General features: G+C 43.4%; 3 protein-coding genes across 9 annotated transcripts; 2 read left to right on the top strand and 1 right to left on the bottom strand.

The window, feature by feature from the left end:
• Positions 1-157913: 157913 nt before the first annotated feature.
• Positions 157914-202616, bottom strand: OSTF1 (osteoclast stimulating factor 1). Its single transcript, XM_014608663.3, has 10 exons — positions 202458-202616; positions 179994-180040; positions 171277-171327; positions 171116-171179; positions 163279-163332; positions 162703-162810; positions 162162-162211; positions 161962-162040; positions 161406-161504; positions 157914-158911 (listed from the first exon to the last, which is right to left on the bottom strand). Exons 1-10 carry the CDS (start codon positions 202489-202491, stop codon positions 158853-158855), a joined length of 645 nt encoding a protein of 214 aa, XP_014464149.1. The 5' UTR covers positions 202492-202616; the 3' UTR covers positions 157914-158852.
• Positions 202617-202942: 326 nt separating this feature from the next.
• NMRK1 (nicotinamide riboside kinase 1) lies at positions 202943-236704 on the top strand. Of its 2 annotated transcripts, XM_014608661.3 has the most exons (10): positions 202943-203085; positions 204437-204498; positions 206476-206537; positions 206948-207038; positions 224399-224447; positions 227289-227460; positions 227563-227634; positions 229739-229845; positions 232734-232817; positions 235054-236704. In XM_014608661.3, the coding sequence occupies exons 2-10, from the start codon at positions 204478-204480 to the stop codon at positions 235071-235073; spliced, it is 678 nt and encodes a 225-aa protein (XP_014464147.1). In that variant the 5' UTR covers positions 202943-203085; positions 204437-204477; the 3' UTR covers positions 235074-236704. The 2 variants fall into 2 exon arrangements, with proteins under 2 accessions (XP_014464147.1, XP_014464148.1); XM_014608662.3 differs by lacking the exon at positions 204437-204498 and having other exon boundaries at positions 202994-203085.
• Positions 236705-243666: 6962 nt separating this feature from the next.
• Positions 243667-285391, top strand: CARNMT1 (carnosine N-methyltransferase 1). 6 transcript variants are annotated; one of them, XM_014608749.3, is made up of 8 exons: positions 243667-244094; positions 245982-246177; positions 247229-247392; positions 258940-259080; positions 271825-272003; positions 273464-273577; positions 274364-274467; positions 274762-278189. In XM_014608749.3, exons 1-8 carry the CDS (start codon positions 243802-243804, stop codon positions 274861-274863), a joined length of 1293 nt encoding a protein of 430 aa, XP_014464235.1. In that variant the 5' UTR covers positions 243667-243801; the 3' UTR covers positions 274864-278189. The 6 variants fall into 6 exon arrangements, with proteins under 6 accessions (XP_014464235.1, XP_019333657.1, XP_019333656.1 ...); XM_019478112.2 differs by having other exon boundaries at positions 243674-244094; positions 247226-247392; positions 274766-278189; XM_019478111.2 differs by having other exon boundaries at positions 243675-244094; positions 247226-247392.
• Positions 285392-288358: the final 2967 nt, after the last annotated feature.

The raw sequence follows: 288358 nt of genomic DNA, 5'->3' as shown, positions 1-288358 counted from the left end.
CTAGCTTTAGTGTCATTTGGGGAGTCACCATAAAATAGTATGAAATGGAATTGAGTGGGGGTGTGGAGGAATGCCCCACATGGTTCCCAGTGAAACACAAGAGAGGAAAAGGCTTTGTGTTATATAAAAAAAAAAATGCTCAAGTTTCACAGTACTTTTGGCCTAAGAACAGCATGTGAGATGCCAGGCCAGTAGATGCTATTGTGGGTATCTGATGCCTGCTCAGGTGATGAGACAAGGATCTCAATAGACATGGATACTATGCTTAGGTGTTTTGGATTTGGACTTTAATTTGGACTTGACATGGAAATTTAGGGAAGACAAGAGGAGAGAAAATTTTTAAGTAACCAGAGTTCTGCTCAAAGTTGTTTTAGGTCATTGATTCTTAACCAGGGTGCATGGCTCCATGGGGTGCTGCCAGATCCTTTGAAGGGGGGAGGGTGGTATCAGGAAATACACATTGGCTCAGACTTGTCCCTGCCTGGCTGATCCCCTCACCCTCACTACCTGGACTCTCTGCAAGGAGGTAAGCATTGTAATATATAAATTAATTTTGGAAGTTGGGTGTGGCTCAATTCATAAACATCATGGAGGGGTGTCTTGAGTCAAATGAGAGGTGCCTCAAGTCCAAAAATGGTTAATAACCACTGGTTTAAGTGTTCTTGCTTCTTCCTATGAGAGGTTTCAGATGACAAGTAGCAGAACTGAGAGCTGAAATGACTATAGGGAGGCCTTACCAACCCAGTGATTTAAAGCGGAATCATTAAACTGGGCCTTGTACTGATGCCTTTCACAGACATGCAGAGACACTTAAGTACTGATCATGTTGGTCCAAAATGGTGGATGGGGTTTGGTTGGAAGGGTCATGTGATGCAACCAAGAGCCTGTATATATCTTGAAGGGTCGTTCTCATTGGTGGGCCAGAAGGCAATAGCAAAGTAACAAGGGAGGGGGGCAGTATTTTACTCTTCATTTGTATTCCTTTGCCCCTCATGAAGATTTCTTTATTTGTGCACAGCCACTGAGTACATGTAGCTTGGGAAGTTTTGCTTATTAAAGGTTTCCAGGACGAGCAAGTTTAGTTTTTTCAGGTTTCTGTAAGGTGACTGTAGTTGATTGATTATTTATCAAGAGAAAACCAGTTCTACTTTGAGTCCTGTCCTTTTCGCGACTAGTGAAAGGGTTACAATTCTTATGAAAAATAGGACATATTTAAGCAGCAATGAGAGCTATATTTCTGATTTTCTTGGCTACAATGTGTATCTATGCAACTGTAACATTCTATTAACAAAGAGGCTGATTTTTTGTGTTCAGGTCAGTGATAGCTTTGCCAGTACCTTCAATAAAAGCAATAACAGCCTCACATAACCATTCATTTCATTGCCATCTCTTCACTGTTGATATCATCTTATATGCATATTATCAGAAAGAAGAAAACCTTTTCAAAGGAAAACATATTAAGGGACTTGTAGTTATACAATAGTGCCAACAGCTATCTTCATCCTATAACCTTTACATACTACTCAGAAAGAAGCAGGATGTCAGATTTCACCTTTTTGTTAATGGGTGATGCTAGGAGCAATCACTTAGGAGCCAGGTGAACTGAAATATACAGTCTGGATAGATTTCATTTCCATATTAAAGATGAGGGACATGCTCTGTTACATGTTATGCATAGCCTTGAGACAGCAAGTTGTTACCACAATCCTCAGCTAAGCAAAACATGAGTGACTGAAATATAGGAGGATTGTTTTTTTGTTTTGTTTATTTGCCATTATGATTCTTGGGGGTTTAACTGTTTTATTTTCCTCTCTTCTTTTTGTTCTTAGAACCACAGTCTTTACTTTGTGTTAATGACAACATACTATATTTCAAAGGGGAAAAATTACTAATGCCTTTGACTATAGCCCACAGCTATGTAGTTCTAAATAAAAAGGTACTTGATGTGGTCACAGCTAGTATTAAATTTATGAGAGGTTTCAAGTTTTGGCTTAATCAGTGTTTCATTTTTCACATGCTGGATTTTTCAAACTGTTTACTGATGAAAAGAACACTCTGTGCACTGAACCATTCAATCCATTTTAATCAGACATATGATATTTTCATTTCTATCAAAAAATCCTGTAAGCTTAAGAGCAGCTTTATATTGCTTTATCTTCAATGCAAATTATTAACAACAGTTGCTATTTAAAATAGAACCAATAGCTAAATCTCATATATTCATTCCATTTGTATAAAAATGGTATTTTCTGCAACACAGATAATGAAAGAAAACCAATATCTGTACATTTGGTTTTTAAGCATTAAAAAATAAATGACTGTTTTGCAATGGAAAACAACTATGGAAGCATTGCGACTCTACTAACACAAATCCTTGAATTGACCAGTGGTGTACAGTTACACGAGTCCAGTTTTAAGTACCTCTGGATTCCCTGTTGATACAGGCTGCAAATTAGCAGGAGAAAATCATGGTAATTCTCTTTGATTTCAGATAGCTGCCTTGTAAAAGGTTGGGTGGGGAGCAAGACAGAATGGCCCAATTGCCTGTGCTGATTTAACAGAACAAATGTTAGCTGAAAAATGGAGATTAAAAAATAGAATGAGAAGGGTTTGTATTCTTTAGAAAGGTAATTTTGCCTTTTTTTGTTTTTTTGGACTAGGAAGAGGTCAGTATGAACTACATCTTTACAGAAGATCAGGTCACAGTAACAGGAACAAACATCAGGGTAATAAAACAGTTAAGAAGTGTATTTCCGTCTCTGTAATAATAACATTCTTTTCTATCTCAGCAGATATTTTGGTTTCCCTGTATTTTTAATACTTTCTTATCTCTGTGAGGAATTCTCTTGAAATGTCATCTCTTTGTCAGAGTTAATGAAAGAAATAGGAGCCTGCAGATGAGCAGCTGAACTAACTCAGAAGATTTACAAAATCATCGAAGAAGGAAAAAAGAAAGAAAGAAAGGCAGGACGCTTCTTTAAAAGCATTGCTTTTAGTTTGTGCAGCTTTTAACAATCGATTCTGTCAAATCCAATTGTGTGGCCATTCTGCCTGGTGAGATACAGAAATTCTGGAGATGCTTACCAGGGGCACAGCAAGGTCTTTGTAACTAGCTCTGGGGGAGGAGAAATGCATCGAACTTTTTAGTTGTCTCTTCTACTTGATGCATTCATTTTCATTTAGAAGACTAGTTACTCCTGTGCTTGTGAAAGGAGCTCCCGTACAGAATGGGCGGAAACAGCATAAGTTTTCCTTTGAGCCTTGCCTCCATATTAAATTACAGCTGTCTCTTTGCGAGGAAAGAAGGTCATTCCAACTACATACACATCCAATTGTTAGTCCATATGGAGATTGCAAATAAAGGCAATGCTGAATGTCCATATACGTGAAGTTTAGCCCAGAACTATTTAGAGCTGGACCATCACCTCATTTCAGCCTCCTAATTAATCCTGGGGCTGGAAGTTGGTCATTTCTTCAGGACCAGTGATCATGACATGACTACATGCAATACGGGGGAATCAAAGGACAGTTCCCACCTGTAAAATGATAGATGTGGTGCTCCAGAGAGTCTCATTTCTGAAAGCTGAGGAAAATTAGGAGTAAAATTGATTAGGAGAAAACATGTAAACATAAATGTGAAAGAAAATAGCACTTTAAGAGATCTTTAAGAAGGGTTTATTAAATGGCAAAATGGTTGTGTTTTAACAAATGAGAAAGAAGACAACCTTGGCTAAAAGCTCATCCTGATTCAGTGGCAAAGGTAATGACAGCAGTAAAAAATAAAAAGCAACCCATATGAGCTAGAAAAAGGGGATTTAGACAATAATATAAGATAGAAATTATGAAGTATGAAACTTGAAAAGGGAAGATAAAAATATCAGGGAAAAATTATTGACTTGCAGAACTAACAAGAGCAAGGGATTCTCTAAATATCTTGGAAACACAAGGAAATGATCTGCCCATAACAATATAGAAGTATTCAATCAATATTTCTGTTCTTTATTTTGAAAGGAGCACACTGATGTATTTGTATCATAAGAGGAGGATGAGATACTTTTCAGTTAATTATGAACTAAGGTATTTAAACTATATGTGGCAGGGATAAACCATCTGAAGTAAGAAGGTCCAGATAACTTGTACCCACAAATCCTACAAGAGCAGGCTGAGCAGATTTCCAGCCCACTGGTGTTAATTTTTAATAAACCTTGAAATACCAAGAAAATGCCAGAAGACAGGAAGAATACAGATGTTATTCCAGCATTCAAAAAGGGAAAATAGTATGATTCATATAATCCATGATTAGCCTGATACTAGTCTTTGGCAAAATAATGGAAAAGTTGATAAGGGAGTCAATTGATAAAGAATTAAAAGGATCGGAATATAATGAATGCCAATCAACACGGTTTTATGAGAAAAGGTCATGTCAAACAAATCTTATTTCATTCTTTTGAGGTGATTATGTGCTTAGATGATAAAGATATATCCATCATTTTAATATACTTAGACTTTTGCACAAAGGCACTATTATAAGTACTGTAAAATATTTCAATTAAAATATTAGCATTATGCAATATCATCATAACCCTTCTTGGGACTTTCCCAGCATATGCTCGAAAGGACAAGCCTACCAGCTATCTAATCTCTCTCTTCCATGCTTCAAATAAGGAAATCCATGTGAAATGCATTAAGAAGTATCTAGAAGATAGAGCTTAAAAAATCATCATCTCTCAGAAATCATTACTGAATGAAGATGCTCCTAGTAAGGTTTTGGAGAGATCAGTACTAGACCTGATTCTGTTCCCTATTTCATTTGATGATCTGCAATACATATAAAATCACTGCTCATAAAATGTTCAGATGGCACAAAGATCAGTGGAATGGTAAACAGTGGTGAGAGCAGCACAAGCAGACAGAGAGATCCCAGGCAAAGTGGGGAAAAAAAACCTGTAAAGAAGGTATCCAAACCTATAAATCAAATAAATATGATATTTTCTCATAAACAACATGCACCTTTCCTCCCAAAAGCAGCCTCCCCAAGTTGGAGTGTGTGTATTGTGGAATCAGAAAAAATATATGCCTTAAACTTTGATTATTTTAGTTATAAGATGACATAACCGCTTTGTGTAGAATTGTTGGCTCTGTATAGTAGAACAGATAAGGGCAAGTGTTTGTTCCTTGTAACTCTTCTGCAACTGCTTCGCTCACCGCGGCCTTGAAGGTAGAAAAAAAAGTATGTACAAAGTAGATTTCCAGGTGCAAGAAGGAGGTTTGTGAACTAACCCTACCTCCCCCATAATTCCCATCCTGATTACAGCAAAGAAATAATGAAGTAATATTATAGCCGCTTTTCATGCTAATTTCACTATATGATCACGTGAGTTGTAAGCGACTGTTAAAAAGTATATAAGCCTCCTGATTTTGCTCTTGGGGGGGGACCCCTTCCAAGTGCTTGGGAAATCCATGTCACTTTGGAACTCCCCCTACAGCTGTAGTTTCTTTTGAATAAAAGCTTCTGCTGACCTGACCCAAAAGTACTCTGTGTGTGTTTCCACGACAATTCCTGGTGCTGTGACTTGGATCCAGAACACAGGCTGAGGAAGGAGGACCGCAGGCTACCCCCCCCCCCGAACCCTGAGGCGCCAAACTTGAGAGGTAAGAGACCTAATTCAAAATCTCTATTGGGGTTTCGGAGGAGGACTGCCTGTAGGCTCCCAACTTGGCAGTGGTAACTGGATCTGAACCTTGTTAAAACAGGTCAGTCTGAACCTTACTGCCGGCTAAAATTTTCTGTCTGGTAAAGGATCCCATTTTGTGTCTGGTAACGTACGTTTTAGGGAGAAACTGTTTGAGGCACCTTCATCCAACAGCACATCGGGCTTGTAGTTAATTAACTAAGGCGGTGTGGGGTAGGAGGTCTGGCTGACTGAATAAATGTGCATGTGTGTGTGTATTTAGAAATATGAGCCACTGACCAGGACTGAGACTACGGTTGGGCTCAGCCGCCCCAATTCTGCCTGACAGGGCAGTTTTGAAAGCAAGGGGGCCCAACTGGAACCTCGTGACCCAGTGGACAGGGCTTATTGAATGAATGTGTGTGTGTATTTAGAAATATGAGCCACTGACCAGGACTGAGAGTACGGTTGGGTTCAGCCGCCCCAATTCTGCCTGACAGGGCAGTTTTGAAAGCAAGGGGACCCAACTGGAACCTCGTGACCCAGTGGACAGGGCGTCTGAGTGATTTTGTCTTTTCCAAACCCCTTGTCCCAGTAGCTTCTGCTGAAAGCAGAAGTGAAAGGATCCCTCTAGTGTTTCCCTCCCCATTTCCATTTTATGAGCCGGTGTCGGGTCAGAAGCCTTTTGTCTGGGCAGTGAAAAACTGCGGGGCAAGGCACTGAGCAGCCCGGACATCCTAAATAAGCCTCTCCTACGTCTCCCTGTGTGACTGAAAATGGGAACAAGTCAGTCTAAACAGGTTCCTGTCCCCCCTAAGGGGACTCTGGCGTACTTTATGTACACACACTATTCTCCCGAGACTTGCAAGTACCTGGATAAGTGGAACTGGTATACTAGGGATGATCCTGTGAAACATTTTCCACAGGAAGGAACATTTGATCAGGATAAAATAGTGCACTTGAGAGGGGCGTTAGAGTCCCGTGGATCCAAAACACCACAAAACCAGTGGGAAGCGTTCTTTTATTGGTTTGATGAAATGTCCAAAAGGCGGACAGAATCTCAAACTAGGAGCCTAAAAGACTCTCAAGAAAAATTAAAACAGCAGTTAAAAGCTGTTCGGGAGAAATTGGCTGCTCCCCCAAATTACACGCTGGCCACCGCTCCGATGTATCCAGCATTGCCCGGGGCGCCCCCACCACCGAAGCCAGCAGAGGATATCCTTGACCTTTGTTCGAACCCTGCTCTCCTGGGACTCCCACATCAGCAACAACCGGTTCAACATCAGGCTGCAGCCCAGGCTAGTGACCCATTAGCTGAAGCTCCTTCAGTAAATCCATCCACGGAGCTTAATAGTCCGGACTCATCCACCATATCTGCCACTCAATCATCACCAGTGTAGCAATTTACTCCTGGGTCACAACCCACCACAGGTGTATTTAGAAGAATGGGAATAGGCATGGAAAGATCTCCCATCAATCTGAGATCCCGAACTGCACAAGTTTACCCCCTAAGACAAATGCCAGGCATTGGCACTGATGGACAAAATATAGTAACTGTGCATGCACCCTGGACTCCAGGTGATCTCTACAATTTAACTCAAAAGTTCCCAAAAATCAGGGAAGACCCAGAAAAATTTCAGGAAGAATTGCAGACTGTTATAAATTGTTATAATCCAACATGGGCTGACATTAATCAGCTCATGCGATCCATTTTGCCCAAGGAAACTATGCTACGTCTGTACGCTGCCTGTACTTGGCCAGATCAAAACCCAGGGATTGGCCAAGACTTTATTGACAAGAGAAATGCTTTGGTTCAGGCAGTTCTCACAATTTGCCCAAAAAAGGCAGACTGGACCAAAATAAATACCTGTAAACAAAACAAAAATGAACACCCCAGTGACTATTTAGAACGCCTCAAACAGGCATTTGAACGATACTCAGGAATGGATAACCCAGTCGGAAATGCTAAACAAGCAATAGTGGCAGCATTCGTCCAGGGACTTAACCCTAAAATTGCTGAGAAAATTCAAACAGTAATTATTGGCTGGGAAACTAAAGATTTGACCGAAGTCCTTGCTGCGGCTAACCATTTTCATAACAAACTGGAACGGTCTAAAGACAGTGCCGAGTTTAAGTTAATGGCCTTACAGATTTCTCAGTTGCAGGGTCCAGGTAGAGGAAGGGGACGAGGACGGGGAAGGGGAGGCCCGGGTAGATTCAGGGGAAGAGATAGATCCTTGAGCCCACAAAACCCAGGCTATGGGAACCAATGTCATTATTGCAAGCAAGAAGGACATTGGAAATCAGAATGCCCCAACCGCCCCGGCCAAGGACCCAGACCCCAGCCCCCACCTCCACTTTCTGTCAATTTTCCCAGTGTTGAATAGGACAGCCTGAGGGACAGTGACATCATTGCTCCTTTGCTTACTACTGACCAATCTGGTCCGTTTGTTGGATGCCTTATTTCTGGTAAACCTGTCTCCTGTCTTGTCGACACCGGAGCGTCCCGCTCCACGCTAAAGGCTGCTGAGTTTCCTTTTCTACCTTATTCTCCTGAAACTGTAAATGCTGTCGGTATAGGCGGATAACCTATCCCACATCCCGTCTCTGAACCTGTCTCCATCTCTATTGGCCCTTTGTCTGAAAATCATGCCTTTCTTCTTAGCCCCTGTGCACCTGTCAACCTTCTTGGTAAGGATTTGCTGTGTAAACTGGGATGCGTGATTTATTGTAGCCCAGATGGTGTTTACCTTGAGGTACCGGAACATAGGGAAACCAAGCTTGTGGCTTTGCTAACCCAGGAGTACTCTGATCCTGACACTTCCTACTTGCAAGAGGAACTGTTGGCACGAGTACCTCCACAGCTGTGGTCCACCCATGCGAATGAAGTGGGGCACATGCTGAGTGCTGAACCAGTGCGTATCATCCTGAACCCTGCCAAGCCACTTCCTCGTGTCCCACAGTACCCCATCTCAAAGGAAGCTGAGGAAGGGATCAAGCCTGTCATTTCCTCACTCCTTGAGCAAGGGATTATTGTCCCAATACGCTCCCCTTGCAACACACCTATCCTACCTGTCAAAAAACCTGGTAAAGATACGTATCGCTTTGTGCAAGATCTTCGAGCTGTAAATGCCGCTGTTTTACCCGCTTTCCCCGTGGTCCCTAACCCTGCCACTATTCTTTCCTGTATCCCTTCAGATGCTACATATTTCACAGTAGTGGATTTTTGTTCTGCTTTTTTCTCTATCCCCGTTCATAAGGATAGCCAGTATCTGTTTGCATTTACTTATCAGGGATTTCAATATACCTGGACAAGACTCCCTCAGGGATATACAGAGTCCCCAACCCTGTTTTCCCAGATCCTAAAAAAAGATTTGGATCCTATCACGTTCAAAGGGGGGTCCACCCTTGTTCAGTACGTTGATGATCTATTGTTAGCCTCACCCACTTTAGAGGCCTGTGAGCAAGATACTTTGACACTCCTCACAGCTTTAGCTCAGAAAGGCCACAAGGCCTCAAAATCTAAATTGCAGCTCTGCAAGTCTAAGGTACATTATTTAGGGCATGATATCTCAGCAGGAGAACGACACCTTTCCCCTAGTAGAGTTGAAGCTATCCTCAACATTCCCAAACCTATGACTAGAAAACAGATGAGGGGATTCTTAGATGCAACGGGTTATTGTAGACAGTGGATCCTGGGTTATGCTGCTTTCGCAAAACCCTTGCAAGCATTCAGTCATGATACCACCCCGGAACCCCTCCCTTGGACTCCTGAAGCCGAACAAGCATTTGTGGCCCTTAAGCAAGCCCTCACTCTTGCTCCCGCTCTTGGACTTCCTAATTATAAGAAACCCTTTACCTTGTTTTGTCATGAACGGGAAGGAATCACTTTAGGAGTACTCACTCAGCTGCATGGTGAAAAGCATCGCCCAATTGCATATTACAGCTCTGCCCTTGATTCCGTAGCTGCGGGACTTCCTCCTTGCCTCCGTTCAGTTGCAGCTGCTGCCTTGTTGGTTGAAAAGGCAGATTTTCTAGTTTTGGGACACTCTTTAACCGTTGCAGTTCCACATGCTGTGATGGCCCTTCTGCTCAAGGGCAAAACTCAGCACATTTCCAATTCCTGTCTTACTAAATATGAGAAACTTCTACTGTCAGCTGCAAATGTAACCTTAAATCGCTGTTCAATTCTGAATCCTGCGTCACTTCTGCCTATTGCCTCTGATGGTGAGCCTCATGATTGCCTGTCTATCACAACTCAATTGTTAACCCCTCGAACTGACCTCAAGGACATTCCTATCCCGAACTCTGACCTTGTTTTGTTTGTTGATGGTTCCTGTCTTAGAAATGATGCAGGCAAATTAGTTGCGGGATATGCAGTATGCACTCAGTATGCTGTTTTGGAAGCCTATTCTTTACCCCAAGCTCGTTCTGCTCAAGTTGCTGAACTCATTGCTTTAACACGTGCTTGCATTCTTGCAAAAAATCAAACCACAACCATTTATACTGACTCTAAGTATGCTTTTGGTGTTGTTCATGATTTTGGACAAATCTGGAAACAAAGAGGGTTCTTCACTTCATCAGGGACCCAAATCAGTCATGGTTGTTATGTAAAAGCGCTCTTAGAAGCTGTTCAATTGCCTCTTGCTATTGCTATTGTTAAATGTAAAGCTCATGAGAAACCCTTTGATGATGTCACACGAGGAAATGATCTGGCAGACCGTTCTGCCAGAAATGCGGCCCTTTCTGGCCCACAGGCTCCTAACTCTGTTTTTGTTTGTTTTTCAGCAGACCAGTCTCCTTTGGCTAGCCTTTCAAGTCTGGCCCTTCTTCAAAATCAGGCCCCAAAAAAGGAAATAAATGACTGGCTGAGTGCAGGATGTTCACTGCACCCCGACTCTCTCTGGCGGTCCCCGGATGGCCGCCTGGTGGCGCCTAGAGAGCTTTTGCCACATCTTGCTCGTTTAACCCACTCTGTGGCCCATACGAGCAAAGGAGGAATGATTGCTACAGTACAAAGAAATTGGTTTGCCCCAAATTTTCCTTCCATGGCACAACAGTACTGTAGCTCCTGTCCCATCTGCTTAGCTTACAACATTGGGCAACAGGTAAAAACGACACCCGCAGCCCATCCCCCTCCACGGGGACCGTTTGTAAATCTGCAAATTGATTTTGTGCAGCTACCTAAGTGCTGTTCTTATGAGTACATTCTTGTTATTATTGATGTGTTCTGTGGATGGGTGGAAGCCTACCCATGCGTACGTGCTGATTCCATCACTGTAGCAAAGAAATTGCTCAAAGAATTCATCCCTAGATTTGGATTGCCCCTCACAATAGATAGTGACCGTGGCACCCATTTCACAGGACAGATAGTAAAAAACATCTGCCAAGCACTCAACATACAGCAACACCTACACTGTAGTTATCATCCACAATCAAGTGGTGCTGTAGAACGTAAAAACTCTGATTTAAAAACGCGCATTTCAAAGATTTGTGCTGAAACAGGCCTCAAATGGCCTGATGCACTGCCCATTGCTCTTATGCACATTAGAAACACTGTTAACAGAAAACATGGCCTAACCCCTTATGAAATACTCATGGCACGACCCATGAGGATGCCAGCTACACCACCTGTTGCCCCTCACCAAACAGACCTACAATTAACTGATGAAACTGTACTAAATTATTGCAAGGCATTAATGAAGTATGCCAGGTCTGTTCATTCACAGGTCCAAGAAGCCTTACCTCAACCACCGGATGTTCCCTGTCACAACCTCGAACCAGGGGATTGGATCTACGTAAAGGTCTATCAACGGAAAAACGCACTTCAACACAGATGGAAAGGACCTTTCCAGGTACTTCTGACCACTAATTCTGCTGTTCTTTGCCAAGGTCACCAAACGTGGACTCACGCCTCGCACTGCAAGAAGGTATCACCTCCATTGGACCCCGAAGCAGCTGTATTCCAACCAAGGTTGGGATCTTTCCCTGAGGCCAAGGACAAAGACCCTCAGGACCTCACTCAGGCAAGTGAGGAGCATCAGGGTGCAAGTGCTAATAACCTCTCCCCTGCACCCAACACCTCAGCCCAGCCGGATTCATCAGTTGAAGAACGAAGATATCATCTTCAGCCTCGAAGAAAGTGAATGCTCCCATTCGGAAGATCACCACCTCGATCAAGACCAAGAGCCGACATTATCAGTCCTTTAGGTAACTTGAGCCCAGAGGATGAAGAAAGACTTTGGCTGCCATCCTGGGTTTGGCTGGTAGTGTTCTTTTTCTTACTGGTGCTGGTTATGTTTGTTGTTAAGATTCTTTGTCCCTCCTGTATCTAAAAATGGCACTGATATCCTTATATATCACACTTGGGTATCTCAGTATCACCCAAGGGGGGTGGGAGAAAAATTTGTACTTGCAGATCTCCCATGCGGTGGCTCAAGCTGGAAATAAAAGTGACTGCTGGATATGCTCTCACAGCCCAGCACACCTACACCAAGGAATCCCAATGATCGGAGTACCAATATCCCTCCAGCAATGGGGAACAATAAACGGCGGCTTCGTTAGACTCTACTCGTTAGCTGCCCATCGGTCCGCTCCTAAAGAATGGAGGGCCGCCCCTGCTAACTAGATAATCTCCCCAAGAGTAGAGGCGCCTTTCTGTTACAGATCCAACAACACCGGAGCTTATAATAAAGCCACACCTGTAGGACACTACCCTCATTGCCTAACTACTCTAGATTATAGCCCTAGTAGCACCAGTGGAATCCTGTTGGGTAACGTACCCTCTCTCAATTGTACAGGATTCATGGTCTACAACTTTTCTAAGGAACCTCATGTTGCTCTCATTGCAAACAGATCGGAATTTTACATTCACTCCAATTTTACTTCTTGTAATATATCTCGGTCCAGCAGGATAGCAGCTGAACGTGGACTGTCCTATACGATGCATATCAATCGAAAGTGCCGGATAGGGCACAACAACTGTCGAGATTTGAGTACCCTTTCTGCCCCAGGCCTTTACTGGCTCTGCGGAAACAGGGCTCATAAAATCTTGCCCTGGATTTGGGTGGGGGCATGCACTCTTGGACGTGTTATCCCTGGTTTCGAAATGCATAGTGCAATATATCTGGAATAAGTAAAAAATTTCAACCATCACATGAAAAGGGTGGTTAACCCCTTAGCTACCAGAAACACAGGGTTCCATCAATTTGTGAGAACCTTCATACCGTGGCTTGGAGTAAGAGAATTGGAACTAGCCATAATTAACATTTCAGCCACAATGGAAGCTATGGGAAATGCCACTGCGGATGCAATTCAGGCTCTGCAAAAAGAGATCTCCCATATCTCACAAGTAACTATACAACACCGCATAGCCTTAGATTACCTATTGGTATCCCAGGGAGGAGTATGTGCCTTAGTAAACTCCACCTGTTGTGTCTATGTCAATCAGGACATGCGAATCGAAACTGACATTCGCAAAATCCAAAATCAGTTAAGGGTCCTACATCAAGTGGCCTCAGAAAATACTGACTGGGGTCTAGAAGAAATGTGGTCTTGGCTAACCTCCTGGCTCCCAGATTTCGGGGCCCTTGGCAAGAAAATCCTGTATGGAATATTGTTTGTCTTGATAGTTCTGATAATGTTCTATGTCTTAATGCAACTGATCCTCTGCTGCGTGAAAGCCAGCAGGGGAAGCTTTAGCAAGGCAAGAAAACCCACAGCAGAGTCTAGAATAATGGTGTTACAAAAGTGTGAGCAGATTGAAAGAAAACATGAAAGGCTGCATGATGAAATAGAGGGGCTCATGAGAATGGAAATTTAAGGCTAAAGTGAGACTAAATAGTCTCAAAGGGGGGGGGCTGTGGAATCAGAAAAAATATATGCCTTAAACTTTGATTATTTTAGTTATAAGATGACATAACCGCTTTGTGTAGAATTGCTGGCTCTGTACAGTAGAACAGATAAGGGCAAGTGTTTGTTCCTTGTAACTCTTCTGCAACTGCTTCGCTCACCGCGGCCTTGAAGGTAGAAAAAAAAGTATGTACAAAGTAGATTTCCAGGTGCAAGAAGGAGGTTTGTGAACTAACCCTACCTCCCCCATAATTCCCATCCTGATTACAGCAAAGAAATAATGAAGTAATATTATAGCCGCTTTTCATGCTAATTTCACTATATGATCACGTGAGTTGTAAGCGACTGTTAAAAAGTATATAAGCCTCCTGATTTTGCTCTTGGGGGGGGACCCCTTCCAAGTGCTTGGGAAATCCATGTCACTTTGGAACTCCCCCTACAGCTGTAGTTTCTTTTGAATAAAAGCTTCTGCTGACCTGACCCAAAAGTACTCTGTGTGTGTTTCCACAACAGTATTAATCAGGGAAATTGATTTTTTATTAGGGATAGAAAGACACTGTTCTAATTCTTAGCTCACAGTGCAGCAGCTGTGATGTTACTATTCAGGCAGCTGAGGGGGTCAGTTGATTTAATAGCTCAGTGGTCTCCACTCCACAGGTGTTAAAATGGTGTTCCACTTCTTTAATGGTGTTCCACTAATCAAGCTAACCTTTCTAGGATAATTTTGCTATATTCCAGCTGCTCCTGGTCTCTGTTTTTCACAGCCTCTTCAGCTTGGACTCTTTTGCTTTTTAATGCAGACTCTTAATCTCTTTTAAAATCATAGATCAACCCATGGAGACTAGTCTTTAGCAGAAATGGGATTCATCTTCAGTTATGCAAGAAAGGGAGAATGATTCAGGTGAAGATTAGGCTCTCTCCCTGCACTAGGCAGCCATAACTCTAGAAAAATCTTTTTTCTTCATTCCATCTTTCAAAAGCAAACTGTTTATTGTATTTGGGGGCCTGTTGTATGTGACAAAATATGGTAAACTCAGAAAACACGAAAAAAAAAAGAGAATCTACAAGGAATGAAAAAGGGGAAGACTGTCACATAATGGTACATCACAGAGAACAAGAAGTGATAAGGTGAGAAAAGCCTAACATTGAGCTGAGATAGATCTTGCAAATTAAATAGCAAAGAGAACAAATATGTTAGACTATGAAATGATCATAAGGTATATGTTAAAGATAATCCATGTATGGTTAAAAATGAAATGAATACTTTGCCTTACTTTTGACTAAAGATGGTGATGTTGAACAATGAAGCAAAGATGGGATAACTAATGGGAGTGACCTCATGGAAATGGAAATTCAAAGTGAAGGCAAAACTCCAAGAGCCTAATCCCCTCAAGTTGGGGAGATCAGATAGTTTCCATCTCAGAATTCTGAATGACTTGCTACATGAAATCTTGTACGTCTAGTAGCAGAGATCTGTGACAAAGACATCAAATGTATCCATCATAGTTGGTACCATATAATGTGAGAAAAGCAAATATCTGTATTGAAGAACAGGAAAAAAGTGATCCAAGCAACTACATTCTATCAGTCTGACTTCAAAGTTATGAAGGCTTTAGAAAAAAAATTGGAAAAAAGAATAATTAAAAACATGGAAGTGGAAAATATGATAAAAGGCAGCATAGGTTAAAGGTATATGATGCCAGATGAACCTGTCATCCTCCATTGATAAGAGAACTGGTCTTCCTGAAACAGAAAATACAGTAAGTATATTTAATATACTGGCACTTCACTAAAACATTTGATAGTATGCTACATTAGTTCAGCTGGAGAAGATGGAGATTGATAGAAAAGCTGTAAATGGCTAAGGAACTAGCTAATGGTTTCGATTGAAAGGGGAATCAATGGGCTAGAAGGAAGCTATCATTGAATTTCCTCAAAGGTTGGCCTTGGAACTGACTTTTTCATATTTGTATTAATGACTGACAAAAAATAGGGCCATACTAATGAAATTTGCTGATGAAACAGCACTGGAGGCATTTTCCATACAGGGAAGGTTCAGAATATCATCTGGAAAAAAACTGGATGAATTTGTGAAATAATAGAAATAGAATAAAATTAAATAGTACAAAATTCAAAACCACGTACTTAGGCACTAACATTTTTTTTGCTATAAGTTTGATAATGATCAGTGGAAGTGACAGAGGAGAAAGACCTGAGTAAAATTGTCGGTTGCTAAGAACTGAAACTGTGATGTGACTATGAAAAAGGCAAATATAAATCTAAGATGTATCAGCATAATATTTCCAGTAGAAATAAGAAAATATTAATGTCACTGTACAAGACACTGGTGAGACCTTATCTAGAATATTTTGTATGGTTCTGCTCACCCACATGCAAGAAAGATCGATTCAGACTGAAATAGTTGCAGAGAAAGGCTACTAGGATGATCAAAGGAAGGAGACTAAGAGTGTGTGGCTTGTTTCAGCTAACAAAATGACATCTGAGCGAATATCTGACTTTTCTATAAATACATCAGTGTGGGTAAATACTAGGGAGGGAGGAGAAATATTTAAGAGCAATGTTGGCACAGGAATAAATAGCCATGAATTTTAAATTGGATGAAGGTTTCTAACCAGCATAGTAGTACGAGCAAAAAAAATAACTTGTTTTAGTACAGATCTTGATAAATTTATGAAAGGAGTCATAATATTTAGTTGCCTGTTATTGCAGGAAACTGGACAGTGTCCCAGGAAGTCCCCTGAAATCTAATGTTCCTGTGGAACCATTGGTAAGCTTGGCTCTTCTTAGCAAAAAATGTTAATATCTACAAAACTAGCCAGTGTTTTCTAGAAAGCAATGATTACAATCCTGAAATAGTAGTCAGTGTGAACAAACTAATCAACACAGGGTGGGCAGTTATTTTGGGCTTAGGACCGCCTACCGAGTTTTGGCAAGCTGTCGAAGGCTGCATGGGTAGCCCTGTCCCTTGACAGGTGCCCTGCCCCCTGCTCACCATCTTAAGACCAGAAGTCCAGCCCCTAACCTCTGATCTTTGCCACTTGGAGTCCCTCCCCTTGCCCCTGGAAGTACTCCTTTGGGGGAAGAGGGGGTTTGCCATCTTAGGGGGAAAAAACCCAAATTACATACTAAAAATCAAACACCCATAATAATTTATTTTAATGTAAGTAACAAATATATTTTTGTCCTGATTGTGTGCATTTGTGGTGTATATGCAGAAGTGATTGCATATGGGGGTTTGTGGAGATGTGCGGATGTGTGTGTGTGGGTATGGGTGTGGGTATGGGATCCATGTAGTGCACAGTGGCCAGCATGCAGGCAGAAAAGTGGGGAAAGTGGCAGGGGGAGTGGAAGCGAGCAGGAGCTCAAGGCCTGCACCAATGTCCTGGGGCCAGTGTCGGCAGGGCCCAGAGCAGGGTGGTAGGAGCACGAGTTGTGGGCTGGCAGGGGTCTGCAAAGCTGAGCTGGGCTGCACCAGGAGGGAGAAGGGGAGCTTGACCCGACTCCATAGAGCCCCTGCTGACCGGGACCCCACGCTTCTGCTGCCCTGCTTTGGGTCCCACCGGCACCAGCCCTGGGACACTGGTGCAGACCCCGTACTCCCACCTGGCTGCCACTGCCTCCTGCACACCCGCTCACTCTCAGTGTCCCTGCCCCAGCCCCGTGATACAGGCAGGGAGAAGCACACAGCCCCCACCCTGGGTGCCCCGTGCTCATTGGCGAGGAATGAGCTAGTGCTCAGCATGGGGGAAAAGTGCCCCCCTGTGACCCGTGACCCGTGCTGCAGCCACTTGCAGCCCATGCAGGGCTGTCCTGCCTCTTCTGCCTCACAACAGAGAGCAGGCACAGATAGCCCTGCATGGGCTCTGAGTGGCTGCTGCATGGGATGCCAGCCACCGGGGGGGATTGGCTGCTTTCACCCACGCTGAGCCCCAATATGTTCCCCACCATCACTGTGTGCATGGGCCCTGCGCCATCCTGTCATCTTTGACAGGAGCCAGGGGCAGATAAATATTAATTTTCTAAATTTTTAGGGGCCCTGCAGGTCAGATAGAATGGCCTGGTGTGCCAGATCTGGCCCACAGGCCATATTTTTCCCACCGTTGAATCAACATGAGCTAACAAGGAACTATTTTTACCTCTTTATCACTTCTGGGACCAGTACTAGATGCCACATTTTCATAAGATGTTGAATATTGGAGGAGGTACAGAAAAGATCCCAAAAATTATTTAAGGGCAGGTGAAAATGCCTTACAGTAAAAGACTTTAAACTTGTACAGCTTGTCAGAAAGAAGATTGAGAGGTGACCTGATTAAAGTATATAAGTACCTTCACAAGAAGGAAATATTCAGTACTAAGGAGCTCTTGACTCTAGTGAAGAAGGGCAGAACAAGGACCAGTGGTTGAAGATGAAGCAAGAAAAATTCATATTAGAAATTAGGTACTTATCTATTAGAACAAACTACAACAGAAGTGACAGCCCCCTCTGCCGTTCCCCCCCCCCCCCATCTCTTGTTGTTTTCAGATCAAAGCTAGAGGTTTTGTAAGATATGCTTTAGCCAAATGTTGTCGGTCTGGATACAATGGTAAGTGCATTAGTTTTAATGGGCTAGGACCATGGTTTTCAACCTTTTTTTCATTTGTGGATCCCTAAAACAATTCAAATGGAGGTATGGACCTGTGGCAGGGCACTGGTTGTGCCTGCCACTTTAAGGGCCTGGAGCTGGCAGCTGCCAGATGCCTGATGAGGGCAGCCATTTTTGAGCCCTGGGCTGCCCATATAAACAGGACAGTTGTGCTGCTGGAGGCTAGACAACAACATTGCCTGGCTGTAGGGCTGCTGGTATCATCTGGAGGTAAGGGAGGAGCTGTAGGGGATGGTCAGGAGGCTCGTAGTCCTGGGTACAACCTAAAAATGCACCCTGCTGGGAGTGGGTGGCCTGGTGGGGCTCCCAGTGGCATGAGAGCCCCCAGGACATGCCAGGTCAGTTACCACCCCGGTGAAAGGTGGGTTGGGGTGCCTTAACCCCTAGCCCCTACAACCAGGTGGGTTACCCCTTGTTGGAGGGTCTGGAGTGTGGACCCCTGAAGAGAGAGAAAAGGCCATAGACTTACACCTGTCTGGATTTCCCCTCACTGGTCAATGCTGGGGCCAGGACCAGAAGGGTCAAAGGGCCAGGGGCCCACTGCAAGGAATGCCCAAGTGCTGAGGGTCTGGGGTTCTGACTGGCCTGGAGGTGGGCCAGGGCTAGTGAGCCAAAGGTCCTAGGGGGACCACACCCAAAGGGGAAGCGGTTCAGGGAGCTGTGCTGCCTAGTATGAAGGTGGATGAGACCGCCTGAGGAGAGGAATCCAGGCAGGGTTCAATTAGGAGAATTCTGGGGCCCAGTGTGGGGGGGGGCGGTGATTATGATTCCATCTAAATGCCATCTGCGAGGCTTTGGCTGCATTTAGGGGAGGAATGGAGGCACAGATAGAGCCCCCTGGCATCGGGTCTGGAAATGGGCAGCCTCCTGCTTAACATCAATAAACTAATTAACAACAAGGCATGGTGGGCGGGTAACCCAGAAACAGGTGGGCAGGCCACAGTGAGATTGTCCCCGGGAAGGCCCCATGTTACAGGACCCCTTTGCACATTTTGAATAGAGATGTGGACCTCTTTGAATAACACTTAGGCCCTTGGGCCAGCTGGTAGCTAAGATGGTTCCAGGATCAGGGAACCATGAACAGTTCTGCCCTCTTACAATGTGCCCAGAAAAAATGAAATACAATGAAGAATTAAGGCTTATTTCTCCATGAACATGCATTTGTACATGGTAGGTATAAAACACTACAGGACAAATTCTACTTTCTGATGAAGTGTTAAGTTGGAGTAATTCTACTGAAGTCAGAGGACCAGCCCCTTAACTACAATTAAGTGCACTTCATTGCTCTGGTGATGCAAGCTCTCGTGACACTGATAAAGGTCACTGACTGGTAATTCACATGGCCCTCTGTAACTCTCTACATTGTAGATAGCCATAAATTGGGAGCAATTCTGAATCAGTGCTGGTTGGTTCTGCCAGCTTTGGACCCTTCATTAAATGCACCTTGATCTGTCCTGAGGTTCTGGAACAGGTTGCATTTTATGTTCACTTATTTTCTTTAGCTAAACAAAAAACAAGACAGTGGAGAATAAGGGCCATCATCTGTTTCAGTTCCTTGAGTGCATATGTATAACTGTTACATTTTGTCTACAGTGGATGCATTGTCTAGACCTGCTAAAAGGAAAAATGGCCATAGCAAATTTGTGTCAAAATTCAAATAATTCTCCCAGGAACTTTTTTCCCAGAATTCACCTCTCTGCATTCATTAGTTACTAGACTCTGCCCACAACATACAATGCAGAGCAGGGGTCAGCAGCTTACAACCCATTAACTGGATATGGCTTGTGGAACCTTTTGTTCCAGCCTCAAGACATGGTACTTTGGTGGCAATGGGCAGTGTGGGGCTTTGGCAGTAGTCTGGGGAAAGCTGGGTCAATCTGGGTCAATTCAGCCCACAGCCTTAAAAGACAGCTTGTGGCAGAAGGCCACCTCTGTTTCTCCCCAAAAACTCTGCTCTGTGACAATTTGGTTAGGATGAGCCCAGCAGAGGATACATACCTTACTCTATCCCTTTAGGTAACCTGAGCTGGATACATTCCTGAGAGAGGGGGGAAACCTGCTCCCTCTGCCTATGTGACTGGTATCACATACCTGGGTGAGGGGCTTGGGCTCCCTGGTGAGCTAGAGACTGCTAGTCTGCCCAGCAACTGGTGATGCATTTCAAATTGGTTGGCTGACAGCCAACAGGTGCTGGCCTCCATTGGACCAGGTAAATGAGGTCATAAGGGCTATATAAGTTAAGGACTGCCCTGGAGGAAAGGGCAGCAGCCATGAGGAAAACTGAGAGAGAGAGAGAGAGCGAGAGCGAGAGGAGCTGGACCATCTGAAACTTGCTCTCTCTCCCAAAACTCATGATCAAGGAACTGCCTGCCTCCAGAGGGAATCTCCACCTGCCTCTGAATGATACTTGTGAGTGAGCTACCCAAGATCTAACTAGATATATAGCTTGCAGTAACTCAGATGTGTGATCAAAGGCTACCTAGCCATGCCAGTTTGCTCTATGGGATTTCTCTGATACTATTCAACTCTGTACCCTATTCCAACCCTAGCCCTTGTAACCAATAAAGTTCTCCTTTGTACCTAGTGTGGGAGACTTATTAGGAGTGGGTCTAGATTATGCCTTTGGGTCCCCTTGGTTTGGCTGACTAAGGGAAACCACTACTTGTGCTTCTGACTGAGGGAAGCATCCCAGGTTCTTGAAGTGAACCAAGTACCCTTGAGGGCTACTAGGCATGTGTTTCCCGGGGTGCACAGAGCCAGAATCAAGCCCATCCCTGGGTGGTGGCAGTGGAACCCCCAGGCTAGTGAGTGTGCGCCCCCAGGGAGGTACTCGGAGCCTGGAAGGTGGTTGGGCGCAGTGAGATGGGTGGCTCAACGCAGGAGTGCCCCCTACTGCCCGCCACACAGCTGACTGCTGATACAGAGCAAAAACTAAGTGTCTTGCAGCATATCTCCAGTGAGGAGGTTGCCTGGTGGGAGATGTTGCTCAGTCTGTTGTGAGATTTCTGTTTCTATGGTGACCGCTATCACGTTTCTGGAACCAGTTGCAGATTTTCCCTGAACTAAGCTTCTCACGTCTATGCTGGTAGAAGAAAGAAGCTATAATGCATGTTATTTAATTACCTGTGAGATTATTATCTGATGTAAGGACATGGGACCCAAGGGTCATTGATCCAGTTTCACTCTAAATGTGTGAGATTTAGACACTCTGACAGGCCCATTTTTCAAAGTCCTTCTCCTTCTCATTCCACTTTGAGAGAAACCAGTTTGTGTCCTGCAGCTTTCCCAGTGCCATGTTTGATGGATATAAAAAGCCCTTAGGTGTCTTTTGAAAAAATTGTTTTCCAATAATTTCCTATTGAAATTGGTTGGCTCATTAAGTATCTCATTTTGTTTTATCTCTGAAGGTGTGAGAGACTAGTTTTACATTCCTTTGCTTCTTGGTTTGTTTATTGTCAGATTTTTTTTTCTGTCGGATTTTTCAACCTTATCTGCCTTTTAAAGCTACTCCATTTAGTTGGCCAGAAAAGCAAAAATTAACGAGCAAAAATGCATTCTCTCCATACCCCTACCCAGGAACTGATGGTATCAGATAATGAGACACTAATAATAATCACAGAAGATACTAGATAAAACTTTCTTAAGGCAGAGTTAAGGTACAAGGACTTTGTGACTGTATCCTTCCTGAATCTGAGTGTAAATCCCCAAGCTCAATGACTATCGTCCTCCCTATGTATCCCTTACAATAAAAAGTAAAAAACCATGTCATACACTAAATAGGAGTGTTTTAATTCTGTCCATTTTGGGATGCCAAAACAACCTTGAATCATTCTTGCTGTCTTGGGAATTATTTACCATTCATGACCTGTGTAAACTACAGGAAAGAAATTTGAGGAAAACACCTAATACATTTTTCACCTCTATTATGATTGTGCAGCTGAAAGAAAGTGTCCAGTGTGATCCCTCTCAATAGCAATCAGCAATAACTGTTTGATGTTGCTGCTCAGGTCCTATTGATGTTTTGTTTTTTTAATTCATAGACTGGGTTTGTGGTGGAAAAAGAGAATTTGGTAGCTTGTGAGCAAATAAGGAAGGAGGAATTGTGATGTTCCCAGGTTTTCTTAGCATGCCTAGTGAGTCAGAAATTAGTAAGAAATTTAGATATGGCAAAGTCACATAATACTCCATAAAAACCTGGCATTCTAGTAGAAAGGCATCAATCAATTGCATGAAGAACCTCAGCAAAGCAAGTGTAGAAGGAGATGGTAGCTAAATTATGCAACTTAATTTGCTCTAAGCACTGCAGTTCATTTGTCCAAAAAATTAAGGATAAAGAGCTATTAATCTTGATGCACTGGTGAAATCTCATGTTCTGAACTATGCTGATAGACTGGAGTCTGTTGATATAACTCCAGATTATAATACTCCCATACTGAAACAAGGTGCACAGAACTATGAGAAGACAAGTGTAACCCTTATGTTGGGCACCAGCTGGCAACAACAAGGTGGGGTTGTTTTTTGGGGGTATTCAATAAGTGTTCACTGTGGCTCAAACCCCCACCCAGGAATATGGCTGGGGCGTCCTGCATAAACAAAATCCCCTCCTCTCAAGCAGTGTAAACACAGAGGACAGATTTATTGCAGACAACAAAGCCAAGGAAGACTCCAAAGAAAAACACCAAATACAATTTAAAATACTGTCAACTACAAAGTACAGTTTCTAGTTTGCACCCCTTTTGGGGAGTGTCCACCCATGCCCAGGCAGTCTGAGACATGGGGGGGCTCACCCAAGGGTTAGTTCCAGGGGCCTGTTCCCCTATACCTGCTACTTAGCTGGAAAGTCCTATAAACTGCTACTTGGGTTTTGCTGCATCTTGGGGAGGTGTTAGTGAGTGAGTCCTTCTGTGATGCAAGGAGTCCCTCATTGCTCTGTAGGAAGCTGTAGAGTAGTGATCTCCACTTCCACATGGTGGCTTTTGGCAGGGGGGTGGGGTGTGACCCCCCCCCCCCAAATTCCTAGTCCCAAATCCCACAGCTCCAGTTGGAGAAAAAGCTGCAAAAGAACTCAAAAGGAGGGGAACAGGCCTATCCTGGCTCCTGGGCCTGATTTGCAGATAGGCTCAGCTACCCAGCTAGGCTAAGACACAAGAACATCTACAGCCACAATGGGGGCCAGGCTCCAAGTCCTGACCTACACCTTACAAGGCTCTAATCATGGTGGTTTGCTTCAGGGATTAATACCCACGTGCAGTATTATTCCACCCAAAACCCAGGAAAGCAAAGAGGGGACAAAGAAAGAGAGAGAAGAGTCCCAGACTCAGAGACTCTCTCACTCCCCTGTACCTGAGTCCCCCTTCAAGTTGGTCCCTCCGACTGGGGCCCTCCTTGGGGGTTCACCCCAGCTCCTTCTTCCTGTGTACCTCATGTGACATCACTTCAAGTATCTGATCATGGGTCAGCCAGGCATTCAGCTTTTTTCTCTAAGCCAATTAATTTAAAAAGAACACCGCCCAGTTTAACCAGTCAGGCTAGGGGGTCTGATGCCTCCTACTTATGTAACTGACCCCCATGCCGAACATTTACAGTAAACAACAGGGGTATCCCCAGACAACAGATCTAACAGAAGCCACAGGTATCTGCCTATGTGCAGTATCTCCTGTACCTTTCCAGCTTACCCAAGCAGGGGAGAGAAAACAAGATATTCAAATACAGAAAACATGGGTACACATAACACAGCAGAAAATTCTATAAATATAAAGGGCTTAGTCCATCTGTCTGTGCATCTGTTGGTCTGTCCATAATGCTCTTGGGGGCATGGATCCCAGTGGAGCGCATCTCCAGCCAATGCTGCATCAAGAATCCCCATCAAGAATGATGGGTGGGGTGTGACTCCAGCAAAATGGGCCAGGTAGATGTGGAGCTGGTGGGGAGGAGTGGTGCAGGGCTGGACATGGAGCAGGGGGGATGGCACGCAGAGTGCAGGGCTGGATACAGAGCCGGGGGGGTGGCGTGGGGCCAGATGAGGAGTGGTGGGGCACAGGGCCGGACCCGGAGTGGGAGGGTGGTGCGCAGTCAGATGCAAAGCGGCAGCAGTGCAGGGTGGTGAGTGGCAGTGCTTGGTTCCCTCCCCCGCCCCTCCGCCCATCATTCTTGACGGGCAATTCACTAGTGTGTGTGTGTGTGTGTGTGTGTGTATCCAGCAGCAGTGTACAGAGAGAGATATATATATATATATATATATAGTGGCTAAATATATATATATGGATATAGGTAGAACAGTAGCGATCAAATCTCAGATTTCTGGAACAATTGGATCAGGAAAGCCTGAAGCATCATTTCAAATCAAGCTGATTCAAAATTGCAGGTAGGAAAGATTTATTTTCGTGTGTAACCTACACAAAATGTACAAGCCATTTTGTATTGCAAAGTGTCTTGCTATGTATGGTTTTAGTCTAATATGATTGTGTGTGTGTGTGTATATACATACATGTTGTGTGTGTATACATATTTAGTCTAATATGATTGTGTGTGTATGCACGCGCATACACACACACACAATCATATTAAATTAAAACCATACACAACAAGACACTTAGCAGTACAAAATGGCTTGTACATTATGTGTGGGTTACACAAGAAAATAAATCTTTCCTACCTGCAATTTTGAATCAGCTTGATTTGAAATGAAGCTTCAGGTTTTCTTGTTTCAATTGTTCCAGAAATCTCAGATTTGATCTCTACTGTTTGATCGCTACTAGCCCCCTGCACCACTGGCCCTGGCTTCTTGATTGGGGGCAGGGAACTTGGAAAGAACTGAGCAGTGGATCAGGACAGGGGACCTGCCTCTCCCCTGCAGCTTTTTCCAAGCTTCACACCTCAATCACCTAATCAGGGCACAAGGCTGGGACCTGCCCCTGATGGGGACGGTCCCCAGCCACTGCTCCATGATCATGGGGTAAGGAACAGCTCCCAGCCTGTTCCCAGCCCCCGCTCCGTGATCATGATTGTGGACCTGCAGCTGGAAACAATCTACCCAGTCCCCGCTCCATGACTGTGATTGGGGAGTGGGAACTGGGAACTCCCTGCTACCAGGGCATGGGGACATTGTCCTCACCTGGGCTCCAGTGCCCTGGCACCAGGCAGCTCCTGGGGGCAGGGAGCAATCTCATGCCCCCTGCTGTCCAGCTGACAAGGTGCAAGTTTGCTTCCAGTCAAGGGTCTACATGTGCACTACTGCTCAGTTACTAATCTCAAGTAAATTTGCTATTTACATTTGTAGATAGCAAATTTACTTGGGATTCAAGCCAGTTACTGCACAGAAAGCGTTTGTTTGTAGATGCAGATGCTTACTGCACAGTAATTAGCTCTACTGTGCAGTTAATCATCTTGTGTAGATGTGCCCAATATAAGGAAAATTGGCAGCAAATGCCTCTTTGTGATCGCCATATTATTAAGAATACATTTAAAAATGAATCAAGATATTTGTGACCTTATCTCTGAGAAGCAGAAATATAGATTCAATTTATCCAATGACTTATTCATACAAATTATTTATTTGCCTCTGCTTAAAATATCTGTCAAGTTTTCCTGGCATTCATTAATAAAACTTCAGCAAATATAATAGTAGCCATTCTACAGACTGACTGGCTCTCTTCCTAGGCGTTTGAATTAAAGAATAAGAAAATATATCTTTTCTTTTTTTTTCAAATATAGTTAATGTTTTGGTTCTTTTTAAACAATCTTTTACATTTTTATGCTATTTAAGTGGATAACTTAAATGTCATCAATCACTTTTTTCTGACACCATTACTGAATTTGATCCTTTTACCCTGAAATCTTTTTGGTTTTTTTTTAGTGTTGTCCCTGATTTTTATAGCAGACCAGTAAAAGGTTTATTATAAATTAATGTTGTCTAGCTCTATAATATGCCAGCATCCACACACACACACACACACACACACACACACACACTCTAGCAATCAGTTCAACTTTACTTAATCTTTAAGGTCACATTGTTCAAACTGATGAAACCATCCTAGAAAAGTAGATGCATTAGTACTTTAGTGTATCTGGAAATGAAAGACACAACTGGAGTGTGCTAGAAGCTTTGAATAAGCTGTTTTTCCTTCCCTGACTGTAATTAAGGGAAATAAATAAGACCATTTACTTTAGGCAGTTAACAAGGTTTTTTTTCTGTCTTTTTCTTTTTTCTTTATTATCACTCATGTTTTGAGTTTAATGTTTCAGATTTATTTGCCAAAGCATTAGGTCTAATGACTTAGCATCCACTAGGGGTCTGAAAAGGCCATCTGGATAACAACAGTAAACGTCAGTCAGTAGGTCTCAACAGCTGGCACATCTATGCAAACCTTCTGCCACTGTCCATTTATTTTTCATCATTGCATGATTGCTTACAAAATATGATGCCATTATCTTGAATTAGTTGTCCAGTTTCTAGCACTCTAAAAAGGCCTGCCTCAGTTTTCTTTAGATATTCAAAATTTCCCTTTTTTAAAATCTCATCTTGGAGAGGTATAACATCTTTAAGGGGGGTTCAACACTTAAAAATGCATCTTCCTATAGTTCCTACAGTTTGTTTGTGTGCCTCAGTGAAATGGGAGGAGTCTTACATTGCTGGAACTGAACTGCACCTCCAGGCAGCTGATACAATGCCATTTGTCTTTGAGTGGTTGTGGGATCTTCTTCACAGCAGGGGCTATGTTTTACTTTAAAAAACAAAACATGAACGGCAGTGATGGACTCTAGAGCCATGGGGACTTTTCCCATTAAGACCCCACTAGAGTTTGTATAAACACATTTTCAGAATATATTAGCTGTATTGGTACTCACTACATTTAGACCTCCAGGGGACTGGGATGTTTTTTCCCAGCTTGGAAGAGTCCACATTTGGAAGTGTAAATGATTTCTGAATCCTAAAAGAGGATAAATGCTGCTGGTGCTGAGTGCACATAGCTCTTATTTCAAGTAGTGAAGTTTGAAGTTGCTTAGTGGTATACATATCAGGTCCAAAGTAACTTGAAAAAGTTAAACACCTCTTAAATATGGTCAATGGAGCCTCATTCAGTGAGTTGCTCAGTGCCTTCTGCAAAAGAAGCAAGTGCTCACAACTTTGGACTTCTCTTGGTTTTTCATGAGGTCAGACATTTCTTATAGGAGCATTTTCTGAAGTCCAATTACATTATATCAGTCACATCCCTTCAGGGGGCCTCTGGATGGCCAAGGATGTCTGAATGACTCACTCCAGTTAATTATTCATAAGATGTCAAACAGAGGTCTCTTCTGCTTGTAATGACCAAGCAGTGCATGAGCAATTACTAAGTCCTTGCTTATTTATATATATGACTGCACAGTCAGTTTGCCACTCTGCAGCTCATTGACTTATAAAGCACTTGGTAACCATATGGAATGTGAACACACAGTTTTATATGTGTACTGTTATATACTGTTTTAATAGTGTTTGCTGTGAGTATCCCCTTGTGTAAGTTGTTCTCAATGGACAGTGCTCATCCCACTAAGTTTCAATTGTCACTTGTTCCTGGCCCATTGCTTTTACATTCCTGACTTCAGGATACTAGAATAGAGCCTTTCATCCCAAGGTCACAAGGTTTATAAAGGAACCCAGGCATATTGTAAATAATTATCATTACTATCCATTGAAAGTTCAGGTGCCTTTGTAAATTTACAGTTTTATCTTGCTAGGTTCTGGTTATGATATGACCATATTATACAAACTTCAGTTATAATGTAGCTGGAATAATAGATATCCTTGTTAGTTTGTCTTACCTAAGGAACAAGGCCCAGATGACAGTCAGTGATGAACTGCACTCTCACATTCTCCAAAAGCAGGGATACATCTATAAAACTTGTGAGCAAACCTAAGCAACTGCCTTTATCCACTGTCTGTTTACTGGATGAATAGACAACTTCAGCCTCCTGTTGTTCCAGTCTAGCACTTTTCACAAACATTGCTTTTAATGAAAAAAACGTTCCTTAGGCCAACTAGAGATCATACTGGCAGAAGTGTTACTTTTAGACCTCCTGAAATCCAAACTGTGTGGGACCCTCTTGCCACTATGAACCTCACTGATGGCTAAAATCACACATTTAAATACTCTTTTTAAAGATAAATAAAAATACTTTAAATTCTGTAGAGTAATTGACATTTTAAAAAGCCATCTACTAAAGTAGAAAGATGCATCAGCTTTTACTCAGAAATGTATTGCCACCATGGGCGACTGCTATTTCCTGAGTCGGGGGGGGGGCACGTGCCCCATTAGCAGCCAGTCAGAAACCGGGGGAAGATGGGGTGTCCCTCTGTGGCCGATCACACCAACCTGGAAGTGCCAGCGGCACTTCTCCTGGTGCCCACACTCTCTGACTGATGCTCATGGAGCAGCTCCAACGCTCCCACCTGCCCCCTCTGCCTGTCACCTAATCGGGGAGCACTGGCTGTCAGGGTGTGCAACAGCACTCTCGGGGGGTGCGTGTGCACCTCTGTACACCCCCTGTGTGTCACCACTGTTTGACACTGTAATATGCGCCAGGGTTTGTTAATCTGTGTTATTTTAAAGGTACATATATTCTTTAATAGCAGGGGTGCTGAGATCTGTATGAAAGTCTATTGATAACAAATGCCTTGTTTCATCTTATTGTTAATGCTTTTCTCATTGTATGTTTCCCACCGTATCTTAACAGCATGGCAATCCATTACTATTTACTGACACACAGTACAGATTTTATTCAGGACATATTGGTAACAAAAGCATTAATTTATGAAGACCCTGACATAACATATTATGTTTGGGTTGTTTGATGTGAATTGATCTGTTCAGAGTGAACCCACTCGTCCGTCTGCCATCCTTTTTAATTTAAATCATGTGTTCTTTGGCTAAGCATACATAATATTGCACAATAGGCATAGAAGATGCCTAAATGCCTCTGTTTTCTTTGATTTGGATTATTGTTCTTTTGCCAGACAGATGTACTGCAAGAAGCCAACTGCAGAAGAAAGCCACTTTAGATTACATACACGGCATTTCTATGTTTCAGACAGACAGTACGTCCATGTGCTTTATTTCGGACAATGAACAACATAAATCCTGAGCAAAACCAGGTGTGAGAATGGCTAGACTGCAGCAAGCCTGTCTATATCACACAGGCCACTTGGAAACTATTATGTATTCAGATTGAATCCACGATGCTTATTTATAAGTATATTTGAAGTTCTACTGGAAACACAGGTTTTTATTTATGAATTCTCCTGTATCTCCGTAAGCATATCCCTAGAATCATACACTGTTAACATGAAGTGTTAATTCTGAGTGTGTAACCTGTCATCCCTGAATCTTCCTAAATTATTAGGGACTGAAGATCAGGGCATGTCTCCATAAAAAGATAATTTACCCTATATTTGCAGTTGTGTCTCTGATTTCACCTGTGATCTCAGTGACACAATTACATTGTCACACGGGCACCATAAAACAACAAAATCTATGGTTTTATAGATTAGCTAGTATTGCATTCATTTTACAAATGAGAAATGGCAGAAAGCAGGAGAGAAGTACACCTTGCAAACTAGTTGCATTGGAGATGCATAAGCTTTTGTGAGCAATGGCTCACTTCATCAGATGCTATGGAAAGATATGCAAGAGAGAAGGCTATTGAATAGAAGGAATTATTTAAATAGAGAGGACAGGGAAGTGGGGGGAAGGAGGAAGTGCTGAGAGAGGCAGAGGGGATTGGAAAGGACAACAAAGCAATAAACCAGAGGGACATAAAAGCTATTAGCTGATTAGCATGCATTGGAGCAGACTCGATTTATCTGCTGCAAATCTGCTGAAGAGTGCTAATTAGCATGCTCCAGCAGCCTTCATGTCACATGTATTCAGTATCCTTGCATTTCAAAATGGTGGCGGGGGTGCTTTAACTAAAGCTCATCAAACAAGCTTTAGTTAAAGTGCCCCCTGCCACCATTTTGAAGCGCAGAACGCTGAATACACATGACGCTGCAGGCATCATCCTGTAGTTTCTGTTTAGACCATACAACACAATCCATTCTGTGGATTATTTCCTATTTTGCAATTTTACATTAAAGGTGATTTTTTAAATTGTGCTATTTAAAAACAATTATGAGGTCAGTAAATGTCCAAGGTGTTTGAGGTATTTTGCCACAGGTTTTTGTGTTTCTGGATTTGATGTCAAATCAGTGTCCATTCATTCTGTCACATAGGAATCTCCCCGTCTGTCCAATGTAGACAGCAGCAGGACTCTGTAAGCAGGAGATGGCATATATGGCATTGGTAGAGGAGCATATGAATGAACCTTAGATGTTCTAATCCATGTTATTTGGCTCAATAATAATGTGGTCTGTGTTGATAAGGGGCCACAGCTGGCATCTGGGTCCACTGCAAAGCCTGGTGCCTTGGTGAGAATAGTTCAGTAGCCTGTTACTGGAGAGACACTGTTTGAGGATGGACAGCTGTCCATAAGCCAGGACAGGGGTATCCCCCAGGGCCACCTTGAGATGATCATCATTTTCTAGGAGGGGTTGGAGTTCATTAATGTTGTGTTCAAAGTGAATAGGTTGGGGGCTGTAGGTAACAACAACAGGGACTCTATAGCCTTTGTGATGGGGTTGGTATTGTGAAATCTGGAGCAGGGTCTGAGTTTGGGTCTATTGGCTTGAATGGCTATGATTTTGGGATTATATTGTAATTGTTGTTTGTAAATGACAAACAACAAACAGGTAAAACAACAGTATATTTCCCCCAAAAAACACCCCAAAGCTTGAAAACTCCACCCCACCCTACCCACTTCTGGTTCCTGGACCTTGGAAGCAAACCCTCCAGCTAATGCCACCCCCTATTCACATTTTGGTATAAGAAACCTCTTTCCACTTCCCCAAATGCCCACCCATTCTTATATCTCTGTCTTACAACCAAGGGAGATCCCTCCTCCCAGTGACCATGCCCATCTCTTCTATAGAGGGTTAATGACTGTGTATCAGGGTTTCCTAGCCCCTGCTACATAGAGAATAAGAGGGCAGCATTAGAGGTCTGCAGGGTGGTGTAGGCAACTGAGCAAGGGCCAGCTACAGAGAAGTAAGTATCATGACCCAAAGGGTATGATTTTGTGTGTGCTTCGGCACTGCAGAATTATTTCCCACCACATGGAGCTTTCTTTGCACGGTGCAATTCTCAGTTGCATAGAGAAAACCCCGGTGCAAAGGAGTTCCCGCCACCCGTATGTAAATTTGTTAACCACTATTGGCTGTTTCTAAATTATTCCCACGTGGCGGCTAGCGATTGGCTTGCTAGCCGTATAAGAGGCTTGAGCAGTTTCCGCCCAAGTTGGAGGACTTCACATCCATCTCGTGAAGAACTCTAAGCGCGCTGTGGAGCCTAACAAACTCTGCGTGTGCCTTAGAGGAGGATACAGGGGCCTGATCAACCTCTAGCCTCTCCCCGTCACCGCACGATCCCTCAACGTACCCTACCCTGCGTGCTCGTGGAGAGTCACCTTTCGGACTCCCATTTCGGTCGTTCCACGGAGCCTAGCAAACTCCGTGAGTGGTATCCAGAGCTCTGTTCATGTTCATTTAGTGAAGCCTAGCAAACTCCGCTCGTGTGTCTTCGGTGGAGCCTAGCAAACTCCGCTTGTGTTTGTCTGTAACTGCAACTCAAGAAAGTTTTCCTGCCTGTACCGCGACCACCTACAGTGTAAGTAAAACAATCTTTAATCAACCTCTACGCGTCAGTGCCTAATTCTAGTTCGCCGTGCCGACCTTTTCCCCAGCCCACATGCCCGGACTGCTGGCCACAGCCCCTCAGCCCCGACAGTAAGTAGCACTGGGGAAGAGAGAAAGGAGTTCCACAGCTACCGATAGCTACTTGAAGCAAGATGCTTTGTAATAAGGTACAGGGCAGTCCTGCAAGGTAGCTAAGGAGCAAATGAAGGACCTCTGGGTAGACTGCAGTGGAACTCGGCAAGTAAAATAATGAGCTAAGCAGAAACCCCTGAGTCAGTAAGAGGTTAGGTGACCAGAAGGGGGTGGAGTACCAGTATACTTACAGCCTAGCTCCAGAGCTGGAGAGACCTGCAGAGAGGAAAGAATTCTTGAGAGCCCAGGACATTAAGGCAGGGGACCTACTCAGCCCTGGTATCTAGGGAAGCTGGACAGAGCCAGCAGGTAGAGTAATGGAAGCTGCTGTGTTGGGACCTGGAGGCCCAGGAGAATGGAGTTTTGGATGTGGCCATAGGAGTTGTTTTGAAAGCCAAGGGTGGGATGCCAGGGGTGGAGGATGCTTCATGTCAGATGGGGCTGATAGAACCCTGCAAGGGTCTAGGACAGAGTGGGCTGAGACAGAGCCAGGGGTCCAGTGCATGAATAGAGGAGTGGACTGAGACCAAGTAAAAATCTTGTAAGGCTCTGGGACCTGCTGGGCTGCATGGACCGGAGCCCAGAGGTTCACAGGCTCAGGGTAGCAGCCTGGAAAGAGTTAGAGACTCAGAGCCAAGACCAGGACAGGGCCAAAAGCCCCAGTAAAGGGAATAGAATAGGACCTGCAAGGCATGGGCATAGCTATGAGGATGGTTGGAGGTCATGATTAAAGCCCTTAAGGCAGGTAGACCCTGGAGGGCCATAACTGGGGCCTGTAGGTCCCAGTGCAAGAGATGGGCCAGTAGCCCAATATAATGTTAACAGAGGGATTGGAGCCCCCAACAGAGTGGCACTGTAAGTTCCAGGGGGGTTGAAGCCACCAAGGGAGAGAGACTTTGTTCAGAAAGCTCTCATTGGCCTGTGAGTGCAGTCTCCCAAAGTTTACCATCAAGGTGTGGCTGGTGAGAGATCAGCATGATGTCCTGCTTGCTCCCCTTTGGCCATTCGGGGCAAGTGAGGCTGGTAGGGGTGCCACAGCAGGCCTTGGAGAACAGGTCCTGCTACAGGCTGTCCCAAGAAAAAGCATAAGTCCTTTCCCTCTCTCCAAGAAACACAACATTAAATTCAAAAGAACCATAACAGAAAAACCCTCAGGCTGTATTAGCTTTTGGAATGCAAAAGTCTACCTTCCCTATCAGTGCTGGTATGTTCATTCTAAATTCTTTGAAGTAGGTAAACTCATGACCATCTGGATGTTTGTTTCCATCAAAGGATACGGTAAAACACTCTCTTCAAGGGTCTGATTGACACACAACCTCAATTTTCCTCAACCTGATATATCAAATGCTTTCATCAAATCAATAAAAGCCTTGTGCAGGTAGAATCACAATGAGAGTTCCAAGGCAACAGTAGAAGAACTGACATAATTTTTGCTGCTTGGCAAATCTGAAAGAGTTGATGAGAGCAGTATCTCAGCCTCTATCATATGCATTGAAAATTAACACTTCCGTAGATAGTAAACTCCACTGCTTTATGAATATACTGGAGATAGGTCTGGTCCCTGATCCAGCTTCTGTTTAGTGCAAATGAGCCCCAAGCATCTACTGGGCAACAGAATAGAGAAGGAATGTAGGGCTGATACAAGCTGTCTTCTGCAAAATATTTAGAGAATGAGTATCTGGGGCTGCTTGTATATGCCATGGGGGTTTAATTCGGTTTAGTTCTCCCTAAATTGAAATGGTGGGTTTTTAAAACTCTGCTTCTATTTAGGGAGAATTAAACCAAACTAAACCTCTGTGGCGTGTACACAAGGGTGGAGGCCTGATCCTTACCTGCCTCTTCAGTGGTGGGGGGTGGGGACCTGCCAGCAGGCTGAGCAATCTTTGAGTTGCACGGGGGCACCCCAGGCAGCACCCACCCGCTGGCACCCAGCCTGAGCAGTTCTGGGGGGCGCCACAGTCGCAGAGGGAAGCACCAACCCCCACACAGCTGTGGAGGGAAGCACCAAGCTCCTGCACAGCTAAGGCAGGCAGGCAGGCTCTGGGGAGAAAAATAATAAAAAGATCAGGCCACTTTTTGCCACTTTTTTTTTTCTTTAGTGGAGTCTGCCTGCATGGGCTGCAGCTGGGTCCCACAGCCCCTGAGCTGCACAGGGCTCACCAAGCCCTGAGCGTGTTAGCTTCCAGTGTGACATGCACTGTTGCATTTTGTTAGGTAGCAAACTAAAATGCCTCGGAGGTGTTTTATCTTGCTAAGTACCAAAATCATTTAAAGCAAAATATGCTGCCAAGCGTGCAAACAGCAACACCATTAAAGCAGTCCAAAAGGGCATTTAAGCCACTTTGAAGGCTATTTTTGTGGCATGTACAAAGGCCCTGGGCCACTGGCCTTGTCTTTATTAGCAAAAGAAGTGTGTTCTTAATTCATGTTAAATAACGTGGTTGCAAAAATGAGGCAAAAACGTAGTAAAGGCAAGTCAATTTATAGCTGTCACATGAGTTAACACATTATGGTAAGTTCCATGGAGAAGCTGAGAGCTTACCCCCATCTGTTAAATCACGTTGAAGCTACTGTTACTTCAACTTCATTAGGATTTTACCTGAACATTTTATGTGAGTAAAGAAATGCCCTTTTCCTAGTGAAGAGGCTCAGAACTGTGCCTGACTTCATAATGTGTAATGAATTGAGTCATTTCCAGTGATCCTGTTTTCTTACCAAAGTGATGGTATATACAAAAAATATATATAACTTTATCACAGGAATAAAGCTGGGTGTAAATAAAGGTCTGACTTCATGTATGACTTCCTGCCAAAACAGGGGTTAGCAACCTAAAGCCTGCAGGCCAGATCTTGCCTGAGGAGTCACTGCATCTGGCCTGCAGACGTGGGACTTTGGTGACATTTGACTGTTGGAGGGGAGGGTGGAAAGAGGGCTTTGGCTGTGGGCACTCTTCCTGTGCTGCTTCAGGGAGAAGTGCCGCTTGTAGGCATATCCTAGTGCCCATCTTCCCATGCTTACCCAAGGTAGGTCACTCTGGCCTATAGCTAGAAAAGATTGCCTACCATTGCCCTAGAACAAGGAGAGAGTTAAGATAGATGGGGCAAGGCTGGCCACAGACACTAAATCTGATTAAGTCTATAGTTATGGTTTTGTCCATTTCTAAATGGGAATAGTTTAAGTCACTATTTTAAATATTTGCTATGGATGAAATAATCATACTTTTATCCAATAACAGATGTTTTGAAAGCAAATCAAAATGGATAACAATTAAAGCCAAAGTTAACAGGACTTGTGCAATAACATAACTAGCTTGCTATTCTCTAAGGTCTTAAACTTTTTCTTTATTTCATGCTTTGCTTGTTTTCTCTCCCTCTATGACATTGTATTTATAGAATAATTATTATGTACTGCCAGTTATGTATGAGGTGGGTGCTCCAAAGAGCACACAATGTTTCCAGCAGATATGTTATTTATCTTTGCTCAATGTATGTTTTTTGCAGATAAATCTCAGTGTACCACCCTAGTAATAGAACAGATGTATGTCCCCAAAAGATTAAATATCATCTGAAGGCACATCATGACTCCAAATCACATACTTATTATGGGAAAAAAGCAATATTGGTGCACCCTTTGACCTTGGTTCCTTACTTCTGGAGAAGTGCTTTCCTTTTCCAATTGAGGAATTGTGGTTCTGTGCTTATTTCTTCCAGTTCCTTCTCTTCTTCACTATGCTGAAAGCTAATCGGCTCCTTTTCGGTTACAGCCATGTAAAAGCTCCTATTAACTTCAAAGAGAGTTGATTCAGACCTGTTATCTGCTTTTTTCTCTTCCATTATTCCACCTTCCTTAGAGAGTAGCCCTTTCTTTTATGCACCACATGACCACCGTTTTATTCTAATTGCTAATCAAAATTCATTTTTTTTGGTATAATCTTCAGTTCCTGTTCTTCTTCAAAATGGGGAAGCAAATCAGCCCTACAGCCATACTCAGACATTTGGCTGCTCTGTAGCAGGACTTGGAGATTGTATTTAAAACACTGGCTGCCTGAAGCCATGCATACACTAACAACTGTGATTTGAGGATGCACCAGGCTGTGTGGATGGGAAATTTTAGGGATGAAAAATAAATGCTAATGAGCAGCTCAGTCTTGGTCACCCTTAAGACCTATATATAGTTAAAAGACTTATGGAGTCAGTTAAATAGAATGGACACAGTGGGTACATCTATATGTAGCACCTTCATGCCCCAGCCAGCCCCAGTCACCATTTACACATGCACTTTGATGCACTAAATAACTCAATGTCTTCATATACTCAATATACAATGTCTACAATAACTCAATGCCATAGGATAGCACTTATCCCATACAGTACTATCCTACAGCGGAGTTAATTAATTTATTGCGCGCTAATAGGGAAACACATGTAGATGGTAACGCTTTACTGAGGAGCTAATTAGTCAAGTTCATAGTAAAGCACAAATGTAGATGCACCCAGTAATAAGAATAATACTTTCAGGTACTGGCTGGAAGGCTGGGGAGCATGACTTCTGTTGCTCTGATCCAGAAAGTCCTCTTTCTTTAGAGTTAAATAAGTATTTTGTTGAATCTTCTGTGTGTCACAACCCAAAGTTGTGATTTTTTGTTTGTGTGTGCTTCGGCACTGCTAAATTATTTTCCCGCTAAATTGCAGCTTCCTTGCATGGTGGAGTTTTCTGCTGCTGAAGAGAACCCCGGTGCAACAGAGTATTCCCGCCAAATTTGTAGCTTTCTTTGCATGGTGCATTTCTTTTGCATCCAAGAAATGCACGGTGCAAGGAGTTCCCGCCATTTGTATGAAGATTTGTGCCACATTATTGGCCGATTCTAATACATGCACACGTGGCTGCTAGCGATTGGCTTGCTAGCCATATAAAGAGCTTGGGTGGTTTCCGCCCAAGTTGGAGAGAGAGCAATTGGAGTTCGAGAGGGAGAGCGTGAAGACCTCTAAGTGCTGTGGATCCTTACGGACCCAATGCTTTTCTTAAAAGGCAATAGAGGCCTGATAACCGAACCCGCAGAGCTTCAACAACTCCGGGGAAAAGAACGAAAAGCCTCTAGCCTCTCCCCGTCACCGATAAATTCCTAGACGTATCCCTTCCTGTACGAGAAACTACCGAACCCACGGAGCTTCAATAACTCCGGGGCAAAGAAACTACCGAACCGGCAGAGCTTTAATAACTCCGGGGCAAAGAACGAATTGTCGTAGTCCTCTAACGAGGATTTAAGCGGAGCTGAACCTGGAAACTGTCCAGCCTACACCACGACCATCTTTGGTGTAAGTAAACAATCTTTAAATCAACCACTACGCATCTGTGACTAATTCTAGCTCGCCCCCGGTCTTCTCCAGCCCCGCGTGCCCTGGCTGCTGGCCACAGCCCGCGTGCGCAAAGATGGGCCCGGCTCGCCCCCGGCCCGCACACTGTGAACATCCCACTTGCATTTCCTGGGAGGAATGCTCAAAAGGATGTTGTCTTGCCTCTTCATGATAGTAGCAGCCTGTAAAGGATAAAACTCAGATTCTAAAAACTTGGCCTGGATCAGATGAACCCCAAATTCTCTGCCCATTCTTGACTCCTACAATATGGCCAAATTGATCTGATAGCATAACCAGTAAGCTACTCTAAAGTCTGGGCAAGCATAGGTTTGTTTCATGATGATGGGCTCCATATGGAGTCTGGCCATGTGCTTTACAGTATCAAAAATAGTGTCAACATGTTAAATCCTCAAAGTGGAGAATGTTAAAATTCAAAATAAAATTGAATGGCAATCATCAGGATACAGAGAGCAGAGCTACACAGTTCTACCTACATAAAACCGAAAAATCACTCATACAGTTTTAATTTTCATTCATTTATAATTTGCAGCTTCCTTCAGATATGCTTTTTTTCTGTTGCAGTTTTCAGCTTATGTTTTGTGTTCATCTCTCCCACTATATCTTACATACTGACACATCCTTTCTAGAACAATTTTGCTATCAGTCACTTCTTGTGAGACCCTGTGAAGTAATGTAACTAAGATAGTCTTGTGCGATGTCCGAATATGACAGGTTCAGAAAAATACACACTGAAAAATGTTGCTTTCCCCAACTGAGTTTGAAGAAATGGAATTTTGAAAATAACAGGTGTTCTAATCCCAATAAAACTTCACTGCTGTAGTCACAAAACTGTCCGGGAGGGCACTCCCAGAGCCTTGAATCACAGAATCATAGAAAATTAGGGTTGAAATGGACCTCAGGAGGTCATCTAGTCCAACCCCCTACTCAAGCAGGACCATCCCCAACTAGATCATCTCAGCCAAATCATTGTCTAGCCAGGTTTTGAAAACCTCCAAGTATGGAGCTTCTACCACCTCTGTAGGTAACCTGTTCCAGTGTTTTACTACCCTCCTAGTGAGAAAATTCTTCCTAATATCTAATTTAAACTTCCCTTGCTGCAACTTGAGACCATTGCTCCTTGTTCTGTCATCTGCCACCACTGAAAACAGTCTAGCTCCATCCTCTCTGGAACCTCCCTTCTGGAGTAGCTTACTGGTTATGCTATCAGATCAATTTGGCCATATTGTAGGAGTCAATCAAATCCCCTCTTAGTCTTTTCTTCTCTAAACTAAATAAGCCCATTTCCCTCAGCCTGTCCTCATAAGTCAAGTGCCCCCACCCTCTCACTGTTGCCTTCTGCTGGACTCCCTCCAATTTGTCGTCAACTTTTCTGTAGTGGGGGGCCCAAAACTGACCATGCTACACCAGATATGGCCTCACCAGTTCTGAATAAAGGGGAATAATAATTTCCCTTAACCTACTGGCAACACATCTACCAATGCAGCCCAGTATGCCATTAGCCTTCTTGGCAAATGCTGGTGCACTGCTGGCTCATATTCAGCTTATTGTCCGCTGTAACCCCGAGGTCCTTTTTTTTTGCAGAGCTGCTACCCAGCCAGTCAGCCCCCAGCCTGTACTTGTGCATGATATTGCTCCATCCTAAGTGCAGGACTTTGCACTTGTCCTTGTTGAACCTCATGAGATTCCTTTTGGCCCAATCCTCCAACTTGTCTAGGTCACTCTGAATACTAGCCCTACTGTCCCAAGTAGTAGTGTCTACTACTCCCCCCAATTTGGTGTCATCTGCAGACTTGCTAAGTGTGCACTCTATGGCATCTTCCAGGTTGTTGATGAAGACATTGAACAAAACCAACCCCAGGATTGACCCCTGGGGCACTCCACTTGATACCAGCTGCCAGCTAGACATTGAGCCATTGATTACTACTCTCTGAGCCTAATGCTCCAGCCAGTTTTCTATCCACCTTACAGTCCATTCATCCAGCCCATACTTCCTTAGCTTGCCTACAGGAATGTTGTGGGAGACCATATCAAAAGCCTTGCTAAAATCAAGGTACACCACATCCACCACTCTCCCTGCATCCACAGAGCCAGTCACCTTGTCATAGAAGGCAGGCATGACTTTCCCTTGGTGAATCCATGCTGACTATTCCTAATCACTTTTTTCTTCTCCAAGTGTTTAGAAAAGCATTCCTTGAGAATCTGCTCCATGATTTTTCAAGGGATTGAGGTGAGGCTGACTGATCTGTAGTTGCCTGGATCCTCCTTTTTCCCTTTCCTAAATATGGGCATTATGTTTGCCCTTTTCCAATCATCCAAGACCTCTCCTGATTGCCATGAGTTTTCAAAGATGATGGCCAGTGAGTCTGCAATCACATCAGCCAACTCCCTCAGAACCCACAGGTGGATCCTATCGAGCCCCATGGACTTGTACACATTCAGCTTTTCTAAAGAGTCCCTAACCTGTTCTGTTACCACTGTTGTCTGCTCACCTCCTCCCCAAACTGTGCTGCCTGGTGCAGTAGTCTGGGAGCTGACCTGGCCTGTGAAGACTGAGGCGAAGAAGGCATTGAGCACTTCAGCCTTTTCTGTATCCTGTCACAAGGTTGCCTCCTTCATTCAGTAAGGGAGCCACACTTTCCCTGATACTCCTCTTGTTACTGACATATTTGTAGAAATCCTTCTTGTTACCCTTCACATCCCTTGCTAGCTGCAACTCCAATTGCACTTTGGCCTTCATGACTTCATCCTTGCATGCCCAAACAATGCTCTTATATTCTTCCCCAGTTATTTGTCTAAGTTTCCACTTCTTATAAGCTTCCTTTTTGTGATTTACTTTATTGAAGAGTTCCCGGCTAAGCCAAGCTGGTCTTCTGCCATACTTGCTGGTCTTCCTGCACATGGGAATGGTTTGTTTCTGCACTCTCAGTAAGGCTTGTTTAAAGTATAGCCAGCTCTCCTGGATTCCTCTCCCCCTCACAATGGCTTCACAAAAAATCCTGCCCATGAGTTCCCTGAGCAAGTCAAAGTCTGCTTTTCTGAAGTCCAGGTTCCTTACTCTGCTGCTCTCCATCTTTCCTTTCCTCAGGATCCTGAACTCAATCATCTCATGGTCACTGCTGCCCAAGTTGCCATCCACTACTACATTGCCCACTAATTCATCCATGTTTGTGAGCAGCAGATCAGAAAGAGCATGACCCCTAGTTGGCCGCTCCAGCACTTGCAACAGGAAGTTGTCCCCAGTACTCTCCAAAAACTTCCTAGATTCCCTGCACACTGCTGTATTGCCCTCAAAGCAGATATCAGGGTGATTGAAGCCCCCCATGAAAACCAGGGCCTGTAATCAGGACACTTCCACTAGCTGTCTGAAGAAAGCTTCATCTACCATTTCCTCCTGGTGTGGTGATCACTCACCATGACTTCACCCTTGTTGCTCTCTCCTCTGATCCTAACCCAGAGACTCTCAACAGGCTATCTCCAGTTTCATACTGGAGCTCTGAGCAATCATATAGTGCTCATATTGAGTTCCATCTTGCTGTCTTGCTACTTATCCCAAGGAACAAGGCTTGCCCTGGGATAACTCCTTATCCCTGACATTGTCAGCTCCATAACCTTTACAGTGGACCTCATCGCTATAGCAGGGGAATTACTGCAAGCTCCACGTGGCTTTCATTTGGGTCGTGAAAGAAATGTTAGGTCCCCCCACAGGCATTCAGTAAGGAGACAAAACAACCGAAGGATTAATTATATTATATAGGACAAAATAATCGTATAAGAAAAAATGACCATAAATTCGAAGATAGAACAAAAAAGACAAGTAAAGTTTCTTACCCTGTCATTTGACTACCACCTAGCCCCTCTAGACTTCTGCCAGTGTTTTCAGAAATCAACCTTCCCGCTGATCCTGCCAGCCCTAACTGCTGAGGACATGAACTTTTTCAAAGCTTGAGAAAATCCACAGACTAGGCATATCTCACAGATAGCTTCTAAGTGTACTGACAGATGTGCAGGCCTTCTTTTAACTCATAGCAGTTTACCGTTCCTCTATTGGGTCATGGGTGTGAAGGGAGGAATCAAGCCTGCCAGCAAGCAAGCAGCCAGCTGAGGAGCTTTCCCTCTCCCCAGGCTCAGCCTGTCCAGCTCCCAACTCCAGGGCTATCCCCAGGAAGGGAAGGGGAAGTGGGGAGGAGGAAGCTGGCGACAGCGAGCTGCCAGCTGGGGTTTGCCTGTCCTGAGCTGGAAGTGGGGGGCTCAAAGTTGTGGGGGAGGGCTCTTATCTACCTGCCCCTACTCCATCTCAAGCCAGGCAAACCCCAGCTAGCAGTTCACTGCTGTTGGCTTCTCCTCTCCACTCCCCACTTCCTTCTAGCTGACATCACTGGAGGCGAGCTCAGGCTGCATCAGCCCAGCCCTGATTGCACAAAAAATTAACCCTAGGGAACACAAGTTCCCTAAAGCGTTCTAAAGTAGAGTGCCTTCATCTGATAGTTTATTTGATGAGGGTTGATTTTTCGCATAACTGGCCACTTTAAAAGTGCTCTGCAGCTGTGCACATGTGCCATGGCACGGCTGTAAAGCACTTTCAGGGGGCTGATCTCATGACAAACATAATTTCTGCCTGCACCCCCAACACCCTTCTTTCTCCTTCCTTCAACATGGTTCAGTCACTTCTGAGTCACAGAATCCTCCAAAAATATCTTGCCTCCACAAGGCAACTGGAGTACCTCTGACTACTGAGCCATTGTTTACAGATGCCTTTGCTATAACACCATTGTTTTTCCCATTACAAGCAGACGATAAATTGGGTGCCCACCACACCAATGACCTCTTCTGCCTGTGACTGGGAATGGCAGTTGTTCTTGCCCTAGTGACACAATGGCAAGAGATACTTAGCAGTTTCACGTACTCACTTTTCTTGAATATGCACACCTCAGTTCCTATGATTAAACCATGTCCAGAATCATAGAGACGTGAACAGACAGCGTAAGATAATCTCTATAATGGTAGAAGTGGCATAAATGGTTACAGCATAATGTTGACTTTCCAACAAGACCACACACATCACATCAGTGAAATAATCGCAAGGAAATTTACATGACCCCCCCATTGACCCCCAAAACATAATGGGGGTGCATGAGAGCCCTGTTTTATAGCAAAGATTTACCATTAAAACAGGGGAATTCCTCATTGCCCTGTCAGGAAGCTGACACCAACAAACCATATGCTTTAGTCCCAAGGGCTCCACATTTTGGCCTCAAAAGTTCTGTATGTTTATGCCAGAAGGGTTTTATGAGAAGGAGGAGGGACCATTTCATTAAAGGAGCACTGGTAATGTCATGTAGGGAGGCAGGACATAATAAACTAGTACAAAAACAGTCTTTTATTTAAATGAATGAGCCAGGAATGTTTACACAGTTTCTTTTTTGAGTTTTCCATTGATCTGACCTCTTGTCTCCTCTTTCCTTCTGGAATATCATGATCCTCAAAGAGGATGTCTGCCATACTATCATTAAACTACAAAATATACAGGTGAGTTACTATGATGTTCCATTGTTAGCAGCCACAGAAGTACACTACAGAAAGTTAAGGGGTACTGTCAGTGGCATATAAGCACAGAGACAATTCCTTACTTATCCTATGTTTCTGTAGAGTCTTTAGTAAGTAAATATACTGGTAATAAGTGCAGGCATGGGACAGGTACCAGGTAACTTGCCTACTGATTTTTTTTTTTAATAAAACCAATAACTACCTAGTTCCTTTGTTATTCAATGTGTAACTGAATGGACAGTTTTTAGGATGAGAGGAAATATGGTTCAGTGATTAGGGTCACTGGCTTTAGTTCTCTTCCCTACCACAGACTTCTTATGTGACATCAGACTGTGTACTTAGTCTCTGTCTCTCAGCTGTCCTGCTATAAAATAATGATAATGTACTTCCCTAATTCATGGGGTGTTGAAAGGATAAATGTAATAAGGACTGTGAAATATTCAGACATTATAGCAACCTTAAACAGACAGATTGCTATGTCAGTAAAAGATAGTAATTTACAGGTCATTTGTATTCTAAGAATATTCTTTGCATCATATTCCTGTGATGATCCTATTAGCTATTGCGTAAAGGTTTGTGTGGCATTTGAAAGTTAGAATGTATACACTAATATAAACGTAGACTGGTTTTTGGTCTGAGCACTGTAAGGAATGCATGACTGTATTTCCTCGTCACTCTAACATTTGGCTTGCACAAGGTATGCGCATGTTTGTTCCACTGATAAAAAGTTAATAAAATGTTCCCACTTAAAAGAGCACACTTGTCTTGGAATGCAGAATTTGGTAAGCCAGACAGGGGGAGGCTGGACATCAATGATCTTACCACTCTGAGGGATATACTAGTACCTTTTACAGAAATGTCCTCAGATTATCGGAGAAAATGGTACCAGAATGTAATGAAAACAGTGAGGTTCATTTGTTTTGCAAGAAAACAAATGAACAAACAAAGAAACCAACAAGCAAAAAGAAACTGGCCTAAGTTTTCCTCTGAAATGTCTGACCAAAGACTGCAGTTGAGCATCAAGGAACGTTAGTCAGGAAAGGTTAATTGTTTGTGAGCTCTGTGCTTGCTAGACTTCGAGAACCTTCACGTGAAGTCAGGAAGATTTCTTTATCTGCTAAAGGTTAAACATTTTCAAGTTTGATTATCTGGCCATTTCTGGAATAGGTCGTTGTAAAATTGCAACCAAGAGCTGTTTTTGTTAATCAAAAATGTGAGAAATTACTTAAATATTGAAGCAGAGAAAGAACTGGAAGATCAGAGACATTGCTGGAGGCAAAAGGTAAGATTGTGTACCTGTATGCTACAGCTCGAGAGAATGATTTTTTGTTGCAGCCAAAAACAGAATGCTGAACCACTTAAGTTGCTTGACTTAGTTTCAGGAAAGCATGAAGGCAGTTAAGAGCTAAGCCTAAATAACTCATTTTAGGGGGGCAAATAAAGCCTTTAAAAAAAATTAGGACATACTAGCAAACTCCACCAAAGCAGTGAAGCATTTGACTTTCCAAACCAGAAGTAGACTATGAAAAAATTATCCTGCGTCAGAGGTAATAACAGCGGCAAGTAGGGCAACTGGTCAAGGGCTGAACTTTAGGAACTACTTAAACATCCAACCCAATGTGGATTTGCTAAAATTGAGGCATATTAAACCCCTGTTAAAAAAAATGTAACTGAACTTCACAATTACTTTCTAGTATCAAAGTCTTAAGTCAGAGCAACTAACTGAGTTAGAAGCAGATGTGTTGTGTTGTGCGGAATTTCCACAAAGTAAAAACTAAAACATTGGAAGATGCTGGAACACAGATGCACATAGTCTCAAGTATAATTTCCCCCAGAATAATTTCCCTGAGACAGATTTACTACAAATACAAGATGGGCTTGATCGTCAAACTGCCAATGAAAGTCAAATCCCTCACAAAAATGATTACATTTTGTGATGTTTTGTGCTGGTCAACCCACATAAATTGGAGAACTTGATTACAGGTTATATTAACTACCTCCTGTTTAGCAAACACCATTGCTACATTCAATAGTGAGTTTTGATGATGATACCTTATTAATAAAATGGTATGCATATTTCCCTAAATTACTATAGCAAACAGAGAGTCTTGTCTGAATTGTGATTTGTAATGAACCTCCTGTGTGTATACATTAAGTGTGAAGGGATGTGATAATCTACAAAGGAAAAAACATTAAGGTAATGCAAGAAACTGAACATTTAGCAGTAATATTCATTAGGGCTATGCAAAATTTTGCCGAGAGTTTTGTTTCAAAACTGTTCCAACGTATTTTAATCTTGAAACAGTGAAATCAAAATGAAACAAAAAGCTTCGAAACAAAATGAGGGCACTCGAAACATTTCAAAAGCTTTGAAATGTTTTGTGTTTTAAAGCAGCCCAGTGATGGGAGGCAGGGGAGAGCCAGGGCTGTATTCCGAATGGCTTTGCAACCCCACGGAGCTCAGTCCGGCAGCAGGAGACAGAGCGCAGCCCTGGCTCTCCCCACCTCCCACCACCAGGCTGCGCTCTGAGCAGCTCCACAGCCCCATGGAGCTCAGCCTGGTGGCAGGAGGCGGGGAGAGCCAGGGTTGAAGTCCACCTCCTGCCACCTGACTGAGCTCCATGGAGCCAGTGGCAGCAGCAATCTTCCTGGTGCTGGGCAGCAGCCTCCTGTCATCCAGCACAGATCTAGGGGCCTGCACCCCCGGGAGGAGTCCAGAACAGCTTTGCAGCCCTCCCAGAGGTACGGGCCTCTGGACCTGCATGCTAGATGACAAGAGGCTGCCACCACCGCAAGTGTCATGAGTTTTGCTTTGAACCATTTGAGGTGCAGTTTCCCAGAAGCCTCTTCACCTATCCCCTTGAAACTTTGCAGGCTTCCATCCCTGCAATTTGCATCCAAATCAGGCAAGAAATTACAACGTTTTAGGCATTTTCATGATTCCCCATATAACCTATGGGGGAAATGTCAAAATGTGTTGAAACACATTGAAACAGCATCGAAACAGTGGAACAGTTTCAACTAAATGAAATGGAACAGTGATTCAAAATGAAATGAAATGATGAAATGAAACACCGTCCCTTCAAAATGGCGAAACGGACATCAAAACGAAATGATGGTGTTTCGCACAGCCCTAAATCCTCTTCTCCTTTTTTTGAATTACTCCTTTTGAGTCATTTTTTGTGATCCATGCATCTCACCCCAAGTAGCAGACTTTTTAATTAAGTTTATAAGCATCTTTCTTTAACATATCAGCAGTCATGGGTATTCAGCCATTCCTCTACTCTGCTGGTATAGTGGCACACTAGGGCTAAGTACAGACAGTCAAAAAGCCCGGGGCTGAATCAATTCAGTCTTTAGTCTCAGCTGCACAGATTAACTTGAAACAGAAGTGAACAGACATTTACCTTTGATTCAGGAAATGCAGCCACAGGCCTGCAGTGGCTCAGGCCAGAAGCCAGGGTGTGTTAGAGCACAGCTGTCTGGCTGTGTGTTCACTTACTTTTCCTGCTGCCTCCCCCTTCTGCTGTGATCGCTGGGATTTACAGTCCAGAATTATAGCAATAGGACTCTGCAGAGCTGCTCATCACTTCCTCTTCCTGCGTCCAGGTACCTCTGGGATTTCACAGTTGCAGCCAACAGTAAGTTTGATATGGGGAAGGGATGTTTAATCCCTGGCCCTGGCCCCAGACTCCAGCTGGGGTTTGCCTGGGGGACAGTCCTGCCCCTTCCCTGTAGACTGGGCTGCATCCCCAGCTGGGCTTGCATCCCCCCCTCACCCCCCCATTGTCAGTGAGCCTTCACTGCTCTGGCTAGGGAGCAGAAAGGCCAGGCCAGCCTTGCTCTCTGGAGCAGACAGCACAGCCCAGTGCAGGACTGGAAAGCATGCTGGGATTCTGGGGGACTGTGCTTTAACTTGAACCAGGAAGGGGTCTGGGACAGAAGTTTCATAAACCAGTTTGACCCAAATCAGTTAAGTCTGATACTACATTCAACCAGATTTATCTTAAACCAGTTTAAACCATTTTGAAACTGGTTTATGGGCACCAAGCTTCTGTTCTGCTACAGGTTTAAACCAGTTTCTGATCACTTAAACTGGTTTATATGTAAATTCTGTGCCTAGCCTAGCTGATCAACAGGTACACTAAGCAGCAGCATCTACCATCTGCCATCTTTATTGTAGTTCAGTCACAGAAGGGATAGTAAAATTAGTAAGAGTGAAAAGAGAACAGCAGATCATTGGGTATATTATAATCATAGTAAAGAACAATGCTGCAGTCATTAAATTAGCACCCAGGCAATAAAGAAATATGAGAGAGACTGGGATAAAGGAAAAATATGTCATTAGCAAAAGCATCCCTTTTTCACCCACGCATTTTACCAAGAAGTCACCTTAGCCTTGAAGACAAAACAGAGAACCAAAACCCTCTTTTAAGTGGAAATCCACCAATCTGCTATTTAATCACAGACAATCCAATAAGGCCAGTGTGATAAGCAATTTATTTTTCCCACACATTTTCTGATTCAACTGTTTGGCCATCTAAAGACATCAGGAGACTGATTTTCAATTCTGCTTGTTGTGTTGATGCAGTATTGAGGCAAGTGAGGTTTTTTTATTTTATTTTATCACTTTTTCTAGTTTAAAGCTCCAGGGTATTTTAATCTGATACAGCTCATTTAAAATAGATGGGAATGTTCTATCACCCAATATAAATGCCTATGGAAGTACAGCAGAATGCTTCTGTAATTTCATAACATAGTACGAACAGTAGGATGAAGGTTTAGAATTAGCAAGTGCTGTCTCTCTTCTGTCTTTCGTATTTTGAGAACAAAGTAATCTACATACCATATTTTCTTGCATATTTTACATGCCACCAAATAAGTTGTGCTATATTTTTGGGAAGGCAGAATGAAGATTTTTTTTTCAGACTTATGATTGCATCGAGCAGGGACAGAGCCGAATCTTCAGCTTGTTCACCCTCCCTTTCCTGCCCAGCCAGAAGCTGAAACTGTAGCTGCTGCTGAAAACTGATCTCCATGGACAAATCTAGGAACTGGAAAAAGAGCTAAAAATGGTGTGTATGGCTGTGAAATAGGAGAAGAAAAACTAGGAATAGCTACAAACAGCAAAATTGTCAGAGGAAGTGTTAGTGGAACATCGAGACTCTTAAAAAAAGGAGAGATGGTTGTTAACAGCTGTAGAGTGAAGAGGAATGTGTCATTGAATCTCTTGATTTTGTTAGGTGTCTGAATAAAATTGTCACTTTTGCTACCAGGAAGTTAGATTTAAACTTTGGATGGGGTAGGAATCAAGGTAGGGTGCTTATATTCTGGACAAAAAATGAGCTTTCCCACTTCAGACATATACTCTCATTTTGGAAGGATAACATTTGGGGGAAAGCTGCATGTCATATAAAAATAAATCTGGTATTCCTTAAAGGAGTATGATATAGGCCACATCTTATTTAGGAAATATGATCATGTTTAAACTCTTGTTCTAAGTACTGAGTTAGCTGATATTGACTGGTCATGTTCAGCAGCATGTCAAATAGTGTTAAGTACTGTAATGCTTTTTCCAGATATTACCCTTGCCTAAGAGTATAGCAGCCTATACTGCTATACAGCCTATACTACCACAGAGTCTCTGCTACTATTACTATGCCAGCACAGCCCACTAGAGTAGATACAAAGTATGCCTCAAAGGAATTTTTCTTCCAGTGTTTTTCACCTCACTGAACATCAGCTAGACAGAGAAAAGTTCCCTTCTCTCAGCATAGCTGAATCTACACCAGAAGGGTTTGTTTGCTGCGTCAGATAGGAGAAGTGATCATGTACTGGCAAACCTTTATAGAGCAGACCTCATCCAACTGACATGTTAATGAACATAGGTTCTTATTTGTTCAGCCATTGTGACTCAATTATTCAAAATTTCATTTAAGCATTATTAAATTTCCCAGTGAAGACAAGGCCTAAGTGGGCACTGGAAGCAAACTTCAGTAGTTTGGATTTTAATTGGATGAAGATTGATATAGTTTTAGAACAGGGCAAAGGACCAAGAGAAGAAAAGGAAAAGTTATATTCATGCCTTGCTTACCATATGTTTTCTATGGTAATGACTCCTTCTTTCCAGACTGACAGTTGATTCTCTCAACCCCACTATTTCCATCCTTCTCTGAATGTTTGTTAGTGTTTCATGGTTCATTAAGTCCCAATTTATAACTGAGAAATATGATACCAAATTTAATGAAAGGAAATATTATGTTGGAAAAATATCATAACAGGAAGAACTGTTATGTTGGAGATGAATGTCCCATAGGAAAGAACCATGAGATGAGAAACATTTCCATTTTCTCTGATGTTTTTCCCAAATAGGAAAAGCAGTAATATGTTTTTTGGAACTGACATTGTTGTACCAGAATAATTTGTTGAACTAGTGGAATAGGATTATATGATATGATTTGGTTGTCAATATGGTAGGATTTGTCCCGGAAGTTTGAAAGCAGAGTTTGTAGATAATATAAATTAGAGTTTGTAGATAATATAATGATTGCAAGTTACTTTTAGGGTATCCAGCATGGAGGAAATGTCAAGCTTATGAAAAGCCAAATTAAAATTGCCCCCACTCTCACTGATGAGAGCTTTAGCAGGTCTGTTTCTCTCAGAAAAACACATGTCATTTCATTGTCAATTCCTCTTCAATTCAACTCAGACAAATAAATAAAATAACAATAATAAATTTTAGTTTTCCCAAGAAACAAATGAAAAGATTTTATCAGCATGTTTCACATTGGGGTTTTCTTCATGCTTTGCCTGGTCTACACTTGGCTGGTAAGGGGGAAAAAAAGCTTCAACTCTCCCACTGAAAAAGTTTAATAAGGGGAAAAGCAAACATCAGGCTGTTCTTAGATCTCCATCTTCTGAAGGTAATCAGTTAAGCTGTGGATTTTTACTTTCTTCACATAAAAACTTTCCAGATCATTCCAAGATTGCTTTCATATTTTACACAAAAAAAGAAAAAATACCCTTACTTTTGTTTGATTTCAGAGAATATCTAAATGCAGAGGACAAATGAGGACAAATGCAGTTATTAGTTTAAAGTAAAATGTTAAAAGGACACTAAGTTTTTTTTCCATCATTTAAAAAATCTTTTTTTACAACGTTGTTTATAATAATATCCCCTTGGGAGTCTTACCATGAAAAACTGATTCCTTATTGAAGTTTCCCCCTTCTGCCATGCATAAAAACAGATCAGATGTTGTTGTACAGCAGCTCAGCTCTGAATGTGATTCTATTAGCACTGATATTTTTAAAGGAAAAAATAGCATCAAGCATTTCTTCTTTTTATTTACAGATTGTAAAAGTTGCCACTTAAGTAAGCTATAATACTGAAGCAGTAATTGCAGTGCAGTTAGCTGATCTAGCAAGAAATACATAGTTTTACAAGGATTTAGTCAGATTTAGTTCTGCAAATAGTGTTTTCCAGGCTGCAATTAAAGGTTCATTATTATAGAAGTACTACTGCATAAAAAGATGAACAGGGGAAAAAAAAGATTGACAGATTCTTTAAGGACACGTGCATATGCATCAGTCAATTAGGTTTCCATTTTTTTCACTAACAAATGGCTCATTAGTAGTTATTTCTCTTCTCCTATCTGGAAAACCCCAGCTAGGCCCATAGCCAAGTGGTCCATCTCTAAAAGAGTCCACTAAAGGATTTACACAGGAGCCATTATATGGAGAGATAGGATGTCAGGAGTTTGAAAGGAGAGAGAGGATGTCAGGACTTGATTAACTAGCAAGCCAACAGGGTACTTTTAATAATAGCTGTTAGTTCTTTATACATAATAGTATTCCCATAACACCTAGTGCCTCAAGCTGAGATCAGGGCCCTATTGTGGTAAGACTGACATCAGTGGCAATCTTCCCATTGCTTTGGTAGGGTCAAGATATCATCTCTGGTGCCACACAAAAAAAAAGGAAGTGAATTCTAAGTGTCACATAGTAGATCACTGGTGAAGCCACAAATGCAAACCAAGTTTCCTCAGCCTCAGTTCAACTTGCTGCCCATACTGCATCTGCTGTTGCAATTTGTTAATTCAGTGCAATACTGGAGATAACCAGAAACAGAACTAGTCAGTAGGGCTAAGGACAAAAGTTACACATAAACCGTTTTAAGTGATCAGAAACTGGTTTAAACCAGTAACAGAACAGAATTTCAAAACCAATTTCAAAATGGCTGAAACTGGTTTAAGATAAACCTGGTTGAATGTAGTATCAGACTTAAGTGATTTGGGTCAAACTGGTTTATGAAACTTTTGTTCCAGACCCCTTCCTGGTTCAAGTTTAATCCCAGCATGGTTTCCAGCCCTGGGCTGAGCTGTGCTGCCTGCTCAATGTCACAACCCAAGGGTGTGATTTTTTGTTTGTGTGCGCTTCGGCACGGCTAAATTATTTTCCCGCCATTTGTAGCTTTCTTTGCAGGGTGCATTTCTTCGTTGCAGCACAGAAACGCACGTTGCAAGGAGTTCCCGCCATTTGTATTTAGATTTGTGCCCCACTATTGGCTAGTTCTAAATTATTCCCACGTGGTGGCTAGCGATTGGCTTGCTAGCCGTATAAGAGGCTTGAGTGGTTTCCACCCAAGTTGGAGGACTCCACGACTATCAGGAGGAGGAGAACTTCACGTCTCGTGAAGATCTCTAAGAGCTGCGGAGCCTATCGGACCCAGCGTGTATTTCAAGAAGGCTATAGGGGTCTGATCAGCCTCTCGCCTCTCCCTGTCGCCGCCTGATCCCTCGACGTACCCTTCCCTGTGCGCAAAGTTCCACGGAGCCTAGAAAACTTCGTGTGAGTGAATCCAGAGCTCTACCCAGGTTCGAGTCCTGCAGGTTTATCTTCCCGTCACCGAAACCCCATTGCGATGTACTCTCGAGGTTTTTGTTCATTTTCCCATCGCTGAAACCCCGTTGCGACGTACCCTCATGTTCTGCAGGTTCGAGTTTTGTTTTGTTTTGTAACTGCAACTCAAGCAAGTTTTCCTGCCTGCACCGCGAACATCTTCGGTGTAAGTAAAATAATCTTAAATCAACCACTAAGCGTCCGTGCCTAATTCTAGTGTGCCGCCTGCCTTCCCCGACCCAGCGTGTCCAGGCTGCTGGCCACAGCCCGCCGCATGAAAAAAGGGCCTCGGACCGCTCCTGGCCCACACACGCAAGAGAGCAGGGCTGCCCCAGCCCCTCTGCTCCCTAGTTGGAACAGTGAAGGATGGCTGATGGCGGGGTGGAGGGGAGGCAAGTCCAGCTGGGGATGTAGCCCAGTCTATGGGGAAGGGTCTGGAGCCAGGGAGTGGGGGTTAAACACCCCTTCCCCCACTCAAACTTACTGCTGGCTGCAACGGTGGGCTACAAATCCCAGAGGTACCTGGAAGCAGGAAGAGGAAGTGGGGTGAGCAATTCTGCAGAGTCCTGCTGTTGTAATTCTAGACTGCAAATCCCAGAGACCTTGGGGGTAGCAGAAAGAGGAAGTGAACACTGCATGAGAACACTAGAGCCAGAAAGCCAGACTCTAGTGCCCCCTGGCTTCTGGCCTGAGTCACTGTGGTCATGTGGCTGCATTTCCTGAATCAAAGGTAAATGTCTCTTCACTGACCTGCAAAGACTGAATTGATTCAACCTCAGGCTTTTTGGAAGTCTGTACCTAGCCTAGCTGTGGCTGAGTGATTCCATACAGGGCAAGTAATGGGCTTTTACATCTGCTGATGTATTTGATAAAGGCTAGAGAAATACTATGCTTTGGATAGGGATGCTCTTTTAGTAATCTGTAAAAATCCAGATACAACAAAATCTTTTTTATCTGGCACCCATGGGGAATCAGTGGTGCTAGATAACAAAAGATACTGGTTAACTGAGAGGCCCAAACAGGCGTCTTTGCCTGTTAGGGCCTCCGCCTCTCTCACTGCGCCTGGGGCGTTGCCGCCCCTTTCGCCCCTCCTGCTGCACTGCCACCCCTCCCCCCACAGGCCCCAAGGGACAGGGAGGGGGCCCCAGGCAGGCTGCTATGCCCTGGGCCTTGCAGGCTCAGCAGCGCAGGCTCCTTTGCCCCGGACCATGGGGGCTCGGCGAAACTGGAAGTGTCACAGTGGGCACTTCTGGTTTTGCTTTTACCTTACAAGCCGGCATCCCAGCTAATAGAGCATGCCAGCTTGTAAGGTGCCGGTTAAGGCAGCTTTTACTGTACATATGAGATATAAAATTATATTTTCTTTTTTTACCAAAATGTTAATAATAAAAACATTCCTAGACTTTGTTCTTTGTTCTTTCCTTAGAACAGCTTTGTTCTTTCCTTAGTTAGACAATATTGTTAGTCAGACTTCAATAACAATTTAGGTTAGTATGTATTTATTTTAGAAAGAAGTCAGTTCTAGAAGTAGCCAACATACATATCCGTTGTGCTTCCATCAAAGGTAAAGGGACATTTGTCATCCTCAAAAGGAACGGAATCAGTCCCTTTGCTTGTATATAGAAAACATCCTAGCCTTCTGCTATTCCATTTGAAATTTTTATTATTGGCAGGTACATCTGCCAGAAGGAACAACATATGTGATTCATAGCATAATAGTTACTCCAAGTAGTTTATTTTTGAATCAGTCATTTTACTGAGCACCATAAATGATTACACTATAAATATATTTTAAAACTATCATACACCAAAATACAACCTCTGAGCAGAAAAATATAACCTTCATTATTATGTGGATTAGCTGCTAGACGTGATAAAAGAAGCAGCAGTACATGGCAGTTTACTAATTCTACAGTGCAATGTGATGACTCAGTAGAAGCATAGGGGAATAGGTCCTAACCTACAATCTACATTTGTGAAAGACAAGTGCTTAGTGATAACACAAATATGTGATACTTCCTGTCTTGTAATTGCTTATCACAAGTCACACAATTACTTGCTCTATAATGAAAGGAAAAGAGCACAGTCTCATAAAAGTGAATGATTTCTGAACATCAGTCATGCCAGCAATGATAAGAAAATGAGAGTAAACATTACTCAGGATACAATTACTGCAGAATGTGATTTCTTGAATGTGTATTATTTGTGTGTTATAGGTAGGGTTGGAAGTGTCACCTAGAATTAAAGTTGCCCAACATTTTCCATTATAGGACCCTTTTTTTAGCTGCTCGTAATTTTACTAGAATATAACTATTTAGGCTGAAGTTTTCTATTCTGAGTATCTGCCTCACTGTGAATATTTCTCTCATGAAAACTTCATGTGACCTTTTTTCGAAAAGCTCTACCGCCACACATGCTCAGTGCTTGGGAGAGAGACCCTCAATATTTCAGCATATAAAATCTCAAAAGATCCCATTCTTGTGGAGCATACATGAGTGTCTTGCAGCTTTTAGTGCTGACCAGGCTGCACTTACACCATCTTCATGGAAAACCACCCTTGTACAGGACCCACGTGAAACAGGCCTGCACAAATACAGGCACCCTGGTATAAAAACTGAGCACATTGCCTCCAGTCTAGACCTGCAGGGACTTTTCTTCTAATGGTTACCCCTGGCTGGAGATGGTCTGTGCATGTGAACAAAAAAGAGGAAACTTCCAATGATTCCACCTTTCCCTATTGGCACCCAATAGGTAGTGTAGAGCAAGGTTGTCCAGCTGGTGGTCAGTAGGCCACATGTGGTCCACAAGAGGTTAATTTGTGGCTCCCGGGTTCTTACCCATCTGTCACTCCTCCAGCTTACGTCGGCTGCAACAGCAGCTAGAGCAGGGTCAGGCAAAATACAGCCTGAGGGCTACACATCCATTCCGCCAGGCAGTTTAATTCAGCCTGCAGTGGGGTGCCCACCAATTAATTGTATCTGCTTGGTCCATGGCTGCCCCTGCTGCACCCACATGGGGCCCGAGCCCTGCACTTTACTGCCAGGACAGTGCACTGTGCTCCCACCCTTGTGTGGGGGACAGCCCTGGCTCCAGTCAGCACACAGCTTCTGGGCAGGGCTGTAGCTGCCACTGCTGGGAGAACTGCTCAGCTCTCCTGGCCTCCAGTGGCTCCTCCTTGTGTCCCTGCTGCAGCGCTTTGGAGAGAAGCTGCAGATGGGCAGGAGTGTGGAGCCTGGGGCTCCTGCCCAGCATGGTAACGGGAGTAGGGAGCCTGGATCAAGCCGGTTCCATCACATGGGGCTCCCCAAGGCTCTCAGGACTCACATGCCACCTGGGGGAAGCTCCATGCAATGAAGCCAGCAGACTTCACTGCTCCCTGCCACCACATGCCGCTCCTGGGACACAACTGAAAGTGGTGGCGAGCTCCAGATGATGGAGCCAGACTGGTTCGTCCCTGTTCCCTGCTTCCCAGTGCAGTCCCAGAAACTGTACGTAATGGCAGGGAGTGGGGCCAGGCTGCCGGCTCCACTGCATGGACTTTATTTTTGAGTTATTATGCAGTCACCTCTATATACACTACACAAACACATGTAAATCAGGACAGAATATTTGTGAAATAAAATTAAAATATGTCATAGTAGATTTTTTATTTTTAGCATATGATTTGGGGTTTTTTCCAGTTCTGAGATGACAACCCCCCGCCCCCCAAAGGAGTACTTCCAGGGGCAAGGGGAGGGACTTCTGGTATCAAAGGTCAGAGGTTAAGGGTGAGACTTCCAGTCCCAATATGGCAACCAGGGGGTAGGGCACCTGTCAAGGGGAGGGGCTACTCTTGTGGCCCTCAACAGCTCACCAAAACTCATTAAGTGGGCCTCTAGCTGAAATATTTACCCACCACTGAGTTAAACTCTCAGGGTTCCCCCTTCCACATCTGGCTAATGCTTTCTGCCCCTGTCCCAGGAGGCAGTGCAGTGCAGCACAGGGAACTGAAGGGTCACGTATTGGGGAGATCATACCCATGCAAGGCAGTGGTGGGAAGTGCCCATGAGAGTGCTCATTGCAGTGGAGGTGGGAATCACACTTGTGTTGTGCAGCAGCATTGGGAGGCATGCAGTGCAACGGTGGGGAGGGGCTTGGTACAGCCAGCGGAGGGGCATGAGGAGGGTATGCATGAGGGCATTCAAAGCAGTTGAGTGGAGCATCCATGGGGCCCAGTGGCCTGTGATTCACCTGGTGCAGCCCATGTGGTGTGTGGCCACTTGGGACTTAGAAGTTGGACAGCTCTAGTGTAGAGGATGAAGTCACTTGATTTGAAAGCAGAAATGATGAACACTGGACTAGGACAGAGACTAGGAACACTGGACTAGGAAACAAGGTGTCTGGGTACCAATTAACTGAGGCTGGGGAGTACTGAGGTTGGAGGGGAGTGAGAGGAGGAGACTGCGACTGGTTGGACAAAACTAGGAATCAGTGACAGCAGAGTGCAGGAGAGAAGTAGAAAGCAAAGAGTGAGACTGACTGGGCAAAAGAAACTAGTTAAGGAGCTGGGGTAGGAAGAGAGTGATGTTGGAGGAGGAGTCTGCAGTAGGGATCTAGAACATTAAGTCAGAGAAGGAGGAAGATGGATCAGATCAGATCAGATCAGATCAGAACAGGTCAGACAGTAGGCCTAGCTGGCCAAGAGCACTGGGGCCAGGGAAGAGACTGACAATGAGTCCAGGGAGTCTGACAATGAGCCCAGAGGAGAAGACTGAGACTGGAATTAAAAATCCTGAGGAAGGTAGGACTCTTTCCAAAGCACTCGTCACCTCAGTTTCAAAAGTGTTCTGTTTTCTCTCATTTTTACAGATGAGATACTAAGGTATTGGGACTTGCCTAAGGTTATCCAGCAGATTAGAGGCACACCTGGTGCTGTCTCCAGGATGCCTGACTCCTTGTCTAGTGTGCGCTCTCCTAGATGATTCAAGTGTTTTTTGTGGTCCCCATCTGACCAATATGCATAACTTTGGGCAAAAACCACATCTCTCCAACCAAATTTAAGTCTCCACTCCAAAGCAGGAGCCTCTAATTGCTGTTTAAAGTAAAGAAAAATGTCAGTATTTTTAATATAATGCATTTGCCCTGGTTATATCATTATATAATTATTTAATTATATACTACTACCCTAGCCTCATTCTTAGAAACTTCTGAACCATTTTGTTCACAATTTTCTTTAAAAATTCAAACCACGGCAGACACCTGGCACATAAGATTTCAACTGAAAGACTTAGTTTGGAGGAGGTATAAGCAACAGAAAACAGAGGCTTACAGTGGGGAGTGTTGGGCCACCTTCACCATGTTACCTGTAATAACAGGAGGATTGGAAGACAAGGACAAAAATAATGTGTAGGACCAATTTGCGAGCATTTTGTTCACAATTCCACGGGGCTTCTGTCTCATTTAGTGCACTATATGGACATTTTCCGGAGATTAATAATGCATGTGTAGTAAACTCTTTCTTCTTTTGTTGCAGAAATTGAAAAGTGTGCAGTGAATAAGGCAGGAAATGTTGGAGCAGAAAGAAATACCTCACAGTTCAGATAGTTGGATACTTCCTGCTCTCTATTCCTATGATTTAAAAAAAGCTTTTCAAAAGTGGTCAATAATTATGTGCTCCTCTTTTCCTGGGTGCCTGACTTGAGAGCCTGGACTTTAATTGGATAAATCTGGATATTTATTTGGCTATTCAGTCGTTCTGAGCACTTATAGTAGCAACTGATGTCAAAACTCGATATATATGAAGTGCTGTATATTGCTAAGTACTTTGAAAAATATGACTTTAGGTGCCTGAAATTAAGGGCCCCTACAATTTCTGTATGGCTGAATTCTCCATCCAAAACCTGGAATAATATAAGCCCCCGCCATTCACAGAGGTGTTGTGGAAATGGATTCATGTTTCTGAAGTAGTTGGGTGCAACGGTGTTGGATATTTTAAAGAAGCCTATGCAGAAATTAATAAATTTGCATTCAGAGAAGAGTTGTAATACTGATTAGTAAATACTGTTACGCCTCAGCTCTGTATTCTTGGGCAACCCTGGCACAGGATGCAATCTGTCTGACTCACAAGGACTCACCCCCCTCCCCTCCTCTACCTAAACGAAACTGATTAAGATGCAGTGAGAGACACACCTAAGACCCTCCAGATAAGGGTGATAAGAGTGAACCAACTGCCCTAGGTCTCATTTACATCCAGGATGGAACCAGATGACCATTCATTTACATGAGAGATGGAGAACAGAAAGCCTGAAGCAGAGACTGCAGTGAATTCTAGGGAACAGAGAAGCAGGGGAGCACTGCATGATGGGAAATCTGTGCTTCAAATGTTAATCAACCCATGTTCACACACACCCAGCTCAGCATTTATCAGACCAGTTCTAATCTGGATTTGCTAAGGACTTTTCCCCCCCCAGACACACACACACAGCTCTAAGTTTAATAGGCATCTCGGGCCGTACATTCCCCGGTCCCACTATGGGAGGCCTATTTAAACTTGATTGACTAAAACTCGGTTGCCAGGTTAGGGAATGCTGAGGCAAGAGACCGAGTCAGAGGGGGTATGGGCAACGTTTGAACAATGGTTAAGGGTTCATCACAGCATCCAGCCTGCTGGAGCCCTAATTACAGGTGTTGTCATACTTTTCCCAAGACGACTGGTGGGAGTCCTCTCCACAAAAGGTTATGAGCACCCCAATAATTGTCTTCAGTCTGTTAAAAGACTATAGTAAGATCTGGAAAAGTCATGCTAAGCTGAGGCTTGTGCACAACAATTAAAAATCCAAAATCCTGATGCTGCAAGCTATCTATTGTTCCTGAAGAAACCATGAGATATCCCATCAGTATATCTGCCATCCATAGGAATCTCAAGCTGGCTCCCAAGTATTTGGGTTACTCCCTAATCTTAAGTGTTTCCTGATTATCAATCAGTTTCTTGAGATGTTCCAAACCAGATAACCCCTTGTCAATAAAAAAGACAATGATTTACACTACTGAGGGTGCTTCGAAGCAGCTGAACCGAGGGTATAAAAAGCTGTAAAAAGTGTGTGTGCTTAAAGAAGAAGAAGCAGGAGGAAAGAAGGAGAAGAAGAAAGAAGAAGAAAACTCCTGTGCTAACACCATCCCCTGTCGTTCTTGAGACGCTGGAAGAACAGATCATCTCTCTCCAAGGATTGTGCTATAGACTGTGCCTGTCAGCTTTGCAGCCTGAGTACCTTGGACTAGGTGAGATCCCAGCACTCGCTTTCTCTCTCTCGTCTCTCCAGGCATAAACTTCTGAACCTGAACTGTATCAGTTAAGCTTGAGCTAAGTTTCCCCAAATACTTAGTGAAACCAGGGTAGTATTGTCATTGTTTGTGTTTGTTTTTCTTTTGCATGTCTATTACTACTAGTACTATTATATATTTCATATGCTTAGCAATAAATAACTTTTATAGTCAAACTGGTAGTAATTGGGTATATTTTTCCTTCTCTGCTTCTCTTTCCTCCCGTGCTCTGCAGCAACGCTTCTTTTACCTAAGCTAAAGATCCCTGTGAAGCCCAAAAATATTGTGGGGTCTGCTCATCAAGAGGCCAAAGATTGGGACGTGCTGAGTTTGAAACACATAAGGGGATCAGCTTGAACAGGCTGATTGACCCAGTTTGACTCAGACGTGCCCTTATGAACTGAATGCTGGCCCATGAGGGTGTCAGCTGGACACCCAGCTGGATTTAGAGGGATTCTGTTCACCTGTGTGCTTGTGTCTGACTGCATTTTATTGTTGCTCTTATGAACTGATTCTTGGCATATGAGGGTGTCAGCCTGTCCATGCTGATCAGCCCGGCCAGGTCAGGCGTGTCACGTTAATTTGTGTGTGTTTGTGTGTATGACTGATTCGGTGACTGGAGGAACCCAGTCCCATTGAGATTGAGTCCTGCAAGATAGCTCCACTGGGGGTGAGGGCTTGCAGAAGGGAGAAATACAGCTCTGTATAGTAACACAAGCAGCACATTGACAGAATCACCAAGACCCTAGAAACTATCCCTAATTAATGAGCACACCCCCAAGTAATGGGCAAATTTGGTAACAAAATATGATGGGGCCATTGAACAAGAAGATAATCAACATATTGAACAGCTGCTCATTCACTGAGCACTGTTCAAACTGTGTGCAGAATAAGGCAAAGGTCCTCAGGAAAACATGCTGCATGCTCACATATTTAAAGGCAGAAGGCAGGGTAGGAATGCACCTTACAAACTAACTGAATGACAGATGCATAAGCTTTTGAGAACAAGCGCTCACTGTATCAGATACCTCTCTCTGCTCACATAAGTAAAGACACGCATACACATACAGTGGCTGAATTAAGTTTGTACAGGAAAATTTCAAACTTTTAAGTGCTCACTTTGCAAATTAGGATATGTTTACTCCACAGCAGCAGCATGCCCTGGCAGGGATGCCCCTGAGTATGTCTACCCAATTTATACGCTCTAAAACACAGAACACTGCCCAGGTTATACCTAGTGGCTAGTCTTAAGCACACTGACAACTAAGAACAACCATTGTACTATGTCCGTGGTGTGTTATAGACATAACTTTAGTGTCTTAATACAAACATGTAATAATCTAGAATACAACAGTATATTCTGGAATTGTCTGCTACAGGAGGGCAGATTGATTGAGAAAGAAGGGAAGAAGGATAGACTGAGAGGAAAACATAGAAAATTATTTCAAAATCTTCCATGCATTCCAGCTAGGTTAGTCTGATGCAGCATTTTAAGTGCAAGCCATTAGAGTTGTGTGCCAGACTTGGCAAATAATCCCAGTATTTGCCAAGTATTTAATCCCAGTGGCCCTCTTTGCATAGTGATGAATGCCAAGGATAATCACTCAGACAATGTTCTGTACATTAGTAATTAAACTAATTAAACCAGGCAGTCATCAAGTCAAACACTGTACAAGCTAATATGACAAGCATGAGCAAATTGCCCACGCTTCTAAAATGAGTTGTTATGCAGTAGATCCCCATTCTTATTGGCTGATTTTGATCATGCTAGCGCCGGTACTGCTCCAATGTAACCCTGTTGGCTTCAGTGGAATTATTTGGGCCTTAGAGCTGTATAAATGAAGACACAATCTGCCCTTTTATGCACTATGAAGCTAGGGGCCATGGAAGTACCTAGTGAGATAAGACTCCAGCTCAAATCCCAAAGTCAGTCCCCAGCAGGAAGTAGAACTTGCTGACCCTGCTACTGAACCACAGTGACCTTTAAATCCTCTAGTCATCAGTTCTTTATTTATTGGCTGACAGTAGAGAAGCCCCCTGCTGTTATTGAGTTGTTGCTGGGTCAAAGCAGAGAGTCTTTTCAACATCCTTGTGATCTCCTGAGACTATTTCTCTCAATATGCCTTAGAAAATGTATCCTATTACTTCTGTTGCCCCTAATCCCAAGGTGCTGGGATGCTGGATAAATAGAGAGTTCCATTCAAGATTCCTTCAACAGTTGTATGCTGCATAAAATCCTGCTGTATTTGAAGAGAAGCACACACAAGACCTTTTTTTCTAGGAATCCATTCCTAATGTCTGATGTAGTATGTTACCTCTGAAAGCTCATGCCTCTCTGAACCAGTTAGAGCAGGGTGGCCCCTTAAGACATGCTCCGGGGTAGGGATGGAGAGCTGTTTTAATTAAAGTGGCTCTCAGTAGCTGCTCTAATTGAAGCGCCCACAGCATCTTGTGTATTTAAATGGTCCCATGCTTCAAAATGGTGGGAGCGGGTGCTGTAACTAAGTCTTGTTCTATAAACTTTTGGTTAAAGCACCGCCTCTACCATTTTGAAGTGCGGAATGCTAAACACATGTGATGCAGAATTAGCACACTTCAGCAGACTCAAATTATCATGTGTTGGAGGAGGTGTCAGGCACGTGAAGACTACTGTTTAAATAGATGGGCCTTCTGTCCATTTAGATAATAGTGAATTTCAGGCTAGTAAAAGGTGCCCAGGTAAACCTGATGCAGCACTGTGAGTCAAGAGCCCTGAGTTCTATTACTGGGTCAGCCACTGGCCTTGCACAACTCACTTTATCTCTATTTCCTTGACACACTTGTCTATTTAGAGCAGGGGTGCTCAATTTCCTAGCCTGCAGGCCAGATCCAGCCCATGGCTCTGTGTCATCTGGCTCACAGGGCTCCCCACAGGTCTGGATATTTGATGATGGGAAAGTGGTGGCATTGCTCCCATGCCACCAACCCCCACTGCCAAATTTCTGGACCCAGCAGGAGCCCCAGGGCCTGCACACTGGATTGGGCACCAAATCCCAGCACACAGGGCCAGGCAGGGGCAGCATCAGGCCCTAGGGCCCAATCCCATTGTTGGAAGCTATGAGGGGGTGGTGCTAGCCCCCTTGGGACCCAATCCCAGTGTGCTGGCATGGAGTGGGGTGTTTCTGGGCCCCCATGGACCAATTCTAGCTTGCAGGGGTGGAAGGTGACAGTGCTGGGCCCAAGGACTCACTTCTCACATTAGGGGCAGGGAGGGGGTCATGCCATGCTCCAAGGCCTGATCCTGACATACAGCACTCAATCCAGCCTGCAGCCTCACTTTGCAGCACTCATGAAAGCCACAGGGCCAAAAGGTTGAGGACCACTATGAGTTCAGGTGAGTACTGTATTCCATTATATGTTCACAAAAGGCCTAGTGTGATGGGGAGCCTCTACATCTTATGGCAAGATTAAAATATATTTACTTTTCTTTGGTGAGATCACCTAATGCATTTTCAGATGCTTCTAATATAAAATAAATATAAGTAATAAATAGGGAAAGAAAAATCTTAGGGAATTAAAAACAGTAAACCATTATGATTATTTTGTCTTGGAGTGGGATTAGTATGAGGTATAACTGGAAGGATGAAATGGCAAATTACTACAAAAAGATTTTCTCAAGAGCGAATGCTTCTGTAAAAGATGCTGTAGATCAGACATTAATTCTGGGGTGTTATGTCCTGTATTATACAGGAGGTCAGACTTGTATTATACAGGAGCCCTTCTGGCTTTAATCTATGAATCCCCTGGGTCTCACTAAAGAATATTTGTAAACACTGGATCAGTATAATCCCAGACCCAGTGGCCCCACTCTCTTTATGGCTGTGTTAACCACCTGCTTATATCCTGTACATCACAATCATAGTCACTCTGGTGCTCTGGGAAATTTTGTGGTCCTGTACCAGTGGAAGAATTTGTGTTTTTTATCAGTGACCATGCCAAAGTCTCAAGGTTTTACCTTGGCTCAATGATGACTGAGGACTTGGAAGTACATGTCCATCTTTAAAGCTCTTCTGAGTCAGATGTCCTGTCAGGGGTAACATTTATCCATACAGGATATTAAAAGTATATTTTGTAAAGAGAAAAGAGGCAACAGATAATACCTACAGATAAAGCAGTCTTATTACAAAGAAGATCCTAATCTGCAAACAGTGCTGCAATCTAATCACTGTCTGGTCTGCCTTAATTTCTGGGGACTGTGATAGGAAATTGTCTTATTAAAATACTTTAAAACAAAGCATATTACATATTATGGAATCTATGTACTAGTATATTATTTACATATTGACATATGAATACACATCAGCATATTACATATATCCATTTGTTACTTACATAACGTACTATGGCAGTGGTGCCCAACCTTTTTGCCCAGCAGGCTGGATGGGAGATCCAGCTAGTGGTCCCAATCTGACCCCTGGGATGGCTGTGGCAGGCACCATCCAGCTGCACGGAGGGGTGCAGGGAGCAGGCTGGCCCCAGTTTGGCCTCACAGAGGAAAGGAGCGTGCCCTGTCCCTGTTGGGGGGACAGGGGCATGGCCCAACCCCAATTGAGAAGCAGAGGGAGAGGACATGGACCACTCCAGCAGGGGAAGATGGCATACATGGGGCTTGGGAATTTGGCAGGGGGGAGGGTAGCCGTATTAATATCCACCGCTCCCCCACCACCAATTTTCTAGACCCATAGGAATCCCTGTTGGCCAGATAAGAAGGCTCCATGGGCCACATTTGTCCTGTGGGCCAAATGTTGAGCACCTTGTAGTATGACATACTACATAGAACGTAGTCCCGCACCATAGACAGCATTGCAATACTGATTCAGGGATATCAAGATCCAGGTCTCTTGTGGGATACTGAGAATCTTAGCCTCCCATTGAAGCCATTCTGCTTCCAGGATCAATACATTATTCCTCAAGGTTGCTGGTCATTTCTCATAGCAGCAAATGTTAGTGGAATTGGGGTTTGGGCAGAGGGAGGGGGGGGTTGGTCTCATAGTCAGAGCTATTAAGTACAACAGGCAAGGGATTAATATAGATTATGCTAGTATCCATAGTAGAGGTAGTGCAGCATGCAAAACACCTGTCTACTGAGACCACCTTACTAATTACTACTTTTAAGTTGAAGGTTGTTCAAAAAGTTACATTGCTATAGCAGCAGGTTTTGTCTTCTATTTCCAAGTTGCAGAAATGTTGGGTTTCTGTGGAAGGCAACCACACGCAGAAGTATCTCTTATTTTCTGGCTGGCATTCCTCACAGATGTTCTCTCTGGCATTGCACTTGCCCAGAACAGCCAACTAGACAGGCCCAGCCCAGATACACCATGAACCTCCTCCACTCCCAGGTATGATAACCCCCTTTTTCTTTTTTCAACAATGAATTCCAAGTGCAACTCTTATATTTTTTTATGTTTTAAAAACAAAAACCAAACCTCTCATTCTGTTTCTCCCAGTGACTGACTTTTACAGATAAGTTTCTTATTAATATGCATAAAGGATGACAAATTTAATCACAAGGAAACATAACTATGGGAGTCAAAGGCAACAGCAATTAACTCAGTATTGGTACTTGTATGCAAAGACATGGTGTTCCCTAGCTGGAAAGGTGAGGGCTGGCTGACAAAGCGGGTATGGGAGCGGGGTGCAAGCCCAGCTGCTAATGCAGCTCAGTTTTGGGGGGGGACTGCCCCCCCCCAGCAAACTTGGCCGGGGTCTGGAGCCAGGGAGTGGGGGTTAAACACCCCTTCCCCTGATCAAACTTACTGATAGCTGAAACTGTGGACTACAAATCCCTTGGAAGCAGGAAAAGGAAGTGATAAGCAACCCTGCAGAGTCCTGCTGCTGTCATTCTGGACTGTGAATCTCAGATACCTCAGGGGCAGCAGGAAGAGGAAGCAAATACACAACCCATACTGACTATGTGCCAGAGAGCTATATTCTAGTACACCCTGGCTTCTGACCTGCAGGCATGTGGCTGCATTTCCTGAATCAAAGGTAAATGATTGTCTACTTCAGTTTCAATTTAATCGTTGCAGTTTAGATTAACCTGCAAATACTGAATCAATTCAGGCATAGGCTTTTTGACTGTCTGTACTTAGCCTGAGAGTCAAACAGAACTCCTCGAACTCCAGGTTCTAGACAGTACCAACACAGTAAACCTGTTCACAGATCCAGCAATGAGAACAATTCAACAAACCTTAAAAATGTCATCTCATGAATTTGAAGGGATTTGACTGTTTTGATTTATGATTTTAAAAAGCAAGGTCTAATTGCTAAGCTGACAGTGTTGAAGACTGGACTTCTCTGTCCTGCTGAGTCCAGTATAAGCAGTAGTGTACTAGGTTTCCTCACACTACCCGGTTCAGACATCTCAATACAGTTTGTAGGGGTCACGGGGTAATTTAGGGCTTGTCTATAAGTAATTGGAATCCAAGTGCTTAGATCAGAATCATAGAACGTTAGGGTTGGAAGGAGCCTCAGAAGGTCATCTAGTCCAACCCCTTGCTCAAAGCAGGACCCGTCCCCAAGTAGATCATCCCAGCCAAAGCTTTGTCTAGCCGGGTTTTGAAAACCTCCAAGGATGGATCTTCCACCACCTCTCTGTGTAGCTTGTTTCAGTATTTTACTATCCTCCCAGTGAGAAAATTCTTCCTAATATCTAACCTAAACTTCAACTTGAGACCATTGTTGCTTGTTCTGTCATCTGTCACCACAGAGAACAGTCTAGCTACATCCTCTTTGAAATCCCCCTTCAGGTAGTTGAAGGCAACTATTAAATCCCTTCTACAAGGTGGTGAGGGCTTACTGTGGGATACTGAACCTACATAACTTCTAATGAAACCTTCTTCTCAAGGGCTGTGTCCAGACATTATGGCCATTTGTTTCCCAGGGATAAGTAGCAGTGGCACAACTTATGCTGCTGCTACTTGTCCCCAGGGAATGCCCATGCCACATGTGATCTGGTGTGCAGCAGGTTACGGGTCTGCAGCACCACTAACTGCATGTCCATGCTTGTTTAGATGTAGCCAAGCATGCTAGAAGTGAGTCCTTTTTGAAAGTGGGTCTGATTTCCCACTGTGATACCAGTTTTACACTAATGTAACATCATTGATTTCAAGAGAGTTTCACTAACATAAAAGCAGTGTAACAGAGTGGAAAAATTAGGCCGTGAGCCCTTGAATGCAATAAAATAAAACTTCTTTCCCTTCTAGATTTTCTTTTCTCTCCCTTTGCCTTACCTCTTTGCGCACAAATAACAATACTAGTGTGACTTGCTTCTGATAATCATTTCTTTTTTGGCTTGTATCTAATTGAAATTTTAATACTAACTATTTTTTCATTAGTCGGGCAATTCAGGTAAAACTACAAAACAATTGTTGCAATCCCTTCTATTGCATTTACAGCAGATGGAGCGAAAACTCAATTACAATTACACTAGATTAACTGGCAGAAATAGCAAAAGTTAACAATGTCCTTTGGAGTTACATCCTCCATAATGCTGATGGTGGATGTGATTCTTACAGGTGCAGAGAACTAGAACTAGTGCTTATATCTTGGGATGATTGCTCTTCTAGGATTTCCTACATTTATGAATAGGATGTGGTTCAAAGTGTTGGCATCTTCCTTGCAGATTGCGTTATGTAATTATTGTTTTCACTGTAATAGCATCTAGAAGCCATAGCCCTATTATACAAGGTTTTGTACAAATATATGGGTTTTGTACAAATACATGAAGTCTGTCCTGAAGATTTCACAGTCTAATTATTAGTGCACGTGCACATGAGCTAGTTGCCGTGAGACAAGAGGGGGTGGGGATTTGCAGTGCATCAGCTGCTTCATGGTAACTGTCCGGTTACCACAAAGCAGCTGATGGAAAGTAAATTCTTCCCCTTCTATATTTTGGGGTAACTTGTTCATGTGTCCATGAAGAGAATCCGATTTCAAACTCTGTGACATTGCCATGCTTGTCAGGTATGTATATTTTTATTTCAAGTATAGATAGGAAGTGTCTTCCTGGATCTTTTTCAACTTCCTCTAAGATATCAGGTATTGAGGCTTCAGTGACTGTTCACTGACTTGAAGTCAAGCATGGGATTACATGTCCCATTGGAATGGCCCCTGGGCTTTATCTTGGTTTGTCACTGAATGACACCAGCTAGCATACTAGGTATATCTGTAAGCAGGTAGGCAGTTTCTCCAGTCATGGAAGGCAAATACAGTTATAGCATTACTATTTAAGGGCCTTGTTAAACAGCAATTTTGGATAGCTCCTGGAGCCCTTAACACCCGGATTGTTGACACTTAACACCTGAAATTAGTTTTAAGCGCTCATTAGGTGGCTCAAAGTTACACCACTCAGGGCATGATTATCTCTGATTCATGTTACCAAGTTCATATTATACCAAGTTGTAGCCACACTAGGCTACACCTTAGTGTAACCCCCCCACCTATCCCCCTTTCTCTTGCTGGCCCAGATCAGGCCCAGTCTCCCCTCTTGCCCACCCCAGATATCCACTCACTACCCCACCAGTCTCCTCTCCTCCTGCCTCCCAGCTCCTCACCCTTACTTGTGGATTCCCATGCTGTCTGTCCCAGGGGAGCAGGCAGGGAAGGATTTACCTGCCTGCATGCCTTCCATGGCTACTGCTCCTTTTTATATTCTGCTTTCAGTTGTCATGTAGGAACCCGATACCCTTGACAAACTGCAGTGAATACATAGCAAACCATATCTTCCTATACAATCTTATATCTATACTATACTTTTGAACATCTAAAAGCTGCACTTAGAGTATTTACTACATATATAAATTTTGGAGATGTTCACCTGTAGAGCCACAAGTCACATATGCAAGTCATCACAGATAAAAACTGCCTAGGTTATATGTAACATTACTAATAGTATTACTAATAATGTTGCCATTAGTAGTTGTAGTAGTAGTATCGTTGTTTGAAGCTGTTGAATGATTGGAATGTTACTATAAATTCCAGGGACATGGTGGGAGTAGGGAAAAGAAAGGGCTATTCAGTGGTAGGGACACCGGTCTGGGGCTTTTGACACACAGATTCAGTTCCCTCTTCTGCTGTGATATGGCAAGTCACTTTAGAGCATTGACAAACAAATTCCCCTAAGTTACAAGGGGGTGGGGACTTACTGCTGAGCAGAAAACATGCAGTTATCTGTTTTTACGGCTGGTCTTGACCCTTTATAACTTATAATTTATTGGTCCGTAAACTCTCTTTGCCCCAGTTCCCCCTCTATCCACTGGAGATAATAGGTCTTCTCTACCTCACAGAGCTGTTGGGAAACCAAGCATACATGAAAGAACAAGCATTGCTTAGATTCTACAATAAAAGTGACCCAAGAGAGATAAAGATACATTTTTATTATCAGAGGCCTTTCCAATTAATTATACTATCCCCATATATAGTCTGCATATACTCTATATTTTAATGTGGTATTTTATATTTAGCTCATGAATTGCAAATCAAGAAACTGCGAAGTGCACTGCCTGGAACTACTGTGCATACTTGGCTGTTCTTGTTCTCCTGACCGATATTCCGAGAACAAGAGAGCTCATGAGTGCTTGGTTGAATTTATAATCCAAAGGAATCATTTTTATAAGGTATATTTAACATTTCACACCTAATTGGGCTGAGAAAAAATACTTGGCAAGGAACTTGTTTTATACATAGTATTCACTTAGGAAAAGGAAAACATGACTCTTTGGAGAAGGCTTCAAAATTATTAGCAGTTCAATAAAGTGTACTAGGGACTGATTTTCAGTACATTGTGTACAGAAGTCAGGGCACAACTCTTGCACTCCATAAAGTCTTGAGTCTTAAGCAGGACACAGGCTAATAAAAATAATAATAAAACTATATTAAAATGTTAATGATGCTCCAATATTACCCATTTGTAACAGATTCTGAACTCACTGAGTTGAAAAGAATAACTTAAAATTGCTGCAATAGGATGAACCATGGGAAATTTGTGAGCATTTCAAATTCTATGTGTTTTGATTTGAATGTTAATTTAAATGAGGCTCATAGCTAAAGGAAAGAACGTGAGTGAAATTATGGCAGGGGAAAATGCTTCAGCTGATGGGGAAATCAAGTCTAGGGTCTGAGGGGGGATACATGGCAAAGGCAAAAAAGAGTGCTTTTTATTGCAGATGTGTGGGGGAGAGTTTGTCAGTGATTTCCCCACAGTGAGGATATTACTTCAATCACAACTGGCATTCAGTGTATAATAATAGCAGTGTATACTGATTCTTTCTTTTGGTGCAATTTTTTTCCAGAGTTATGAAGGTGACAAAATGATACATTATGAGTACTGTTTTATATGGAGTATTAAATTCTTTACCCCACTTCTTATCTGTAGGATAAGGAAATGAAAAGTTACTCACTTTATCTACCATCACTTATCCCTGCTCGCCTATAATATACTGTTCGAGATAATTGCAAATACCAATTTTTTTTTCCAAAAAATTTTTAAAAATCATAAAAGCCTTCCTATGACCATTGTTTTGCTTAATTTTTCCTTTAGGAAGCAAACCAAACCCCCAAATCTCTTTTAGCATTAAAATAAAACTTGTTTGCAACATTTTTGTTGAAAATCCTGTTTTTCAAAATGTGAAGATGCCAAAACTTGGTTTCAAGGCTTTCTGAGGGGATATGGGAGAGAAGTGGGGAATTTTCAACCAAAATAAAAGTATCAGTTTTGTTCTAAAAAACATTTTTCATCAAAAAAAGTCTCAGTGAAAAAAAATCAATCAACTCTGCCTACTGTTTCTGAAATATTTTTAAAAGCAGCTTTTGTGCTCATTAAAAGAAGTTTTCTGATGATGGCAGCAGCCCAGGAAGGGTTAGTAGATGGCTAATTACCTTCTCAAATTTGATTTAAGCAGCCATTTGGAAACAGCTGGCATAAAAGAGTGCAGGCCAATGAGTTGGTGGCACAGTTGTGCAGACAAGGAGGCTGAAAAAAAGAGTAGCAAGTCTTCTTGTGGCGGGAGATGTTAGCAGACAAGAATGATAGAAAGTAGCCCAGGGAAGCATTGAGGGGACATAAGGAGCAGGCCTAAACTGTTTCATGCATTTGAAAGAGAGAATGCATTGTATTCTCTCCTGGATGAGTAGCAAGGCAAAGTGATTAGTGAAGTACCAGAACGGAGGTGAGGGCCAAATGTTGGGTTTATGCCTTTCTAGGGCACATCCCCATGAGTGGGAACATGTACTTCCCTGGGTGCATGTAAAAACAGCAGCGGCACTTGGGCTGCTTTTCCCCAGGAAATGCTCACACACACATGCTCTGGCATTTGGCATGTTGCCCTGGGTGGGGTAGGGAAGGCTGAGGCCAGCTCTTGGGCTGGCCCCAGTAGCATTACCTGGGGTCCTGAGGGCCTCTGGGAGCTACAGCCTGGCAATCTGGCAGTATGGAGCCTGGCCAGTAGCTGGAGCATAGCTCCAGCCAGCCAAGCTCCAGTTTCCAGCGGCGCATGCTACCGCCACAAACACCACCCTGCTTTTTAAAGAAATGGTTTTTTTGACACCAGGATCTCTCAGTGTCAAAAACTCTCCCCCACACTACAAATTAGCAGTGCAGAGAATGCCTGCATGTGCAGCACATGCGGTGTACAGGGCTGTTGATGGGTCTGCGGCGCCACATACCACCCATCCGTGCTCATTTGGATGTGCCCCTGGAGTGTAGAATTTGGTTTAATTTTTGTTGCATCTGAACAGCACAGGCAAAGAGAGTACAGGTGACAAACGTGGTGTTATTCTGGGATAGCACAAAGGCTTCTTGTCAGAAAGCACACTCTAACTATAAGCTATGTAGATACATGTGTGGAAGAATTACAGTGAATTCAAAAGGAGTGGAAATTTTATTGTGGAGTGAAGCAAAAGCAAGTGAAAGCAAAACTGTGGAGCAAAGTGGTTCTAGGTACAAGAGGGCACATGGACACCACATCCATTATGTCCCTATGCCCTTTTTAATTTTTCTGTAATTTGTTCATATTCATTGTGGAAGTGGAGGAAAGGGAGAGGAACAGCATTAAGAGGGTTGAGGTCCTTTCACAAGTTTAATTCTGTCCAACATTCCCTAGAAACTCCCCTTATGTACGGAAAAAGTAAGAAGCCAAACTGACCTAGGCTAAGCAGGTGGCATAATGTAACTATGGGAATTATAATTGCTCTGTATTTATATCTGTTATTTCCTTCTCTATTATGATATGAGGGTGCTGAATGTGGTAGGCCTAATTTCAGACAATAAAGTTGTATTCCCAGTTTGTAATTAGTGCTGATGTGTTTTATTGTTTGCTGAGAAATGCTCCAATCCTGTCACTTGTTACGTGATCCAAACACATTTCTGGTAAGCTGTTCCTGATGTCTTTGCCTCTATATGTAGCGCTGATATCACATTACTGTCTAACTAATAATAACCTGTCTCTGTTAGCCTTATGCCTTTTATAATACAAACACTTTTTCATCCACAGTCACCATTTCTTTTTTATCTTCCTGGAATTATGGTTGATTACAGGTTGACATTGGTTTTGATCAGGTCAGTTTTTGAATCCTGGCTCAAAATGATTGGTAAGCAGGACTTAACTTTGATGAATGTGAAGCTTACAGGGGAGGGGCAGAGGGGATGAGAAGAAAGCAATAAATCTTCCCTACAAATTGCTTTATTATCTGGCACAATGCCAGTGATGAGCATTGCTTCAGAATGCTAATATCATCCAGGTCATCTAAGGATTCAGTAGACAACAATGTTGCATTGGCAGAGACATGGAATAAATGACCTAATAAGTCTCTTTTCCAGCTCTAGATTTTATGGTATCTGAATTTTGGGGAGTTCTGAAATTAACAATGACAAAAACAAAGTACTATAAAGTCAGGACAACAAACTTCTGACAATATTCATTATGAATCTTTTAAGGTCTTTGGAGTCCAGGGCTGATCTAATTCTAGGTTCAGCTAAAAACCAATGTATTCTTAGCTCAAGGATGCTGTAAACCTCCTGACCAAACTGGAAAAAAGAATTCCTGGACAGTCTTTTTGTCACTTACCTATACCCACACCTTCAAAATTCAAGCAGTGTATCCAGACATAAACTATAAAGGACTGCAGTCAACAAAAATTATACCGCACTTACTTGCATACCTACCTTCCCCAGCCCAAAATATCAGTCCTCCAAGACTGGAGTATGTATTTTAAGTGGGGAACTTGTTTTCTTTTCCATGAATAGAAGCTAGAAGGCATAGAAGCAAGCAGATGCTATGACAACATGGATGCCACTTCTCTGCGGTCCTGAAAACAGAAGAGGCTGAGTCCAGTGTTAATTGTCGCACATCCTGAGTACTTCCAGCTGGCTCCAAGAAAGTGAGCAGCAGTACGCAGGCTGTACTATCTTGATGAAGCTTATAGTGTGGAACCAACACTTTATTATTTACAGGAGCTTATATAAAGAACTATATACTGTAAAGAAGTAATAGTCTTGCTTCTTCCCTTTCAAGGGTCTAGGGCCTATCCTTGTTATTGTTTTGTTACATCAGGAAGTTTCTGCTGCCTCATCCAGACTGTCTCCTGGGATCCCATGCGTCCTGAACACTGCGTTTCCAGGAGGACTGACTCTGTGTCAACGATTGGCCATGACTCCAGAAAAACTTTTTTCTCTATGTTTTACCTCCCCAAAATAATTTGTTTTTTATTTAATAGAGTGTGGTATGAGAGAAAATTCAGTAACTTCCCTTCTAGATTAATAGCCATATTAAACCTCTGGGATGATTGGCAATGCATAGGGGGTACATGCGGGTGCACGTGCACCCCCTGGAAACGCCAGCCGTGAAACCAGAAGTGCCAGTGGAAGTGCGCTTCTGGTTCTGCCGCTGGTGATTTTGGGCTCAGTGATCAGCACCCTTCCCCCTGCAGTTGGTGATCTGGTGCCCCCCCCCCCGACTCGGAAGGCACCAGTTGCCCATGTCTGGGATTTTGCTTATCCATTATGAGATACACACGTCTCAGTGATGTCATATAGGAGTTGCTCACATCTGCAAGTGCACACTTCCCTGGTGTGTGTGAAAATTCTTACTAAATAAGCAATAGTAATATTATGACATTACTGGATGGTGCTTTTTACAGTTTATAGGTTGTCTTAACCTAGGAGAAAAGCACAAGTCTTTTAAGACACACTTATTTTTCTCTCTTTTGTAACTAATAACAAACTTCACTTTCTGTTTTATTCTCTGTACAGGTTTCCCTTGCTTTATATGGGTTCTGTATGTACAAATTCACTCTTATGCGATAACCCTTTTTATACCAAATATTTGTTATATTCGAGGTTAATTCACTCGTATGCAATCAGTGTGGTGGAAGCCTGCAGTCAGCTGCTTTGTGCGGTGCATTGTGGGAGTGACATGCACTAAAATATAGTCTCCTGTGTGGATCTGTGCTACTCACTCGTTGTCTGTGACACGTGCTTCTGTAGTTGCCATCCCTATTATGGTAACATTTACCACCATGCTGTGCTTGTGCCTGCTGTTGGTGAGTACCAAAATTGTCTTGTAAAAGTGGTAGAAATGGGACTGGGGGTTAGTACAGTTGAAGTCTTGGAACATATCCCAATTTGTTATGTTGTACAGTGGGTTCCTTTTATGCAAATTTGAGTTATATGCCATTTTCCAGGAATGCATGTACAGCATAAAGTGAGGGAAACCTGTACTTGGAAGCAATGTAGGGGGCAAATGGATCCTGGTATGTGAGCTGAGTTCTACTAAGGAGAATTGTATGCATGGGCTGATATAAATAAATACCGGGCTGATATAAATAAAAAAGTTACACATAGAATAATATATTCCAGCTCCCTGTCACTGCTTTCTGCTCTGCTGTAAAGATGACTTGCAAGGCCCCAAATGTCTGGCATTGTACAGCAGTAGTGCAATGTTGGGGCCAGAAATAAAGCTAGAAGGGAGTTTTTGAAGAAACAATTTTGCCTTAAAAAAAGAGAAAAAGAAATAAAGGAGGAAAAATACTTCCTATAAATAGTTTAGTCTCAATGAACTTTCATTGGAAACCTAATTTCTTGGCAGTTTTTCTGATGTGCTACTGGGAAGTCTGTCATTCCAGAGCCAGAGCTCCTAAGGCTTCCAATCTTCCTGGGAACTGAAGCCAGGGCCTTCCTGGCTCCCCATTTTTGGTCGATGTGTCATGGGTTCAGTCATAATCACCTTACAGGGACAGACTAATTTTATTAATACACTAAAATAAAGGAGAGGTATCTAACTGCTAGTCCATTCTTAGCACATGGCTGCTTGGAGCCAGTTGCTCCTGACTGACTGCCCACAGCCAGCTCTCTCCAGACAACATTGTTACTTTGGTACAAGCCTCTTAAAGTATCCTTATAGCAGGGTCTTCCCAAATTTGGGTGCAACCAGCTGCGTCGTTTTATTTTGGAAAAAAAAAATGCAATGGGAATATTTACCTTTCTTTTTTTTTTTCAGAATTGCCTTTCCACGGAGATTTTCAAAATTTCTAATTTATTCTGAAACTTTTAGAACATCAGGTTATCCATGGAATGGAAATGCCAAGTTTTGACCGTCTCTACTCAGGTGAGGTGACAGTCCACACTTATAGTGGGTTCCAGGTTATGTTCCTGGAAAAGGCTCTGTAAGTTGAAATAATGTAAGTCAAATCTGATTTTCCCATAAAAACAATGTTGTAGTAGGGGGTTACATTCCTGACCAAGGGCCTGATGCCCAACTTTTTATAGAAATGACCATAAACACCATATTTAAATCAACTATTTAATTTTATTTAATCAGAAGGTGAAGGAACACCTTCACCAGGGTCATGCAATGGGCTTCTTTGGGGAGATTTTTGGGGAGCCTTAAGGCCACTTACGGCGATTTGCACTTGCAGCGCTCCGCCATTTACAACCATGTTATTACGGTGCTGGATCCTTGCACTTATGACACTTACGGCATGATGGTTGTGCACCACCTGAGTTGCCATCATGCCGTAAGTGTGAGGATCCAGTGCTGTAAGTAATAACATGGTTGTAAGTGGTGGAGCACTGCAAGTGCAAATCGCTGTAAGTCGAAACAATGTAATTTGTGGACTGCCTGTACTGTATAAATTTAGGCAGTTTAATCACCATCTCACTGGAAGAAGTGCAGTGCAGAGAAGATAGATAACTTAGCTATGGTCACAGAGAAAATGGCAGAAGTGGAATGGAGTCACCATTTCTGCCAGAAAACTCTGGTTTCATTGTGGAGGCTATAGAAAGAGAAATTGTATTAAAGTTTTTCCCAAGTCAAAGAGATTGACTCATCTCTGCAGTCCTAAATCCTTGTTAATCTCCAGTCTTTATCTTACAAAAAAATGGCAAAAGGACATGGCATGTGACTTGAGGGTGGGGGAGACTAGGTCTTTGGGATATCCAGATGTACAGAATAACAAAGCTTAGAGATGTCACTAAGCTTCACTGTGGAAGTTGCTAATCCATTGATAAATAACATCCACACAATTTGTCATTTTATATAAAGCTCAAACCTGTCACTGAACATAACTGAACTATGCTATCAACATAACTGTGGTAATATGTGTAGGACAAATGCTCAACATGATGGTAGATGGTGGATATGCTACCACCTCATTAAACTACTGTTCTGTGATCAACTCCATCTGCCTGTCACAGTGGTGTTTGCTGTCAGAGGCACTTCATTTTTAAGCCATGGGGTTTTTTTTGATGCGCCTGAAGAAATTTAACCTCAGAATGAATTTAAGGATTAAATCATATATAATAAACGTGTTAATCCCTTCTATGCCTTACATCATGCATACATAATTTAGTTACAATTTAGTAAATGACTAGATAATTGCAGTGCTAAATTAACAGCTCACTCATTTCACTGGTTATTTGCTCTGACCACAACTTCAGAGTGCATGAGATGCATAGGGAACCAGAGCTATCACTTGAGTCCTAGGACACCATTTCCCATCATTTCCTGGGCAAGGGACAGGTCATTACATTTTAGCAGAGGACAGGCTAAGTAAAAGCCAGAATCAATTTTTTTATTCATTTCATTACGAGAAAAAAGCATTCACAAAGCATATCTGTGCAGTTACTAGCTATATGAAGTTTGGTAAAGAGATTAGGCAGTGTTTGCAGAAAGAAATAAAAAAAACCTGGGGAAAATGATGGTCAGAGCTGACCTTGGAGGGTGCATGGCCTGGGGCAAATCAGCCTGTGCGAGGCCCCCTTAACACTGCGTACGGCCCCACGAAGGGTATGTGGCAGGCAGGGGGTCTCCATGCTTCTTCTGCAGCACAGGACTCAGCCACCAGCTCCAGGTGGGCCCTGCAGGAGGGGTCGCAGCTGCTCCATCTGGCTCCGCGGGCCCTCCTCAAAGCGCAGTCCATGGGGCAGTCACCCAGATTCACCGTACCCTAGGGACAGCTCTGATGACAGTATGTATAGCTGTAGTGTGAACATGCAGCCTTGAGGTAGAAGGATGGGACTCTTCTCTATCTGTAGTGGGAAATGAGCTTTGGTCAGCCTTACTTACAAGAATTAAAACATTGCTTACCTGTAGTTCTATGGACTGTTTTTTTCTTAAACAGGATTTTGTCTGTGGCCTTATAGTATAAATCAAAATCAGTGGGGACCAACCTTTTTGGAAGGGCCACAAATTAACCCTGAACCCTCCCTGAATGCCACTCTGATCCCTTTCCCCTACCAATCTGCTGTTCTGCTTTCTGCCCCCTGCCCTGTCTGCTGTTGTGCTGCCTGTCCCCTTCCTGATCTGCCACGTGCCACAAACAAAAGCTGCCCATACCACTTACAGCACACATGCTGCAGGTTGCCCGCACCTGGTGTAAATGATTATTACTGTAAAATGGTAAACAGATATTGCATTTGTCCTGGGGAAAACTTTTTGCCCTGGGATTGTGCTCAAGTACAATGGAAGTCCACTGTCCCACTTCAAGTCCCTCTGAGGTATGCAAGATAAAAGGTAGTAACACTTGTTTCTGGGACATGCAGTTGTATGTCTGTATAGCTATTGTGGTTCATTCCAGAGGCAGTCAGTCAGGCTGTTTGTTCCTGGTAGTCAAAGGAGCAGCTTGATAGGGCAACTTGTAATGCGTGCACAGCTCCTGCTTTGATCCAGGTCAAACACTGGGGCAATCAGTCCCATATCAAATGATCTGTCTTTACATACTCTAGCAGAAGCATGGGCAAGAAAGACCTGTGCAGGGTCGGATTAACCCTTTAGTGGGGCCTAGGCAAACAAAATTGTGGGCCCTGGGCCAGTCGAGACTCCCCTCCCCATCCCAGTGCTGCTGCCTGCAGGGAGCAGGGCTTGGAACTGCTGCTAGTGGGTGACCATCATGGTGGTGAGGCCAGTGGAGGGGAGGGAAAGGGAAGGGAAGGGAGGTGGACAGGGTCATTTGCACCACCCCCATGGAGGGAAGGACCAAGCTCCCCTGCAGCTCCAGGCCCTAGGTATGTGCCTAGTTTGCCTATGCATTAATCCAGCCCTGAGCCTGTGGGCAGTGGGCTTTAGTTTCATGTTCATCCAGAAGATAAAGTTCCTAATAGAGACCAGGGACTCAATACCAAGGAGCAGTAATGCTGTCCAAGAATCTTGTTTTGCTTTTGTGAAAAGAAAATTATACCCTACGGCAGATCTCGGAGCCTTTGTGGTAGATCTTGGAGCCTCTTGGAGTTGACCCGAGGCGGGGGGGCTGAGTGCCAGCGTGCATGCATGTGTGCGTCCCAGCCCAGCAGGTCAGTCTGTGGCGGAGGGAAGGGATGAGGGTTAGATCGAGGCTGCTGCAGTGAAGGACAGTGCCACAAAGGCAGGAGCAGGGGTGAGTGAGGCCCCAACCAGGTGGGATTTACCTGCTGGGGAGGCACGCCCCTAAATATTTTTTTCTCCCTCTGCCTTGATCTGTCCCCCCCACTTCCTTCCCCACAAACTTACCTGCTGGGTGGAGAGAGCAGGGGTGGCAGTGGCGCACGGTAGATCTTGGGTTGCTTTTAAATGCCAAAGGTGATCTCCTTTAAAAGGTTGGAGACCACTGCCCTACGGTGTTAGCTTTGTGAGCTTTTCAAAGCAGGGACTGTGTCTACCAGAGTGTACATACAGCACCTAGCACAGTAGAGGTGATGGAGATAAGGCTATTCTAGTTTGAGCCTCTGCCCCCATGCAGTATAAACTAGCAATACCCACACTTATTGCTGTGGGGCTTATTGGGTATGTCAAAAGTGCAGATTTGACCCTACTTTGCTTTGTTGTCATTGTTGCTGGGTTGTTTTGTCTTCACCTCATTTTGGTGTTTCTAAAATTTTCAAAATCAAACCATCTCGTTCTGTGGGAGCATGTGGAATTAACACAGTGCTGCTCAGAGGCACAACAGAGCTGTTCATGTGATGATACACCTACTGCACGTGTCTGATGTTTCCACATTTCTGGGTAATTGCGAGATACACAGCTGTCCTTTTTGGTTCAAATGTTTGTATAAAATATGCTTTTTATTGCTCTTCCAGAATATGCAGCTCTTTTTCTCTCAGGGGGTGAAATCTCAGTAAATATCCACTGCCTCTGGCACACAGTTATTGAATATCACTACATTAAGTCTTTCTCCAATCAAATAATAAGATGCATAATTAAGAAACTATGGCATGCTTAAGTGATCCCAGCTCTTTGATCAGGAGGCCTAATTTAATTTGAAAACATGTGGCTGTGCTAATGTCTGGGCCAATCAGTCTAGACTTAAGCAATGTGTGTGGGCCAGATGCAGAGTTTGGCTGTACTCTTTGTTGAAGTCACTACCCTCCTTTTAAAATTCTTCAAGTGCTGGAAGTGAGGGGGAGGGGAGATGTGTTTTGGTTTAATTTATTTCTTTTAAACTGAAGACAGCAGCAGGCTCACCTCAGTGCATAGTACTTGGTCAGCAGTACACCCACTGGTTTTTGGGTGTTACAAGAAAGTCTCTCTACTTTTCTGAGCGTAATAATGAAAAAAATAATGAACGCTTGAAACACAAGGAACTAAACATTAGTTTTGGGTCCCAGCCCATGGAAGGGGGGCAATATGGAGGGCTTGCCACTGACAGAAGTGCCTGGAGGTGCTGTAACTCTGGCAGGCTTAGTGCAGTGGGACCACTAGGAACTCGAGCATTGTGGCCCACCTGAACAGCTGCAGCATGAGCCCTGTTTGTGTATGTATGAAGGTAGGGTAGACATGCCTCTTTATAGACTAAGATATGTATATAGAGCTCAAGCTTTCCTGAACCAGAGAAGCACTGGTTTTAGCCCTGTCCTACATGTCTTCTCCAAGCATTATATGAGCATAAGGACTGCTCTTGTGCCAATCATTGTATACAGATATGGAAGCTAAATGCTCCTTGCTTCTCCTTTTCCTTATGTAGGGCTGTAGGATGTAGGATCACCATCCACACAAGACTTGAACATGAGCAAGCCCTATCTACATCTCACAGCCCTTGTTATTCCCAAGCTTTGAGCATGTCTGCTTTGCAGCTGGACTCCCTTTTCTGTCTGGATGAATCAAACCTCTGGGTCCTTGTACTTTGAAAAGTTTTATCTGGATCAGACCTAATAACGGGCAGATGACATTTTCCTCTGACTTCCCTGGTTGTAGAGGACAAGCCTTCTGTAGAATCCTTCTCTGAAAGAGCAGATCCCTGTGAGGAAAGTATAGATTATGTTCACCTGTGTGTTGTTAGGATATTAAATATACATCTGTGTACTGCTAGATTTCTACTCAACCATCAGCTTTCATTCTGCCTTCTTGGGAAGCAGGGCAGTATTTAAAAGGTTAAATGTTAGTCCTTGGATTATTTTGAACAGCAGTAAAAATGAATGCTAGCTGTGTTGATATAGCAAATCAAATACCAGCTTGAAATCTGCTTTATGAAATATCCTGTGTGTGGGCAGCATGTGTTTTTATAGTAGTTTTTTTATGGTTCTCTCTTTATTACATTTTTCAAGTACGACAAGATGTGTTCTTATGTTATCATTTGACAAACTAATGATAGTAGCAATAACGTATTTACCTCAGGCTGGTGGTTTACAAAGCTCTTGAGTTAAGAACATTTACTTTCAGTATTAATTAAGGCCTTGTTCCATACTCCTTTGCATACTCCTTCACAAAACTTCTATTAACATTAGTTTTAGATGTGCAAGGAAATCAAAAGGGGACTTTTAACGACACCACACCAAACAAATTAAACTTAACTCTTCTCTTAGCTTTCGGGCCTCTATACATGTGTAGGTAAAGGTGCAATGGTATCTAATGCATGATCCACATGCATGGCAGGAGGCATAATTGTGGAACCACACATTAGATCCAGTCATGCCAAATCCCCCTACACTTTGCAGGAGTCTCTCAGCTATGTGGACCACGTGTAGCCAGGACAAAGGCATCTATGCCTGATGGGGTTCTCAGTCCTGGTTGTACCACATGGGCAGCCAGGACCAAGAGCCCCCATCAGCTGTGCATCTCTCAGCCCTGCAGCCATGATACACTGTTGTGGTCTTCCAGATGCAGAGGTGCGTTGTGCTCCCCAGAACCTGGGAGATCACAGCAGCTGCAATCTTTCCACAGACTGCCTATGGCTAGAGACAGACATTACATATGTGATCAGAAACTGGTTTAAACCTGTAACAGAACAGATGTGCAGTGCATATAAACCAGTTTGAAAATGGCTGAAACCAGTTTGAGATAAACCTGGTTGAATGTAGTATCAGACTTAACTGATTTGGCTCAAACCGGTTTATGCAATGTCTGTTCCAGACCTCTTGTTAGTTTAAGATAAACCAGACTCCCCCAACATCCCAGCATGCTCTTTGGGCTGGGCAGGGCTCTCTGCTCCACAGCAGAGCTGGCTCCTCCCCTCTGCTCCCTCACTGGACCTCTGGCAGAGACTGCACGTACAGCAGGGTCTGCCTGGCTTCCCTCTGCCTTACCCTCCCCTCGCTGCTCACTGCTAAAGCAGGAATCCCCCCCTTCCTCCATCCCATCTCCCACAGCACAGACCCCAGCCCCATGGACCCTAGACACATAGTATGCTAGGTAATGCTGAGAGGTGCCTCCGTGTGCGTCTCTCTAATTTCAGTGAGACAGGCAGACAGAACAGTGACCACTTAGGGCTTTTTGGAGCTAATCAACAGGTCAGCTGGTAAGTTGTTTAAGAAGAGTTTGAACTAATGGAGAGGGGCTATTGTTTTGCTGATGGGGTGATAAACACTGTTATCAGCTCCCTGCTGGCTTTCTTGTTTGTCAGCTTCCTGCAAACAGTATAAAGAAGCAGGGAGAGAGATTAAAAAGCTCCATATCATCAACAGATGCATGCACTGCACACCGCACCTCGCCTCAGACTGCTAGCAGGAGGCTGGGATCTGGAAACACTCCCACCCCTTAACCAAAAAGCAGGGAAAAACCTGGGATGATGCAGGTGGATCTCCCTAATTAGAGGTCCTGCCAGGGCCTGGCCATGCCCCCAGCTCAGAACTCTGGAAGGGAAAGGAGGGCTGCTTTAGTGCCCCCCTGACTTCTAGCCTGAGCCACTGCAGGTACGTGCCTAAATTTCTGCAGTCCAGAGAGAATGTCTTTCCAGTTACAAACTGGTTCAAACTAGCTAGGTTAGCCTAACCTGCAAAGATTGAATCAATTTAGGCATTTTGAATGTCAATCCCTAGCCTGTGTGCGCAAATTAAAGCTGGATAGAAACCAGCTGTAAAGTTATTACACATTTTCAAACAAAAACTTTATAGCTGGTTGGACCTTTTTAAGGCCATATAGTTCATTTGCACATGTAGCTTGTCTAAATTTATTGTGTAGTTAACAAGGTAATTGTGCAATAGGTATAACATATAGAGGGGGGCCATATACATTTAACCCAAATGAACATACTTTACCAAAGAGAACTGTTAATATTAGTCAAGTTGCAACTATTTAGTGACAACAGAAAAGTTTCATCTGGAACATCCCCTTTAATTAAAAATAAAGATCACTATAGACTGTTACTACAGTGTGTTGGAATGCTGTGACTGAATACTGTAATGATCTGTCTCAAATGCATCTATTGGTATTTGACATTTAAAGAATTTTAAGCCAGGAATGCCAGAGTCTATAGAGAGGATCTAACAAATCTTGTCAGTAATATTTCATGATAGCATATTACTTTTGATCATTTTTTAGAAGAAATGGAATTATTACAAATATACAGTAAAAGCTACTTAATTGCCCCATTGCCTAGTGTAGTGCCCTACAAATATAAATGAATGTATATTCTCACTACTTCTTACTATTACAGTTTTTCCAATTGGGAACATTAAATTTATGCCACAATTAATATGTTAATTGTAGCACAAATAGCCTCCGTGGTCCCAATTCAGTGCCTTACATGGGAAAACATTCTTCATGCTTATATTACTTACATAATAAGAATTCTCCTGTACATCAGCTAAGTATGTGCCTACATTACAAAGCTAACTTTATAACAATAACACTGTATATTTCAAGAAAGCAATTGTTAGATCCTAAGACCCAAAGTCTTGATTTTTTTTTTTTTATGAGCAGCCTACTGTGCTCACTTAGAATAAAATTTATTCTGTAGTTTCATACACAGTAAAGGTTTCACAAATTTCAGTATATATAGTTCTCAACAGGAAAGCAAAGTATAGTTTGCAGCTCTGGGGTCATTATTATTTCAGGAACTATTCAGCACCTTTAAATCCATCTTGTTGCTGAGAAAGAAAACAAAGATTTCACTTTTGAACAGCAGAAGCAGGGCAATTCCAGTTCACAAATATGGTTTGAAATAAAGAAATGCAAAAAAAGTTCAAACTTATGGTGTCAGATTTACCCTTCTTGATGTCAGCCACTGTCATGGTCAGAAAGTGAAGGAAAAGAGTAGTTACCTATAATCCATGCTGAACTGAAGGGTTGGGGTTTTTTCTCAGACTTAATATGGAGAGGGAATTGGGAAGTGTTCATGCATATAAATGTGCACTTCCTGCTAAATGTATTTGCCTGCGTTACTTCAAAATTAAGCTGCTTGTTTATTTTCTAATCTCTTCAAATATCTCTATTAGTTTTTCCCACTACCCAATTTAGAAAATTTTGCACAGTTGTTAGGCTAACTTCAATGAGGTCAGGGGATTAGTAAGAGAGGCACTGAAGGACAGGAACATTGGTGAGATGGGAGTCCAGGAAGGGTGATCATTCCTCAAGGGAACGATCCTTTGGGCACAGAAGGGAACGATCCCATTGCACATAAAGGAGGGCAAAGAGGACAAAAAACCCCCTTGGATGAACAGGGAAATCCAGGAAACTCTAGGGGCAAAAAAGAAGGCATAAAGACCACCAAGGAGAAGTAAACCTACTTGGCTCGCACTTGCAGAGAGTCAGTTAGAAAGGCCAAAGCAGCAATGAAACACAGGCTGGCATCTAAAATTAAAGACAGCAAAAAGTCCTTTGGGTATGTAGGGAGCAAAAAGAAGGCACACAGCAACATAGGACCCCTACGGGACAGACTACTGGTGACAGATACGAGCAACAAAGCTGAGCTCTTCAGTGAGTTTTTCACATCTGTATTCCTGAACACAGATTAGGACAAATCTTCCAGTTGGATTATAGACAGGCACAAGAGGGACACCAGCCCACCAATAGTTAGCACCGACCTAGTGAAGGGACATTTGGAGGGGCTGGACATGTTTAAGTCAGCAGGCCCAGACGATCTTCATCCTAGGGTCTGAGGGAATTAACCAGTGTCATAGCAAAACCACTGGCAAAACTGTTTCAGCACTTGTGGTGCTCAGGATAGGTCCCAGATGACTGGAAAAGGGCCAATGTAGTCCCTATTTTTAAGAAAGCAGGATCCAGATAACTACAGACCAGTTAGTCTCACCTCTATCCTTGGGAAAACCTTTGAAAAAATTATTAAGGAATACATGTATGGGAGTCCAGCAGGAAAAATAATGCTGAAGGGCAACCAGCATGGATTCATAGCTGGTAGATCCTGCCTGACTAGCCTTGTTTCTTTTTACAACCAGGTCACAAAATGCTTAGAGGCAGAAGTTGAGATAGATGTCATTTACTTGAATTTTAAAAAGGCCTTCAATATGGTGTTTCATCCCATTCTTATAAATAAATGAAGTGGCTGTGATGTAGATGAATACACAGTCAGGTGGGTGGTGAATTGGCTTATGGGATGCACCCAGAGAGTGGTGATGGAGGGGTCAGTATCGACCTGGAAGGGTGTGGGCAGTGGGGTCCCCCAAGGTTTGGTCCTCGGACCAGTGCTGTTCAATACCTTCATCAGTGACTTGGATGAGGGTGTGGAGACCACTCTGTCCAAATTTGCAGACAACAGCAAATTATGGGACAAAGTAAACACATGGGTGGGCAGGGAATGGATTCAGGCAGATTTGGACAGGTTGGAAAAATGGGCAGAACAGAACAGGATGCATTTTAACAAAGATAAGTGCAAAGTGCTGCACCTAGGGCGAAAGAATTGCCAACACATGTACAGATTGAGAGATGGCCCTCTAAGTGGCACAGTAGCAGAAAAGAATCTCGGAGCCATAGTAGACTCCAAAATGAATGTGAGTCATCAATGTGACAAAGTCATAAGTAAAGCTAACCACACTCTATCATGCATTAGCAGGTGCTTCAGAAACAGGTCTAAGGTAATACTTCCCCTCTATGCGGCATTGGTAAGGCCGCAGCTGGAGTGCTGCATCCAATTTTGGGGGTCTTACTTCAGAAAGGATGTGGATAACCTTGAGAGGGTCCAGAGGATGGCTACTCGTATGGTTAGGGGCCTGCAGGTAAGGCCCTGTGGGGAGAGATTGAGGGACCTGGATCTCTTCAGCCTCCGCAAGAGAAGGCAGAGAGGAGACCTTGTGTCTGTCTACAAATTCATTGGGGGGGGGGGGGGCAAGGAATAGGAGATACTCTGTTTACCAGGGCACTCCTTGGGGAAACTAGAAACAACGGTTACAAACTAACAGAAAGCAGATTTAGATTGGACATCAGGAAGAGCTTCTTTATGGTGAGGGTTACCAGAATCTGGAACGGGCTTCCAAGGGAGGTGGTGCTCTCCCCTACCCTACAAGTCTTTAAGAGGAGACTGGACAAGCACCTGGCTGGGGTCATCTAACCCCAGTGCTCTTTCCTGCCCAGGGCAGGGGGTCAGACTCAATGATCTACTGAGGTCCCTTCCAACCCTAAAAATCTATGAAATCTATTAAAACTATGATTACCCAGCTGATACTTGTAGTAGTAAAAATGTACCGTGAGTATGGTGTACATTAGTTTGGTGCTATATATTGAAACCCATCCAAGAATGTTTTGTCCTTTTTTTTTTCCTGTACTCCTGTCATTCCTCCTTCACTTTTTCATTTTTGTCCTGGATCAAAACCATGCCTTTGCTTCCAGATTGCTGATATAGTTAATATTGATAACCATCAATACTTCTCTAGCTCCTCTATTTAGCTCCTTTTTCTCAGATAACTCTTCAGATGTGTAGGGTCTGTCTTAAAATTAACAAAAACCACCAGAGCAAGACTAATTTATTTTGAATCAAAACTGCTATTATACCAGGAAAGGCTAAATGTAGTATTTCTGGTCTTACTTATTTGAGACAGTCTATTTTTTAAAGATTTCCAGGTAAATTTTTGAACCCAGGAGTTGATCCTTAACTCAAATTCAGGCATGTTTCCATTTTCTTGTGCCTTTATATTTGCTTTCTAACGTTGGGTAGAAATAAATATCACCAAATGAAGCAAATCCACTGTGCCAGGATGTGTCCTTTAGAATCTCCTTCATTGGAGATAAAAGGCTGGATAAGAATTTGTATGAAATGGTTTAGGAAAAGCAAACCCTAAATCTGGGCAGCGGATTTAGACTGCATCACCCTTGAGATCCCTTCCAATCTTGTGATTCTGTGTGCAAGAAGAATTCTCTCAATCTTCCACAGGAAAATTACAGTGATCCAAAGTCACTTTATACTGACTCTGCAAGGGGTTTAACATACACCAATTTGATTTCCTGTTGGCCTTTCAGAACACCCCCAGGCCATTAAAGGATACTGATAGTTAACATATTTGAGAGGAGGGACAGACTGGTACAAATCTGTACTGGGAGGGCTCAGGTGGTCTTCTTGATCCTTCCAGTCAAGGGGAAGGGCCTGGGCAGGAGTGGACACATCCTGCAGATCAGCATATGCCCACGCAGGTGATGCTGCCAGCAGGGCTTTGGCTTCTTTGACCATGGGATGTTGTTTCAAGAAGGATTTCTAGGAAGAGATGGGATCCACCTGATGAAGAGAGGGAGGCACATTGTCGCAGACAAGCTTGCTAACCTAGTGAGGAGGGCTTTATATTAGGTTCACCGGGGGATAGAGACCAAAGCCCTGAGGTAAGTGGGGAAGTGGGTGAACTGGAGGAAGCACAAGCAAGAGTGCGCAACAGAGGAGGCCTTCTCAATGGAAGTGCTTGCACAGTGATGGAATTATGATGTCACTGGAATAACAGAGACTTTGTGGGATAGCTCACAGGACTGGAGCATTGTCATGGATGAGTACAAATTCTTCAGGAAGGACAGGCAAGGGAGAAGAAGAACAGGAGTTGGTCTTTATGTAAAAGAACTGTATGATTGCTCAGAGCTCCAGTATGGAACTAGAGACAGGCCGGTTAAAAGTCTGGGTTAGGGTCAGAGAGGAGAGCAACAAGGATGATGTTGTGGTGGGGGTCTGTTATGAGCCACCAGACCAGGAGGATGAAATGGATGAAGCTTTCTTCAAACAGCTAACAGAAGTTTCCTGATCACAGGTTCTGGTTCTTATGGGGGACTTCAATCATGTTGACATCTGCTGGGAGGACAATACATTGGTGCACAGGCAATCCAGGAAGTCTTTGGAGAGTGTTGGGGACAGCTTCTTGGTGCAAGTGCTGGATAGGCCAAGTAGGGGCTGTGCTCTTCTTGACCTGCTGCTCACAAACAGGGAAGAATTGGTGGGGAATGTAGTAGTGAATGGGAGTGTGGGCAGCAGCGACCACAAGATGATTGAGTTCAGGATCCTGAGGAAAGGAAGGAGAGCAGCAGAGTAAGGATCCTGGACTTCAGAGAAGCAGACTTTGAGTCCCTCGGGGAACTGATTGGCAGGATCCCCTGAAAGGCCAGTCTGAGGGTGAAAAGAATCCAGGAGAGCTGGGTGTATTTTTTAAAAATCTTACTGAGGGCTCAGGAATGAACCATCCTGATGTGCAGGAAGACTAGCAAGTATGGCAGAAGTCCAGCTTGGCTTAGTGGGGAACTCTTCAGTACACTAAAACACAAAAAAGTAAGCTTACAAGAAGTAGAAACTTGGACAAGTGACTAGGGAGGAGTACAAGAGTATTGATTGGGCATGCAGGGATAAAATCAGGAAAGCCAAAGTGCAATTGGAGTTACAATTAGCAAGGAACATGAACGGTAACAAAAAGGGCTTTTATAAGTATGTCAACAGCAAGAAGAAGATCAGGGAACGTGTGAGTCCCTTACTGAGTGGGGCAGGCAACCAAGTGACAGATGATACAGAAAAGGCTAAAGTACTCAATGCCTTTTTCACCTTAGTCTTCACAGGCAAGGTCAGCTCCCAGACTACTGCACTTGGCAGTAGCCTGGGAGCTGAAGTTTGGGGAGGAGGTGAGCAGACAACAGTGGTAACAGAACAGGTTAGGGGCTGTTTAGAAAAACTGGACATGTTCATGGGACCAGACGTGATGCATCCGAGGGTGCTAAAGTTAGCCAATGTGATTGCAGAGCCACTAGCCATTATCTTTGAAAACTTGTGGCTGTTGGAAGAGGTCCCAGATGATTGGAAAAGGCAAATATAATGCACATCTTTAAGAAAGGGAAGAAAGAAGATCCAGAAAACTACAGACTGGTCACCAAGGGTAAGTCATGCCTGACCAACCTGATTGCCTTCTATAATGAGATGACTGGTTCTGTGGATGTGGGAAGAGCAGTGATATCCCTTTACTTTAGCAAGGCTTTTGATACTGTCTCCCACAACATTCTTGTAAGCAAGCTAAGGAAGTTCAGGTCGAATGAATGAGCTGTAAGGTGAATAGAAAACTGGCTGGATCATTGGGCTCAGCGGGTAGTAATCAATGGCATGATGTCTACTTAGCAGCTGGTACCAAGTGGAGTGCCCCAGGAGTCAGTCCTGGGACCAGTTTTGTTCAATATCTTCATTGACAACCTGGAAGATGGGACAGTGTACACCCTCAGCAAGTTTGCAGATGACACCAACCTGTGGGGAGTAGCAGATATGCTGGAGGGTAGGGCTAAGATAAGAGAAACCTAGAAGAATTGGAGGATTGGACCAAAAGAAATCTCATAAGGTTCAATAAGGACAAGTACAAAGTCCTGCATTTAGGATGGAATAATCCCATGCACCAGTACAGGCTGGAGGCTGACTGGCTGGGCAGCAGTTCTGCAGAAAAGGATCTGGGGATTACAATGGACATAAACTGAATATGAGCCACCAGTGTGCCATTGTTGCCAGGAAGGCTAATGGCATACTGGGCTGCATTAGTAGGAGCATTGTCAGCAGACTGAGGGAGGTGATTCTTCCCCTCTATTCAGCACTGGTAAGGCCACGTCTGGAGTACTGTGTCCAGTTTTGGGGTACCCACTACAGAAAGGATGAGAGGGAGTCCAACAGAGAGCAACGATAATGGTTAGTGGACTGGGGGACATGACTTATGTGGAGATGCTGAGGGAAATGGATTTATTTAGTTTAGAGAAGAGAAGAATGAGAGGGGATTTAATAGCAGCCTTCGAGTACCTGAAAGGTAGTTGCAAAGACGATAGAGCTGGCCTGTTCTTAGTGGTGTCAGATGGCAGAACAAGGACCAATAGTCTCAACTTGCAGCAAGAGAAGTTTGAGTTAGATATTAGGAAAAACTTTCTCTGAAGGAAAATAGTAAAGCACTGGAACAAGTTACTCAGAGAGGTGGTGGACTCTCCATTCTTGGAGATTTTTAAGACCTGGCTAGACAAAGCCTTGGCTGCGATGATTTAGTTGGGTATGGTCCTGCTTTTAGCAGGGAGTTAGACTAGATGACCTCCTGAGGTCCGTTCCAAACCCTATTTTTCTATGATTTTCTAGAAATATCTGCCCTAAGTCAGAAAGAGAAAAGATTTGAACGTTAACCTCAAACTTCTCAGGTTACTGCCTTACCTGTCAGGCTGTAAGTGTATTCATCTTAAGGGCCACCTTTTCAGCTGTTCCACTTTGAGACAAGGAAGAAGATTGATGCTTACGACACACTGGGAAGCTGGGCTACCAGGTTACTGCTCCTTGTGCTAATAAACTTCTAGTTATACAAAGGTGGACAGCATCAGCAAGAGACACTGAGAGCATTTCAGCCTAGAGTAGTCCGGTTCCTAGGACACTTTCCTGAGATGTGTAGGCTGGAATGCCCTTAAGGCTGAAGAGGGATAGATCCTAGTGGAATGCCTAACACTTGGAAACAATTTTTTTTGTGAATGTAGCCTTTCATTTCTACTGATTTTATTAGAAGTACCCCCAAACTGAAGTGAATTTCTTGCACTGAATTGTTTTGGTTCAGCTGCTGAACCTAGAAAAATCTGGAGGAATGCAGAACATAGAAGTTGTGTTTCTTAAAAATCCATATAAATATTTGTGGTTGTTGTAAATTTGTACATTTTTATTTTTAACACCAGCTTTTAAATCAGTAATACTCATTATGCATCCTAAGGATCACATGAAGCTGGAATAATCCTGCTATTGCAGGTGGAAGTCAAGAGCTTGACTACAAGTAGATGTTTCTAATAAACAAAGATGTAAATATTTATCCATATATTCCTCAACTAGGGTGGCTCCCACCAGCTGGACAAATGTTGTAAAGGTTGGACTCCACTGTTTGCAACAAAAGTAACTGTATTATGTGCCCAAAACTTGTTACAGGCTTAAGAATGCTTACATGAAAAACAGCTCTACAATAATACATAGCCCTTGACTAAGCACAAGAAACTGTAATTCAGCCCAGACCTACTACTAGCTAATATCATCATCTGCGAGAGCACAATTTAAAGGGGCTTATAAATTAAATAACGAGAAAGATCCCTGGGACTGCATTAGAGTGCTTGATTTTCAGTTGAGAGCAAAGATTGTTATTCCTGTAACAGCATTTGTAAGAAAATCATGTGGTGAGAGAAAGAGTATTGCATGTGGAGGAGATAAAGGAGACAAAGGTTTGAAAAGTGCAGTGATGGAAAATCCAGATTACAAGGAATGAATCAAAACTGATGTGTGTGGTGGGGAATAACTGCTCCTGGCAATTTTTCTGCAGTTAAAGACTGTCACTGTTTCATTTATAATTTTTAGATAGTGGGTCAGATTCTCCTGTCGTTTACACTCAGGCAAATCTGGGCTAACTCCAAGGAAGTCAGTTACATCTGTGTAGCTGAACAGTAGCTTCACTATTTTAAAGGGCTTAGATCTGCTCGTGACTTTCCTTATGCTGTGGAACTATGCAATAATTTTCTGAAGCTGGTAAAATTGATGCAAGGGAAGTGACACCTGTTCTTTGACTTTGGAGCCACATTGATTAAAGCATTTGAACCACTGTCTGAATGTATTACTGTGTTAACAATGTTAGTATTTTGCCTCCCAGTGCATGGCTAGATTAATGATATGGATAATAGGGACCTAGCATGGAGCTCCATACTGTAAGAGTCCTTGTGCAAGAAGAAGATAGTTCATCAGATATTGTATCTAATATTGTCATGTTACGGGGCCCTTTACTCTCTGACCCAAGCACCTGCATTTTCAGAATCTGACCCTGAATTCCCATTTTCATTGTAGTAGTTTTGGGCTAATGTAGACATGTTCATCCAGGAAAAATGAGAGGCAAAGATTTTTATGGGCGATAGCATTTATTGGACCAACTATATAGTTGGGAGGGATATAGATAAGATTTCAGGTACCACTGTACTCTACAGAGCATGGGAATTAAACTTACCTATGTCCCTCCCAACTATACAGTTGATCCAATAAAAGATATTACACACAAAAATGCTTGCCTCTTGCATTTTCATTGTGGACACCAACACAGAGAAGAATGTGGAAGAGAAAAGAGGTCTTGCTCAGATGTCTAGAAGTTGTATGCATAGGCAGATCTAGGATTTTGAAAAAGGGGTGCAGATGGTGTAGCACATCATCCTATATAATGCAGCATATTTTTTCAAGTTGAAAAGAACCTAGAAGATTTAGAAATAAGATAGTGGCCTAGGGCTACATTGTTTAGTTAAAGATCAGAGCAAAAACAAATATAAAGGTATAAGAATATACATAATATATGACGTAAAAAATTAATGTACAAAGAAAACCAGGCAAAAAGAATTAAAATATGTTGTTTCATTAGTTCTGCAGCCATTAGAATTAAATGGGCATTACTTTTTCAGATTCATAAAACAAAATCTAGCCTTTTTGAACATCTTGACAGTGTATCCAGTGCTTCACTGAAAGTTATTTCCATACCTGAGTTAATGTATTTAGCTAGAATTAAAAACAGTGTGCAGGGTTGTGAAATAGGAGCCACACTACCAGGAGCAGTTAGCAGACAGAAGAAATGCAGAAGAAAAGTTAGTTTGATTAGGTGAACATCAGGACCATTTAAAAGGAGAGAGGGCCTTTAATACTTTTGGAATGGCATTTGGAAGAAATCAGGTAGATTATAATGAACCATGAAGACAATTAACTCCATCAGTGCTACCTGAATAGAAATGCTGCTGCTGCTGCCGCTGCCAGACACTTTGGTTGGACCAGGAATCAAAGGGCAGGGGGTACAGCTGCACCACTACACTCCCCTGGATTTGCCTCTGGTTGCATGTGAACTGCAAGCTGTCCAACTAAGTACAGATTTTTGGCTTTTGGTCCTGTGCTAGACCTGCAACTTATGCCCCACAGGCTGATCACCATTTCTGCAGGACTCCTTTTGACTATATGGTACCTTCATTGGTAGGCATAACTTCTCAAGAGCCCACTACAGGATCAGAGCCTTAGAAGATATTGGCTGTATCTTCAAGGGCATGGGATAAGATCCTGGATCTTTTTTAGCTTTTTTTTGTTTGGTTGTTTGCTCATAACCATGTCAATCGCTCTTTCAATTTGAAGATTGTTTTTGCTGCATAATTTGGGTAATAAAGTATTTCAAATAAGCTTCTATTTAAAAAAATGCTGTATCACCATGCAAGTAACAGCATTTATAGAAAGCCTATGTCTAGAAAAGGGTTGTCTTCGTGAAAATATCTTCAGAATGAAATAGTTTCTTTCTTCTATTGCTACTGATCTTTTGGCCCCAAATCAGACAGTTTGGGATGTAACCATAAGTTATGTCCCAGGCTTCCATTCCCTCCATACTTTTACCAACATTAAACTAAGAATTTTTTTTATCAATTTAGCTTCATCTGTGGCTAGAAATCATCTGAAATGTATTTTCTGAATTGGGTTTTAATGAGGTTGCTTGCTGGAATTCTGACCTCATGTAATCAAAAGCATAGCTCCAATTATCTGCGCACAGTTCCACCTCTAGATCTTTTTTTTTTCTCATTTTTCCACTCATTGAAGTTTTCTGACCTCCTCCTACTGGCCTCCAAGGTCTGTGCAGTCTCCTAGCAGCTAGGGTGTCTCATAAGAATGCCCTTCATGAAAATAATTCTAATCTTTCAAGTAGAGAAATGGTTGTGTTGTTTGAATCCCTTCTGAAGGAGGGGGAAATGTAACCGGGGTTTCCTGTGCCTGGGTGAGTGCTTTCAGCTTTCAGACATTGTATAAGAGAAAGCATGAGACTGCACAGGATAAGCCTTCTTCTGACATTTTAGAAGAGGCTAGTGGCCCTATTTCAGGTTTTTGGGTTGGGGGGAAAGGTCATGGGCACCTACCTTCAAAAGAAGGTTGTGAGCTCCAAGTGGGAATAAGTGACTACACACCCTGGAGAGGGGCAGGATTTGAGAAACAGCCTTGCCTTTAATGTTTGCTTATTGGCTAGTTTAGGTGGCTCCCGACTCAGTATACTGGGTTCTGTGGCTCCTAAAAAGAGATGCCTAATGGTCCTGAGGACTTGAATAAGCAACCCAGGTAAGTCACTCAGGACTTTGGCGTTTCATCAAAAGCCAGATTTTCTTCTAAAACGTAGGCATTACAATGTTGAATGTCATCACACTTAAATCCTTTCATGGATGTGGGATTTTATCTTTTGCAAATTGCAGTCAGTGGTTTTGACTTAATCCTATATGTGTACTTGAGAGAGCCTACCAATAATATCCCAGCAAGAACTAGCAGTTCACAGACTAGACGAACATGATGCCATACCATTTTATTTAATAAGTCATACATGAGACCCGATGTCAGGTATAAAAATGTTGTCATTCATCACAATTTGATATCTTTTAATAAAACATGATGGTAGCAGAAAAGTGCCTCAAATTAAATTATCTGAAGGAATTGTAAATAATATGGTACTCGTGAAGTACCATATTATTTATGGTAATCTACCATATTATTTATGGTATTTATGGTAACTTATTTATGGTAATTATTTATGGTATTTATACCAATAATAATGGTACTTGTGGAGATACCCCGATCCCATAGGCTTGTATTGTTTCATGGTGCTAATTTGGAAGCAGGTACACAGTATTCTGAGTACAGATAACGTACACATGAATTCCAAGTATATAATTATACGGCACTTGGTGTGAAAACTGTGCCAGCAAGTAAAGTTAGTCTTGGACCTGACTAGCTGTGTGGGAGCTACAAGAGTAAGGGCATATGACTGGCTCTGGACCCTACAGAGAGCTGCAGGGTGAGGCAGCCAGCAGGCAGAGAAGAGTAGCACCAGTCTAGGAATAGGAAAGGTTTTGTGCCTCTTTCTTTGATGCAGCAGGGACTCCGGGTCTGATAGAATACTTTGCATGAATAACCCTAGGAACAGAAAGCTTTTCTGAACCTCAAAGTAATATTCTTTAAGTAGATTTAAAAAAAAAAATATTTAAGGCAAGCCCTAGGGAGGAGGAGGATTTTTTTTTGCATTAACTCAGTATGAATGGAATTGAGATTCAGCTTGTTTGCAGGTGAGTATACATCCCCAGGTTACTCACTTCTGCAGGAAAGAACAGGGATTCAGAGAGTACTCCTGTAACTTGGTGAATTGTATCAAACAGTTTGGGCATGGAGTGCCCAGGACACTAAGGCCAACACTAGCTCTGAATTTTCATGCTTGGTTTAAATAAAATTATTGCAAGTGAAATCTTAACATGGTTCCAGGGATTTTAGGGGATAGTAAATATTATTTTTCCTAGGCATTGGTCAGCAGGGACAAAAAGACCCTGGATTCAGTGGCAGGCCCTTGCCTATGGGGCAAGTAGTGGCAGCGTTCGCCCTCTGGGTTACAGTGCTACACCAGTGCCGTGACTTTGGAAGCTGTGCCAACAATCCCTATAGGCCATGTGTAGCCCAAGGGCTGCCAGTTGGACAGCCCTGGCCTAGCCCTAGATAGAAGTTTGATGCTGATAGTATAAACTCTCTTTCCCCTTCTCTTCCTCACCTCTCCCAGGTTCAAGGATTTAAATTATCCGTGCCTCACAATACCTGCCGAACTTGCCAGTCTTAGAGGAAAGCCATGTGCTGAATGAATAAGGTAGTGGAAGAGTGACATTGTAGTCATGGTAGTCCAGAAATTATGAGAGGCAAGGATTTCTTGGGGGTGATATCTTTTATTGGACCAACTATGTAGTTGGGATCGGAGTTAGACAAGCTTTTAAATTCAAGACATTCTTCATCAGGTCTGACCAGAGCAAACCAGGCACAGCATAGTAAAGAACAGATGTGGAAGCAGGGGTGAAAGAAATGCCCAGGAGTAGCAGACACAATTAGCATAAGAAAGAAACTGATTACTAAAAGGTCCAGGCCTATCAAAAGGGAGGAGGCTCTTTCTCACTTTTCAGGTGTGGAAAGTGTCACAACCCAAAGTTGCACCACTAAATTATTTTCCCGCCAATTGTCGCTTTCTTTGCACGGTAGAGTTCTCTGCTGCGAGAGAGAACTCTGGTGCAACGGGGGATTTCCCACCAAATTACAGCTTCTTTGCAGGGTGCATTTCTTTTGCATACTAGTGATATACTCTGCAAAGGAGTTCCCGCCATTTGTATTCGGATTCGCGCCACATTATTGGCCAATTCCAAATGTAGGCACATGTGGCAGCTAGCTATTGGCTTGCTAGCCGTACAAAAGCTTGTGTGGTTTCCGCCCAAGTTGGAGGACTCCACGAACACCAGGAGAGAGAGAGAGAGAGACTGTGAAGATCTCCAAGCTCTGCGGACCCTCGTGGACCCAACGCGCCTCTCCTAAGCAGGCAATAGAGGCGATAGAACTGAACCTACGGACCTTTCACTTCTAGCCTCTCCCCATCGCCGATCACAATCCCAGACATATCCCTTTCCTGTAAACTTCGAACCTGCGGAGCCTAAGTAACTCCAGGGAACTCTTCGAACCCCGAACCGGACCCACGGAGCCTAAACAACTCCGTGGGAGCAATCGAATTTGTTGTGTTCCTCTAGCGAGGATCTAAGCGGGAGCTGTGCCTGGAAACCTGTCCAGCCTACACCACTACCATCTTTGGGTGTAAGTAAACAACCTTTTCAATCAACCATTACGCCTCCGTAACTAATTCTAGCTCGCGCGTACCAAACTGCCCCGCGGTTTTCTCCAACCCTGCGTGCCCGGGCTGCTGGCCACAGCCTGCGTGCGCAAAGACGGGCCCGGCTCGCCCCTGGCCCGCACAGAAAGAATTCAGGAGTCAGGTAAATTATAGTGTGCCATGAAACTAATACCAGTGTTTATTCCTTGGTACTTAGTGTCCAACTAGCTTATTAATTTTTGTTTGCAACTTCACCTTTTGAAGGTGTTAGGTAGATTTCCCTTAAGTATGTAAATAGTGATGTCAGAGAGGGAATAGTTGTTCTGTGAAAAATGTGCTCCTAATTGTCTGTCCTTTATATTTTTTGCTGTGAGAGTTCATTCTGCTATGTAGCAAACACACATTTCCGCTTGTTTGGATGTGCCCATTGAGTTTTTCCCCATGACTGATGGAAAAGTCGGGTCACTGTGGGGAACACAAATATTGTAAAAATCTGAACTAGATGTATAACAACCAGGTCTGCATTATGGTTGACAGTGGGGCTGGAGGGGATGGTCAGACTGGTTGCAGCCGTGGCAGGAGCAGGAGTGGCAGATGCCATTCTTATATGTCTGGTGCCCCAGTTGCCTACCCTAGTTACCTTATTGATTTGGATATTTATAATGTCCTCCTTAGCACTTTTAGAAGGCGCTTTACTCATTCAGGGAAAGCTGAGTGGCTCCAGATTGCCTATGGACTGCATTAAGGGTAATATTGATGGTACTTTGCACTCACTGTATGCTGCTTTTCATTTGAGGATTCCAAGGGATATAGAAAGGTGGAAATTTGTTATTCCTACTTTACAGATTGAGAAAAGAGGTACAGAGAGACTAATGTAACATGATTAATAACAAACTGTAACTGCAAACTAATATATGAAAATAGCCTAAGGAGTAAATATTCAGAGTGCTGTGCAGGGATTTGGCTGTATAAATCACACTAACCTCAATGGAATCATATGCCAAATCCCTGGCACCACTTTAAGATTTCACCCCCAAGAGTCTTATTCAAAGCAACAGGGAAGATTCTTAGCTAATGTTGGCGTCGTTCCCTTACGCACTCTGTGCCTAAGTCCTGTAGTACACATGGGCCAGTATATCAGGTCACAGACATGTTCTGTAGAGCCTTGTTCTGTCCTCCAGTATCGCTGGTTAACTGGAAAAGTCAATATTCATTACACCACAGTACATTCACTCTTTTGCAGAATTTCCTGTACTTAAAATGTGGAACTAGGCAAAGTATTATATAGTAAATACATGAGTAAAAGTATTATATAGTAAAAATGTTAATAACCTACCTAGCCTTTAAAAGAACAGAGCAAAAGTATAAATTATTACCCTTTTTGTCCATTTAAATCTTATTACAATTTAAATCCATTATTGAAATGTTTTCTCTGTATTAGTCATTCACAAGAATAAGTGAAACAGATACACGTTAGTGCCTTATTATGCTCTCTTTCTGAGATATATGCATATTCTGTCACCAAAACTGGACATATTCTAGGTAGATCTCTGTTCAGACCATTCATACAATAACTCTCAAAAGCTAAACTTTGGCATCTCTGATTTGTCTCTGCTTAAAGAGCTGTTCTCCTTGGAAGTGACGTCATTAGTGATGAAAAGGGGGCTGTTCATATTTTTAGTGCCAACTTTGCAATTACCAGATAACATATGTTTTCTGACTTATTTATGAAAGGATTAAAAAACCATGTTGTTGATGTATACACAGTGTTCACAAGACTCTGGAAGTTGTTCCTCTCTTATTTTTTAAGGAAAGATGAAAGCAAACTCAAATATGAAATACAGCCAAGGCCTCTTACATGCAGTTCCAGTCTGCCACACTAGATATTGGTGCACAAATAGCTTTTCAGCAACAAGCTGTCCTCGGTTTCATGTTGTGCAGTCCGCTGACATCAGTGGTGTTTTATTTGGTATGCCCAGAAACAATTTTGCCTTTAAGTGTGTAACAACATATGACATTTTGTGATATAAGATTTTATAAATACTGTATGTAATCCTTGGTTGGGGTATCAAAATTATATGACTTAGAAATATAATGGATGTTTAATTAGCCCACTTTAATATGAGTGCTTTTTCTTCTTAACATATTGTAGACTTCTACCAGCTACCCAGTGATATTACATTGTCATTTTTCTCTTGTCTTTTTACATGAAATATGGCTTTCAGTGATAGCACTTTTTTGTCTCACTACGGCTGTTTGAAAGTCTTTTTGATAGATTGCAAACAAAATATGTGACCTGAAAAAAGAGACTGAAGGAATGGATGGTACAGGTTATTGAAGACAGAATCTTTCATCTCTGTATTGTCTGTTTAAAAAACAAAACAAAACCGAACAGGTTGGTAGTGGTAGAAAATAGCTACTATCTAATGGTTCCACGCTATTTTATGTGAAGTGATTTAATCCCAACACTCAGCAGGCAAGAATCTTATTTGATGATCTGTTTCTGATTATCTCATATGGTGTGTTAGGTTCTGCATAAACACAGAAGAAGTCACAAATGCCACATTGTCCAGTTGTACCTGGACAATTTCAGCAATGAGACAGAATTGTAATGGCTAAAGGATGTTCAAAGTTAATCCTGTGTAATTACAATCAGAACCTGGTAACTGGTGGGTATGGGAAAACAGATGTCCTCTGCTTTGGACATGGTCTCTGCAAACTAGGGTATTGGAATCCTATTGGGATAGCGCACAGAAGTGGTGCAGCTATCCATGTTACACTGGTCTGTCCATAAATAGATTTTTATCTGTACTACAAAAGTAGTACACCTAGCTATCCCAATCAAAACTGGGACCCCAGTAGAATGTAAAAGCACATGGCAGGAGAAAAGACCCACCTCAAAGAATTTACAAAATCAATAAGCAACATTGGCAAAGTCGTGGCAGCATAAAAAAGTAGGGTGGTGGAGAAGAGGGGGAGCCATAGAAATGAAGTGATTTGCCTGAGGTCACACAGCGGTTCAACCACAAATAGAATCAAGGGCCTCTGAAATTTATGCAACATCCCATCTCCAAGCAATAGTGCCTCTGTAAAGGAATTCAGTCTCCAGGTATGGTTTTGGGTATCTCTTCCAAGTATAAAATTAATATCTTTTTAAAAGATGGACTAATTAGTTAACTTACTATGGCACTGCACTGTCCCACTTATGGTCATGTTTTGTGAGCTAGGGTCACTTCAGTCTACAAAGTGGTCTACTGCATATTACTACTACAGCCTTAAAAGCTTTCCCAAAGGGTAGATTTAAGTATCTATTGAGTCCTGTAATTCCTCCAGAGAGGAAAGAATGTCAGCATCCTGTAGCAGTTTAGTGAAGAAGACAGTCTAAGCAATGAGGCCCACCAATGGGAGCTAAAGGTTCAGTAGGTCAAAATTGTGGGGGTGGCACTGTAGATGAGAAGAATGAAAAATCAGTGGCTATTGGGGGCTTAAAGTAATGTTGAGAGTTGTTGTACTGTGGGCTGGTTTAGGTTTGGAGTTGGAATCAAATAGCAAAGTAGCAAGTAAGGAAAGAATCTAAACAATTTAAGACCAAGTGCTTTACTGAAATAGTACTTTATAAGTATGCCAACATATTTGTGTACTGTAGAATGATAATAATGATGTTATAGTTTAAAATTAATGAATACTGCTATTGGCCAGCTCAAAGCAACAGTATAAGGAGTTGAAGGAAACAATTCAAAGGAAGAGAGATAAGTCAGCTTTCGCTGGAACATTTTAAAGATCAGTCATGGAATAGCATGCCAACACTCTTGTAGGACTGGACCTTATTCATCGCCTTTGTCTTCAAATTATTTACTGCTCTGTGCAAAATGTACGTTTTCTGTTCTTGGAGCCAAATTACTCCTGTTGAATTGCGTGACAATTTTGAGACTAGTGGAAGCAGCATAGGCAACTAAGTGATTAAGTAGTATCCTTCTTTGGATTTTTTTTTTATCTACACTGAAATATTACATATCATGTAAGTGTATAATAGCTATAGCCTTCATTTGATGCAATATCATGAGACAACTGCCTCTATGCAAACCTCTCTAGGTGAAGATTGTAGTTACCACTTTGCTTTGAGCACCTCATCACTGTTATTTGCATATCTAATCTATAATAGTCAAATTACTAGAAACTACCGTAAAATTGCCTAGTTTTAAAAAATTAAATTACACTTGTCTTCATGCTCAAATAGTGAATACAAGCTCATGCTTTTTACCTTCTCTGAAATTTGGTATAGATAGTGTAATGTCTTTTTTTTAAGATTGTTTTAATACTGTAATAATGCCATTGGCTTTCCCTTCCATTCTCAGACTTTATTTGCTTTAGCATACAAAAGATTTAGTGATCCAGAATGGTCTGAGAGAGAAACATTTTAACAAAGGTCAAAGGTGTAGCACAAAGCACAAATGAAATAATTCTACAAGTCAATGTAGTTCTTGTTAGTTAAACTAGAAAGGGTTTTCCTGATTCACTGGACTGAATGCAACATCTTTGTACAACCTAAACTAAATAATTTGACTCCTTGGGATACTAGAGGTCCAAAAGATCTAATTTTTAGTTCATGTCCCAGTAACCTTTCTACTCTTTTAGAAATTGGTCTTGTTGCATGCTATGTGTTCAGATACTATACTACAATCTATTTCTGACCAGAATCATGACTGCAGGTGAGCAGCCTTTTCAAGCACTTGGAGAAATAGAAATGAAAAAATGATTTACATTGTTCTTGCTAACGTTTTATTACAGAAACAGATGTTAGAGTTTAACTGGCTGAAATAATCAGCCACAGAGTTGATAAGTCATCAGCCCTGCTTTCCCCACCAAGAGCCACAATTGTAAAGCAAAATGTACATTCCAGAAATTACAGGGTTTATTGAAAGTGCCAAAAACAGCATCCCGAGAATAAAGAAGGAAAAAAAGATAGCTTTGCATGATGCTGCTCATAACATCAGACTGGATTTTGTAAATCAGTGGTTTCTTCTCCCAGATCCTGAACACTGTTTTGCCCTTTTTTGAGTCAAGGAAAGGTTGCTTGTTGCTAAAGAATAATCAAACTGGGGTAGTTCATAATAATACTTAGCACTTACCACCTTCACAGCAACATCTATCCCCGCTGAATGCTAATTAATAATTAAGTCTTTTTCCAGCTTACATACATGGAAACTGAAGAATGAAGGCTTGAGAGAAATCCTGACATGACCTAGGATACCCATATCAGAATCAGGAACAGAATTTCGGATTTCCTACTTCTCTTTCCCGTTTTTGTACCATATGCATCTCTATGTGATAAATGTGTCTAGTCAAATAACCATCTGAGAACGAATCAATTCTCAACACCATTATTTAAAGTTGTGTGAGAATTGAAAAGTGAGTTGTTTCTCAACTTTGAAGGAGGAACATGATTTTCCAAGTAGTTCTGTCAAGAAAATGGAAGGAATCTAGGAAAATGGCAAAGTGTATAAGCACACCAGTGCATCATGCATGGAGAAAAGGCAAAAGTTAATTGACTGGAGTGCAGCTATCATCTTAAAGCAAAATATGATGTTCATTAGAAGCCAGATTTGTTGGGGAGCTAATATCTTTCACTGGACAAACTTTATAGTTGGGAGAAATGTTAGACAACCTTTCAGGCACAAAATGCCATTTATCAAAGCTGGGAAAGAAATAGGCACAGCATTAGCTAAATACCAGTTGGAGTAATTACTTCCCTTTTAACTCCATTATGTTAATGAAAGTGATTTCTTAAAATGGAAAGTAAACAGTAAACATGTAGAGCAAAGAAGTTACCAGAACTATTAACAGACGAAGAGTGATTCCTTTAGTTAGAAATTAAAATTAATTTGAATAAAATTCATTGTGACTAAATTGGAAAGTGGTTTCACTAAGAGATAATTTATATGGCATCATAAGCCTAGTTGACAGTGCAATAGTCAAACAAAATGAGGTAAAAAGAAGGTAAAAGTTAAGAAGAGTCTAAGTAACTTAGGAGATTAAGGCTTATTGAAAGTTAATGGGATGTAGGCTTATAAGTACTCCAGGTCCAGTTCTTTAAAGGCATAATAGAAGTTAGTGCTTTAAATCCTTTAAAAAATATTAGCCATAAGACACTTTTGAAAATTTTACTCATGAGCTCTTTGAGTTTACAATCTGAAGGTACAAATGAGTTTGCAGTGCAAAACACAGTATGTGCAATTCAAAATGGAATAAGCAGAGGAGAATATGAATTTTACTGTGGATTGCTCACTACACGCAGAGGAAAATATGTGGTATTTTGTAAGGGGCACTAAGCCAGAAGGGATAACTTGGTAATGAAAGGGTATGAGTGCTTTCCAGAAAAGAGAGAGGTCAGACTATTTCCCAGTGATAGTTCTGCTAATTTCCTGGTTGGTGAGACAAAGCAGTTTGTGTGCAGGTATATGGTCCAGCTCATAACCATAATTTTTCCCTGTGGGCATGAGCTGTGAAAGCTCTTATGTCAGTTTTGGATAAGAAGAATCTGCATGCTTCTCCTTTGAGAGCTTAGATTGAATAATGCCTTCCAAATTATTCCCTACAGAAGTTCCACAGAGAAAACCTCAGTGGCCTCAGTTACCATCAAATAATTAAAATCCTAGAGCCTGATATGTGTATAAATGCTGCTGAATGTGTGAGCACATCAATTTTTGGAGTAGCTGACTACACCTGTCACAGCTGAGACTAAGCAACAGTTCATTAGTACCCAATGGATTATAATAACAAACAGTAAAATGATACTTATCTCATAAGTTAAATGCAGGGTGACAAGTTCAAATGACTGATGGATCTTTTGGACTTTAACACCAGCTGTAGTATGTCATTGAAAGGGTAGAAATAAAGCTGTTTATTATACTGTGGCCTTTCTCCTTTTTGGCAGAAGACACCTATTTAGGGCATTTCTGACATTTAGAATTGTTTTGCCACATCTCTTGTACTGACAGCAGAAATGAGGCAGGAAGAGGCACTTTTTAAAGCAATCTTTAAAAGTGATGTCCCCTAGGCTAAGCACAGACAGTCAAAAAGCCCAAGACTGAATTTATTCAATCTTCTCAGATTAGTCTAAACTGTGTAGATTGAACCAATAAGCAAGTGCACACACATTCACTGTTAACTTCAGAAATGAAGCTACATGCCCGCAGTGACCCAGGCCAGAAGCTGGGGGAGTGGTACTAGAGCACACATCCCTGCTTGGATGAAGCAGACAGCTTGGGCCACGACTAACCTTCCCACCCTGCAAAGGTGGTTTGTAGGGGAGGTGCAAAGCATCCTGGGATGCTGGGGGAGTATGAGTTAACTTGACTCCAGAAGGGATCTGGGACAGAAGTTCAATAAACCAATTTCAGCTAAATCAGTTAAAGTTGATACTACATCCATCCAGGTTTATCTTAAACCAGATTTAGCCATTTTCAAAGTGGTTTATGTGCACTGAACTTCTGTTGTATTACACACTTGAGCTGGTTTCCGATCACTTATACTTGTTTTTTGTGTCATTTTCTATCCCTAGCCATAATGCCACTAGCAAGTGGTACAATGAAACCTCCCATAAAAAACTGTTGAAGGTACTGCAGAAGTACCCTAGCAGTAGAGTTGGGGTTCTGGATTATGTCACTCCCTCATGCTGGCCCACCAGGGAGGCCTATGGTGGCCCCAAACAGGGAATCCTTTCCTTAATAGGGAAAACAGATGTGCTACTTCCTGACCCACTTCAGGTGAATGCTACTAAGCTGCATATTGCCAAGGAAGAGAAAAATTTATAATAAAAGTGAGTCTAACCAATTTTTTTTAAGACAGGTGGCTATTGTATGTTTGGTGTGGACTTCAATTCATGCCTTCTGTTTTCCTACCATATATGGGAAGCTACTTTAGTTGTATTGACATGTTGACTATTTGTGCCTATAAAGCGGGTGAATGAGGGCTTTGTGACCTGAGAACACTCTTCAGATCTGTTTTTATTTACAGTTTTGATTCTTTCTAAAGAATTCAAGCATGTTTTATATGATGTTTTGGAAGACCCCTACATAATGTCTTGGTTTCTGCATCTGTCTGTTTCTAATGTATGTACGGTATCAATTTAGGTGCCAGTTACAAAATCAGGTTCATATTAGAGGTGTCTGTAAAAAGTCCCTGGTAAGCTACCACTCTGGTATTCATCTCCTGTAATGTAATCTCCTCCCCACTCTCCCCCGTTGCAAGTGGAGGGGAGCCCTTAGCTCAGTCCCAACAGATCTTGTAATGCATGAAGGGTTTATGGAAGGTAATTGTGCACTTCGTAAAATGCGCAGGAGGGAACTCTGCTCTGATAGAGGTCCTGAAGTCCATCAGGAAAGGTCTCTCAAGTCTCTTAGGCTTCTCAAGGTGTGTGCAAAAAGAAGGTATGGTGGCAAATGGCTCCTTATCATGAAAAGTACACAAGCTAGTGCCAGTTTGTTGTAAAGTGGGAGAATTTAGAATCCTTAATGGAACTTAGAATTTCTAGTGAATAAAATGGCCCCTTTTTCTCCTCTTGTTTACTTGAAAAATAGAACTCATGCTATTTCTCTGGCAAAAAGCAAGACAGGCCTTCTGCCTGACTTCAAACTACCAAGGCTAATTAACTCTTTACTTCTCTAATAATAAAGAAAAATACCAGAGGGTTTGTTTTTGTTTTTCTACAGCATTCTGTAGAACTGTGTTACTTTTGTGTATGCTGTGCACCAAATCTAAGGTTTACTGCAGCTACGACATACTCCCTATTATCTATTTTATATTGCAATATGAAAATATGGTGACATGTTACATAAGTTCTCATGTTACATAAGTTCTCATGTCAGGGTTATCGTAAAGAGGTCTTTTACTCCCTGAACTGCATCTTATGGCGGTTGAAAAGAAAATGTGCACTATTTGCCCCTTAACAATATCATATATATATATATATATATATATATATATACAACCTTCAATATTTCATAGACATTAGGGCTGGAAGGGACCTTGGAAGATCATCGAGTCCAGCCCCCTGCCCCAGGGGCAGGAGGTCAGCTGGAGTCATAGGATCCCAGCAAGAAAAAAATCCAAATTTATCTTGAAGGCGTTCACAGTAGGTGCTTGAACCACCTCCGATGGCAGGCTATTCCAGACCTTGGGGGCTCGGACAATACGGTAAGTTCTTTATATACGCTGTCTATCTATCTAGCTAGCTAGCTAGCTATCTATCCAGGTAGATAGATATATATATATATAGCATATAAAAAGAAGAACTCCATAAAATGCAGTTCAGGGAGTAAAAGGGATATATATAGATACATGTGCACATACATTTACACACACACACACACACACACACACACACACATAATATAAAAGAAAAATTGCCATATTGAAAGTCTGAGGCCTACTTTTCTCCTGTGTTATGAGTATGTTAAACGATTCCACTCAAATTACACCAGTATAATAAAGGGGAGAAATGGATTCTATGCCAACAAAGAGATACATTAGTCTGCTTTGATGAACTGCTACAAACTGCTCCCCATGTGTATTTAGCTCATGGAAACAAGTTACATGTTATTATATTGTATAATTTGAGATGCACTTTGTGACTGTGTAATTAAAGACTGTTGGAATACATATAGTTTAATGGAAAGAATTGGAATCAAATTTATTATTGTTGTTATTTTTACTGTTGTTGATGATGATTATGGTGATGATGATAGGATTGTGGTAACACCTAGGAGCTAAGCAGCCTGTTAGGAGGGGAGGGGGAAGAAAGCAGTGGAGGAGATTCTATCAGAAAAAAAGTCAAAGTTTTAAAATACAAACTTTTCACAAACACATCTCTGTTTTGACAAAACTTTCATCGGGAACATTTCTTGGGTTCAGGATGGAATTTTGGTTGGAGAAAAAGATTCCTGAGAACCTGAATGTGAACTTCATACTGGGTTCCCCTGTCTCCAGAAGTTAGCTCTGACAGCTAGGCTGTTCTGTCTTGCATGTATCCCTCTCACAATTTTCCCCTATAAAGGTTTCAATTTTGGTCCAATCCAGAACAAAAATGTCAAAATTTCCTTTTTTAGCCACCAGGACCCTATTGTCATTTCTTCCCTTTTGAGTGCTGAAGTGCAACTTTAATGTTCTAGTAAGGTACTTATGGCTATTTTTAAAATCAAATATACATTGAATAACATAAAATGTACTTTTCAAGTATTTACAGGAAAGCTATCTTTGCTATATAGGTACTATGATTAGCAGATAGTTCCTTGTGACATTTAAGTATTCTACTGTCTTTTGTTTTATACTGTGATTCAGCATGGCCACTTTTCATCAAAAAGGAGTGCACTCAGCAATCTGTAGTCAGAGAGGTGGGAGCCTCTGTGGAAGGAAGTCTTCTAACTTCTTGCACCCATTTTTATATAAAGCTTATTTGAAAAGGATTTGATGAGTTCTGTGGTATGCATGTTTCATAATAAAAGAAATCCCCTGCCTCTCGTAATTTGTAGCCTAGAAAGAACACATCAGGCCAGCTCAGATCCTTTCCCTTTTTAATATTCCAGAATTGGGAAATGAGCTGTAAGACGACATGGCCATCTACTGATGGAAAACTGCATAACTCTGAGGTGTCTGTCTGCAAAGAAAGAAGCCTATATTTCAACTTTGGTACTTCAGTATCTCCGCTAAAGGCTGAATTTTCCCTAAGGTAATAATATAAATGATCAAATAAAATTTAGTGACTATCTTACTCATTTTTAAGTGGTTGATCATAACCTTGCTTCTTAGAGCTGCCTACATGGGGGACATTACCAGTAGAGTTGTACTAGTATAAATCTTGTGGACACTCCTGTCCTGGAGTAAATGTGTTCACTTTGGGGAATTAAAGTGGTATAACATTACTGGCATAATTGCTTTGGTATAGTTAAGCCAGCTGTAGAAACTCAGTGGGTTTGTGAGTGTCTGAGGTAGGTGCACAGTGAAGAACAGAGAACAACGTCAATATTGGGCACAGCTAACTGAGACCTTTAAGGTTCTGTGCAGACTCCACACTCTGTCTCCTGGGAATGCATACACAGGGATACAAAATAATAAAATTTAGTGATATTTTAATATTAAAAACTTTCCAAATGTGGATACAAGAGTTAAAGGTTCCAATTTAATTTTAGGAAGTTTTTTTATTCTTGGCTATTTCCATTATTACTTCTATATTCATATTTACATGTGCTCAGAAGTCACCCACAAGGGGCAATTCCTCCTTGTGGTGAGGGCTATACAAGGATGTATAAGGGTATGGAGTACGATTCTCATCCTATTGAAGCCACTTGGGCTGCGCCTCCATGAGCAGGGGTGTGTGGCTGCTGCGGGGAAAAAAGCAGCGGCACAAATATGTGCCACTGCTTTCTGCCCTGGTGCATGCCCCTGCATGTAGAGTTAGCACAGTGAAAAATGCTCTGGGTAGGATAGGGGAGGCTGGGGCCAGCACCTGGTTTGGCCCTAGTAGCCTTACCTGGGGTCCTGGACGCCTCCCGGGGCTCCAGTGGTGGAGATCCAGGCATGTGGAGCCCAGCTGGCAGCTGTAGCATGGCTCTGACTGGCCAGGCTCCAGTTTTGCGAGATGTACACTGCCGCCGTGTGCACTGCCCTGCTTTTTTTCTGACATGGGTTTTTCTGAAACTGGGATCTCCCAGTGTTAACCCCCCCCCGCCCCACACACACACACACACTGCACTGCAAATTAACAGCACAGTGAATGCCTCCATGTGCGGTGCTTGCAGTTTCTGGCACCACAGATGGATCTGCGGTGCCAGAAACCGTACGTGTGCCGTCATCTGGACGCACCCTTAGAGTCTTGCTATTGACTTTAGCAAGCCATGATTTCATACATGGTCTGTGCCTCAAAATACTTGGATCTTGTCATGCTCTGTAGAAGCTTGAAGCTTGATAAAGTGCCTTGAAAGGGAAAATCAAGCTCAGGACATATCTATTTGCTTACATATGCATGTTGTATATACCTGAAGTTTTTATACATTCTTTTATTATAACACCATGGAATGTTCAGTAAACAAGGGGCTTCCCTTGGTCCTGAATAAATCTGATGTTAGAAATGTTTCTCATATTCAGTTTATTGGCAAAAATAAATGTAATATTTGGACACTATTGTGGGGCAGAAGGTATTATTCAAATATATGGGAGAGAGCCTTTCAAATGTTGGCTCAGCTCTTCCCTGTATCAGGGCTGTTCATGATTTGTGCCACAGCTCCTTGCTGAACCCAAATAGCACTACTGTGATATGCAATATCACAAACTATGCAACATGTATAAAAATGCAATGTCATAAAAATATCGTGGGGATAATCTCTCTGATTCCTTTCTGTCAGCATGGCATAATGCACCATCCTCTATGAGAATGTATAGAAATCAATTAGAAGTTTTTTCCACAAGCCCTGCTACAGAATAATCCTCACACAAATAGATCCTGTTTGATATTTGCTGATATAGTTTACCCATAGCAGAGATGCAGCCAGCAAAGAGGCAATATCAATTAGCACAGCAATTTATTGATCAGTATTTTTTTCAATTCATTGGGGTGGGAAAATCTCCTTTTTAGTTTCGCACTCTGAGAGCTTTAACATTATAGAAAAGGAGAAGAAATCATACATGTACATTTGCCTAGGTGGAATTTAAATGTCCAGCAGAAAATTGAATATTTAGACAAAGGTGAGAAAGTGCTATGAAAGAGTGAGGCTGAGGTACAGTCTCTGCAAGTGAAAAGTGATATACTGCCCTAAGATGAGAACAAGAACTTATAATTTCCCCCTTACATTGGCATAAGAAACTGTTTGGCTCTTATTTTTATATTATGATTACAGTAGCACCTGTTTGTTTATGCTAGGATGCAAACACATTTATATATGGTAAAGCTTACCTGTAATCAAACTTTTCTTTGAAAGACCTGTGGCAGAAAAGGCAGACAACAGATTATCCTGTATCTGCCAAATTGTGTCCTCAGGTGTGTGGTATTCATAAACTTACCTTTGGGAAGAAGTTGGATGAATCTGTGCGTTGCTACATAACTTGGATTTCTCAGTGAGCTGGAGGAGGAATGCAGCTCTGAGAGGGGCTAGAAACTGCTAATGTATTAACTTTAAATGACTGAAGATTATTACATCCATTTGGATTTACCCTTCAGGTGACTAAGAAGGTGGCCATTGCAAAGACATACTGGGTGCATCTACACGAGATACTTAACTGTGTAGTAGCCTAGTTTACTGAGCAGTAAGTGCGTCTACACGTGCACATGCTTACTGCACAGTAAAAGTAGCTAATTGCAAGTAAGTTTGCTACCTGCAAATGCACAGTTAGTGCACAGTAATGCATGTGTCGTTGCGGCCCAGGATCAAATTTGCTCCCAATTCAGCCCTGCCTCTGGGAGCCTCTCCTGCCCTATGACTGGGCCTCCTTTATGGCAGCCCTTGCCTCAGTCCTTTAAAAGGCTGTAGACATTTGAACCCTGGGGTACACCAGCAGGAAGCATGAGGTAACTCCAGGCTTTGTCCCCGCCCTGGGCAGGCCACAGGCTAGACTCACCAGCCTACCTGCACCCTGGCATCATTGCCTGGTATCACAGTGCTGCGCGGATGTCAAGCCTGCACTGTCCAGGTCTTCAGGGTGCTGCAGGCTGCTGCAGCCTCCTTCCAGGCCTGCCAGCCCCTAGGTCCAGCTGCACGCAACTTCTGGCCAGCATGGCCAGCTCCACCTGCCTGCAGTGCACCCCCAGCAGCCTGCCTAGAGCCTGCAGGTGGTGCAGAGCATCGCCTCTACCACATGGCTGCCAGTCCCATGCCATGCCCCTGCACTGGGTGCTGTAGGCAGCTGCCCAGGCCCGGCAGCACAGGGACAGGCATGCAGAGACCCAGAGAGACAGCATGAGATCCCTGAGAGCATCCTTCTCTCCAACACCCATGCCCATGCCTGCTACCCAGGGCCCAACTGGTCCAAGGAGGATTGGCAACCTCATGGGGCTGTGGGGTGAGGCAGAGGTGCAGCGTCAATTTTCACAGGGCACATACTCCAACACCCATGTCTATGAGGGGCTGTCATACCAGATGCAGGAGTGCAGGCATGACCGGTCAGTATGGCAGTGCCGCATAAAGGTCAAGGCTTTGCAGGCACAGTGGGTCACCATCACTAACTACAATCATTGGTCTGGGAGTGTCTGCAAGTCCATACCCTTATGCAGCAACTAATGGAGATCCTTGTGCCCTGGGACCCAGGCCACAGTCATGCTATGCATAGGAGCATGGGCAGCCTGCCTGAGCCCCCACTCCAGCCTGGCACCCACGATGACATGTTACAGGGAGAGGACCCCTTGGGTGTCCAGCAACACATCCTGCCTAGCTCCCTACCTGCAGTCTCCACCAGCAGCTCATTTAGGCGGGCCAAAGCTACCATGGAGCTGAGGATGGCAACCCAAGTAAAGGACAACAAGAAATTGTTTTTTAGATACATAGGGAGTAAAAGGAAGGCCCAGGGAGGAATAGGACCCCTGCTAAATGGGCAGAAGCAGTTGGTGACAGATAGAGGGGACAAGGCTGAACTCCTCAACGAGTTCTTTGCCTCAGTGTTCCTAAGCGAGGGGCACGACAAGTATCTCACTGGGGTTGTAGAGAGGCAGCAGCAAGGCGCCAGACTTCCATGCGTAGATCCTGAGGTGGTGCAGAGTCACTTGGAAGAACTGAATGCCTTTAAGTTGGCAGGCCCGGATGGGCTCCATCCGAGGGTGCTGAAGGCACTGGCCGACGTCATTGCAGAGCCACTGGCGGGAATATTCGAATGCTCGTGGCGCACGGGCCAAGTCCCGGAGGACTGGAAAAGGGCTAACATGGTCCCCATTTTCAAAAAGGGGAGGAAGGAGGACCCGGGCAACTATAGGCCAGTCAGTCTCACCTCCATCCTTGGTAAAGTATTTGAAAAAATTATCAAGGCTCACATTTGTGAGAGCCCGGCAGGACAAATTATGCTGAGGGGAAACCAGCATGGGTTTGTGGCAGGCAGATCGTGCCTGACCAACCTAGTCTCTTTCTATGACCAGGTTACGAAACGCCTGGACACAGGAGGAGGGGTGGATGTCGTATACCTGGACTTCAGGAAGGCCTTCGATACGGTATCCCACCCCATACTGGTGAACAAATTAAGAGGCTGTGATGTGGATGACTGCACAGTCCGGTGGGTGGCGAATTGGCTAGAGGGTCGCACCCAAAGAGTCGTGGTAGATGGGTCGGTCTCGACCTGGAAGGGTGTGGGCAGTGGGGTCCCGCAGGGTTCGGTCCTTGGACCGATACTCTTTAATGTCTTCATCAGCGACTTGGACGTGGGAGTGAAATGTACTCTGTCCAAGTTTGCAGATGACACAAAGCTATGGGGAGAAGTGGACACACCGGAGGGCAGGGAACAGCTGCAGGCAGACCTGGATAGGCTGGACAAGTGGGCAGAAAACAACAGGATGCAGTTCAACAAGGAGAAATGCAAAGTGCTGCACCTAGGGAGGAAAAATGTCCAGCACACCTACAGCCTAGGGAATGACCTGCTGGGTGGCACAGAGGTGGAAAGGGATCTTGGAGTCCTAGTGGACTCCAAGTTGAACATGAGCCGGCAGTGTGACGAAGCCATCAGAAAAGCCAATGGCACTTTATCGTGCATCAGCAGATGCATGACAAATAGGTCCAGGGAGGTGATACTTCCCCTCTATAGGGCGTTGGTCAGACCGCATTTGGAGTACTGCGTGCAATTCTGGGCGCCACACTTCAAGAAGGATGCAGATAACCTGGAGAGGGTACAGCGAAGGGCAACTCATATGGTCAAGGGCCTGCAGACCAAGCCCTACGAGGAGAGACTAGAGAAACTGGACCTTTTCAGCCTCCGCAAGAGAAGGTTGAGAGGCGACCTTGTGGCTGCCTATAAGTTCATCACGGGGGCACAGAAGGGAATTGGTGAGGATTTATTCACCAAGGCACCCCCAGGGGTTACAAGAAACAATGGCCACAAGCTAGCAGAGAGCAGATTTAGACTGGACATTAGGAAGAAATTCTTCACAGTTCGAGTGGCCAAGGTCTGGAACGGGCTCCCAAGGGAGGTGGTGCTCTCCCCTAACCTGGGGGTCTTCAAGAGGAGGTTAGATGAGTATCTAGCTGGGGTCATTTAGATCCAGCACTCTTTCCTGCTTATGCAGGGGGTCGGACTTGATGATCTATTGAGGTCCCTTCCGACCCTAACATCTATGAATCTATGAGTCTGGGCCAGTGCCTACCTCACCAGCTCAGCAACCCTAGGCCCAGCCATGAGGTGTGGCCAGCCATGGCACTGCTAGTTGCCAGCAGTGCCAGTCCCTCTGGGGTGGGGGGGGAGGTAGCCTGGCTGGGCACCTGCACGCCATGCCCCACCATCCAAGGACAATGCCCAGAGTCACATGCCATCACCACCAACCAAGACTGCTGGCCATGCCAGCCCCAGCCATGTGGTAAAGACCACACTGTGGGGAGGGTCCTCCCCACCTCTGCCTCTGGACCCCTCCCAACCTCAGTGCAGTCTCCTGGCCATGGGTTCCTGCCCACCACAGTATGCCTGGAGGCAGGGGACAGTGCAAAACTTTTTTGAGTAGCCTGTGCCCCTGCAGCTATGTGGGCATGGGCTTCTCACATGCTGAGGAATGTGTTGATGCCACTGGCAATGTCCTCAGCTGTAGGGTGCAGGGATGCATAGCACAGCCACAGGTAGCCCTCCAGGCAGCAGCAGAGGTTGCAGGGCATCCTGAGTTTGTCCCTCTGTTCCACTGAAGCTCAGGGTCCCATGCCAGGTGCACAGGTGCACCCAGGACACCACATCTATCAGCAGCACTAGGGCATAGTGGGTTGGGCACTCCTCGGTCCATGAAAATAGCTCCTTGCACAGTGCCCACAACATACACAGCAGGAGCACACTTGGGGTGCAGCACTGGCATGGTGGGGGCTGGCCCCAGGATGCCTCCCCAGAGAGGCCCCCTGCAGGGAGAGTGAGGGTGCAAGCAGCTTCTAGTTCCAGTCATCCAGGAGCCCCGTGTCCCCTGAGCCCAGGTGCTGTGGGCTGGGCAACAGCACATGAGAGTGGCTGGTCTGTAGGAGGAATGGGGGAGGGGAGAACAGGGTCTGGAGCTGCAGCAGCAGGTGCTGCCAGGAGCCTCACTTGTCCCACCCTGGGAAGGGGGTGGGGGAAGCAGGACTCAGCCAGTGGCTGCCTGGGCCTGGGCCTGCCAAGCCAACTTACTGTGGTCCCTAGACACCTGTGCATGCCCAACTCCCAATCTAAGGCCGGGCAGCGTGTAACCCCGGTATAGAGCATCTTACCTGAGAAACGTTGCAAACTCTCACACACAACTTCTTTCTCATGGCTCTGCAGGTCCTGCAGCTGTACGCAGGGGAGAGGCTATACATGGCAGTGGGGATGCACATTCAAGGTCACCCACAGCCACCCACAGCTGCCCACAGCCCAGAGGTGGACCCAGGACCAGACCATCCTCCTGGAGTGGCTGGTGGCATCATTGGAGGACCAGCTGGAGGGCTCACAGGCCTGGAGGATGGAGGACATCACCCATGAAGATGCACAGGATTGGGCAGACCAGGAGTTCTGGGCACAGCTCCTGGACCTGGAGCATGAGTATGTGGACATATTACGGGAACAGTACACCATACTGGCCCAGGCAGTGCAGACCACAGACAATGACTGCCAGGTGCTGGACACCATTCTGTCCCTGGTAGTCACTTTTGTTGCACCCACTGCCTGGCCCCTGACCCTAGCCCTGCCTGCCCTCTGGTAACCACCCAGTGCCCAGCTGCAGCCACCACCTCCAAGTCCTGGGATGAGGTCCTCCACCACTTCCAGTAGCCAGGAGCCCCTGGTCCAGCTCCTGCCCTGGATACCCTGCCACCCAGCCTCCTTCCTGGGCCTAGGCCCACTGCTTGGCCCAGCTCCATGTGGGTGCAGAGCCAGAGCTGCCTGCAACAGGGCCAGGATCACATGCCAGCCCTGCTGGCCCTGGACTCCAGCTGCTAGAGGAAGAGTGAACCAAGCTAGGGGACCACTGGCCGCCATTGCTCCTGGGTGAGCCCCCTGCCTGATGAGCTCACCATGGTGTCCACACTTACAGGGGAAGAGTCAGAGGCCAGGGTGCTGGCCACTTGTCCCCAGGCTCTGCCCCCTAGGTTCCCCCACCCCTTGGCCCCCCACCCCAGGGCAGCACACAAAATACTTTATAAATAGCTTGCACAGGGAAGAGGGTGTTTTATTGTTGGAGAGTGGTGGAGGGGCTTTGTTTGTTGGGGGGGAGTGAGGAGGGGACTCTGTTTTTTGAGGAAGGGTATCTGTTTGATGTGAGGGGAATAAAAAGTGTTATTCTTGTGAGACATGTCTGCAGTGACCATGATGGGAGTTGCGGGGGGGGGGGGGGGGGGGGGAACCTGGGCAGCAGTCCAGAAGGGCTGTATCAGGGAATACAGGAGAAGGTGATCAGCCAGGGCCTCTTGTACTGAGTGCCCTGGCCACTGGTGGCAGGTGTACAGCTCATCCAGGGCATGTGTGGGGGATGCCTGCCACTGTCACTACCACCACAGACGGTGCTTCTGCTGCCATGCCTCCTCTGCCCACCATGCCTCCTCCACCAAGGCCTTGCAGAATAGCTCTCCCTGGGCCTCGCAGATGTTATGCATCACTCAGGCTGCTATGAGGACCCAGTTGAGGTTCTCCTCAGCAAACTCAAGGCAGGTGTTAAGGGTATGCCAGTGTCCCTTCAGGTGGTCAAAGCTGCACTCCACCAGGGTGCAGGTCTGGCCCAGGCAGTGGTTAAAGTGGGCCTGGCAGCAGTGCATCTGGCTGGTGTTGGGCCTAATGGGCCAGTATTACCAAATTTTCCCATCACTTTGGGGTGTGCTCAGTTATTAGGGATACATTTCTGGGGTCTCTGTAATTCTATTAATGTGCTGCTTGTGTTACTTGTGTTTCTATATGGAGCTGTATCTCTCCCTTCTGCAAGTCTTCACCCTCAATGGAGGTATCTTGCAGGACTCAGTTTCAATGGGGCTGGGTTCCTCCAACCACCAAATCAGTCAAACACATATACGCACCTACAGACACAGATTAGCAGGGCATGCCTGAGCTAGGCCAGGTTATTCCGTATTGACAGGCTGACACCCTCATGTGCCTTGAACTCAGTTCATCCCTTATTTCAGCAGGACAATAATAAATGCAGTTAGACATATGTACATACACACTAACAGAGTACGTCTGAGAAGGCTGGGTCCAATCAGCACTTTCAACTGATACCGTCATGTGCCTCAAAACTCAGCATGTCCCAATCTCTTGTCACAATGGTCATAGTAGTAACTCCCTTGATGAGCAGACCCCACCGTAGTTTTGAGCATTAGAGGAATCTTTGGCTTAGGTAAAAGAAGAATTGCTGCAGAGTAAATGCAGAGATCAAGGGGGAGGAAGAGTAAGTGAGGTTCAGAGACAGAGTATAGCAACTGGCTTGATCATAAAAGTTATTTATAGCCAGGTGTATGCACTTATGATACCAGTAGTAATAGTCATACAAGAGAGACAAATAAAACAGTTACAATATTACATAGTTTCAATTAGGTATTTGGGAAATCTAGCTCAAGTTTAATCAGCAAAAGTCAGGTTTAGAAAGCTGTGCCTGGAGTAAGAGAACAGAAGTGAGGTTTAGAAAGTTGTGCCCGGAGTAAGAAAGCAAAACTCAGATTCCTGGAGTCAGAGAGAGAGAAAGAATTGGGGTCACACCACTCAGCGAAACTTGAACCAGTCAAGGTTCCCAGGTGTTTGTTGGAGCTTGCAGACAGGCAGAGCCTTCAGCATGATTAATGGAGGGATTCCAGGCAGAAAAGGAATTGAACTGGTGCAGCTTTTGGATCCAAGCACCAGGACAGTTGAGCTTGGGTAGGGGTTTTTGTAGAGAACTAACAATGGCTCAAGGGAGAACACTGGGTTTGTTTATGGGTAAACAATGGCTGGATAATAGGAACTGATCACTCCTGGCTATGGGTGGCATTACTCTGAGGGAGCTCACAATACAGACAGGCAGATTCAGTGTTTTGGGTACCAGTAAAGGAGTCATTACTAGAATTGGTCTGATAAATGCTGAGCTGGGTGTGTGTAGACGTGGGTTGATTAGCATTTGGAGCAGGGATCCCCTGCTTCTCTGGTCCCAGAATTCAGTGCGGTCCTTGCCTTGGAATCTCTGTTCTCCATCCTGAATGTTAATGAAGGTGCTTTCCTATCCCATCTCTGAAGTAAATGAAACTGATGGAGTTGCTTCACTCTATCACTTTTTCCTGGAGGGCTTTAGATGCGTCTCACACTGTGTATTCATTGTCTTTTGTAAGTCCTTCCTCTAATCAGTTCCTGTTCAGGCAGAGGTGGGGAGGGGTTGAGTCCCTTGTGACTCAGACAGGCTGCGTACTATTCCAGGGTTCCCCAAGAACACAGAGGTAACACCATGGCAGGAACAGGTAGGTAGAGGTCCCCAGTGAGGAGGGATGGGACCACCATGGCATAGACTTGACACACTCCAGATCAACACTTGGGATCTCAATATTGTACTATGAGACAGGAGGGCATGATACAGATTTATATACACACACACAAACTGCATACACCACTATGAGTTCACACACATACACATTCACAAACACGCACTTCTGTGGCTATGTGTTAACACTAGGGGGTGCTTGGGGTAAATTGGTGCTCGGGGTTACTTGGGGTCAAGGTGCTCCAGTGGTTACTCAGGGTCACTTGGGGCCCTGGGGATTACCTGTGGTAACTTGAAGTTAATTGGGGTTGGGGTTACTTGAAGTTAATTGGGGAGAGCCAGCAGAGCGGAGGAGCGGTGCCAGGAGGAGCTGCAGAGCCAAGACCAGAGAAGCTGGGGCCAGAGCGGAAGCCGGAGAAAAGGCTGGGGCTAGGTAAGCAGCCAGCTGGGGACCAGAGGCAGCAGGTGGAGGACCGGGTAGGAAACCAGGAAGCCAGATAAGCCAAGGAGAAGGAGAGACTGCGGGTGGAGCCAGGGAAGCTATGGGTGCTGAGGGAAACCAGGAGCTGGGTCAGGGAGCAAGCTGGGGAGACGGGGAAGCTGGGAGGCATGGGGAGAGGGGAGCTGGGAACCGGAGGCTGCAGGGACAGAGGGAACCAGGAGCTGAGAGGCACGGGGAGAGGGGAGCCGGGGACAGCCAGAGAGGCTGAGGATCAGAAAGCTGGGAAGAGCCAGGAGGCAGGAGATGCAGGGGAAAGGTGATGGCAAAAGGTGGAGCCAGGAGACAGCAGGGCAGAGAGAAGCCAGGGACCAGAGGCTGCAGGGGCAGAGAGAACTGGTAGCCAGGAGGCACAGGAAGAGGGGAGCCAGGGACCAGAGATAAAGTAGGTGGAGCTGGGGTCAGGGTTCCAAAATAACAGTTTTATTAAACAGGCAACATACTACACAGCCCCACGAAGTTATGGGTTCCCACATACACAGACAAACACTCACACACACAATGGTAGCAGGAGAGGAAAGGCTTAATGGACAGACTGAAGCCAAGGTGTGTGGAGACAGATTCCAGGTCATTTGCTTGGGGAAAGAAGGTGGGTGATAGCTATCTCTCCTGGGCTGTGAGTTGATTCTCAATGGCGAGTTGGGGTCTTCTCCAGTAAGGTGTTGTCCACAGGGGGTCACCAGCAGGGCCTCTGGGTGGATAGGTGATGTGGTGTAGTGCTGGTCCAGATGGACAGAGCGTCCCAAGGAGGCCACACTCTACCACCCCTTTTATAGGAGTGGGCTACCTGTGACTCCTATGGGAAGGACATGCCCAGGCAAGGGCCAGTCCTGCTCAGATGCATACATGCAGAGGTGTCCTCATTGTCTGGTGGGATACAATGGTGGGGTTGCTGGTTTCTGTAGGGTCTTTGTCTTCCAAATGTTGGATTCCTGTAGGTTCTTTATCTTTCAGTTGCTGGGTTTTGTCTCTGTTCCTGGGTGAGGTCTGAGGTTTCTGGGTGAGTCAATGCAAGGCAATGGTCGGGTCATTGAGTTGATGGTCTGGTTGTTACTGGTCATTCAGTAGAGGCCTGCTGCCATTATGCCTCAAGCACTCTCATTCATTCCCATTCATTCAGGAACCAATTTACATAGGGGGGGTAGGTATGAATCACAGTTGCAACATAATATACAGTAGGGTATGCCCGGGCAGGGGACACAAGATGGAAGCTTGACATTACTTGACATTACTTTGGTTAACTTTACAGACACAGGCCTAAACCATACAATAGTAATATGAAACAATAAAAATCAATGCAAACTGATAGCAATACAATACAATGCAATATAAAACAGTAAAAATCAATACAAACAGAACAGAACAGTATTTACAATATAAAAAGGGACTTATTACAATAATAGCATACAAGAACTTAGCTTACCTATGACTACTTCAGAGGGTGCTGAAGGCACTGGCCGACATCATTGCACAGCCACTGGCGGGAATATTTGAACGCTCGTGGCGCACGCACCAAGTCCCGGAGGACTGGAAAAGAGCCAATGTGGTCCCCATTTTCAAGAAGGGGAGGAAGGAGGACCTGGGCAACTATAAGCCAGTCAGTCTCACCTCCATCCTTGGCAAAGTCTTTGAAAAAATTATCAAGGCTCACATTTGTGAGAGCCCGGCAGGACAAATTATGCTGAGGGGAAACCAGCATGGGTTCGTGGCAGGCAGATTGTGCCTGACTAATCTAGTCTCTTTTTATGACCAGGTTACGAAACGCCTGGACACAGGAGGAGGGGTGGATGTCGTATACTTAGACTTCAGGAAGGCCTTCGATACGGTATCCCACCCCATACTGGTGAACAAGTTAAGAGGCTGTGACTTGGATGACTACACAGTCCGGTGGGTGGTGAATTGGCTAGAGGGTCGTGGTGGATGGGTCGGTTTCGACCGGGAAGGTTGTGGGTAGTGGGGTCCCGCAGGGCTCGGTCCTTGGACCGATACTCTTTAATGTCTTCATTAGCAACTTGGACGAGGGAGTGAAGTGTACTCTGTCCAAGTTTGCAGATGACACAAAGCTATGGGGAGAAGTGGACACGCCGGAGGGCAGGGAAGAGCTTCAAGCAGACCTGGACAGGTTGGACAAGTGGGCAGGAAACAACAGAATGCAGTTCAACAAGGAGAAATGCAAAGTGCTGCACCTAGGGAGGAAAAATGTCCAGCACACCTACTGCCTAGAAAATGACCTGCTGGGTGGCACGGAAGTGGAAAGGAATCTAGTGGACTCCAAGATGAACGTGAGTCGGCAGTGTGACGAAGCCATCAGAAAAGCCAATGGCACTTTATCGTGCATCAGCAGATGCATGACGAATAGATCCAAGGAGGTGATACTTCCCCTCTAACCGGCGCTGGTCAAACCGCAGTTGAAGTACTGCGTACAATTCTGGGCGCCGCACTTCAAGAGGGATGCGGATAACCTGGCATGAAGTGCCCACTTTCCATCATTGCCCATCAGGGTGGAGTTTCATAAGACGTGGGCATTGCGGGCACTGCCCGCCCAGACAGCACTCAAGTGCGTGAAGGCACCTTAGTCGTCCACAACTGCCTGGAGCACCAAGGAATGAAAGCCCCTTCCACTGTAGTAGGTCCAGTCCCCATGGGATGAGCAGGTGACAGGGATGTGGGTCCTGTCCAGGGTTTCAATGTATGGGGGAAATCTCAGGGCACAGAACCCCACCACCACTGCCAAGAGATTGTGCACATGGAGCACCGTATCCCCAGCACATCCTGGAGGGCCCTGCACACCTCCAGGATGGTCTCCCTGGCAATGGCCTTGCCCATCCCAAAGTGACAGCCCACATAGTGGAGGCTGGTGTGCATAGCCAGCTTGAGCAGGGCAAGGGTCAGCCATGTGTCTGTGTGAAGGGGTGGCCACATGTTGGTGTTCTGCCACTCCAGGTGCAGGCAGAGTCACTCCAGGAGGTCCTAGAAGGTAGCCTGGGTCATCCAGAATGCCTCCAGCCACTGCTCATTGTCCCAGGTGTGCTGTACAACATGCAGCCATCAGTCCTGGCTGGCCTGCAGGCCCAGAGGCAGTGGAGCTGAAAGCCCAGGAGGGTGAGGGTGGCCCTGGTGGTGGCATCCAAGAACCTGCCTTTGGTGCCCCTGGCATGGTCTGGCCAGCTGGATGGGATCCAGGCAGCAGATGCACATCTGCGGTGGCCCCAGGATAGTACACTGTGGCCAGGCAGATAGTTGCTTGCATTTGGGGAAGCCAGGTGGGCCCAGACAATCATGGGCCAGCTAGCTCTCAGTACAGTGGCCAAGCAGGGCCAAGGCAGTGGCCAGCAGGAGCCAAAGATGCTGGTCATCACTGCCAGGGGCAGGGGCTGGAGCAGCCATAGCACAAGGAGGCAGAGTTGGTGAGGAGAGAGCTGCCACATGCTGCTCCTGTGCTTTGCACTCTGCTCCTGGCCAGGGAAGTGGCTGGCTAGGGAGCAGAGTGTGGGGCTGGCTTTTCAACAGGGCTGCCAGCTGCTGGCAGCTGCAGCTTGAGCCTGGAGCTCCCCCTAGTGGTGGCAGAGGCCCATTGCAGGGCTGCAGGAAGATTGATGCTAAGAGCAGCAAATCTGCTCTCTAGTCCCTGCTCCCTGTGTAGGTACCTGCCTGGGAGTGCTCTCTCACAAGTAGTTTACTTGCAAATGCATGTGCAGATGTGCCCACTGTCTCTGATTTATAAGTTATAAGTACATGGTCTGTATTCTTTCATTAGGACATACTGGGTGTGTCTACACATGCATTAGATCTGGGAGCAGTTTATTAATGAGTAAGCTACTCATGGGTAAATGCTCCTGGGCAGTTGGTTACATGTGTAGAGAAGCAGGAACAGATTTGCTGCTAATGGCAGCAAACTGCTCTAACTTCCTGAGGCCCTGCAATGGGCCCCTGCCATCACCAGGGAGACCTCTAGGTTTCCCTTATGGCAGAGAGAAATGGGCCAGGAAACAGCTATCTCCTGGCCAGGTCTGTAACATTGCTCCCAGCCCCAGCTCCCTGATCAGGGCAGGAGACTTAGAAAGAACTGCAGGGGTGGGACAGGTCCCAGCCCCTAGCCCTGCTCCTCACAGTTGCTCCTGCTCAGGCATTTACCTGAGTGCTACTGAGCAGTTAGTAACCGCAAGAAAATTTGCTACTTGCATTTGCAGGTGGCAAATTTACTAACGATTAGTGAGGCTTACTGTGCAGTAAGCATCTGCATGTATGTACTCACATGCTTACTCTGCAGTAAACTATGCTACTTCTCACTAAAGATCTCATGTAGACGCACCCACAGTTTTTCAAAGGTAGTAAGATGGGAAGTTCCAAAAATATGATTGTATCCAACTGTCTATTCATTTTCTAGGTTTTATATGAGCATTTGGCTTTCTAAGACAATGAAATTTGGTATACTCATTTTGATCACCTAGCAACCAAACTGCATCTTTGCTTAATTTGTGACTGCAACCACTTACTTGGAGACACATAGAAACCAAGTAAACTGTCCCTGTCCCATATTATGTATGGGATGCCATTTTGAAATCCCATATAAGGTTCCAGGGTGTTTCTGAAGGTATTATACAAACACTGAAAAAAGTGTTTCCACAAAAGATTTCATAGTCTAAAACTAGAGAAAATAGGTGCATACTGACATACAGCCAAATGTAAAAGTGTTCCCATTCAGCTTGAATTTTCGACCTAGGCAATATTTCCTAATTTTTACCTTAAAGGCATGAAGTGGGATCTGTTCTCATTGCTCAAAATGGAGAAAACCTTGTAGTAGCTAGTTCTTAATAAAGGTGATAATATGACAGATCACTAGCCATTTGTGTACCTAATAAACACAGAAGTGCCAACCCCAACTTTTCAGAAGCTCTGAATCAGCTCCAAAAAACCATGAGACTGGCTTAACAAATCATGTTTTCCTTTCTGAACTAATAAACCTTAGTTTATATTTACCATCTGGGTTTTGGAGCTCAGATTGATTTAAATTTCCAATTTTTTCTGTACGGCCAGGAAGGCTAAATAAGTCTAACTTCTTCTAAAGAAAGCTGAGATTCTCCTATAATATTTTTTATTTCAAGAGTTGAGGCTTTAAGGAAAAAAAACCCACAAGACTCAATAAAATACAGAGACCTGGCAAGTCAGCAGACTTATCCTTTAAATTGTCCCCCTCACTCTCTGCTTTTCTATATAGCTTTTGCCTAGGATTTTCCCCAGAGACTTCTTGCTTGGCTTCCTGATACAGATTTAAAGAACTGGGTATGTCAGTTCACAAAGTTATTTTAGGTCAAGGGAATTAACAGGAACAAGTGGATAGTGAGAATTCTTGGGTTTGCAGGATACATGCTAGATCCTGCAAAAGAGGACCCAGTGGGTGAATCGACATGTGCGTTTAACTGTACAGTAGACTAATTTACTGTGCAGTAAAGCATCACCGTCTATATGTGCGCCATAGTTAGGGCATAGTAGATTCATTTCATGTGGCAAGTATCTGACAGTACATAGGAACTATCCAATGGCAGAGTAAATTACTGGACTTAAACGCACATATAGATGGTGATGTCAGGATTAGTTTGCTGTGGCTCAAATTGCACGGGAGTTTATTCAGTCACATTAATGCATGTGTAGATGCACTCAGTATGACCCAGTAGCGTAACTAGGGGTGGCCAAGTGGGATACCAGCCCTAGGCACCAATTTAGACGCATGCAAAAATGGCAACTTCTGTATGAGGAGCCTTTACCATAGCAGTGGCAGCTAGGGTGCAAGGAACACCAAGGGTCAGGCAAGACTCTGGCAATTGACACCCTCTTCCTGCTTCCTGCTCTCTAGCATCTCTGCCCAGGGCACAAATATTACTAGTTGCTCCTCTGGTATTAATAGCCCCAGTTCAGCCTTCAATCTGTTCTTTAGGAGTTATTTTAATGTGCAAAGTATGTGCTGCTTCAGCTTTTAAACTTTTGACCCCTGATCATTATCAGGTAAAAACCTTATCAGTTACTACAAATGTAATTGCATTGCTTTTAATATTATGCAGGAAATCATGCATGATAATAACTGTGCTTTTTATCTATACTCTAAAATGAATAATCACTTCTAGCAATGTATTATAGTGAAAGAGCCAATTATTTTCTTTCATTTTGTCTGTAAACGCAATGAAAGCCTGAAGTATCTTTTAGAAGCATGTTTTAGACAAAGAGATGGGAACACAGAGTTGTCTCACAATTAAAACATCTTATACAGAAGTAACTTTTGTATAAGGATGCAAATTTCCTTTCCTCCAAGACCAACTTTCTTATTTTCTCAATTGATCAACAGAATTTTACTAGAGATGGGATTATCGTCATGATTCAAGAAAATATATACGTGGTCCTGTTCATGGCAACGGGACTTCTTGCATGCTTAAAGCTCTGTACATACTTCAGTGCTTGCTGAACCAAGACATAAGACCACGTTTTGGTAGCACAGTGGCTGGGTCCATCTTATGCTCATTGGAGACTTTTTTTTAGTTCAGTGGGAATCAGGAATCCAGATTATCAATTGATGTATATTGATATTGAGTATCATTTGGCAGCAATGGAGGATCTGGCTAATAGTGCCTGACAACTTACAGCAATTCCTCTCCTCCTTCTTCTGTTTCCTGAGATCTTAAAATATTTGCCAAACTGTGCCTCTTGATTTTCCCAGAGTTTTGATGAGATTTCCATTGCTGAAGACCAGCCTAATGCAGTCCCTTCCCCAGTCATTTTACAGGTCTTCATTCATTTCAGTACTTCTGCGGTTGCTTTGTACTTCATTCTGACTCAGATAATCTTTGTTGTTTCTTAGACTGATTAAGTGTAAGAAAGAGGTAGCCCAGTTAACTTAGATATCGGTTTGTCATCAATTTCATTCTGTACTACTTGATTCTTTAAACTCAAAGCTACATATTTCCTGCTGATGGCATACTCAGAAATAGCACACTGTAGGGTTGGGTTTGTACAATGGTGCTTTTAATTGTTTTACAACTAAACAGTACTCATGTGCCAATGAGAATGAGACATATGAACAGTACTCATATGCCAATGAAAATGCCCATGAGAATTTTTCTAAACTTGGTTTTGGAAATAGGAGGAAAAATTAATACCTCAAAAGGCACTTCAAATGAATTATCTTCAATGGGAAATTCTTCAAACTGGAGTTTTTGCCCTGAAAATACTGGAGCAGAGATTTATCTAAGCCTGGCTAAAGAGCAAGTAGGAGAAGCTCTGCCATGATCAGTGTTCTCATCTATCTACCATCCTGAACTTCAGCCCAGACAAATTAAAAATGGACTTGCAAACAAAGTATACCATAATAATTAAAAGAGCAATGTGATACCATGTAGCCAAAGCTACTGAAGTTCTACAGTGTCCCTACTCTATGTAGAGCATCTGACTGGCTTCCAAAGATAAGAAATGGGTTGTTTAGTGTGTTGACTGTATCATAATTAGGTTACAGGAGTTGACTGTATCATAATTAGAGAATGAAGTGTTTTCTTTCTATGAGGCTAAATGATGAACAGCTTCGTCACTTGGAACAGCAACTCCAAAGAGCCAGGGTTGCCACCTAAAAACCTCTTTCAGATATTACAGGCGATTCTTTTTTTTTCTTCAGCAAAACTGAAAGCATTGAAAAAATACTGCTTTGACAAAATCAAACAAGCATTTTGAACTAAGAGAGTTTAGTGACACTAATTCTATTACTTTAAATCTTGTATAGGTTACCCCTCATGAACCAGCACACGTCTCAGTGCCAAAGGACCCAAACCAAGGGTGCTGTCAAATTTCCTCTGCAGGATAGATATAAAGGAACTGAAACCATATATGATTCAATAGGCAATGGAGATCCATAATAAAATACAGATTATTCATTTTAAAGATGAAACCATGAAGTCATCTGTGATAAAGGCATTACCCCTTACATCTGCATCTGGTCAGATGTCAGGAGTGGAGAGAATATCTTGAAGCCTGAGACTATCACCTTGCAAACTTGTTCATTGCTTCTCTGGCTATATTCAGAATGATGTGCAGGTCATTTTGGAGATATGTGCAAGAGTAAATAAAAACTAAACAGTATTAAGTTTAAATCTGTATTAAGGACTGTCAAGCGTTCAGTGGAAAGAATGGTGAATATCTAATGTCTGTGAGAGAGATTTTTACTTAAAAAAAAAAAAAAAGGACTTCCCTCCTTAGCTAGTTCTGACTTCACACCAAGTAAACAGTGGAACACAGAAATATGCAAATAATATTTACAGCTTCCAACTGCCTCCTTTTTTTTTGAAGTAACATAAGTGGCATTACAGGCAGTCCTTGGACTTACAACACAATTAGTTCCTGAAAATCTCCTCTTAAGTCGAAATCTTGTAACTCCAAACCAATTTTCTCATAAGAAACAAAGTTATATATGGGGGGTTGGTTCCAGAACCAAGGCCCAATACTCTATTTTCACCAAAATATCCCAGAATTTTGTACTTGATCAATTATAGATGAATAATATAGCTATATTAATGTATTTATATTGTAAATAGCAATTATACTGATTTGGAAGGATTTCTTTGAGGTGACTTTGCTAGACTTTTTGAAGGGCTCTTGGTTGGACTTCTTGAAGGGTTGTTGGCTGGATTCTTCTGAGGAGTCTTGGCTGCAGGTTTTTCTGGAGTCTTGTCTGCTTTCTTAAAGAAAGTGTCCAAGGAAGTTTGGACAGCTGTTCTCCAGGGAGATGGGTGATGCAGTGAACTTGTTCGCTGGCATGGCATCGAATTGGATCAAGCATTGTAAAGTCGAAACTGACGTCAGAAAGTTGAAACGGGGTGTCAATTTATAAACGTTGTAAGTGTGAAACGTTGTAACTTGAAACGTTGTCAGTCGAGGACTGCCTGTATTAAATTGGAAGATAGTGTTCATCTATGTATAGAACACAGTAGTGTTAATTTTCCTCATTAACAAGAGTAACATTTATTATTTTATATATAGAATACCAACAAGAATTTAGGTTGGAACTAACTTGTAGGCAATATTGGTATTGTTAAAGGAGTGGAGTTGTAATTGGCTGGTGAGTACGTGTTACAGGCTCCCCTCTGTCAGTCCAGCAACCTGAAGGGCTATACATCCCAGCTACAGGGCTTTGATTCTTTAATGTAAGCTCTAGGCACCCACCTCTTAGCTCTAAAGATTCCCAGATCAGTCTTCTGTGTGCTGGCAGGGAGGGGAAAGCTCCTCATAATAGTAAGGTGGAAAAATGTTTTAAAAAGCACTAGAAAAGGAGTATTTCTTAACATTAAAAGGAAAGTATATGATAGCCCTTTAACTTCCTGATTCCCAGATGTTAAGATATTATTTTGTTCATCTAAATTGATTATCACCACCTTAACTAAATATAAATATAGAGGTTTATATCTTATGAATAAAATTTTATTGGGTATATTTGAAAGTCAGTTTTAATTTTAAAAAATGAAGAATATTTCTAATTTATTTAGATTTATCTTTTAATATTGCATTTTAGAAAATGAACATGCTACTCAATGCTCTGATTATTACTTTTCCAGATGAGAGGGTGTTTTTCCAATAAGTTTGTGATTTATACATGTGTAAGAGATGTACATCCAATTTGTATTATATTAAATGCCATTGCATGTGTTGTTTCAGCTTTTAAAGACAACTAAAGGGCACAATTATTTATAGATTACAGGTCTATGAGTACAGCTCTGAAATTTACATCTTTTTAACACTTCAGTTTAGAGTGGGTTTAATTTCTTTGTCAGATTTGAGCCTTTTTAGGTGTATCCTGAGACTGAATTTCACACTTTGGATGAAGCTGAATACAGGTTTGTGTGTAACATGTTAACTTTGGAAATGAAATACCATATTGGACAATTTGCTCCCTTTAGACCAGAATCATTGCTTTTGGCTATGATCAATACCTGCTTTCATAAGATGACCAGCAGACAACCTACTACAGCCATTAATAATGGTTGCTGTTTGTTCAGTGTTGTGACATGTTGGAAGAAGGTGCTTGATTATTTTCCTGAGGCACTTAAAATTATGCTTTTATCTAAATTTGTCTTTATAGCTGGGACTAGCCTTCTGTTTTGCTAAACAAAATGTACTCTCATCCTATTTTTTAAAACATTGTTACACAGATAATGGTGTAAATTAAACATTAGAAACTGGATTAAGTTTATTAAACTGAATTGTATTAAATTGCACAGTGAAGAGACAGATGGATGAAGTTATAGCTAGTAAAACAGATAACAAGTGTGTGGCAACATTATAAAAAGCCGTCTACTGCATTGAAATGTATTACAAACACCAAACTCATCTATACTTAGCCCTCCTTCCTGGAAGGAGGCCGTTGGCTCAGATTCTGTCAGTGAATATGAGTTTAGATTATATTCCTTGCTGTGGTTTATTTTTCATTTAAGTTCTGTGGCCATTTTGCCATTCAATCCTTCTGTTTTAATTAGATCTCTGCGTACGTCTAGGGATTTTTTGATATTTGGACAAGTTGTGGAGATAGATCAGGGTTTAAATTGTTAGTTCTGCTGGATTCTAAAATATTTGTGTTGTAATATTTCTTTTTCAATCACAAAGCTTAGAAACAGTGGTTTTGATCCTAAAATACCTTCAGGGAAGGGAAAGACCAATGCCTGTGAATGTCATTGAAGGATCCAGGCTACTCTTTGTAATAATTCTACAAGCCCAAGTTCAGAGGAAGAAGGTTTGGCTTGAGATGAGCTGGTAATAAGGTCCTGATCTACAATCATTAGGCATCTTTTAACATTCTCATTAGTATGGTAGAGCCCTTTGTATAAGGGTGAGATTACAAGTTACAATTAGACCATATTAAGAGCACTTACAACTTGAATGATTGCATACTAATAAGGCTTGTTAATAAGTAGTACATGCTTTCTAAATGTTGTAAAATTATGCCATTTTCAATAGGATTATCTTTGAGCTCCGCTTACCAACTTAAATTAACTTCTGGCTGCTCAACTGAGATAAAACCACCAATTTGCAGTCCTCCAGTATCCCAGGAGGCACTGCTCCCAGGAGGCCTAGTTGTCATCCAGGACTTTACTGCCCTGGACTGACAGCTAGGCACAGCCAAGTAGCCCATGAATGGGGAGGGGGTGACTGAGGCGGTAAAGTGGGGTAGGGGGCCTAGGAAGGGGGAGAAGACCAGGGGAAGGTGGGAGTGGATGGGTGGGGAGTTGCTGGGCTACCACCCTCTCTGCCCCCCAAATCACCCCCTCTACTCCCAGATTATGCTCTGCTACCATCCCTTGCTACCTCAATCAGCCCCTGATAACCCCTCCACCTGTGAATTACTCCTTCCACCATCATTTGGCCCTCAAATCACCCCCCACCTTTTCCTCTGATTGCTCCTTCTACCCTGGATCAGCTCTCCGGCACTCCAAATCCTGCCTTCTGCCCAGATTGCTGCCCTGATCAGACTGAGAGTGGCAGCAGCTGTGACAGCAGCAGCCAGCTGGGGAGGAGAGGGAGAGGGTAACAGACTTGGCAGCTCCTAGCCACACCCCTGATCACCAGCCCTCTAGCAGCAGGTCATAGAGAGTTTATTAAACCTGAATGTATGACCACTCCCAGTATCTGCTAACTTTAACACAGACTAATAATCCCTAGAGTTATCATGAGCTAATTGTAACTTGTAATTTCACCCTATACTTGCAGCTAAATTGTGTATTACTTATAGTTTGGTTCCCACTAACTAAACTGTTTTCAACAAGAGGATAGATTGGTCCACCTAAGAGGCTAGATTTCACAATGTGTTTGTATATTTAAGAATGGATGAAAATAAAATATTATAAAGTAGAAGACTGGAAAGGAACACATGGCTAATTACAGTAAAATTTCTCTTGTTATGAAATACCTTCACATGAGGCAGATAAGAGGAAGATGAAAACAAATGTAAATGTATTGTTTGGACCAAATTAAAGTTTTACATCTTTAGAGCCATTTTAGTAGTAACCAGGAAATATATAATCCTTGAAAATATATTTGTGAGGCCACAAAAAAAATCATCTTTCAAACACAATATGTTTTGCTGGTCCTTCAGGTTCTCAGTAACAGTTCAAGACATTTTAAAATGATGCAAATGCTGCATATTTTAATCCCTTAGGTTTATGGCAGGTTAAGCCATTCTGATAGAGGAAACTAGTCTAATGCCCCAGCCTATTTGTCTTCAAGATTTCACATGTTTGCATTAAACATCTGTTGAATTAAACAGGAATTGTATTTTTACATACAGTCCCTGTTTAGAATTAATTTATTGAATATTTTAAATAGTTTAAACCACCAAATTATAGCGTTTGGAGTGTTTTTCTTTTCTTGTTTGCAAGTTTTTTTACTAAAAGATGTCATTGTTCTCATTTAAAAAAATTAACCAAACATCAAGTGTCAACCATGTATGTTATAGATACAAACTTAGCTTAACATGACAAATGGTTCTTACCAAAACTGCTGTCATGAACTTCAAAGGTTAAATCAATTTTCCTCAAAACATCATCTCTCTGTCCCTCAGTGGCTCCTTCATTTTTGCTTTAAGTTTCCTTAATTGACTTCACACTCCATTTTACAATATGATGCATGTTGTCATCTGAGTTATAGATTATGGAAGAGAGGAAGAAAAGCTTTATTCTTTCCTCTTCTTGATCTGGGCAGATCCTAAATCCTTGAAACACTGTAGAGCCCCCTGCAGACTTTAGTTTCAGCTTTCTGAGCAGTTATGCACTTGTGCTCCACTGCAGCAGTAAGGGAGCAAGTGGGCCTTGCCACAAGCCTGTATTTTGGGACTTCAGTTGACTCCCAATTACAGTCTTGATTTGATCCCTATAGGAGAGATGAAGATATTTAGCAACACCTGAAACAACAGCTTGTGGTACATCAGAAGCAGCACACCAGGAAAAGGTACTCTCAACTTCAATTGAAATAACACAGAAATCAAAATTCAAGATGTAACTCCAGGTAAGCATACTCATACTACAAAAGCCTAGGCTGTTGGGGCCCATAGATACACCCTAGATTTATGTAAGCCTATTGGTCCCGCATTCTGCTGAAAGGGTGTCCCTAGATTATTGATTTGCCTAGAAAGCACAATTCACCACAAGCACATTAGTAAAGTAACAGAAAAGCAAGTTTATTACATGAAGTACAAATGGCATAAAAAAAGTGATCAAATGCACTGACAACAAAATATGGTCAAACTAATAAAAACTGTAAAATCCTTAACCAATATTCAGACTACCACCTAGTCCTCATAAAAATTCCTGTGTAAACTTCCCCTCAGTTACAGCTGGCTCCATCAACTCCATTGCCCTCTCCTTGCAAGGAGCCACTTCTCTAGCCACCCCCTCTAATGGTCTCTGCTTCCAGAACAGTCCTTGTACCTTCAGGGGAATCAGAGAATCCTCTAGAGCAGGGGTGGGCAAAATACAGCCAGTCTGGGGGCTGGATCTGGCCCACCAAGGCATTCTATCCAGCCCGTGGGGCCCCTAAAAAATTTAGAAAATTTAATATTCATTTGGTCCTGGCTGCCTGTCAAAGGTGACAGCAGCCAGGGGCAGCAGGACCCAGGGGAAGCTGGCAGTGGGACCCAGAAGCAGGGCCCACCCAACCCTGCCCCCCCCAAACAGAAGCCCCTGCCTAGCAAAGGCTTCTGGCCTGGGACTGTGAGGCTGTTCCTGCTTCTCTATGCCAGAGAGGGAAATGCGGCTCTCGAAAGCTTGCCAAAACTTGGTAAGTGGCCCTCAGCCCAAAAGAATTGCCTGCCCCTGCTCTAGAGTTTTTCTGCCTTTTGATCTGTGACAGTGGCCATATAAAAAAACTTCAACAACCCAAGGGATAAAGAACTGTTGCAAAGACTTGCTCTGTGATATTAAGCTTTGCGTGGAGGAGGAGGGAGGACAGACTTCTTTTTAAAGAATTAGGAGGAAATGAAAATGAGGATATTGAAATCCTTAGACTAAGCAGGAGGCTTCTTAAAATGTATGAAACAGAATGTGTGTGTACCATGCAACAGTTTGGGGGCTGGGTTGAGTATATCTAAGGGGTTACACAAAGCAAAGAGGAATTATTTTAAAGAGAGAACCTTTTGCCCTAATTGCATCTGCAATAATAAACTAATGCTAGAAATAATGTCATCAAATGAAGCAGATCAGCGGAGTTGGGATGTGTCCTGGAACAGCCGATCTGCTCAACTGGGTGAAACACACGTCATCCATTTTCCTGGTTCTTGATCTTGTGAGACACTAGGTAACATCTTTTTTCAGGGCTCAAGGGGCCCAGTTCTGCACACCCCATGAATTCCAACCCAGGTTTGGGTCTCTAACACCCCAAAAGTGCCACCTGGCTTTCCTCTCTTAGTTACACACCCTGGGAAATCTCCAGGTGCATCTCTGTAAGCAGGGAAAGCCAGCTCCAGTACTGTCCTGGGGCCAAGGCTGCCAATCAGCTGACTGGCAGTCTCAGCCTTGGGACCACAGCAGAATGAGTTGGACACTCCGGTGTGGTCCTGGAGCTCAGGCTGCCAATCAGCTGATTGGCAGTCCCAAACATGGGACTATATCAGAGTGTTGAAGGGCATTTGGGGAGTCCCAAATTGGGGAACCCATGCAGGTGCTCCTAGAACTTCAGGAATAGGGATGGGTGTGCAGAATCAGGCCCCTGAACCCCTGGGTGTTCCTACCTGGGGTGTCTAGAGAGTACAGGCAGCTCTGAGCTGCCCACACACTTCCTACCATAAACCTAATGGACATCTGCTGCAATAAGGAAGCACAAATTAACACTGCTTTTGTCACAGCCACAAATTTGGGGCTTTTGTAGTGTGACAAGGAGTATGGACATCTGCTTGCTTGGCCTTTGTGCTGCCATAAAAATGTTTATGGTGACACATAGGCTACATCTGCTTCAACCCTAAGACAGCTAAGAAGAACAATTAGCCAGAGACTGGAAAACACATATATTAGAAGCAGTAAGCCTCTGAAGAAACTAGTGGGTCTGCAGGATTTCCAGGAAGTAAAGATTGCAGCAAAGAACTGAAGGAACAATGCAAAGAAATGTAATATGTCCTTTTTATCCACCTTCACAAAAGAGGGTGTTGCAGGGAGATGTCTTTTATGTGATTAAAGAAGTAGTTTTCTTAGAGTCTGAGATGTCAAAGTTGTTGCTGGGACAAAGTAAAATTAATGGGCAGCAAGTCCTGTATGATCTGAAAATTTCTGTAAAGTTAACAATGCATCTGAGCATCTGATTACACTTTTTAGTACAATGCTAACCAACTCTGACTTTTCAGTCTCCTGTATGCAGAAATTCAGTATTAACAAATGGAAGCTGTGAGCAATTTTTTTTGCACCTTGTACCATATATTATTCTCTATGACTATGGCCTGCAACCACTGCTAAGTCATAGCCTTCTCCAAGTGGGTAATATCTATAGTGTAGCAGAAGACAGAAAAATAAACTTGTGCAGACAAGCCCACATGAAACATATATACCATTATACCAAAGAGCAAGCACAGAATCTCCCTCCAGAGTGTTTGATAGATAGGTCATTAATGCATATTGCTGTCAGAGTAGTGCAGCCAAAATACTTTACTTAACAGAGGAAATATATACTGCAGCTCTTCATCAATATGCTCTACCTTAACAGCTCACGTCTGAAATTCCCAGGCTTTTGACAGACTTGGTGTTTCTAGCCAGCAAGGCTTTCAATTTGTCATTGTTTAACCAAGTGTGTAGTGATAGAAGTACTGTGCAGAGAAAAGTGGGGTCAGTGAGCCTTTCCTCATGCCCTCATTGGCAAGCAGAAGCTAATTATTGATGGAAAAACCTCCTGCATCAGAACTCTGCAAAATAGAACAAAACATGGATCCAAATTAAAATGTTGTCTTGACAATTGCTAGGACTAAAAAGTAGATCTAAGTAACCATCATTACTGGGCTAATAATTATGCAGCCTCAAATTATGTTGGAAAATCAAAAGGACATAATTTGCTACCTGAACACAGACAGTGAAGTTGAGTCTACATGTTTAAAAGTGACACTGAAGTCAAAGGCCTTGCACTGAATTTACACCATGATTGCTGAACAGTATTTGGCTTGGTATGTCTTCTGGCCCCAGATAATGAAGTGCAGCAACAAATTTAGCAGCAGGAAAATGATATTTCCCTCATGAAGTGTAAGGGTCTGTCCAAATGGCCTGTAGTGTTCAGAAAACAGTTTCCTGCAGTGGCTGCCAATCTATCTGCAATCTAGCAGCAACATCCTTTCCCGTTTGGGTCTCCTCTTTCCATCAACTTGGGTGAAAATACTGCATATTAACAAAATTTATCTATCTGGTGCAAGAAGGATGCAGTAATGTTACTATAAATTCTGTCAGCATAGTCCACCGCTGGTAAGGTGAATTGATTTTCCATTCTCTGTCTCTGAGAGCTTATTTCCTTGAAAAGAGACAAGTCCTGGTAAGCAGTAAATCAAAAAAGCTTTTATTTCTGGTTATACAGTTAGATCAGTTTCAATGGCTATTGCTCTTGCTTTTCTTTATATTTTGTATTTATTTGTATGTACCCTAATGTCACCCAAGGGATGCTGGACATAGCCAAGAAGGTTAGAAGCTATGAGCTCTGACATTCATTGAATAAGCTCATGCACTCCAGTTTAGGCTCCATATTTGCCCTACAGTACATTTTATTAGTTATGATAGAATACAGTTTCCTGATGCTGACTCTGATTCAAGAGTCTTTAAGGGGACTTGTTTTCCAGTTATCTGTTTTGATTTTGTTAAATTTGGTACTTTTAAAATTCAAATGTATTTAGCAGTTGTGATAAGCACAATAAAAGGTTAATTATTGCTTGCTAAGTCCCTTTACATATCTGGACTCTAGCCACTTAGGCTATGTACATCTGGGGAGGTTAGATGATGTTAAAAATAGCCACTGGATCTAAGGTAAGCAGGATGCAGGGGGACTAGCAGGGGGTTGAGGGAGCGAGCAGGCTCCAGAGGGGATTGGGGGTCTGTGGGGGAATTGGGGACAGGCAGAGTCTGTGGGAAGATCAGGGGGGCAGGCAGGGTCTGCAGGGAGGTTGGTGAGGCCTAATAGGGTTTTGCAGAATTGGGGGGCTCACGGAGTCCATGGTGGGACTTGGGGGATGGAGTGGTTCTCTCCCCCATACTTCAAGACCAGGGGCTATTTTTAGCCTTCCAAACCCACCAGTCCCCCAACCCCCAGACAGACAACCCCTGGTGAACCTACCCCACCACCTCCCCATCCCTCCTGCCCTTCCCCTCACCCTGACTTACTTCCTCAGCTCCTGGCATCAGTGAACACTGATAAAACTGGTACTAGGAGCAGCTTGCAGGATGTGGGGTTTGGCGGGCTTAGGTTTGGAGCTGTCTGGTCCATGGGGGCACTTATCCATCAGGGGGGAGGTTGGCGGGGGGATAAAAATAGCCTGGTGCCAGGGAAACAATGCAGCCCTGGGGTTGGGTCCAGCAGGTGGGCTTTCCCAGCCCTGGGGCTGTGCTGGAAACTGTACAGAAGTTCAGTTAGCCTGGTCTTGCCAGACCTGAGCTACAATAGACTACCTCAGACATGAGTGACTGGTGCCTCCTGAATCTGGGGGGGCACCCGCAGAAGCTGCTGATGGCAGTGGCCCTGTCAGAGGGGGCACCAGCCCTACCAACAGTATCAGTGTGGGCCATCAGGGGGGCACTGGCCCCATCAGGGGGGCACATGCATCCCCATGCATCCCCTACCAGTTGCCAGAGGTGCAGTTAACTTAGATCAGCTCAGCCATTTTTAGACTGATCTAACTGTTCTGAGCTTCTGTACAGTTTGCACAGAGATCCGCCTAACTGGTGTAACGTCAGCACCTAGGTGAACTAAGGTAGATTGGGTGGCCATTTTTTACATACCCTAACCTCCGTCTATCCTCTCCAAATGTCTGTATGCAGCCTTAGAATTTAATTTTAGCAAAGAGGGTAGCATTATTTAGAACAGTGGAATTAAATGATCATGGGATAGACTTACATTATTGAAATACCTTGATTTTTTCATTTTAAATGAGGTCTGCTTTGTTACATACTATGGGTATTTCTAGATAGCTGTAACTCTGGGAACAAAACTGGAGGAGAAGGCAATAGTAGAGGGGGAAAATAGAGTAGCATCCTGTGTAACAGAGACCCAGAAGGCTCCTGTTACTTGACAAGAAAAGAGTGGCAGGTAGATCTGGCTACAAGGAAAATAGCCAGCCAGGAAAAGAGGCAGAGGCTAGGAGTGCCTATCACAGAGCTGGTTACTTTGTAATAATCCAGCAGGACAGAACCCTGCTTGAGAAGCTCAGGCCCTGCTGAAGCAGTGAGACCAGCAGCAGTAAACTGCACTGGAGGCTAATCAGCAAGCCTACTCAGAAAACACCTGCAGGTAGTTGGGGAAGTCACCTGACTGGAAAGGGGCAGGGCCTAGGAGGTATATAAACACAGGGCTAGAACTGAGCAGGCAGTCTGGTTCTGGAGGCTGCAAATGAAAGATCTCTGCAGGCAAATGTCCCTTGCTGGGGTGAATCCTGAGATCCTGCTACACTGTAAGATAACAAATTAGGGGCAGGGGCTGGCAAAGATTAGCACTCAGAGGAGTAGGGTTTTGGTATACAGCCAGGAAGCTAGGAATTTAGTTAGATCTAGTATGCTTTTGTTCCTTGGTTCCAGTTTCACCAACAGCTTGGGTTTGGGACTAGCAAGGGTGGTACAGAGGTCCCAATAGTGCCCAAGGGGATGAGAGTGTTTTGAGCTCACATAGGGCTGAAGGGACCCAGGAAGTGGAGTAGGCTTGAGCCCAAAGGCAGGATACAGCCAAGAGGAGATGGGGGGCCTAGAATTAATCCAAGTAGGGCCCAGGGGGCCCAGACAGAGCTGAAGTAGGCTTGGTACCCAAAGCAGGGCAGAGATGGAGCCAGGGGCCCAGGATTAAAATAATCAAGATAGGAGCTGAAGCCCAAAAGCCAGGATCAGCACAGTGGGCCCAGGCTAGAAGGGCCAGCTAGAGAAAAGGGGTGGAGGCTGAAATGGCCATGTTCCTCATAATGGAATAGTTTCATGGTTGTTAGGGGCTGGAAGGGACTGTAGGGATCATCAGGATCCAGCCCTCCTCTGTGTTGGCAGGAAAGACTGCTGGTCTTTGAATGATGGTACAGTGACACCTGTGAGGCATGGGCACAGCTGAAGGGGAGGTCAGAGGCTGTGATTAGCCCTTAAGACTAGAAGTGCCCTGGGGCATGGATGGGCTGAGAGTGCCCACTGAACTCAAGCGTGGGATTGAGACCAGCAGAGTCCAGGAGGGACTTGCTAGCTGTTACACAGGTTGAGGCTTGCTCTAGAACCCTTAGGCAGCCTCCCTTTCAGTCCAATAAGTACAACAAGGCATGGCAGATGAGAAAAAAGGGAGAGAATCCTAGAGGCAGAGCAGGGCACAGGTTGTGTGGCCACCAGGGGGCATCATGGCTACCCCTGGAGCATAGCATGCTTACATTCCAGTCCAAGTAAAGCTTTTCACAATTTGCCTAACTACTAATGCCAAGATAGGCAGATGTGATGCCTGTTCTAGGAAATGCATTAAGAGATGTTACCAGCTAAAGGGTACTTCACGGCATAATCTAAGATGTTCAGTTCCTTAAACAACATGATGTCTTGTTTAACTCCTCTGCCAAACTTTTGAAGATCTGTCCAAGTAAGCAGTGATTATCAGTGTAAATGAAAAGGCATCATAGCCTTGGAACACTTTGAACATTTTTAAAACTTTTTTTTGCTTTTTGTTTTTTTTTTTTTTCTCTTAAATTTGGTTTCCAAAGACCAAAACCCTTATGGGCAGTCTTGGATTGCTGTTTTATGTAATTGCTTTAAGACTCATTCCTGCAATATGCCAAGTGCTGTTTAGTGCAATATTTATTGTCATTGGACATTAAACACGCCCCCCATCCTCTCTGGTGGTTCTCTGGGGGACAACATAGTATGTGCTTATTTTTTGGGAAGATTATCTTTCCTTTTTTCTGTTCACTCAATCCTTGTTTTCAAAGACTCTGGGTGCCTATACATGAGCCCGGAGGCTGCTCTGACATTGAAATTCCAGCGTATCAAATACCACGCTCCAGTAGTCTCCTACATCTCATGTATTGGCATCCCCGTGCCTCAAAATGGCAGTGGGGGCACTTTCTCTAAATGGAACTTTAGGTAAAGTGCCATTGCCACCATCTTGAAGTGCAGGGATGCTAATACATGAGACACTCAGGGGGCTTTAATTAGAGTGGCTCCCAGAGCGTCTGTAAACAAAGCGCCCCCCCCCCGCCACTCCCTAAGCATGTGTATAAGTGCCCTCTGTCCCTTTATTACTGCTTTTAGCAGAGCAGTTGAGAAAAAAATCTCTCCCAGAACCCATGAACAACATCATCAGTAAACCCCATGTAAAGTGTTCCTCCTCTGTAAGTGTCCTTAAAATCACAGTGGTATCAAAATGATGGTTACAATAGGCACTTTTACACGTGCTCTAACGTGTTCTGATTAGAAAGCATCAGACTCAATTAATTGAGTCATCTGAAGCACCCACCATGGTGGTCCCTGACACCATAAAATGGTGGCAGGGGTGCTTTAACTAAAGCTCATTGAACGAGCTTTTAGTTAAAGTGTCCCCACCACCATTTTGAAATGTGGGATGCTGAATACACAAGGCACTGCGGGCATTTTAACGAGAGAGACTCCTGAGAGTAGTTCCAATTAAAACAGGCCACCCACCCATCCTGCAACCCCAGAGCACATGGATAGGGACCCAATGAGATCAGTCAGTGATTAGGTAGAGCACTTCCTTAGGAGATTGTATGGAAATGTATTCTGATAAAGCTGTCATTGGAGTGGGAGAGAGTGTTTCTTGCTCTGTTCTCTGGTGGCTGGGGCATTTCCTGCAGATATAGAAGACTTGGGTTCAGGTCCCTGATCTGCATGACTTGGGGAGATTTAGAATGAAAAGCCCCTCTGCTTTCAGTCAGGCAGGGGAATTGGGACTTGAGCCTAGGGCTCTCCTAGGTTCCAGGCCACACACACACACAGCCATGAAGACACAATCCCATCTTCATGCAAACATTTGAAAGGTTTTGTTTTCTTTCTGATGTGGAACAGAAATAGAGTCCAAAAACTCTAAAGTTGTTGCAGAACAAAACTGACATCTTCTAATCAGCCCAAGCCTAAATCCAGAATATTGCCACTGAAGTCAGTGATAATGAAAAGAATTTGGCCCCTAGCACTGAGTTAGCTGTATTGTGTCCTCCAATTTTGAGTGATAGTTGCACAATCTGCATTTTTGCTATGTACCTAATACACATTTGGATATGATTTATTATAGTGTATAAATGTATTTGTGCTTCTGTTTGAAAATATGTTGTAGATGATATTTGAACAAATCAAAATAACATAGCTCAGACAAACAGAGAGAAAACAGAGAACAACTGCCAGCAAAGTGCAATTTAGAAAAATAGGAGCTACTTAATGTTACCAGTGACCTCTAGCGGTTACAGTGGAAAAAGCGTTGTTATCAAAACTTGGTCAAACTTGTGTAAGAACATATTTACAGAGCAGGCTTACCGCACATTGCTTCATGTGTTGTTGCCCAACCCTCTTCTCCCCCTTATCATTCTTATACAAAACCCTTAGCCATGTGAGTGCTGTTTGTGAGAAAGTGCATGTACATGTTTATGTGCCCAGATTGGGGTATGAGGTAAACACATATTTCAGTTTGAAACATATTTCTAACCTCTAACTGTATTGTGGAGGCTACTAAAATACACATTTATGTTAAAATTGTCCTCCAAAGCTATCCTTTAATCCTCACTGCCTTTAGGCATTTATACACATACCTTTTCATCCTGCAACACACTGGAGATCCAGCAGGTCAGAGCAGAGTCAATTAATCAAGTCTGCTCTGCACACGAGCTGACATGCACCGTGCTGCTTCATGTGTAGTTGTATAAAGGGTGAAACACAGAAAATAGAGGCGTTGCGGTTTTGAACTAAAACACCAACAGAGCTGGGGTAGTCTCAATATATGTGTTTAAAATATTCATGTATTTTATTTATTATTAAGAAAATCATGTCATATGTAGGGAAGATTTCCAGGTTATGACATATAGAGTACTCCATAAATGTATTTTTATCTGTATCCACCAAAGAAGTGCAGGTCAATGTATGCTTTAATAGATGGCACAGGATGCCCCACTGCTATCCAAATGATTTTGTAGTCTGCATCCTCATGCCTTTAGGATGCCAAATGCATGCTCTGCCACCAATGACTATTTTATATATATAAAGGGTTTAGTCCCATCTGTCTGTGTGTCTGTCTGTCCACAACACTCCTGGGGGTCAAGACACCAGCCAATGCTGTGTCAAGAATGCCTGTCAAGAACGATGGGTGGGACCTGGATCCAGTGGAGTGGGCCAGGCGGATGCAGACTGCAGGGAGAGCGGGGGGAGAATGGGCAGGGAGAGAATGGGGGTGCCGCAGGGCCAGATGTGGAGTGGGGGGATAGAAGGAGGTGGTGAGGGGCCAGATGCAGAGAGCAGAGAGTGGCATGAGGCTGGACGTGGAGCGGTGGGGAGGGTGGAGTGGTGGCAGCCCAGGGTGGCAGGGCCACACGTGAAGCAGGGGGAGGTGGTGGTGCACAGCCGGATGCAGAGCGGTGGCAGTGCAGGGTGGTGAGTGGAGCAGCAGCCACTGTGTGCAAGCTCCCTGACCCCCACTGCCCTTGGGAGATGGTGGTGGTGTCGGGTGGTGGGTGGCAATGCTCCATCCCCAGCCCCCACCCACTTCATTCTTGATGGGCAATATGCTAGTGTAATATAAAATATAAAACAGTTCTGGCAGTAGGAGCTAGGACCCTGGACTTCCTTCTTTCAGGTATACTCTCTGCACTAGGATACAGTCACATTCGCCTATGCTTGCACTCCTTCTGATTCAATTAATCTCTCACTCTTGGCTATCTAGTGAGCCAGCTTTAACAAGAGGTCAAGTCTTGGGACCAAGTAAATGGGAGCATACTTTTGTAGTGTACTTGTTATGGTACTCTGGTCAGAAGTCAAAGACCTGGGGTCTGCTTCAAGAAATCTTTATTCATTTTACATTATATAGTTGTTGGTTAAAAACCTGAATAATGCTTGGAGAAAGGACTGGAACTCAGGACTCTGCTTTCACAGGAGGGAGCCATAAGCTGGGACCTCCTCAGTACCAAACTGGGTCACTATAGAGCTAAGGCAGGATTTAGGTGCTTAGGCAATCAAAATGGATCACTTGTGAGAATTCCCCATGACCAGATAGATTCTAGAAGTTTAGGAAACTGCACTGCAAAAGAGAGGCATTGTCTAAACATAGGGGCCTATTGAGGTCTTTTTAGCTTGTAGGACAGAATTAGTCAGGATTGCTTTTTTTGGTACAGAGTGCTTAATTTATATTTAAGGAATCAAAACTCATGGAAGAGGTGATATATTTTATTAGACCAACTAGGTATTTGCAAACAAATTATTTTAATTAGACACTTCCACAAATAAATTAGACTGTGATGACTTTGTTGTCTGTGATGGACCCATTGTTTGGCACTAGCTAGAATTAGCAAAAATGAAAAGACTGCAGAGCCCAGAAGTACTTTCAAAGTACTTAATAGGCTGGCAGGCAAAAATCTACATCCATGTAGAGGCCTGGGAAAGATGGGCAAGTTCTCTCATAATAAACAGGGAACAATTCCTAGACGATCTCAAGTTTGTGTGCTCTAGGATTCCTAGCACTACATCCCCCAAAATCCTGGGGGACTCCTACGACCACATCCCCAAAGCCATGTAATCATGCTGCCGATGCAGATGCAAATATCTGGATATGAGTTGTTTGTGACTCTGCTGTGTGGACACTTGGAGGAAACTTTGCCAAGCTGGTACATACAAAAGTCAAGACATGAATACACTGTAGTGTAGACATACTTGGGGACAAGTCTGCACTGGTTCTGTACAGAACTACACTAAAGTTACTTGGTAGTAAATTCTACAGATTAATTGTACATTTTTTCCCCAGAAGGTTACTTTTAATTAGCTTTAAACATTGCCTTGAAATTTCATGGAATGCTCCCTTTTTCTTATGAAATTTAAACGGTGGAAAGAAAAGTGATTCATCTTCTTTAAAATGCCTGTTTTTTTTTTACCTTTGTGTCTTGTTACTGGGCAGGCTGAACTTTTAAGAGGTTCTTCTCCCAACTAAAATAGGTCTATTAGATCCTGTCCCCTTCTCAGCCATTCACATGACTGTGGAATGGGAGCAAGATATGTTGAGAAGGAAATGGAATAAAAGGCAAGCCCTGCCTCCTAATGAGGGAGATCAGCTTCTTTTCTTTGCTTATGATGTTTATGGAGACACGTGGAAAATAAGTCAATAAATCGACTATTTTGTTATGTAAACTAAAAATGAGGACATTGCTTAATGTTTATTCTGGGGCTGCAATCAGACTTTTTTCAATCAATATTTGCAAATATCAGCATTCCCTCAGAAAACAAACTTTGGCTCATAGTGTACCTGTGCACAGCTGGCATGGTTCTAGAAAGAAGTTTATAAAGAGCTAAGCTCAAAAGTATTTTAGCTACTGTATTATCAAATATAAAATAACATTTGGATAAACTATGTTCTAGTTATTAACTCTACAATTTGGCATAAACTAAAGAGCACTGTGGCCTCTGTTTTACTAATTGTATGTGCAAGTGCAGCTTCTAAAGTGTATTTTTTTTTAGTTTGGTTTTTTTTGTTCCTATATTATTCAAACTTGAGCTCTAATAGGGTTGCTTATAAGGTTTCCAATGAAAGGTAGTGAGATTTGCACAGGTGTCAGAGAAGCTTAAGTTACCCCACAGAATCTCTAGTGCTGGTATAAATGCCTTTAAAGGCAAAGATTTCAGCTTGCTTCTCAAAGCCCAGGTCATGGTCTCAGAAGCACTTATAAATTGATTTCTAGATCAAGCAAGCACAATGAGACAGTAAGTGGGGAGGTGCACAGACTCCTGGACAGTTGATATTATTTTCTTCAAGAGCAGAATCGCATTTTACACTTCTGCTACTCAAAAGTGTCTCAATTAAAGTATGCTTTTAGGGGTGTGTCCACACATGGAAGCACGTGAGCTTGCAGCAGCTCAAATAGAAGTGGTGTAAATTTGAGCTGGGGCTTTTTGCCTCAGTGCATGTGCTCAGACATGCACTTTGTTGTGGAGCAATTGTGCCATTTGGGGCAAAATAACCCTGCCTGGCTCTTCCCGGATCTGCAGCCAGGGAGAGCTAGAACCTGGGGCCAGTACCTGTGCTGTCCCCAGCAGTATAAAAAGCTGCCCTGTCCTGGCCCCACTGTACACAAAAAAGCTGCCCTGGCAAGTAGCTCAGGGCTACTTGCTCTCAGGAGCTTCTGGTGCCCAGCCAATTGGTACCTGGGGACACTACCCCTTGTGCCAGCTGGACTGCTGAAGCAGCCCTGAGAGTTCGCTGCACTCTCTACCCACTGCAGCAGTCTGGAAGTGGGGGCTGATGCCTGGCTGTGACCTCCTGCCCATCTGCCAGACCTAGATGGATGGGGATTGCACAGCCAGTACAGGCATCTGCCCCTCTGGGCAAGCTGCCAGTGGGCTGCAGCTGCAGAGTTGGCCTCTGTGTGGCACTACCACCATGTGTATCCCCTGCCTCGCCATCTGGGCAGCTATCGCCTGGAAGATGTTCTGGGTGTGGTGGCCTGCTTTGAACTGTCAAAGCATATCCTCCTGGCCCCATTTGGCCAGGAGGTCAGCCACAGCCAGCTGGGTCCAAGGTGCCAGCTCTGAGCAGGCAGGATCATGCCACTGGCCTCCCTAGCAGGAATTGTGGTGTTCCCTATTGGAAAACTGAAAAATTCCCGATTTAAAAATAAATAAATAAATAAATATACAGTGACTTTGGGATTTATTTAAAATACCCCAAAATCCATGTTCTTCCACAATTAAAACAAAAGACCACTATAAAGAGAGAGAAAGTGAGACAGAGACCAGTTGGGCAATGTTTTATTGATATATCTACAGTGTTAAAGCAATGTGGAAGCCTACCAGTGTCTCTATCATAATAATAAAGTGAACTCTAAATATATGTTTGATGAATACATGAATATATATTTTGCTGCCCCCTCCCCCCCCCAACAGGGGCTATGGCCCCCCAATAGGGGCAGAGTAGGGATTAAGGGCCTGGGGGGGCAGGTGGGGGATTGGTGGTCTAGGGGAGTGGGCAGGGCCAGCAGGGCCCCCCCCCAGTCCCCTCCCCCCTTCTCCAGCCCCCACAACCCCTTACTTATAGGCACTGGAGCATGGGCAGGCTGCATGCTTCAGCACCAGGGTGAGGGGCCAACCACAGAGACACACTGGCAGCTAGAGAGTCTCTGTGGAGGACCCAACCTCTGGTTACCTCAGGGTATGGTCTGGGACCCTGCCCTGCACTGCTTTTTTTTTTTAACTCAGTTTTTTAGGTTTTTAGACCCCTGGATATTCAGGGGTTTAATTTTTCCCCCATGCTGCAAACTTGCAATGTGGGGAACGCTTTTTCGTTCCCACACATGCCTCTTACCCCATCTCAAAGGGGTTTGAGTTGGGGCAATAGGCACGTGTGCACCCATCTGGACATGCCCTAGGGCTCCAGAACTGGCAAGGATAATTCTTAACATTCTGGTGTTGGTGTCACACTGTTCTGGTAAAATACATGCAGATGACATTTGAAAAATACATGTTTCAACTGGAATAAAGGGCAGTAGAAACTGCCCTTAATGACTTAAAAAAAAATTCTGTTGCATTTTTAACCTGTATCAAACATGGCAGGTATAACTGCACATTGCTGCTGCTGCTGGTGTCATGAAATAACATATATATAAGAAATGAAAAAAAATGTATGTTTTTAAAATAATGATTTCACAACAAAGTTTTCCAATCTGGAATGGAAATGCCAATTTACTGTGAACTGGAAGCTGAGTTTTTACCAGTAACAGCTTTATCTAAAGTGAAAGCAGATAAATAACCACACTAGAAATGGAACATAAAAAATAAATAAATAAATAAATAAAAATAAAGCAGATGGGTGTGGCTGACATGATGTTTCATGATATAATAATTCTGAAACAGCTGTACTTTGTTTAAAAGATAATTTATATTACATACACACATAAATGCTAATGGTGACTTAACTACATACCCTGCATCAGACTTCTTTTTTGAGAAGTGGGGAGACAGCTATTTTATAATTTGCAGGGGGGGGGGGGGTGAAGAAAGTGTGAAGGATACCAAACTTTTAGCTGCATATAATTTTGAAATTAAAATTAATTACTAGGATCTACATAAAATTAAGTATGCTGTGCTGGCTCTAATTATTTATCTCTTACTAAAATATAACCAGAGAAAAGCTGTGTGGCAATTATTATTTTGTCTTTCATGTATCTGGGAGGTAGCAAGCAATATTGAAACATCCCTATATTTTAGTTCCTGGCTACCCTTACAGTGTACTTGGCCACAATTTAAAGCTGTTCTCAGAGTGAGAAAAACCCTTTTTGATCTGAAGCAGGGTCTCATGTACTTGTGCGTTTCCATGTCCTGATACCCTAAGAAATATAATAAAATAACATTGTGAGAATTGACAAGGCTTCGCATTGGCTAGCCGATGAAGCTGTGAGTAGGCATTAGGAATGCCGTTTTCTGTTCTTGCTTTGTCACTGATCTGCCATATGTTCTTGTGGATGTTACTTTGCCTTTCTGGGTTAGTTGCACCTATTTATCTGGTGAATTATCTTAGAACCTGAACACTTCAAGGCAGTTGTTCACTGTTTCCATCTCTCCAGGTACCTGCTGCCCAGCAGAAAGGAGGCCCAATCTTAGCTGAAGCCAATCCTGGTGCAACATGCATAGTCTCAGTGTTACTTCAGAGAACTGTTGCTAGTTGAAAATGTTCAAGGAAAGAGCTTAGTATGCATCAAAAGTAAAGCAATATGATAGGTCCTTAAAATGGAAACAGCCCATTAGGGCTGTGTGATGCTTCAGTAGCCGATTCAATTAAGAGGAGCTTTGGCCCGATTTGGTAGCCAAATCCAAATCTAATTGGGAGATCCATTAACAATGTCTAAATCAAATCAGAAGTATCTGAATCAATTCGAAAGGCAGGCCTGCAGGAAACAGAAACTGGGAAAGTGGGCGGGGGGGACGGGGACGGGGACTGCTCCAATATTGACATCTGCAGCTGGCCAGTGACTGTGATCTTTCCCTGAGTTCTCTTCCAATCACAGTACTCTGGGGGAGGGACATAGAAACAACATACAAGGCTGTGTGTGAAGTGATTTGTTTCTCTCTGTGTGTGTGTGTGTGTGTGTGAGATAGAGCGTGTCTGTCTTGCAGCAGCAGCATCTGAAAGGTTCTGGCTTGGTACCACTAGCTAGTCTCTTGCTAGCAAGTTGTATCCAACCTTTCCTACTTACCCTTGCCTACCATCCCTATTGTTATCCCTTTCAACTTATTCTTCCCCCAGAATCCTGTTGTTTGTTCTTGTTAGTCTGTCTTTTTTTTTTCCCTGCACAAAAAGAAATCTGTGTTTTCCCTGACAGCGTGTCATCACTGTGCAGGAAAATACAACACACGCACACAGACATGCATGTGCACACACATTTTGCAGAACACCAAACATGAAGTGTGCTGGAAAGGCAGATGCCAGGTCTTCTGGCAGGGGAAGGAGAAGGGCAGAGGGAGAGCTGCAAGCCACCCCACTCCCCTAAACAAAGACGCACCCTCTTTCCTGGCAGCAATGAATCTTCTGCTGCTAGTGGGAGCAAGGAGGTGGGAGCAGTGTCTGCACCTGCACTATGACTAACTATAACCTGCATGACATCTGACTCCCCAGATACCTCTCCACTTTTACCTGGTACATCCCCCTCTTTCCCCCCCCCTCCCCCCACCCCCTCACCCAGCCTCTCTCTCACCCCCTGATGCCTCAGTTTATATTTTCACTGACTGGATTTCTTGCATGCATACCAGCCTCTGGCTTCTTTACTATTCATTCCTTCCAGGAAGAGCACACGCCAACTGCAGATGCTTCCTCAGCCTGATGAAGGGTTTTTAAACATGAAAGCTTGCTAAGATATATTTCTCCAACTATTCAGTTGGTCTAATAGTTTCTCACCCCATTCTCATAGGAAAAAAACCCAAAAAAACTAGGCGACTGTGGCACTGATGCCTACACAGTCAGATGGGTGGCAAATTGGCTAGATAGTCACACCAGAGAGTTGTGGTGGATGGGTCATTTTTGACCTGGAGGGATTTGGGCAGTGGAGTTCCCCAAGGCTCGGTCCTTGGGCCTGTGCTATTCAACATCTTTATCAGCGACTTGGAAGTGGGCGTGGAAAGCATGCTGTCCAAATTTGCTGATGACACAAAGATGTGGGGAGAAGTGGGCACACTGGAAGGGAGGGACAGAATCCAACTAGATCTAGACAGGTTACAGAGGTGGGCGGATGAGAGAGAATGGAATTCAATGCAGACAAGTGCAAGGTGCTGCATCTAGGGAAAAGTAATCTGCAACAGACCTATAGGCTGGGGAACACTATTCTCAACAACACAGTGGCTGAAGGGGATCTTGGAGTCATTGTTGACTTCAGGATGGACATGAGCCACCAATGCGAGGAAGCAGTCAGTAAGGCTAACCACACCTTGTGATGCATCTGTATATGCATGACAAGGAGGTCCAGGGAGGTGATCCTCTCCCTCTATTGGCACTAGCCAGGCCACAGTTGGAGTATTGCGTCCAGTTCTGGGGGCCGCACTTCAAGAGGGATGTGACTAACCTTAAGAGGGTCCAGAGGAAGGCCACTCGCATGGTCAGGGGGCAGCAAGCCAAGCCCTATGAGGATAGACTAAAGGGCCTGAATCTATTCAGCCTCCACAAGAGAAGACTAAGAGGGGATCTGGTGGCCGTCTATAAACTCACCAGGGGGGACCAGCGGAAAAATAGGTGAGGCTCTGTTCCCCCGGGCACCATCTGGGATAACAAGGAATAACCATCACAAACTGATTGAAAGCAGGTCCAGGCTGGATATCAGGAGGCATTACTTTATGGTTAGGGCTGCCAGGCTCTAGAATGGACTCCCAAGGGAGGTGGTGTTCTCCCCTACCTTGGGGGTCTTCAAGAGGACGTTGGATAGATTTCTGGCTGGGGTATTATGATCCCAGCACTCATTCCTGCCCAGAGCAGGGGGTTGGACTTGATGATCTGTTTAGGTCCATTCCAACCCTAGAAATTATGAAACTATAGGCATACACCCCTTAACACACACAAGTGATACAAGTTTTGCTTTCAACAGTTTGAGGGGCATGGTTTCACAGAAACCCCTGCACCTTTCTCCTTGAAACTTGGCAGGCTTCATGCCCTCAGAAGGGGCTACCATCTCTGCTGTTTTCATCCAAATCTGCCAAAAACGACAAATGTATAGGTATTTTAGCGATTTTTTTTTTCTTCCCATTTATAGTCTATGGCTGAGTCGCTGAATCTTCAAATCAGATTCAGCCGAATCGAATCAGGACAGTGATTCAAATCACCGAATCGAATCACTGTCCCTTTGAATCAGCCGAACCTGAATCAAATACTTACTGCTTTGCACAGGCCTACATCCCATCTAAGCTATAACAGCCAGTACTAACACTAGTAAACTGAAAAAAATTATGGCATGCTAGGGCAAATCTCTGCAAAATTTACCTATTATGGACATAGATTTGGACTAAAATACCAAGGAAATTACTTTATAATGACTGAGTGATATCAGTGGGTTTCATCTGACTTCCTTCTTACAACCCTCTCCCCAGCAGAACAGGGGAGGTGGCTTTATTACTTTAGGTGACTTTCAATCCACTTTCTTTAATTGTTTTTGAAAACTCTTATGTTTATACAGTAGCAGGTTGAAATGGGACCCTCATCCCTGTCCAACTCTGAACCATTGTCACAGACATTTTCTTAACATTGAAAAACTTAATTTGCAGCTGTAGAGTTTCTGCATGTTTTTGTTGATATGTTTGTATGTGGGGGGGGTGGGGGTGTTTCTGAATTCTTTTTTGTGAGTCGCTAGGAAAGGTGTGATTGGAAGAAGGGCAGTAAGAGACAAGAGGCACATTAAGATACCCAGGGAAATGGCTGGAAGATGTTGCAATGCCAGAGAAAAGTAAGAGAGCTACAAGAGGTGGTGAGGCTCTGAAGCATCCTCTGCCAAGAGGAGTTCACTGATTCGATGCCGGGAATCAGTGCTGGGACTTGGGAGGAAGAAATGCCAGGAGGTAGCACTAGAGAAGTATGAGACAACCACCACCAAAAAGTGACAGGTGGTGGTGGTTGGAGACTCCCTTCTGCAGGGGATGGAGGGATCCATTTGCTGACCTGTTGTCTCAGGAAATCTGCTGCTTGCCTGGAGCCAAGATGCAAGATGGCATGAAGGGGTTACCAACACTCATCTGGCCCTCCGACCACTACTCTATGGTGTTCATCCAGATGGTATCCTCTTTGATCCTTCTGGTCAAGGGAAGGGGACTGGGCAGAACTGGGTGCATCCTGCAGATCAATGCCTGGCTATGCAGCTGGTGTTGCCGACAGGGCTTTGGTTTCTTTGGCCATGGGATGATGTTCTAAGAAGAAGGATTGCTAGGAAGAGATGAGATCCACCTGATGAAAAGTGGGAAGAGAATCTTTGCAGACAGGTTTGCTAACCTAGTGAGGAGGGCCTTAAACTAGGTTTGCTGGGGGATGGAGACCACAACCCTGAGTAAGTGGGGAAGTGGGAGACTTGGAGGAAGAGCAAGCAGGAGGAGGCATCAGAGGACATGCTCTTATATTTCCTGAGAAATCGGGGCAATCGGCTAGTTGTCTCAGGTGCCTGTATACAAATGCACAGAGCCTGAGAAAGAAGCAGAAAGGCTTGGAAGTCCTTGCACAGTCATGGAACTATGACATAATTGGAATAACAGAGACTTGGTGGGATAGCTTGCATGACTGGAGCACTGTCAGGGATGGGTATAAACTGTTCAGAAAGGACAGGAAGAAGAATTGCAGTTTACGTAAAAGAGTTGTATGATTGCTCAGACCTCCAGTATGAAACTGGAGATAGCCTATTGAAAGTCTCTGGGTTATAGTTAGAGGAGAGAGCAACAAGGTGGATGTCATGCTGGGGGTCTGCTATAGATCACCAGACCGGGAGGAAGTGGTAGATGAGGTTTTCTTCAAGCAGCTAGTGGAAGCTTCCCGATCACAGGTCCTGGTTCTTGTGGGAGACTTAAATCATGCTGACATCTGCTAGAGGGCAACACTGCAGTGCATGGCCAATCCAGGAAGTTTTTGGAAAGTGTTGGGGACACCTTCCTGGTGCAAGTGCTGGAGCAGCAAACTAGAGCCTGTGCTTCTTGACGTGTTGCTCAGACAGGGAAGAGTTTTATGGGGAATGTATTAGTAGATAGCAACTTGGGCAGCAGTGACCATGAGATGATAGGATTCAGGATCCTGAGGAAAGGAAGGATGGAGAGCAGCAGAGTAAGGACCCTGGACTTCAGAAAAACAGACTTTGACTTGCTTGGGGAACTCATGGGCAGGATCCCCTAGGAAGCCAGTCTGAGGTGGAGAGGAGTCCAAGAGAGCTATCTGTACTTTAATGAAGCTTTACTGAGAGTGGAGGAACAAAACATCCCGACGTGCAGGAAGACTTGCAAGTATAGCAGAAAACCAACTGGGCTTAGCAGGGAACTCTTCAGTAAACTAGATCACAAAAAGGAAGCTTATAAAGAAGTGGAAACTTGGACAAACAATTATGGAGGAATACAAGATTATTTCTCAGACATGCAGAGATGAAGTCACAAAGGCCAAAGTGCAATTGGAGTTGCAGCTAGCAAGGGATGTGAAGGGCAACAAGAAGGGTTTCTACAAGTATGTCAGCAGCAAGAGGAGTATCAGGGAAAGTGTAGGTCCCTTACTGAATGGGGAAGGCAAACTTGTGACAGGATGCAGAAAAAGCTGAAGTGCTCAATGCCTTCTTCACCTCAGTCTTCACAGGCCAGGTCAGCTCCCAGACTACTGCACCAGGCAGCACAGCTTGGGGAGGAGGTGAGCAGCCAACAGTGGTGAAAGATCAGGTTAGTGACTCTTTAGAAAAGCTGGATGTGTACAAGTCCATGGGGACAGATGGAATGCAATGAGGGTGCTGAGGGAGTTACCTGATGTGATTTGCAAAGCTGCTGGCCATCATCTTTGAAAACTCATGGTGACCAGGAGAGGTCTTGGATGATTGGAAAAGGGCAAGCATAGTGCTTATATTTAGGAAAGGGGGGGGAAAAAAAGGATCCAGGCAACTACAGACCAGTCAGCCTCACCTCAATCCCTGGCAAATCCATGGAGCAGATCCTCAAGGAATCCATTTCTAAACACTTTGAGATGAAGGTTCTTAAGAACAACCAACATGGATTCACCAAGATCAAGTCATGCCTGACCAACCTGATTTGTCTTCTATGATGAGATGATTGGCTCTGTGGATGTCGGGAGACAAGTGGGTGTGATATACCTCAGTGTTAGCAAGGCTTTTGATATGGTCACTCACAACATTCTCGCAGGCAAGCTAAGGAAGTATTGGCTGGATGAATGAACTGTAAGGTGAATGGAAAACTGGCTGGAGCATTGGGCTCAAAGGGTAGTAATCAATGGCTAAATGTCTAGCTGGCAGTTGGTATTGAGTGGAGTGCCCCAGGGTTTGGTCCTGGGGTCAGTTTTTCATAGGTTGTAAGGCCAGAAGGGACCTTGCAAGATCATTGGATCCAGCGCCCTGCACCAAGCAGGAAAGATAACTGTGGTCAGGTGACTGACTAAAACTCCTCAGCAAGGTGATTGTCTAGTCTCCTCTTGGAGATTTCCAGGGTAGGTGATTGCACCACCTCTGGAGGGAGCTTATTCCATAGTCTGGACACCATGACTATGAATAAGTTTTTCTTAATTTTGAGCCTGAATTGGTCTTCCAGGAGTTTGTAGCCATTACTCCTAGTGTTCTCCCTGTGTGCCCTGGTGAACAGTTGCTCACTGAGCTCTTGATGTACTCCCCTAGGGTAGTGGTAACCTGCTACCAGGTCCCCTCTCAGCCTTCTTTTTTTCAGGCTGAAGAGCTCCAGTTCCCTCAGCTTTTCCTTGTATTGCTTGCTGTGTAAGACTCTGATCATACGAGTCGCTCTTCTTTGGACTCTCTCAAGCTTGTCCATGTCCTTGCTGAAGTGCGGTACCTAGAACTGGATGCAGTACTCCAGCTGCAATCTCACAAGTGCTGAATAGAACTTTTTTTGTTCAGTATCTTCATCAATGACCTGGAAGATGGCATAGAGTGCACCCTCACTAGCAGATGTGACACCAAGCTGGGGGTGGAGTAGTAGATATGCTGGAGAGTAGGGCTAGGATTCAGAGTAACCTAGACAAATTGGAGGATTGGGCCAAAAAAAAAATCTCATGAGGTTCAACAAGGACAAGTGCAAAGTCCTGCACCTAGGACAGAACAATCCCATGTACCAGTACAGGCTAGGGGCCAACTGGCTGGGCAGCAGCTCTGCAGAAAAGGACCCGGGGGTTACAGTGGACAGTAAGCTGAATATGAGCCAACAGTGTGTCCTTGTTGCCAAGAAGGCTAACGGCATATTGGGCTGCATTGGTAGGTGTGTCAGCAGGGCAAGGCAAGTGATTCTTCCCCTCTATTCAGCACTGGTAAGGCCACATCTGGAGTACTGTGTTCAGTTTTGGGGTCCCCACTACAGAAAGGATATGGACAAATTGGAGACAGTCCAGTGGAGGGTGACAAAAATGGTTTGGGGGGCTGGGGCACATGACTTACAAGAAGAAGCTGAGGGAACTGGTCTTATTTAGTTTTGAGAAGAGGAGACTGAGAAGGGATTTAATAGCAGCCTTCAATTACCTGAAAGGTGGCTCCAAAGAGGATGGAGCTAGACTGTTCTGTGGCAGATAACAGAACAAGGAGCAAAGGTCTCAAGTTGCAGTAAGGAATGTTGAGGTTGAATATTAAGAGACTTTTTCTCATGGGGAGGGTAGTAAAACACTGGAACAGGTTACCCTGAGAGGTTGTGGACTCTCCATCCCTGGAGGTTTTAAGACCCAGCTACACAAAGCCTTGGCTGGGATGATCTAGTTGGGGATGGTCAGTGGGTTTGACTATGTGACTTCCTGAGGTCCCTTCCAACCCTAATTTTGTTCCAAGTTCATGCAAGTATTTTCATTATCTAAATCAATTTAAAATATACCTTTAGGTACTCCAATAGAATCTTCTCATGTAGATAAGGCTTAATACTTGACAGCCCCCTTTTTATTAGGTAATTATTTTCCACTAGGTATAATAGAGTCCTGACTCGCTTGTTTGCTGCTATACTTATTCTGCCAGGAGCCTTGTGACGTTAGGATAACAGCTCTCTCTAAGATTTCCTAGCACAATAACCTAAGACTTATGGAAAAAATAAATTAACTTTTCATAGAGAAGTAAAAAAGTTGATAGACTGAGAAGTAGGAGTACTCTACTCTATGCATTTCAGATTGCGAAATGTGCTGTAACTCTCATCTCCACAAAAGGGAAAAAATACAAGATAAAATGAAATCTTGCAAAGACCAGGATAAATTATTACCTTGTAGAACTAGCTGTGTTGTAAACTTGATCCGGAACAGCCCGTTATAGTCAGATGTAAATTCATGGGATTTAATTATAATTTAGTTCTCAACTCTCCTGGCACAGAATGAGGAGGCTTTCTTGGTAGAGATGGATTTGAGATAAAGGAGTCTCCAATACTGTAGTTAAGCTACTTGAGCTGCAGTGCAAGTGAATTAAAAATGGATATGTACAGGACTTTAAGATATGCAATGGGTGGGAGAACTTTCTGTATGTCTTCACTGATTTTGACTGAGGGCTAGAATTTCAGGCCAGAGATGTGCTTCTCTCCATGCTTGTAAAGTGCCTAACAAGCTTGTGGGTACTATAAGATGGCTTCAAATCCATTTTTGTACTTGTGCAGTCAAATCTAGGTTCATTTTAGGATTTACAGTTGAAATCTGTCTCTGCAGAGAAGAGAAGGAGGGGAGAGAAGACCCTTGGATGGATGTTTTAGAACTCAAGGCATGAGGCCAAACCCAAAATAGGGGGGAAAGGAACTGATATTTAGAGGTGTTGGTATGGAAACTGGTCTTTGCTTCTTATGTTATTGTTATTCTCCCAACCACCTCCTTCACATAGACTCTGAGTAAATGCATCTGTCGGTACAGAGCCTGTAAATCCTCTAGCCAATTGCTTTTTACCCTCATAATTGGAGCTGGATGAAAACCAAGTTCCAATGGGGAGAGTGTAGGGAGGTTTCTCTTCCTCTTCTCTGGTATGTGTGGTCTGACTAGCACAAGAAGCTTTTCATGGTAGGGTAACTCGTGGCATACAGAACTAAGTGAGAACAAGATCTTCCACAAGATGAGGTTGTCTTCTGCCTGTTAAGGACAGTGACCCTGGGAAGATCTTTACTCAAAGACTGGTGAATTTATAATTGGGTCTGGGGTTCTCATTTATAGAATGATTGATTGAAAGGGTTGCCAGGGAAAGGAAGAACAATAAATGCAGCTTTTTAGGAGAGGATGCAGAATGGGAACTTCATACATGTAGCAACAAACTGGGTAGGAAAGATGCCCCCAGATCTTGCTACATGGTGACTGTCAGGTTATACAAGAGTTCAAGTTCTTAATTTATTTTTTTTAAGGCAAGTAACTAAACTAGGAACATAACTGTCAGTCTCTATATTCTTCATATAAGAAGAAAACACTTTAAGAAGACAGCCTCTAATAGAGAATTAAATGTCTTTTCTTTTCCTTCTCCCCCAAATTTATTTTGTTGTAAATTTAACTGAACAGAGCTCATCAGATGTTCATTTACTTAGGTGTAATGAAGGCTTGCTAATTTGTACTATTCTTACTTTCTCTGAAGATTACTACAGTATAAAGATCTTCAAGATATGTGATTTTAGTTTTTTTAGTTTTTTCCTGGATCAAAGTGCAGTGTGGTTTACATGATGTTCTGCAATGCTTTACCCCCCACCCCACTTCAGCTTTCAGATCTGTTTTAAAGAGTTGTTGACTGAAGCTGTGTGTAGACTAAACGAGGGCCTGCTTCAATTTAGGGCAAAGTAAATCCCCATGTCATGCACACATCCCCATGGTTACCTGCCTCTCTGGGGGGGGGAGGTGCTGGCAGGTGGAGCAGTCCCTGGGCTGAGGTGGGGGCTGGTGCTTCCCTCTGTGGCAGGGGCAGGCAGCCGCTCCCCCCCGTGGCACCGTCCCACAGGCACCCGGCTCGGCTTAAAAGGACACCATGAAACCTGTCTTGTTACAAACTGGAAACTAGCCACTTTTTCAGAAGTTTCCAAATCATACAGTGAATTCTCCTCCTTTTTAAGTGTGAGGTGAGATGCAGTTTTATAGATGACTATAGCCTGGTCCCAGAAACAGTGGTGGGACTGCCAACTGTGTCATGACGCAGCCATGCCTTTTTACTCTAAGAAGGAAAGGAAAAATACATCTTTGAGCAAACTGATGTTTAAAGCTGGGTTCTTGAGCCTGTTAGCAGCTCTGTCACTCTTCTTGCCTTAATAGTACGCTACAAATTAGCCCCTAATAGCTGCCAATTTGTAGGCAGGACTTCATAGGTTCTGGAGAAGAAGTACCATGGATTGGGCTGTGTCACAGAGCACTGAGGTGCCCTGCTCCTAAAGAGGGGAAACTGCTAGGGAAAGAGCCCTAGCAGTGAGTAAGGAACCCAGCTGTTGGTTGCTAGGGCAACTGGAGCTAGCAAGTGACCCACACCTGCCAACGGTCAGCTGACTGAAAGGGGCAGGGCCTGGCTCCTTTATAAACCCTAGGGGCTGAGGCTAGAGGGAGTTCCCTACCAGCAGCCAGGGGGGAAAGGAGCTCCCCCTGAGCAAAGCTGAGAGGAGAGACCTGACTGCAGGTACAGCCCCAGGGCCAGGTAAAGGATGGAGCATCTATAGGGTGTTTTGAGTAATGTTGTTATAGCCGGACGGCTTCAGTTTATGTTATAGCCGAGGGGCTTGTTTTGTTTACTGTTTAAAACCGGTGGTTTGGGTGAGGCTATTAGGGGTTGGAGGAGGCCTCATAGGGGAACCACAGCAGTGTGGGGACCCCAGCACCAGCAAGGGCACAGCATTTGGGGTGCACTGACCCCAGCCCCAGAAAGGGGATGCTGATGAGAAGCCCCAGTGTGGGTATGGTGAGCCCCAGAGAGGGGGCCGCACTTTGAGAAGCCCCAGAGAAGGGGGCAGGGTGAGACCAGGGCCACGCAGGGCCCAGAGAGGACAAGGGGGCCAGATTATAACAAGGCCTGGACCGAACAACATCAATTCCATCCGCGAGACTTGGGGCGTGGTAAAGGGGTGGTTGGACCCACGCATAGGTTAGGCTAGTGTGCCCCGGAAGCACCCATTGCAGAGCTTAAACTATATCTTTGGAAGCTCTAGGGTTGAAAACCCCTTAGTCAGGCCAAGGAAGTACCTGCAGTTGGTCCTGGATGGAAGGAATAGTAAAGAAGCCAGAGGCTGGCCTGGCAAACAATGCAGGCAAGAAAGCCAGTCAGTGAAAATGGAAATGGAGGCGTCAGGGGGTAAGGGACAGGCTGGGGTGTGGGGTAGGGGGAAAAGGGGATGTAGCAGCGCAGGTAAAAGTGCAGAGGTGCCTGGGGTGTCAGATGTCTGGCAGGTCACAGTGTGCCAGAACTCCACTGTGTATATTGAGTCCACGGGTTTCTGTACCTACTACCTAGGAGGCTGATGAAGTGCAGTTCATAGGCCCAGCTCTGAAGAGTAGTTTGTACATTCAAACAAGCACTTAACCTCATAACCAGAACTGAAGCCAACTTCCTACAGCTCAAACACACAAAACCTGCTAACTATCTCCAGTACCCCCACAAACTGCACACCAGAATCTATCAGACAACAAAACCCAACTACCTGTGGGGGCACATTCCTCACGAAAAAAACACCCTGCCTCCAGTCTCTCAGGCCTGATCCTGAGGCGGAACAAATTACAATGCAAACCACATTGGCAGTGGCTGGCGTGGAGGAGACTGGCTGGTGCTGGCACCAGTGCTAGGAGTGCTGGCATGGGAAAGTGGTTGCCGCTCTAGCTCTCCTCCTACCCTCCCTCCCTCCCCTGCCAGAAGACCTGGCACCTGCCTTTCCAGCATGCTTCATATTAATCTTTCCTGTGCTGCAAAAGGTCTGTGTTTGTGTCACTCCTTTTGTGTTGTGAGTTTTATTCCCTTTGTTGCATGCGTGCACTGGACTCTTCTTTGATTGTTTGCTTCAGTGTTAAGAGCTATGTAAAAATTGTGTGCTGTCCGTTTTCTCCTATGAATATCTGATTTTTCTTCTTTATAGTGTGTGCGTGTGTAGGCGTACGTGCAATCTGTGTGCCTCCCTACACAGTGATGGATCATGCTGGCAGGGAAAACATAGGTTTTCTTTTTTCAAAGTTTGCAAAACAAAACAAAAAAGAGCAAATATATAAATTGAAATAAATGAATTGAATAGTAAGTACTAAGAAATGCTAAGTTAAATCCTACCCAATCCTAACAACAAAAAGGAGCAGGCAAGTTCAACTACTGAGTAAAGCAACCGGGCTGTCTGCTACGGTACCATTTCCTGCACAGTTTCTGAGAGAACAAGCTTGTAAAAAGGCACAGCACACCTCCAAACAGAGGCTTTTATGCTGTTTCTAGGTCCCTCCCCCCAGACACTGTCATTGAAAAGGCAGCCAGAGAGAAATCCTTCTCACTGGCCACCTACATGTCAATCTCCCCCACTCAGCACCTGCTCTCCCTCCCTCTTCTAACTTTCACTTTCAGCCTCCGAAGTTTTTCCAAAGTACTTCAGAAGCTCTGAACTGCTTTGGACAGCCTGAATGAGCCAATGCTTTACTCCAGGCATGCTGCTTCAGATGCCGAAGCATCCCCAGATCCGCAGCACAATCCGAAGCCTCGCACAGCCCTACTAGATATTCTCTGAAGTCAGCTGCAGGGAGCCAGGAGAATGGAAGCAGGGCTATTGATGCATGCAACTTCTAGGAAAGAACACAACTTCCTAGAATCACGGGGGCTGAAGTTACTGCTATGATTTATGAGCAGGGATCCTGGTTTTGTCCAATAAAAAACAAACAAACAACACCCCCCCCCCCCAATTTTCAGTTTTAAAAAAGTAACCCAAAATTCACACTTTTCCATGATTAAAATGAAACACCACTATATTTATATCTACATATTAGTGCCACTTTAATCATGGAAAAATATGGATTTTGCATTTTTTTTTTAAACTGAAAATTGGGAATTTTTTTAATCAAAGAAAACCAGGATCCCTGCTTATGAGGTTGAAAACTTAGTATCCTGTGAGCTTCGCAGGACCTTTTAAATCCTTTTAGCCATGAAGGAACTGATGGCAGATATTCATCTTGTTGAATTAATACAAGTCTTCCTGCTTCTCTGGCCTATTCTTCCAAGGGTATCATCCAAGGCCTTGCAAAAGCACATAATGTTAATCAATCTGATGTTAAATGTGATTTGGCATTCAGTGTACACAGACCGTGTCTTAACTTGTTTGTTTCCATGATGTCCACAAACACACTATCTTTTTTAAGTGTTTATTCAGATTAGGCATTTTTTTCTAAAGGTATTTTTGGTTTAATATAAATCTTCCCTCATTCTTTCAAAACACTTTGAGGTAAAAGTAAAGTGATTTAGAAAAAAAATACAAGAACATTTAAAAACAAACAACAAAACAAAAGCAAAAGATCAGTAAAATTTTTAGGCAAGATAAATAGAAAAATATTTGAGCTTCACCTCAACGCTAATGATTTTCAACACAAATGCACCTCAAACAGCAAAATAATCAAGTTACTGAGTCCAAAGTGGAGTTCATTCCTCATGCAAAATTCTGACTTCAGAGGGAGTTTCGCCTGAGTAAAGATTTCAGGATTGGGCCCATAGCAGTAAACAGAGAAATTATTCAGGAACAGATATTCCCATATTATTCCAGTCCAACAAAATGGAAATATAGAACCCCTACATTGTCTCTTTCAGCTCCACGAAGGTAGAAGATGGACACATTCACTGCACCAACATTTTTATCTCCTACCTGAAAGATTTTCGTTTTGTCAAATAACACTGACTCTTGCTGGCACTTGCTTTTAAATTGGGCTTCCTATCTGCACACAGGAACCCAGCTTAAGGGGCACTTCTAGGAACTGTGCCATGTTGGTAGGAGACCCTTTGAGGAGTATATTCCAGAGGAACTGGGTGTCTGCAGGAAAATCCTGTAGACTGGAATATCTGTGGGTTCAGCAGGACAGGAGAAGGGACCCCAGCCAAATGATTCCAAGGGAACTTTGATCAAAAGCTTGGCATTTTTTCCTGTGGGTTCTTCCTGTGGAAAGAATTATTTCACCCTTTGTTTACCTGTCATACTGAGAGATTGCAAGACTTTGTTACAAGGTACTTCTTACAGTTGCATAGATATGATTTGGGAATGATGTAGGCAACATAGGTTATAAGACATAATGAAGGAAGCTAATCGGAGTCTTCATCATCGAGGTATTCCTCTGCATTACTTAATGTGCGCATTATATCTGGAAAGAGACAGAATTCTATTTTAACCTGGGATAGAATCCAACATGTAAGAAAAAAAATAATTTGTCTACACAGCCACAAACGCAACTAAGAAGCACTGACTAGGAGACTGGAGGGAACTTTCTAGGCTGTGTTTGGTCAGAAGACCCACAGATACTGGGCTTGAGGACCTGGAACAGGTCATATAACCAGATCTCCTATACATTAGAAAATGTTCATGTCTGAATTAACATGTCATTTGACCCCAGTACTCTTTCCTGCCACGGCAGGGGGTTGGACTTGATGATCTGCTCAGGTCCCTTCTGACCCTACCAACTATGAAACTATGAATTTTGCTTGCTATGGAAAAATCTGCTACACAGAGGGTGTCTCTACATGAGACACTTACTATGCAGTTGCCTAATTAACTGTGCAGTAAATGTCTCAGCATCTGCATGTGTACCCCCATTATGGTGCTAATAAACTAAACTAAACTAAACTAATAAACTCTGCAGCAGGGTATTACTACTCTGCTCCAGAGTTTGCTTGTGCACAGCAGCATATGTGTAGATGCTGACCTAGCTCGCTGGGGCGCAAGGGTGTTTCAATGAGGGGGCTGCCTGCCCGCTAGCCCTGCATTGAAGCACCTTCATGCCTAAGCCAACCTCTCTGCAGCACACTGAGCTTGGTCAGAGCAGTCCTGGACTGGCAAGGTGATCTTCCACCACCTGCCAGCCAGGGCTGCTATGGCCCAGCTCAATGTGCTGCAGTCTGGGCACATGTATGCCTGGCAGCTCTAGAGCTCATTGCTGCATGTTAATAGATGCACATTAGTAGATGTACCCAGATACACTACAAGTGAGCTCTAGGAACCTGACAGCCTGAAAAGTATCCTGCACTAAGAGGCAGAAGTGAGTATCATTTTAACCTGAGCTGGTGACTACTCACTCCACAAACTCTACCCCAGTCTCCATCCTTTGCAAGTACCTTCTGCCTCTTCTCTTCCATGTCCTTTCCTCCACTTTAACTCTTGAAATGTTTTCTTGTTTTTTGTTAGACAATTGTAAGGTAATAGGTAGATCTCTAACACTGTTTATACATGCAGTATAACTAACTATGCCCTCCTACTCTTCTCTTGTGGCCTGCTTCCTTCTCATTAGTGCCATGATCCTTTCTGGGTAGTCAAGTATCTTCCTCTCCATAGCCTCCAGTTCACATAAGAAACTGTATTCTAACGAATTTTCAGTGATTCAAGAAAATGGAACTGTTCTGAAAAACCATGTCTGCTGGAGCTCTTGGCTCCAACTTTAACCTTGACCATACCATTTCCATCCCTGCTTAGCTAAAATGGCCCATATCATGCTTCCATAACTACCAATGTGCCAGTGTCACAGGGCACTAAGGTGCCTGCTCCTTTAAGGGCAGAAACTTCCTAGAGAGAGGGCCCTAGCAGTCAGGCAGAAACCCCACAGGTGCAGGTTACTGTGGCAGCAGGCCTAAGGAGGGAAATAGCCTGCACCTGCAGCCAGTCAGCTGACCAGAAGAGGTAGGGCCCTGGGCACATATAAACCCCAGGGTTGGGACTAGAGAGTCAGTTCCCTGCCAGCAGCCAAAGGGGAAGGAGCCTCCAGGGAGGAATTGTCCAGAGATTTTGCAGCTACCTGATATGCTGCACTTAGGGCTAATGGGGATCCAGGAGCTCACCAGGTACCCTTGCCTATGGGGCACTTAGTGCTGGGGAAGAAGTTTGACTCTTTTAAAGGGACAGAGCACACCCTGAACTTTGTGTTATGTTCTAGCCAAAGGGCTCATATTTTTGGTTGCTGTCTTATAATACCAGTGAATTGGGCTGAGGCTATTGGGAAAGGAGGAGGCCTTATTGGGGGCCCACTACAGTGTGGGGGCCCCAGCACCAGCAGGGGCATAGTATTTGGGAGTGAACAGGCCTCACCACCAGTGTAGGTGCAGTATTTGGGGGTGAACAGGCCCCAGCACCAGCATGGGCACCATGACAAGGGGGGTGAGCAGATCCCAGTGCCAGGGGGTGCCAAGAGAGACGGGGCTGCAGAGAGCCCCATGATGACCAGAGGCCAAGCTGAACTAAGGCCTTGGAGAGACAACACGTAAATGCCATCTGCAAGGTTTGGGGTGTTGTAAGTTGCCGGTGTGGAGCCATGCATCTAGCCCATAAGGCTGAGGGTGTCCCGAGAGGCATCCATTTTGGAGTGGGACACAAAAGGGGTCCAAGAACCCACAGGGTTCAATGGGGTCCATCAGGACCGTGTCCAAAATACAAACTTGAGGGCAGCCTCCCTACTAATTATAGTTACAACAAGATGTGACAGGTGAGAGAAAGGGTGCCCGTTGGTCAGGACTGGCATGGTCAAGGAGCCCTCTGGGTATCACAGCTATCCATGGGGACCCCATCCTGTGATAGATGGCCACAATGTTTTTAAGGGTACTTTCCTCTAATAAGAAAGATGTACCAAATGAGCAAAAAATTAGACAAGTTACCTGGCCCTTGTTTCTTTTTAAGCAGGGAAGCACTTGCAGCATTGGTAGCCATATCCAGAGCCAGTTTCTTCTCATTGTTTCTTATATCTGTTCTTGCCCCTTTATAGAAAACAGTTTCCATTATTAAGTTAAGCACCATATTAGTAAATCCACTGAACAACAGTATACTGAAGTTTACTTATAAAACTAGGCTGGGCTTTACGGTTTTTCCTGGAACAGATTTGAAGATCACTGACTACTGGGCCCAGAGGCAGGGCTTGTGCAGCTCATTTGTTGACTGCTCGCCATCTCTCCCCTCCCACCTGCCTGGGAAGCATCTCAATGCTTTTACGGAAGGTTGAAATGATCTTGCCTGTGAAGTAGACTGACCTGTGGAACTTGTAAGCTGTGTGTGATTTTTTTTTTTGGAAGTAAAGCTTTCTAAAGCTGATTTGGAACCACAATTAGATTACATAAAATTAACTTACAACATGTCTATTATAAACCCAATTGTTCAGTGTTAAAAAAGACACAGCTCTCCCATACAGAGTACTGGAATTTTAGTTTAAATCTTTACCCTTTGCCAGTAGCATCTCTACAATATCTGCATAACCTTTCCAAGCAGCGGCATGTAGAGCTGTGTCTCCCAATTTGTTCTGTGAAGATAGAGGAGGTTTGGGGGGAAAGCAACAAAGTTTAAAACAGCAAAAAAGCCCAGCCTGCTCTAGGAATTAAAGAGATAATTGTAAATTAAATGAATGGCATACAACTGCTTACCTGTTGGTTCAGTTCTACATTTGGTTGGGTAAATAAGACTTCCACAATATCTACATAAAAAGAACAATGTCAGACCAAAACTTCCTTTGAATTAAAAACAGATGATATTAAAACCAAGACAGAATGGCGAAAAGATTCAAATAAAATTAATTAGAAAAAGTAAAATTATTTTTTAAAGCCTGTAAAGATTGTATGGAGCAAGCACTACAAATATAAAAAGGGTAAAAAAATATTAACAGAAACAGGCTCAATGACTGTAGCAATGTTTCTTTGCTCTCCCTTCTCCAAATTCTCTTTTACTTCCTGTTTTTTGGCTGTCATACTGACATACTAAATGTCTGCTTTAACAGCAGATGGCTTTTATATGTATTTATTTTTTTTAAACTACATTTAACCCCCCGTGAGTCTCTGATGGTTTCTGTTCTGCATGCATCTTCAGTTACATATTTTCAGTTTCCCTTTTTCAATCAAAGTGGTTTGTTGGTTTAATGACCTAGTTACAGACAACTGAAAGAAATTGATTAGTTTATTTCTACTGTACCTTTGTGCCCACCATGACAAGCCCAGTACAGGGCTGTGTTTCCAGCTTTGTCTAAGCCATTAACCCCAACTCTGTTATCCAAGCACTCTCTCAACCAGCTCAAGTTGCCTGAAACCAACAGGAAAAATTGTTTTTAATGCTTATTTTACATAAACGTACAAACAAATAAAAAAAACCAGAAACTTTCCTCCTCCTCCCCCCCCCCCCAAATAATAAGGACTTGATTAACTGAACTAGTGGTATCTAGCTGTGCCTGAATGCTTTCAGAATTGGAACTTTTGTCTATTAGTAGAAGGTGGTGATAATAGTTATTGCTGCTGATTGTGAAACAACTTGTCCAAGTATCAAATTGTTTGTTCCTGTCCCCCTACCTTCCCTGCCCCCCCAACAAAAAAAAAACTTTAAGCCTCAATAAACTTAAGATTCCAAATGTATATAACAAATAAAATTTAACAAACCAAACTACAAAGCATAGATTCAATCTCACTTTGAAGTAAAAGGTCTTTTTTCTTTGACACTACAGTATTTATAAAATCTGTCTAAATGTGAGACACATTTAGTCTAAATTATGCCTACCTCTTTTGGCAGCTTCATGCAATGGGTTATCAATGGACTCAGCTTGCTCAGCCACTGAAATAAAATCAATTTAAAATTAAATTAAACTAAAGTAATTAAACAATCATGGAACTGTTGATTAATAATGTGCAGATTAGGGTATGGAAGGGGATTTCCTTCTTCTGAAAACCCAAGGTCAGCCTGACCTCCCTTGAAAGTGGGCTAAAGACTAGTGGGTAAAACCAAATCCAAAGATCACCATATTTACTTGAATACCACACACATTTCCCAAAATTATCCTTCCAAAACTGGGGTGTTTGCCTTTAAGCAGGAGAGTTGATTTTTATGGCCACAATAGAAGCATGGAGGCACTGCATGATAGATGTTCCTTTTCTTCCTCTCTGTCTCGTCCCTCTTCCCACCTCCCAGCAGACACCTGGAGGGAGGTGCAGGGGCAAGTTTAGGGGGATAGTGGTGGGTTCATATCCCCACTTTGATTTCTGTTCCATCCAAAGTTTAAAATAAACTGCCTGGCAGCAGCAGTGGCATTTCTATTTAGGAAATGTAGAGGGACTTGGCTGGCTTCATGGCTTATTATAATCTACCTGATTCTTGCTAATCTCTCTCAATTCCACAGGTGTTAACAACCCTCTTTTTAATGGAATTGATGTTCCACTATCAAGATAGCCTTCCTTCCGCAATTTTGCTGTCTCTTAGCTATTCCTGGTCTCTCTCCTATTTCAGAGCCCTGCACAATGTTTTTACACCTAGTTAAAAAAATCAGCTCAGATAGGAAAACATCCTATCAGAAGCAGAAATAAATATCAGTGAAGTGTTGTATGCACTGTCAAGAGACTCAGGAAGGCTAGCTTTTGTTTTAAAAACCTTAAGAAGAGGTTTACGTATAATGACCACAGGATTCATGAAATACTGTTTGATTTATTTTTTGTTTAGTTTGCTATGTTTTTTACATTTTATAATATAGCAAATTGATGCACATTCTAATGGAGTTATATTTGGCTTTGCTTTGATCTTAAACTAATTAATATAGACCTAAACACCTAGTACATTAGCAAAGTTTGTAGTTTTTAACCAGAGGAAATGTGTCTTGTTATATATCTGATGGTGGATCACACCATCCGCACACCCCCTCTCTTTCAAAATCCTAGATCTGTGTATGAAATTCAGTCTTTAGTGGTAGCTAGTTTCAGCTTTTGATTCATTAGCCAAAAGCTGCTGACAATTCAGCTGTGAAAGGTTTCAAACCACAGCTTTTGCCTGAGGATAAAGGGGGAGTGCGACCGACCTGAAGATTAGGTTCTGTCCCTGCTCAGTATGGTTAGAACTCTAGAAATTTTTTTCTTACTTTATTTTTGGGAAGGCAAAATTGTCTTATTTGGGGGCATGTGCTAGGAAAGAAAACATGGTATTTTGCCAGGAGTATGAGCTAAATCCAAAATTATGATATAAACCCTACCAATTCACTGGCTGCTTAACCACTGAAGTGCCTAATACTAACTAGGTGGCACAGATTCTAATAGGTGCGTTAGAATCCAGGAAGGCTGAAAGTTCCTTCCCACCTAGTCAAGTCCATGAACTAGACCATGACTAAGGTGCTGTGGGTTTGAATACAATCCTCAGTCTGAAGAGGGAATTGCATCCAGGCTTACTACTTCTTGGGCAAGTGTGCTAACCACTCTGTTATAAATAAGCTGCCACAAACACTGCCTGCTGTTCAGAAGGATGGTGATCTCTTCTCCGTTACTTCAAGGAAAAGGTAGGAAGAATGCCCAGGGAGACTTACAAGCTGCTGCCCTTGAGTATCCTAGAAACTGAAGTCTTGAGCATGGTGCTAGGGTTGTCCTGCTGCATGTGGGTAAGGTTTATTTCCTCAAGGAAGAAACTGAGCACTCTGCCCCCACATAGCCTACATGACTTACTATACGGCAACAATGAACTTGTAAGGCACCTTGGTCTTGTTCAGATCTAGTCTTTAATCACCAAGACACATGTTGTTGTTGTTGTTGTTTTTTGGTATTTTCCTATATGTACGAGGTTGAGAAAAGAGGCTGCAGAAGTTTCTTGAGCACTGATACTGCATTGATCAGTAGAAGCTGCCATTTCTCACTAGAAAGAATGCTCATGAGAAGTGCTGAATATTGCTAGTAAACTTTAAGGTGGGGAGGATTTATAGGTACTCCAGGCCTTATGCTGTTGTACTGAAAGGAGTAAAGCAGGTTAAACTCCATTACATAATAGTGGTAAGTGTGGTTCTGAATTATGTTTTAGGTGCCAGCTTTAAGCTACTCTGGGAAATATAGCTGAGTGGTATAGTTCTGAGACAACCTTGTAGTATGGGCATCTATTCTGCTTCCTGCTGGTAGATGGCAGGAGAGATTGCTTCCCAGGTAAAAGCTTTGAAGTACTGAACCTGCAAGATGTAATCAAATGTTAGGCAATTTCAGCCACTTAAAATACAAATTAATCCATCTCCTCATGAAAGACCTTTTTTTTTTCCTGCTTGCCTTTGTAAAATAGGGCAAGATCTAATCACTAGTATATTTTCCCTATTTTCCAGCTACTGCAGCCCTTGTCTCTGCTGCTCTCTTATAGCATAGTGTAGGCCCTATGAGTTGTTACGATTTTCTTGTTTGTTTGTCATGGTTGTGGTATGCAAGAAACAAATAGAAATAGAGTAGGTGTTTTTGTGGACCAGTTCATAGTGGCCTGTGGATGCAGAGGATTGGACTCACTGGCTTTTCAAGGCCTATCTAATCCCATGATTCTACATCATAAAATCCTGTGACCCACCCAGATCTTTTCTAATTTATCCATTTATATTCTCACCCACAGTTGGTAGGTCATAACAATGTCCTCTATTTAATCTGTCCTGATCAAACAGGATACAAATGCTATTATTGCATTTCATATAATCTAAAATATCAGGTTAGCAAAACCTTTGTGCATAACTATTAAGAGTTAAAGCCTGAAGGTAAAAGCAGAACTTGACCACACTATAGTTTCATAGCCATTCTGCAAATGATTTCCTAGTCATTTTACTTCTAGCGTGTAGTATAAAATACTTTGTGCTTCTTTGGACAGGGGGCTGGACCTGACGATCTTGCCACATCCCTTCCAGTCCTAATGTCTATGAAATCTAGCATACAGCATAAAGTGTACTGCTTCTCTGGGGAATATACTATTTTCAGAAGTCTGAAGATTCATTCACCTTTCTGATTATTTTTATCATAATTTTCAGAAGAAAACTTTATCTTACTAATGCAGATGTTGTAAAAATTCCAATGTCATCAGTGTTTTCAGTTACACTGGCTTTTAAGCATGTAATTCACCAGGTCCAGCAGATGGAGCACAAGATCATGATACAGACACACTTGCTGTTTCAGGACATTAACCGGAAAGAGTAACCTTCTGCAGTCTTGGTCTATTTGGGAAGGGTGAGAGTTTGTCTTTGAATACAAGGAATGGGATTGGGCCATAAAGTTGTCCTGATAGACATGGAGGAGGTAGCTGTTTCAACCATTCCTCTAACAGAGGTAGGGCAGTAGTACTTATTTTCTTAGACTCAAGACATCCCTCACTGGACTATGAGCATCCCTTGGAAAATGCTAGCTCTTAACTTTCACTCATTTCTTGACTATAGAAAACAACACAGCGTGTTTTTCTGTTGCAAAGAATGCAGAAAAAACCACAACAGGTCAGACTGGTTTTGACACTATTGATTCCTATTTGAAATCTCTGGGTTTAGCTTGCAACTCATTTGTAGTTGTTTGCCTATCTAACAATGCTTAAAACTGCTTGGCACCCTGCAGTACTCTGAAAAATGATCGTATGACACCTGGTAGAGAATAGCTAAACTAAGGCCGTGTAACTTACTGCATGGGCTATTGTAGGGCTTCTTAAGCACATTTCAGGGAACGTTACCTGGGGGAATTCTGAATTCTCCAGGCAGAAACATTTTGGATGAGATTGGTTCCCTGGGGAAAGTCTGGTACAGTAAAGTGTGTGTGGTGGGGGTAGGGAGGGTGTTTGCATCTTGAAAGTATTTAATATGTCTTTTGAAAAATAAGTGGTTTTTGGAATATAGAGATAATCCTGGTCCCCAGCTGTCAGAGGTGGTAGAGCAGGGGTTGGCAATATTTTTGGGCAAAACACCCTCTACCTCCACTTGTAAGATGTTGACATGCCAGGGGTAGATGACAGAGGAGCTGCAAGGGGCTCAGTCCTTGTTGTGGCAGTAAAGCTGCAGCTCCTTCCCTGCCATCTGCCTCAAGGCACATGTACATCTGCCACCAGCAACAAGCTGGGCCAGTGTGCAGCTGCTTGCAACCTCTCTGAAGGACTGTGTTGGACAAGAAGGTGAGAATATTTGTCCATGTTTTATTTCTTTACCCTGCCTCCAAACTCTATGGTTATATTTTCTTGTGTAATGCAATATCTTTTTGCTACTTTGCAGCCTCACCTCATTGCCTGTAGTAAGGTGTGATTTCAGAACGACTGATAATTTGGGCTTTTCTCTTATTCGGAGGACCCATAATTTTTGGATAACTCAAGGATGCTCCCCTGTTGCAGCTGTGGAGTATGGTGTGAGGGCAGGTAGAATTAAGGTTTGTGAGGATGAAGAGTCAACCTGGGGCGAACATTAGTTTGTTCTTTGTGACAAACAGTGGAATAGCGGGAAGAAACTTGGGGCTTTGGATGCACCCAAGAACAGGATCTATGACAGATGTATCTGCACAAGTTCCTCCCTATACTGTTGACATATGAAGATTTTGCTGACGTGTGTAGGGGAGAGGAACTAAGCCATGACAGAGGAAGTTACAAAACATTTTTCAGAGTTACTTTGTAGTACAACATGCCAGGGGTTGTTTTAGGTCCTGCGATCAAAATGAAGTTTCCTGTTCATTCTGACCCCAATAATGGAATATTTAAAGTGTGTTTTTAATCCCAACAGCTGAAAAAAATGAGAATTGGGGACAATGTTAGTCAGCAAAATATTTAAATGCATAAATCGTTATCTATGGTTTTATATATAGTTGGTCTTTGAAAAGTCTAAAAAAAAAAAAGAGACTTTTCTCAGGAAAAGGGCATTTATTCAATGGGAATGATCCCTCCCCTTTGAGCATTCAGTACACTGGAGAAGACATTGAACAGATGTTCGCAGCCACTGTAGTCTGTTCTTTTTCCCTTCACTCTTATGCATTTTTGTAACCCATCAGGATAGTAGAATAATTGAATGCATCTTCAAGAAGCAAACACTTGATACCTCTGATCTGGCCATTTTCTCTTTATGTCTAGGCCACAACCATGAGAGGTCAGCAGTAAATTCCCAAAGCAACATTTAGCCTCTTCCATTATTCCAGATCCCTTCCTGATTCTAGGCTAGGTCACTGAAGATTGTTGGCCAACAAGCTTCTAGGTGGGAGGGGAAAGGGGGAACTATTAAGATATAGATATGCCAGAAGCACATGTATATGAGGCAATGCTGACCTTTCCGTGTTTTCTGGAATGAGTCCAGAACAGTGGTCGGGAATCTATCGAAAATCCAAAAGGAGCGGGGACCAATTGCCTTCCGAGACCCAACATACTGAGTCTCTTAGTGCTTGGTCTTATAATTGCTCAAACTTCTATGTACCTATCCAAGAGACACTTCATACCATACTATCTCCCAGAAAACTAGTTAACTTAGTATGAAACCAAAAACTTCTTTAGTGCTTCTAGTGGAAAGGTTTTTTGGCCTGGTCAATACCAACTCAAATTCATATGCTTGTTACCAGGACTCTGGATTGTTGCAGCTCACTCCTATGAAGAAATAATTACTGGAGAATAAGTACCTTAAATATCAGATGGCCCCCCAATAGTTTCTATATATGGAAAATGTATACATTTGTTATAATTTCCAGGTACAAAATCTAAGTATTGGATATTTGCCTTAAATTTGTCCCTTCCCACTGCTACAGCAGGGAAAATAAATTGAGGGGGGGCAGGTGGCCCACTTACCCCCTCAACTTCTTCCTCATGCTTCCTTTTCCTTTCCTGTCTTACTGTCAGACCCTGCTTTCCCTGAGCACATGGAGAGGGGGGCAAATCTGAAAACACTGATTTTTTTGCCTGTAGTAATTTGTATATAGGCAAATTACTATGGGTACCCCTAGACTTAGTTAATCCAGAATTGAGATATTGCACTTGTTTTTAAAGCTGCTACAAGTTTTAGCACAGGTATTCCACAAACACTTAAGCAATATTTTTGTACCTACTTATTTACAGTACAAACTGTGCACCCTATCAGTCTGAAGCCAAAAGACTCGTAATTTACCACATAGTTCACTGAGCTAGGACCCAGAAAAGTCATCAGTGTTTCAAGCCATGGTGACCCTATAGCTCAACACTGCTGTGTGCGTGTGCGCGCTCATTACCCACCACAAAGGATCCATGTGCTAATTAACCCCCTCACTCATGACTGAAGCTGGGTTTTCTTGTCATGAGTCTGGGGATCCTCCTAAAAAAAATTATATTTAGAGGAGGTGCAGGGCAACCTGGTCTGGCACCACCTCATAAAAGGCAGAGCCACACTAATCACATGAGGGGCAGGGCCACACTGATCATATGTAACAGGCTGAAGTGGGGAGGGGATGACAGAGGGATTCTGGGTGAACTAATGTGGGACCCTGTTCAGTGATATTTGCCAGACATTTAAGGCTAGTGAAGAAATAGGAATATTGGAATTAGAAAAGCAAGGCACAGCTTAGCCTGAGAAGTGAAGAGGAAGTTGAAATGTATTCCGTGTAGCAGCTCACCATGACTTGAAAAAGAGTCAGTGCTGAGGGGAACTAAGCGCCACAGGCCCTACCATATTTTTTATTCAGATGAGCTATGTTAATACAGCCTTGTGGTAGGTTTATATCATAAAGTTTTCCCAATATGGGCTGTGTTATATAGTCATATTCAGTGTTGGGTCTGTACTAATCAACTTCATAGTTGGTTTTTGTTACTGAGCACATGCTGTTTTGGGCAGGAGTTCAATAATAGACTGTGGTTTTTTTGTATGCAAATGTAAAACAAGGAGCTTTATTCTCCATGCTGATTGGTTGGGGGGCGGGTCTTGTTTTATATTCAAGTAAATTTGGTAGTTCATAAAGATGTAATAGCTGGCTAACTAAACAGCAGTCCAGTTGCTAAGCAGAACAAGACAAAGGAAACCCATTACAATGGCACTCCATAGCCTTCCTTAACTTCCTATTCATTATTAGATCCATTTAGAAATTAATATCAGGGACTTTAGATGGTAACAGCAAGGATTTATAAATCCCTATTAGCAACCATTCCATGGTGTTTCTTTCCTCTTCTCAGAACCACTATGGAAGCTGTGATTCATGTCCACAAGCATGTCTAAAAGACATCTGATAAAGAAATAACAAGGTGTGTCAGCTGTAGAAAGTTTTATGAAACTCTAGAATGCAAAAGATGCTGAGAATTATCCTACAACATTTGTGCACATCTTGTTAACTCTTCTCTCAAAGCTTTCCTTGAAGAACCAGAAGAGCACTTGATGGCTGACTCAAAAGCTAGACACCAGTTATTAAATCAAGAAGCAGGTTGGAAAACTAACGGCCTCTCTTACAACCCCAAATTATCCTTATGATGACTACATAGGGTGGTGGTGTCCACTTTAAAAATACTGCATAAGACAGCATTTCAGTACTTTGTGATATTGGACTCTCTAACTGCAGTATTTTTTATTAGCCTTCAAAAAATGCTAGTAATTCATTCTTAGCAATCCTATGCATAAAGGAAATTGCTAGTGATGTATATAAACAATGAGAAATAATCTAGACATTACCATAGTTGCTTGGAATTAGTCCAGTCCTGCCTTTGCAGGTTCCTTTCCACCAATTTGTGTCACTCTAGAGAGAGGAGAGAATTTTTTAGTAGTGTTATTTACATTTTAAATATAGCCAGTTTCTTTGTAACATAGCTACTCAAACCATGTTATATACTCACCATGTCTGAGATGTAGATAATATCACCTTCTTCAAAATATAGTTCATCTGGCTGAAAGAGAGAGAGAGTGCCTGAATACGTGCACAGAGACAAGGCAATGACAAACATTTAAAGGGCTCTACTTTTTTTTTCCTGTTCTAACAGTGCGCTGCCCCAACAGAACTGTTTGACAGTCTTGGTAAGATGAATTATAGCATGAAATGTGACAGGCAGCACTGTAAGAGCATATACGCTACAGCTATGGTAACTGGACATTTTCCTACCATAGATTTAATACAAAAGTTTAGAGAGAAAGGAAATGCCATTCTCTCTTACAACATGCAGCTTTTCCCCAAACACTAGCTACTGGAAATTGGGATATGCTTTATATGTGAGGAAATATGATAACAGCAGTTTGTCACTTTAGCTTTTGCCAGGCAAAAGCTAAAGTAACTGCATGAGATCCACAGGGAGCAGAACAATTTGCAGACTTGGCTGAGTAGGTGCTCTTACTCAGTGACTTACTGCAAAGGAAGATCCTTCCCCCCAACTCATTCAACCTTTCAAAAGCAAGGCATGTGTCCTATTTTGGGGTGAGTTGTATACAGGAAAATGATAAATGGGTATAACTAGCCTACTTTTTTTGTAACACAATCTCTAAGCAAATTGCGTTAGTCACTAGCACATACTAAGGAAGTATGTGTGCGCATGTTGTGTGGAAAAGGACTTGGCAAAGACACCAAGATTATGCCTCTTGCAAAAAAGGTGTGACTGCAGCCATGGAGACTATATAAAGCTACTTAGGTATAACTATATTTTGTTGAAGCCCACGCTGCCATATCTTTACTGTTGTTGTTACCTGAACTGGCTAGGTTAAAGCCAGTTTGTACATGCCTGTCCATGATGCAACTGCTTCCCTTCATTGTAATGCTGATGCATCATGAGAGCTCAGCGACTTGACTTTGCGGGCAGGAGGGGAAGAAAGCAGAAGACAAGTGGGGGAAATTTCAGTATGACATAAAGCAGTGGTGGTACTACAGTTAAGACTAATCTGCTCTGTGCAGCAGCCAACTTCTTTTTTGTTCTTAAGGGCCCTAAAATGTACTTTGCTTAGATTTTTATTGGGAATGGCTGTGTCTGAATCATCAGCTTCAAACTGGATCCCCAACGTGAGGTTATTTGAGTGACGGACTTCCCAATACACACAGAGTTAATATGAGGGTAAAAGATTTCTTAAGGTGATATCTTCTATTGGACCAACTGTGCAGTTGGGATAGAGTCTGACAAGCTTTCAAATGCAAGACGCACTTCATCAGGTCTGACCAGAGCAAGCCAGGCCAATAAAAGATATCACCCTAGGGAGTCCTTGCCTCTTGCATAATTCCTGGATCATCATGGCTATGACACCACTCTTACTCTACTTTGCAAGTTAATGGTTCTTATACCTGGGAGCAGCTCCAGAGCTCAAACTGAAGTGGCTGCAATTTCTCTGAACAGATATCTGCTGAGAATGGTCTCTGCTAGGAACTAGCATTGCCTGCCCTCTTGGAAAACAGTATTTAAATGGCCACAGGCATGGATGACAGGCTAAGCAAATGAGACACAAAGCCATTTACCCATCCATGGCAGTACTGGGGATCTGTTGCAAGTCACCTTACAGTCACCTGACACCACAGTAAATGGGGGTGGCTCAAGAAAATTATTAGAAACATCATCCATGTACTGCATTTGAATGTTGAGCATAACTTCCTGAGACAGTCTGGTGTATGTATTGGTTAATAATTTCCTGCCACTCTTCAAGAGATCTTGTAGAAGCTCTGCCTTGAAAGCAAGTCTTTTAGTTTTGGAAAAAATCCAAGCCTACACGTGGATTTCAAAGTATGTTTAAATGCTGAGTTGCTACATCAGTTCTATTTCCTGGGTTGCGGAATCTCATGTTGTAGCCTTATTAAGTAGTTGAGGTTGGGGCAATAGATTCCTCTTACTTTCCTCTTTAACACCATTCTCATGCAATCAGACCAGGCACTAACAGAGTTGGTTAGTTTATTACAGAAAAATATACCCTTTCCAAGACAAGTACTTGCTTATTCTGAAGGTTCCTGCTTAAAAGGGCAGCTTTTAGTTCTTGCTGTGGTTCTGTGTTAGACCTGCTGATTACGACGACTTAAAAGACCTACTGATTCAAAGTGAGTTTTTAAATTGCAACTTTGGGGGTGGGGACTTCATTTGTCTTTTGCTTAAAAACTAACAACTTAAATCTACGAATCCTGAAGTCAGTCAGAATTCATAGACACTAGGAATGGAAGGGACCTCATAAGATCATCAAGTCCAGCCCCCTGCCCAGGGGCAGGAAGTCAGCTAGGGTAAAAGGATCCCAGCAAGATAAGCATGCAAGCACTTCTTGGATGAATCCAGAGTAGGTGCCTGCACCACTTCTGGAGGGAGTCCATTCCAGGTCTTGGGGGCTTGGACAGTAAAGACACTTTTTCTTATGTCCAGCTTAAAATAGTCTTGGAGTTTTTGACCATTGGTTCTTGTTTTTCCTTGGGGCACTCTGGCAAACAGATGTTCTCCCAGGTCCTGATGTACACACTATGTACTTATAAGCAGCTACCAGCATATGTGGTAGCAGCAGCACATGCACAAAGATCTTATGGGGAGATGGAGGGGGTAATATGGGATGAATATAAAATATTAGGCCTGTGCGAGTAGGCAGCTATTTGATTCGGCTTTAGATCCAGCCACTTCGGATGCCAGTAACATGATCCAGAGCTCCAGTTCGGTGTCCAGCTTTGATTTGGTTGAAGCGGCTTCGAAGCTTTGGAGCTGCTTCAGAGATCCGGCCATAGGTTAGAATGGAGAATCAATTAAATAGCTATAACTTGGTGGATTTTTGTCTGATTTGGATGAAACTTGCAGGGGTGGTAGCCCCTGGTGTGGCCACGAAGCCTGCCAAGTTTCAAGTAGATAGGTGCAGGGGTTTGAGGGGAACTGCACCTCAACCTGCTGACAGGCAAAACTTGTAACATAGATGACCCTGTGTGTGTTAAGGTGCAGTGGGCTGAAAACTGCAGGGACGGTGGCCCCTGCTGAGGCCACAAAGACTGCTAGCTGTCAAGAAGATCGGTGCAGGGGGAGTCTAGCTTCTGGGGCCCTGCACCTCTGGCTGCTAACGGGCATAACCTGTGATGTAGGTGGGTGCTTGTGCGACTATCTGTCTTGGGGCACAGGGAGGTGAAATCTACTGCAGGCCTGGGTGCTGGGCCCTGCCAGGCCACGAAGCCTGCCAGCTGTGTGCGTCTCGCTGTCTGGCTTCTGGGGCACTGCACCTCTGGCTGCTAACAAACAAAACTCGTGAGGGTGGGTGACTCTGTATGTTAAGGTGAGCCCTTCCTGGCACTGAGGCCCCTGCACAACACAGCAGTGTGCCCCAGTGATGTCTCTTCCTGCCCTACAGCCTCACGCCTGGTCCACCACTTTACATGACAACAGGTAAAGTAACTTAGCTGGCTCAACACCAGTAGCATCAGCAGCAAAGGTACTCAAATAGAACTGTCACAGAGCCTTTCTTTTTATAAAAGAAAAGACAGCAAGAAGTAAAGACATTGTATTGGGTTGGACAGATGATCTTACTCATGGTGTGTGATGGCTTATCTTGTGTGTGGGTTTTTGGGGTTTTTTTTATGTCTGTCTTATGAAAAAAAAGGAGTACTTAAATATTTATCTTTGGAAACTTTAGGGTTGAAAACCCCTTTGTACATTCAAACAAGCACCTAACCTCATCACCAGAACTGAAGCCAACTTCCTACAGCTCAAAACACAAAACCTGCTAACTATCTCCAGTACCCCCACAATCTGCACACCAGAATCCACCAAAAAACCACTCTCTGCCTCCAGTCTCTCAGGCCTGATCCTGAGAGGGAATAAACTTACAATGCAAACCACTCTTCAGAGCTGAGCCTATGAACTGCACTTTATCAGCCTCCTAGGTAGTAGGTACAGAAACTCATGGACTGAACATGGACAGTGGAATTCTGGCACACTGCAACCGGCCGGACATCTGACACCCTAGGCACCTCTGCACGTTTACCTGTGTTGCTACATCCCCCTTCCCCTCCTACCCTGCCACACCCCAGCCTGTCCCTCCCCAACCTGACTCCTCCATTTCCATTTTCACTGACTGAGTTTCTTGCCTGTATTACGGGTCAGGCCAGGCCAGGCCAGTCTCTGGCTTCTTTACTATTCCTTCCATCCAGGACCAACTGCAGGTACTTCCTCAGCCTGACAAGGGGGTTTTCAAGGCAAAAGATGGCATCCAGGCAGCTAAGCTGAGTTCACTAGGCGTCTCACAACTGTACTGCAACCAGTAAGTATCAGGCCTGTCAAAGACGTGACAGGTCCGGGTGTTCCCCAGCCAGGACTTTGTGCATGCCTGCGTTAGCTGGAAGTTATGGCACCTCCTACCCGCCTTTCACCAGGGGATCATTGGTCCTGGCATTTACAGGGCTGCCGCGCCACTATCAGTCCCACCAGGCCTCCCTACCCTGGCAGGGTACAGTTTTAGTGGTCATGCCCAGGACCTGGGGCCTCCTCTTTCCCCATAGTCCCAATCCCATACCTCCAAGTTTTGTCCTGGCAGGGGAATGAGCTCAGCAGAGACATGTTCTTCCCCTTCTGGCTGGTGATGCAGTTAGTGCCCCCTCCAGCTGAAAGCGGGGCACTACTCGGCTTTTAAAAAAAACCTCAAAAAAGGAAATTGGTGCGGATGGATTGAGGAGGGTGGCACTCAGTCTGTCTGCAGATGGAGCTTGGGGAACCCCAGCACCGGAAGGTTCACCTTTAGGAACACCAGCTGCTCCACCAATGTAGGATCCAAGCAGGTGTGGTGGGATGTCACAACATCCCCAGCAATGCTGAACACCCTCTCGCTTGGAACACTAGTTGGTGGACGAAACAGGTATTGCTGGGCAACCATGGCCAGATCCTGCCACATCTGGCTGCGGTTTGCCCAGTAAGCCAAGGGGTTACAGTCCAGTGGCTCCACATCCTCAGCGAGATAGTGCTGAGGCTTCAGTGGCTACCTACCTGCCCGAGAATGGGGTCTGGTGCGTTTGGGCCCCAGCACTGAAGCCATTCCCATGGCCCACATTGGCAGTGGCTGGCGTGGAGGAGACTGGCTGGTGTTGGAAGTGCTGGCATAGGAAAGTGGATTTCCCTTTTCCACATCCCCTCACCTCTGCACTTCGGCCTCCCTGACTTTGATCAGCACCTACGTCCAATGATCGAGGGTTTTGGTGTTGCCAGTGCACATGCTCCCCTTCCCCCTCAGGTCACACATGCCCGCCATCATATGGACTGTACTGGACCGCAAGGAATCCAGCCATCTCCTGATGCCCTCCTTCAGCCGCCTCACCAGTGCTTCCATATCTAGTGACAGCAGCCTGCTCCAGCCAGGAACATCGATCCCCTGGAATTTCTCCATTTGGTTCTCCAGTTCCCTCACTAGTGGGATCACCTGGCTGAGGAGGGTATCGCCAGCACTAATGGTCCCAGTGGCCTGGAGGAAGTGCTTGAGGACCAGCAAGTTCTGGGAGATGGTACCCCACTCAGCTCTGTTCAGGGGGTCGCTGATCCCAATCTCCCCAAGTAAGGCCATCTCAAGGATGGCCTTCTGTTGCTCCACCAACCTTTTGAGCATCAGGTATGTGGAGTTCCACCGCGTCTCCACATCCTGTATGATTCTGTGCTGCGGGATGCTCAGCTCTGCCTGTTTCTCCTGCAGCATCTTGCCCCCCTTGGTGCTGTGATGGAAGTAGCCTGCCACCTTCCTGCATTTTGAAATCAGCTGGCTTGTAGCAGTAGAGGTGGTGGTGGCGTCACCGGCAGCCCTGTCCCCCTCCAAGACATCCCTCGCTATGAGGTGCAGCTTGTGTGCCACACAGCGGATGTCAACGAAGTTGGCATCACAGACAGCCTTCGCCATGCTGGCCCCGTTGTCAGTGACCATGAACCTGTGGGTGAGCTCGGCCTGCCCAATGAGTCACCCCTGCACCATGCGGTTCATGACCCCCAGGATCTCCCTTGCCTTGTGGGACTCATCCAGCACCTGAGCTTGCAGCAGAGCCCACTGACAGCCTGACTGGTCACACCAGTGCCCTGTGAGGGAGAGGTAGGCGTGATCACCACCCCGTCTGCTCCAGATGTCAGAGGTGAAGTGCAAGGCTACCTGCAGCCCTGCCTTGTGCAGCTCCTCCCTCAAGTACTCCCTGCACGCCTCATAGAGGGAGGGCACCACCATCCTGGTAAAGGTGGTGTGTGTGGCCACTGTGTAAGATGGGGCCAGAAGTGCTATGAGCCGCCTGAACCCTGGCCACTCAACTAGGGGGAAGGGCTGGTGATCCAGAGCAAGCATCTCCCCAGTGCTCTGGGTGATCTCGCTCGCCTTGGAAATGTGCCCCCCTTTCTGTCCACCTTTTCCCCCACTGGTCTAGGGTGGCCTGCCTCTACTTTGGGGGGAAGGGGGCTTTGGAGCGAGCAGGGGACTTCTCTTTCGGCGCACACACACTGGTGCCAGGCTGAGCAGGAAGAAGGGCAAGGGCATGCTGGCGCTTCAGATGTATCAGCATTGCCAGGCTGGAAAAGTGTCTCACCTCCTTGCTGCGGCTGATTTGTGCCTTCGGCAGTGCTGGCAGATGGCAAACCTGTGATCATCTGCAAGCTCAAAATGCTCCCACACTACGCTACTTGCCAGCTTCTGGGCTGAGGGTGAGGATCCTGCCTTATCCCACTCCTCAGCAGGCTGAGGCTCAACAGCAGGAGGAGCTGCCTCAGCTGAGTCACTTGCCTCCACAACCTCAGCCTCCGAGGTGCTGCTTTCCGGAGGAGACTTGGGTCTAGGAGAAATTTGAGGGGTGTGGAGCACAAACTTTGATTCTGCCTCAGTCCCCAGAATTGCCTGAGCCAGTGTGCTCAGCATCCCTGGTTCTAGCTCCAGTTCCTTCTCTGGCAGTGGGAGGCTCATACTGAGAGATGACATTGGGGTGGAGGAGACAGTGATTCCACTGCTGGTGCCTACTTCTGGACTGAGGGGAGGTGGTGCAGGGTCCCTCCCCCCAAACACTGTCATTGGAAAGGCAGCCAGAGAGAAATCCTTCTCACTGGCTACCTACATGTCAGTCCTTCCCCACAACTTTTGCTTTCAGCTGTCCGAAGCTTTTCCGAAGTGGTTTTTAAGCTGTTTCTAGGAAGCTCCAAACAGCTTTGGAAAGCCTAAAGCTATCGCTTCGATCTGGGCATGCTGCTTCGGCGTCCGAAGCGGCCCTGGATCCGAAGTGATGTCTGCAGCCTCTCACAGCCCTGTAAAATTATCATTCCTCACCATCTTTGCCTCTTTACAAATAAAGAGAAACAGCAACAGAAGCAGTTCTTGCATTTTAGGACAAAAAGGGAGATTCTGTCATTGACTTGAGTTAGGCAAGGATTTCAGCCTTGATGCAAGTATCACCTGTAGTTTGTGGGAGGATAAAGGGTTATGGACAAGGAGTAAGTGACTGTAACCCCTCAGTATTAGTTTGAAGAAATGTGGAAATGTGACAGTTCAACTGTACAATAAACAAGTAAACGCTCCTTAAATCCTATTCTTAGTTTATACCCAATCTATCTACTTCACCAATTCTGCTGAGTTTTCTTATGCTGGAAAGGATGGAAAAGTAGCCTAAACTTGGGGGCTAGGGACAGAAGTTGCACATAAACTGGTTTAAACTGGTAATAGAAGTTCAGTGCACATAAACCAGTTTCAAGATGGCTGAAACTAGTTTAAGATAAACCTAGTTGTATGTAGTATCAGACTTAACTGATTTGGGTCAAACTGGTTTATGAAACTTCTCCTTCCATACCCCTTCCTGGTTCAAGTTAAATCACAGTATTCCAGCATGGTTTCCAGCCCTGGGCTGGGCTGTGCTGTTTTGCTCCAGAGAGCAGGGCTGGCCCCACCCCTCTGCTCCCTAGCAGGAACAGTAAGGGCTGGCTAACAAGGGGGTGGGTGGGAGGCAAGCCTGGCTGGGAACACAGCCCACCCTACAGGGGAAGGACTGCCCTCCCACCCCCCTGGCAAACCCTGGGGTCTCAGGCTACAAAGCAGAGTTAAACACCCCTTCCCCTGATCAAACTTACTGCTGCAAAGTCCTGCTGCTGTCATTCTGAACTGCATATCCCAGAAACCTCAGGGGCAGCAGGAAGAGGAAGTGAATACACAGCCAGAGAGCCATACTCCAGTGCCTGCCAGTTTCTGGCTTGAGCCACTGCAAGCATTTGACTGCATATCCTGAATCCAAGGTAAATGTCTGTTTACTTTGATTTCAATTTAATCTGTGCAGTTCAGACTAATTTGCAAAGACTGATTCAATTCAGCCTTGAGCTTTTTGATTGCCTGTACTTAGCCTGGCAGAGCCTGCCAATGCCAAATAATGGCCATGTGACACCAGAGAGAGGGTCTCATTGGAGCATAACATAATGGAAACTGAAGATACAGGAATTTGGGCTTGAATGATGGGATGGAGAATTAGGCTTTGACTACACACAGATTCTTTAGATAAGAACTAATGTTCAGTTACAGCAGAACACACACATGCAAGATATTTTATATCACATATTATTGTAAAGAAATCTATTAATGCAAAACGTGAGTATCTTTTGCCTTATTAAATAAGATATAGAAATGAAAAGCCACATATACTTACTGTTCTGGGTTCAAATGTATAAAGGGCCCTGAACACTTTAACTTGTCCTAAAAACAAATGGACACAAGTGTATATTAATGGAAAGGTAGAAATACTCTTACTTTAAGACAAGACACATTGATATCAGATCTATCCCAAAAAAATCAAAATTATTTCCTCCTCATTCATGTTACATTGAATTTTATAATCAATTTTCAATGTTTGCATATGTCACAACCAAATTAAGTACTGCCCATGCCACAAGCAAGAAATATATTAATCAAAACAGTTTTAGTCTATACAAGGTAACTAAGGGTTAACTAACAAGATGAAAATAACAGGGTTTTTTTCTGCGCATGTCAAAAAGAAATTTATTACTGCGCCACTAACAGAGATAAAAACTTTTGCCTTCTTTGCTTTATATAAATCATTATAATTGGTCGGAATGACAGGGGAGTGTCCCTCTGATAAACACCCTAATAAAAACCACTATACAATTGGCGATTCTCTTTAAATTTATGACGTGGCGAAAAACAATTGGCTAATATACAAATAAAACCCATCTTCACTTCTGTGAAGAAGGGGGGACCTCCGTACGAGCCTTGGAGACCTCTGATCACACGTATCAGAGTAACTGACAACTTGATCGCTTGCCAGTGCCCCCCTCGCGTCTCGACCCGATCTTAAGACGTAAATCACCGACCTGCCGGCCTGATTTTTTTCCTCCGTTTATCTGCCCGACGAAAGACTTTCATGCAGACCAACCTTCGAACCTTAAGCTGTAACTAACCAAATATCTCTGATCTCCGTCTTTCACCTCCTTAACGGCGTGAGTAAATAATCTTGCTTTGCAACCGATAAGCGTCTGTGCCTAATTCCACTCCAAGCGTCATAAGTACCCGCCTGATGGCGTTCAAAGGTCTCATACCCTTCACTGCAGTGCACGGCAGTGACATGGCATCACGAACAGGATCTGGGGAAGATGCAATAGAGTTGGAACTAGTAAAGAACTGCCCATGGCGCAGTGGGGACCGCCTGACGTCCGATTCGAATGAATTATGGGCACACATTGCCTACCATCAGGCAAGGGGAATAGGACTGAATGTGGTTACTGGACACTTGTCCCTAAGGGGTGAAGCGGGAGAAGGGAAAGAGTAGAGCGCTCAGCTCGATGTGAGGGCCCTAGGGTGTGTTATGAGTGCTAAAGGGGTTATGTACAGACCCAGGGACGAAGCAGGAATCATATCCCTACATCGGGTGAAGGTGGTGGCAGCGGCAAAAGTGCCAGCGGGGGTGGACCCAACCCCTGCCCAAGAGATTGCCCGTTGCATCTGCCACGTACGAGAAGGCGGGGAAGGAACACCCCCCGACAAGTTTAACTGTCCGACCATGGTGCCCCAGTCCCCCAGTCACAAACTCTTCACCCAGCTCCGTGAAAACTTGGAGACGGAGGGTCGCACCGCGACCAAATGGACAGGCCTGAAGTGGAAAAATGGAAAAATGATTAATGTTCTGTTCCGCGCATTTGTTAACGCAACGCGCGATATTGAAAATTTGAATAGCCAACTTCTGACCCTGGGAAAAGTCGCAGCTGAAAATGCTGCTGTGCAGCAATCGCCTACACCATCGCCCCAATATGGCGCCGGCGAAAAACTCAGCTTCTTCAAAGAATCGGAGAAGAAGGGCAGAGCTTCAGAAAAGGACGCGGAGGACGGAGTTGTGGGAGGTCCACAACTACCTCATTCACTACGGGAGTGCAACACGGCGGACCCAACGGCTCCAGCCCCGGAACATCAGCTACCGCCTCCCTATAACGAAGAAAAAAGAACCTCCAAGTTAATATATCCCTCCCTACCAACGGAGAATCTGCCCCCACCGATGAAGTCTTCGCCGACTTCCATGAAAACGGCCTTCCCTATCATTGTTACAAAATACACAACGGATCCACAAGGCGTAACTCACGCTACTTCCACCTACCGCACCCGTAACCAAACAGAGATGCAAGATATTTTTCAGCTATCAAAATTTTAAACTGGGAGAAACCCTGTCGATTTGGCTTGGCCGACTGGTAGTCGAATTTGGCTCAGAATTACTGGACATGGAAGAGGCCAGCTTCCTCATCCGTCAAGCTGCATGGAGTGGAGGACACGCCACCGACCGCGGCCCAATCATGGAAAACCAACACTGGGCCATACCACTCCCTGCGCTTCTAGCCCGCCAAACCATGAACAAGTCCCACCTGTGGCACAACGACCGCCCGGAAATAGCGTCGGCAGAACAACTTTTATTAGCAATAATAGGAACCTCGTACTGCACATGGGACGGGGGCCCACAGCCGATGAGTATTCAACACAATAGGTTCGGCTTGATGGAGCAACAGGCTGCTGGGCCGTGGCCACATCGATTCCTAACGCAACCCGGAATGGTTCCAATCACCCCTGAAGCCTCGGAAGCTTTCATAGACATCTATGGGGGGATCTCATGCCATCACTCTTCGCCGCCTCCTTACCCCGCAAATAGACGGACAGGCCGGGAACATCCTCGGTCAATTGGGCCGTATCCAAACCCTCATGAAGCCAACAGCGATAACTCAAGGTGTCAATTGTGCTACAGAACCGGACCCATCGTCAGTGTACCCCGTAAAACAACCTGAAGTGAACAGACCACCCTACAAAGGCTCACCACCAGTCCCAGGACGGACCCCTAAAGAAAAGGCCATGTTTTGGTTCCTCATAAAAGAGTCCGGCCTTACCAAACAACAATTATGCACCCTGAGGGACGATGGGCAAAAGGCCCTAGCAGAAAAGTTGGGATTCAATTACACCCAGAAGCCAAAAAACGGGTAGTGGCCGCCGGGCGAGCCGGTGGCCCTACAGAAAAGCCTAACCCTTCGGATCCTCGCCCATATACCAGCCTTATTATCGTTCACCCGATAATCCCTCGATGCAACGGAAGATTTCTTTTCTCCTCGACACGGGAGCACAAATTAACGTTGTAGCACCTGTGACACCTCATAGAAAAACTTCGAAAACCATCATGGTACAAGGGCTAAATGCTATATCAACTGCTGAAAAAGTCAAATTTTGGATACACAATCACAAAAAAACCCTTGAAGCAGTTCTAGGGGGCATGAACATCTTGGGCGTACCAGGCATTAAGACACTCCAGTTAAAAAACTTAATATTTCAAGCTCTTCCATTCTTTATTGCTGAGCCCGACCGACACCAACCTACGCTTTGTAACACGTCTACATGGCGTTATAAACCAATCCTGACCAAACGACATCTTCGGGAAGCCCTTGTCACCCTGTTACAGAGGCTCGAACAACAGGGGTGTATAACACCGATAGCGGCCAGTACCCACCTATCACCAGGGTGGGGAGTCGCGAAGCCCGGAAAACCCAACGAAGTCTAACTTGTAGTGGATTTCCGCGAGGCGAATAAACGGTGTCTCCCACTTACACAACCCAATGCTTTTACGCTACCCCAGTGTTTATATGAAATGGCGAGGTTTCAAGGGGGCAAGTGGTACGGGACGACCCTTGACCTCAAGGACATGTTTTTCTCCATCCCAATTATTGACAACAGCGAAATCTTGAACATGTGTGTCAAAGGTATGATGTACCGATGGATGGTAAGCCTGCAAGGATATCGCAACTCTCCTGCATTGGCTACAGGCGCAATGAACGACACACTTAAAGACTTTCGCACTTCCTATCTTTTGCCAGCGGAAAAACAACTCAAAATTTGGAGTTATGTTGATGACCTTGCCATTATGGGTCGTGATCAGCAAGTTGTTGCTGAGGTCACCCGCCGTCTAGTCGACCATCTCCATGCTAAGGGCTGGACGGTTAATTTGAAAAAATCAAACTTGCAACCCACGATGAATATTACATTCCTAGGTACCAGATTTACTGGTGCAACTAGATCCGGTGTCACACACGACGAAACCCTGGAGCTTGGTACACTTGAAGAGCCATTACCAATGCACAAAAAGCAATTTCAATGGCTCTTGGGACATCTCAATTGGTATCGACATTACATCACTCTGCATTACCTTTCACTATTGGCGAGACTCCAGCGTCAGACCTGCAACAAATTGCGGAAAGCCACACCTTGGACGGACAAAGACAGAAAGGATCTTCGTAATCTTTTCCACACTGTGAAACACACGCCACTTCAAGCACTTAACCTCACCGAGGTGTTGGTAATTACTTTGGGATATACTGCCAGTCATGTATGGGCCACTGCCCATAACCCCCAAAACGAACTGGTGTATGCCTCACACAAAGCTCTCCAGGCGGCACAATGTCGCTACGGAGCCTTTGGAAAAATTCTGTTGGCAGAAAGACTCGTCACATTACTATCCCAGGGACATGGAAGCCTTCGAGCACCAGCTGCTACTCTCTTACCTTTGCTGGACGCCACAAAGGTTGACTCACAGTTCCAAGGAGAACCGGCTACTTGGAACGAAATGGTATTGCATTACCACTATCATTGGTGTTGATGGAAGTGCGAAGACCTGCCACCCAGTCCCAACGCACAAGATAATGCAACGCTCACTCTCTATGGGACCATAGCCCCAGCCTCGATGGCCTCCGATGGCACCACTCGAAATGGAGGGGGCTATGGGTTCTACTGCAAACCGTGCCATGATGTGGGATTACACAGAGCCCCGGAAGGGGCCACAGCCCAAAGAAATTAACTCTTAGGTTTTGAAGTTGTCATCCGCCACTGTCTTCAACATCACGACGGGACACTTCCGACTCCCATCATAGCTATTGATTCCCAATATGTCTACAAAATTGTTACTGGCACAGCGACTGTGGCGGAAAACCTAGAGGATTGGGAAAGAATCTGGGACCTGTTATCCCAATTTATTGTTCTACCGCTCATAAAACGCACCAAGTCGCATAAACTTGAAACTGATCCAGTACATGAAATCATCGACAAGCTTCTAGAAGACCCTCTCCGGAGTGATGTTGTCTTAGTTGCTAAAGCAAACGACCCCAAACCACAGTTCGATCCGTTCCTTACGTGGCTGAATGAACACTGGGGACACCCAGGACCAAGGGCTAGTCACCTACGATAGCGATCCACCACAGAAACTCCCGCACCCTATGGCACAAGGTCTGATTGGGAACGAATATCTCAAGCCTGTGAAGCATGCGCCAAAGAAAAGTGTCATAAGACGAACCATCAGGCTGGAGCGCTAGACGTGCAGCAATTTGCACCCGGAAAGGTCTGGCAAGTAGACCTGTTGGGACCTCTACCAGGCGCGAAGCCTCCAAACAAGGGACTCGTTATCGTAGATCTTGGTACCCGGCAACTAAAAGTCATCCCCCTGCGAAAGAGCAATGCTGTCGCTGTTATATCGGCTCTTACTACAGCAATTGCCAGTTGGAAGACCCCCGACACAATTCAATCAGATGGAGGTCTACCTTTTAATTCCTCAGCGCTCAACAAATACGCTCACCTCCATAACATTACCTGGCATCTGCACTTATCGTATCATCCCCAATCCAATGGAGTAGTAGAAAGACACATTGGCCTCTATAAAGAGCGATTGCGTTTAAAAGGTGGCGGAACCTTCAAAAACTGGACGAAATTAAACAACGAAGTCATCATATCACTGAATGCAGATAAGACATTGTGGGATGAATCCACTTCTTGGGCCCCGAAACTATGGGTCCCAAAATTTACACCCAACGAGTTAGTCTGGATTACCATTCCACATCCACGTCAGCCACATCCGTGTATCCACAAAGGAACCGTCGTCCGTCCAGAACAGTATCCAAACACCTATACTGTTACCTTCATCCATGAGGACCGACCAACTATGCTTCTCGCCCATCACAACTGGTTGTCCCGACACGCAAACCCACAAGCAACAACCCTTTAGGTTGTAAATCAGTTACTGTCTTGTCTCTCTTTCTTTTCTTTCAGCTCCAGCTTTCGAGTCGTCCTGCGTCTGATGACGACATGTTCCTTTTGTGTCTATTGGTCCTCCTGTGTCGAGCAAGCCCTCTACAGGAGCGAGGTGTCAACCCACCACCAGACGATGACAGTCCACTGCCGTCCACCAACATCGTCCTATTGATGTTGTCAGCTTGGGACGAAACCATCGGCACCGCCACCAACCACCCTAGCCTTACCGCGTGTCTTCGTCTCCCCCTCTCTGTTTCATAAATATGATGTAACTTGCTGTGCCATGGGCAAGGGGGCATGTCACAACCAAATTAAGTACTGCCCATGCCACAAGCAAGAAATATATTAATCAAAACAGTTTTAGTCTATACAAGGTAACTAAGGGTTAACTAACAAGATGAAAATAACAGGTTTTTTTTCTGCGCATGTCAAAAAGAAATTTATTACTGCGCCACTAACAGAGATAAAAACTTTTGCCTTCTTTGCTTTATATAAATCATTATAATTGGTCGGAATGACAGGGGAGTGTCCCTCTGATAAATACCCTAATAAAAACCACTATACAATTGGCGATTCTCATTAAATTTATGACGTGGCGAAAAACAATTGGCTAATATACAAATAAAACCCATCTTCACTTCTGTGAAGAAGGGGGGACCTCCGTACGAGCCTTGGAGACCTCTGATCACACGTATCGGAGTAACTGACAACTTGATCACTTGCCAGTGCCCCCCTCGCGTCTCGACCCAATCTTAAGACGTAAATCACCGACCTGCCGGCCCGATTTTTTTTTTTTCTCCATTTATCTGCCCGACAAAAGACTTTCATGCAGACCGACCTTCGAACCTTAAGCTGTAACTAACCAAATATCTCTGACCTCCATCTTTCACCACTTTAACGGCGTGAGTAAATAATCTTGCTTTGCAACCGATAAGCGTCTGTGCCTAATTCCACTCCGAGCGTCATAAGTACCCGCCTGACGGCCTTCAAAGGTCTCGTACCCTTCACTGCAGTGCACGGCAGTGACAGCATACATTCTCTCTAAAATCATGCTAATGTTCTATTCAATAGCACATTTCAGCCTGTCAAGTAACAATAAACTTGCTGCAGAAAAATGCAGGGTTTTGTAGCATGCCAAATCAACTGAACTTCCATGAAAGATTTATAGATTAGGTTCCATATCTGATCTAGTATTGACCATTTTATGGACAACAGTTGCTGTTGGACCAGGCCCTACAGTTAAAAAAAGGGATGGAGGTCCCTTAAGTTGAACAATGTCTTTAGCACTAGTACTTTTTTTTTTTCTCCTAGCATGCACGATGAGGGAGGTGTAGAGCTTCTGTTTGGAGATTTTGGATGCTGTGTATGACTCCATTATTTGGCAGTTTATTTTAAGTGTCATTTTCAAAACGGATGCTCTTACTACAGAGAAATAAAAATCTAATGGCATAAACTACAAAAATATAATTGCATAAACTGTAATGCAGCGTACACTAATTTCAAGAAAATAAAGCAAGGAGTAGAAAATGAGTGTAAGAGGAAAAAATAGATGTCTTATGTAATTTTATATTAGTCCTTAAATAATTGTGAACTTGGTGAAAAGCATCTTATGTAGGTAGGTCTGTCTTATTTTAAGAGTCTGAAGTTTTGAATGTTAGAACTCAGACTGAAATTCCTCACATGGTTCAGACCAACTTGCACCCTAACCAAAATCTGTGCAAGACCAAAATGCATAAGTTTAGAACTATATTCTAGGCCATGTATCCTTGCAGATGTTAAGGTCTGGTACTGCAATTAAACTTTGTGCTTACATAGGAGTTCTTGGAGGCTCTTAAACCACAAGTCAAATGAGAAGACCTAAGTTATTTCCTTATGTTCATTTACTCAGATCTCATGAAGTCCCTCTCTCTTTCCTGTAAGGAAGAGTACTATAATTTTTATGAAAACACACATTGCCCCCACTTTTTATAAAATGAACCTTCCCAAGAGGAAAAAACAGTAGTGATAACTCTAGGAAATAAATTTGAAGGCCTTTAAAACTTTGTAGTACATACTGCGTGCACATACTGTTTGAAAAAACTAAAGCAGTTGTTCTTGACCTTTTAAGACTAGAGGCACCCCTTGGAAAACACTCTTGGTTTTCTTTCATTTTTTTGACTATGAAAAAATAGCAGAGTAATTATTCTAATGCAATGAACTCTAAGACCACAACAGGTTAAAGCAGGGGCGGGCAATTATTTTGGGAGGAGGGCCACTTTATTGAGTTTTAGCAAGCCATCGAGGGCCACATGACAGGCAGCCAGGGACAGATAAATATTCACTTCCTAAATTTTTGGGGGGGGGGGGGGCCCCGTGGGCTGGATAGAATGGCCTGGCAGGCCACAATCAGCCTGTGGGCCGCATTTTGCCCACCCCTGGGTTAGTGTTTGATGCTATGGATTCCTACTTGAAATCTATGGATTTATCCTGTGAATCATGACCAATATTGTGCATCATCCCACAGTACCCTTGAAAGGATGTCACACCATCCTGGTTGAGAATCACTGGATTACAGAGATTTAACCATGATGGCTGTTTGTTCATATCTCATCCTGTAACATTTGTAATGGACTGTCCTGGGGGGGAGGGGGGGAGCTCTTGCCAGGAGCCATCCTACAGTGCATACTTAGTAAGCTTATGTACACCCGCAAAAGTGTAACCTCTAGACCAAGACAGTTCTGTAGCATCTCAGCGTCTTCAGACAAAAATTATTTCATAGCTTAACATGAATCAAACTCAAAGCTGCTCAATGCATGCAGACTTTCTTCTAGGACAAAACATCACACTTGGCTGTACTACAACATTTAATGTGAGCACTAGTAGAAGACTTCATTCTTGCTTCACTGGTTTTTTCACTCTGAAAAGTTCTATACAATCTCTCCTGAGATGTGAGGCATGAGAGGTTTTAAACTGTTTGGTTTGATGCTGCACCCAGATCATGCACTTTTTCAGCAAGACAACCACTATGTAATTCTCCATCTGAGACAACAAGGTTGTGATTCACACACTCTCTTTTTATGTAATATGTAGAAAAAATTTTTTTTCTAATAATTTTCAGAATGCGCATGCCACAACCAAAGGGGGGGGAAGTTGATGTAAATAGGAAAGAGTGCAGAGAACAGAACGAAGGAACTGGTGATAGAAAAAGACTGCTCCTCCCCCCACAAAAGCTTTCTAAATAGATTATAGGAAACATGTATACAAAATACAAATTCTGGGTTCAAATGCAACTAAATTTGACCACTAGAGTTACATCACACAGATAAGTACAGATGGGAATGGGTAATTGGAGGAGGGCACAAGATGAGGAAAAGCAAGAAAAGATGCTGTTTAAAATGTGATGTTTCCTGTAATGTACTATATTGAATCTATTTTGGCAGATATACCAAAATTAAGACTGGGGAAGGCAGAAAAGAACTAAACGTTGCTGTTGCTGCTGGGACAAAACGAGTTGAATGAGGTTTTTTTTTAACTGTATACTGCAGACATAGCTACCCATTTCTCTCAGGGATCCACGCGGAATCACAATATAGGAACATGTTGTTTGAAAATATGCTTTACAACATTAAATGAAATAAGGCATAAATTTAAGCTTCAAAATACTGGTCTGATTCGTACTGTTCATTTTTTGTACAAGGTTTGAATAACTTCATTTACCATTACTTAGGAAGAATGTGTTTATAAAGGGCAAGAATTTAAGGTTTAAACTGTCAAATACAGATCTCAATAGGACTTGGACTGGTATAAAACAGCTTCTTACAAAATTCCATCTGTGCAATTCAATTAACTAGCCAACAAACAAAAGTACTCAAAACTGAGGATAAATCAGAACTTGGGAGTTGTTCTATGAATACTGACAAAAAGCCTTTTACTAGGTATAAAGTTCGTTGGTCATACCCGACCAACCTGAATGCCTTCTATAACGAGATGACTGGCTCTGTGGATGTAGGGAACCAGTGGATGTGGTGTACCTTGATTTTTAGCGAGGCTTTTGATACAGTCTCCTACAACATTCTTGCAGGCAAGCTAAGGAAGTACAGGCTGGATGAATGGATTGTAAGAAACTGGCTGGATCGGTGGGCTCAGGGTAGTAATCAATGGCTCACTATCTAGCTGGCAGCTGGTATGAAGTGGAGCACCTCGGGGGTTGCTCAATATTTTCATCAATGACCTGGAAGATGGCATGGAGTACACCTTCAGCAAGCTTGCAGATGACACCAAGTTGTGGGGAGTAGCAGACATGCTGGAGGGTAGGGCTAGGATACAGAGTAACCTAGCCAAATTGGAGGATTGGGCCAAAAGAAATCTCAAGAGGTTCAACAAGGACAAATGCAAAGTCCTGCACTTAGGATGGAACAATCCCATGCACCAGTACAGGCTGAAGACTGACTGGCTGGGCAGCAGCTCTGCAGAAAAGGATCTGGGGGTTACAGTGGACAGTAACCTGAATATGAGCCAACAATGTGAACTTGTTGCCAAGAAGGCTAACGGCATACTGAGCTGCATTGGTACAAGTTTTGTCAACAGGAAAGGGAAGTGACTCTTTCCCTCTATTTAGAACTGGTAAGGCCACATCTAGAGTTCTGTGTTCAGTTTTGGGCCCCGCACTGCAGAAAGGATGTGGACAAACTGGAGAGTCCAGCAGAAGGCAACAAAAATGGTGATGGTGCTGGGGCACATGACTTATGAAAAAAGGCTGAGGGAATAAGGCTTATACAGTTTAGAAAAGAGAAGACAGAAGGGATTTAATAGCAGCCTTTCAAACCCCACTGAAGGATGGAGCTAGACCAGGGGTGGGAAAAATATGGCCCCGATCTGGCCTGAGGCCATTTTATTGGCAGGGCCCCTAAAAACTTAGAAAATTAATATTCAGCTGTCCTTGGTTCCTGTCAAAAATGACCCTGCTTGCCGTGCCAGGCAGTGTTTGCTGCTGCCCACCTGGAGCTCATGCGCTGGGCAGCAGAGGTGGCGGTGGCAAACACTGCTGAGCAGCTGCTGCCACTGTGGCGCAGCCCTGATGGGTGAGCCCAGAGCTGGTGCAGGGCCCAGGCTGGCAGCGGGGACAGGTTACAAGCTGGTGCTGAGTGCGGGAAAAGCAGCCCCTCGCCCGCCCCGTGGCCAGCACCCCACACTGCAGCCGCTTGCAGCCCATGTGGGGCTGCCTATGCCTGCTCAGGACAGCCCTTCCTCTTAAGTCCCTTCCAACCCTAATTTTCTATGATTTTATAAGTAATCTGACTTAAATAGTTTTATTAATGTTCTTAGATAGGGATACACACCAAAGTTTAAAAGCCTGGCTGTGTTTTTGTTTGGTTTTTTTTATACTCATCCTCTGGGACAGGTAAGCAATTAGAAGTATTGCAAATGAGTCTCATGGAGGCCGTGTAAGGAGAAAAACTGAATCAGAAAAAAACTAATAAGTTTAATTATTTCCTTGTCCTCACTGGATTTCTGGACGCCTCCTTTTTCTTATCTGCTTTGTCCATAAGTAGACTGCTTTTATATTTGATGACTTCAAAGCTTTTTTCCAAGCAAGTTGGAGTAAATGATCTTACATTTCTTGTGAGGAAGGGTGGATCCAGTGGTGATGCAGTTGCACTCCACTGATTCCTACCTGACAGTGGCAGTAGCACTCCTTTTCAAGCACCAGTGAGGGAGCTAGTTGACTTCATGGCTCATTATACTCTTGCTGATCTACTTCCAAATTCTTTATTCTGAAAATGTTAACAACTTCCTCTGTCTCCTTTTTAATGGTCTTGATGTTCCACTAATCAATCTATTCTTTCGTCTGCAATTCTTCTGTTAGTTGCTCCTGGTAATGTAGCTCCCATTTCATAGCCCTGAAGCCTGTTTTTATCCCTAGCTAAAACCATTACCTGAGGTGTGGAAAGAAGTTCAGTGAAGCACTGATGTATTTTCAAGATGCTCAGGAAGGCATTACTTGGTTTTATGAATCTGAAGAAAGATATCCAGTTAACTCTAATTATCGCATGGCTATTAAAACAACATCTTAGATTATTTTTTTGCCTACTCTGGTCTTTTTTTTTTTAAATACCCAATTAATCCACAATCCCCTCAAAAATTTTGTTTTGATCTTAAACTGAATAATATAGCCCTAGGCCCTGAAATATTAGTAAAGCTTCTGGTTTCTTTTTAACTACAGAAAAATGTGTTGTGTGAAGATGTACCACATCATCTGCACCACCTGCTTTTCAAAATCCTGGATCTGCCCATGAGGGAAGGTAAGTCTTCCCACCTCTTACCAATTTTAAATATGGGGGGAAAAGAGAACTTTGAGGAAAACGTTTAAGTGCTCGATGTCATGTGGGAGGTCTGTAGAACAACTAGGACTAATATAATAAGTCGAGAAGGGAAAGACCATCTCACAGCTAACCATATGGTAGTTGAGTAGCTTAAATTCTGAAAGCAGAAGAGCTCACTGATAAGCAGACTACTGTGCTTACTGTCAGACACAAGCAACCAGAGGCATACAGTTTCTTCCTCATCTTCTACAACAAGTCAATCAAGTAAATTACTTAGTTAACTAATGATGCTTTCTAATCAAGGATGAGCTTCTGCTGCTTGAGTTAAAGGAAACAGCCTTATCAGTTATCACATAGGGTAAACAGGTTCCCTCCGGGCTTTTCTGGATTATTGCTGCCATGGGATCCTTCCATTAAGCAAGGAAACGGGCTGCTCTAGGGTCCTCACTAGGGCTCTGTGAAGCTTTGGTGCCTGATTCGGTGGCCGAATCTCCAAATCCGAATAGAATCAGAACCCTCCGAATCAATTTGGAAAGATTTGACGATTCGGACATAGACACAGCTTTAAATGTTTTTTCTACATACCTCAAGGTAAAAGGCGGCTCGTGAACGTTGCAATGGTGGAGCAAATGGAGTGTCCCACAGGAGCACAGGGAGCTCCCCAGCATGCTCAGCAGCAGACCCAGAAGTGGACCAGAAGCACGTTCGGTCCATTTCTGGGTCTGCTGGGGAGTGCACGGGGGTGTCCCCCTTGGCTCACTGACTGGAGCCTCCTGGGTCCCCCTGTAGCTGATCACTGAGCTGGAGGGGCCCCCCAGCACAGTCCCCAGCGGACCCCGAAGTGGACTGGAAGTAGTTTTGGTCCACTTCTGGGTTTGCTGCCAAGCATGCAGGAGGACCCCCTGCGCGCCTGTTGGACTCTCCATCTGCCCAACCATTGCAGCGTTTACAAGCTGCGCCTGGTACCTTGAGGTGTGTAGAAAAAACATTTAAAGCTGTGTCTGTGGCCAAATCACTGATTCGCTGAATAAGCACTGAATCTTCAGATTCGGCCGAATCAAATCAGGGGCAGTGATCTGAATCAACGAATTGAATCTCTGTCCCCGATTCAGGCCGAATCTGAATCGAATACGGCTCATTTTGCATACCCCTAGTCCCCACTATTCCACTTCCAATGCAAACGTCAGTTCTGCCTGAAAAATTATGAATATCAAATGTTGTGTGCTAACATGAAAGGCCTCATAGGGCCCACATTGGTAAACTGTCACAAGAGCTCAAAAAGCATTGCTGCTGATGATTTTATAGAAAACCTAGATGAGTGCAAACTTTTTAGTAGTGTTATACTATAATTAAAAATGTTCTCATCACATTACGAAGCTTGTCTCCTCTTAGTAAGCCGAGGTTTGTGTTTAATTGCTCAGCATTAATGGAGGGTTGTTTTCAAATAAGTGCCTAGCGTGTCTTTCCTGACAAGGCATCACTGTTTTCTCACAGTAAAGCTTTTCTAGTTGTTTTTTTCCTGCCTTGACTTAATTCTTCTGTATTATTCTGTAGGCATTAACATGAATGCTCTCCTCTTTCCTGTTGCACTTGCTCCTGAGGCATCCTGTTCATTCCTTCTCTTTACCTCCACCCCCTCAAGAATTAAAAATCTCATCCCTCACTAAAGTTACTTATTTCAACATCTGAGCTGGGCTAAACTTCTGGAGAGGAAGGGGAGGGAAAGCTATTACACTTGTTGGTTAAGTTGGCTTACTTTGGACCTAGAAGGAACAAACTAGACTGAGATTTTTTTATTTTTTTTTTTTTTAAGATTGAAATATAACAGACTAATAATAAACTAACATTTACAGGAGCTTTAAAGCAGGTCTCCTGTTAGAACTCAAGACCCTAATCTGTTTATAGGACTCCCATCTACTCCCAATGACTTGACAGCTGTTTTATATCGATGATCTGCCAAACAGGGCGACAGTGCCGTAAGATCCTTTTTGAAGGGTGCCAACTGCCTCTTTCTCCTTCTCCCTTCCCTCAGTCCCAGCAAGGAGATAAGCACATGCTCATCCTTGCCAGTTGCTCCTCCTTTTCCTTCCATCTGCACAGCCCCTGTGAAAGGAGGTAAGCATGCTAAAAAATAAATCGGGTTCTGAAATGGGGTGCCACTCAATTCACAAAAGTTATGGAGTGATGGCCTGGTGTCTAAAATGGTTGAAAGCAACCTCCCCCCGCAATTATCCTCTCAAAAGAGAGTAGGATTCCAGAGGCTAGATTCTGGCTGCAACCTGGCTATTTTGCTTTATCTTGGAAGATGCCAAAAAAACCCAAATATTAATCTAGATAAAGGGAATCCTTTGGTAGTATACAGCAACATCTTAGGCATTGGTCACGGAAGCCTTAGTGTGGCACCACTGGGCTGTAGAATGGTTGTCTTGGGCCACTGCCTGTCAATCAGACGAGCAAGGAAAGCTTTTTGGGCTTCCCTAAGTTCTGTTAGGGTCCAAACTAATTCTTGGCTAACACTAAAATTTGGTGTCACACAGCTGACATATAGCCATCTCTCTCCTGCTTCTCTTCCTTGAATCCACACTAGGAACATTTGAGAATCAGGGGCAAGTATACAGGAATACAGTATATAGGATTTGGACAATAAGGTCTAAACTCTGACTGAAGCACAAGCTTCATGGGTTCAATGGCTCCTACACACATGCTTCCTGAGCTCCATGACTAGATGATGGGCAGAGACTTCTGGCACAGTTTGTAAGGAAATTCCACATCTGGGACTTCACTGCTATGCCCATCCATTGGCAGGATGCTATTTATTTTTTTAATCACCATCACTCACTTCATATAAAATAAAAGAGAAAAACTAAAACAAGATACCAGATTCCGATTCTTTTACTATTTTATTACTATTTAAATATTTCTACACAATGGGTAAGGGTAAACTTCAATGGTTTGGGCATGTTTTTATTACTGAAATTACAGTAGAAACTGGATTTTTTTTTTTTTGTTGGCAATACTGAACCAACTGTCTAGTTGGGAAAGACTTAAACAAGCTTTCAAATGCAGTACAGTTATCTTCAGGTCTGAGATGAACTTGGACTATCACGGCTACAGCATCACTCTAACACTAGATTTTATCTGGGTGGTTTGAAGCTAACTAATTAAGTTGCAGTGGATTGCTTGAGGACAACTCATTCAGCTGTTTGCTGCAGCTTTTATTTATAGGGTACCACACTTCTCTCTTCAGCTGAAGCATGCTAGCAGTTCTGTGCAGCTCTAGTAGGTCACCAGTTACTCCACAAACCCTCATCTTCATGCAAGGGGGAAGTGAAAAAGGAAATTAACTTTGTGACGTCTTCAGATTCTAACTGTGTTTTTGGTAGCATCTAGACTAAGTGGGTATAATTAATCCACTATTCCAATTCTCTGAACACTTATACATGAAAGGAGACTTATTGAATGTTCAAGACTTGTAGGATTGTTGTATAAGCCAGTATACATATTCTTCTGAACAGAATGATTAAATGTAGATTTTGGAAATGCAAATTTGTCAAAAGATTGGTTTACTGATTAGCAGCCAGTATAGAGGGTAAGATTATCCAAGCAACAGTAATACAGTGCTTTATATTGCAGGTAAAAAGGTGTGTTTAACCTTTTGGAGGAGAGAGGGAGGAAGGGGAAATCTGGGATATCCTCAAGGAACAGATGTAAACAGGTATGCAACATTATTATTTGCAGAGAAATATCACAAGTGTACTTTGGGTGTCCTCTCTTAGTAATGGAAGATTCAAATATTTCTGGAGGCCTTGTTTGCTTGGATCCAGCATCTGTGCCCTACACCACTTGCCAGAAGCTGCCCTGTGCCTGGTCACAAAAGCACTGCAAACAAAGTCAAGACTGAGACCAAAAACAGCCATTAGTATTTCATATTCAAACAGGATTTTCAGCTACCTAAAATAAATAGTGTGTGTAGGCTTATTTTTTTAAAAGTGTTTGCCAACAGTAGCGAAGTAGCAAGACTCTTCATCCCTCTGGTTGCTCCTGAGCAACAGCAGGGAACTTTCTTTGGCTGACTAATCTGTTGCACCAGATTTTTAACCTCCCACACTCCCACCCTCTTGTCCACAGATTGCAAACTTTCCAGCTATGACTCAATATAGTGCTATATTCATGCAAATGAGATGGGGCTCTTATGCAGCTCCTGCTTTCCTAAGCAGCATGTGGAATAAATACGATTATGACAAGCTTTCTTAATGGTATTTAGGACCCTGTTTGCCATAGCAAAAATGCTATTGTCAGCTACAGAGATATTGGACACAACTGTTAAGTTTTTTTTTTTAAATAAATTTTTGTTTTGGTTTGTTTTTTAAAGATTTTTTTTTTAAATAGGAACTAACCCTGCACATACATTATACCACAAATGACTTCATAAGCTTATCCTGTACAAACTTCACCTTTCATGTTGCCATCCCTCCTCTCCATCACATCGTTTTTTAAATTTATTTATTTATTTTTTACACTCAGGTCTTTGTAGCAATGCCCCAGCTGCCTCTTTCTGTAAAGTTCTGTTCAGGACTGAGACTACAAACAAAATTTACTTTTTTTTTTTTCTTAATTGTTCATCTAGCTAGACCCCTGGAAACAGTTTGCTACAGATCTATAAACTGGTCTATTTCACAACCACCACCAGACATAACATGCAATCCAAGGAAACAGCTAGTGGTAGCAATTCAGTGTCATGTAAGAAGGATTTAATAATAGGTAACTTTTATACATAAGAATAACAACCTCCACACAAATGAATAGTGAAACATTTAATGAGCTCTGTCATGTGAGGATATGAATGGAGCCACTAGAAGAGACGGCCTAATGCTGGCACATTGTTAGCTACTAGAAGAGACTTTACTGTTTTCTACTCCCACTCATCTCATTTGAAATGCCAATGACAGATCTATCTGGAATAAAGCATGCTATGCTACTTTTTAACAAAGGTAAGAATAAAGTCAGGAAAACTATAACAGGAACTAATGGAAAAAGCCATCCTTCATCCCCCAGCCACTTACTCAGCACAATCACTCTTCCCTGGTAACCCAGAAACCGAGTTTTTGGCCCACTGGGCTGAGAAACAGGTTAGATAATTGTCCAAAAGTGTTAACTGTCTGAAGAGGAAGTTGGAGACAGCATCAGACTATGTATTCAAATGAAGTAATCAGAAAGTATATATGGGAGTATTACTAAATGTATGCAGTTGTACTGTGATATTACAAAGAACTTTCAGCTGCTAGACAAAGATCCATATATTTTAATCTGTTCGCTACTTTTGATTTTTATAATGCATGTGTCCCTTCACTCTAGAGTTTACTCTTTAAGAACTGATATACAATGAAAGTTTCTTTTGTGGATTCCGTTCCCAGCAATTAGTAATTGTGTAATGTCCTAGAAGCAACTACATGTATTGCTGGTATGAAAGATCCGGAGAATGCATTATACAGATCTAGAAATACATAATCAATCTTCCGTTCTCTCAAGGAAGTTTAAATTATTGTCTCCTCCTTCTAATTAGTTCTTTTACTAGCAGTACTGGTTTCTCTCCAGCTCAATCTCTTCCTTTCCTCTTTGGAACACTTTTATCCTGCTTTCCTCTGTCTTACTTTCTGGTAGCTGAATCCTGGAAGTCAACTCCCTGATTTTTCTTCTCCCATTTCATTTGGGTAACAGCAGCCTGCAACAGGGTTCAATAGACTTGATACCTGTTATGTCAAACAAACCTGGATGCCTGGCAGCAGTAAGCGAGAAACCAGTGTTGTATGACCAACCCATGTCAAGAGGATGTGCACAGTTTGTGAACTGCCATTATTAGGTACTATGCAGTCATAAAAGTATCTCCAAATTTAGGTAATTGTTTGAGGTGGGTACCTTCTCGAAGGTTCAAACCACAGAATAAGAACTCATGAGACAAGAAGCATTACAGATTACAAGGTCACTTCGATTACACTTGCTAAAAGCACTCAATGCAAAAAATGATTTCTGACTACATCTGATGAATATTGACAGCCTCTTCCCAAACTATGCAAATGTATTGATTGCCTTGTGCTGGCATATAGTTTTCAGAGCATTTTCCAGAAAGAAGAGATTTTTGCCATGTTGGAACATTCCCTAATACTTTAAAGCAGTAAATCCCAACCTCTTTACATTCAAGGAATCCCTCAGAAAATGCCAGCTCTTAGTTTTCACATTTTTTTTCCTATGAAAAGATAGTAGAACAAACTTTTCTGTTGCAAACTCAGAAAGACCACAACAGGTCAGAAAAATTTTAACATTATGGATTCCTATTAAATCCCTAGGCTTATCTTGTGAATCATGTTAACACTTAGATGTGCAAACATTGCATAGCAGCCTGCAGTGCCATTGAAAGGATCTTAAGGCACTCTAGGGTACTGTGGCACCCTGACTGTGAATCACTGCTTTAGAGAGACTGTTAGGTATAGTACAGTTTCTTATGCCTGCACAAAGAGATCTACAGATTATAAAAACTCCTCAAATGCTTTTGAAAAATTAGATTCTAACAAACCTCTTTGCCTAATTAGAAGATTAACTGTAATTCTGTATTATAAGTTTAAAAGAAATTTCACAGGAAAAAAATGATTGCACACTGTTGGATCTGAAAACTAGGCAGAAGCCTCTGGATAATGTTCAACTCCAGACAATGGCAGTTTTATCAACATAAAAAAACCCCCATTTTCAAGGGGAAGTAACAATTGGCAAGTAAGAAGAAGAGTCAGCAAGAGGCTGAAACTTGGCATATACATAACAACCAGCTGAAACTTTGAATGCCGAGCAGGTAGGCTTTCTATATTTGCTTCAAATCAAACAAAGTTACTTAAAATGGTAATTGAGTCAATACATCATATAGGTACTTTAAATAGTTCAACAAATACAGTAAGAGAACAAGATGTCGAGCTTGAAAATATTTTAGAGACCGCACAGCAAGCGTTTTAGAAAAGTACTGCTCACATCACCATAACTGACACTAAAGTTGGGTTTTGCATGTAGATAAGAGGTTGAATCCCTATGTTGTTAACAGCATATATAGCTGCCCAAGCAGCTACACCAAAAATCTTGTGTGTAGGCTGCATTTTAGGCTTTGTCTTTAGTTGTTAAAACTGAAAGTTATAATGAATACGGTTACACTGTGACCGTGAGCTAGTTCTACATGAGCTAGCTTACTGTGGATAGACTGCTTCAGGTACCTGGGAAATCCAAGTTTGACTGGATTTCTCTACACTCCAGCAAAGCTTAGACATACAACATTGTCTGTTTTAAGTGCATAGTCTCTGAAGTGAAAAGAGGGTATGCATTCACTTGATCTTTTAATATAAGCAATACTTCTATACTTCTCAAGTGCACAGCCCTGTCACTACTGTGGTATTAGCAGCCCCAAAACTGACTAGTTCCTTTCATTTTCAAGGTTTGTACTAGCTGCACTTTGACAGTGGTTTCCTTTTTCATTGCTCTGGCGCAGCTGGTTACAATGTGGACAAATACAGTTAGTGGATAATTAATCAGACTATAATTAAGTTACAAAGTAGACAGTGAAAAATGGCTGCACAAGCAGTCTCTCCGTGCTATGCGGCAGGGCGGGAAAGAGAACAGGCCGCACAGGAACGGAGCAAAAAGCAGTGCAGCAGATTGGGCATGATAAAGGGATTGGAGGCTCAGGGATGATGAGGGACTAATTGGTAGTATGCCTGCCAGGAGTTTGGCCCCCATTGCTATATACTATGATTTATTTCACAGAAGCCCACAACGTCTCCCCCTCTGCACAAAAAAATAGGTACAAACTTTTATTGTTCTAAATGGGTATGTGCCCCTAACAACAACAACAACAAAAAAAAAGTAGCTGCTGCATCCACTGGCCTGCTCCTCCTTGCTTTGCCTCTTTTTTACACCCAGGCTAAACTATCCTTTAAAGAGCCTGGGAAACTGCCTCTCTGACACAGGGTAGTTCTTTCTACAGCTTTCGGATAAGGAAATGTTTTTCTTCAGACTCTACTGATGGAGCACTCTATTTTTAAAGTCTCTCTATCTAGCTATTGCTTTCAATTCTGTTAATTTTGTTGCACTAAATAAATGTTGAACTAATCCTCCATAGATGCAAGGGAAACTAGGGTCATGTACGGTGTTCAAAGGGGCAGGGAAGCCTGAGAGGTGCTGGGGAAGCTTCGGTGAGTGTGTGCATTTAAGCAACAAAACGTAAATAAAAAAAGATGTGGGAGGCATGGGGCACTTCTGGCTGGAGAGCTACAAGGGGGCATGGAGGAAAGAATGAAAGTAGAAAACCTGGAAATTTGTGAATAAAGCTTGCTTATACATAAAAATACTGCTATTGTTTGATATCAGAGGGCAAATCCAAGTATGTTTTGCATGCCCTATTTGTGCATCTCTATGCTTTAGCAGAGAGCACATTAAAAGACATGCTGCAAATGAATATTCATAAAATTAGTCCTTGCTTAGGTGTTTATGCTCAATTTTTGTAGCAACTGCAGGACTACCTCCTGATCCATCTTCCCACTGAGGTGAATGGGAGAAGTTTCCATTAGAATCATAGAAAATGAGGGTTGGAAGGGACCTCGGGCAGTCACCTAATCCAACCCCCTGCTCAAAGCAGAACCATCCCCATTCTCCATCTCCTAACACAAGAACAAGCGCATGTTGGACAAAAAAAAGGACAGAAAAGAATTTTAAAAGATCAAAAGAAATGCTCTGAAAAAGCAGAGAAGAGAGAACTCAGTGCAACTGGACCAGCAACTTTCCTGGCCTCAAAAAGAAGCCGTATAACACACTCAACAACCTGGTAGTTACTAGGAAAGACAGAAGCCTTATGCTTCATAGAATTATAGAGAAGTCGGGACTCCTAGAGATCATTGAGTCCAGGGGTGGGCAAAATACAGTGCGGGAGCATCCAGCTTGCCAGCCCATTCTATCTGGCCCGTGGGCCCCCTAGAAAATTTAATATACGTTTGCTCCTGGCTGCTTGTCAAAGATATCAAGGTCCAGGGGCAGTAGGACCCAGGGGAAGCCAGCAGTGGGATGCAGCAGCAAGACCCACCTAGCTCTACCCCCCCAACCAGAAGCCCCTGTCTAGCAGAGGCTTCTGGCCTGGGACTGTGGGGCTGTTCCTGCTTCCTTGTGCCGGAGAGAGAAATGGGGCCCTCAACATCTTGCCAAAACTGGGTAAGTAGCCCTCCACCTGAAATAAGGTGCCCGCCCCTGATCTAGCCCAACCCCCTGCCTGAGGCAGGATCATCCCTATCCAAACCTGTACAGTTCAACATCTAACTTCTGCATGACTTTCAACCTTGCCACAACACAGACCTAACCCCTTCACCTGCCACATGTAAAGCAGGGGAACCATTCACGCCACCACTGTTCCTTCAGTGTGCCTGCCCCACCTCCCTCCTACAGTAGCCTGTGGCCGGGTTAGGGCGGGGGGCGAGTGGCCAGACACGAAGCCAGCAACAGGGGGAGTGTTGGTGCCCCCTTGCTATGGCACTGGGTGCCTCATCGGTACGCCACTGTGTGCACAGCATGATTTTTTATTTTTTTATATAAATATATATATTTTGTTTGCAGCTTAGTGGGAACGCTGGCGCAACCTTCCTGCTTCTATAAAAATGCTTCCAATATATTCTCCTGGGTAACATTTTGTGTGGCGTGAGAGGATAGGTTAGGGAGCAGGCCTAGCTCTATCTGTGGGAGGGCAGCATTACGTAGGCATCAGAGTCCTAGACTCTGACTCCCGCAGCCTGGGCTGCATTGGTCCGTACTAGGCAGCTGCTGCCTCCATTTTCCCCACCTGTAAAATGGGGAGAAGGACATTGGCTGCTGCCTTCCAGGAAGCAGTAAGTCAAAGCCACTAGGCAGCCCCTCACTGGGCCAGGCCTCAGCATAGGGTGGTTTCTTGCACCTTCACCTCCAGCCTCTGAAGCGGGTGCAGGAGGGCTAGGTAGCAGCTCTTTTCTACTCCTGCCAGCTCCTGCCTTCTGCCCCTGCGTTTGCCACAGCCCCACCCCCACCCGGCTCTCGTTTCTGCAGGGCAAGGGTTAGTGGCTGCCTTAGCAGCGGCTCCCCGGTTTAACCCCAGTGTCATTCAGGTGGAGGCAGAGACTGGGGGGGTCAACCCGGAGCGGTCACGGCCGCCGGGATCCCCCTCCCGCGGGTGCCCACGTGTCATTGCGGCTCTGCCCTACCCCTACCTGGCTTGGCCGGTTTCGGCGGCGGCTTGGACATGGCTGCGACTCTGGCCGCCCCACCCGGCGGTGCTGCTAGCGCTGCGCGAAGGGGCGCGGGGCGCTGGGCTCCCTTTGGGCGGCAGCGACGAGGAAGTGCGAGGCTCGGCGACCCCGCGCGCGGGCTCCACCTGCAGGCGGCCGTGGGGCGCTGCAAGCGGGGACCGGGAAGCCAGGGAGGGAAGGCAGCAGCCAATCCCCGCCGGGGCGGAGGACGAACGTAGCCAATGGCTACAGGGTGGGCGGGGTCACGGAGGCCTCGCCCCCTTGCTCCTCTTCTCCCCCCTCCCTTCACCAGTGGGCGGGACCAGGTCTTACACGTCAGGGAGTGGGGGTGGGGCTGGGGCTCCGGCCGCAGTAGGGGGAGGGCAGTGTGGCGTAGTGTCTTAGTGGGGGTGGGATTCAATTGTGTGCGTCACAATGGAAATGGGGCGGGGGTGGAGCTCTGCAGCGCTGCGTTACAATCGGGGCGGTGGGTTCCTGACGCAGCGCGGGAGGGTGATTCCGTGCAAGGCTGCAGGCGGGCCCCGGGGACTGTGTGGGGCATCGCGGGGGAGGCCGCCTGGCGCCTGGTGGAGCTGCCCCGCGTTGAGCGGTGGGTGCTTGCCCACGCTGGGCGTGAGGGGCTGGCGGGTGGGCAGCAGGAGGGGAGGGGGGAGCTGAGCCTGTGTGCAGCGCTGTCCAGATCCGGGACCCTGGAACCTGATGGAAAGCTGCCGGCCTCCGCGGGAGGGTATCAGCCAGGGCGGCGTTTCCCAACCCGTGGGGCGCGACCTTCTTGGTGGTTAAGATCAAGTGTACTCGCTGCACTGGTGCGGTACCGGAGCTGAAATGGATTTAAATAAAGGGCATTGTGTGGCGGAGGGGGCACCCTTGTCCAAATGCACTGTGGACAGGACACCTTGTAATTGGCTTCCAACTGGCCAGTTTCCAGCAGGACGACCTCGGCTATGCACCTACTTTATGGAATTGGGGCACCTCTCCCTAGCTTTCTAATGCATGCAAGCGAGGCTTGGGGGGGCATCTGAACCCCAAGCCTCTGGGCTTGGGTCTGCACATAGGTCGCCTACCAATGGATTTGGATTTGGATTTGGAAGTATCTGAAGCCCTAGGCTGTGAAGTCGGGTGGAGGATAAATGCTGGTTGCTGTGCCACATATGGTGTTTAAACTATGAGTTTTGCTCAGTCAAAAGGAGTCAGAACTGATCTGGCCTAGAACATTAAAAATCTTCCACAAAAAAATTAAAAAGTGGGTTGCAAGAATATATGAAATGGTCGCAAGCCGACTTTAAAAATGGGTTCTCCTTTAAAGGAGAAAAACCTAGGAAACTCTGGGTTTTCCCCTTGGAGGCTGGCAGAGTTCCAGCGTGCAAGGGGCTGCTTGGGGCTTCCCACAACCTACAAACCACCCCGCCTCCTGCCCCACATGAGGGGGCGGCAGGTCCAGAGTGAGGGGCACTGGGTCAGGACTGGACATTGATTTTTACAAATGGGTCCTGGTACAAAAAAAGTTGAGACCCACTGATCCAGGTGGCCTGGCCCTTGGACCCTATGGCACTTTTGGGATGTTAGGTGGGGAACACCTAGAAGGTGCCGTGAGCTGTCTCCTGTTGAGAGTTAACGTCATTTGTTGCCTGTGCAGCTAGGATATGCCACCAGAGGGCAGGCGAGCAGGGGTGTGGCTAAGAGCCAGGCCACCTGGGCTTTGTCCCTTGCTGGCGGTAGGGAGCAGTGCATTCTGGGATGTTGGAGGACTGCAAAATTGCTCATTTTATCTCTGTGGATCAGATGGGAGTTACCCTGACACAATCTAGGTAGCACAGCCCAGGGTTAATCCTCTTCTGAAGTGGTGTAACATTGAGGGCACTAACAAGCTTTAATGCGCAGAGGCTTTAAGTGCCTTTAGTACTGTTGAAGTGTAACATGTCGTGTAACTGTACCCACAGGGCTGGCTGTGGTTAGCATTGTCTGTCTTGTTCTTGGGGTCATGCAAGACTCACAACTTGTGGTAAGCTGGCTCTGAGCATACCTTTAAATGTCAGTGTCTTCACTGGCCTGTTGCCTTTTACCGGTCTCCAGTTGTGCGTGTGTATATGTGTGTAAGAAGAATTGCCTATGTGAAGACCCTTATAACTAAATTTACTTTAGAATTTGTATAGCAAGCATTTAAAACCCCAGGACCCCTGGTACTGGAGGTACTTTATTTAGATGTGCAGCACTTGAGTAGATGCCAAATAGGTCCATGATCCTGAAAAATGCCATGCATGGATATACCCCTGCATGGGGTTAATTGAGTTTAGTAATGCAATCACATGGGTCCACCCTGTGCATCAGAGTGCAGGAGCGCTGCCTAACATTGTCCAAAAGGGGGTGTATTTTTATTTAGTTGGTCATATGGCTGTGTTTTGTCTTCAGGCCATTTGAAGAAGCATGGCACAGTTTATTCTGTATCTAGACCAAGCACTTTTGTGTTGTGGTGTGTCCAAAATTATCACTATCCTATTGGAAAAAAATAGAAAATACTGTAAAGACTTTTTGCTTTCAAAGATGAACCAAAAAATATATTACCCTTCCCAACACCTGGCACCCCACTTCAAAATTCATCCCCAAATCTTAGATCTATAATTAAATTTAAATATTTTAAAATTATTTTTAAGTTTGTTTTCAGTGTGTGCTTGTAATTTAGCATGTAAAAATGTTCTAATGCAAAGCGTTTCAGAATTTGACTCCAGTGAGATGTGGTTGATGTGGTCTGCACTGTAGCACAAGTATCAAACTTACTGTTTCAGGCCACAGCATCTGATTGCATTACTGCTGCCATCTACACATGCGAAAGCATCTTAGAGTGATTGTTTTATTAAACTAGTTTGGTCTACTCTGTGTAGAGATAATGTGATCTGGCCATAACTATGTTGTAGAATTATTACTAGATCATGTGCAGACTTGAGCTCTACATACCTGTTACAGGTCTATAATATGACTATAAACAAGTTTTGGTCTTACTTACACAAGCCAACCTGAGCCTTGTTATACTGAAATTCTATGGTGTAATACTGCCATCCACCCATGTGGCTCCACAAGCTGTTTGTTTCTTCTTTTTGTTTATTCTGGAATTTTTCTTAAGCTACGATTACACTGGAGATGGACAGTGACGTAAATTAGAGAGTTCAAAACCCTTCACAGTATGTATCAGTGTTACCTAATTTGTCGGTTAATGCTTTTTTGTGCAACAAAGGTTAATTCTTTAGAACAAAGTCCAGAACTCATATTTATTTGAAAATATTTGCATTTGGATAGGCCAGACAACCACCATGTACATCTGTCTGCCTCCTCTTAAAGCAATGTTGCCTTTTCTCTCAATTGAAAATATTAATCCTTTAAACATTTATAATGCTGTCTGAGATTCTTAAAGGTCTTAGCAAACATAGATGTATTTATTTTCAGAAATGTTGAACTCCAATTACAAAGTTAATAGGTACTGTCTCAGCTCAGTGTCAGTCTCCAGATCTTGAAATGAGTAGATAGGATTTTATTTTACCAATCGGGAGAACTGGGGAACAGAAAAGTGACGTGTCTGATACTACAAAATAAGTCTGTGGGGAGAAATGAGGAACTCAGTCTTTTTACCTATATAAAACAAGACAGTAACCCATTTCTCTGCTCTTGTAATTTACTTCTAAGGGCTTGATCTTACAAAAACTTATTGAGCTAAGCAGCAGGAAGGAGTTGTAGGTCTGAGTCTTATAGGACTATAAATAAGTAAAAGGAAAAAAGGTTGTCAAAAACGGTATATATGATGTAATGCACTGTAATTTGATTTTTTTTTTTTTTCAGTTAAGACATTGGAAGTTCTGAAGATGTGTGTGTAGCAGTGGTAGAGTTTAAAAAGATAAAAGGGCCTTTTACATTAATTGCTTTTTCCCCTTGTAGCAATTGCTTTTATCATTGCCAAAGTAGGTGTGTTCACTGACTGTTCTTGTTTTAGACGGTTGGAAGAAAGGAAGTGGATAGAATACTAATTATGAAACTGGTTGTTGGCCTTGGAGGGTAAGTACAAAAAGTTTAAATTCTAAAGCAAAAATGTGAGATTTCTTCAAGCTTCGAGATGAAGTCTACAAGTGCCTGTCTGTATATGAATATGTTGTTATCAGAGAAGGAATTAAAAGTATGATCTTAACACTTGTCACTAGTATTGCATGCAATTTTTTTGCATCTTGTCCCTACCTCCATCATAAATCAACCCTTTGGGACATCAGCTCTGATCTTCCCTATGCCATTCTCTTGCACATTGGTTGAAAGCTGTCAGAATATCCAGACAAATGACTGGGAGCCATGCAGGCATGATCAGCATTGTGAATAAAATTACGTTTTGGCAGTGGCTTTATTTTTGATGCATGCTTTGTTCCTGATTTTTTTTTTCTGTCCTGACATAGCCTTTATTCTGTTCTTTAACTCAGTGTGACAAATGGGGGGAAAACAACACTGGCAGAAAAGCTTAAGAAACTGCTTCCAAATTGCAGTATAATCTACCAAGATGACTTCTTTAAGGTAACAGCATATACAGAAAGACTTTGTGCATAAAAATAGACTTGAAAATGTAGTTGCTGCAAAACTATTAATAGGATTTGTAAGTTAGAGTGGTAAATCAACTGCACTGTAATACTGCTGGGATGCTTCAGTTGCCAGAATCGATTTGCTGTGTGACCAAGAGAGAAACAATCTGACTGTATTCTTTGGTCTGTTTCAAGATCAGGAATAGGAATAGAGTATATGAATTTTTTAAACTGCTTCCTGGTAATTCGGTTCTGTTTGGGGTTTTTTTGCATTTATGCGTAACTTTAGATAGAAAACAATTACAAACAAAAATGGCATCCAGGAATGAAGTTACACATTACCCTTAGATCATACTAAGGTCTAAAATGCTATGTTTAAAACTCATGCTAAATGCCCTCCTGTCAAACTTCCACCGCTTCTGGTGAGTGTTACTTTGGGCTGTGCTACCTAGCCAGTGTTGGGGTAACTTCAGTCTGCTCCATGGAGATAAAGCCAGCAATTTGTAGTCCTCCGACAACCCAGGATGCACTACTTCCAGCCCCCCTCCTCTCCAGCAGGCATAGATCCCAGGTGTCTTGGCTCCTAGAGGGCGTACAGCCTTCTAATAGCAAGTCAGAGTTCTGTAGGCAAGACACGGTATTGACTCTCAATGTGCAACTGCTCACAGCTTGTTCTAACTTCAATATCATTTACCATTCCTCAGATTGAGGATGGTCTAAGTGCAACGTATAACTTTACCCTAAAACTCTTTAAGTATTATGGTATGTTTTTCTTATCTTCTCTAAACCATAATAATTAGTTCCAGCATCAGTGTGAGTAGGAAGAGATTGCCCTTAATTTTGACACTGCTGATCTCACAATGCAGTTTACGTAATTGTTCACAACCCCATATACATGCACAATAAAATAACTTAAATCAAAGTTACTTGAGAATTGTGAAATAAGATGTATCTTTTTTTTTTCTCCTCTTTGGGAGAACAACAAAGATACTGTACTCTGTATTGAATTTCCATTTTAGTTCCTCTTCCAAAGAATTGTCTATCGGCAGGTTGGTTGATATTCAGATGTAAGCTATGCCTTCTGAAATCATCACTTTTTGAAGTGTGATACAGGCAGTCCTTGACTTTATGACATTTGAGTTATGACAAATGGCATTTATGACATTTATAAATTGACACCCTGTTTCGACTTTCTGACATTGGTTTCAACTACAATGCTCAATCTGACATGACACCATGCCAGTGAACAAGTTTGCTGCGCTGCCCATCTCCCTGCACCAATCCGCCATGCAAAAAGCCCTTCAAAAAGTCCAGCAAAGTCACCTCAAAGAAGTTATTCCAAATCAATATGAGTGTTATTTACAACATAAATACATTAATGTAGCTATATTATTCATCTGTAATTGACTGAGTACAAAATTCTGGGTTATTTTTGGTGAAAACAGGGTATCAGCCCTTGGTTCCCCCACCAATCCCCCACTTATAACATGGAACTGATTTTCCCGTAGGAACAGAGTTATGACGTTTCGACTTAAAACACAGTTGTCAGGAGCCAACTGTGTCATAAGTCCAAGGAGTGTCTGTATTCTGTTTATTGTAAACAAAAAGATGCCATGCATCGTTTTTGGACAACTGTTCTTCTAATCCGTAGTTGAGTAGAATAGTCTAACCTCTATAAGATTATCCCTTACCATTTAGAACACAAGGGCCCTGACCTCATTTCTGGAATGAGGTCAGGGCCCTTGAAATGGAAACTTTCTTCACAAGAGGGGCCCCACTGGAGCTATGCGTGATATTGGCTGAACTACTTGTAGTAGTTCTACTTGTGTAAGGGATACTACATACCTGTGGATATGTATGCACAGGCTCTGGGATCAAGTGTGTATGCCCACTGCAAGATATCCAGGTGTCCTGGTGCATACCTTTTGACCTCAAAGCAAACAGACTATCCTTTTCCTGTCCACATTTTTGTTAAACATGAGCCAAATACTGATTGCTTGCATCTAGACTGTACTTAATGGTATTTGTGCTTGCCACTAGGATCATCATCCTAAGTTCCTCAGTGCCATACTGAACAAGGTCCTTTTAGGAAGTAGGGGCATCTTTACACAAGCTCCAGGGTAGGAAGAGTGGGGGAGCTTTAATTAGAGTGGCTCATGGCCACTCTAATTCAAGTGGCACTTTAATTAGTGGCTCTCATTTGACAAGCTTTAGTTAAAGTGCCCCCACCACCTTTTAGAAGCGTGAAGATGCTGAATACATGTGACACAGAGGCTGCTAAAGTGTGCTTGATTAATCGAGTCTGCTCTCACGTGTTCTAATTAGCATGCGTTGGAGCAGGGTGTTAGGCACGTGTGTAGATTTTATAGATTTCTAGGGTTGGAAGGGACCTTGTAGATCATCGAGTCTGACCCCCTGCTCTAGGCAGGAAAGAATGCTGGGGTTAAATAACCCCAGCTAGGTGCCTATCTAATCTCTTCTTGAACACCTCCAAGGTAGGGGAAAGCACCACCTCCCTTGGAAGCCCATTCCATATTTTGGCAACCCTCACTGAAAAGTATTTCTTTCTGATATCCAATCTAAATCCACTTTCCTTTAGCTTGTGGCCATTATTTCTAGTAACCCTGAGGTGCACCCTGGTAAACAGAGTATCCCTTATTCCCTGATGACCTCCTCCCCTGACAAGTTTGTAGACAGCCACAAGATCACCTCTCAGCCTTCTCTTGCAGAGGCTGAAGAGATTCAGGTCCCTCAGTCTGTCTTCATAGGATCTTACCTGCAAGCCCTCAACCATATGAGTAGCCCTTCTCTGAACCCTCTCAAGGTTATCCACATCCCTCTTGAAATGCAGCGCCCAAAACTGCACGCAGTACTCCAACTGTGGCCTGATCAATGCCGCATAGAATGGAAGTATCACTTCCCTAGACCTGTTCATGATGCGCCTACTAATGCAAGAAAGAGTGCAGGTAGCCTTACTTATTACCTCGTTACATTGGTGACTCGTTCATTTTTGCGTCAATTAAGACTCAGAGATCCCTTTCCACTGCCGTAGTACTCAGAATGGTACTTCCCAGTCTATAGGTGTATTGGAGATTTTTTTCTCCCTAGGTGCAGCACCATGCACTTATCCTTGTTAAATTGCATCCTATTCTGATCTGCCTGCTTCCCCAGTCTATCCAAATCCACCTGGATTCACTCCCTGCCCTCCAGTGTGTTTACTGTACCCCATAGTTTGTTGTCATCTGCGAATTTAGACAGAGTGCTTTTAACCCTCTCATCCAAATCACTGATGAAGATATTGAACAGCACTGGTCCAAGGACAGAGCCCTAGGGGATACGACTGCCCAGATCTCTCCAGAGAGAAACCACCCCATCCACCACCACTCTCTGGGTGCATCCCATAAGCCAGTTTTTCACCCACCTTACTGTAAAAAAATCCACATCACAGCTACTCAGTTTGCTTGTAAGAATTGGGTGCGACCACTGTCAAAAGCCTTTTTATAGTCCAAGTAAATAACATCTATCTCCACCCCTGCAGCTAAGCACTTTGTGACCTGGTCATAAAAAGAGACCAGGTTAGTCAGGCAGGATCTGCCTGCTATAAACCCATGATGGTTCCCCCTTAACATTGTATTACCCACTGGCCCTCTCAAAATGTGATCCTTTATGATTTTTTCTAAGGTCTTGCCAAGAATAGAGGTGAGGCTAACTGGCCTATAATTACCTGGGTCCTCCTTCCTCTTCTTGAAAATAGGGACCACGTTGGCCTTTTTCCAGTCTTCTGGGACCTGTCCTGAGCACCATGAACGTTTAAACAGTTGTGCAGTGGTTTCGCTATGACACCGGCCAATTCCTTTAGTACCCTTGGGTGAAGATCATTGGGGCCCGCCGACTTAAATATGCCCAACCCCTCCAAGTGCCCCTTCACCTATGGTTAGCGCTGACCTAGTGGGTTGGTATTTCTCTTATTGGGGGGTCTGTTTGTATCTGTGTCCAGGAACACAAATGCAAAGAAGTCATTTAAAAGCTCTGCTTTATCCATCCTGTCTGTTCTGAGTTGCCGTAGACCATTCAGTAGAGGTCTTATGTTACCCTGCGCCTTCTTCTTGTTCCCTACATACTGTACTTAAAGAAGGACTTTTTGTTACTCTTAATCTTTGTCACCAACTTAAGTTCAGTATCTGCTTTGGCCTTCCTCACTGCTTCCCTGCAAGTGAGAGCCAAGCAGGTGTACTCTTCTTTGGTGGCCACCCCCTGCTTCCACGGCCTGTAAGCCTCTTTTTTCCTCTGAAGGCTTTCCTCAATTTCCCTGTTCACCCAAGAAGGTTTTTTGGCTCTTTTGCCTCCCTCTGTGTGAACTGGGATGGTGCCGCTCTGTGCCTGCAGGTTCAGTCCCTTGAGGAACTGCCACCCTTCTAGGACTCCCAACTCACAGATGTGATTACCCCCCAGCCCCCCTGAGCTCCTTGAAGTTGGCCTTCCGGACATCTAGCACTTCAGCCGTACTAGTTGTTTTTCCCACCTTTTGCCAGATAGTGAATCCTATCAACTGGTGGTCACTATCCCCTAAGTGACCTTGTACCTGTAGATCCCTCACCAAGTCCTCCCCTGTGGCCAGCACCAAGTCAAGTACAGTATTTCTCCTAGTGGAACTGCATACCTCCTGTGTTAGGTGCACGTCTTGTATGCAGGTTAGGAACCTACATGAACGGGCAGACCTGGCCGACTGCTCCTCCCAGAAGATGTCTGGGTAATTTAGGTTACCCATGACAACTAGGTCCTTTGAGCATACTGCCTTTGAGAGCCGTTTCGAGAACTCTAGGTCTAACTCCTCCTCCTCCTGGTGTGGGGGTCTGTAGTAGACCCCCACTACCAAGTCCCTTTCACCCCTACCCCCTTGTAATCTGACCCATAGGACTTCGGTCAGTCCTTCTGTCCCCATCTTCATTACAGAAGGTGTATAATGTTCCCTGATGTATACAGCAATGCCCCCCCACCCTTTTTTCCCCAATCTATCCTGCCTTTATAGCCTGTAGCCCTCAATGCCCACTGCCCAGTCATGGGAAGGGTCCTACCAGGTTTCTGTTAGTCCAACCAGGTCAAAATCTTTGTCTGCAAGCAGGAGTGCAAGTTCCTCCTGCTTGTTACCCATACTTCTAGCATTAGTATAGAGATACCTAAGCCCTTCAATAGGTGCCCTTGCTACTCCCCTATACTGATTCTTAATGGGCTCCGTAGTACTTACCTGGTCGATTCCAGCGTGCGGTTCATGGCTTGTCTTTCCTGGGCTCGTTCTGACTTGGACATCCCTGTCCCCCAGCGAAGCTAGTTTAAAGGTCTATGTAGGAGGTCTGCCAACCTGTAAGAGAACAGGCTCTTACCTTTTGGAGAGAGATGTAGACCATCACGTCCCAGCAAGGTCCTATCCTGGAAGTACGGATCATGGTCTAGAAAGCCGAACCCTGCATGGTGGCACCAACTCCGAAGCCATGAGCTGACCTCCCCAATGCAGTTGCTGTAGGTGCCCTAGTCTTTGATGCACTGTGAGATCCCTTGCCTTTCCTTAAAGATCTCTAAGGCAGAAGCTGTTCAGCTTGCCACACATACCTTGGTCATTCTGCATGTTACTAAGTTCCTGTGCTTTAGCCATGGATCTGTCATGTGACTACAGCCCAGTTGTTACTGATGCACAGTAACTAGTGGAAACACATGGGAAAGCCTCTGTACATTACACAAATATGTAGTGGCATTAGAAGGCAGGGTTGATGCAATTCTGTTCAGGTTTTCTGGATCTGAAAACTCTGATGTGTACACCTGGGGATAGAGCAATCATGCCATTTTACAGATATGGGGTGGTTTGCAGTGTGTAGAACTTCTGCAATAGAAAACAGGACCACATAGCTGAGTTGGGAGCTTGTCCTAAAGCACCAACACTGCACTTCATGTTTGATGGAGAGAATACCAATTCAGGAGCATTGGCGAAGCATAGGAGGTGTTTGCGGATGCATGTGCACCCCCTGAGCATGGCGCTGCACCCTTTATGAAAAGGCACCGCTGATACTGCGGCAGCACCTGCAGGAGGTCACCGCTTGCCACCCCCACCCCTGCCGACACCACCGGCGGCGTTTGGAGGCAGTCCACAATCGCCGCTGGATGCTGCCGATGCTGCTGGCGACGTCTGCAGGTAGCTGCTGACCACTGGTCAGTGTTTGTCAACCCCCCTCCAACGTGCCACTGACTGTGCTGTGGCAGCTCCATGCCTACCGCTGCTGCCACCTGCCAGAGCTCGCCGTACCCCCCCAGCTGCTGGAACCACGCAGCATTCATATTCAGGAGTAATGGCTATTGGTCCTGGAGGCTGGCAACCCCACGTAGAACATACATGAAACTTAGAACGTAGAATTTCAAATACATTCGAAGAAAGAATTAAGAACAAATCTGCCAATGCAAATGACTGCTAGCAGAAACTAATTATACTTAGCCAACTACCAAACAAAATGGAAGCTATAAAACTAATACATAAACTAAAGCAAAATGCAGTAAAAAAAAATGCAAGCCAATCTAGTGTTTGTGATGCTTACTTTTGTAGTGCTACTCTTGTCTTTCTTTCCCAACTCACCTCCTCTTGATGTGCAGTGTGGCATAGTATAGAGACGGCAAGAAGTGGCAGGCCTATCATATTTGTCTCTGAAGTGGCAGGCCCATCTTACTTATAAATACAAGTACTACCCTGCTGCAGAGTTAAAAAAAAAAACTCTGCAGCAGTGCATGTGTATATGCTGGAGGGGCTGGCTGGGTCACAAGGGTGCTTCAGTGCAGGATTTGCCTGCCAGCTAGTCCCACATTGAAGCACCCTTGTGCCCCAGCCAGCCCCTCTGCAGTACATTGAGCCAGGGGGAGCAGCCCTGGGCTGGCAGGCTGACCTCCAGGGCCCCCTGCCAACCAGCACTGCTCCAACCCAGCTCCATGTGCTGTGCCTGAATAAACTACTGTGGAGCTTATTTGTTTCCAGACTCATGTTCAAACAGCATGCTTGGGAGCCATAAACTGCAGAGTAATAAACTCTGGAGCAATAACCTCTGCAGTTTATTCAGGCACTTTAATAGCACATGTAAATGTGTTCACAGAGTGCCATGTGTTGTTACAGACATGCACTTGTGTCTAGAGAGAAAATTGCATAGAGGCCACCACCAGAGCATGGTCCTGAACAAGGACCAGTGCCTACCCAGAAGCCTCCTATAGGCTCATGTACTGGCAAGTGTTAGTATTAGGATGGTATTTTATACCGTTATGAAAAGGTGCTCCAAGAGCTCCCAGTCCCATGCCCCTTGTATAGTCTTTTGTTACAAAAACCTGTCCCAATCTCTGCTTCCATAGTAGCTCCCTGAATTCCTCTTACAATTGTCATTTACAATTGGCTTTCTTTTCCTCACATCATAGCAATGTCTGTATAGGGAGATTCCTGGGGCAAACTGGTTGCCCCTTCAAATCTAAATGCTTGCAATGACAGTGAAAGAGGTGGGTGGATGTTTGGTTTGTGTTTGTTTTGTGGGGAGCTGGATGGGGCTGGAAGTGAAAGAAACAAATTCCTTCATCACATCTCTTAGCATTTTCTGGTATGCTATGCTTTTTCATTCATGAGCATCCAGAGGTAGTAGGCAAAAATGAACAGTACTGAGTACATGGTAACTTTTCCCTCCCCACACCTCCCTTTTTATTTAAAACTCTGCTTAAAAATGTTTAGTAACTTTGGCCATTGCTAGGAGAGATGCATTTCATAACCGAGTCTGCCTTATCAGGTGGGGTTTCCTGGTGTTTTTCAGTCTGGGTGATGCATTAAGGGCATCTATTTTTAGAGATAACTGTGTGGAAAAGAGAAGTAGAATTTCAGGCCGGTGCAGAAGTTCCTTGAATCTATGCAGAGAGATAATTCTTAAGAACTTGGTGACAGCATCACATCAGTGAGTGGAGGGAACAACTGCATTAAAGAACCGGACTGGCAGTATTTACCCTAGCTGCTTACTTGCCCGAATGACTAAAATTGCTTCTGTGTGAGAGGAGGTTTTTTTGGTTTTGGAGGGGTTCGGATATCACTTTTCCAGAATATCAAAAGATGAGAGAGGACATTATTAAGTTGCTGAAGTTAATGTTATTTTGATAGCTGTGAACTGACCCCCTCAAACTCTGTTGTCAAGGGGTTTAGTGTTTTATCTCTTTAGAAACTGAATGCTCAAGAGGACCTTTGCCAAAAACCCCCCCCTCTCTTGTCTGTGAACACCTTGCATGAAAATAGGCTTGCAGAGACAAAGCCAAGTTCTTATATAATGGATCTCTTACTCTTAACCCTGACCAGTGTTGTTCTCATAGTTCACAATTCCATTGTTCTGTAAGCGTTTGTGTATTGTAGTGAAAAGAAAAACTGGTTTTACAGGCTTGGCAGTTTGTGTGTGGAGAGCATTTTTTGCCTTGCATAGTATATCCTTAGAGGCATCTGATCATGCAACTGTAGATGAAATCAATGAGGCATTATTCCAGAACCTCTCATGCTTGTTCTGTGTGTCTTGGGGTCTAGAGTCAGGAGGAAGTAGGAGAGAGGATATGGATTCTGCCCTTATCCTGAGCCTGTCACAATACAGGAAATTCAAAATTCTTCCTAGCTATGAATTAATTGTCCCTATGCTTTGCCTCACACTTTCTGTCAAAGCAGTAGTGAGCTCAGCAGACAGCAGCTGCTGAGCTAGAATACTGTTTCCTCCATTGCTGTTGCCTCTGCTGGTGCAGTGTGGGGTTAGGTGCTGTCCTTCTCCAAGAGTCTCCTGTCTGTAAAGAAGATCTAGTTTCTAGAATGGAACCTCAGGAGGATAATAGTACTGGCAGGCACCTTTATGGAGTTCTGCATAGCAAGGGTGTGACACAGGTAAATTACTAGTTCTCTGGTGTGCATGCTTTGCAGGATATGCTGTCACCACAGCAAGCCAGTCTTATGAATGCCCAGCTATGCAAGTAGGCTAGGGATAGTGTTTTTATGGTCAGACCGGTACCGGCTCCAAGGTCTCCCTCCAAATAATAAATCAAATGAAAATGTGTTTCTCTGGCCTGGTAATTGCACGTCAGGAGACTTCCTTGTCCTGGCAATCTGAAGCAGCCCGCAACTAGACAAATTAATGGATGATAGATCTGTTAATAGCCATTAAACAGAACAGTCTGACATGTTTCCTTTGGCATGTTTAAACCAATGATGGTGGATGCTAGGGAAGCCAATGAACAGGGGATAGATCACTCTGAGTATACCCGGTTCACTTATCTCCCTTGAAAGCGTTTGCTTCTGCCACTGTCAAAGATGGGATCCCTGACTAGATGGACCATTGCTCTGATCCAGTATGTCACTTTCTATGTTCTTACAAGGAAAATGAGATATTGAAAAGGGTGATGTGAAAAGCTATCTAGCTGCTGGGGTGTAGAGGAGAAGAGGGTGAAGTGTGGAGAAGGGCCATAAGGCACAGGTATAAAGGATTGTGGGAACACAAGTGGAAGACTACCTGTCATTGTGCCCTGTATCTCGTGACTACTCTGCACCACTGACTATTTCTCTTAAGTGTTATAGATCATAGTTCTGGGTCATTGACTAGCTGGAGCTTTGGCCTCCTTCCACAATCCCTCCAGATAGAACCTAAAGGCAAACCAACTGGCGCCCCAGAATGACCACAGGATATACAATTCTCATTGTTGCTTTTGATCTATTGGTTAGAATTCACTGATCTACCAATAGTGCAGTTAAGTGAAAAGCTTCTTAATGGCATACAGTGGAAATGCCATACAGAGTCATTCCCCAATGGCAAAAAATGAGGCTTTTGTGACAGTATGGCTGGAGAGTGGGGCTACTGTGCAACATTCCTGGACCCTCAAGGCTTTGAAGATGAAATTCCTTTCTGTGGCCATCAAACTGATGGTCCAGAGAAAACAAAGCTGGATTAGAGCTAGGGAGGCTTCCCTGACGGGTTTTTTGGGTTTTTTTTTAAATACTGCAGATGTTTTAATAACTCTAAACCATATTCCCAGTCTGGAATTTATTAATTCTAAATAGCAAGAGAAAATAAGAACACCATTCCATCCCCCTGGAAATAAACATATTGGTCTTCCCAGAAATGGAAAGTTTTCTCCCTGCACTAGAAAATTCAGCCCCCTCTGGAGGGGGCTGAATTCTCCCTTCTATTATGGTCAGTGTTAGGACTCAAGGAGTAATTATATAAAAACTTAAAGTTTTGTCCTCACAAGTTTCTGTTCGTGCCTTGTACAACCAGATACTCTGAAGAATACAGAGCAGCCAGGTAGTGAACCTATACTAATATAACAGGGTAGCCCAATGAGACTCTGGCCTGCCCAGTCTATAACAAACATGTGGAAAAAGTTAACCATAGGAAAGGTACTCATGGTGTTAGGGAGGCAATTTGTCAGTGCTCTGAATGTGAAAAGTGTAATGCTAATCACCTCAGTCTTTTGTGCCATATTCTGCAGTGTAAGGGACAGCAGAAACACCAGGTCCCAGTTGGTGACTTGCCCTGCAAATTTTTTTCTAGGCCATTTGGTTTCAAGAGTGGCCTCTCACAATACAAGAGAAGAGAAGAACACATCTAGCCTTACCTAATGAACAAAGAATATAAGCAAGCCAACTCAAGAGTCACTTTAAGAGAGGAATAAATAAAAGCTGCCAGTTGCCAGAGGAAGAAGTGTTATTTGTTGAACTAAATAAAAGGCTCCTGGGAGCAAAAGATATCAGCAAAGAGATTAACATGCTATTAATTTCTAAAACAGCTAAACCAAGGGTGACCAGCCTGCACCATGGGTGCCACAAATGGCACAAGCAGCATCCATGTGTGGCATGTGGCAGATCCGGGAGGGGACAGACAGCACAGTGACACATAGGCCAGGGAGCAGAAAGTAGAGCATCAGAGCAGCTGGGAAGCACAGGACAGGGAACAGAAAACTGAGTAGCATATCAGGCAGGACAAGGGGATCAGAGTGGCACTTGGAGATGATGGGCTTACTTGTGTCATACCTGCCAAAAAGGTTGGCCCTCACTGAGCTAAAAAAATCAGTGATGAAAAGAGAAAGGACCACAAGGAAGTCCAGCTGAACAAGAAAGGGTGAAGAATGCAACTAAATAAAAATTATCACGTAGATATTTAGCATGCATCTATAAAAAAGAGTCTATAGACTTGCTGGAGAGGTGGGACTTTTAGCCAAAGAAGCAGCAGCTGTTTTAAAAGCATAGATTCAGGGAGACCAAAATAACAAACAAAGCTGGAAATAACAAACAAATCAATAGTGGAATCCACAGCAATAGCCATCTTATCTTCGTTCTTATGAGAAGCTGCTGTCAAAAAATTAAAAACAAAGACTATAGACACCAGCAAGCCAAAAAAGCTATGGATGACTAAAAGAGTGATCAAGAAGGGGGTGTGCTTGAGATTTCCGTACGTCTTTGAGACTGACAGAGAAGTTGGCTTCCAACATTTTAGATACTGTATTTATTTGAACTGAAGGTGAGGTCCCTCTCACATTCAATGTACAATCAAGGAAACAGACAGCTGCTGCAGCTCCAGGCTCAGTGTCAGAGTCAGAGCCACAGCTACTAGCTTCCCCACAACCTCTGCTTCCCACACATGCCACCACCACTTACCCCTGTCATAGCTCTGGCTTGGGCTCTGGCCCCTGTCCAGCCATGCAGTGGTGGGTGAGGGGAACAAATTTAAAATGACTCTTCAACAACTAGATTCTATAAATGGAAAAATTATAAAAAATTAATAATTTTTCCATGTATAGCTGGGTTGCTGGGCCAGTTTGTGGGTCAGACTGAAACTGCCTCCACCACCACTTCCTCTCTCATGGTGCTGTACCATATGCCACACAGTGCACACTGGCTCCAGGGCTTCCTGTGCACAGGCTGGACCCAGTATTGCAGGCAGCACGGGTCAGTCTAGGGTGCTACATACAGCCTGTGCTCTCGACCCCTTGTGTCACATGCACCACCAGATGCAGCCTGGGTGCTGTTAGCAACACATGCCCAATACTAGTCCCATGTGTACAGCAAGCCCTGAGGCTGGCATTTACTACTTGTGGCACATGGGGCTGGACTGGCTGTGTGCCCTGCACATAGCACAGGAGGTCATGCCAGGGTACGTGCTGCATATGGTACCCTTCCAGGCCAGTCCTATGCACTGGCTCCAGCATCTCCTGATCTGGACCAGCCCCAGAGCCAGTGTGCAGAGCCACTCCAACACAGACAATGTATGCAGCGTGCTCCCTGGAATGACTCCCTGTTCTGTGTACAGCTTGCATGGTGCTCAGTGCAGCCCACATGCTGAATGCCGGGGCCAGCATATGGGGTTAGTTCGGGGACCTATGTATGCCCAGGCTAGATCACAACAGTGAACTACTGGAAACTCCAGGACTGTCTAAAACTAGGCAGAATTAGATTGCCAAGTTGATCAACAGGAGTATTTTGCTCTTTTTATTTATATATTGAGCATCTTTGCCAGTGTTAGAAAAATCTAATCTCTCTGCCAAGGAAAACTGATACACCAAGTTAAATTCAGCAAAACTTCATAGCTGGTTAGAGACTGTCATTCTCTTGTGGGTAGCTCTATAAATTATCACAATATAGCTTTATTTGGACTTTGGGTTGAACGAGCCACCTGGGGTTCTTTTCCTGTATATACAAAAAGGATACCTCCTATAGGTTCTAAAATAGCCATGTAAGGAGACAAGTAGCAGCTGAAGTGGACGAATACTGACAACCTCAGCAGAGCTCACAAGCTTGGCCTGTACTTATGCTGGGAAAGCAAATACAATCTTTGCCACTTCAGGTGCAGACAGAAGTGCAGCTCTCTCTGTAATTCAGAACACTCTGCAGGAACTGTTCTGAGTTACAGTGATCCCCTGGACCAAACAGAAATTCACTGTTGGTTCCAGAGGTGAGGGGAATCTAGCTGCTGGCTGCAAGCCTACAGCTAGTTTCCTCTAGCAATGGCCCCTCCTCCCTCCAAGCCTGTCACTGTTTTCAAAATGGGAGGGGGAAAAGGGAGCAGAGGGAACTCATTCTAGGGGTTCCCCAGCCAGTACTGGAGGGTGGGGTGGGTTAATTAAAGCCCCTCCCCCACCTCAGGGGGCTCCAGTCCACCTGCCCCACCCTCCAGAGGGGGCTGAATAAACCCCAAACTAAACTTCCCCATCTCCCTTTCCTCCCTCCCATTCTGAAAACAGCAACAGGCTGGGAGGCAGCACAGACATAAGTTACAGAAGATGCTATGTTTTGAAACATAATCTGAACCCTCATGCAATAAGGGTATGGTAGGATCACAGTCATCACTTTGGTGCCAATGGCATGTCCTGCCTGTCTGAACTTTGCCACACTGGGGTCTACTCACCCGCCCCAACTTGTTGTTACACAAGGTTTTACCTGGAGGAGTTGCTCAATGGTCTTCCTTGGAACCTGGTCAACTCTGCTGGTGCTTCTTCTGTGGGGCTTCTCCTCCCCTATACCCACCCCTTTCCACTTGGGTGGTAAGGATCAGCCTCTGTGGTGTTGTGATAAGGGTGCCTTTTGCTCCTGCAGTTTTGCCCAGCTTTGAGGTTACCCACAGGGGTATGGCTGCAGCTTCACTAATCAGTCAAAATAGTAAACAAACAGTATTTCAATGAAAACAGCTCAAATGATGTGGTGGGAGGGCAGTGATCCCTGCTGCACCCAGAGCTCCATCTCGCACATGAGGCTTCCAAAGGCGTGGTTTACCCAATTCCCACAAGGTCCCATGTTGCAGTTGCCTCCGAATTTAACCTGTGCCCTGGGCTAGTGCCTGGCCACATACTGTAGTGTCCTGTCAAGTGTTCCTTCACATCTATGCGATACTCATGGCTAGGATACCTCCTAACTGGGAGGCTCTGTGTCCTTGGCTGCCCAGGTGGGGACAAATGGGTTGCCAGGTTCCCAAACAGGGTTTCCCCTCTTTAGGTTCCGGTGGTGCCCACCAGGCTGCTGTCTTCCAACCCCAGCTAACCTGAGTGCTTCTGTGGCTGTCGCTGCTGGTCGATGAGCACGGTTTGACCCATGTTTCTGGGCCTGTCAGTTGCTACTCCCTCAGTGCTGCCTGGGCTATCTCCCCCAGGTACCTGGGTGGTTATGCAGTTCTTGGGTTTTGTGGCTGCTGGGGCACGCTCTGCCCTGGGGAGAGTCCCCAGCTCCCGGGTAGCAGGAGGGCACATGCTCAGGCTCTTGCCAGGTGCTCTGGCGGCAATTTCGCCGGGTGAATCTCTCCAGCAGGGATGTGCTTGCTTCTTGTTGGCAGTGGGGCGAGCCTCTGGTTTCACTGCCAGTGCACCCCCTCATGGTCTACTTCCTGGGCTCCTTTTATGCCCAGAGCCACTAGACCTATCATCAGGGCTTCTCTCGGCTGTGTGGCAATGGCTGACTGCTCCATGGACTGGCCATTGGGACACCGGTGCCATGGTGAGTACAGTGTGAGCCTGCCACAGAGGGTTCGGATTTTTGTGGAATCACGCCCTTTTAAAGTGCTTTGCAGCCATGCACTTCTGTTTGTCACAGCTGTAGAGCACTTTCAGGGGCCGGATCAGGTGAAAATGTGTGCAGAACAGAATAGAATGCAGTTTAACAAGGATAAGTGCAAAGTGCTACATCTAGGGAGAAAGTATCACCACATCTACAGACTGGGAGATGACTTGCTAAGCAGCACAACAGCAGAAAGGGATCTTGGAGTTATAGTTGACTCCAAAATGAGCGTGAGTTGTCAATGTGACAAAATGATAAGTAAAGCCAACCGCGTTCTTTCAATATTTCTGTAATTAGAACCTTTCATGCATTAGAAGGTGCATCCGAAGCAGGACTAAGGAGGTGATAATTCCCCCTATGTGGCATTGGTAAGACCACAGCTGGAGTACTGCATCCAGTTCTGGGCACTGCACTTCAAGAGGGACATGGATAACCTTGAGAGGGTTTAGAGGAGGGCTACTCATATCATTATGGGCTTACAGGTTAGATCCTACAAGGAGAGATTGAAGGACCTGCTTCCCGGGAGCTCATATCCAGGACATAGCTGAGAGGATCCCAAAACTTATCTGGCCCACCGACCACTACCTTATGCTCCTTATCCATGTGGGCACAAATGAAACATCCAAATGTTTCTTGAAAGAGTCCAGAATAGGTGCCTGCACCGCTTCTGGAGGGAGTCTATTCCAGGCCTTGGGGGCTCGAACAGTAAAGAAGTTTTGCCTTGTGTCCAGCCTAAAACTGTCACAGAGGAGTTTATGACCATCGGTCCTTGTATCCCTTGGGGTGCAGTGGTGAACAGACGCTCCCCCAGATCCTGATGCACACCCCTTACGTACTTATAGGCAGCCACCAGGTCACCCCTGAGTCTGCGCTTTTCCAGGCTGAAGAGTCCCATGGCTTTCAGCCTTTCTTCATAAGGCCTGTTCTCTTGCCCTCTAATCATGTGCGTAGCTCTCCTCTGGACTCTCTCAAGCTTCTCCACATCCTTCTTGAATTGTGAAGCCCAGAATTGGATGCAGTACTCCAACTGGGGCCTCACCAAGGCAGGAGGATAACATCCTGAGAGTTCCTTGAGAAGCATCTATGGATACAAGCCAGAGTTTTGTTTGTTTTACCAGCTGCGACTTTGCATTGGTGGCTTATGTTCATTTTTTGGTCAGTCATGACCCCCAAGTCCCTTTTGGCCGTGGTGCTAGCGAGTGTAGCACTGCTGAGCCTGTAAGTGTGATGCGGGTTTTTTTCCTCCTCAAGGTGGAGTACCTTGCATTTTTCCGTATTGAATGTCATCATGTTTTTATCTGCCCATTGGTGGGGGGGGTGGGGGGGGGAGAAGGGAGGGCAGGAGGAGCAAGAAATAGGGGATATTCTTTTTACCAGGGCGCCCCTTGGGGTTACTGGAAACAATGGCCATAAATTGACGGAGAGCAGATTTAGATTAGACATTAGGAAAAATTTCTGTATGGTGAGGGCTGCCAAAATCTGGAATGGGCTTCCAAGGGAGGCCGTGCTCTCCCCTACCTTGGAGGTCTTTAAGAGGAAACTAGACAAGCATCTAGCTGATGTCATCTGACCCCAGCACTCTTTCCTGCCCAAGGCAGGGAAGTGGACTCAATGATCTACTAAGGTCCCTTCCAACCCTAAAAATCTATGAAATCTGTTCAAACTGTCATTTCTGCCTGTGCCCTTAATGTCCATGAGCAACTATTTATATTGGGGAAGTAGCATTAGCTATTTGTCATCTGTATAGAAATCAGTAGTAAAGACTCTGCTTATGCTGTGTTAAACACTCATGCTGTTTTGTCTAGACTTCTACCTGAATAGGTTTCACTACTAATACCAGCTGTGAAATTGACATCCCTGTCAGTTTAATTTCTAATGTCAATCCTGATTTTTATCATCTACCTTATTTAGCAAGCATAACTTTTAACCTAATGAGCCTGCTGTAAGCAGAAGGGACTGAATAGGAGCTGTGTGTGGTTGACAGGGTGGAGTGGAAAGAATGTGAACCTAGATGCATGCATGCCTTGCAGTGTACATATACCCAAAGACATATAACAGTATTTTAACAACAATATTTCTGTAATAGCAATGTAGATCTACGTGTCACTTTATCCAAGTGTTACTGTTTTGGAGGGGAGGAGAAGACATGGGGAAGATCTTTTGAGTAGGGAGAAGGATGCTTGATTAATTTTAACCACAATGTTCTATTATGTTGCAGTCCTTGGTTCATATATAGCCTGAAAATGTTCTTTCCACTCTGTGTCCCTGCTATTCCATGTACTTTTCCAGTTCCCTGTTACTCCCCTGACCATACTGCATAGTGATCTTATTAGGTGTCTATATACATGCTCAAGGATGTGGGAAGGGGGCATTTTAATTAGAGCAGTTCCTGGAGAGCTGCACTAATTAGAATGTCGCACAGTCATGTGTATTATGCTTCCATGCATTTAAAAATGGCCAGGGGATGCATTCAATGAGCTTTAGGTAAAGCACCCAGTGGCCATTTTGATGCCTGTGGGGGCTTATACATGGATGCTGCAGCTATGCTAGAGTGTTCTAATTAGAACATTTAGCAATTAATTGAGACTGAGCATGTGTATAGGCACCCTTTGTAACACCGCACCTTACTTCCTCACCTCCCACTGGGCTTTTAGCTGCTGTTACCCACAGAGTTTTAATACCAATCCCCACAATGAATGTTTCAAGAGAGATTTCAGAGTTGAAAGTGTTAATATTGTTGTTTGACTGGATAACTACCTTCAAATCATTTTAATTGTTTTTCTCTCCAGCCAGAATCTGAAGTAGAGACCAACGAACGTGGATTTAAGCAGTATGATGGTTAGTAGGTTGGGTGCTGAAATCTCAGCTGTATTTCACCTTTTTTGGACAAGGTAGCTCTCAGATGGGATTCTTTTTCATTCGTTAAGAAGACAGGTTAATGTGGTATGTCTGACAAAATTAAATGGGAAACTAATGTGATAGTGGATTTGTTAAAATGTGGTTTTAACAGGAAAGAGAAAATAGAATTTTTACAGTTTATAATCATTATGCTGGGCAATTTATTATAGTAAACTTTTTATTTTGCTACTGCACAGTACCATTAGCAGCAAGTAACAGTATTTTTCACCTTCTTTTCATAGCTTTTGATCCTTTGTTTTACAAATTGGGAAGCCCTCTCTTGGTCCTAAAGCAACTGCTGTGTAGCTTAGTGTAATAAGAAGGGTTGGGTTGTTCTGTGTTTATGGCTGGTGTCTAAAGTTTTGAGGATTGGGTGGCAGAAGATACTACAGATTACAATACCTGGTACTTTCCTCAGAGGCTAATAAAACTGTCTGTAGCAAATTTAGTTTCTTAAGCCCTGAAATTTCTTAGCTCCTCAGTCTGGCACATAATGCTGCCAGTTCTCTATTGCTTATAAGCACAATAGAAAATGTACAATAGAAATTCTTTTGAAAAGCATTACTGGTTGTGATTTCAGATTCAATGCCAATTATACCATTTTGCAATGTTAAATAATGAAAATAAACATCTGGGACCAGGTTTTCATACCCTTATTCATGTTGGGTAACACTTTTCATAAGTAGTCTTCTAACCCTTTTTGAGCTGTTCACTAAGTAACGATACACTCGACAAGAATATTAAAAAATAGCCTATAGTACATGTTAAATTACTGTCAAACAAGAATTAATATTAATATCTTATATATTTGATCTTAAGAGCTAAATGACCTTTCATTCCAGCATAAAATCTTGGCTTCTTTGGAGTCAGTGGGAATTTTCTTTGGGTTCCAGACTAATTTGGTGAGATGGGATGTAAATGAGTTTTTGGTTGTTAGATTAGCAAGAAGTCCAAACGAAGTATATCTTTTTTGTGTTTATTCTTCCCATTTGTGGAGCTGCATGTCATGATATGAAATGTTATTTATTGGGCCTAGGCCAACTTTCAGACAAAGGATCAACCTGAGCATTTCCTGTGAAAAGTGAACACCATGAACTTCAGTTATGAATATGGAGCCAAGACCACACAGCCCTCCCTGTGGGGTGGGGTCCAGGGTTTGATTTGAAATCCCCTTTGTGCTACACAGCACACTCAGTGAGCTCCCTGAGCTCACCGGCTCATCAGCTGGAGTCCTGTGTCCAGAATCCAGGGGATGAATGCTGCCCTCATGTTCCCTTACCTGCCATTGAATTTGGCAGCAGTGCAAAAGGGGAGGGTGAATGGAGGTGACATTTACCCTTTGGATTCCAGAGCTGTGACAGTGCAGGTTCTGGCAGAACCTGAAATGATGAGCTCAGAGAAGTCATTGTCCATTTGCTGCACAACCAAAGGGATGTATTACTGCATTCCCTGCATTCCCCTATCTCTGCCCCTGGCCCTCTCCAAGGGGCAGATAAAAATAATAAAAATTTGGGCCTCATCCCAAAGGAGTTACACTGAGTTCAGACTGCACAGACCAAATATGTTGCAGGCAGCTTTAGATACAAATTTGGGATCTGTATTCAGCTTTTATCATTGTAATCTGGACTCTTCAGATCCATGGTTTGTTTCAGGTTTCCTCTCATTGTACTAGTTTAATATCCTGCAAGTGATCTCCTGCAGCATTCCCTCTAAGCTGTGCGCGTGTGCAGCTGCACACAATAAAGAATCATGTAACACAATAACTTTTTAATGCCGTGCACACACTGGTGTACCAGTAGGGGGCCATGGCCCTTGGGCACCCGCCTGGGGGGGTGCCCATTCCCGAAGCAAGGGGGCGCTGATGCTCCCCCCCCACCGCTGCTGGCTTTGCATCTGGCCACTCACCACCTGCCCCAACCTGGCCACAGGCAGCTCCAGGAGTGGGGAGGGGTAGGCACACTGAGATACCCATGCGCACTCAGCCAGGATTGCTCATGGATTGCATTCTTAGAGAGAATATCGATCCCCTGTAATACCTGTAATTGCATTCTGACGTACTCACTTATGACATTAGTTTGAACCTTACATTTTTTGTTACTGCTATTTTTCATCAGTCATACCAGTTTAACTCCTGAAGGACCTGAACCTGTTCAGCCTCAGCAAGAGGAGGCTGAAGGGGGACCTGGTGGCTGCCTACAGGCTCATCAAGGGGGATCAACAGCAAATGGGCAGAGCTCTTTTCTCCCCAGCACCACCTGGGGTGACGAGGAACAATGGTCATAAGCTGATGTAGAATAGGTTTAGGCTGGAGATCAGAAAGCAGTATTTTACAGTTAGGGTGGCCAAAATCTGAAACCAGCTTCCCAGGGAAGTGGTCCTCACCCCTACCTTGGGCATATTCAAGAGGAGGTTGGATGATCACCTGTCTGGGGTCTTGTGAACCCAGCATTCATTCCTGCCTGTGGCAGGGGGTCAGGCTAGATGATCTGTTCAGGTCCCTCCTGACCCTAGCTACTATGAAACTATGAAACTCCTTGGTTTCAGTTTGCTTGGACAATGCAGCTAGATGGAGCAGCCTGGTAAGTAGTGCTGTTATTTGGGATTCCAGTACTAGATGGGATTGTCAACACTTAAGTAACCATCACATCGCTATTCATTCTAAAGTAATTCTGTTCCTTTTATTTAGTGCTAATTTTTAGATCACATATTATTAATCTTCAAAATTAACTGAGAAATATAATAATACTTAAAATTCAACTTTCATCTTGCTTTCTCTTCTAGTGCTTGATGCCCTTTACATAGAGGAAATGGTGAAAAGTATACATGCATGGATAGAAAACCCAACTAGCTCTTCTTTCTCAACTGGAGACTCAAAGGTCACACATGACAATCTGAGAAGTGCACAAGAAATTCACATTTTAATTGTTGAAGGCTTTCTCCTATACAACTATGAGTAAGACGCATAACAGCTTAACATTATTTGTAAAAGAGACGTAATGTAAACTATAAATATGGCTGAGTGGTGAGACAAAATGACCATGTGTTTTAATTGTAGGCCCCTTAATGAATTATGGAATAGAAGATACTTTCTAACCCTCCCATATGAAGAATGCAAGAGAAGAAGGAGGTAAGTTTATTTTAAAAGTATTGCTCACTGTAGGTCACCATACTCTTGTATACCTATAGGAGAGGGGGAGTTCTATTTTTCTGTGCATACTAATTGTAATGATTGGGACTTAAAAGGTTTGGCAGTGTGTCTTTCTTTTGACGCGTGCTTTGTGGAGTTTGTGAGCTCCATTTGTTAGCAGTTCTCCTTCTGTAGTTCCCATGGATTTAAAATGGTATCCTAACCCTAAAATATAAAGATCCTTCAAGGATTGCAGCCATGTAGTTCTAGGCATTGTACAGACACATAATAAAAAGACAGCCCCTCTCCAGAGAACTTGAAATGTAACTTAATCACTGTATACTTGTACTTAAATACTGTTTGAGAAAGGCCAAAAATAGATACAAATAAGCATTTTAGTTTTATGCTTCTCTAGACATAAGTACAAAATTGTATTGTTCAGTGGCAACATTGATTTGCAGTTACATTGTATGATTTAGAGAACTGGGTCAAATTCTGACTGCCATTGCTTCTGGAAAGCTTGGTTTCATTCGAGGTTTTTCTGGATGGCACAGATATTGGTGGTCAGAATCTGTTCAACTGCTTGCACAATTTCCTTGTTCTTAATTACCTACCATTTTTCAAAAGTAAATAGCAATTTTGGATGCCTTACTTGTGCAAAGCTACCCTGTCTTCTGCTTCTTATAAAGTAAATCAAAAGTATACAGAACATAAGTTTTTGTGAGATAGAGTTCACTTTGTTAGTTGCTGTAGTGTAAAAGGACATGCACAAAGCAGTATATAGAATGGGGAGTATGACTGGAATATAGAAGGCAGGAAGGGAGGCGGCAGTGCTGGGAGAGCCAAACAAGCAAAGAACCCATAGGAACAAAGTGTCACAAACACTAATCCAGGTAACACGGTAAGAATCCGTAATCCCCGTTTAAAACATTCTTAACACAAACCAGTCTATGGATGATTTCTTGTTCTGTAATTTCCCATTCAAGTCAGTTTTTAAAGGTGTGCAGCCTATGAACAGCTGCCCTGAGGTCAGGGTATGTCTAGGGAGGTTAAAGTATTCTGCCACAGGCCTTTGATATAGTAGCAGCTCAGAGCATGGTCTGAGTCTGGCTTTGTTGATTTGAGTGGCTCCTGTTTTGGGAGCATATTGTAATTATAATTATAGGAATCCCTCTTCCAGATCCTTAAAGTGTGTTGGTGGGATCAGAGCAGATACAGCTGTAATGCAGAGTTTGGCTGTCGACAGTGGATGTAGTGGTGTGTTTAGGCTGGTGGTGTGACAGTAGCTGTGATAGTCATTTGATTTCTGGTACAACATGGTGGCTGTTGCAAACCTTTGCTGTAGTGTCTAGGAAATGAATTTGCTGTGTAGAGTATTCCAGAGTTAGTTTGATGGCAGGGTGGAAGTTGTTAAAGTCCTGGTGACATTTCTCTAGAGATTTCTTCCCACGTGTCTATACAATGAAGACATCATCAATGTACCTTAGGTATATTAGGGGGAAGAGAGGGCAGCTGTGGAGGAAGTGGACCATGCCATGGTCCAAAACTAGGCAGTACACCTTTAAAAAATGACTTGAATGGTAAATTCTATACAGTGCTTTGTACACTATACTATACTTCTATACACTGCTCAACTTCACCCTAATATGGCTACCTATGTCTGCCTTACTTAAGACAATTTGAGAGTTTGATCTTTAAAGTATGAGAGCTCAGCACTTCTGAAAATTGATGAGAAGCCAAAATTGCTTATGTTTAAAAACTTGAAACGTGAAAAAATGAACTTTTAGTGATTTATTTTGGTCTTTCTTGTCTAACACATGAAATAAAGCTTATGACAGGTAACTTGCTTTTATCTGGTCTTTTACTTGGAATGATGCACAGAAATAGACCGGGTCACTACATAAAAATCACTTGGGCAGTATAATAAACCATTATGCCTGATAAGCCTCCTTACACGTCAACCAAAAGATCCACAGCTTTCCCCCACTTCAAGATTTCAGATAGAAATTTGTACTATAGCACAGAAGAGTATACAGGTGCCCACCAGAAAAAACATTGTAATATTGTGAAACTTGGGTAAGAAAGCAAATCTATTTTTCTGCAGTACCAGAGTCTATCAGCCGGCAGACCCACCAGGCTACTTCGATGGACATGTGTGGCCTATGTATCTGAAACATAAACGTGAATTTGAAGAAAAGATGAGCAACATTGGTATGGTGTATATCATCTTTACACACACACACACAAATTAGTGTTCCCCCTGTAAGAGTGAGCCAGGGGCTCTTGCTACTTTAAGGGAGAAGCTGAAGCAGGGATGTCACCAGATTGGGGAAGGTTACATATTATGGGCTAGCTGCAGGGGAGCAAGCAGCCAGGGACCCAAAAGCTGCATGTGCCTGTTGCAGGGCTAGCTGCCTAGCAGTAAGGGAGTAGTGCAGAGCCCGGGTTAGGCAGCAAGAACACTGGCATTAAGCTGCCCTGGAGGCTGAAGGGCCACACCTGCATCCAGTCAGGAAAGCACCTGGCCAGAAGCGGGTAGCCAGGGCATATAAGCCCAGGCCCCTGAGGCAGAAGGGAAGTCCAGCCCTGAACTCTGCGGAGAGTGGCACTCCTGCCAGCTCAGGCTGGGGGTAGTAGGAGCTGCAGGCCGTGGTAGGTACTCCCAGGGCAGAGGGAGCCAGAGAATGGGAAGATGGCCTGAAAGTGGTATGACGACCCAGAAGAAGGGACTTTGAGTTTAAAGTGGTTTGTTCTAGTTGATACTGGATATGGCTGTAAGGGGTGGAAAGGAGACCATAGCGGTGCCTGAGGAGCTTCTTATGATCCTGTCACACACTGGTCTCCCACCAAAAAACATTGTATATTTTTTTAGAAACTTGCATGGCATTTGTGCAACAGGTTTAGACCCGTTAGCTATAATATTTTAGTACTCTTTGTGGTAGGAGTGTCTTGTCTCTATAACATTTACAGCTGAAAACAAAACCACATTGGTCTACTTGGTCGGTGAAGTCCATGAAATGAGCGTGTGTGTGTGTGCTGTGATTAAACGTACAGTCACAACATGTATCCATCAGTGAATGCAGTAGATCAAAGTTTAAAGTGTAGATTTAGGTCTTGAATAAAACAAGGTTACACAGATTTCTCCAAGCGCCTGTTGTGTGTACATGTGCATTAATGTGCTTTAGTTAATGTTCATTTAATCTAGTACCTCCATTGTGAGGTACTAGGAAAATTCACATTAGCCTGTCTTAATGCACATTAACTAAAGAGCACGCTTTTTAAGTGACGCTTAATGTGTATTAGCCTATTTTAATGCACATTAATAGCACTGTTTTTAAAGTGATGCTTTAATGTGCATTAAAATAGGCTAATGCACATTAAAGCACACATGTAGATGCACCCAGGAATGGTAAGCTATGCAAAGTTATTAGTGAAGGTAAACTAGCATAAAGTTTGCTTGTGCTATGAGTCTGACCATGCAACATATTGGGTAGCTCCTGCAGGTTGTTGAACACTTTTGAATTGCACTGAAATGGGAGTCAATGACATACAAGACTTACCAGGATTAGGATTTAAGCCTTCCTTCTGATATTGGTTGATACTGTGCCAGTCTTATGTACCAAAAAGATTAGAGGTGAATTTCACTGCAGTGGAAATGGCCAGTGCATCAAAGACATAGTATGTAGAACCTCCTCCAGGCCTTCTCCATGGGGATGAACTGTACCAAGATGGGGAAATCTGTTGAAGTCTGTGTTTAAATTTATGCAAGTATGTGAGAGACGACATTGTGAAGAGAACAGAAACTATTACAAAAGCCTTTAGGGGCCAGGTCTACTTGGTCACTTGTAAAAGGATTAAGCTGGAATTACAGGGCATGTTGTCATACACTATCCTTATCTATACTCACCTGGCTCCCTTGAGACTAACCACTCGTAACACTGACTTACAATTGTTTTAAACTGTCTTGAAATACCTTTGCTTTAAACAAAACAAACAAAAATGCCCAGCTATGAAATTAGTGGAAGCTTTATATTTTAAAAGTGGCCCTAAGGGTATTTTTTTCACTGTTAGAGAATTTCTTTTACTTTACAGAGTTGCTGCTCTTTTCTCTTGAATGGAGCGTAAATACAGGATTATTGTTTTTCAGACTAGGAAATAAAGAAAGAGCTTAAGAATTGCTTGTTTGTTAGGACTGATTGATATCACTATGAGTGGTCAAAAGCCCATGCTGGACTTTTTCAAAATGCTGGATGTCTTTCCAGGAGAAGGACTATAAGGTTCCAGAAAAGTTGTATCAAGCTTACTTAATAACTGCTTACAACAGAATAATACTCAGCTACCTGTGGAATTGAGGTTGAACTCTTGTTGACAAAGAAGCTGTGGTCCCCAGTACCTGGGTAGTAGAACTCCTTGTAGATATAAGACTGCTTTCTGCAGTCCTCAATTTGCTGATGCTTTTGCATCTTTAGTAATAACTGAAAAAAGTGTCCCTTGCTGGTGCCATTATCTACAGCTAACTGTTGCTGATGGAAAGAAATAAATGGAGATGCATAATTTAAGTTTGTTTTCAGTGCCAGTTTTTGGTGTGTGCATGCATATGTGGATTACTTTGTTCTTTTAATTTAAATAAAATGGCCCTGGAAATCTGGGGCTCAAAATACATTCTTCACCCTAGCATCTGCTTATAAGGGAAGTTACCATAACCAATCTGAAGAATGTAACGGTGACATCAGTATTGTGAGATATACAGTAACTCGAATTAACTCTTCCAGCTCTTTGTAAAGGGCTACCATGTTCTTGGGAAACTATTTCTGCTGAATTGCTCAGTCTACCATAGTCCTGTGTTCTCTATCTTTTGGGAAGTTTGTGGGCCAGTAATATTTTTAGATTAGGCTCATATTTGGGGCTGGATTGATCCCCTTAATTGTGTACAACTGAAATGGTATTGGAGACAAATATTATTTCTGTCGGAACACTATCCACCAAGAGGTTCCACAGTGGGTTGTATTAAGAATTAAATAATATACAGATGTATTGAAAGTAACAAACTATATAGTATAATAATAGTTTGAAATCCTTCTTGTTTTCTTCTATCTCAGTTTATTTGGATGGTACAGAATCCCAAGAAGAGCTTTTATCACATATGTATAATGATATAATACAGGAGCTAGAAATACAGAAAAGTAAGTAGTTTTATGGGAAATTGGAATGGGAGAGAGGAGGCTCATATTAACAAAAATCTACATTAACATTGAGGAATAGAGAGACTCCAGAGTAATGATTTAAGTATGAGAAAGAAGATAAATGTAATATATGAGTTTTCACAGTCCTCAGTTCTTTGTTTTGGGTTTTATAAAACTCTCTAAATTCCCAAATTATTGCAAAGGGAGTGATCAATCAAGTCAAGCTAAGGTTCTCTTTTCATTTAGGTTTTTGCTACTTCTGAATATTAAAAAGGAAATAATTAAATGAACCCTGGCACTAAGCTAAATTGAGTTTGTAAAGAAATACAAGCTCAATCATTTTTGAAGAGCTACAGGAGAAAAACAATTTCATGAAAAGGAAAGCTTGTATTCTTTTTAATAATTGGTACCAGAAGTCCAGTGTGTAATTCTGTTGTGTGTAATAATTAGACTACCTTTGTGAGATTCTTGTGTTGCACTGAATGTATACCTACATTCTCTGCTCATATATTTTTGTAGCTATGTATATCTACATAGCTCTGTGCACACATTTTTGTATCCCTGGACACTGTCAAATTTTAATTTTCTTTTTTTAAAGCCAGTCATTAGCAACATTGTATTCAGGTATTTATATATTTTATGCCTTATGGAAAGTCTGATTTTAGTGGCCTTCTAAATAGTTGTGTGTGAACTTTACTAATAAAAACATTTAGAACAGAACTGGAGCAAAACTCAAAAGTAAGTTAATATCTTGATGGTGGCTTTATCCCAACTCATAGCCTATGTAACTGACAATCAGAAAGAAGGCCATCAGGTATCAGTTAATCACCTGAAAATAAAATGAAAATATAAATGAAAAAAATTAAAAATGCAGTCTGTCAAACTGTCTCCCATTGCTTTATGAATGAAAGAGAAATTGAATGTCTTTAATCAAGACTAGATGCTAATTTTAGCTTGTACCATGGCAGCTTCAGAGCTAGACATTAGGGCTGTGCAAAGCTTCAGGTGGTGATTCGATTCGGAAGAGATTCGACCCGATTCGGTGGCCGAATCTCCAAATCCGAATTGAATCAGGGGACCAATTTAAAGGTCTAAATCGATTCAAAGCTCTCTGAATCTTCAGCAAAGATTCGGAGAGCTTTGATGATTCAGAAAGTCCGCAGTGGCTGCAGCTGGGAGCTGCAGTCATTCCGAGCTGGTAAGTACTGGGGGTGGGGGAGGGGGAGCTGGAGGAGGGGCAGGGGACCATGAGGGGAACCCTGCCAGCCCCCCTGACCACCACCTGCTCCCCCAACCCTCCATGGCTGTCCCCCCACCCCAGCTTGATACTTCAAAAAAAAGCCCTGGTGCTCACCGGGTGCTGCCGGGCGGGGGTGATCTCCGCTGCCCCCCACACTGCATGGGGGACTCTGCATGAGCCCCCTCGACCCCCGTTCCCCTGGTCCCCCATGGCTGCCCTGCCTGCTTCGGCCCTTTAAGAAACAAAAAAAGCTGAGAAAAGCCCTGGGACTTGCCGCTCCTGGTGCAGCTTTGGGGCTTTGAGTGCTCCTGCAGAACCGCCCAAGTGGTGCAGGGCAATGGCAGGCAGCGGGGATCGCCCCCTGCCAGCAGGAGCAGTGAGTCTGGGGGTTTCTTCAGGTATTTTTTTTCTTCTTAAAGGACTGGAGCTGGCCCAGGCAGAGCACCCATGGGGGCACTGGGGGGGGGGTTGGGGGGCTTGTACAGAGCCCCCCATACAGCGTGGGGCAGTGGCGGGCAGCAGGGATTGCTCCCTGCCCAGCAGCACCTGTTAATCCAGTGCTTTTTTTTCCCCAAGTGCTGAGAGCTGAGGCAGGCAGGGCAGCCATTGCTGGGCTGGGAGAGGGACGGAGGATGGGCCTGGCTTGGCTGATTTGCAGATTCGGCTGAATTGAATCAGGACAGTGACTCGAATTGCCGAATTGTATCACTGTCCCCTGAATTGACTGAATCCAAATCCAAAGCAAGTACTAGCTGCTTTGCATAGGCCTACTAGACATGTTGATTGGGTAAACTTAGAATTAAAAGATGTTTGAAAGTTTTTGAGAGAAAGTGGTAAAAATCTATTTTAAGCCAAAATGTGTTTTGAATTGATTTGAGCATTAAGGGAAGAATTTCTAATCTAATCTTGAAGTTTGGACAGACAGTAATAATTGTGGTAGATAGATACCCTATAGTATCTGTGATCTGATGTCTCTATTTATATTTTCTTTTTTAGGTGAACAGGTCACAGCATAACATTTTGGAAGTTTGGATTCTGTCCAGTATTAAGTATTTTAAAGCAAATAAGCTCTGAGAGCCCAATAAAATGTGTTGAACTCAATACATCATCAAGTAGTTTTAGACAATATTTTTGGGCTTCTTCCCAAGAGTGATATTTCTAATCATGCAACACACTTCAAACTTGATTTAATACTTAATCATAAACTCATCTTATACCTAGAAAACTAGCCCTGAATATTTGAGAAATATTGTGTCATAAGCATATATGAAAGTACATGTGCACAGTAGAATGTGTAAGGAAACTGTTTTTCAGATATGATTTCAAAATGATTGCACGAGTAATATAGAAAAATAGAGGTAATAGCTGATAGAATCATATAACGAATATACTGTGGTTAAGAAGGCAGCAACTGTTTTAGAATATCATTTTTTAAGATCAGAGAGAGAGAAAGTTCTGCTTTCATATGGTGTTTCTCATACCACAGCAGGAATATTGTGCATGTCTTAGAGCCCTCTGGAAAGGAAGAGGATAGATTATCTGAATAACAATTGGGCTACTAGAAAGAATTGGAAGATATTAAGAAGCATAGTTGGAAGGGCAAATAAATTATCAAGATTAAAATTTGCGCAATCTGGAAAATGGAGGCATGAGATTTTGGTTGACAGATGCATGAAAATATGAAACAAAATGAAAAGGTAGGAAATCTCACTTAATTACAATTAGAATTTAACATACTTTAGAATGCAGAAAACAGATCAAGGATTTTATAAATATAATAAATGTTTTATTTATATAAGCAAAGTTAGTTCAGTTCCTTAGTTGGTCTAAACAATGTGGTTTTTCTTTCCTGCTCTTATCTCTTAACCACATTTCTTCTTGTGATTTCCGATAAATGAGAAATATGTCTTTCCTTTTCCTTTGCAGCATTCTTTTATGCATTTATGAGCCACAATACACAGAGAGACAAATCATTTGAAATAAAACATGTTGAATATTGCCTAGCTACTCTAATCTTAAAAGGATCCAGACTATAAAAACCAACTAAAGTTTTCATCAGCTTTAAAGGGTCTATGATTGTCCACTTTCAGACATTTAGGCAGTGCAAGGACATATGGTGTTCAGATAGAACATAAGCTACTAAAACACCCATGGAATACCTGTGCAGACACTTAAATCATGCCAATAACATTTGCCTTTTCCAAAATCTTATTGATTATATTAAAGGCACCACTAACAGTAAAAAAGGAAGTGTGGGAGGGCTGGGTTCTCAGTTGTTCTCATTAAGGCTCCCTACCTGGTTATTCAGATTGCTCTAGCCTTAGATTCAAAGCTAATAGCACAATCCTGACTAGTTGAGAGAGACTATAAGGATTAACCATTTAACAGTTTCCCAAATGAGCCCACTATATGTACGATAGACTTTTTATTTGCCTGAAGACTATACTTATAAGCTGTCGTGACCAATTGATTAATTTGCTATACAGCCAGCAGTAAATTGAAAAGATGTTTGTGGTCATACATTGTACTTCACTGGAATCTGATGTGTTTTAGTGCAACTGTATAGAAGTTTTATTTGAAGAAATATTTCCTAACGCTGATACTTGTTTTACAGTTTTATGAACAATAAAAGTTGCTTTATTTTGTATTTGCCCAGATGGCTTGATGGAATGAGAAATAGCTTTACCTTTTTACTTTTTTCCTCCTGGGGCTTGGTGCAATCACATGACAGCAAAGCAAATGTGAGAAATTGTTTGATATCTGCCAGAGGTTTTTTTTTGTTTATACCTTGCAAGCTCTGGCCCTAACAGACTGTGATGTGTTTTCTTCTTGTATTGAAAAGTTCTTGGATAGAATCTCAGATAATGTCATATATATGAAGTGGCAGAGCAAAATTGTGATGTTTCTGGGCTTAATTATTCTTTTTTTTTTGGAGGACCATAATCTTGTACTTGGTCAGGTGCTAAGACTAACAGGCCTATTGGAAGAGAAAAACTCTAAATTAAATCGAGCAGAGGCATATTTAAGAAACTTTCACACAGAGCTCTGTTGAAGGAACTTGTTTAGTAGATGAGCAAGTGCCCACATTAAATTCTTGGCTTTATGTAAAACAGTGGGGGCTAACTTCTTTGGCAGGCATGCCACAGATTGGCCCTGCATTTTCCCCAAGTGCCTATCTGATCCTCTTCCTCTGCTGAATCTGCTACTGTGCTTTCTGCCCTTTGACTAGACTGTGTCTTAGTGGCCTTAAAGGTAATCTTTTAGAGAGCCAAGTTAGTGTCTGCTGCCAATACATTGGCTTTCCTGTTTTCTTCATAACACTATGCGGGCAGTCTTTGGTGGACAAAAAAGAGAAAAACAGGAATTTGGTGTATTCCAATCCATTAGTTTAACTATAGAGTCCATTTTTTCTTCTTTTAGCTGCTTGGGTATACAGAATTATATTCCAGTTTTACAGGCACCATAGCCATGGTGTCTTAGAAAAAATAGTGGAAATCTGAGGCCTGGTCTCTGTTTTTGTATAGCAGATGAAGAATACATTTAGACAATAACCAATGTGGATGGGTATAAACTTAAACAGGTATAAACTTGTATATAGAAATTAAATTTGCTAAGTTATCCATATAAGTATATGGTATAACTGTATACACAGTAGAGAGTTGCATCAATTTAAATACCTGCTTCTAAACTAGAATAGTTTAAATGGGTGGCAAAGCTGTTTGAACCAGCTCTAGGAAGATAGAGTTGAGTCTGCTGTTAATGGGAGCAGGGCTCTATTTTTGGATCTGTTACAGATAATTTCTGGACCTCCAGTATGTAAGATGTGTGGAACAATATTTTCTTTCTTTTAGACTAAAAGGAATTTTTATAGGGCTGAGTCACTGTCTTGTTTGATGTGTTCCATTCCAGAGCTTGGGGCTGTTACAGGGGAGGGAGGGAGGGAAGGAGGTTGTGCTGCAGGGGGTTGTTGGGTATGAAGACCTGAGAAATTAGTAAGTAGCATTTTAATTAGGCCTTTCCATGTTTGTTCCCCTTCAATAGTATGTACACTCTATTATACCTATCTCATTCCTAACTATTGCATCTCTTGACTTACTGGTATTTAACTATGATTTGTTGACTGTGAACTGGGCCCAGAGTCTCAGGACCTCTCAGTGGGACCAAAGCAGTGGAACAGCTTGAGACAGATCTCCCCCCTCCACCCCCCAAAAAAAAACCCCAACAAAAAACCAGTAAAGCAGCCTGTTGAGCATGTTTTAGAGCAGAGGTTCTCAAACTGTGGTCGGTGGACCACCACTGGTCCGCGAGCTCCATTCAGATGGTCTGCAGAAAGGTTGCAGAAAAATCGAGAATATCTGTACTTGTAAGGTAAGACTACTGATATTAAAATATGAGTTGTGTGCTTTGATTTATAGAACAAAAAAAGTTTATTAAGTGGTCCACTGAGACCCTCAGCAATTTTCGAGTGGTCCACGAAAAAAAAGTTTGAGAACCACTTAGAGGATACGGCAGGGGTTCCCAAACTGGTGCATGTTCCCCTGGGGGTATGCAAGACATCTGCGGGGTACATGGGAAAATTGTGTGATGGCAGGTTTAATTTTCATTGTAATAATAATTGACATTTAAAAGTTTAAAATATAAAATGCATGTTGGGAGGTGTACATGGGCAGCTGATAAATCTGGAAGGGCGTATGTAATAAGAAAAAATGTGGGAACTTCTGATCTAATGTATGTTCATTCAAATGTCGGTCAGGCCCTGCGGAATGATGCACAAGACCTTTTCATTCAACAGAAATGCCAAACCATCTCTCAAGTTTCTAGGAAAGGAAAATGCTTCATGTCCCTGTGACTCACGCTTTGCTACTCCATCCCATTACCAACCTGCTCATCACTTGTCAGGTGGAAATATTTTTGTGCCGGAAGTTTGAACCAGCTGCTTTCTTTCCTGTCTGGGATCTTCAGCAAGTTTGCCTCAGGCAATGCCACCACTGCTTGGAATATATTACTGCTCTTTTCCTTCAGTTAGCTCCTCAAAGGCCTACCAGATCTAGTAAATGGGTGAAATTTGAAGAACAAAGGTAGAAGAGTTGCTTGATATGCTGGAAAGCAGAAACAGTAGGTGCCAGGCAAGAGAAGTATAATGAGAGGATGAAGTCTAATAATAAAAGTTACAATTTGTACTTCGCTATGCTGCAGAAAGTAGAAGGAGACATCATCAGGAACATAATTGGTAACACTGTCCTCAAACTAATGGGAGGCAGGAAGCCACTGAATGGCTTTTAGTTCATCAATCTTCAAAAGGATCTAGGACAACTTTCTGCCATACATGCCAACACCCCCCCCCCCACACACACACAGAAGATGATAGTAAATTATGATAAAAGATCATAAGTGTTGGAGAAGAAGGGAAGGCAGGGAATACCATCTGAAGAAATTATCTACAATTAAAGCTGGAGCAGCCCTTTTCCCCCTTCCAGGTTTGTGTACCTCTTCTACATTCTGCCCACACATATTCCAGTTCTTCCCTTTCCTCAGTGCTGCTTCCTTTTGCCAAAATATGTTGCACAAGCAGTAAGACTTGCATCTGTTTCTTGCCACAAGTTGAAACAAAGGCCCTAGATAGAAATGGAATGTGCCAAGCCCAAACTTGGCTTACCTCTGTAAACTGCCACAGACAGGGATAGGCTTTCTTTCACAATTCACAGCAAAAAAAGCATCTATAAAGTGACAGTGTCCACGGTAATGAAATGAAGTAATGTGTCCCAGAAGATTTAGCATCAGTATCCTATTCTGTAGTGTGACAGCTCCTCCTCACAATAGGATAACAAGAGGAAAGTAATTTGAGGGTGGATTGCTGAGTAGTTCTGGTACATGAATGTACTGAGAAGTAATTTGACTAGATGCCCATTTTGCAAGAAGGTAACTATACCTATTGGTTTAAAATGGAGTTATGTTAACTAGTTCTTTGCCCTGCGGGCCTCTTCTTAGGTAGTGGCCTGTTCATTAAAATATCAGTTACAGATAAGCTTAAATTAGTATATGCCCAAAACTTTTAAAAGCACGGAAACAAGAAGAGGGAAGATTTATATAATTGTACGATACTATTCATAATACACTCTAACCCTCCATAAAGATTCAAATTCCATCTTTAACAAATAAAAAAAATATTTGGTTTCATAAAACTTGCACTTTGATACGGTAGCTTGTCTCCTTTGTCTGATCAAGGGCATGTTATAGGAAGGTGCTGGTGTTTTAAATGTTGTGCATGGAAGTTGCACAGGAGGGTTTGAAGTGGCAATTTGGAGGATTCATTGGGTAAATGCAAATGTAGGCGACTGGACTTGATGGGCCTGGAGGCCCTGTTCAGTCCTGTGCTCTTATGCCTTTGCTAGCAACAGACCAGCAGATTGTCACACAATCCAGTTATTTGGGGAGCTATTTGGCCTTAACACTGCTGAAGCCCTTGTAACATTCTGAGAAGTGCATGCAGATCGATTGATTTCCTGTGGTCAGTGTACTTTTTGAGTACAGAATCTGTTTTAAAGAGACCTCCTTTCCATGAAATAAAAAAACCCCATACCATCTCCTTAAAGAGATTAGCAGGATTTGAACCCTGTGATATTTAGATCCATAATATAAATTTCCATTACTTGAACTATAGAAGCACTGTCTTCTTTAGAGATGAGCGATGGGAGGAGGATTTAAGCCCCATGGCCCTAGTTTGTTTTAAAGTATTTGTAGAGTGAGCTCGGTAAGGCTAGGGCATGTCATTAGAGACCAACTGTTCTATTACAGGCTGCTTGGATTACATGAGTTTCTGACTGTACTTCAAGTATGAGAAACAGAAATATTTAAACCTTTTATTTTAATGTTGGCTATTTTAAAGTACTTAACAACAATCTTTGGTCTGCCTTTTTGGGTTAGAACTGTATTTTTAAAGCTACCTTTAGGACTGTTTATACTATACAAAAATTAACTTTATTGTAAATGAACTGGCTACACCTCCAACCAACCTCAGTAAATAGTGTCTGTCTATTTTTATGTTATTTCTCAGCCCTCCTGGCTGGCTAGGTAGGCAAACCCAGAGATTTTTTCCGAAGAGAAATTCATGGTTGTAAACACCTTCTGGCCTGTTGGGGTCTTTCCAATGGAAGACCTGCTTTATTCATGGAATCATAGGGCGTTTACACATGCTCCTGGGTGGAGGGGGAGGCTGCTTTAATTCGAGTGCCTGCCACATCATACGTAGTCAGCATCTCGCACTTCAAAATGGTGGCAGGGCCACTTTAGCTAAGCTCATCTGATGAGCTTTAGTTAAAGCACCCCCACCATTTTGAAGTGTGGGAACACTGAGTACACATGCCAAAGCTACTGGAGGGTGCTAATAAGTACACTCCAGCAGACTCGATTAATCTGTACACATTAATCCCATAATCATTAATCAAGTCTACTCCCACAGTTTTGAGTATTCACGCTTCGAGAGAAGGTGGGGTACAGTTGGAAAATACCCCCCATTGCCCACCTGGCCCTGCTCATGCCTCTCACTTCCCCACCTCCAGCCTTGCTGGTGCCCCTCACACACAGCCCCTGCTCCCCCAGGCGTGCTGGTTTTGCCAACCACAGGAACTTTCAGGAACCTAACCACCGTGGTTGATGAGGGAAACCTGTATATCCAATTCCTGGAGATCCCAGGGCAATCCTGGAGAGTTGGCAACCATAATGTGTACAGGTGCCCATACACACTTAGGGTTGGAAGGGACCTCAGGAAATCATCTAGTCCAGTGGTTCTCAACTTTTTTTTGTACCAGGACCCATTTGTAAACATTGATGGTCAGTCCCTACCCAGGGCCCCTCACTCCTGAACTGCTGCCCCTTTCCCCCAGCCCCCAGTGTGTGTGTGTGTGTGTGGGGGGGGCAAGCAGCCCCTTGCAGGCTGGAACTCTGCTAGCCTACAAAAGAAAAAGCCACATTTTTTTCTCCTTTAAAGGATAATCCATTTTTAAAGTTTGTTTGTGACCCATATGTTCTTGTGATCCAGGGTTTGAGAAAAACTGGTCTACTCCAATGTCCTCCTCAAACCAGGACCATCCCTGACTCAATCATCCCTGCTCCTGTTCACTAGGCCTCTAGTGGCAAGTCCCAGCTGCAGAGGTTGGGGACAATCGGAGGTTTCTAGACCGGTGGTTCTCAGCCTTTGGCACCCTACATACCCCCTGCCGATCAATGCGGCAAAAGCGAAACTGTAAGTCTCACCGTGGCACTTTAGATTTTTGCCGCCATGAGCTGAGTCCCACCTTTTCCACCATGGCCCGGGGCAAAGAAGCCTGCATGGGGCCTCCCTCCTTATCCCCCGGCACACTGATCCTGGGGACTGAAAGCCCCGGCGCACCGGACACAGCAGGAGAGGCAGCAACTGGAACGTCCAGCCCAAGCAGGCAAAGACCAAAACACAGCACCTGCATACCCAGCACGTATACCACAGGTTGAGAAACACTGTTCTAGACTAAGGGTGTGACTGCTCCAAACTGGAGCTGGCACTGACAACTATCAGCATCTGCGTGGCCATAACATAAGCCATAACAGGCACTAAGCAGGGTGACCACCTTAAAATGGGACACAAGCTGTCCTGGAGTCATGCAGCCTGGGACCGGGACTGGATGATCCCATTCTGGGACTGCCTTGCTTAAGTAGGGACAGGTGGGCACCCTAGCACTAAGTGAAAAGGAAAGAGACATTTTGGTGGCAGTCATGAGCAAGTGGTGCCTCCCAAGTCAGGGGGACACCAGATCACTGACTGGGTGCAGAGGTCCCCCCTGGCGGATCACCAAGCCCAAAATCACCAGCAGTGAAACAGAGGTGCACTTCTACCAGCACATCTGGTTTCGCAGCTGGCATTTCCAGGGAGTGCACCCACATGCACCCCTTGCGTGTCATCAATGGTGGCAGTTCTGAGTATTTATTTGCAGGGATCCTGGTTTTCTCCAATTAAAAAAAAAAATCCCCAATTTTCAGATTTAAAAAAGTAGCCCCAAATAGACATTTTCCTGTGATTAAAGTGAAATGCCACTAACATATATATATATAGTTGTGTTTCATTTTAATCACAGAAAAATGTGGATTTGGGGTTTCTTTTTTTAAACTGAAAACTGGGGATTTTTTTTTTTTTTTTTAAATCCAGGAAAACCAGGATCCCTGTTTATTTGTCATCCGGGACACCTTGTACCAAGGGAGCACTGCACTCTGAATAGACCATTGCTCTATTTTTTATCCTCTTCTTTTTGGAAGGTGAAGCTGGTACAAAAGCCCCTGCTTGCCCACTGAGTCAGGCTGGCAGGGCGCAGCATCCCCAGGCACCCCTGGCTGAGCATCACTGCCCTGGCAGTCTGGCCATAGAGCGGTCCCAGACCAGCTCCTCTCCCGGCTCAGACCCAGGCTGCCGCTCTCCTCAGTGCCGTTACCACCCGCCTCCAGCAGGGGCCGCTCCAACCCCGAAGCGCTCTCCCCAGGCGGTGACGGTCCTGCCCATCATCATTCACCGTCTTCTCGCGAGAACTCGCCTAGTGGGAAGAACGCGCCCGTGGCTGGCACTGCGCCTGCGCCGAGCCTGGCGCACTGGCGTCAGCCGCGGCCGCTTCGAATCACATGACAAGCGCGCCGCGAGAGCGAGGGGGGCGGGGTCCGTGTGTGCCCGCCTGGCCGGAGCCGGAAGCGCGCGGGGGAGAGCGTTGCGGCGGCGGTTGAGGGATGTCGGCCGCGTGCGCCGTGTCCCGGAAGGCGCAGCCCCAGCTGCAGCCGCGGGGGGAGAAAGACCCGCCCGCCAAGGCCATGCGCAGGGCGCCCCGGCAGGGCCGCGGCGCTGGGGCAGAGGAGGAGGGGGCGGTGCCGCCAGGCGGCGGCAGCAATGGGAAGGCTCCGTTTTGCGGGGAGCAGCGGCGGCAGCAGGAGCCGCGCGCGGCGGGGGCCGAGCTGGAGGCGGAGGAGGAGCGGCTGGAACGGGAGCACTTCCGGAGGATCATCAACGCCTTCCGTTACTACGGGTACTCACTGGGCCCACGCTGCTTCGCGCCCTCTCCTCTGACAGCCCCCCGGGGTTCCGACGGCGCCTGCGCCACTGCCCCTCCCCGGGGCTGCCCAACCCTGAGCCTCTGGCTCCCTCACCCCTCACTGCTGCTCGTCCACATGCTGGGTCCAGCCCGGGCAACAGTGGGGGCTCCAGCAGCCTGCTCATCTCATCCCCAACCTGACGACCTGAAGCCACCCCTGTTGCTGCTGCCTCTGGGTTGGTGCCAGAGCTGCTCAGATCCAAGCCGAGGCTTTTATTTCCTTCTGTTGAAGATGGCGGTTTTCGTCTTGGATTGGAGTAAATCCGGTAGCTAAGGCAGTGCTTCCCAAACGTTTTCCTCAGAGCGACCTCATATATGACCCTATTCCTTCACTCCCAAACCACAGCTCCCCTGCCACCCCATCTGGGGTTGGGACCCACAGTTTGGGAACCGCTGTATGGCCTTTCCAGAGGAGTGAACAAGGGGAAAAAACCCACCCCTGAAACGAAGTTCTTTCTTTTTTGTGTAGAATGGAGAAATCCGTTTCAGCCATAAAGAACAGGCTTTGGAGGTGCAGCAAATTCGTTTCTGTGTCTGTGCCCTTTTTGTTGCAACTGCCAGACCTTCGGTTGCTCCAGGCTCATAAAGCTAATTTAAGATGTTGTCACCCTACAGAGCAAGTGGGGGTTTTTGGTTGTTTGTTTTGGGAGTTCGTGTGTTTTAAACCCGATCCACGGAAGTAATTCCCCAGACCCGCTATGCTGCAGTGGCTTTGTCTTGATAATGGAAGGCAAACATGTATGGGACCTTTAGGCTGGCATGGAGGTTTTGACCTCTATCGCTTGCTGACAGTTTTAACTTTTTGAAGGCTGGAATAAAATATTGGGCCTTGATATGGGCACCTGTGACATGTATGGGAAACCAGACCATGTGATGCAGGGCGGTCCCAGCATCTTTGTCATTCAGTTGAAATATCACCAGTTGAAAAATTAGTGTCAATAATGCGGTATCTATGTCTAAACTGTAGGGAGGTGGTTGGCATCAAAGGGTCTCTCTGGAACTCTGGCTGCACAAATACAAAATTAGGAAATAAGAGGATCTTAACAGCCATGCTCTGAGTGAAATTATTCCGCAGATCAGTAGAATGAAATGCTGCAAACTAGAAGGCTCTGTAAAACGTCCTTAAAATGTCGTGCTTTGAAAATATAAGAACAAAGCCATGTTATCTTACACATTTATGGTGTGAGTATTTATTAGCACAGGCTTAATTCATATTTAACAGCTAAGAGCCACACTATAAAGATCTACATTTATGCATTTTTGAGTAGTGTTCATGTCTTTGGATTTTTCATCCTGTGAAAAGTTAAGCACGCTTAAAAGTTTTGTGGGATTATGGTGGCATTAATGCAAATGGGTCTTGTGATAGTAACCGTTTTATTAAAAAGTTGTCTTGTATATCATAGTTCATAATAATGTGCTCCTTATTTTTTCTGTGCACAATTGTGCACTATTTCCCAATTGTGTGTATTCCAAAATCAAGAAAAGAGATTTTAAAACATAGATCTCTCTGTAGACCAGCACCCCAATTGGTTGTGCATAAACCTGGGGATTTTAGCTATGCATGTAGCAGTCTAAAATAACCAGGTAGTCTGTAAAAATGTTGTGGAATTGTTTCTGATCTTGATTGGAGTATGAAATTAAAAAAAAAAGGCAAATTAAGGTACAGCATTTGATCATCATACTATATTTAAGTATGCGTTCTCTGCATTTTTCAAGATCATCATATGCATTCATATGCAATTTTATGTGATCATCATATTGAAGTATGCATTCTCTGCATTTTTAGTTCATGCTGACAACTTTAACTCTCTTATTTTCTAGAACTAATATGCATGAGCGAGTGAACAGAACAGAGAGACAGTTTAGATCCCTCCCAGCCAACCAGCAGAACCTACTTCCTCAATTTCTTCTTCACTTGGACAAGATTCGGACATGCATTGATCATAATCAGGAGATACTACAGACTATTGTGAATGACTGCCCACATATGTTTGAAAATAGAGAGTATGCAGAAGATGTATGTTAAGATTTTATTTTTGTATTTCATATTTCAAAAGGAAAAATGTTTGTTTGGGTTTTTCTTTTTAACCTTTACTGTTTTCACCTGGTGATTTTAATTTTTCTTTTCTGTCAACCCATTTTTAAAAAATTTTATTTTCCTATTTGCTTACATCTCTCCCACAACATTTGCATGTGTTGCAGGATTAATCAATGACTAGCACTTTTTTTTTTTTTCTCCAAATAAAGAAATCTTGTATTACTTTGTCCAGCAGTTTAAATAATCACTCGAGAACTGTCTGTGAGTCTTCTATGGCAAGTGTCAGTAATTGTTTGTATAGCACACCAGTGTAATAGAACTTTGGTGGAGTTCTAATTCCTTTGTAAGTTTGTTTTTGGGTTTTTTTTAAGTAGATTTTTAATTGGCTGCATTGAACATAAACAATGCTTTCTGTACCATTTTCATTTATAAAATTCTAAATCTCAGAATTTTAGATGTTAACTATTTTGGGCATTGTTATTCTGTAAAATTCAGTGTAATTTCCCCACTATTTGATAAACATTTTTCAGTGTGGCATATTTTTTTTTAACTTAAAAAAATGAAGTTTTGCACTTATGGAGATTAAGGGACTGGCAATGATGGAAACTGAAGTCCTCTTTTTTTGTATCCACAGGCTAGGTACAGTTCTGGGCAGCTCCAGTGTGAGCTTCTCCATGCTGCCTCATCAATGACCTGGAGGGAGATCCCTCTCAGAGGTTGTTCAGTCTCCATCCTAGCTAAGCCCTGGTCCTTTCCTGAATAAGGACTACAATTGTGCTCAATTAAGCCATATAATTTGTTGGTTTTCTGATGTGGACCCTGGTCTATTGAGGGCTGAGCTGAGACCACCAAACTCATTTCATTTAGGACTCTAACCTGGACTTGAGCCCTGGTCCCAGAGGTGAGAAGGCGAGTGCTTTATCAACTAAACCACCCATATAGCCCTTATAGCATGTCTGCGTTAAAATTCAGAACTGTGTTTGGGTTTTTTGGGGGTTTTTTTGCTAACTTTTCTTTACACTTTAAGCAGGGAAATGGGAAGATTATGCCAGCTTCAACATTTGACATGGATAAATTAAAATCTACTTTGAAACAGTTTGTCAGAGACTGGAGTGAAGAGGGGAAACCTGAGAGAGATTCCTGTTACCAGCCAATCATTAGTGAAATTATAAAGAACTTTCCAAAAGAGAAATGGTAAATAGTGTTTTGAATCTTGAGATTTATTTTTATGAAGGGCTTACACTTATACACTTAAAGGGGGTTTATAGGGTAAAAATAATTTGAAATGCAAAGTATAAAGTAAAGTTGCAAGTAGTTTTAAGTTAACTCAGAACATTTATGCTGTTGCAGAGAATAGTGGAGTAGGAAGTGTAGAAAAAGGAAGATTGATGTAATGAAATAATGACATGGTCTTGGGATGATATTGAGCATCCAATATTTTTATCATGTGACAACTTTTTCAAAGGACTATGGCTAATCCCATTGATTTAGCAGTAGCTAAGTAGAAGAAATCAAAAGTTCCAGGTTTGTAGCTGCCAGGGATGCTGTGGCAAGATCCATGTCTGACTGACTGTACCTGAAAAGAAGTTGTTACTGAACAGGAAGGGGAAATTTTAAAATTGAGTGATCCTTGATTGAAGGGGAAGAAGAAAGAGGAGACTCGTATCATCCCCACTATCATTTTATTATATTTAGAATTCTGTCTTGCAAACATTCAGGTCCAGTCTTGGTTGCAGACATTGGTTAAATTGCATCTTTTAAAACTTTTTATTGAGTGTATCTGAGGGCAGGATTAACTCTGAGGTGCTAGTTTGATCTGATATTACTTTAATATTACTTGTTAACATGGTATTCATGCAACTAGGGACTGAGAGTCTCAGTATAGCAAGAAGCTACGACAGGCCTTCTGCATAGAACCAGTGTCTGGAGGCAGATCTACAGATACTGTTTGGTGTTTTGTTCAGGTGTTTTGTGCAGACTGTCAACCATGGCGAACTCCGTGGTCGTGTCTTTTTGGGTTTTTTGTTTTGTTTTGTTTGTTTGTTTGTTTGTTTTGTTGTTTATGGTCAAATGCTCATGTCAGGGAGTTTACCAGATTTTTTTTTTTTTTAGTTTTTACTTTTTAAAACTTATCTTAGGTGATGCTGTAGCACCATGCCTTACCTAAGAGTTTTTATGGGAATATTTCTAGTACACTAAAAAATATAACTTTAATACCTTTCCCTTGTTAGATGCAAGACATTCAAGAATGTCTTCAATTGTAGAAAAAACTATGGTAAGTTTAGTAAAAATATAAGTTAAAACTATATTTCTGTTTGTAAAATTCCCCCCTAAACTATTGATAAAAATGAAAATTTGTTTTTGTAGGTTTTAATGGTTTATTACCTCGTTTTACATTTTATAGGTATGTTCAAGTAGTTCAAACATAAAATGGTCAGTGGCGTTACCTTGTAAGAGATTTGTTCAGTACCAGCTTTTGTCCTAAAGGTTATGATCAGTTTTGTGTTTTGACTCGATGAAAAAGTTTTAGTTCAGATTTGTAGATGGGCATGGTGATGTGTCAGTACCCAGACCACACAGTTTTGTGACCTTGAACTTGCAAAGGCAAATCTGGTTGGCAGCAGACAAGTTTAATGAAAACAGTTGCAAATACACTAGTTTTTTAAACGTGTACTCCAAGTACTAGGAAAAATCATGTATCATCATTTTATTTATTTATATATTTTGCCCTCAAATGAGAGCTTTTATTTAGAAATCCATTTATTTACATTTATCTCTAAATCTAAGTATTTACATTGCAAAAAGTGAAACCAAAATTTTTTAAACATGTTTAGTATGTGCTTCAAGTGGTAGTGTATTCATTACCAACTAAGAGGTTAAAGCTTTGCAAAATTTAAATTCTGCTTTATATGAAGCCATAAGCAGTGTTTTTATAATATCAAGTACTTGTGATAGTGAGGGGAATAAATGTCATTTCACATATGTATAAGAACAAATTGGGCTTCTCTTGTGGTTTCCATCCATGTTTGGTTAGGAGATCTGTTTTGTTTTGTTTTGTTTTCTTTTTAGGTGTTTGCTTTTCTATAGAGATGTAGACATGTCTGGTAACTAGCTTACATTAGCGTTTCCTGCATAAGCTCGCTATTGAAGAGTGCTTCAGTTGTACGTAGTACAGAAATAGTAGTAAAAAATAGTACAAAAATTACAACCATTTTTATGGTTATTTACATAATTCATTACGACGTATTCGATTTTTGAACTGTAAAGCTCTACCTCTCTTCCTCTTGTGCTATTGTATTTGAAGTGCTTGGCTAAAGGACCCACAACTTGAGTAGGAGTAATGTGACGTAGTGTTTTCTGTGACAGGCCCTTTGTTCCTCCAGTGTTTGACAGAATTTGATCATGTGGTACACAGAAAAGTTGTAGAAGTAAGTTTTTGAGGGAAGGCTCATGTTCGTTCTTATTTTAAAGAGAGAGCAGAGAAAAGCAGGAATGCTTTCCTTCATTGCTATTTTTCCACATTGCAAATTGTTCTTAATGACATTTCTTTTTAAATATATAACTTTGTGTATACTTTTCAAATATAAATTACTTTTCCACCTGACAACATGTCTTATCCAGCTGTTTTGACAAATACTTATAAAATACATTTACTAAACATGTGTTTCTTATTATTGTTGTTATCTTGTTTAGAGGCATACAGACTTTTCAGATAGTAGCCTGCATTGAAGTATTTCTGGAAAAATGTCATTCAAGATAACTTTTCAGCTAGATGCAGTGAGTAAGATATTTTTTTAGACTTACCTAATGTCCTTAGGAACATTCCATTCAGTTGATAGTTCTCTTTTCCAAGCATCCTTGACTTTGGCTTTTCTGAAGGTAGCAATACTGTGTAAAAGTTTCATGATGTTAATATTGCATATGTAAAGTTGTGTACATCAAAACCCTAGACCTGTGTTCAGTTGGCTCAAGCCCGAGCTTTAGACTTGCCTATAGGAAGCAATATTTTCAATCTTTTAAAGGAACTTTTGTTGACTTGCTACCATCTAGTACATTTGACACTCCTGTTCCTGTAGCTGTAGGACTACTGTGGGTATTCTGAAATGCTGATTGTGAATCTGTGATTTCTGTCCCTTGGATTGTCTCAAATAATCTTAACCGCAGGTTTAGTTAGATCACCAAGTCATTATTTGGGTGTACTCTGAGTGTAAAGTCACTTTATGTAAAAAAAAAAAAAAAAAAAAAAAAAAAAAAAAATCAAGTGTTTAATGTTTTTAAATTATAAACAAGTGTTTTTTATTTGTTTGTGTTTTATTATTTTTAAATGCTTGCCTTGTTAATTCTAAGGTTCAACTTAATATTTAAAGGTTCTTTAGAGCTCTTAAAATACTTATTTCTGTCTCTGTCTGTTGTACATTATGTTAGTTCTTTGTATCCAAGTTGGTTTATTTGCTGGAGACCAGAGGTCTTATATCTTCAGAGTGTTTTATTATTTCAGAATAATAGATACGATAGGTCAATATTCACTTTTTTTTCCTCATTTGTGTACTTTGGAGTTTCTTTTCAATGACCTCTAAGCTGGTAGAAAAGGGAACTTGCCTGGCATGAAAGAGCAGTGCCAACCTGGGTCATCTTTCAGGGTATTGGTAGGGAGCAGTGGTTTCAAGACTTAAGGGAATGATCACTTTACTGACCAGCATGAAGTCCTGAAAGATTTCTGGTAGTTGTATATAAATTTCATAGACTCATATGGAGCAAGAGATGTTTTTTCTCCTGCCAGGATTGATTGCAGGAAGTCAGGAAATGGGAAAATTTGAGATGAAGCCTTCAAGAATAGCCCGATGTTCCAGTGGAGGACTGCTCTAACTATAAGGAGGAAGTTCTATTGTAGAAATATATACTTTCACCTACAAATAGCCTGCACTTAAGGAGCTGCATCAAGCTTGGTAATGCTGATTGGCCTGTGTGTGTTGTGTGTATTGTGTTACAGGGGATAAAGGGAATAAGTAACAAGAAACATAAGAGTTAATAGATTCATAGATTCATAGATGTTAGGGTCGGAAGGGACCTCAATAGATCATCGAGTCTGACCTCCTGCATAAGCAGGAAAGAGTGCTGGGTCTAGATGACCCCAGCTAGATACTCATCTAACCTCCTCTTGAAGACCCCCAGGGTAGGGGAGAGCATCACCTCCCTTGGGAGCCCGTTCCAGACCTTGGCCACTCGAACTGTGAAGAAGTTCTTCCTAATGTCCAGTCTAAATCTGCTCTCTGCTAGCTTGTGGCCATTGTTTCTTGTAACCCCCGGGGGCGCCTTGGTGAATAAATACTCACCAATTCCCTTCTGTGCCCCCGTGATGAACTTAAAGGCAGCCACAAGGTTGCCTCTCAACTTTCTCTTGCGGAGGCTGAAAAGGTCCAGTTTCTCTAGTCTCTCCTTGTAGGGCTTGGTCTGCAGGCCCTTGACCATACGAGTTGCCCTTCTCTGGACCCTCTCCAGGTTATCTGCATCCTTCTTGAAGTGTGGCACCCAGAATTGCACGCAGTACTCCAACTGCGGTCTGACCAGCGCCCGATAGAGGGGAAGTATCACCTCCTTGGACCTATTCGTCATGCATCTGCTGATGCACGATAAAGTGCCATTGGCTTTTCTGATGGCTTCGTCACACTGCCGGCTTATGTTCATCTTGGAGTCCACTAGGACTCCAGGATCCCTTTCCACCTCTGTGCCACCCAGCAGGTCATTCCCTAGGCTGTAGGTGTGCTGGACATTTTTTTCCTCCCTAGGTGCAGCACTTTGCATTTCTCCTTGTTGAACTGCATCCTGTTGTTTTCTGCCCACTTGTCCAACCTATCCAGGTCTGCCTGCAGCTGTTCCCTGCCCTCCGGCGTGTCCACTTCTCCCCATAGCTTTGTGTCATCTGCAAACTTGGACAGAGTACATTTGACTCCCTCGTCCAAGTCACTGATGAAGACATTAAAGATTATCGGTCCAAGAACCGAGCCCTGCGGGACCCCACTGCCCACACCCTTCCAGGTCGAGACCGACCCATCCACCACAACTCTCTGGGTGCGACCCTCTAGCCAATTCGCCACCCACCGGACTGCGTAGTCATCCACATCACAGCCTCTTAACTTGTTCACCAGTATGGGGTGGGATACCGTATCGAAGGCCTTCCTGAAGTCTAAGTATACGACATCCACCCCTCCTCCTGTGTCCAGGCGTTTCGTAACCTGGTCATAGAAAGAGACTAGATTGGTCAGGCACGATCTGCCCGCCACAAACCCGTGCTGGTTTCCCCTTAGCATAATTTGCCCTGCCGGGCTCTCACAAATGTGAGCCTTGATAATTTTTTCAAAGACTTTACCAAGGATGGAGGTGAGACTGACTGGCCTATAGTTGCCCGGGTCCTCCTTCCTCCCCTTTTTGAAAATGGGGACCACGTTAGCCCTTTTCCAGTTCTCCGGGACTTGGCTCGTGCGCCACGAGCGTTCGAATATTCCCACCAGTGGCTCTGCAATGATGTCGGCCAGTGCCTTCAGCACCCTCGGATGGAGCTCATCCGGGCCTGCTGACTTAAAGGCATCCAGTTCTTCCAAGTGACTCTGCACCACCTCAGGGTCTACGTATGGAAGTCTGGCGCCTTGCTGCTGCCTCTCTACAACCCCAGTGAGAGACTTGTCGTGCCCCTCACTTAGGAACACTGAGGCAAAGAACTCATTGAGGAGTTCAGCCTTGTCCCCCCTGTCTGTCACCAATTGTTTCTGCCCATTTAGCAGGGGTCCTATTCCTCCCTGGGCCTTCCTTTAATGAAAGCTTCCAAAATGTAAATAGCCTTTGTTGTAGATGCAGAGAGCCTAGTTGGCATAAGTTGCATGGGTTCTATTTGTGCTGGTATTGTGAGTAAAAGTATATGACTTTTTATTCTTAAAAAATTATTTAAAAAGCACAAGGTTTCAAAATATCACCCAGTTATATAGCCAGTGAAAAAGGTGATTTGACATCATGCAGTTTCATATTTTTTCTCTCTGAAGAAAATCCAAACCACATTGGCTGCTTAGTTCTCTGTCCAGAATACCTCCATGCACTGAGTTATAATTGCTTGTTTTTCTACAGTGTATAATAAGCTAGTTTTCATTGTTATTGTGATCCCTTGCCTAATTACTTTATAAGAAGGCTAACATGATTAAATCCTCTAATCCTATAGTGCTGGATGCATTCACTTCAGGCTCCCAAATAGTCCAGAATCCAAGAGATGAAAAGGTGATGTAAAGTCAGTTTTTCCCCAGACTTCTGTGGTGTTGTCATTCATTTGTTTCTCTGAGTCTCGCCACAGAATCTTTCTATAAAATAGTCAAAATGGCTTGATGGTAACATGCATAAAATCTGTCATGTCTGCATTTTTTGCCACACATTCCAAACCACAGGGCCCTGAAGTTGGCCACACTGAGCAAGCCCTCTGAACTCTTTACTATTGATCATGTTCTGTCTTAAAAGCTGCCTGTAGTAACAGAAAGAATAATATAATAAATTTTATATCTCTATGAAGTTGTTGCTCTGAGGAAGTGTTATTGGAACTTGAGATACAGTGTAGGTTAAGAACCTGGACAAACTTTATTAGGCACTTTGCTTTATCCAGTGTGTTTGTTGATATCCATAAGCTAAATTACTTGTTCTTCATGCAGTTATCTCTTTCTCACTACCTTTATAAGTGTTTATTTTCTGACTATCATCAATATCCAATTATTTACAATCAGAGGACCTGAAGAAATGTTTAACCGTTAAAAGTGGATAGTAGTATTCCAGTCATGAGTCTTGAAGCAGAGCTGGGTCATGTAAGATGTTTCAGACATTTCTTCAATACCTCTACTATAGCAGTTTCTTGGATTGAGTATCTTGACTCAAGGGAGAAGCAGTAGTTTGGACTTTGGGATTTTAATCCATTCCCTAGTATAGCAATTGATTGTATTGTTACTAGATTATCAGGCAAGCCAGAAACATGTTCAATAATTGCCACCTCTTTCCCGCCCCCTGGTGTCGTGTCCCCCCCCCCCCCCAACCCCATTTCCCATGGAGCAGGGGTGGGCGTCTGACCATCAGCTTGCCATGGATCAACTGATCTGCAGTAAGACCTGTGCCTCCATCCCTTCCTTCCAGCCAATTAACTTGCTACAGCTAGATTGTCTACGACTAAGATCTGGTCAGCCCTTTTCTTTATAGGATTCTGGATTAATAGTTTTGAAGTTCATTGTTTCCAAAGCTAGCTGGCTTTCCTTTATTCCTCTTCATGCTTAGGCTATGCCACAAATGGATTGTGCCAACTCTTGGAAGATCCAGTCTGCTAAAATGATCTTAAAATAATATGACGCCTTTGCATATCATTTTTTTTTACCTCCATAATCTGGAGAATTTAGGATTGTTGCATCTTTCATACCAGTCACATGTAGTTTTTTTATAGTCTTATATATATGCAGATACTTTGTGGCTAGAGATATATGAAAGGAAAAATTAGTTTTCATACAGTTTTCCTTGTACAGACAAATCATCTTAAATTTTTACTTGTTCGGTTTATCCTAGAAAAATAAGACATTACCTCCTGTTTTTATTGGAAGACTATGATTTAGATTGAGAACTTTCCCAGATTTTAATTGAAGAGGGTATTAAATTTATATAGATATGTGGGTAAAATATTTTCTTTAAGTGGTTCCACTCTGATTCCGCTCTTAAGTGCACATGGAAAATTACGTTCTTCTGAATAGCGGCTGTTCATTGGAGCAACACCTGTCCCCTATGCACTCTGTTTTCCATAATAGCACAGTGTGAAGTACAGATATAAACTGATACTACATTGAGATTTTGTAACACTGAGTGCAAACTCATCTTACTGTCCGCACTCAGTCATATATTGGGTAAGAGGAACAAGGAGCACAGGACCAATCCTGTTTCAAGAAATAGAGATGGAGAACCTCTCCAAAACAGCCTTTGACAATTGAGATCTCTATTTAAAGATTCAGCACTAAAGTTTGGAAGTAGCTGTAAGTACCAGCCTAAAATAAGGAGGTTTGCCAAGCGCAATCCATCTTTGACATGGGCAAAATGCTCAGTACTAGGACCATGTAGAACAGGTTAGAAACCTGTATTCAGCCTGCAGATGTGGAGCTTTGGTATTTGGTAGGTGGGGGACTTCAGCTGTAGAAGCTGTTACCGTTCCACTGTGGAGAGGACCCGTGACAGCAGCAATTGGGTTTTAGTGCCCTCCCATCTCTGACCTGGATTAGCTCATTCTGGCCCATAACTGGAAAAGGTTGCCTACCTTTGATACAGAAAGCCTCAGTCAAAACCATTGCCTGAGTCTGACAGCTGAAAAATGCTTGGCCTGGTATTGGGTTTGTCTTTTATTTTGAGCGGCTCTGGGAAGTCATTGCAAAGCTTCGCTCAATACCTCAGCCTTATAACAGCTAGTTTGATTTCTTATTGTATCTCAAACAACTCTTGATTCATTTGATCAGACATCTATATGGTCTATGGCAGGGGTTCTCAATCCCTGCGCTGCAGCCCGGTCCTGGGCCACGGCAGGTCGGCTGCCTGACCAGAAACCAGCAAACTGCGCTGTGACCCCCCAGAGCTGGGCCTGGGAGGTGGGGGTATCCTTACCTGTCCTCCGGCTGGAAATTCTGGCTGCAGTTAACTGTGACTGCTGGTCTGCACTTTGTTGGACCGCGGCATGAAAAGTTTGGGAACCCCTGGTCTATGAAGTAGGTCTGTCTGTTTAAAAAATACTGAGACTTCTTTGTAAGATCCGGATCATAAACAGTGTCTTCCCTTTCCTTTTAGAGCAGTGAACCCTTCAATAATGTTTTGCTTGCCATACTAAATTTTCTGGGGTTCTACATTCTGTTCTTTAAAAGGCAGCTTCCCAAATAGTTACAACAGCACAAGCAGAGGCAACCTCATTTTTACATGCATAATTGATCCTTGGAGCTCCTGGGTGGAAAGGCTGTTACCATCAAATTTGGCACGTTCTACCAAACTTTTGATCATCCACAATTTGGAGCTTTAGGTAAACCCTACTAGGTCATCTGTCTAGCTTTGATCCAAACTCAAACGTGCAAGTGCTTCCCGTAAGCTACTAGGAAACGTTGTGCTGTATTTGTTAGCATGCCAGAGTCCTCTGTGGTCCTTACAGAGGTGATTGAAATATGTTTATCAAACAGACATAGCATCTTCAGACTGGTAGACTGATATAACACAAGTCTGAAAAGGCATATCCTTTCATTATTGCTGCAAATGAGGACCATTGGTAGAGCTGCTTCTATTCATGTTTGGGAACTCAGGAACTTGGTTATTGGATTCATTTGAAAGGCTTTTCTGTCCATGAAAGCCTGTCAAAATCCTGTGTTTGTGGGCAGTTCCACAACAGAGAATTACATCAACTGACAAGTGGGCATCAGATCTTCAACCCTTTGGCAGGAATCAGTACCCTTGAGGAAAATGATATAATATGTAATAGCAGGTCGCTTTATAACACCACAGGAACAGAAACTCTGGGTAAATCCTGGTAGTTGTTCGACTTCCATGTTAGCTAATATGTTCCTGAAACCCTGTCCCTTCTCAAATCAACAAAATCCTCGTATGTTGGATGCTGAAGGCCGAGTGAGACAGTCTCTGATATACTGATTGTAGTGTTTGCCGAGACAGTTAAAGGGTAAATGGTACTGGAGTCTTGTATGATTCTTGCTAGCCATTCTCTGATATACTGATTGTAGTGTTTGCTGAGAAGGTTAAAGGGTAAATGGTACTGGAGTCTTAAATGAATTTTGGATTGTGTTAAGTCTGGTTATGCTCTAGTAAAGGAATGTATCTATTCCCACATGTGCCCAAGACAAGTGATCTTTCTGGCCTCTCCAGCAATGTCCTCCTGTATGCAGAGTGGCACATAGAGTTCACCTTTTGTTGTTTTCTGCCAAGAGTTTTCAAGTTGGATGTTCACTAGGGCTGTGCAAAGCTTCGGTAGCCGATTTGATTTGAAGGAGATTTGGCCCAATTCGGTGGCCAAATCTCTGAATCTGAAATTAATTGGAAGACCAATTAAAAGGTCCGAATCGAATTGGCAGACTCTGGATCGATTTGGAAAAGATTTGACGCTGTTTTGGAGATTTGGCCATAAACTAAATGGGCAGCAGTCTTCGCCACGCTGGACATAGCTGCCTCCAGCTGGTAAGTCTGTTGTGGGCAGAGGGGGGAGGTAAGGGGCATGTGGGAGGGAGGGATTGGGGTTGCCTGGGGCTGAGACAAAGCTGCCCAGCTGGAGCGAGGGGGCACGGGACTCGGGCGGGGGGGGAGGAATGCAGGATGCAGGCACGGCAACACTGGGAGCGGGGGCTATGCCCTGCTGCTGCTTGCCCAGCCAAGGGGGTCAGAGCAATGCAGGCATAGCTCACTCTGGGTGGAAGGGGGCAAGCGGCAGCAGGGCGTTGCCTCCACTGCTAGCCCTGATGTGCCTGCATCCTGTACTCCCCACCCCAGCTGGGCAGCTTGTCCCAGCCCCAATTTCTCCCTCTCCCATGCCCCTGCTTGCCTCCCCCCTCTGCCCACCACAACAGACTTACTAGCTGGAGGCAACTGTGTCCAGCGTGGCAAGGACTGTTGCCTATTTAGTCTACAGCCGGATCTCCGAAGCGGTGCTGAATCTTTGGATCCGATTCGGCCGAATCTGAATCCTAAGTAAATACTTGCTGCTTCGCACAGGCCTAATGTTTACAGTCATGCAATCAGTTGTCCAAGTAGCTGAGCAGAAGCTAACTTAAGGCACCAGGGCTGCTTGCAGGTGTTAAAACAAAACAAAAAAACAGCACTTTACATTAAACTCAGCACGCTTTCGCACCAAGCCCAGCACATGCCTAGAAGAGGCATCACGTTAGTTGGACCTGGCTCACCCAACTTCTGTATAGATAAAAGCACCAAAAAACCCCCATTAAAGAGCAGAAATTAAGATTTCTACACCCTCCATACACTACAATGGCAAACAAGGCCAGGCAGAGGTCAAACATAACCCCACTGTACCCTGTTGTTCAAAAGAATCCAATCTTGTTTGCATGGGATGTATGCCCTCAAGTGGAATCTGGAGCTGTGTGTTTTGAAGAACTACAACCACTATAGGGTTAGAAACTATTATAAAAAAGAAAAGCAGGCTTTGTAATAAGCTAAATGTGTTTTCTGTCATTTTCTAGTTCTACTTGTTTTGTGTTTCGAACTGCAAAAATCTACTAGTTCTGCAGTTGTCCTCCCCCCATTTCCTCATTTAGGGGACTGACTGGGTACAGAAAACTTAAATTCCTAACATTTGAAAACTTGACAGGTTATCTGCATACATCTAGAGAAGCAAATAAGGGCCAAAAGTATCTTTCCCCTCCCCTTTCTTTGTCATCCTTAAGAATAAATGCAACCTATTTTAACTGAAATGGTTTAAACTTTTAAACTGTTGAAAAATAATTGTTTTTTTTAACTTTGTATTAAACTGTGGATATTTCACCTGTTGTTCAGCATAAATGTCTGGATAGTGGACTGTTTTGATTTAAGGTCTGTTCACAGCTGGTCTGTTTAGCCTAAAATATTATAGGAAATAAATTATACGCTGTAGCATATTCTAATTTCATATATGCAAATGTATGACCAGATCTCTCTACATTCTGTTAATAGATATCAGATAAAGACTTAACTATTATTTTTGTTTTGTTGCAGGGATTTCTCCAAAGTTAATATCCTGGTACCTGGTGCTGGGCTAGGTAGATTGGCCTGGGAAATAGCTATGCTCGGTTATGCTTGCCAAGGAAATGAATGGAGTCTCTTTATGCTCTTTTCTTCTAACTTTGTACTCAACAGGTACTTAGCTTATATTTTGCTTGCTGGTTGCAATGTATAGGTTCTAAGGAAGCAAAGTTGGTAACAAACAAATACGTAACTCACTGGTATACATTCTAAAATTCTAATGCAGGTAATCAGATATAAATGTGTGTTGCTTCCCTAATAAATTCCAAAGGAGAGGAAAATAGGGAATTAAAACAAGTAATGGGGCATCATTTTTTTTTTTTCTGCCTGCCAAGCAATAGCATTAGCCATTTGCTATCCCTGTTAGTTTCAGTGAGGTAGGCATCCTGTAAAATTTACAGTCTGTTTAGGGAAGACATGGTTTGTTCCAAGTTAAGCAGCAATGAACCATACTCCAAATTACAGCAGTCACATAAGCCATACTACAGAACCATAGAATCTTAGAAAATTAGGGTAGGAAAGAACCTCATGAGGTCATCTAGTCCAAACTCCTGCTCAAAGTAGGACCATCCCCAACTAGATCATTCTAGTCAGGGCTTTGTCAAGCCAGGCCTTAAAAACCACCAAGGATGGAGATTCCACCACCTCTCTAGGTAACCCATTCCAGTGCTTCACTGTAGTACTTCAGGTTTCTTTATTTTCCTGGAGACATGCACAAGTAGTTGCAATTAAGTTAGATTATGAAGTTACTCTTTATATCTTTAAATGGCTTTTTATTGTGCTACTTTATATAATGGTGATGCTGGGATATTCAGGTTAATGTTTGAAATGTGCTGCATGATTTTATTGCCCTCTTTTATAGCGAGCTTGGAGATTGTATATTTTGCATGTCTATGGTAAGCAGTGGGGCCTTTTATATGAAAGAGAATGGGTTGGGGAGGAAAAATTATACCTGAAATTTTATCTAAAAGTCATGGAGATTGTAGTAGCAAGAACAGCTTTGTGATTAAGGCACAAAAAGGGCATTAGGTTCATTACATTTGCACTCTGGATTTCCAGCTTGATACTGAGCTGGTTACTTAATGGACTTACTCTTCTTGCTCACAGAGAGATTAAAAAAAGAATACCATATTTACTTGAATATAAGATCATGTTTTTCCCCCTAGTGGGCACAGGAGAGAAAAGCCCCTTGTCTTATTTTTGCATGCAAGGGGATCTCACTAAATACATTGTCTATTACTGTACTCAGTAATGGAAAGCAAGTATGAAGTTGATGAAATGCAGCCAACACTAAGCATGACTATAAAACACAATAGGTTAATGCAGCCGATCTGAATAAGACATGCGGTTGTGCCCATTGTGCTCAACCCCTTCTCTGCCTACTTTCAAGTCATGGTGAGCCACTATATTGCATACGTTTTAACTTCCTCTTCACTCTCACAACTGAGCTGAACCTTTCTTTCCCATTTCCAATTACTCCCATTTCTTAAGCCTTTAAATGCCTGGCAAGCATCACGAAATGGGGCCCCAAAGAGTTCACCCAGGATCCCTCTGTTGCCCCCCCCCCCCCCCCTCCACCCCACCTTGCCCTCTGAAGTGAAGCCAGACCCCGCACCTTATGTGCATGTACATTTTTGGACGATTCCAGGGCTTGTGTCAATAACAGCCAGTTCCAATCATGATTCAGGACTAATTAGCACAGGGATCCTTTGTCGGGGTTATCTAGAATATACACACATACTAGGGATGCACTGATAAAGATTTTTGGGTACCAGTAGCTAATACCAATAGCCGATTTTTAAGGAGTCATATTGGTCGATACCGATCTGAATTCCCATACCAGCCAGGCAGCTTGGAGAGCTGCGTGCAGCTGGTAAGTGTGGGTTGGGGGAGGGAAGGGGCATGGGGGGTGCAGATCAAGCCCCCCACGTTGAGGGAGGAGTGGGGCTGGGGAAGCACTGCCCAGCTGGGGTGGGGAGGGTGAAGTACAGAGCCGCAACTCACCCAGAGGGTGTGGGGAAGAATGGGGGGGCACGGCTTCTGTTATTGCACATAGCTTGTCTGGGAGCCACTGGTCCGGCACTTGCCTGTTTGTCTGGCAGCTCCTGCCACTGCTCCCACTGGTTGCCCAGGAGGGCATGGAAGGGAGCGGGTGTGCCCCCAGATCTGGGCAGGGCAGAGTGGGCTGAGGCTGGGGCTGCTTGGGGTTCTTCCCTGCCTGTGGTGCCCTCCCGGATGAGTGGTGTAGAATGGCAGGAGCCTCTTCCCCACGCCCCCTGGACAAGCTGCAGCTCTGTCCTGCATCTACCGCACCCTGGCGAAGCAGTGCTTGCCCCTGCCCCAGCCCCACTTCTCCCTCACTGCGGGGGTCTTGATTTGCCCCCCGCTTCCATCCCCCCTCCCCTTCCACCAAAACAGGCTTACCAGCTGGACGTAGCTCTCCAAGTTGCCGGCTGTGCTCCTTGCTGGCCTATGTGCTGTGCTGCAGTTGCACACGTGCATAGGTATTTATCAGCCAAATTATTGGCCACATCAGGCCGATTTCTGATACGATCAATTTTCTTTATATCGATGCCAATCCAATATCGGACCAGTGTATCAGTGCACCTCTAACACACATTGAACAGTGCTGAGCTGTGGGATCACCAAGGCATGAAATGCTGTTGACTGGTGGTGCCCAGCCCAATGAACTAGATGGTAAATTATGATCCTTTTGGCTTTGGACTAATATTATGCATAGTTCGTACATACATAAAAGTTGGTATAAAAGTGCTGCCCAGAAGTATGTTTATGGAGTACCTGTACTAAAATTTGCAGTAGTTTAAAAAAATAAGGTAACATGCATCAATTCTGGATGGACTAAGTGCATGGGTACTATATGCAAATTGCTACAGGAATGTTTAATTTCAAGGTTCTTTTCAGATTTGCTCCTCACTTAGAGAGAGCAGGGTCTGACAGTAAGGAGAGGGGGAAGCAGAGAGCCAAGGGGCTACCTGATGCCCCAGACTTCTTTTCTCTGCTGTAGCAATAGGAGGGTTTGAATTCAAGGTAAACCTACATTAATTAAATTCTATACAAGGAAAGGTATAATATTTATACATTTTCTATATATATAATCTATTTTTGGGGGGGGTCATCATATTATCAGGGTCATCTATTCGAGTAAATACAGTAATATGTAAAGTACTTTAATATTATAATGATAGGCACTAACAACAAATTATACACAAAATAATTCTAATTAAATTTAAATATCATTAAAACTGCAAAACATATATTTACAATTAATTATACATTCTGTTTGGGAATACTTGATGAAAAAGACTAATTTTTCTTGACCAGATTGCTATAAAAATATCACTATACTTCTAGTCACGTCTCACCTAGCAACTAATTGAATTTTCTATTTATTCAGTTTTGCAGCTGCATAATCTATTTTAAGTCTATTTTGAGACTATACTGAGTAAAGTGATCTTATAAAATTATACAATTAGAGTGATTTAAAAGTAGGTGTTGACCTTCTGTGTCTGTTTTCTATAAATGACAGGTGTTAGACACATTGCTTAATACACTACTGGAATGCTCTTGTACGCTTAAGTGATGAAGTATAAGAACAGCACAGTGTAGGGTCTCCATAGATCAGAATACTTCCATAAAAAGTCCTTCAAGTTAAGCCAAAACAGTGTTACCACTGAGAGAACTGAATTTTCACTTTTTCCAGGTGTTAAACAGCTTTCTACTCTGTATCTAGCCAGCATCTTCAGTAGTACATTTTTTGAAATCATATGCAAGTAAAAGTGCTCCCTGCTCTTCAGTCAGTTTCTGACTCTTGTTCTCAGTTATACTTGTAGAGATTACTGTAGTGAGATGACTGTAGAAATTTAAAGTCAGCTCCAGGAAATTAAGAAAGTAATTTACTTTGTGAGCCTAAGCAAACTTTTAAAAATAATCAGTTGTTTTATCTTTTGGTACTTGCGTTATACAGTAAAAGTTCTGTTAACCGGCATTTTACAAGCTGGTATGCTCAATTAACCGGCATGCTGGCTTGTAAGATAAGGTGAAACTGGAAGTGCCCTCTGTGGCCAGGGGCAAAGCAGCCTGTGCTGCCGAGCCCCCACGGCCCGGGGGTATAACAGGCTGTGGGGCCCGCCTCCCTGTCCCACAGGGCCCGCGGAAGGGGTGGTGGGACACCCAAAACATGGTGGGAGAAGCGGCGGCCTGAGCCACTCATTAACCGGCATATTTTGTTATCCGGCATCCCCCAGGAATGGGGGATGCCAGATAACAGAGCTTTTACTGTATACATCCCTTTGCCTTTATCTTTTTATATTGTTTGTAAAGTAATTTGCATATACTAACTTTTAAAAACATTTCATACTAACTGTTACTTAAAGAATGCTGAAATCCTAATGTACATGGTAGCAGTATTTTGCTATGGCACCAGAGTTTGAGCCACACTTCAGACTTGTCCAGAGGGTTTTTCCCAATCTGTCAGTGTTTAAGTGAGAACTTGGTCAGTTCTATGTGGAATTGTAGACAGCCAGACATGAATGCGAGCCACATTTGTTCTCTTGTATTTTGTCATCTATGAAAGCTGGTATACCTCAGCTTAGTTTGGTGATTCTCAACTAGGATGTTGCAAGACTCTGGGGAGCCTTGAGATCCTTTCAACAGTGCCGTGCAGTGTCATACAGTTAGTACTGTTAGGTATGCAAACATGATTCAGAAGATAAACCTAGAGATTTCAAATAGGAAGAAGCTACATTGTTAAATTCTGGCCTATTGTGGTCCTTCTAAGACTTTTGTAAGAGAAGAATTTCTCTTCTGTAGTCAAAGAACAAGTGAAAACTAGAATCTGGTATTCTCCGAGTGGTGCCTCATTTATTGAGGAATGCCTCAAGTCTAAAAAGGTTGAGCACCACTGGTGGGGTCCCGGATGAACACTCTTTTTACTGGGCATTGCAAGAACACAAGAGTAAAAAGAAGAAACACACAGCTACATAAAAGCTTGAAAATCCAAATATAAAGCAAATGACTGCAGATAGCTACAGCTAACTGGGGAGTATTAGAAGACAGTGATGCCATATTAGCGTGATAGGCAGTAGGGCTTTGAGAAACGGCTGTTTGATTTGGTTTTGGATTCAGCTGTTTTGCAGGACAGCGATTCATTTCAGATGTTTCGGATCACTGTCCCCTTTCATTTCGGCCGAATCTGTTTTGGAGATTTGGCTCTGCTGAATCTCCTCCAAATCTGTTTCGAACAGGTTGCAAAGCTTCTCACAGTTCTACTGCCCAGGTAGGTGGGGCTTGGGGCTGGGGTCTGCAGGGCCCCTGCGGGGAGCAGGATGGAGCTGTTGATGACCTGTCCAGGGAAGGGGGAGGGCAGCTGCCCTCCGTGCAGGTGAGGAGGCCTCCCTCCCCCGGCACATCTCTGATTCCTGTCACGCTGGGTCGTGGGGCAGGGAAGCAGCACAGAGCGGTGAGCAAGCCTGCTGGTCCCTGCTGCACGACTCGGTTCCGCAGGGAGCAGAGATCCACACCAGGGCCTCCTCACTGTCGCCGCTACCCGCCCTGCGCTGCCCCTTCTCTGCTCCCTCCAGAGCCAGGTCATGCAGCAGGAACCAGCGCTGCTCTGCTGCGCCACTTGGCTCCACAGAGAGCAGAGATCCATGCCTGGGGGTCTCGCCACTGCTGCCCGCCCCATGCAGCGGCAGCGAGGAGACCCTCCAGCGCAGGTCTTTGCTCCCTGCACAGCCAAGTCATGTGGCAGGGCAGAAACATACAGCTGTTTCCCTGCAAGCCCAGCTCTGAAACTCCAAAATATTCCAAAACCTTTCGGATGCCTTGTTGTGTTTCGGAGATGTTTCTGAGTCTTCTGTTTTGATTCAGATTTGGTGTTTCGGGTGCTGAAACAGCTCAGAACACCTCTGAAAGGCAACGGCTGCCGAAATTTCACACAGCCCTAATAGACAGCAGGTGTCTGGTAGAGCCTTAAGAAGGAATATTGAATTTGAATCATTTTTCATTATCCTTAGTTGCATAGACTTGCATATCTGATTTTTTACTTGAACAGAGACCTGCTAAATATGAAATCCTTACCCTACATATGGTATAGTTAGAGGGTCTACCAAAGTCAAGGCAGCTGCCAGCTGATTTCGTGGGCGGACTGCAGACCAGGTGGCCATTTTTGCAGGCAGAGTGCAGCAGTGCCCCTCCCCCGCCCTGGCCAAGGGTCCCTGGTAGCCCTGCCTCTTGCTGGTGATAGGTTGCAAAGGCTGTCCAGCATGTGGTCCCACCCCTTATTGCCAGCTGGCATTGAGGGGTGGGGCCATATGACAAACAGGCCGTGTAACCAATCAGTGGTAAGGGGCAGGGCTGGCAGCCATCTTGCTGTGCCAGCGGTCCCTCTCCCCCCTTTCCATCATGCCTCTGGCAGGCTGCACAGCTGAGTTGCAGTGGCCACAAGGTCTGCTGGCTGCCCATTTTTAATGAGGTTTTTTTGCTGGACCTTTATTTCCACCAGAGAGCCCACCGGAAGCACAGGCCTCGTGATTTTTTGCAGGGCCTGCCCAAAAGCACAGTTTCCATGAAAACCACCAAATCGTGATTTCAGTAGGTTATAATTATTGTATTCTTTCGTAACCTACAGTAAGCCTATTATAATATTACAAAATCCTTTGACATCTTAAAGTCTTGTATGTTTTAATATGGTGTTTCAGCATAGGATAAAATAACGTTTTTAGCACTGAAGCATACATGTATAGGATTTTGTTAATAGCCTTTAAGTTTTATACCACAAAATTCAGTGTGTTGATATTACTCATTTGCTGTTACTTGTATCTTTCCTGGCAAAGGAAAGATGATCATTTTATCACCTGTAAGATCCCCCTAGGCAGTTGTGGAGACTTCCCTGTCACCACAAAGGAAAGGATGGAACTCTTGAAACTGCTCATTTGCTTGTTGAGGTTCAAGAATTCCAGTGTTCCACTTTTTACAGTGACCTCAGGACTTCTGTTCAGGGGATGTGAGGAGCCAGTGGTTCTTAATTGCAGTCCCAGCTAACCTTTTGAGAAGTTGACACCTGACATGAACAGGGAAAGATATATTGTGTCCTGTTTGAATTTCAGGCAGTATTTAAGGAAAAGTAACAAGCAGATGGAAAAGAAGCATTTCTTGAAGTAACTTTTGTAGAACAATTCATCTTTTCTCCCCCTTTATTTCCCCAGGATAGTAAGATAGTCCTGATGTTACTGGTCTCCGTCACAAACATTTAGAGAAAATGAACAAAATTCAAACTTGATCTCAAATACGTTGGTAAAGTTTGTAAAGCTAAATATTGTAAACCCTGTTCTTGCTGAAAATGAGTTTTAAAGCAGTTTGGCCAAAATACAAAAATAGATTTTTTTGTGATTCAATTATCAACTGAAGATTTTTTTCTAATGTACCTTAAGGGTTTGAGTTTCAAGTCTACCCTCTCTAATTTATTTCTAGAGTGATAAAAGGTGCTATCTTCCTCAAGGGCCAAACCTACTTCAACACGGGTCTCAGCTATGTTACCTATAATGCACAATTCGCTGTTTAATTGTACAGTAAATTTAGACCAGCTACACATGCAAAGTAATTATCACACCACAAAAGTGACTGTCAAGCTATAAAAAGAGCCAACCAGCTACAAATTTAGTGCTTGAAAATATATATATCTGGGTTCAGCTTTAATTTGAACCTGTAGCAGGGGCCCGTAGGAATACATTTTTAGAATAGAAATTTGCCTTGAAATATAACTTTAAATTTTCTATATAGGAAACCTGTTTTTCTCAATTTTCCTTATGCTGTTGCCCACCTACCCTAGCCCTTCTGCCCTTCCTTCTCTGCACATGAAAAGACTTGTATCTTATTTCCTCTATGGTCTGCACCCTTAGGATATGGTGCAGAGTTGATTAGCACAAGTGAAACATTGTATAAATGCAGCTGTGTGGCTTCCTATGTTCAGTGCAGCAAGGATGGCACAGCCTGGCATCAGGAAAATATGGTGAGGGGACAGCTCTATTTGGGTTTGGAACCACTGTTCTAAACCCTAGCTAATGTTTTTCTCATTTTTTAAATTATTTGCTTCATCTTAATTTAATAACCTGTACCACTTCCTTGAAAGAGGCCGTGAATTGTTACTCTTGATGACCACATAACTAGAGACCATGATGGTCAAAGACAATGTTGATGCATTAAAGCATGTTAAATTCCTGTGGGGATATTCCTATTTAATAGAAAAGTGGCCTTAGGAGGAATGACTTAATGCCATTTTACTCCTGAAAAATGCATATCCAAAGGAGTTTGAATGTGATTTGATGTACAGTCATCACCTTTGGTTGGCTGACTCTAATTTTCCCAAGACTTTTTAAAGAAAAAACATAAGCTTTAAACTTGATAGGATGTTTAGGTGGTAGCATGTGCTAAAGCAAGCAGTTTTTTCACATCTTGGAAAATGAAAAGATTTTCTGAGAAGGTTTGAGCTACAAGAATAAAAGCTGCTTTCCAGCTAAAAACCTTTAGTTAACATGCTTTAACTTTGCACATTGAATTCACACCTTCAGTTGATTCACTTTAACTTTCCAAGAGACTAGCCATGAGACATTTAAATAGATTGCCTTGCTGTACATGAGGTGTAAGATTTGGGATTCTGTCTATAATGGCCCAAGATGAATCTGAAGCAACCTTTTTGGATCTATATCTTGAATCAAAAGTAAGAGTCCATAAGGCAAAAAAAATAATAGCAAGTCTCTGTACCATTAGGGGCTCTTCCCCAAAATTCATTACACTTTAGAATCAATGTTTCTTTTTATTTTTCCTACTGATTAGTTTTACTGAACCATTAAATATTTGTGTTTTGGATGTGAATAAAGAGGAGTGGAGAAGAGGAGTGTTAATTGGTATCATTTGTACCTGGTTGTTGTTATGTTACTTGTAATTTCACACAAATTTAGGCAAACAGTTGTGGAGACTTGTTACCTTCAGCCTAGGACTGGAACATTACTTCTTGGAACATTTAACGTTTCTTCTATCTAAGAGCAGTGGTTGATAAATTTTGAAAGACGGCTACAGCCAGTCATTGTTGGCTGAAGGGTGGGGTCATTGTTGGCTGAAGGGTGGGCATCAAAGGGCCTGCACCAGGTATTTGGTGTAGAGCAGTGATTCTCAGTTGGAGTATTGTGGCAGTTTGGGATCCTTTCGAGGGTTCCACGGGGCCACAGTTAACAGTGGAAACATGAGTTATGAGGTAAACCCAGAGACTTCAAATAGGAATCCATAGTGTTAAAAATAGGCCTGTGTGAAGTGGAAAGTATTCGCTTCGGATTTGGATTTGGCGATTCGGAGGGACAGTGATTCGATTCATTGACTGCCCCAATTTGATTTTGGCTGAATCAAAATCTGAAAATATTCGGTGCTGAATCTTATTTGGCCATAGACTATAAAGGCAAGCAGTGCCAGCGGGAGCACCTGAGGGAGCAGCCAGACGAGCCCCGGCTTGAGCTGGCAGCCCTGGGAGAAGCCACAGCTTGTCCAGCTGCACCCCCCCCAACTCCCTAATCATTTCCTCCAGCCCCCGTGGCTTCTCTTGGGGCTGCCGGCTCGAGCCACGGCTTGTCTAGCTGCTCCCCCAGCTGCCCCCCTGCCCAGGGTGAGGCAGGCACTGCTGGCAGCCCCAGGGGAAGCCGCAGGAGGAATGATTAGGAGCTGGGAGATCGAACTGGGACCTGGGGGGAAGCCCTTGTTTGTTCCCCCAGCTCCCGGTTTAGTTCCCCAGTTCCCTATTCTATCCCCCCAGCCCTCTCATCTTCTCGCGGGGCTGCTAGCACTGCCTGCCTTGCCCCGGCAGGGGCACAGCCAGGGGAGCAGTCGGACAAGCTGCAGCTTTTTCTGGGGCTGCCAGCTGCTCCTGCTGGCACTGCCCAGTGCCTGCCTGTACAGTCCATAGCCGAATCTCTCTGAATCGATTCGGAGGCCTCTGACTTGATTGGGAGTAATTAATGGGTCTCCTGATTCGATTTGGATTTGGAGATTTGGCCGCCAAATCGGGCCGAATCTCCTCCAAATTGAATTGGCTACCGAAGCTTCACACAGCTCTAGTTAAAAACATTCTAATCTATTGTGGTCTCTGAGATCTTTGCAACAGAAAAACTGCTTTATTTTTCTATAGTCAAAAAACCAAGTGAAAACTAAGAGCTGGTATTTTTCAAGGAGTGTTCTGAGTCTAACAAGATTTGAGAACCATCTAGTTGGAGTGTAAGTCTGTGGTGATGAAAAAGGAGGGCTCCCAAATGTAATTAAGGGACTATCTGAACCTACTGCAGTAGATGAGGCAATATTTTACCTCCTTGTTTCTCATTTCTCTAAGGTAAAATTAGGATAGATCTGTGCTAAAAACAGGAATTAGGAGATTTGGGTTCTTATTGACTTTTCGCAGATTTTATGACTTCATGCAAGTCAGTTTAGTCTTGTCTCAGTTTCCTCATTTGTAAAATGGAGCCATTTCCCTTACGAAATGTTATGATGTTATTGATGTTTGAGACATCTGGTAGGGCTGTGCGAAGTTTTGGTCACTGATTTGTTTCGGCAGAGATTTGGCCTGATTCAGTACCCAAATCTGCGAATCGGGGAAACTCTTCAATCTCTCCAAATCAAATCAGAACCCTTTGAATCAATTTGGAAAGATGTGATGATTCGACATAGACACAGCCTGAAATGTTTTTTCTACATACTTCAAGGTACCAGGTGGCTCGTGAATGCTGAGATGGTGGGGCGAATGGAGCATCCCACGGTGGGGGGTCCCAGTGCACTTGGCAGCAGACCTGTAAGTGGACCAGAAGTACATCCAGTCCACTTCTGGGTCTACCGGAGAGCATGTTGGGGGGGAGGGGGGGCCGCGTCCCCTATCCCCCCCTCGGCTCAGCGACTGGTGCATCCTGGGTACAGGGGGTACCCGGGGTCCCCCCATGGCCAATCGCTAACCTGGGGGAGCCCTCCTGCATGCTCGGCAGCGGACCCAGAAGTGGACCGAAAAAACTTTTAAAGCTGTGTCTGTGGCCAAATCGCTGATTCTCCAAATCAGCATTGAATCTTCAGATTTGGATTCAGCTGAATTGAATTGGGGACAGCGATCTGAATCAACGAATCGAATCACTGTCCCTGATTTGGGCCGAATCCAAATTGAACACAGCCCGTTCTGCACACCCCTACCATCTGGATTATGCATGAATGAACAGCATAGCGTATCTTTACCAAAAAGGTTGTGTTTCTGTTTTAGCAGGCTTTTAAACACTATCTTGTTTAGAGTAACTTTAGGAAATGTAACTACTGTATGTATCCACAGTTTGGGTTTCTTCCCTTGGAGTGCTAGAATTATGCATACTTAATTCTTTATAATATATAGGCAAACATTTGATAATCCCAGCTGTTGTACTGATGCTCACAGCCTATAAAAATGGTTTTACTGTAAACGGGGCATCTTTGGTTCTATACCTTTCTTTCACTCTTCAGAGCACATCTGCTTCAGCTTCAAGTGGATGGATGCATTTTCTATTAACTCTGCAAGCTGCCCTTGTATGTAATGATAAATTATGTTATTTTCTGGTATCTCCAAAACAAGGGATGAGTCTTGCCCTGTTACTACTGCATTTTTCTATTGTCCTCAGTTACGTAGGTGTAGCCCTGCTTTCATTAATGGGCATGATTGAGAATAATTGAGTGCAGCCTAGGTCTTAGGGTGAGTTTGTAGGCCTACCAGAAGTATGCCTTTTTAATTTACAGTATGAGCAAAGATGGATTAGTACTATAAAAACGGAGCTTTTTATTTATTTTACAGAGTTGAATTAAACTACATAAGGGTCCCAAAGTTAATTTGTCTTGTGTTCCATAAAATTCAGAGTAAAAACACTCGAAATTTTGTGAGGTTGTTCAGCTAAATTGTGGTGCTGTCAATGAGCACATCTACATGAGACACTTTATGCGAAGTAGCCTAATAACACTGCACAGTAGCATGTTGGGCAAAACCTGTGATAATACGCTACTGCGCAGTAGTATTAGGCTACTCCGTAGTAAGCATCACTAAAAAAAATTGTGCTGGCGCTGTTGTGCAATAATTTTAGTTACTTTGCATTTAGTTAGTACTTACTTAAGCAAGTGATAAACTAAATATGCATTAATGAATGTGTAGACGTGCCCAATGTAATGCTGCAAAGGGCAAAAAGTCTGATCCTGTTGAAATGAACAAAAGTATGTCTTTAGATTAAAGGATGATAGTTTCAGAAAAAATACATTTACTTTGACCCTAGCATTATAGCTTTAAGAAAGTACATATTACTAAATCTAGCATTAAAATGGGTATTCACAGGAAATTATAAATATAAGAGTGAAGTTCTCTTTCTCTTGTAAAAACAAAGATTCTCTTTCAGCAAAGCAAATTCTCTTGGTTCTTAGCACTACTGAACATTTGTAATGGAAGTCTTCACCATCTTGCAGAAAGAATTACATTCTTAATTTTGCTTTAAGATCAACATAAATGAAAAATGTTGGAAAAATAAGAGGCTAAAAGAAGAAAGTGCATTTCAGTATAGCTAGTAACAGTTGCTTCTTGCTACTGTGTTTTTAAGGAGTAAAATAGTTCTGTTCTTTGTTAAAAGTCAGTCATTCATTTAATGAATGTAAGTAAAAGTAATTAAGTAAAAGTCCTATAGAACTATTTTTATAAAGTCTACATTGCTATCAAGTACATTCATTGTGGACACTGGTGAAAACCAAAATAAATCATTTTATATTTGTAAAATGAATGACTAATTTTGTTGTTTTGACTTTCATATTTTGCAGATGCTCTGAAATTAATTCCTATAAACTTTATCCCTGGATTCATCAGTTTAGCAATAACCGGAGATCTGCTGATCAGATACGACCAATTAATTTCCCTGATGTTGACCCCCACAATCTTCCTCCTGGTGCAAACTTTTCTATGACTGCAGGGGATTTTCAGGAAATTTATTCTGAGTGCAGTAAGTAGATAAATTATAGATGTCAAAATTACTGGTTACAGTACATATTGCATCTTTAACATATACCCACTATGGTATGACAGAAATTTGCTAAGCAATAAAATAAAATCATGCTTTCAGTTACTACAGTGAACAACAAAGTTGAAGAATGCACCTAGGTTTTCACAGCCAAAATAAATGTTGCTCTTCCTTCAGTCAGAACGTATAGATAATCTATAGCACATTTGTGTATAAAATGGATTCTACTTGCAGTGGTGATTTTAATGAGAACAGTGATAGTCTAGAAAACTTTCCCCAGTAAGTTTTATAACATCCTGTTCATCTCACTTGAATTAGAAAAGCGGTTTTAAAGAAATAAATGAGATAAGCAGCCTATCTGCTGTAATGCTGGACTAAAGTTCAGTATTGTTGCTTGACAGCTTTTCTTTGATGAAATAAGTCGCTACAAATTATTGCAGAGTAGTTATTTACAAATAAGTATACATTTACTGGCAGTCACTGGGCACATCTACATGAGACGCTGACTCTGCAGTAGCCTAATAATACTGTGCAGTAGTGTCGCATGGAAAAAAACATGCTGAGACATTCCTGTGCAGCAGTGTCACTTAAAAAGTGTTTGCTGGCACTACTACACAGTAACTCCAGTTGCTGCTCATTTATACAAGTACTAAATAAACGTGCAGTAGCATCTAGGGTAGACTTGCTCATTGACAAGTATTTTAGAAATTAACTAAAGGATAATATTTACAAAAGACATGGATATTCCTCATTGTCAATAGCCAGATTTGTCTGGATGTGTCACTTCTATAGAAACCTGGTGGTGTTTCTCACTTAATTCAATCCCAGATTAATATGGAACAGATAGGTGCATATAGTATTTATCCAATTAGTTATTTAAATTATATCTAGGATCCTGAACAGTGTATAGCGTTTATCCAGTTCTTTTTTTATGAGCAGTTGAATCTTTAAGGCCTTGCCTCATAGTAGTGGTAAGAGTGCAGAAGGTGGAGCATTTTACCTGTATCTTGAGGTTACTCATCTGCACGCAGTACCAAACTGACTAGGTAGAGCTATTTCTTTCTTGCTGTTGGCATCCTTGTTTGGATTGCATAATTGTTTCCTGTTAAAACAAGCAGGTTTATTTGCTCTTTCTGTGTTTAAATTTTCTCCTGACAAAACCTAGCTTTCTGGCAGAGTTTATATAGAGATTTCCCCCACCCCACCCCACAAGTTGAGTAACTTGGAGTTATGTTTATAGCTTTAAATCTATCCACAAGCTAGCAAATGAATGCTGGTGTCAGTTCAGAAATAAATCTCAAATTAAATGTTTATTTCAAAACATTTATTTTGAAGATTACAGACTTTCAAAACTTTCTTACCAAATTCTAACATTTATCTTTACTATTAACTAAAATTGTTTTTTTGGGGGTATATTTAGTAATCTATTTTTCTTTGCACAGATACATGGGACTGTATAGCTACCTGCTTCTTCATAGACACAGCACATAACGTTATTGATTACATTGATACAATATGGAAAATACTCAAGCCTGGAGGAATATGGATAAATTTAGGTAAATTATTTCAGTTATATCTTCCGTATTCAGTTATTCTGCATGACCTGGTAGTGACTCCTGGTGACTCAAAAGAGCAGTTTTAGGAAAAGTCCTGCCTAGCATCGTTACCTTAGTCTGCAGTAGTTTGGGCTGCCAGATTCTCTCAGACCTTTTGGAGCATATTCAAATAACTTTTTTTTTTTTTTTCCAAATTCTCTGTTTGGCCAAATCTGCGTGAATTCTGACAGGAAGCAAAAGCACCTGGTTCCAGGTCTCCCCCCTTGCCAGTTTTCACATCTGTATTTGAAAGCAAGAAATGAGGAATCATTTTAGCGTATGATTCAACATAACTTCTTTTACATGTTCATTCTAAAATTAATTATGAATAGAAATTATAAGCTTCTTGTTTCTGCATTCATTTAATAAGTGGAATGAACTTGGTTTTTTTTAATGTTAATGTTCTTTTAGTTACAAGAATGTAATAAGGGCAAACGAGTCTATTTCCCAAACTTTGCTAACAGAATAATTGAACAGTTTTTTTGCCAAAACATAATTTTTAAAAATTGCTGATTTGGTAAAGCTCAAAACAGATAGATAAAAATGGGTTTATAATAGAAAGCATTAGTCAACCGTGATTTTTAGACAGCATTGTCAGCTCCTATAAAGACATCAGGAAATTATACACTTCATTGATTGCATACCTTGCTGTTCAGTTTTACCTTTATATAAAAGACCTAATAAAAATGTACTCATGAAATATAATGAGACTTGGTGGTATTGAAACATTTGATTTTTGTACCTTAGGTCCTCTGCTTTATCACTTTGAAAATTTGGCAAATGAACTTTCTATAGAGTTGAGTTATGAGGATATAAAAAACGTTATATTACAATATGGATTCCATATAGAGGTAAGAATACATTGCAGTTTCCTAGTAACATTCAAGGAGGTGGGCTATAGCCAAAACTTGCACTACTTAAGTGTAATTATTTTAATAATACACACTAGTAAATTCTAGATACTTATATTTTTAAAATCTTGCTGCTAGTTGTGATAATTTTGTATGTATTAAGGGGCCAAGGACCCCGATAGGAAATGTCCAGTAATAACGCCTCTTTAGAGTAAAAATACTTTGGATTGAATTGTTGGAGAAACTACTGTGTCACGGAAAAATGTCCTGTAACTTTTGAATTTTTATTTTCAGGTAGAGAGAGAATCTGTTTTGTCCACGTACACTGTGAATGAACTCTCCATGATGAAATACTACTATGAATGTGTGTTGTTTGTAGTTAGGAAACCAGAATAGCAGTGTTTCAAAGAGATTCTTTGGAAAAAATGTTGGAGTTAGTGCTAGAATTGACAAAATGGACTGTGGGTAATGGCTGGACACAACCTCAAATCAGTGGTGCCTTCTTATTCCTAACATAATTTAGATAGTGTCTATTTTCTTAATCTGTATTGCTATCCTGACGTACTATGCCATGCATATTTGTACTGCAGTAGTGAAAATGGAGGGGAAAATGTTCACAATACACTGTCTTTGTGCTTTAGAAGTCAGAAGTCATAAAAACCTCCCATGGTTTCAATGCGTCTGCCATGAGTCTGCCCATACAAGATTGACTTTATATATTCTGTCTGTTTTCTTTCATTAAATTCCAATGGTTTTCATTTTTTTTCCTGTTGATTTACAAATAATCAGAAGTTTGCATAGTACAAACTCTGCCACTCTGAGAGAAGCATTTCTAAACGAGCAATTTTTTATTTTTAAAAGGTGTGAAGTCTGGAGTTGTTGAAAAGTGGTAAAATGCTTTGTGAAAGCTGTTCATAGTGACCTTTATAAATTTTGAAACTATTTTCTGTAGGATTGGGAAAAGAAATAATATAGAATAGTTTAGGAGCTGTAATTTTCTCAGCCCTTAGGTTCACCAGTCTGTTCAAAGCAACTAATCTATAGACAATTTGACATACTGATTGGTTAAAGCAGCTTGTCACAATGGAGCCGTAGTAAATAAGCTTCAAGCCAGAAGACCTGTCCTAATGTGTCAGGCATTTGGCCGACTAGGAGTTCATTAGTTTAATTTATCTGCTGCTTAAGTCAACATTTTTTTTTTTAAGCAATATTTTTTTTTTGTTAGAGATCATAACAGAAAATGTTCCTTTTTTAAAGAAAGCAGTTGAACATAATTGAGACAGCTGTGCCACTGTTACCATTAATATGAACATGGAAAAAACTGTATAAATCATATGCATTTTTTAGCAAGAGCTTCTATATCTATTCAACATTTATAGGTCAGTTGTTAGATACTTGACTGGAACTTTAAGGCAATTTACCCATGCTACACTAAATCTACCTCTAATTTTGTTATTTCTTTATGTTAAGTTGCCTGGTAATTTTATACAGGAAAGCTTCTGTCACTTTTGAAGTTATACATAAGTTTTCAGTGGAAAAAAATATTTAAAAATATCCTGTGTTTAAAGGAATCAAATTAGCTAGTTTTCTTTACATTGACATCATTAACTTAGCAACATTGTCATCCATTTTTAAAAATCCTTTAAAATGAAAAAGGCATTATGGGGAACTGAGGCTTTTTCAGGGGGTTTTCTTGCTAATGGCACTGGAATATAATGTGGGGTTTTTTTGTTTTTGTTTTTAACTCCAGAAGCATAATACGAGAAAAATATGCCCAGGGCAAGTTTGCGCAGGGCAGTCCTCTTATTCTTTTTCCCACTAGGCAGTACAGAGGAACAACAGCGAGCAGCATCATGGATGATGTTCATCATGAAGTGTAAGGTGTTCTGGGAATGACAGATTTCCAGAATGGCAGTGGAGGGAACTTTTACTCCTATATTTTTGCTGCCAAAGCCCATATTGAGAGGGCAAAAATCTGCTGATTTTGGTGGCAAAATTGGGATCAGTTCTCCCCCCAGCAGCAGCAAACTTCATTGCTGATATTTTAAAACTATGATTCCCAGAACACTTGCTTTCTATGACACAAGATGCTCCGTGCTGCTGCAATGTACATCTGGGAAGTGTAAGTCCAGTGGGGTAGAGGAGTGAGGTGCTCTCTTCCCCTTAGGTGGTGCCTAGGTCACATGCCCCACTAACCCATGCCACGTTATGGTACTGTTAAACTCCATTGCTTTCATCTAACTGTGACCCCTTCTTCTGGAATTTGCTTGGCTGCATCCTTTGTAAGGCTATTTCTAGCTTTATCTTTTTTCAGTAAGGCAGGTATATCATGCCTCTGGATTTGCTTTAATTTACCTGGGAATTTTAAGTTATGCTTTTTTGGTTTGGTTCTGTTTTGTGGATTTATTCTATTTTTATTATTTGTATTATTATTATTATTATTACATAAACACTATCTAGAAGCATAAAGCCTATAGACATACTTTAAACTCTCAGGATACCTGCCAATGAGGAGTATTAGACCAACATTGTCTGTAAAAGTTTACTTGTCCAGAGCCTGGACGTTCTGTTTTTACTGAAAAAGTATTACGGACATTTTTTTTTTTTGCCTTAAAACAAACAAACAAAAAAAGGCTAAAATTTGCCCAGCCACAAGTGACGTTTATTGTAACCTGATTTTTACTGCCTTGAAAAGAAACGAACTTTCTGATTTTTATAAAGCAACGGATGGTTTCCTGTAGCTTTCATTCCCTTGTGGTACAATCTGCTCTAATGCTTTTACTATGAACTTCTCATAGAAGAAAGATACATTTCAATAAAATCCTACTAATATTTTAAAATCCCTTGAAATAAGGCATAGTCAGGATAAATACTGATCGTAAAGTTCCTGAACACTTAGTTCTGTAATACTGCCCATTCTGCCTTGTCTCTTTCTTTTTATTCAGTGGGCATTTCTCCTGTAAGAGGTATTCCCATTTTTTACATGTGTAAATTTGTACTATCCTAGTGACTGATGCACAATTTAACTCTTGCTGAATTTAGTCCCTAAAGAATTTTTTCTCTTTCTCGGTTTTGTTTTCCGATTCCCCAGACTTGTCAAATGTGCCATTTTTCACTAAGCCCCTTTTGGGAAACATCAGTGTTCTTCACTCTAAATACCTGTTAGATATACAATAGTATGCCGTTTTACTTTCAATTTAGGGAATATCAATTCAAATACATGTTTCCATAAACTTTCCTTTCAGAAATATAGGAGTTGGAGGCAATGTTATCTTCCAGATAAATCATATGAATTGGTGATCCTCCATCTCTATTCAAATGTACTAATTTTTAAGATGATCTTTTGTACATTAATGGACAGGGATAATTGTGTATTATTCAGAGTGTCTTAATTCTTCTCTTTCTCAATGTTGTATTCACAGGGAAAATTAGTATAATGATCAGCTGAAACCAGGACAACTTAGGTCATTATTGAGTTGTATGTGGTATTGAGTGTGCAAAATTATAAAAATGAGACGCTGCATAATCTGCTATGTAACACTTCTTTATATGGAGTAAGTTTGACAAATGTAGTGTCCTGTATTTTTATTTATATGTAGTTCATTCTAAAATCAGTTACAAAGAACTGAATTGGAAACTTCATGTATCTGCATGATTTTTCCTCTATTTTTAATGTGTATAATAACTTGATTTTTCTTGAAATATTAAAGTTTGCAGAATGAGTAATGGATTACATTTTATTAGCTTGACTCCTCTTGTAGTAAATTTTGGTTTAAAATCATAATCTCCCCCCCCCCCAACTCAGTAGACAGCTGTCTAGATAACCTAGTTCCTTCTGACATTATGCTGTCTGCTGATTTTTTTTTGTGCTGTGTGAAGCCTTATAAATATCAATTAGTAGCATAGAGCTGGTCAGGAATTGGAAAATGCCAATTTATTGAACACAATGTTTTGTGGAACATATCATGAACTCTTATTGAGCTGTAGGAAGGCTTCAGTGGAAACCTCCTTGGCTTCCTGGTGAGATGCATGGGAATCTTGGTCTCCAGGGTCCATGGCCCTGGGATGGTCTGTTGAGGCTCGCTGTACTGAAGCCCGCAATCCCAAGGCTTCCAGAGTTTGTGACGGGCTGCTTTCCATGCCAGCTCTGGGGAGTTGCAGAGTGTTCAGGAGCTCCCAGAGCTGGCTGTGTATAACTGTTCCCATGGGCTGAAAAGCACAAATTGCACAAACTAACTACTTCTCAAGACTTTACATATGGATTGGTGTGATTAGTACTAATCGTTTAATAGGATACAAATGCTGGTTTGGGTCTTGCCAAAGATTGATTTCCAAATTTCTGTAACCTCTTTGCTCTCCTGAGCAGTGACAAGTAGTAATTTTTAATTTTTGCTTTCCTCCAGCAATAACTTAAATTGATAGGACTTTCCATGTATTTTGTTGGCCCCTCATTTGAAGAAAATAAACTGCTAATAGGCCAGTCTGGCTACAGTTTGGCACTCTGTTTTTGATGGTTTTCATATATGATCTGATGCCTTTCACATTTTGGAATTGATACTTTCAAAACCTTATAGGCAGTATATAGCAGTCAAATGACTATATACAATAAAAGCTGTTAACTGGCATTCTACTCTAGGGAATACTCTATTATAAACTGGAATTTCTCTCAGGCTGGGGTGTGGGGAGCAGCCACCCCTGCAGGGGTTTTCAAAAAGGTTGAAAACCCTGCCTCGGATAACCAGATTTTTTAGATTATCCCTCCCCTCCCCCCCCCGCACAGGTTAACACAGCTTTTACTGTATATTTCTCCTGTTTATTTATGTATATACAGCGTGTGTGTACGTGTATGCATACTGTACTAATATACTAGAGAGGGAGATTGTGTGTATTCCTCGTTTGACAGGAATATACTGTCTGTGGGTTTTGAAAGCTGACGCTAATCGATTCCAAAATGCGAGGGAATGTTCTAGGTACTATGGCATTATCTTGTCCCTTCAATTTCCTCCCAAGAGGAGAGAGAGAAAATTAAAAGGTGGGAAGGGGCAGAGGTGCAGAGCTATTCATCAAGCCCTGCGGTCTCTAACTCAGCCACTAGTTGACGGTGACTTCTAGCGTCTCCGAGAGTGAGAGATCCTTCACTTCCCCACCATTTTTTTTCATCTTTTTTTTCTTTTCTTGAGGGTTATTGCCTTTGGCATGCAAAGAAGACAAAAAGGATCTTACACGCTGCCCTTGGCGTGGGTAAAAGTGGGGCGGGGGTGTAATGCAGTAGCGGCAGAGGTGCGTTTTCTTGGCGGGGAAGTGAAGGGGGTGGGGAGTGGCTCGATGCAAGGAGTTCGGGGCTGGGCTGTCTGAGACGTTTCCTTGTACTCGCACGTTTCCACGGGTTGCCGCCAATGGCACCGCGGCCTGTGCACGCGGCGAGGGGCACGGGGCTGTGGGGAAGTCGAGCGGAGGGGAGGGAGCTCCGCGGCAGACCGGGCCCAGAGGCTGGTGCACGCGCGAGCGGGCGGAAGTGCCTCTTAAAGCCGCGCGGGAAGACAGCCCCCGCACCTGCGACTTGGGCACAGCTCCGTGCCCAGGTGGACGCCTGAGACTCAGCCGCAGGTCGCGCCCCGCCCCTTCCCTCTCTGCCCCCGCCTCTGCTCGGCGGGCTCTAGGTGCTTGCACCCACACGAGTAGTTCAGAGCGATGTGCGCATGCGCCGCGTGGGCCGAGGGGCGGTACTCGCCTTTCGCCCTGGCTTCGGCGAGCGGCTATTGGTGCGCCCGGGGGTGGGCGGGGCCCCCGACAGCCCCAAGGGAGTGCAGCGGAGACGCATGCGCGCGACGTCCCCTCCCCTCCCTTCTGGCTGTGGCGCGCGCGTGTCCTCGCGGAGCGCCCCCCACCCCATGGCCAAGCGCCGCGCGGAGCCGTTGGTGTGTCACGTGCCCTGCAAGCGCTTCGTGCCCCGCCGCCTCCCTCGCGCCGAGCCAGCGCCCCGCGCCGCCGCCAGCAAGCGGAAGCGGGAGGCGGAGGCGGGTGAGGATGAGGCGCCTCCGGGAGACGCCGGCGGCGCGGGGGGGCGGCGGCGGCAGCAGCAGTACGAGGGAGACGCGGGGTCCTGGCGGCTACAAGAGGCGCCGGAGGGCGGCGGCGGCCGGGGGGGAGCGCGGGCGGCCGCGGAGGTAACGGCGGGGTTGGGCTGGGCCGCGTCATGCGGATCCCTCCGCGGGGGGCCGAATGGCGGGCCCGCCCCCTACTCTGAGGGGTGGGGGTCGCTGTGGGAGCTCGCCTGGCCCCGGGGTCTACCTGGGGAAGGGAGGCGAGGCAGGGTTTGCATTACACTGTGACTTTTGGGTCTGCACAAAAAACTTGAGGTAGTTCAGTGATTAACAAGCCCGCCTAAGTGAAGGGGCAGTCCGATTGGAGACACCTCCCTTGTGATTTTTATGTTTTTGGAGGTGGTCCAGCTCCCCCATAATTTGCACCCTTGGGGGGTTTTCTATTTAAATAAGGTGATTTACTAGCTGGAGGAGGAGTGAGGAAGGTGGTGGCACTGTTTGGCCGTGGTGCAGCTGGCAAATGTGGTCTGAGTTGGCAGGTGCCAAGAGGGCCCCCCGCTTCCCTCCTGCCAGCCAGAGTCAGCTGCTCCCACAAGAAGGGCACACAAGATGTGCCATGTCCAAGAAGTCTTCCCATTTCCCTGCAGGCAGGACAGAAAGGTCCTCTGGTAACTCGCCCCCGTGTGTTGGCGAGTTTGTAATGCCAAGGTTGCTGCAGAGTTCATGGCTAATCCCCATTCCCCTTGTAACATGGGTATTTATCTGCTAGGTGGCAAGTAAAGCCATGATCCTCAGGTTGTGGCCCATGCGCTGGATCTGGCCCCTGAGCTGACTGAGGTGCAGCCTGTGGCTTCAGGGGCAAGCAGCTCAGTGCAGGGTTCCTTTCAGGCCTGGTGCTGTGCTGCCAGCCCCTACTGCTCTCACCCTCCCTATGGCAGGTATTGCTTCCTCTCTGAGGGTCTTGTTACACCTTAGGCTGTGAGCCGCGTAAATCTTGATCAAATTTTGGTGGGCTTGGTGCTAGGAGTCTGAGGCAGTCCCACCTTCAACTTGAGCCACATCTGTGGGGAGTGGCCGCAGCTTCCTGGACCAGGATCAGTCTTGCTCTGGAGTGGCATGCCTTTAAGCCGCATAACAAGTACTTTAAGCCACTTAAAGATGTTAATTTACAGACAGTCTAGTGATTAAGAGCTGTAGGAGCTGTCCAGAATTGCCACGTAACAGCAGCCGCTCCTGTTCTCTCCTGCATTTGTCGTCTCCTCCCTTCTTTCCTCTCTCTCTTCCCCACCACGTGAAGTGGTGTTTACCAGTCTCCCTCCCCTTCCTCTGACATTGGCAGCCACCTTCCCCCCCACCCAACCAGTGAGAGGTGGTAGCAGTATAAATGTAGTTAAAAATTCATTTTTAGCTGAAAAACATGGTACGGTCATAATTGGATTTCAGGCTTTGCTGTATATTAAATATCTGTATTAACCTTTTTAGACTCAAGGTATCCCTCCATTAGTTCTGTGAATTGAGCAGCATCCCATTCCAAAACCAAAGTTATTTATGACACTGTTTATTTCCTGGCAGAGTGGCCGAGCAGTGGGAGCAGGGTTGTGACCAGGCAAGGATGAGCCTAATCTGCATTTACCTCTCTATACCTGCTTATCTCTTAACACCTCATAGCACCCTAGCATGCGCTGGCGCCCTGTTTAAGATCACATATATAAAATTGTCCGGATGAGCCAGATGACTGCTTAGCATAGTTATTTGAACATTGCATTTGCATCTCTATTATAGAGCCAGCAGAGGGAGCACTGCTTTTGTTGTTTCAAGGTCCAAGTTTTTTGGGTAAATGTGCTATCTTTTATTAGACCAACTAAATAGTTGGAACAATTATTCTGTGCAAGAGCAAAAGCCATCCAAGAGAACACAAAACAACAGTGGACTCTCTGTATGCCTGAAGAAGGCTGTTTGTATCCAAAAGCTTGCAAAGAAGAATTTTTCCAACTATTTAGTTGGTCTCACAAAAGATATCACATTTACCCAAAAAACTTTGTTTGCCTATGCCCTTAGACCAAAACAGCTACAACCAACTCCTGCCACACACGATCATAACACTTAAATAGGAGGAAATGTATTAATTTCAAAATCTGTTAAAAATGGTGGGAGAGGTAGTGAAACTTCCAAGAGTAAAGCAGAATCCTAGATGATTAATCTTTTCTGATTGTGGTAAGGGTCATTATTTTCTTCATTCCCCAGTTTGGGAAGAAAGTACCAAGTTAGAGTAGTTGTTCTCAACCTTTTTAGATTTGAGGCATTTCTCACTGGACTCAAGGCACCTTTTCATAACTTCTTTGAATTAAGTGGCACCCAGTTTGAAAAACTATGTATTAGAAGGCTTCCTTCCATGCAGAGGGGCTGAGTAGTGGGGGGTGGGGAATCATTCAGGCAGGGACATGTCTGAGCCTGTGCTTATCTGAATAACGTATCTGTTTATCTCACTCCGGCACCCTAGTTTAGAAACACTGCGTTCAAGGTACAATTTTTGTATATGATGAAATGTTTTACATGTTCCACAAGAGGTGACTTAGATTTCTGTAGAAAGGACGCATACTATTCATTAGGTGGTATACTCAAAGAACTTTATTAACTACTCTTACTAGTGATATCTCAATATAAAGGGTTAATTTATTTCATATCCAATAAGGAAAGAAAAAAGTTCTGTAGTTTAAAAAAAAAAAAAAAAAAGCTTGCAGGTGAAACCAGTCTTTCTTTTCTTTTCCTTTCTTTTTTATAAATTAGAGAGAAAGAGCCCTGAACCTGGCTAACTGCTCTTTTTCAAGGCTTCTAATAGCAGTGAGGAAATTTGATTAGTAGAAACCATGAAAATGAAGCAAGCTAGTGAATTTTAGGGCCGCTAATAGTACTTTGCACTTAATGAGCATTGCACTTTGTACTTATCAAGTATTAGGCTTCGTAAGTTTTCTAGCAAGCATATAGCACTTATTTGGTAAGAAAACTTTGTACTTAAATAAGAGTACAACATATTTTCTGTACTTAAGTATGCATGGCTATAAAAGAGAAAAGACACAGAATAGTGGAAGCCTTTTCTAGCACTGTGCTTTTACTGTAACTGCTGTTTCTTAAATAGATGTGCACTAAATGCTTTTCTGTGTTGGGAGAAGACTTGTTTTTTCTTATGAGTGATGGCTTATCATGGAAACAGCCCTGAACATTCCTTAAGCCAGGAACCTTAACACTGATTATAGACTTTGAAATTGTCTGTTACTTGCACCTTTTTGAGAGTCAAGAATAGGATTTGTTATCTACAATGTTGTATAAATTACAAAAAAAGTACAAGAGCAAGTGTATTTGCTGCTGTGAGTAGAAGTGTAGGTGTTTATATATGTTTTCATAGTTAATACATTAGGTCCCAATAAAAGTATAAAATAATTCTGCTGACAGCAGTGTGTGATTTTTTTTTAATTTTTTTTTTTTTGTTCAGTATTTTTAGTATATTTCATTACATTAATTGGTGATTAGGGTTATAGATTTTACCTTAAAATAATTTGGCCCAGTTTCTTTTGCAAGAAGGCTTATTCTTACTTTTTACAGTAATGATGTACCTTAATATGTTGTGTTGTGTTCTTTTTCCAAAGCTGGCAGAAGAATGTTTTCAGTATAATTCATTCCAGTACTGGAGAGCACCGCTACCTACTCTTCAATTATCTGATATTCAGGACGTAGCTGGGGAAAATGCAACCAAGGCTAGAATCCCTTCCAGACCTGAAATTGTGGAGACTGAAATGGAGACCTGAGAAAACGTAGAATCACAGTGAGAAATCTGTTTGGAGAAGGCATGTTTCTTTTTGGATTCATGTTTTTTCTGCTTAGGAAAAATGCATGAATTTCTGACCTTAAAGGAAGAACCATTATGCCAGTCTGCAAAAGTAAGAATGAGTTTGTTTAAATTGAAGGAAGGATCATTGCCGGACCCTTGCAAGCAAACTGGCTGGAGTGGTACGTGTATGCATCTAGTTACAGAGCTGGCAGAAATACTTGAAAACATGGATGTGAACTAAAAGAAATCTGAAAAAAATCAGAATTTTCCTCTGGACTTCAAAATGAACAGCTGGCAGGTAGAAGAGAAATGGGAAAACATTTTAGGTGGCCTGTGTAGAAACAATACAGCTGAAGTATATGGATGTGAGATTTTTTTTAAATATTATTGTGCATTTATTTAAAAGAAATCTGTATAGTATTTTCTAATGCATTTTGGTTTTGCTTTAATAGTTGAACCAAAAAAACTGTACCCCAGATGCAACCCTTTCTTTCTATGTAAACCGAAAACCACTGTGGTGGGATGTTCAATTTTGCTGAGAGCTGAGACTTTTACAGATCATCTCACATTCTTCTTAATAAGATGAAGTAGTTGGTGTTTTGTTTTGGCTATGTTTTTACATACTCATGTTAATGCTATTCCTATTCTTTGTACTCTTGTGGTTAAAGCATCTTGTGTGTCAAAACCAATGTGCAAAGCTGTCAAGAAAAGTAGTGATTTAAGGCATTGTGCAATGAACATGCACATGTCCCAGGCTTACCTGATTAAGGTCCCAGTCCTGCAAAGATTTCTGCATATGCATAACTGTGAATTCATTTGAATTTTAGTGTGAATGTCTTTTTTTTTATTTTATGTTGTCTCTGATCATTGGCTCAAATTCAAGATTTTATAAATAAACTTAGATTTAATTCCTGCCAGATGTGAATTAAGTATGGTGGAAACTTTTGGAATATTTGATCTGTTTTTGGTATCATATCTGCTTAGACCAATTTTCTTGTGAATCTTTTAAAAATTGTTTGTTCAAGAACAATAAAGCTTCTGGTGTATATTTGAACATTTTTGCAGAATCTGTTCTGGAGGTACCTAACTTTTCTTGTTATAAGAGTGTTTTTCCTACTTTGTAATTTTTGAGTATTACTGTAAGCTTGAATATATATTTTGAGTTCAGTGGTCTCGTAAACACCTGCAAGCATATTTAAAGTTGTATTTTAATCTGCAGTTGTAAACTGAAGCGTGGAGGTTGTTAAATGCCTATAGGAGAGGGGCAGAGACCCAGGTCCACTATGAAGGCTTATACCTAAAATCATGATCACCAAGCAAAACACTTTTGTTCCCCACTGTTCATAGATCCATAGATTGTAAGGCTGTAAGGGACCTTGGGAGATCATCGGGTCCAGCTCCCTGCACCAAGCAGGAAAGATAACAGGTCAGGTGACCCTAGCTGGGTGACTGTCTAGTTTTCTCTTGAAGATTTCCAGGGTAGGTTATCGCAACACCTTTGGAGGGAGTTTATTCCACAGTCTGGACACCCTGACTGTGAAGAAGTTTTTCCAAATGTTAAGGCTGGATCGATCTTCCAGGAGTTTGGCCATTACTCCTGGTTTTCCCCTCAGGTGCCTTGGTGAACAGTTAGCTCACTGAGCCCTTGATGTACTCCCCAAGCATAGCGCTAAGCTGCTACCAAGTCCCCTCTCAGCCTTCTTTTCTTCAGGCTGAAGAGTCCCAAATCCCTCAGCCTTTCCTTGTATGGCTTGCCTTTTAAGACTGATTGTACAAGTGGCTCTTCTTTGGACACTCTCAAGCTTGTCCATGTCCTTGTTAAAGTGTGGTGCCCAGAACTGGATGCAGTACTCCAGCTGCAGTCTCATCAGTGCCAAGTAAAGCAGAAGAATCACCTTTTTGGTTTTGCTGGAGATGCATTGATTGATGCACGCCAAGGTATTTGCCCTACTGGCTACAGCATCGCACCGCTGGCTCATATTCATACTGTGGTCTGCTATTACCTCCAGGTCCCTTTCATTTGTGGTGCCTAGTCAGTTCAGCATCACTAAGCCTGTAGGTGTGTTGGGGGTTGCTCGTCCCAAGTTGGAGCCCTTTACATTTTTCAACGTTGATCTTCATCAGTCTCCAATCAACCCAATTTGCTAGCCTGCCTAGGTCTGCCTGTATCTGCAGCCTATCTTAAATAAAGCATGACCACACTCCCCCATAACTTGGTGTTGTCTGCAAACTTGGCCAGTGAGCTCTTCACCCCCACATCCAAATCATTAATAACAATGTTGAAAAGTACTGCACTGAGCACTGACCCCTCTGGGCCACTGTTGCCCACTTCTCACCAGGATGATACAGATCCATTCACTATGTCTCTTTGGGTTCTATCCTGCAGCCAGTTTCCCACCCACCTGACTGTCTTGGAGTTAAGCCCACAATCCTTCAATTTTCTCATGAGGACATTATGTGATACTAGATCAAAGGCCTTTTGGCAGTCAAGGTATACCATGTCAACTTGCTCTCTTGTGTCCAGGTGGCGAGTTACCTCATCATAGAAGGAGATTATGTTGGTAAGGAAAGACCTGCCTGCAATGAAGCCATGCTGGCTGTCATTCAGAATTTTACCTTCTACCAACTTATCGCAGATTGACTCCTTGATGTACTTTTCTAGGATTTTCCTTAGGATGGAATTTAGGCTGATTAGCCTATAACTACCTGAGTCTTCCTCCTGCCCTTCTTGTGGATGGGCACAACTTTGGCCCTCTTCCAGTCCTCAGGGACTTCTGAGCGTCATGAGTTGTGGAAGAGTTTTGTTAGGAGTTCTGCGATGACTTCAACCAGCTCCAGATGAAGATCATCCAGACCCTATGTATTCCTAATATCTGTTGCATTGCTGTGGTCCTTATCTTGGCTTCTTGAACAGAAACGGCCAGTAATACTGGATTTTGTCAGATGTGTGGGTTTTTTCATACGAACAAGCTTCACTTACATGTGGCAAAATACACTTCATTTCACTGTATATATGTGTGTTCCACCTCTCTGAAGGTGTGACTATAGCTATAAGCCACTGTCAGTATACTATCAAATCCACTTGTAGAGTCTTGTCTTTGATTTTTGCCCACAAGTTACTGTTTTTAGTAAAGGAACACTAAGTTGGACTTAAGCAAAGTGTCAGTTTAAAAGAAAAAATAAGCCTTTTGTCTGGGAAAATATATCAGCATTTTAGTGCCATTTCTTTTAATTAGGATTTTCAAGTATTTTTGGAAACGGGGTTTTGTTTTTTTCTTATTTACTTCACATATTTAACACACTTTGTACATCAGCTCCTTTTTCCCCCATATACCTTTGTTGGCCCTTTTTACATGATGATGAGGGAGAAAAGAAGTAGTTTTAAATGGGGAAAATGTTCTAAAACCACAACAAACTGCCAGAAGGACTCAGTAACTGGCATAGTACCACAAACAAGATTTAATTCAGTATATTTTAGTTGATGAGACTTCAGGTGAGTTCTTAAACATGAAAAACAGAAACCTTCACCTACTTAGTAGACTGAGTAAGATACTGACTACATACAATTCTTAAAAAAGTTATACGTTGCCTTTAAAATTGCAGATAAATATGAGATATATCAAAGAATTAAACTGGGCAGGAAGTTGAAATTGAACATTTTGCATTGCGCATAAAAATAAAGTGCTATCACTGGCATCGTATTTGATCCCAAATATATCTTCTCTGTTGGGATTCTTCTTCACCAGTCTTCTGGTATTTAGTATAGAATTCACAGAACTTTACTCAGTCTAAAGCGTTTTGTAATAGACTAGAATATGAGGCAATTCTTTAATGTTTCTCTGTAGACCAGGAGTTGTGCTAATTTGGCGAATTGGTGCTTTTCTCTGAACCCCACAAATGCTCATTAGATACCCAGGTTTTTAATTAGGTTATAGTGGTTACATCAGGGGCAGGCAAAATATGGCCTGTGGGCCGAATCCAGCCTGCCAGGCCATTCTCTCCAGCCTGCGGGGCCTCTAGA

The sequence above is a fragment of the Alligator mississippiensis genome, chromosome 3 (genome assembly GCF_030867095.1).
Source record: "Alligator mississippiensis isolate rAllMis1 chromosome 3, rAllMis1, whole genome shotgun sequence".
NCBI lineage: Eukaryota > Metazoa > Chordata > Crocodylia > Alligatoridae > Alligator > Alligator mississippiensis.
Note: the sequence above shows the minus strand (reverse complement) of the source record. Positions and strands in the feature narration are given on the sequence as shown.

Excerpts from the sequence above, each read along its gene's own strand:
- NMRK1 (XM_014608661.3), top strand. The coding sequence starts at position 204,478 with ATGCAAGACTCACAACTTGTG. Across the intron at positions 204,499-206,475 it reads TGCAAGACTCACAACTTGTG|ACGGTTGGAAGAAAGGAAGT; the intron begins GTAAGCTGGCTC and ends TTCTTGTTTTAG. Across the intron at positions 229,846-232,733 it reads AGAAAAGATGAGCAACATTG|TTTATTTGGATGGTACAGAA; the intron begins GTATGGTGTATA and ends CTTCTATCTCAG.
- OSTF1 (XM_014608663.3), bottom strand. The coding sequence starts at position 202,491 with ATGTCCAAGCCGCCGCCGAAACCGGCCAAGCCAG. Across the intron at positions 180,041-202,457 it reads GCCGAAACCGGCCAAGCCAG|GACAAGTTAAAGTGTTCAGG; the intron begins GTAGGGGTAGGG and ends ATTTGTTTTTAG. Across the intron at positions 158,912-161,405 it reads TAAAAAGAAACAAGGGCCAG|ATATAATGCGCACATTAAGT; the intron begins GTAACTTGTCTA and ends GTCTCTTTCCAG.
- CARNMT1 (XM_019478109.2), top strand. The coding sequence starts at position 243,802 with ATGTCGGCCGCGTGCGCCGTGTCCCGGAAGGCGCAGCCCCAGCTGCAG. Across the intron at positions 259,081-271,824 it reads TCTAACTTTGTACTCAACAG|ATGCTCTGAAATTAATTCCT; the intron begins GTACTTAGCTTA and ends CATATTTTGCAG. Across the intron at positions 273,578-274,363 it reads AGGAATATGGATAAATTTAG|GTCCTCTGCTTTATCACTTT; the intron begins GTAAATTATTTC and ends TTTGTACCTTAG.